The sequence below is a fragment of the Lipophrys pholis genome (assembly GCF_963383615.2).
Source record: "Lipophrys pholis genome assembly, chromosome: 13".
Taxonomy (NCBI): Eukaryota; Metazoa; Chordata; class Actinopteri; order Blenniiformes; family Blenniidae; genus Lipophrys; species Lipophrys pholis.
In genome coordinates, this window is record NC_137632.1 from 26575113 (window position 1) to 26859426 (window position 284314).

General features: G+C 44.7%; 17 protein-coding genes across 33 annotated transcripts; 10 read left to right on the forward strand and 7 right to left on the reverse strand.

The window, feature by feature from the left end:
- Positions 1-57803: 57803 nt before the first annotated feature.
- lypd6 (LY6/PLAUR domain containing 6) lies at positions 57804-73626 on the forward strand. 2 transcript variants are annotated; one of them, XM_080477875.1, is made up of 5 exons: positions 57804-58081; positions 69291-69441; positions 70548-70646; positions 71575-71705; positions 71850-73626. In XM_080477875.1, the coding sequence occupies exons 2-5, from the start codon at positions 69324-69326 to the stop codon at positions 72033-72035; spliced, it is 534 nt and encodes a 177-aa protein (XP_080334001.1). In that variant the 5' UTR covers positions 57804-58081; positions 69291-69323; the 3' UTR covers positions 72036-73626. The 2 variants fall into 2 exon arrangements, with proteins under 2 accessions (XP_080334001.1, XP_080334002.1); XM_080477876.1 differs by having other exon boundaries at positions 69295-69441.
- A 1152-nt stretch (positions 73627-74778) lies between these two features.
- Positions 74779-78977, reverse strand: mmadhcb (metabolism of cobalamin associated Db). Its single transcript, XM_080477877.1, has 8 exons — positions 78757-78977; positions 77872-77921; positions 77154-77307; positions 76816-77033; positions 76252-76354; positions 76036-76166; positions 75463-75549; positions 74779-75115 (listed from the first exon to the last, which is right to left on the reverse strand). Exons 2-8 carry the CDS (start codon positions 77878-77880, stop codon positions 74921-74923), a joined length of 897 nt encoding a protein of 298 aa, XP_080334003.1. The 5' UTR covers positions 77881-77921; positions 78757-78977; the 3' UTR covers positions 74779-74920.
- A 3817-nt stretch (positions 78978-82794) lies between these two features.
- Positions 82795-91922, forward strand: LOC308118460 (rho-related GTP-binding protein RhoE-like). Its single transcript, XM_080477881.1, has 5 exons — positions 82795-83280; positions 83730-83817; positions 88177-88286; positions 88419-88544; positions 90820-91922. Exons 1-5 carry the CDS (start codon positions 82819-82821, stop codon positions 91048-91050), a joined length of 1017 nt encoding a protein of 338 aa, XP_080334007.1. The 5' UTR covers positions 82795-82818; the 3' UTR covers positions 91051-91922.
- An 87-nt stretch (positions 91923-92009) lies between these two features.
- Positions 92010-98166, reverse strand: nmi (N-myc (and STAT) interactor). The gene is made up of 10 exons (XM_080477880.1): positions 97515-98166; positions 97413-97451; positions 97257-97322; positions 96699-96857; positions 96511-96627; positions 95910-96075; positions 94714-94820; positions 94280-94466; positions 94050-94153; positions 92010-93929 (listed from the first exon to the last, which is right to left on the reverse strand). The coding sequence occupies exons 2-10, from the start codon at positions 97446-97448 to the stop codon at positions 93711-93713; spliced, it is 1161 nt and encodes a 386-aa protein (XP_080334006.1). The 5' UTR covers positions 97449-97451; positions 97515-98166; the 3' UTR covers positions 92010-93710.
- On the forward strand, positions 98156-106360 carry ubxn4 (UBX domain protein 4). 2 transcript variants are annotated; one of them, XM_080477878.1, is made up of 13 exons: positions 98156-98348; positions 100001-100103; positions 100460-100488; positions 101385-101503; positions 101795-101924; positions 102010-102118; positions 102400-102454; positions 103051-103215; positions 103297-103424; positions 103504-103606; positions 103826-103957; positions 104076-104290; positions 104530-106360. In XM_080477878.1, the coding sequence occupies exons 1-13, from the start codon at positions 98267-98269 to the stop codon at positions 104666-104668; spliced, it is 1509 nt and encodes a 502-aa protein (XP_080334004.1). In that variant the 5' UTR covers positions 98156-98266; the 3' UTR covers positions 104669-106360. The 2 variants fall into 2 exon arrangements, with proteins under 2 accessions (XP_080334004.1, XP_080334005.1); XM_080477879.1 differs by having other exon boundaries at positions 98167-98348; positions 103051-103190; positions 103381-103424.
- LOC308118461 (transmembrane protein 50B) lies at positions 105915-111430 on the reverse strand. Of its 7 annotated transcripts, XM_080477884.1 has the most exons (9): positions 111288-111412; positions 111005-111054; positions 110193-110375; positions 109807-109919; positions 109049-109116; positions 108791-108883; positions 108581-108638; positions 108394-108450; positions 106632-107597 (listed from the first exon to the last, which is right to left on the reverse strand). In XM_080477884.1, exons 3-9 carry the CDS (start codon positions 110289-110291, stop codon positions 107552-107554), a joined length of 534 nt encoding a protein of 177 aa, XP_080334010.1. In that variant the 5' UTR covers positions 110292-110375; positions 111005-111054; positions 111288-111412; the 3' UTR covers positions 106632-107551. The 7 variants fall into 7 exon arrangements, with proteins under 7 accessions (XP_080334011.1, XP_080334012.1, XP_080334014.1 ...); XM_080477888.1 differs by lacking the exon at positions 108394-108450 and having other exon boundaries at positions 106616-107597; positions 111335-111412; XM_080477887.1 differs by lacking the exon at positions 108394-108450 and having other exon boundaries at positions 106616-107597.
- An 8478-nt stretch (positions 111431-119908) lies between these two features.
- Positions 119909-128619, reverse strand: rrp1 (ribosomal RNA processing 1). 2 transcript variants are annotated; one of them, XM_080478524.1, is made up of 16 exons: positions 128398-128619; positions 128004-128086; positions 127407-127464; positions 127242-127327; positions 126234-126295; positions 126026-126155; positions 125658-125722; positions 125162-125343; positions 124749-124852; positions 123886-123983; positions 123770-123789; positions 123541-123684; positions 121871-122862; positions 121735-121785; positions 120754-120820; positions 119909-120249 (listed from the first exon to the last, which is right to left on the reverse strand). In XM_080478524.1, exons 1-16 carry the CDS (start codon positions 128522-128524, stop codon positions 120044-120046), a joined length of 2475 nt encoding a protein of 824 aa, XP_080334650.1. In that variant the 5' UTR covers positions 128525-128619; the 3' UTR covers positions 119909-120043. The 2 variants fall into 2 exon arrangements, with proteins under 2 accessions (XP_080334650.1, XP_080334649.1); XM_080478523.1 differs by having other exon boundaries at positions 121588-121785.
- A 1185-nt stretch (positions 128620-129804) lies between these two features.
- Positions 129805-145117, forward strand: slc37a1 (solute carrier family 37 member 1). 2 transcript variants are annotated; one of them, XM_080477810.1, is made up of 20 exons: positions 129805-130053; positions 132616-132821; positions 134160-134241; positions 134434-134530; positions 134623-134701; positions 134793-134928; positions 136188-136264; positions 137151-137317; positions 137552-137601; positions 139292-139366; positions 140532-140654; positions 140774-140864; positions 141164-141226; positions 141309-141394; positions 142171-142219; positions 142368-142441; positions 142567-142645; positions 142849-142946; positions 143239-143303; positions 144335-145117. In XM_080477810.1, exons 2-20 carry the CDS (start codon positions 132766-132768, stop codon positions 144339-144341), a joined length of 1554 nt encoding a protein of 517 aa, XP_080333936.1. In that variant the 5' UTR covers positions 129805-130053; positions 132616-132765; the 3' UTR covers positions 144342-145117. The 2 variants fall into 2 exon arrangements, with proteins under 2 accessions (XP_080333936.1, XP_080333935.1); XM_080477809.1 differs by having other exon boundaries at positions 144215-144371.
- Positions 145118-148666: 3549 nt separating this feature from the next.
- Positions 148667-173630, forward strand: pde9aa (phosphodiesterase 9aa). 2 transcript variants are annotated; one of them, XM_080477966.1, is made up of 19 exons: positions 148667-149025; positions 156235-156305; positions 156528-156605; positions 159840-159883; positions 160925-160979; positions 164291-164361; positions 167395-167479; positions 168245-168305; positions 168844-168918; positions 169359-169445; positions 169537-169641; positions 170430-170512; positions 170774-170930; positions 171466-171579; positions 171760-171864; positions 171948-172076; positions 172744-172839; positions 173013-173078; positions 173234-173630. In XM_080477966.1, the coding sequence occupies exons 1-18, from the start codon at positions 148963-148965 to the stop codon at positions 173061-173063; spliced, it is 1530 nt and encodes a 509-aa protein (XP_080334092.1). In that variant the 5' UTR covers positions 148667-148962; the 3' UTR covers positions 173064-173078; positions 173234-173630. The 2 variants fall into 2 exon arrangements, with proteins under 2 accessions (XP_080334092.1, XP_080334093.1); XM_080477967.1 differs by lacking the exons at positions 148667-149025; positions 156235-156305; positions 156528-156605; positions 159840-159883 and adding an exon at positions 160647-160762.
- A 1020-nt stretch (positions 173631-174650) lies between these two features.
- Positions 174651-181527, reverse strand: wdr4 (WD repeat domain 4). Of its 2 annotated transcripts, none has more exons than XM_080478383.1 (11): positions 181051-181527; positions 178810-178878; positions 178570-178716; positions 178340-178496; positions 178087-178199; positions 177925-177985; positions 177306-177392; positions 177035-177099; positions 175855-176041; positions 175539-175608; positions 174651-175465 (listed from the first exon to the last, which is right to left on the reverse strand). In XM_080478383.1, exons 1-11 carry the CDS (start codon positions 181131-181133, stop codon positions 175281-175283), a joined length of 1224 nt encoding a protein of 407 aa, XP_080334509.1. In that variant the 5' UTR covers positions 181134-181527; the 3' UTR covers positions 174651-175280. The 2 variants fall into 2 exon arrangements, with proteins under 2 accessions (XP_080334509.1, XP_080334510.1); XM_080478384.1 differs by having other exon boundaries at positions 175215-175465; positions 179775-181158.
- A 303-nt stretch (positions 181528-181830) lies between these two features.
- LOC308119032 (uncharacterized protein) lies at positions 181831-191365 on the forward strand. Its single transcript, XM_080478827.1, has 7 exons — positions 181831-182117; positions 182366-182421; positions 183310-183412; positions 187773-188762; positions 189869-189932; positions 190895-191019; positions 191098-191365. The coding sequence occupies exons 2-7, from the start codon at positions 182377-182379 to the stop codon at positions 191127-191129; spliced, it is 1359 nt and encodes a 452-aa protein (XP_080334953.1). The 5' UTR covers positions 181831-182117; positions 182366-182376; the 3' UTR covers positions 191130-191365.
- A 2125-nt stretch (positions 191366-193490) lies between these two features.
- ndufv3 (NADH:ubiquinone oxidoreductase subunit V3) lies at positions 193491-201731 on the forward strand. 2 transcript variants are annotated; one of them, XM_080478306.1, is made up of 4 exons: positions 193491-193573; positions 194268-194379; positions 197756-199063; positions 201454-201731. In XM_080478306.1, exons 1-4 carry the CDS (start codon positions 193529-193531, stop codon positions 201621-201623), a joined length of 1635 nt encoding a protein of 544 aa, XP_080334432.1. In that variant the 5' UTR covers positions 193491-193528; the 3' UTR covers positions 201624-201731. The 2 variants fall into 2 exon arrangements, with proteins under 2 accessions (XP_080334432.1, XP_080334431.1); XM_080478305.1 differs by having other exon boundaries at positions 193493-193573; positions 197753-199063.
- A 1247-nt stretch (positions 201732-202978) lies between these two features.
- Positions 202979-215067, forward strand: pknox1.1 (pbx/knotted 1 homeobox 1.1; the record flags this gene model as incomplete). Of its 4 annotated transcripts, XR_013935908.1 has the most annotated exons (12): positions 202987-203053; positions 204413-204525; positions 206016-206146; positions 206881-207052; positions 208528-208728; positions 208807-208957; positions 209318-209415; positions 210800-210928; positions 211008-211084; positions 211551-211708; positions 211995-212232; positions 214791-215067. XR_013935908.1 is itself a non-coding variant. In XM_080478594.1 (11 exons), the coding sequence occupies 10 exons, from the start codon at positions 204475-204477 to the stop codon at positions 212174-212176; spliced, it is 1350 nt and encodes a 449-aa protein (XP_080334720.1). In that variant the 3' UTR covers positions 212177-213692. The 4 variants fall into 4 exon arrangements, 3 of the variants coding, with proteins under 3 accessions (XP_080334720.1, XP_080334718.1, XP_080334719.1); XM_080478594.1 differs by lacking the exon at positions 214791-215067 and having other exon boundaries at positions 202979-203053; positions 211995-213692; XM_080478593.1 differs by lacking the exon at positions 214791-215067 and having other exon boundaries at positions 202990-203053; positions 208807-208924; positions 211995-213692.
- tmprss3a (transmembrane serine protease 3a) lies at positions 214121-229319 on the reverse strand (the record flags this gene model as incomplete). Its single annotated transcript, XM_080478232.1, has 15 exons — positions 214121-214174; positions 214306-214593; positions 216066-216218; positions 216364-216506; positions 219011-219106; positions 221128-221297; positions 221393-221558; positions 222590-222636; positions 223704-223823; positions 224474-224597; positions 224675-224791; positions 225381-225491; positions 227484-227718; positions 229188-229216; positions 229295-229319. The coding sequence occupies 15 exons, from the start codon at positions 229317-229319 to the stop codon at positions 214121-214123; spliced, it is 1878 nt and encodes a 625-aa protein (XP_080334358.1).
- A 5619-nt stretch (positions 229320-234938) lies between these two features.
- On the reverse strand, positions 234939-247456 carry ccdc93 (CCC complex scaffolding subunit CCDC93). The gene is made up of 23 exons (XM_080478591.1): positions 247346-247456; positions 245767-245880; positions 245567-245661; positions 245088-245199; positions 244226-244324; positions 243686-243742; positions 243500-243600; positions 242652-242688; positions 242127-242225; positions 241816-241866; positions 241406-241492; positions 240356-240472; positions 239878-239940; positions 239615-239688; positions 238190-238271; positions 237852-237926; positions 237665-237736; positions 236975-237083; positions 236800-236882; positions 236474-236511; positions 236306-236390; positions 236059-236172; positions 234939-235176 (listed from the first exon to the last, which is right to left on the reverse strand). Exons 1-23 carry the CDS (start codon positions 247430-247432, stop codon positions 235120-235122), a joined length of 1908 nt encoding a protein of 635 aa, XP_080334717.1. The 5' UTR covers positions 247433-247456; the 3' UTR covers positions 234939-235119.
- Positions 247457-248675: 1219 nt separating this feature from the next.
- LOC308118902 (U3 small nucleolar RNA-associated protein 14 homolog A) lies at positions 248676-252078 on the forward strand. Its single transcript, XM_080478590.1, has one exon. The coding sequence runs from the start codon at positions 248790-248792 to the stop codon at positions 251280-251282; it is 2493 nt and encodes an 830-aa protein (XP_080334716.1). The 5' UTR covers positions 248676-248789; the 3' UTR covers positions 251283-252078.
- An 8660-nt stretch (positions 252079-260738) lies between these two features.
- insig2 (insulin induced gene 2) lies at positions 260739-268320 on the forward strand. Its single transcript, XM_080478597.1, has 7 exons — positions 260739-260909; positions 262701-262920; positions 263571-263743; positions 264549-264673; positions 265676-265842; positions 266416-266515; positions 267371-268320. The coding sequence occupies exons 2-7, from the start codon at positions 262799-262801 to the stop codon at positions 267410-267412; spliced, it is 729 nt and encodes a 242-aa protein (XP_080334723.1). The 5' UTR covers positions 260739-260909; positions 262701-262798; the 3' UTR covers positions 267413-268320.
- Positions 268321-284314: the final 15994 nt, after the last annotated feature.

Sequence of the window (284314 nt, forward strand, 5' to 3'; positions counted from 1 at the left end):
TCACCTGGTGTGCTCTCCAGGCCTGACAGGGACAGCTGGGTCATACTGCGCACACACACACACACACACACACACACACACACACACACACACACACACACACACACACACACACACACACACACACACACACACACACACAGGTTTTAGGCTTAAGAAGAGCAGGAATGTAACTCAGCACAGATCTGAAGCTGATTTTGTTAATCTGTTTTTTTCGACCATTTTAGTTCAAGTGTCCAGGTCTGAGTAATACTCACTAATGAACTTTTTAACCAGACTTTTCACGTGTACTTGTAGGTAATTCAAGTAATTCATAGAGAGAAAACAACCAAATGAGAAGTGTTTTACAGTTTGTCTCTGACATTTCTCGCCTTCCCACGTGAACGAGGATCTTTATTGAGATGTTTCCGTCTACTGCTGTTCTGAAACAAACATCCAGCAGATTGTTCTTGCATAAATAAAACTTAAATAAGAGAGATTGGGTCTGTTTTGTTTTTTGTTTATTCCTTCAATTTGAGGGAGAACAGCTTGTCAGGAAATAAACTTTAAACCCTCCAGAGTTTTATTAACATGTAACCAGATAGAAATGTGGATTCTCAACAACAGAAACTCCACTTTTCAAAAGAAAACTTTGAGTTTTAAACTCTGAAACACGACGTCAGGAGTGTTAAATACAATAATAAGTAATCGGTGGTAATGAATTTATTTTATTTTTTTCATGTGAGCAAAGGACCGCTATGCTATCGCCACGATAGCGACATTATTGACAGTTCCTGCAGCTAATCAACACACAACATCCGTACCAGTCAAAATTTAACAAGAACTCCTGTGAGAGAAATATATGGCGTGAAAAAGAGTCAGAAGGAGCTCTATATTTCATTTGTTTTTTTCCTTAATACATTTTCTTAATTGATTTAAAGACAATTTAAAGAGCACTGGATACGTGAGAATACCAGGGGAAGACTCCCTTAATGCAGCTTTGGTCAATATTTTCTTTTTCAGTCCCATAATGCTCACAACACACAGGGGAGTGAACGTGACCCACGTAGGCTGGTCAGAGGAACACACACGCATGCACGTGCACACACACACACACACACACACACACACACACACACACACACACACACACACACACACACACACACACACACACACACACACACACACACACACACACACACACTCTGCACTTGGACTCTAATTTGCTCTTAATTCAGTTCTGGCCTAGGGAGGCTTTAACTCAATTACACTCTTACCCCCATCCCCCTGACACACACCCACCCACACACACACACACACACACACACACACACACACACACACACACACACACACACTAATTGAGCTCTTCCTCCTCCACATACTTGTACCACATCAATCAGTTTGAAGTAGATTGTGGAATTTCTTTTTTTTTTTTTTTGAGGGAGAACAATTCAATTTGTCCTCACACCGTCTGAAGTGGGACTTCAGTAACTGGGAGGAAAAAATCCTTTCTGCTGTGGTTTAACATTAATCAAAGTGTAATTTTAATTTTCTGAATATGATAATTAAAAAAACTAAATAAGCAGGTTGATGGATCAGTTCAGATCGAGGCCGTTAAACGTTGGCGAAAGACAGAAATTCAACAACAAAGAAAAAGACTTGTCTGGTTACAGATTAGGGATTTTTGAGGGTTTCTTCCACTCTGGCATTCAGACGGACCCTGCAGCAGTGTTTCTCTCAGGTCTTGCTCAGAGCAATCTGTCATTGTGAGCGACCGACGGTTCAGTGGAGAAGTGATGAGAGTTTTATGTTCTGATGGAGAGCAGCCGTCAGTATAACCTGACGTAGGATGGACCTGCTGAAAATGCTGAGATGCTCAAGTGTTTAAGGATGAACGGCCAGGCTGTGAATAAAACTTCCTCTTATATAGCTCGTAATTACTGCGTGAGGATTCTACTCCCTGGTTATTGGTCTGCTCTTGCTGCTTCAGGTGGTTTTCTCCTGATCCACACCAATGGTGCATTAGTGTAGCTCGCCCCTCTCTCACCATGCAGTGTGTATTGCGTGCAGTTAACTGTAAGTGTTCATGCTCAGGCTGTGGCAACATTCATTCAGTTCACGTGATTTTGATGCCTTGTCGGGCTTGAAGCCTGAACCCCCATTAACAACGTCATTTAGAAGCTCAGAGCTGATTGGCTGGCGCTGATGTCGGCACTGCTTCACAGAACCGGAGGAGTCGTCATGAATACCAGCTTGTTAGCAGCTAAAGCGAACAATCAGTTAAGAATCTAAATTAATTAGGTCGATTATTTACGACTACGAGTTTGAAACTCCTACTTTAGCTGAAAAAATAACTAGTGGTTACACTTTCTAAAAATCGCTCTAATTTAAAGTTTGACCTTGTTCAATTCCTATTAATGCCTTTTTTCCTTTTTTAATCTAATTTTTTATTAATCGGCTATCTCCAAGGCTCAACATTTTTACTGGATAAGCACCTATATGGTTGTTATAATGTTGTGGCTAAAAGGTGGCGCACTCACTTTACATTGGAATTCAGTGACGTCACTATACCTGCAACAAAATCTTACGCCACCAAGTATTTACATCTAGAAATGCCACTCTGTACCGTCACTGGATAATCACTCATTACCTTCATCGCTACATCTCGTAGCCTGAGCAGGTCCGACGATGGGTGATGTAAAAGTTGCCCTGAGCCTGGCACATCAAACGACGATGATTGGTTTAATTTTAATGTCACTGACTCATATTGTTAATTGTTATTAATCAGTGAAACTGCTATTAAACCCGCCTCCAGTCGGTCTAAACAGCAGGGGGCCTTTCTCCAGCGCCCCCTGCTGTTTAGACCAACTGGAGAAAAATCTGCTCTTTATTGTAGATTATCCATAGAAAATGAAGCACGTAACATTCGTTAGTTTATTGCCATAAACATATTAAACATTATCACAGTGCCCTAGCGCCCCCTATTGGCCAGCCGCCATCACTCGTACTTTTTCTCAGTGTTTCTAAAGCACGCAGTGACTGATGGTATCTTTTCCTCTGGCGCTCCTCCAGATCACTGGCTGAGTCGGTGGGTAGAATCTGGCCTGTGGCTCCTCCTCCATGAGGTCTGTGAACTTCATGGAAACACTGACTCTTCCTCCTTCAAATTCACGTCTGAAACATTTTATTTCTAAATAGTAGCAGTCCGGAGCGAAAGCAGCAGACTAATCTAAGCTTTGATAGCCGTGAGCACAGAGTCGCTCTGCGTTTAGCATCTGTTTACCATTAACCCTCTTCGGTTGTTTCCACTGATTTCATTTTATAACTTTTTTTTTTTTTTTAAATGCATAAATTTCGTACAAGGAGACACAAACAAATAATGTCTGGACCACATGGCCTTAAAGCCTCACCTGGTCTTCAATCTAGACACTTATGTGGGAGCAGTTGAAAAGCTCCCTGATTCTGACCCCCGGGTCTGGTCTGGTCTGATCTGGTCTGGTCTGGTCTGGTCTGGCCTGGTCTGGTCTGGCCTGGCCTGGTTGGACCTCACACAGCTGAGCAGGCCTCCTGGATAAGATCAGACATCAGTGCCAGCCTGTGGCCGGGCGACATGTGGATCTGTTTGCTGTTGTGGTTCAGATATAAAGAGACACTTGGTTCTATCATGGTCCGATCGCTGCCTGTTATCAGGGTGACGTCAGTTCAAGCTGCCCTAAGACTGTTTCAGAAGATATTAAAAGATTAAGGGACCGATAGCAGGTCTTAATCACTGGCAAACAGTTCAGATGTGTTTATGTATTTTGTAATCACACAGTCCCAAAGGACTACCCATGAACCTACTGAATCAATGAATAATACATGAAGGAAGTCAAATAGGAGCCATACAGCCGATGTAGGACAGAAGCAGTTCATGATGTTGATCCCAGGGAAACGATGTCAAACTATGTACTTATAATAAGAAACCATTTCTGTTGGATAAACGTCCATCGAGAAAGAGCCACGAAAAGAAAAGAAACAAAAAAATGTTTAAATCACAAACTGGGCCACCTTTCTAAATCTAGGATAATATATCTATAGTCTCATTTAATAGTCCAAGACATGATCCAGTGATATTGATCTTTCAGCTCTTGCTCTCCCTTTCATTTTCACATATTTTCTAATCAAGTATATACATTTCTGAACGATAAGCAGAAGCAAACAGATAAACAAACAAACAGATACAAAAACAAACAAACAAAACAAAAAAAGCTGTGAATTTCGCTCATTTATTTATAAGAATATACTGTAAGCACGATTGGTAATCCTTTAGAGTCAATATTTTATAGAAGGGAAATTAAAGAAATCTGGTCTCTGTGGATTAATACATACAACAAACTTTTGCCAACATCTCTGACATTTCTCTGATTGCATCTTAATAGAGAATGTCAATCTTTCCACGGTATATATGTCATGTATAGTTTTTCACCAGTCCTCTAATGTTGAAGCTTCCAATTGTAACCACTTCTTTGTCAAGGCTGTCTTCCCTCTCACAAGTAATATTCTCAATAAATATTTGTCTGCTGCAGGTTGAGTATGTCGTACTATAGCTCCCATGATAGAGATTTAATGTATAGAGAGAGTTTTATCCAGAGTCCTGTGTTCTAAACATGTTGACACGCGGCGTCATGGAGGAGTTATGAGTGTTTCTAACATTAGAACAACATTCTCTGCAGTTATAAATATAATAATGTGGTAAAGAGTAAACACACTTTCTGCTGCTACAGGAAGTCTCTCCCGGGCTGCTGGTTGTCATCGTGGAGGATTTTTGTTTGTAATGAAACATGGAGCTGATGTTTGTGTTGTGTAGTTTCCGGCTCGCTCCCCGGGAGCCGCAGAGGATTCACCCTCTAAATCAAGCACTTATTTATTTATCTACCTGTACTCTGCGTGATTTGCTCCAAGGCCTCGGCTAACATGCTTTAGCAGCAGCGCTAAGGAAGACGGATGGGAGTAATTAGCATTACCTGGAGCGCTGCCACGGTCGCCACGGTTACCAACAAATGACTCCTGCCAAGGGCGGACGTGACCGGCGACCGGCTATCTCCCACTTCCTCGTTTCTCCGTGTTGATGAAGCTAGTTGAACTTTTGTCCGTGTACAGCTGTTCTCTCCCTGCGAGGACTTTACCTGATGTTAACCTTCCTTTATTACATCTTGTGACTGTTTTTGGCTCAAAAACTGATTTTGGACTGTTTGCACTTTGTTTTACGTCCTTGTTTATCCTCATCCAGAATGTTTCTGTGATGTTTTGATAGCATTCATGTTCTGGGCCGCTCGGCGGAGCAGTGGTTAGCACTCTCTTCTCACAGCAAGAAGGTCATGGGTTCAATACCAGTCGGGCCTCTCGTTTTTGTTGGTCCAGACAACCTTGTACAGGAATAAGTGATATAGAAAATGGATGGATGTTGAGTTCTGAACTCTGCTAAAACTGGATTAGAAAAAATCCTAAAATAAAGAGAACTAAAACTACAGTCAAACCATAACTTAGGGTGCCTGGATATGCTGTAGATTTCCATTAATAGACCAGTGTACCCACCATTAAGTACCAGCTGAGCGAATGCTCATGCTAATGCTCAGAGGGGGCCATCCTTCATGCTGCTGTCAGGAGGACTGGGTTGTCAGGATGTTGATGAGGGTCCTTCCTGTGTCACACCAGCCAGTAAAGCTTACAGACTGTGACGTCTGCTGTTATGGGAAGTTCATCAAATTTGGCACGACAGTTAAATTCGACTGAACAAAGTCACTCTCCGCTGACGACCCGTACGACGTACATCAGTATGCAACAATAACAACGTAATCCCGGACGTCAAACATCTTCAGTGCCTTGAGACAAGCAATGAAGAAAATCAAAAAGGTTTGTCATGAAAGTGGAGGAAAGATGAAGTTTTACCTTCACGAGAGTCTACAAACTGTCTCAGTGTTTCGTCACATCATCTTCTGCTGCATTTCTACTGGTAGTTACCCGCAGCGGCTTTCAATCAGGTTCACCTGCACTCACTCGTATGTCTTGGAAACCACGTGTCTTCTTATCCAAGCTCATAGCACAGACTGTGGTCACATGACAGGAGGACATTCAGGACCCCCTTCCCATGGTGAGTCTGGAGATTCTGAGCGTTCAAAGATATCTCCACAATCAGCTGCATTTTATATCAGACACTGTGCAGAGCTGCGTTAAGACAACAGCCACATGTTGCTAATGCTCATGGCCACTCGGAGAACAAGGCAGTCGTGTTAGGATGAAATGGTGTTCTGGTCATACGGCCGCTAATGTTTGCTCATGTGGATTTGTTGTGTTTCTCTCAGTAAAAAGTACCTTGAAATGACTGTGTTGTATTTGGTGCTATAGAAATAAAGTTGACTTGAATTGACTGTAGTCAGGTACTGTTTGGATCCGGACTCCTCCACACCCCCCCCCTGCTGGTGTTTGGACTGTCACGTCTGGCTGTGGTCAGGAACTGTTTGTTTTGGGTCTTTTCTTCTGGATCTTGAGATCTTGAGAAGTGCACGTCAGGAGCAGGAAGCAGCGGCCTCGATAGGTTCATTTGATTTCAGATATATAAAAACTCTGCGTCTGCCGCTAACCGACACTCTCTGTTGGCTGTGGAAGGTTGGAAGGTAATTGCAGTCTTTGTTGACATTACTGGATTCGACGTACGGGACGGCCAGGATGGAGGTTACAGGGTGGTGAGGAGGGAGTGAAGATGTGGGGAGGAGGAGGCCTGATTTCACCTCCTGGCCTGGAAGACGGGTTGCAGCAGCGTTCAAGAGGTGACACAGCGACCATCTGATTACCAGGATGTGAAAGTGGGGGTGGCCCAGACAGGCCGAGCATCCAAAGTCGTGGCATGTGCTGCATGGCGAGCCAGCGGGGTGTCGGGAGCGAAGCTGCCAGGAGGGGCCCACCTCACGGCCTCACGGCCAGAAACCACGGCTTGGCTCAGCAGGGCGGCCCTTCTCAGAAACGCAGGATCGCAGTTACATCTCGCAGTGCTCGGGCAATGGGAGATGAGCGAGATCCAGGAACCCCAAATCGTTTCCTTACTCCCATTAAAACCTTCAAATTAGATTAAAGGAAAGAAAGAAAAAGAGAGGAGGGGGAAAAACGGTGATCAGAGCTCCGGCGTTTTCTTGATTCGGGGCAGAAAATCCTATTTCATGGTGGTGTGGAATTCCTTCCCAAAAAACTTTTTATCAGCCCCCTCATCTGACTGGCTGAGGGTTTCTTTTTTTCTTCTCCTTTTTGATCTATCGCTCTGTCTTTCCTGCTCTCTCTCTCTCTCCCCAAGCAAAGAGCTTAGAGCACAGAACAGAAGACAATGCTTGAGTCCCAGGCATTTGTTTTTGATTTACAGTCACTGAAGGCTTGCCATCGTGTCACGGCAGGTTGATTGTATTACTGCGAGATACAGAGTAATTGGTGAGATTAAAACCTCCCTCCGCTCTTATTTGATAGTCTTGCAGAGACCGAGGAATGTCCATTAGCCCCCCGAATGTTGATTAGAGAGACAAATGTGACGTTCAGATAGCTGACGACAGGCGAAGTGGATTTTTCTGTGGTTCTAAGTGTTCCACGATGTCATGAAGCGCTCATTAAAGAAAACACAAAAAAGCAAAACAAAAAGCGCAGATTTGACTCGGATGACATGATTATAACGTCATGTGGAGCCGTCAGACTCCTGGAAGAGCATCAGAGGACGGACGGTCATGCCTGTAAGACTGGGGGGAAGTAACGGTTTTGTTTGATGTACAGTCGATCTGACGAGGGGAGAATGTGGCTGCAGTTGGAAAACTTGTGCTGAAGATGATGTGAATGTCAGAAATTCCTGGTTGTCAGCGCGTCCGGACCAACTCTTCACACACACACACTTTCTGATGAGGTGAAATCCATCACTTAAAAAGCTCTCGGCTACACCTGCCAGGAAACACTTTCTTCACACCATAGAAGAAGTACGGATACACTTTGATCTGAAGCGCCGTTCTATGGATTTAATCCATGTCCATGCATCCAACGACACCTGCAGCAGTAATCTGAAGAAAAACTGCGTGATTAGATGGAAGAGGAGCAGGGTAGGAGGTGGTTGGGGTGGATGGATGGCTCACACAAAACATTTATCTCCAACATTTACGTCTGGAGAGGATGTAAAAATCAACATGTGACCCTTCACTGCACAAGTGAGCACACTTGGTAACAAGCATTTCTTCCAACATAACTGTTAAAAATTATCTAAATTGTGCTAAACGTTGAGATATGTGCTGCTTTCGTCAGATTCTGAGAATTTAAGAGAATTCTGACAATGTGCTTTATATGCTTTTCTCTTCTCAAACTGCCACAGATTCTGGAGTCAGTCAGAGCGTCTGACGGGTGCGTTCAACATTACAAGGTGGTAACTGATCATAAACACTGTAAATCTAATGCACGTGGTCGTACCTCGGTTTATATTACATCCAGTGCTAATTTAAAAAAAATTATTAAAGCCATAAATGACATCTGTGAGGTTTTTTCAGTTTTTGTGTCAAAATGTAAAAAAAAAAAAAAAAAAAGATAAATTCTTGATTTTTTTAGAATCATAAAATCCTCCAAAATAATGTAATAATTGCTCAGTAAAAGGCTAATTTAAAATGAGAGCTGTAAAACTTTTCAGGGACTTTTCAGAACACACTCAGGGACAAGTTTTTGCACAAAGCACAATTTATTGGAGAGAAAGTGAAATGTTTTCTTTGGGAAACAGGCCTAGGACTCTGGCCTCTTCCAGTCTTTGTTCAGATCAAACTGTATCTTCTGCCACCCAGTTAACTCAAACACTACCTTCTGAGAAAGTGGCAAAGCTTTTCAGTTTGTACCTCCACCAAAGTCCCTCGGCCTGAAAGGGGAATTTAACCGTGTGTATTTTCACACCGATGTTTGATACTTTATTGTATGAATGGGGTGTTGCACAAACTGAGTTATTTATTTGAGGTAGCAGCATTCGCTTAATCAAGCTTTAAAATAAGAAGCAGTTTTCTGAGTCGTACCATTCTCCAGGTACTCTGTCTTGTTTTTCCACAGTCAGAAAATTGAGTTTGGGATGAATTGATGGCCCCACATTGCCTGTAGGTGTGAATGTGTGTGTCTCCCGGGGTTACTGGGATTGTTTCCAGCAGCCAACAAGCCGAAGCTGGATGCAGCAGCACAGAATGGCTGGATGGGCAGTGATTCAGTGATTAACAGTGATTAGCTCCATCTGGTGAGTCCATCGGCTCCAGAAACACGGTGGTGCAAGAGGAGAGCAGGAGTCATCCAGATACATACATACATACTCACTGTGAAGAGAATCTACTTCAGTTCCTTCAGAGAAAAACAAATGTTTGACTTTCTGTGATCTCTTCTTTTTGATCATGACACAAAGACTATAGATCAGCGACTATTCTATTACTCAGCTCTGCACAATGACAAAATGAAATGTGAAACCAAGCAGAAGGTGGAGGAAGAGAAACTGTGAGACGATCGAGTGCAACAGAGGATTTAGAAACAATAGCAACACGTACAACAGGCCAGTCTGACGATGTCTAATCATATAGTTCATAAATAAAAGTGTTGGAGAGCCACCTGAGGAAATGTCTTTACCAGCTGCTTCTTAACAGACTGTCTCTCTCCCAGGCTTGTTTCAGGTTTTAAAAAGTGTGTTGCTCCAAGCAGCCAATCAGGAATCAAACCCTATATAGTGTCATTCGAGGTTTAGCCAATCCCAATCAAGGTAGGCCCTCCCTTTGACTCCTCCCACAATTAGGCAGCTCTGTTCTGGCACATGGCACCTCGAGAGGAAGTACTTCTTCCTCTTCACAAGATGGGCATGTGTGGGCGGAGCCAGTCCAGCTCACACAGACACAGCAGATTCTGAATGCAGCTCATGCAGTCGGTCTTCTTCAGGTATAGATCCTGCCTCCATCTGTTGTTACGAGTAACAGGATACATTGAGTGAAATAGCATCGTGTATGAAGATGATTCCGATGATCGTGTCGCTGTGAATGGAATGTGAAAGCTGCAGACACGTACGTGAGGGTTCGATGTGTGGTGGTCGGCTGACTCTTATCAGGAGTACAAAGAAGGATGGAGACAGATATTGTCTGGAGCAGTCTCTTCCTGATTACATCCGCTCATCATTGATCACGCGTCTCTACTGACCAATGAACATTCAGAAAGGTTTTATCTGAGGTGAACATATCTGAAAAATTCAGCTTGTTTAAGATGTTCGTCTGTAATAGAAATAAATCAGAACACAAATATGTAAATACTTGTAGAAATGTTGTAAATGGATTTTAACACCTTATTGAAAATTCATAAAGGAAGACACAGTGTTCACATGAACGTCATGAAGGTCATCCAAACACAACCGTAACTGCAGAGAGTGGACCTGTTCTAATCAGAGAATCTACACAAACTTTAATAAAACCAGAAGCATCTTCACGCCGTCGTCCTCCATCACCCTCTGCATGTCCTGGGACTGCTGCACGACCTCTGACCCTGACTTTGAAGGTTCATGTCAGCCAGTAATCCTCTCAGGCTCAATCTGAGCTCCTGCTCTCATGCCTGGTCATGCACACAAACACTAGCCAAGTGACACTGATGCCAATATTCAGCACACACACACACACACACACACACACACACACACACACACACACACACACACACACACGCACACACACACACACACACACACACACGCTTGTGCAGCTATTGTTGTGGTTCCTCCCTCAGAAAACATTGTTTCCTGAAGTTAACCTTCACGACTCTCCATCATTCATTCAGTCTCCACCTGATCAATCCGTCTTTGCACGCAGTTTTTTGGACCAACCAAAATTCACCACCTACGCTGGTGATAAATCGATTTATTTCAATATTTAATTCAAGGTGTCACCATCACTTTTTTCTTTTTTTTTCTTTTACAAAAGCCAACATTAGCAGAGCTCTGTTGACAACATGCTGTATGTCTTCATGTAACAGTAAAAATACGTCGTTTTTGTCTGGTTAAAGCCCACCCGCCTGAGACACAGAGGACAAGCTGAAGATTGTCTTCTGACCCGGGGAGTGTGTTTCCTCCCGCCACACTCAGACAGGCCAGTCAATGAGAAAAGATTCCGCCTGTCACTCGTGTCCTTGTTTTAATGTGTTGAAGAGAAAACTACAACTTCCACCCAAATACAAAAAGAAAAAAAGAAACGTTTGAAATTAGGTGTATGAGGAAGAGATGAAAAAGACGAAAGTGGAGCAGGACGTGAAGAGGAACATGTCTGACAGACATAGTTTCACCAGAGCTGAATGCTTCAGGCTCAAAATACAAAATGCATTGTTCAAACATAGAAAACAAACACTCCTCAATCAAGCTTTGTGTGCACGTCTGTGATGTTAGTTCACCTCACATCATGGCCAATCGGCGCCACATCGCGCCCAGAAAGTGACTGCTCGCCTCTTCCTGATCATATTTTGAACCAAGAGAAAGTTTCTCTGATGTTGCAGTTTTACAAAAAAAATATTAAAAAGAAGCACCACAAGTGTAATCGCTCTATTTAATCCCATATTTGATACTGGCGGGCTTCGTGGTAAAGAGTTTGTCACAAACAACGAACGTCACAGTGCAAAGCATTATGGGATCGATGCACTGAAATGAACCAGGTCACGTCTTGGTGCAAATAAACCGGCACAACATTCCCATAACCTCAGTCCGTGTTCATGTAAACGGGACAGTGTGATCTTAGAAAAAGGAAAGAATTTGATCAGAAAGACAAACAAAGTGACCGTATAAATGCAGATATTGATATTGTGAGGAAGATGGAAGAGCCTGGAAACGCTCTGGAGAACATCTGGAGCTTCTTACATCATCATTCAGCATGATGGCTTCTTTAGTGGGTCAGTGATGGTCTCCGGCAGGGAATTCCTGAAACCTCTCCACCAACCTCTTCACTGACTGCGATTGGTTCTGGGGATGAATCGCTCCGGTGCTTCCTGGCGCTCGCGCAGCCAGATCATGGAGGGAATCCACACTGTTCTCCTCCGCGACATTATTGTTTTGGTTCTTTTGGCAACTTCAGGCTTCACCTCAGGCTGTCCAGGAGCTCCCAAAATATCTCATGACACTTGAATCCAGGTCATCTAAAACGAGCTTAGGCGAGAAAGTGAAGTGATTTTCACATTAAGACCCAAACTCTGCTCTCCAGGAAGAGGGGTGGTGGACCGGCTGCACGGCAGCTCGAATACACATTGAGCTGATGGATGTTTCTCCTCAGCTCGCACCTTCACACCAACACCGGTGCTTCAGACAAAGAGCAGACTCAGTGGAATCTGACTGCCACGGGACGAATACACTGTAGAAAAACAGTAAAGCACTCAAAATGATATCGTTAATGTGATTATCTCAGTTTTGAGTGAATTACTGACGAAGGTTTCAAATGTTTTACGTCTCAACTTATATGATTTATAGACAAAAACGAAGCTAATAGAGAATTAGTTTTAGCCATGAGTCTTAACCATCACCATGATTCATGCTGCAATCTTCCCATTTCAGTCCTCAATGCAGCAAATCCACCTCAATGTAACATGTGAGTACACACGCCCTGTCCACTCATTAATATGCAGCAGAACTCTTCCGAGTGTTTTCTGTTTCAACACATAATCACTTGTTTTGATTTGACAGTAAGTACACAGTTCAAACACACAGTTGGAACTTTACGAGTGAAGGAATGCAATATTAGATCATATAAAAAATAATGTCGTACTGTATAACTGGAAATAATGAAAAGACCACAGCGATCAACAAAAAAAAAAAAGAAAAGAAAGAAAACCTGAAAATTCGGAATTTCTTAATTTTGTCAATAAGAAAGGACATCCTCTCGTTCGTTTCTTTCTTTCTTACTTTCTTTCTTTCTGAAAGATGGCAGTAGTACAACTTCATGGATGCCAAGTGCCGTTGAACCAAAGTGAAGAAGAAGAGGAAAGGGAAATAATCATCAGGGACGAAAAAACTGCTGATAAGAGAGATAGAGAGGGAAACAGTCATCAGGGATGACGAGAGCGGTGGGAAACAATGTCGATAGAACCAGCAGATGTCGGTAATGCAACTTTATGGATGCAAACTTTTGTTAAACTCAAAAGAAGAAGAAAAAGAAGAAGAAGAAGACACACAGCATGCAAAGATGGAGACATCAACAAACCCGACATCTGGCCTTATTAAACCAAGTAGCATCAGCAGCTTCTACGGTTCGATCTGGAGCATGCAGTCCGCCATTGTTGTTAAGTGACGTCACGGAGAGAGTCGCGGGGCTATCGGGTCCAGAGGTGGAGCGATGACATCATCGTTTTTTCGGCGTTTTTTCTCCTCTCTGGAACCCGTTTTAAAAGAAATAATTTTCAGGCTCCTAAGACGCTGCGCCGTTGGGACGATGGGACAAAAACAATGCAGTTACATGATGATCATCCTCTGCTGGATGGATCCTTCCCTCCTCCAGAGCCCCGCCCTGAGCTGAGTGAAGAGGCCTGGCAGACGCCAGATGGCTGCGTGTTGTCCTGTCTAGCGCCAGAAGAGGGTCGTTCGGGGACACTCCGTGAACCCTCCCTTGGGGGTGTAAATCTATAATGGTCAATTAGTGCAAGTGTTGAATGAAGTTTGGTTAATGAGGAGCTGTGAAAGCTGATGGCTCCGCTGCCCCTCGACTCTGAGATCTGCATTAAATTCCTGGCTGCCGCTCCTCTGCATCCATTTAGGCTCAGCTTCAGATCATGAATTAGTTCCTCGCCGGGCCATTATCAGGCTGCCGGTCACAGTTATTGATACGCTCCGATGTAGCAATGAAGGATCGCTTGTGTGCATGTTGTTGCATTAGTTGGAGGGATTAACATTTGCAGCTGAGATTCAACCTTCAGCAATAGATAATGGCGTCTTGTCAATGGGCCTTATAGTATTCCGCCGTGTGGCACATCAGCAGCCTGCCGAGGGTTGACTAAAACACTGAACATCCAGTTTCCTGTACAAATACAACTGTTAATCTACAGTCGGTGTCGTTGGGGATTCTGGAACTGTGCGTATGTTGCTTTAATTCAGCTCAGGCTAAAGAAGCTGCAAAGACAAGCGACTGCACCAGAAACTCCCTGACATTTAATCTGTTATTTTACTCAGTTCGAGCCTCTGGAGGAGTTTCTGTCTCTGAAAGAGAGCGTCGGGATAGTCTGGTGACTTGGTTCAATCCCTCAAAACTTTTTCCACCTTCCTTTGGTGTGAACCCGCTGCGACAGGGTCATGAAGTGACAACAGCTGCTTGTTGTGACGTTAATAAAGTGCAATGACATCGAGTCATTGGTGCTGTCAGAAACGGGACTGATCAAACCTTTTTCCTCCTGAGGATCAGTTCACATCTGGACTCTGGCGGCTGTAAAGGTTGTTGCTTATTGACCTTTAGTTTGAAATTCTTTATTACTTGTTTTAATGTATTTCTTTCATTTCTTTGTAAAGCTTCTCTGTATGGCTTTAATTTTTTTTATTTCTTTGTAGAGCACTGTGAATTACCCTGTGTTTGAATGGTGCTCTATGAATAACTTTGCCTGGCCTTGCCTTGCCTTGTAGTCTGGTTCTGTTCTCACTCTCAAACAGCTGGATTAAGTTGAATAACCATAATTGCCGCAACTTTTTTTTCACACGCTTTGAACCCTTAAACAATGACTAATTCATGGATTGTTAGGGGTTAACAAGCTTCATGCCGCCAATACATTTTCCCTCGTCACATCAGACCAACGAAATTGCCGAACACGTCACAGTAAACCAATGGAACTGTTTTCACTGGCCCAGTTGAATTACCGGTTACTGGTTTTGTGCTTCATGCGCACACCATCATCACGGAAAACACACAAAGAAATGCATCTGACGCAGCGTTTAAGTTAAAGGCAATTGAGCGGGCTGCCGAACAAAGAAATAGAGCTGCTGCTGGTAAGACTGGCATGAATGAAACGATGGGGAGAAATTTTAAAAGTCAAAAAAAAAAAAATCATATGACATCTTTCAGTGTAAATGTCCCATGACCTGGGTGATGCGTTCAGGTGCATCACGTAACTCTGACCTGCTGCGCTCCGTGGCTGACCAGTCGTCCTCCTCAGAATCACAATCAGCAAATAACCGATAAAATACTTTATCAACAGAGATAAAACCCTGCGTTTGTGTATTTTTTGCTGTAATTCCCTTGCCTTCTCTCTCTCTCTCTCTCTCTCTCTCTCTCTCTCTCTCTCTCTCTCTCTCTCTCTCTCTCTCTCTCTCTCTCTCTCTCTCCCCCTCTCTCTTTCCATTTCCCCACTGCATCAAGTCATGTATAAAACTACTATTTTTCTTTCAAAAAATAAAAAATTGCAATTCTGCAGTGAACTTGTGTTTGTCCTTTACGTCAATAAAACCCCCGATGAGCACCTCCCGGAAAAAACAAGAAAACTTTATTTAACTCATTACTCTCATGTTGTGTCGTATCTCTTCAGTAACCAACCAGGTTGTAACAGCATCAAAAAAAAAAAAAAATGAACATGAATTACCCTGATTTCTGTTCCCGTCTTCATCTGTATGGACATTATTGTCTCCTCTGTTCACGTCTTCATTAGTCTCCCATTAGCTTTCGCTGTCTCTTCTTCTCCCTCCTCCTTCCTCTCTATCATTCCTCCATTTGTTCTGTGTGCTTTCTTCTTCTCTCTTCTCTCTTCGCTCAGCTCCAGCTGTTTAGTGTATTTATAAAGGCTTTCACAAAGCCGTGCTGCTTTCTTCTTGAGGGTTCGGAGGTCAGCTGCTGCTGCTGCTGGAGTGTGGAGAAGCTCGTTCTGATCCTGACTGGGCGCGATGGGACTCTTGAACTCATGGTCAGTGAGATAAGAGCCTTTTGGGATTGTGTTTCTGCTCTCAGCCATCTGACACCTGAGTGTTTGTGTTTGTGGGACATTTAAAGCTTCCTGAACACCTGGACCAGAAACTCACCGAGTGGAATAGTGGTCACATCGTTGTCTGGAGTTGGACGATGATGGGTCCAATTTTTACATTTTGGACGGAGTCCGTTTCCATGGAATCGGCAGAAACACTGAAAACAGTGTAGTTAGCATGTTGGGCGACTAGTGTGAGCTGTTGTTTGTTTTTGTGATGAAACGACACACACATGCAGCAGAAAACAATATCCTACTAACAAGCTTTTTTTTTTTCATTTGCTAAAACACAATTTTGTAAACTAGGCTGGTTTCTTCAAAAATACTTAACACACAATTCACAAAACCACAAAAAAATACCTCATATATCCTGCAAAATCAAGCACTGCAACCAAAACTACAAATAGCATTATCAAAACCAAATGGCGCACACTTAATTCAGATCACCAGATTTTTGTCTAAAAAACCTGTCGTGTCATTTTGAAACATAAAACTTTATGTTCAGTGCATTTAATAAGTATGTGAAAAATGTGTGTAAAGCAGAAAATGTGTTTTAGAGTTTTAACTCTTGAGAAGAGGTTTTGCTCTCTGTGTGTCAGTGTAGATAATTGTGCTGTGCATCTCATCTTGATAAATCCACCAAGAACATTTCACCGCTGATAAGCTGTTAAGAACAGAGATATTCTGGATCAGGAATGTTCTTTAACACAGTGAACCACAATGTTTCGTCAGAACTGAATCGTGAGCTCTGGTCACTTCCTGGTTCCTCAAACATGTGAACAGAAGGCGACGTGTCTAAATATGGTGTTAATGTGATTTAATGAGTCGTTGTGCAGGATTTCCCCTGTGCTTCAGATTAACACACCGTAACCTACTGCCTCGTCAGGGATTCGTCATTAAAACCCCACAAAGCCCTTTTGAAGCGCTCGCTCATCGCAGACTGCCCTGTTGTATGAGTTCAATCAGTCCGGCTAAGTTCTGCACTTTACTTATGCATTTTGCCGTGAGGATATTGTATTGAGAGCTTCTTCTTCCTATTGGGCAAGAATACAGCTCATGTTTAATGTCTAAAAATCCTATTTATTTTGAGTTGATTATACATAGCCAGAGGCCAAAGCTAGAGAACTAGATGGACAGCATGTTGTGATATTCTTATTTGGTGTATTAATACAAATGCAATGAGCTCAAGAAGCTCCTACATTGGAGTTGTATTATCAGAAAGAAAACACAAACCTCTGGTTTAGCTTGTAGATGGAATGCTGGAGCCAGGGTTCCGGTCGGTGAGGTGAAGGTCCAGTCAGTGAAACCAAAGTTCTTCCTGGGAACAGATGAAAGCATTTTAACAGAATATGAAGTATTTTTCACCAGTAAACACGACCGTAAAACACACTGACGTGTTTGACAAACTGCTGTGTGTGTGTGTGTGTGTGTGTGTGTGTGTGTGTGTGTGTGTGTGTGTGTGTGTGTGTGTGTGTGTGTGTGTGTGTGTGTGTGTGTGTGTGTGTGTGTGTGTGTGTGTGTGTGTGTGCAAACACACATGTGCGACCTGCAGCTGGTGGAAAGTTCGCAGCTTTCAAAGGGTCAGACGACATTAGCTCCAACACTCAGTGCACATGTTTGTATGCACAAGAGAAGTGGTGTATACTCTGGACGCGCCGCTCTGTGTTGTATTGTATTTGTGAGAAATGAGGTCAGATTGAAGCTCAAGTTTCCGTTCATCCATCATTGATACGCACAAGGAGGCCAACCCTGCAGCTCTGCACCACACTCACGTTCTACACTTGTAGAAATGAAAGAAGCCTGATGGACTTTTAGCACACAGACTATCCATATTGATTAGAAGGATTTAGTTTTTGGTGACGGTGCAGATGAAGTGAAACAACGTACGACAGAGCATGAAGAAAATCTTTTCTTTGTTTTTTTTACTCAACCCTTCGTCAGACTTTGGCGTCCTGTAACCTCATATCTAACAAGAATTCATCGACTTGGTGGTTTGATATTGACATTATTATATCTTCAGAAAAACTCCACTACTTGTGCATGTGATATTACGCAGATGAAACTTCCCATTATGTACATTTACAATCAATAATGTTAGAGTTAGGAAGAAATTAATCCATAACATTTTACACAGATTCAGTTTTTAGACATGTCATTACAAATGTGTGAATTTTGGTAACTTTTCATCAAATACTAATTCTATATAACTTAGTTCGTTGGATTGTTGTCCACTAATAGTGAAGTAACCAAAGTAAAATAAGTAAAATGTATTTATATAGCCCCTTTTACAGATAACAATCACAAGGTGCTTTACAACAATAAAAGCAGAGAGATAAGGTCAGTAAAAATACAGAGAAGCAAAAAACATAAATACATACATATACAAAAAAACAATAAGTAAAATTGTTGCACGGTCAACCACCCTCATGGCCCAACATGCTTCTCAATGAGTGGCATACAATCGTGAGGGGCAAGTATAGGGACCTCTGTTTTGCTCGTATTTGACTGACGGCAGCTTTCAGACATCATAAATTTAAATTTCCTGGAAAAATCTTTTAAAATCGATAGTTTGCTGCTTTCTTGAGGTTTACATGAGTAATATAATTGAATGTCATCAGCATACAGTTGATAAGAAACCCCACTGAAACGCCTAATCATCATCATCTGACCCAGAGGCAACAAATCCAGTGAAAACAGCACTGGGCCCAGGACAGAACCCTGTGGTACCCCACAAGACAAAGAGGGACTGTAGAGGTGAGAGAGGCTAGTTCCACTCTCCGGATGACGTGTTGTTACAACAGTAATCCTGCTGTGGATGGAATCCGGATACACGCAGACCAGACTACATGTGGACTGGTGCATGAAGGAATGAGGGACTCGATGGAAGCTGCTCACTCTGGAAGGTCCGCTGGACTCTGAACAACTCTGTCGGCCATTCAGTCATTTCTTTATGGTTTTGATATATCGGCTGTTGGACATTTTGCTGCCGCAGCAGTTCATGTTTTCAAATGATGGATCTTCGCACTTTGAGTTTCTGAGCTCAGCTGCTTTTAATTCAAGTGTCAAAAAAAGCTATAATGGCGATCAGTTCCTCAACAAAGAACGTGGAGCAGCCATTGTGGAATCACAGAAATTAAAACAGCCTTGATGAATGAAGTCTGTCAGTCGTGATAAACATCTCGTTCCCGTCTGGTGTCAAGACGAAGATGAAGATGAAGGGTGCCTTCTTCTCGATGTCCTGCTTTGAATGCTTCACACCAAACTTCACTTACACTGCAGAACAGGTTTTCTCTCTGAGAATGTCTTGGTAACCTTCAGCTTTCTTTATCCCTTTGATTCTTTCAATGCCTCCAGGCAGCAACGCAGCCCTATAGCATGATGATACTTCCACTGTTTCTGATCTATGGGGAAAACAACACATTTTTATGTCCTTTGCTTGTCTCTATCTTGTCGTCGTAATCGTGGAGTCAAGTTATGACAAAGCGAGGAGGCCCGATTCTGGCCTTTATTGCAGTCAGAGGAAACGTATACACCATAAGAGGAAAATCAGCAATCATCGGTCAGACACGTACATGACGTATTTTAGGAGAATAAGCACATATCATTGAATATGAGACATATATAAAAAGATTCCATCACAAACTCCTGCTGTGTCTATGAAGAAACCATGTCCATCCAAAGTCTGCAGATGGACATCTGCGTCCTCCCGGGAGGCGAGCCTGCAGGGGTTAATGCTCCACTGACACTGCTGATGCTCTGATAGCCACCCACAACCTCCACTGACCTTCCAGAGGGAAGAAAGCCTGTTGCCATTAGCTCCCATAGATTTTTATTGATCCTCCATTGATGGTTATCGGCCCTTGTTCTGCGCCGGCGGAGCTGGAGCCGAAGCCCTCGGTCTCGGGCCTCCAGGTGGAAGTGTTTGGTGAAACACTAGACTAAGTCGGACAGGGTCCAGAATCAAAGCAGAGATTAGACGTGGCGCGGTGGAGCTGAATCCGAGCATTGCTAGAAGGGGGGGGTGCTGACCTCGGAGAAACAGAATATGATCCTGAGATGGTGTGATAGCGGAGCGTTGAACCCCGAGGAGGAGGAAGACGAGGAGGAGGAGGAGGTAAAGTGGTCCCTCAGGCGACCAAACAAGGGATCTGATAAGAGTTTTGTTAAAAAGCAGACTGACATGCCGGACATGGTGTCAGACGTAACCTTGGTGTCAGTCACGGTGTTTACTGATTCTCTGTCCACGCCAAACAAAATGATCTATTCTCTCCCCGTCGTTCTTAGAATGTTTTCCATCCACACGGGAAACATCTGCGACGCCATGAACACAACTCAAAACCAAGTAGTACATATGCCAGGCCTATAGGTGGCGGTATGACGCCGCAGCAGAAATACACCAAATATGGAGAAGAAGACTTGCAAAAACTGAGAAATCAACAAATCCGACATCCGACTTTATTAAACGAATTAGTATCAGTCGCTTCTGCAGCTCGATCTGCAGCAGGTCGTCGGCCATTGTTGTTGTTAAGTGACATCACGGAGTGGGGCGATGACTTCATCGTTTTCAGTAAATGTGCATCTTGTCCGTCCACACATTACAGCCGAAGTGTCATTTTCAAATTTCTCCTCTCTGGTACCTAAAAAGTGGCGCCATGTGGAAAAACAATGTGGTTACATGAAGCGGCGTTGTCGTGTGGACAGGACCTCGGTGCTCCTTTTCTACTGTCACTCAATCAGAAAAGACGCTGTGAAAACATCAGTGACCGTTTACTTCCACCACGTGTTACTCCTTTCATCAGAAGTGTGCTACGTAAATCACTGAATCGTCAAGACCTACATCTTAGTGAAGACTTGAAAATAGAAAGAATGACCTTAAAATCGCGTAACACTGAAGTTTCCCAACACAATGTGCTCGTCACGTCAGTTTGAATGAAAAGTTTCCAGGTCGCAGTGACTCTGGCTGTTCTGACGGTTTCTCATCTGGAGGTACAGTCACACAGGAAATATCTGATTACCTATCAAGTTTGGACAAAAAGCTCATGACAGACAAATAGAGCAGCAAGAATCTGTCCTCTTTACCTGGCCACACTGATCTGAAGGTTATCTTCACATCCCTTCTGGAAAATGTTATTATTTCTGTGATTTCCTCCCAGTTCATCACTGACTGCCTGTTTCTTCAGATGTTCAACATCCACATCACTTTAAGACCAGAATGACTCACTGATGTCATTTATCAGATTGATTTATCTTTGAATTGGACACACATTTTTTCATCAGGAACTTGAGGAAATGAGTCTTTGTTCCAGCGGGGACACAAAACGTCACTGACACCACAGTATCTTCTGGTTTTACAGTAAATCTGATCCTTCAAAAAAAGTCTTTTTGTCCTGCAACATTATGAAAAGTGATGAAACTCACCAAACTAAAGACTGTCGAGACAGACGGTGTCTGATCTCTTTAATTCAAGAGCACAAAAGAAGATATTGTATCGAGAGCGGGTTGATCATTGGGAATTGATTTAGAAATTAAGATTCAGGTTCAAATGTAATCAGTTCATAAATTGATGATTGTTTGTGATAAAATTGTCACATTTCTAATAAATAAATAACAATAATAGTAGGAGTCACTTTATTGTTAGCTGGTGGCTACATATTAGTACATATTAGCTTTAGCTGGTGGCTACGTGTTAGCATTAGCTGGTGGCTATGTTGGAGTGTTCACGTCAGAGTGATCAAGTGAAGCACAATTAAATGACTTAGTTTATTTTAACATATTTCTTATTCTGTAATAACAAATAGAAAAATGAATGTGTTAAGATCCAGCCCTGGTGTTGATCTGCTGGTGTGTGTGAAGGTTAAATGAATATTCCACACAGCATCCTTCAAGAGACGTTGAAAATCATTTGAAATGTGTGAAAATGAGATAAGAAATATTAATAATGTTCTTCTTTTCAGTTTCAGGATTGAGTCTGAGATTGAGCGGTGCTGAAGCCTGACAGACTCTCTCCATTCACTTTCACTGCTCGTCTGCAGACTCAGTTCTCCTCCTGTCAGGGGAAAAGACATTTTCTGCTGCAGCTGCAGAAACTCCACCAGCCAACACAAAAAAAAAACAAAAAAAAAAAAAACACCACCGCACAAAATATCCATTCAAGTTTTTGGTCCCAATTTTAGAGATCCGATCCCTGAAAGGCAAACTCATATTATATGCAAACACACTGTGAGCAAACATGAATCTAAGAACGAACAGTGATGAGCTGCAGCTGCAACATTTCACTTTATTCAGTTCACAAAAAACAGATTCCAATCATGTTACTGTAACTTCTGATACATTAAATATCAGCCACAGTCATTAATTAACATTCATCTGACCTCTACAATAGACACAGGCGAGTTGGAAATTTAAAAGTGTATAAAAAAAAAATAAAAAAAAGAGTGTGAAGTTGATATTGAACACACTTGAGTTTACTGGGTTTGTGACTGTGAACGTTGCAATTGAGATTTTTTTTCACACCATATCATCTATGTATCTAATGTCTTTTATCGATTTCCACGTCATTGACGTGTGACTGACGTGACGGACCTGCGCCGGAGGAAGCGGCACCACCAAAATGTTCAAATCTGTGCTTTTTTTTTTCTCAATCTCCTTCTTTCCCTCATCATTTTGTTTTGTTGTTCTCGGCTCCAATTGAACAAGCACTTAAAAATGGATCTACACGCACCGACCAGTGTTGCCAGATTGGACGGATCTAACCCAACTGGGGAGCTAAATCCTCTTAATTTTGAATTTTATTTATTTGGTGCAGTTTGTGTTCTTTATTACACATAATTGTTTTATGGTTTTAAGATGATTTCTGCTGGTTTGTATTGAGGTGGGTGGGGTTGGGCTGGAGACAGTGAGTCAGATCTGGCAACCCTGGCGCCGACCGGCATATCGTCCATGTTTACATCGTATAACGTTCATTTCCATTTTCAATAACAGGAACTATGATTTTTATTTAAATACCTGTGCTTCAAAGTTTATTGCTCATTGTGAAAATGAGTGAGGTCGAATTAATTGACGATTACAATAGATTTTCTTTTCTCGCTGTAATTCGTCAACTTCCAAGTGTTTATTTATTTTTATTAACCTGCTTTTCATTATGCAGGTTGATGAAGATAAAGCCGGTTTAAAAAGACCATGTGAGAAATCTGTTGTTTAGAATCCCCCTTTGAGACGTCGGCTCGGTTTCCCGGGAGCGTTTGTTTCAAGCCAGAACGCCGCGTGGCACTTTGCCCGCCGCTCCTACAGAAAGCACATCAGCCAACGCAAACACAAACTGTCAAACACTCGGAACATGAAAAATGAAATGGCTGTTGGAAAGGAGAAAGTAAATATTTGACCCGTGGAAGAAAGAAGCAACATGAAAAGGCCTGCGGCGCGTTTCAAGCTGCAGCTTTTCTCTTCCGCCTCACTTCTTCTCTCTGGTTTGTTCCGTGACAGAGGAGGAAAGCATAAAGTTTGTGTTCTGCCGTTCCGTCACCTTTGTGCACACTGGGATATTAAGCCAGCTGGATTTGCACCTTTCCCTCCGTGCATGACACAAAGAGTGTGAACTAATCATTGGTGTATTGAGGGACGGTGTCATTGATCTGCAGCCTGTTTACTGAGGAGTAAACACTCGTGTTTACATACTGACAGACCTGGAACCGGCTCTTTATCTGAAGCATCACAGTCCTGCAGCTTTCAGGAGGTTTCCTGTTCTCTAAGTCCTTCATTACAATCAGCGATGTTGATCAGGGACATGGAGCAACATGGAGAAAAATAGAGAACCATGGAGGACCATAGAGAACCATGGAGAAACATAGGGGACCATGGAGAACTGTGGAGGACCATAGAGAACCATGGAAAAACATAGGAGACCATAGAGAACCATAGGGGACCATGGAGAACCGTGGAGGACCATAGGGGACCATGGAGAATCGTGGAGGACCATAGAGAACCATAGAGGACCATTGAGGACCATGGAGAACCATGGAGGAACATAGAGAACCATAGAGGACCATGGAGGACCATAGAGAACTATAGAGAACCATAGAGGACCAGGCTCTCTGGTTTGAAGGGGTCCGATTACCGACATAATAGCTCTCTGAAGCAGCTGACTCAGCAAACTGTCCCCACGACTGCAAACCTTTGATTTGGACTGTTGGTGCGAAACTGAAACGCTTTAGAGGCTCAGGTGAGAATCCTGCTGATGTGAACCTCGATGTCAGGTCGTTGTCAGATGTCCAACAACACTGTGTTTATCATCAAAGTGTAGTTTCCCAAATCGCCTTGGTCCCGATTTTCATCCAGTCTTAAAGTCCCTCTAGTGAGTTCTACGGAGAACAGGCTGTGTCGGTGTCTGTCCACGCCGACTCCAGGCCCGTCGCAGGGATGAGAAGACAAAGCTTTCCTTTACAATGCGCTTAAGTTTAGGATGGATTTATCGCTATATGACTCGCATAAACACTGTTGTTCAACCAGTTTGAACCAGATTCTGACCCAGAAGAGGCTCCTGAAGATGGAAAGTTAAAAATTCAGTGTGTCTGAATTTGGTCTCTATGTGTTGTCATAGTTACTATCAAATAGCTAATGCTAGCTCCTGCTAACTGTTAGGGTTTTTCATATTATACTGAATTTATTCGGTATATCAGTACTCTTTGTATGTTTTTATCTATCTGTTGGACAGTCAAAGTGAGTATCCACTGCTAGAGGGAGTGGCTATTTCTCCACATGATGTCATGAAGGGAAAATCTCTGATTGGCCTGTTTGAGCACGCGTTCACTAAGAAGTGGAGCAAGTGAGGGAGATGAGAGACTTTCTTCACTTCTGGGGCCTCATACACAGGAATTTGGAGACACATATTACTGTTGGAAAAAGATGTAGAATGTTCATTTTGCATAATATGGGACCTTTAAAATCTGTGGTGTGTTCAAGGACCGCCAAAGTGATATGTAAATGTTTACCTGAACAGCTTTAAAAGCTTTTCTGATAGTGACAACGGGCAAAAAAATAAAAAAAGGAATGAACCCATCAAACAGTTTAAAATCCTCCAGTCTGCAGCCTTAAAACCCCTGAAGATGTTTTAAAGCTACAGTTTTAGTATATGTGAAGAATCAGTGTCCACGACTTTAACTGGAGTGAATCCAGTTTTCTCACAACACAGGAGCCGAAGTTCCTCTGGTGAGACACCAAACACCATAAAGAGGTTTATGAAACCCTCACGTCTCCTACGAGACTCTTCCTGCTTTCTATTTCCCAACATCCATCCTTCTCTTTCTTCTTTTCCACTTTTCAAGCACAGAACCAGGCTGGCACGGGAAGAGACGGGAAGGGAAAGGTATCGGATGGTGGAACATAAGAGCAGAGAACTCCCCGCCGTCCCCCTGCAGTTCTCTCGGCGGAGAGGTGGAGGTGATGGAAGCGGGGCAGGGTGGAGGGGGGAAAGAAAGCAAGAAAAGAAAGAAAAACAGTATTGATTGACACTTGGGGAGTTAATCCCCTGGAAATGTCTGTGAAAGAGGGAGAGGAGCCTCACAAGAAAGCGGTGATCAGTGACAGGGAAGAGGCGGAGACGGAGCAGCGAGGGCGGAGGACAGGCCAGTTCCTTTAGAAGGACAGCTGTTGTGTTGGAGACGGGGGTGGGGGGGGTGTAGCTCACACTGGGAGGATTAACTGAATATATTTCACTCTGACGATGGGTGTCACTGAGAGATTACAAAGATTGGGTAAATGGGCAAGAGTTAAAGAAAGTTCATGATGAGAGTGTTCGGATTATCTCGGACTCTTCGGAAGAAATGCCCTCTTTGCTATTTGGCCTCTTAAAGCGCCGCCGGTTGTTCGGTACTGCGTGTTTGAATTGAGTTGGTGTTTCGAGGAGTTAAAAGATTTATTTTCAACTTCACAGAAGTGTTTAAGCAAATGACAAAGTAGAAACTGGAACTTTTATGGTCTCTGCTTTCACAGTCCCACCTCCTAACAACAGGAAGAGTTTTTCCTTTCCACCATCTCCTATGGAATAGAATAGAATATAATAGAATAGAATAGAATAGAATAGAATAGAATAGAATAGAAATACTCTATTAAATCCTGTAAAAGCTCCACACAGAAAAAAACACAGAATAAATAGAATAGAAGTGAAAACATGTATCTGACAGAATAAAGTTAAATAAGTATCATTACACATTAACATATACGGGGCTGAGCAGTGACTGTCATAAGTATAGACGCTGTTTACAGGGAGGAGTGATCGAGTCTTATTGCCACAGGAATGATCTGCAGTGTTTTTCTCTGTTTGTGCCTTAAAATGTTATATTTGGGGCTGTAGAAGTAACGTTGAATTGAACCGGGTTGTTTTTGCTGTGAGGTGATGGAGCTCCACTCAGCGTCTGCCTGCACACCAGCTCCTGATCGGCCCACCAGTATTTTCACTTCCAGCAACTTCCACTCTCGTCCTCGTCCAGTATAGCCTATATATCACACATAATGGGACTGATCTCTCACATCATCCACTGGACCCGGTCCTCCCCCACTTTGTCTCCGCCGTGGAGAAAGGTGACGATGCTGGAGGCATGGAAGCAGGGATTAGAGAAAGGAAATACTATCGATAGACACCCGGGGAGCAAATATAACAGATAAATCCTCACAGTTTCCACAGCGAGAGCAGCTACAGCCTGAAAGTGAGACGGAGGAGAGGCGGAGGAACCCGCGGTAAAAGAGGAAAACAGATCGTGATGAAGGATTTGAGAGTGGGAGGTAATTCCTTCCACTTCTCCGTGCTCTGGAAACACTCCACAGAGGCTTCACTTTCACAAAGTCGCAGCAAGATGTATGGTCGGCATCGGTGAAAGACACACGAGTTAATATTTAATGACGCGCCTCGGCAGTGAGTCTGCATTCACTCCGTTCAGGTGCTCGCCACAGGTTTTCATCTCGGGCTCACAGAGGAGGAAGGATTCCCAGAGATACATGTCAGCACATTAAGGGCCTGATTTACTGAGATGAACCACGCTAAGCTGCACATCCACAGATCACATTCGCATGTGTTGTGAGAATAACACCAGGAGTGACGTCAGGCTCTAACGGGAAAACTCCCACAAGCAGGAAAACGTGATCCAGCAGAGGTGACATGGAGAAACTTATCAAACATATCAGAGCTTTAGATTTAATTGATTAAGTCATTTTTTTAGTCTCGATGAGACGAACATTTGAGGTTTTGGTTTGATCTCCGGACAACATTCCTACGGGCCATGGTCGCCCTTTTATTGATTCTAGGTGGCGCTAGAGAGACATTTTGGCACTCTGGGGGGAAATTTTTCACATTTTCTTAAATTTTTCACCAGTCTTGATGAGTGCCAAATTTGGTGAGCTTTTGAGCACGTTTGGGGGGTCAGATTTGGGCTCAATGTAAGTATAAGAAACTCCGATTATTCTTTTGCATTAAAAGCAGATACAATAACAAACTGCCATGTTGTTTGTTGTACGTTGAACCTTCAACCGAACTTCATTTTCAAGCCACAATGAAGTTACATATTGATTGACAGAAATGTGGAAAACAGTCCAAACTAAATAATAAAGAATTTATAACATGTACTTTTCTCTATTAAAAAAGTTTGATCTCCGCGACTGTTTCCATAGTGTTTGTGGAGCTGACAGCTCAGGCCAGATGTTATTATCGGAACCACAAGCAGGAACCAGCTGAAGGACTTCACGTTTATTTTGCATTTTATAAGGAACTAGAGAGTCCATGATTATTGCAGCATTAACAAGAGCATTAACTTTAAACTCAGCTGGAGGACCTCAGCTCAGATACACTGTCTTCCACTCCCGAGGTTGGTGGCTGGATCCCCCATCTCCACTTGTCTACTCATCGAAGTGTCTTTGGACGACTTACTGAAGCCCAGGTTGTGTTTTCACTCTGCAGAACTTAAAGAAATATTGAATATATGTGAGGTTTTTGTGTATGTGTGGATTAGCTCCAGTGACCCTTTGGATAGATGGATGGATGGACGGATGGATGGATGGAGGGATGGATGGATGGATGGATGGATGGATGGATGGATGTCTCGGTTCGTCATGCAATAAACACCATGAAAGTATTTCCTGGTCTGAGAATCAAACTTCTGTTCTGAGCTCCTCCTCGATAATCACTTCTCCCTTTGGACTCGTTCTAATAGTTAAATCTTCTGTAAAGTTTGCCTGCATCATCCTGTTTTTTCCTCGGTCAAATACTATAATAACACACACAGAGACACTCTCGGAGTGTCGCCCCCTGCAGGGTCTCTAAACACCTAGTCAAGTGTCTCCTGCTAAGCTGCAGGTCGATGTTAAGGCAACATACGCCATTAATGATGCCACACTGGGCCCTGTGGAGGGAGGTGGGGTGGAATGGGGGAGGCCTGGTGGGGTTGGACTTCAGTTTATAGCTCCCACGCAGAAGGCCTTTATGGCTCAGGCTGCCTTAATGAGGTGCAGGGAGTTAATATTTTAACACTTGCGGCCATTGTTAAGCCATATGTCTGTCTGCGTCACCTTCTCCTGCAAAATGGAAGGACAGAAGAAGAGAGGAGGTGAAGAACAGCAACACACTGTTAGAAAATTTTAAATAAAATAATTGTTAAGACTGGAAACTTTTCATCATGTGACGCCTGTAACAAACAACCAAAGACTGTAAAGGTTCCTTTCATCACAACTTCATTCAACAGGTCTGCGAGTGTAAAATGAGCTATGAAATAAAGAATCAGTTCAAGAATAACCAGCAGATTTAACCATCTGTGATGAAATGTCTTATCTGAACACTGAGGCAGTGTGGAGAAAGGAAACGATGGCTGAGTTTCATTTTATTCTTTCAGTTCTGTGTTGAACCAGACACAATGGTGGAGTGGAAACACTTTTTTTTAAAAATAACCACTGACAGCGAACGCAGTTCATCACTGCGGTTCAACATGGAGACAAAGGACAGAGACCGAGAAGCTTTAAAACATTTAACAATGTTTAACAGCATGTCAAAAACATATATAAATACAGGTATATATATATATATATATCACTGTAAAAAGGTAAAGTCAAACAACTCCAAGAAAAATGGACTAAATGGGAAGATAGATAGATAGATAGATAGATAGATAGATAGATAGATAGATAGATAGATAGATAGATAGATAGATAGATAGATAGATAGATAGATAGATAGATAGATAGATAGATAGATAGATAGATAGATAGATAGATAGATAGATAGATAGATAGATAAATAGATAGATAGATACTGCAAAAGACACAATAGTGGACATTATAGGATCTGCAGTATATACACTACAGGATTAATATAGATTATTTGATTAATATACATTATAGGATCATATAACATTATAGGATTATTTATTATACATTATGGGATTAGTATAGATTATAAGACCTGCTGAAGTCCTGTAAGAGTCGTGGTCACACTAAACCAGGTGACCATAATTCATGATTTCATTTCATCTCTATTTAACCTAAACAAATTAAAAAAACAAGTTCCAATAATGTATGTCTGAATAAAGATTATTTGATTTGTTTTAATCTAGATATTTCCTCAAACCCCCCCACCCCAACACACACACACACACACACACACACACACACACACACACACACACACACACACACACTAAAGACTCTGTAGGGAGGAGAGGAGATGAGAAGAAAAGAGGAGGGACGCCCCTCCTACATCTGGAAACCCTGTGAGGGGAAAACTCACCCATCTGTGGCCAAACAGCTGGGGGCCAGCCAGACTGCACCCCCGTCAGTGTGTAGGGGGGGTCAGTGGTGTGGAACGCCGGGTGTCACAAAGTGTCTTCACGGCTCGGAGCGAGCCGCCGCAGGATGTTCGGAGCGGACAATTAACCTGTTGGACAAGCCGGCCCCGTGGCTGTGCTCAGCGAGGAGCGCTGTGACAGGTCCCACCAAGCCCCCCGAATCCGCCATGTTTTCATTTCCCCGCTGCGTCTGTCAGACAGCACCCCTCGCTGCACCGCAGGTATGTAGGGGTGGGTGGGGGGGGGGGGGGGGGTGCAGAACAGCTCACTGGCACCAGGATGAAGCTGGAACTGTGACACTCTCTCTTGACAACAAACCGTTCAGGGTCCGACTGGCCGGAGTCCGTCCATACACTCCTCCAGTCATCATCGCAGCAGGATAAGATTGACTTTATACACACTGCCAACCCCGAACAGCAGGTGTACAGACACAATACGACGCTCCTCCAATCTGTGAACTTAGACTGGTATAGTCGTCATGAACGTAATCCATCCAGAGCTTTTACTCTTTTACATTGTTCTGGGAGTGATTTGTGAGACAGGAATGTTTAGAGTGTATAAAACTGTGAGACAGCTAAAGAGAGCTCAATGTCCAACGCCCGAAAATAAATCAGCTCCATCGGTTGGTCCAAATGATTCTTTACAACATCTGCAGGTTCTGATACAAAACTCCTCAATCGACCATCTGCATTATGCTAATGAGGTGAAATGTATTAAAAATGTTCCGTTTACAGAGCTGATTCCCGTCATGAAGGCCGGATGACTTCATTTCTACCTGATTGTGGACACACACACTTTTTCCACCAGTTGCTTCTGGAATCACAGTTGAAACCTTCGTGCAGAAGATGAAAACGTTTGTTTTTGCGCAGAATCAGCTGAGGTACTCAAACGTTGACTGATCTCACAGAGTCACGACTGTTTCCAAATCATCTCGGAGTCGTTTTACATCCGCTGGCATTCACAAGCCTTTCTGTAGGAAACAAACCTCCACCACAAAGACAAGAGCAGACACTCCGTCATGGCATCTGTTCTTGGGTGTGGTATAGTCAGCATGGCTGCAGGTCATCAGAATACAAGACGCAATGATGGTACAGAGCATTACCCTTTGTTTTGTATGGAGTTGTTATGTATTCCCTGACGGGAATGTCAGATCATTACACACACACACACACACACACACTCTCATCAATATATTAAATATAAAATCAATAAATCACAGGTCAACTCCACAGTCCAGTGAGATCTCCGGCGCCCCCTATAGCAGGCCGGCTCCCCGTGAGCAACCTGTGTTCGAGCCGTGACTCGTCTCAGATTTTACCTCTGTAATATTCTTTGTAATCACACACAGTAAACACATCATACCTTTCCAACACGATAACTTATCTTTTCCTTCATCTTACGTTTGATTTGTTGCCTTCATAGTGTGGGCTGGAAGTCCTCCAGGTGACTTTGGCAATGTGTTCACACCGAGCATGGCATGAATTCTTACCTCCTTTTCACCCGTCTCCATCCTTCTGGATCAGGCTGAAATGTCAACATGATGCGAGAAGTCATCACTCTGTTCTCCTCTCCGACTGTCAGCCCTTAAACACAAGCAATCTACACCTATTCTGCGTGGCTCCATTCACGGCCGAGGCTCTTTGTCCTCACTTGTCATAACATTTCTCCGGGCCGACCGAGGCGACGGGCGGCTTGGGTTTCCCTCTGCAGAACAGCTTTAGGAGCGCTTCTCCTCAGGTGTGTGTGTGTGTGTGTGTGTGTGTGTGTGTGTGTGTGTGTGTGTGTGTGTGTGTGTGTGTGTGTGTGTGTGTGTGTGTGTGTGTGTTCTTTCTGTCTCGGCTTCAAACGCAGACGACTTCACCTCCGGCAGGTTTTTCACTTCTGACACTTTTGATGCCCTTGAAGTCTCTGGAATAAATGTGTTTTGGACAGCCGAGAGAGAGAGAGAGAGAGAGTGTGTGTGTGTGTGTGTGTGTGTGTGTGTGTGTGTGTGTGTGTGTGTGTGTGTGTGTGTGTGTGTGTGTGTGTGTGTGTGTGTGTGTGTGTGTGTGTGTGTGTGTGTGTGTGTGTGTGTGTGTGTGTTGGGGGGGGTTCCACTTGTGACTGAAACTTGATCTGTTCAACAGACTTTTTGTGACCCTTTAACACATTTTGCAGGTGGAAAACACACACACAAACACACACACACACACACACACACACACAGACACACACACACACACAAGACCCAGGCATGAATGCACCACACAGATGCATAGAAACCCACACATTCATAAACATTCGTAAATTTGCACGCATAGATCCTCTGTCTCTCTTTTTGACACACACACAGACACACACACACACACACACACACACACACACACACACACACACACACACACTGCTGTATAGCAGGAAAGGCCTGCTAAGTGTTCCCAGGGGAAACAGCAGCACAGCCTTTCAATGGTCATTGTTATGAGGCTGTTTTTCTTGAAGTGATCCTCTCTCGCTCTCTCTCTCTCTTGCTTTCTCTCTCTCTCTCTCTCTCTCTCTCTCTCTCTCTCTCTCTCTCTCTCTCTCTCTCTCTCTCTCTCTCTCTCTCTCCGGATGGCTCATGCAGGTGATTAATGCGCGGCGGCGACCGTTAGCGCTTTGCTAATCAGCCCAAAAGCACTTTGCTTAAGTGAGGAAAATGGTCCAAATGGTGTTGCGCTGTAAAAAGCCCGGTGTTTTTGTGTGAGGTCAGGGACTTTTCCCTCAAAGCTGCTGCGGCGGCAGCCAGCGTGGACGTAGACCGCTCTGTCCGTCCGAGAGTTTGTTCTGGAGGTCTGAACAGACAGAAAACTTCAGTATCTGCTGTATCTATAGAGCCTAAATCATTCTCCTCATGCTGATTGCTTTCATAAACCAAATAATGAGCAATACTGTTTGGCTCTTTTGACAGATGGTTTACCCCCCCCAAAAAAAATGCAGTTTTATGTCAGAGTGAAACCAAACCCAACCAAAGGAACACTGACTGGTTCCTCTACAGTCCTGGCTCCATTACACCCAGAAAATAAACTTATAGCAAGGCAGCTGCGTTAGAAGTGATTAAGAAGTAGAATTTGGTCCAAAGGAACGTGAACATCTGATGGAAATGTCCCGGAACTCAGTTAACGCCATCATGAAGGAATGTACGGGCTCAAACAGGCCATTCTCTGAGCTGAGTCGATTGACGACACGATTCAGTTATAAGATCGTAGAAATGGAGGCAGACCGTCTCTCACAGTTTCACGTTGAAAATACTTGCTAGATTCTAATGCTGAGGACGTCATCAGAGGTCAACGGCCACCACTGAGAACTAATTTGGGTTCAGTTTCCTCGACACACAGAAAGGGTGAGATGGGAAAGCAAAACCACCAATCAGGGAGCTGGAAAACCACCTGTTACACCTCCACCCGAGCTTTAAGGCTCGGGCCGCCCAGTCGGGCTGAACGGCTCCAGACTTTTAGTTTACCTGAAGCGATCAGTCTTTCAGTGTTTTTCCCTTCATCTGCATTCTTTTCTCATGCGCGCTGCTGTAGGTTTACACTGCTGGGAAGCATTATTCAATACTCTATGACTCTCTTCTCTCTTCCTCTGTGTCCTGTCGTCTTTGCTGTGTCTGTCTTGTAGAAGGATCTTTGACTGTGGACCTGCTCAGAACTACAGGATATTAAAAGTGATACTTTTGTTTTTGTCTTATATTAAGTACATTTGAAGATATTCAATTCCAAGAGTAATTCAAACTTAGAGCAGCATCGTTCTGACATAATTTAATGCAGGATTAGTGTGAACTGAGATAAATGGAGTCGTGAGTGAACGCAGGACTTCACTGAGCAGTAAAGACTGACGGTGAAAACACACTGAAGTGGAAGGGCCATTTAGTTTGAGGCTTTTGTTCAGTTTGTGAACAACATGTGAAACTGAATCCCTCACACACACACACACACACACACACACACACACACACACACACACACACACACACACACACACACACACACACACACACACAGGCCTAATGAGAGTGTTTCTCAGCCTGCGCTGGCTGGATTAGCACTCACAGGAGCAGAATGGATCTGATTGAGGCAGGAAACCACCAGAGGGGTGAAAGAGGAGCCCACGGAGGGAAGGCCTGGGGTAAATAGTGCTGACCCACAGGAGGTCCCCTTCCTTTCAACAGCTCTCTCCATGGGAATCCTCTCCCAGCCATTCACAGCCCCCCCCCCCACACACAACCCCACACTCCAGGCTTCACCTTAACGCACCACTATCTCTCGCCTCTTTTGGGATTCAAATGATATCTCATTAGTTCTTATTGGATTGCAACTTTCACCGGATGCAAACTGTTTCACCTCGGCTTGTTTCAACCGATCGAAAAAATAAAGGACCTCTTTCTGCACTCCTCCCCTCATCAACCATCTCGCCTAATTTCCGTTTCTCCTTTTTCGCACATTTATTCTCTCTTTCTTTCCATCTTTCCCTCCCTCATTGTCCCTCATATCCGCTCAGTGTATCTCCACAGACTGAAAATGCTCCATCACACAATGACTGTTCGTGACTACGATCAACGTTTCAGTATAGAGTACGTTAGAATTAACCAAAACATGCCATGTATTGTCTGTACATTCACCATTCAGAATGATAACATTCATTTTCAGTATTCAGCCTAAAGGTATCGCTCAGAATCACTTTCACAATGTGTTCTGTCCAGTTCGCTAGTGAAGCTAATAACTATGGCAGAGATTTAAGGTAGTTAGACTAGAGGAGGCATCAAAATACCAACATTCTCTCCAAATATTTAAAGTTATATCACTCAAACCATAATAAATAAGTGTATTAATTCAGGGCTGCACAGTGAGAAAAGCCTTACAACTGGCGACAGCGATACAGACGTATATTTCAAGTGTTTTGACTTCTCTCTGGTCAAGAGCAGACTGAAGAAACACCAACGAATTCTACAGACAATATGAAAAGCTTTAATTATCGTAATAGATTCGTGCTTGCAAACAGTGTGTTGGTAAGTGAAAATAAAAGGAAATCAAATGGCAATAAAGATATAACTTCTAGATAATCTGCACCATTTATTCAAGAAAGAAGGTGATTGATTGAATATTTCATCACGTCCAGTTGACACCACCGTACCTGACACAATGAATATCGCCTCGTTCTGACACAGGAACCAGGTGAAAGTTTGCATTCTGTTTGCCTTGATACTAAATGACAGAAACCACAGACCGTATCCACAGAAAGATAAAGATGAAAAATCACAAAGTGCCGTACATAAAATGGGAGCAAGAAAAACAAAACATAAGAATTTCATAAAATACATAGTAAAAGTAGGAAATTTTTTGAATAATTTAATTTAAATTCATGTCCTTAAATGCTTTTTAAAAGAGTCCCGTGGAGTCGAGGGTAGGATTCCATTCACTGTGAAAATGTTAAACTTCTCAAAGTGAGGAGCTCTGCTCTGGTTAAACGTGAGAAAACCAGTCCATGAACCAGCGTCTTGAGCACCTTTTTCAGATTCTATTGCAAAAAAATAACATGAGATTCAGTGTGATTCCTGCTAGAAGTTTGGGAGGTTTTATTAAGTACCAAAGTATTACAGTGTATTTTGTAACTTTCTCTTCAGTCAGCCTTTCACTGCGCACGTGACCATTTTGTTATAGAAGCCTGTTTTACATGCTGGCCTGGGACAATGCTACATGCTAAATGCTAACCTCCACAGTAGTGCAGTGGCAATGCTACATGCTACATGCTAACCTCCAGAGTCCTGCAGGGAGCAAAGTGCCTCCAGCTTCAGCAGACTTTAAAACCTGTTGTTGAAGGTTGGATGAGCGGGTTCAGATGGATCTGGATACACACTGAATATTTCAGGGACAATGATTAAAACATTTGATTAAACCTTAATGAGCATTTTTCTTTTAAAAACTATTCAGATTAAAATGTGTGGTCAGTCACCATAGAAAGGAGTTTGCATCGTCCCAACAAGCTCCATTGTGACAGTGGTCTCTCTCTCTCTCTCTCTCTCTCTCTCTCTCTCTCTCTGCAGGGTGTCTGTAGGCTTTAACACATGGATTAACCCTTTATTTCCCTCTTTCCTCCGGGGGCTGATCCCGGGCTCTGCTTTGTTTGTGTTTTTGGATGACATGAGATCATCTGGGATCAACACTGTGTGCGCCGCCTCTGCCTCCCCTTGTTAAACCCATTTGTACTTTCCTTTCTCTTTTTCTGCCTTTCACCTCCTGCGTCCTCGCCACCTTTTTTCCATGGAAAGCGGCCGGTGCATTCCCAACGCCGCAGTGCACTTCAACAAACACACACACACACACACACACACACACAAATCTGGGGATTGCCTCTGCTGCCTCGACGATTCACTGGGCCAACGTCGTTATGGCTCTTGTTTCAGAGGAGGTTTCACCCAGCGGGGATAAAACTATGAAAAGACTCTACAAAGTGCTCCTGGAGTTAGGGTCATGTGGCAGGACTTATAAAAGGTTTGGTACGATCGAAATCTCCCGAGTTCTGAGAAATTCGGAAAGCTCAAGAGAAATCCATCAGGATTTAAGTTAAATTTCTGCAGGATTTCACTGGAGCGCCTCAAGAAGCAGGAGGGGAGTCACAGTCCTATATATCGTTTCTATTGATGGCAGATTTCAGGTTTTACTCTCTTCAGAGTGCTCCCCAGAGAAAGAAAATAAAAGTGAAGGAAATAATGCAGAACTTCAGTTGTCTTCTCGGTTGGACGATGATCAGAAACACGTCAACATGTGTTCAGTCCAGTGACGTTCGTCACACACTGCATATGTTCCCCTGACGTTAGACATTCAAGGAACTTCTTAGTAGTGGTGTGCAATACGTAGATCGACCAGTAGGTATGAGAAATGGGAAAAAGAAATGTGACAGGTGATCGACGTCCAGTCTGAGCTCTGTCCTCCTTCATTTAAAGGGGTCATATCATCCAGCTTTTCAACACTTTCACATGGATCTCATTGGGCCAAAAATGTTGTATCCAAAGTTTATTGCTCCACATTCAGCTTTTCCTTGATTTTCCTCCATTTGAATATTGGATCATAGGAGCTGCATTCAGAATCTGCTGTGTCTGTGTGAGCTGGACTGTCTCCGCCCACACATGCCCATCTTGGGAAGAGGAGGAAGTTCTTCCTCTGGTGGTGCCATGTGCCAGAGCAGAGCTGCCTAATTGTGGGAGGAGTCAAAGGGAGGGCCTACCTTGATTGGGATTGGCTAAACCCCTGATGACACTATATTGGGTTTGATTTCTGGTTGGCTGTTTGGAGCAACACACTTTTTAAACACTGAAACAAGCCAGGGAGAGAGAGGACAGACTGTCTTCACTTCTGGGGCGTCAGTCCAGGTATGGGGACGATTAGTACTGTTGGAAAACCTTTAGGAAGCACATTTTGCATAATATGACCACATTAAAGTTGATCAATGGATAGCTGGAGTATGTGACGTCACTCCAGTGTTTCAGATCTACTGGTTTCCATAGTAACTGATGACCTTCCCACAGCAGACTGTTAAAAAGCATTCTGTTTGTTTGAGTGAATGAGAGAGGAGCGACACACTTCAAATAAGTCAATAGGTAAATAATGGCGGATTTCATGTGTGTGTGTGTGTGTGTGTGTGTGTGTGTGTGTGTGTGTGTGTGTGTGTGTGTGTGTGTGTGTGTGTGTGTGTGTGTGTGTGTGTGTGTGTGTGTGTGTGTGTGTGTGTGTGTGTGTGTGTGTGTGTGTGTGTGTGTCCGGAGCCCTTTTGTCCCTCAGCTGATCCCACACTGATAATGTCTGACGGGACAGGAAGCCACACAATGCCAGGCAGACCCTGAGGAAAACACACACACACACACACACACACACACACAAGCTGCGGCTTGGTTTTTCCCAGGCCTCGTGGAGCCAGCCATGGTTTCCTATCTATCTATCTATCTATCTATTACAGATGGTATTTATGAGTATATTCTAATATATGAGACGCTTCTGAATATAGTTCACATGACCAACCAAACCAGTGAGGAGCTGATGACATGTAATCCAGATAATACAGTTCGTTCTTGTGATCTATAGGCTGAAACGTGTTCAGACTGATTAGAATATCTTTGCCACCAATCACAGGCAGACCGTGGTGAAACCTGGAGTTGGTCCATTGTGATCTCCCCTCGTCCTCCTCCAGCTCTGGCTGCTCTTCCTCCCCTGATCCCGATTTGTTCTTCTCCATGTTATGTCTGTTCCATTTCCTCCATTAAACACTTTCTCCATATCGCTGAGCCTTGCATCCATGTGGCATTGCCTGACACTTCAGAGGTGGCCTGCTACTGCTCCTCATCCTCATCCTCATCCTCATCCTCATCCTCATCCTCATCCTCATCCTCATCCTCATCCTCATCCTCATCCTCATCCTCATCCTCATCCTCATCCTCATCCTCATCCTCATCGACAACTGAAAACAAATAAATAATCTTAATAATGTGACCGTGAGTGGCACCGGCTGCTGGTGAGGAAGTTCTGCTCCCAAACCAACAGTCTGTTTCAGTGCCAAAAGCTCTTTTCATTTCCAAACTCGCTGCAGCGCCGCTCGTTATGCCGCTCCGGGCGCCACACCCTCGATTGTAAGAGACGTTCGTGTTCGGTGATAAAGTCACAAAGAGCTCCTCGGTGTGAGCGGCTTTCTGTGGACAAACGTGTGTGTGTGTGTGTGTGTTTTAAAGATAAGATGGAAATTCAATGGAGGAAAAAAAAAAAATCAGTTTAATTAAATATTTGACTGAGAATAATAAAGATAATGATAATAATAATAATGGAGCGGTGGAGCGGTGCGGATGAGAGCGGTGGGAGAGAGGGACAGACGTCAGTCTCACACTCGGAGGGTTTGATAGTGAAAGTAAACAAATAATATAAATGCAATCCACAAACATCAAGCTGTTAAACAAACCAGCCTCGCACAGTGTTGGTTTTTTTTTTTTATCCTTTCTTATGTTCATGAACTAAAAAGCTGAATTATTTTATCTTCCATTTCAGTCTATATAAACAGGATGCAACCAAATAACAAATATCTAAATAAACAAGTATATAGTTTCATGATTTTTTTTTTTTTTTTTTTTACCAGCTGCACAACGTTACCACACCCAGCAACAGTGGCAGAAATCTTTGAGGTAGCAAACCAGGTTTTCTTACAGATTAGAAACCACCATCAGCAACATTTTGCACCAGTTTAGGACAGAACCATTACTTTGGGTAAATAAATAAAACGTCAGAGCAGATGTCTGCAAAACAAAACAATCATTTTAGGAATCTAAGAAATTAATGATGTTCTCCTCCCTCCTCCAATCACCATGATCAGCATTCACTGATGCAACACACACACACACACACACACACACACACACACACACACACACACACACCACGTCCGGTATATTTGTGCTGTTGTTACAGTCTTATCAGGCAGGCATGGGGCCGGCTGAGCGACTCTCTCAGGACCTCAGCTGAACCCCTGAACCTGGGGGCTGTTGTCACGACCTCTGACCTCGCATACACACACACCTAGACACACAGACAGATAAGCTGCTCGCACACTCTTCCAGTTCATTGCCGTTTGCTCAGTCAACACTGTCACACTTTCATCCGAAACACACACACACACACACACACACACACTCACACACACACACACACACACACACACACACACACACACACACACACACACACACACACACACACACACACACACACACACAACACTGAGTTGTAAGAAGAAAGTCTATTGTGTGGGGGGTGGACCTGTCAGTTTAAGGTGTGTGTGCGTGCGTGGTTGTTCTGTTTAATCTGTCCCTGAAGGGGAAAGGGGGTGGTGGACCCATGAAATGTTTTATATTCAATGGCAGAACAAATACACACACACGCACACACACACACACACGCACACACACAATCTTGTGCAGTGACAGAATGAGGCAGAGGAGGGAGCCTGTTCACGAGGGCCGGTGTCCTGCAGGTTTTAGCTCCTCCCAGCTTCAGCACACTTCAATCCGATGATGATGTCATCGTCAAGCTTGTAAGCCTTCCTCACGACTAGATATTTTCCACCTTTTTATTTCTGCATCTAATTCTTCTGATTCGTGCGTTTAGCATCATTTGTCTACTACCCAGAATGCATTGCGCTCTACATCACGTCCTCTCCTCCCGCCCGCTAGAAAGCTCGTTAGAAAACTTAGCATTTCAAGGGCACCGGAGGTCGCTTGTTAGATCCGGTTCAGAGTTCGTGGGACATTTCACATCCACCAAATGGAACTCTGGTCCGGAATGGGAACACGCCCCCAAGATATTTCTGTTCTTGCAATCGTTTTCAAAAACTCTTGTTTGTGAACAGCGGCGATCATCTCCCATGTTTTTTAATCAGATTCAGATTCGTGGTGTCAATGTGTGATGACTTTCTCCAACGACTCGTCCAGCGAGAGCTCCAGCGCCAGCAGATGGTTCCTTCGTTCCTCCAGTTTGCATGTGATGGAGTTACTGTATCCTTGGTTGGTGTGTCTGTCCAAGTCTGCCATTCAGCAGGATCTGAGTTCATCAGGTTCAGAGCCTCTTATCTTTTTGTTACATAAAGTGTTTCCTGCTCTCTCCCTCACCGACGTTCCTCTGCCAGAGCGGAGTTCCCACCGTTCAAGGTGAAATCCTCCCAAAGATGAAACTGAGAGATTTCATCACACCATTGCATAGCTCTCATCATCTCACCTCTCACTGAAGGATCTCACCACTTCTCCACCTCTAAATAAGAAAATCAGGTGTCATGTCAGCCTTTCTTCCCTGACAGCAGCCTGCACATGCTTCAGGTGGAAGCCTGAGCTCTGAAACCAAACTGATCCAAGCACTTCTCGGCTTCATCTGGCGCGTCGACAGACACCAGGGAAGTTTTCCGTCTGTGATCAAACGGCTGCCGGGAAAGACGCGTGTTGTCAGTACTGGAAGGTTGGAGAAACGTCTGGGTGAGGAGGAGGAGGATGGAGGAACATGGAGGAAGGTAGAGAAGTGGAGCACAGAGCAGAGGAACCGCAGATCTGTCTGTCCAGCGGTCTATATAACCCCTCTGTAGCGCCTCATTAAAGCTTTTATAGATCACTGTTATATCACTCATGGAGGTGAAAACTGTGACTCTTGAATGAGGGAAAGTTTTCTCCACTAGAATACACACACAACTGCAACAAGCCACTGAACTACAGACGGTCATGTGGAGAGCATTAAACAGCTAAAAGAACTAATAAGAGTAAAACTGCTGCAACTGTTCAAACGCCTGAAATGAATAAATGGATCAAACTTCAAATATGTGTAACGGCTAAAACAGCTAAAAATCTGTCCGTTTCAGAATCATATCACTTTTCTTTTGTCAGTATTATGGATGCATTATGTCTGATATCATATCAGGAATTTGTGGGTATTGGATTGATATTGTATTGTACCATACATCAGTATTGTGTCTGTACTGTGTTGGTGTAATATTATCATTTCGGTATCGTATCGGTACTGTTTTGGTATTGTGTCTGTATCATATAGATATGTTATGTGTATTACGTCCTGATTGTATTTGTATCATTACTTTGTGGTACTGCGATCATGTCGGGATTATATCAGTGACAGATTGGTATCGGAACAGTGTCATGCAGGTGTGCTGTTGGCGACACTCGCTGTGTTTTCAGATCAGAAAGTGGATCAGTGGCATCACGCGTTCCTTGTCCTCACCGCAGATGGAGTTCAGGTTGATTTTTGAATGAGCGGCCGCCTCTCGCCAGCCACACATAAAGTTCAACCTGGGAGGCTGGTAACAATTTCCCCGGCTGCCGGAGGCCTGTGAACTCCCTACCGGCGGCTCCCACTGGCCCGTCTCATATTGTGAGAAAAACTTTTCGGGTGTTTAGCTTTGAGGGGGAGTGAAGGAAAACAGCGCAGTTTCTCACCCAGCTGCTCAACGCTGGAGGCCGGGCTGATAAGAGGAGAGCTGCGCTCCCCACCGTCTGGGAAGCAGCGTGTGTGCGTGGGTGGGTGAGGCACTCATTATGAAAAAGTTGTGTTGCTCTAATTTGTTGGAAGGTCTTTATCTGAGCAAGTAAAATCTCGCCAGAGAGGATCGACAGTACCTCAAGGTAAGCGTGTGTGTGTGTGTGTGTGTGTGTGTGTGTGTGTGTGTGTGTGTGTGTGTGTGTGTGTGTGTGTGTGTGTGTGTGTGTGCCCGTCCTGCCTGAGAAGCAGGCTGTTATCAGTGCCCTCCACCACATGTACATGCAGAGTGTGTGTTTGTGTTGGTCGCAGGAATGTTAATGCACACTGCGCAGTCATCAGCCCAGAAAGCAGAACAATGGGAAATGGATGGAGTGGAGGGAGGGAGGAGGTGGGAGGTCAGATTAATGATACTCCACGGTGCCCAGTGGATACGTGGAGCCCGTTTGACTGATATGCTCAGAGACGTTTCGGTCCCACGGAGCCTTTTGTAACGTGAGTTTTGGCTCCACTCGTTGAAAATCCCAAGAAACAGAATGACATTGTCTTAGGACTTCTGGTCCAAACGTCTTCCAGGACTTTTGTTCAGGTTCAGTCGACCTGATTCAGTTTCCTTTCAGACCAAAAATCCTTTTGATGGGGTTGAGTGAGCGAGCAGTGCTAAAGGCTAACTTCATTCGTAATGCTAATTCTCTCTCTGGCGCTGGTGAAATGAAACTGGGCAACGTAAATACAAACAATAACAATAGTCCTGAGATTGGGCCCGAGTTCTCAATAAAAGACATACTTAAAAAAAATAAAAGTAGTCTCTCCAACAAGGCTTAAAACTGGTCCCCATCTTCTTCCAAACACGTGAGTCTTCAGCTGTAGTTGTGCTGTCAACTGTTCCATTGAGTATACCTGTCTGATTTTGTGTATCTATTGAGAGACTGTCGGTAAGTTCAGGTTACAACCAATAAGTTATCATTTTTCTTGCAGCCATTAGAAGGAGATGCAGCAGAAAACTTCTGATCGTGGGACAGATCATACGGAAAATATGTCCAGTAAAAACGTTAAAGGGTCCCGGGAAAGGTTCACAACAATGGGGCCTGGGCTCTTTCTCTAATAACAAACAGAAAGGATTTGATTTAAGTTGTGGAGGGGGGGGCTGCTGGCTGAGGACCATTCAAGATCACCAAAGGTGTGATGACAGTAAACTCTGAAGTGCTGCTCTCCTCTTTGTCCTTCAGCCTGCAGGGTGACACTCTGGGTTTTTGTTGGACGCAGAGACACGGACACACTTTGAGGAGAGAAACTCCACCTGACCTCTGACCTCCCTCCAATGTCCAGCTCCTCGAAGAAAGGACAACGTGTCATAAAGAGTGAAAAACGCCTCCCTCCTCTCGCCACCGGAGGAGTAGCCTGAAGACAACAAAGCTCAGGAATGTGTCCTCCTCAATCCCAGCTCCGGTCTGAGGAATGAAGAGGAGGAGGAGGAGGAGGAGGAGGAGGAGGAGGAGGAAGAGGACTTGGTTCATTTCAGCCTCATGCGTCGCGTCGCTAATTGACGGAATGAGAGGAATGAGACGACGGAGTCTTGGTGGCTTTCTGACAGTCTCTCTCAGTCTGCCGAAACACGGCGTATCTGCATTCTTCAGACGTAACGAAGAAGATCTGTGGGAGGATCGTTGAGAGGAATGTCAACAAATCACGAGAGACCTCACCCTGTCGAATACGTCTGATATTCTAAGAGAGAACTCTGGTTCACCCAGACACCCCGAGACTTGACGCTGATTAGATTTGGGCTCAAGAACATTTTGGTCTGGAAACAAATACACAGAAATCCAAACCTATGAGCTGAGATTGGTTCTAAATAGCTAAAGAGTCAGAACCGGAGAACGTCCGCTTCCTGTTCTGCACAATGCAAATCGGTGGACGACCTCCAAGGCCACCCCAAAGAAGAAAGTATGTCCCAACACATTAAGCTGTCAGTGTTCTCACGTTAATCTGATTTAGTCTGGATTCTAAAGAACAGATCAGATTCCTGGAAAAAAGATTCCCGAGGAGAAAAAACTCTTAAAAACTAGATTTAAAGGTTCTTTTAGAATAAGAGACGGTGACCACTTTTTCTTCAGTGATCCAGAGGGACGGTGATAGAGGGGCGGTGATAGAGGGGCGGTGGTGGAGCCATCCTTTTTATAGTCATCTTCATTCCTGAGTCAGGACTCTGTGTGAAATGTGTGTGTGTGTGTGTGTGTGTGTGTGTGTGTGTGTGTGTGTGTGTGTGTGTGTGTGTGTGTGTGTGTGTGTGTGTGTGTGTGTGTGTGTGTGTGTGTGTGTGTGTGTGTGTGTGTGTGTGCGTGTGCGTGTGCGTGTGTGTGTGTGTGTGTGTGGTGTGAACGAGTGTGTCCTGCGCTCCTTCAGAGAAGTCTGCAGACTCACTGAATAAATATTTGCGGTGATCGATGATCTCCTCACAAAGCTGTCGCTGATGTTCCTCCTGCCAACGCGGCTCATTGTCTCACACTTTCTTTCATGTTGGATGATTAATCAGAGCAAACAGATGATTTCATTCACAACCTTTTTGTCAGTGTTGAGAGTGAAGATGAACTCCAACCACAAGTTTTCTTCCTCTGTGAAGAGCAGAGCAGCAGGTTTCCGGAAGAGTCCTCGTCCACATGGAGCTCCAAAACCACAACACACACACACCCACACACTCACACACACACCCACACACTCACAACGACGTCATTACAGTAAACGTGTGTTTTAGCACTTGTCCTGCCAAAGACCCAGGAAGTAGTAAACACCAGACATTGTGAAGTGTGAGTCGGTTTTCAGAAAGATTTATGAGTTTGACCACTTTCCTCCAAATAAAGTTCATCAAACTAAGTTCAAACTTTAAAATGAAGACGAGACAGACTTAGAGTTTACTTAAACAAAATTTTAAATTGAAGAACTGCCATTACGAAGCCTTTTCCACTAACGCGCTGCAGCTGGTTTAGTCTTTTTAACTGTTTTAGCTCTTGTAGCCGTTTCAGTTGTATTTATCTGTTTCATACTTTTTAACAGTTTTGATTGTTTTCATCTCTCCCAGCAGATTTATTTTAGAAGTTTAAACTATTTCATTGTTTATATATAGTTATATTTAAGTATATATATATATATTAACTTTATATAAATATATATATTAAATGTAAAAAGGTGCAGCACAACACAAAGAGGCTGAACTACCTGCTCCGACCCCACAACCTCCAGCCTTGACCTGCCAGAGCCCCTCTGGTACCTCCCCCAACCCCTCTGGGACTGTATTTTTTGTTCTTTGTTTCAAAGGAATCCTGAAGGAAATTTATCAAATTTACATTTAATTTACTTTATGTATATAAGTATGCAATAGAATCAAACGTGATGTCCCGTTGTATCTAGACAGTGTTATTCACCCAAAACTAGAATTATGAGTTCTGTTGTGAAAGCATGGTGGTGGCAGCATCAGGCTGTAGGGATGCTGTTCGACAGCAGGTCTGTAGCTTTAAGGATGTTCGGGTTAACACGTAAAGTTGGTAGATAATCTTTTTACTAGACTGTGTGACTGTGGTCAGTGGCCGGCTTCAAACAAAAGAAACACTTCTGTTCCCACGTGTTGCAGCGCGTTTCCCACTTGTCTGTTTCCTCTTCCTTCCCTGCAGGGTTCAGGTGGGAATGGAGCCTCTGGCGACTCCCAGCTCCTCCATGACGGGAACAGACCTTCTCAGGGTCTCCTGCGGCGTGAGCAGCAGCCTCTCGTAAACAGGACGAAGAGGCTGAGAGAGGAGGAAGAGGAGTCTTCACATCGTGTTGCATTCACTGACCTGCAGGAACGCGGCGTCTGCACTCAATATGAACAAAAAGAAAACGGTCCTGTTTCCTGCTGTGATTTCCAGAGGAGCACTCTTCACTGAGCAATTCGACATCCAGATATAGAGCATCTTCCTCCATGAGCACCCAGATTATAGTGCATCTTCCTCCACTAACATCCAGATTATAGAGCACCTTCCTTTTCTAACATCCAGATTATAGAGCATCTTCCTCCACGAGCATCCAGATTATAGAGCACCTTCCACCACCAACATCCAGATTATAGAGCATCTTCCTTTTCTAACATCCAGATTATAGAGCATCATCCTTTTCTAACATCCAGATTATAGAGCATCATCCTTTTCTAACGTCGCGATTATAGAGCATCTTCCTTTTCTAACATCCAGATTATAGAGTATCTTCCTCCACGAGCATCCAGGTTATAGAGCATCATCCTTTTCTAACACCCAGATTATAGAGCATCATCCTTTTCTAACGTCAAGATTATAGAGCATCTTCCTCCACGAGCATCCAGATTATAGCGCATCTTCCTTTTCTAACGTCCAGATTATAGAGCATCATCCTTTTCTAACATCCAGATTATAGAGCATCTTCCTCCACGAGCATCCAGGTTATAGAGCATCTTCCTTTTCTAACATCCAGATTATAGAGCATCATCCTTTTCTAACGTCAAGATTATAGAGCATCTTCCTTTTCTAAAATCCAGATTATAGAGCATCTTCCTCCACGAGCATCCAGATTATAGAGCATCTTCCTCCCACTATAACTTGATGAGTCAGTTAGTTATCAGATTGATCCACAGTGTTGACAGCTCAGCTAATTCAGAGGAACGCTTGGGTATTTATTTTTTTTAATCACGTTTTTCAAGTAACAAATAAATTTCAGTTTTATTTGCAGTGACTTGACGTGAAAACGACACTCCCACCGAGTGTGAGCGCGTTTCAACCCCGTTGCCCCAGAGAGTGTTGATGTGTAGGAGCAGTTCACCTTGCGGGCATGTTTTGAATTTGGGCTTCCTGCCAGAAAGGGTTAAAGTCCACGAGCATGAGCTGCAATTCAGTGAGAGAAAGTTTGTGGCCCTGAAGGCAGACCGGTCCTGTGCTCCAGGTTCCAGTGGGCTCGGTGCGGTGAAGCCACGCCGGACGTCGCCTGCGGCAGATTGCTGCCATGCGTGTTTGGCTGTAGCTGTAAACGTGTGTAAATCTTCCCCAGTAAAAACACACACACACTTTGGGACGTCCCGCTCCGTCCATCGAACACACCACTGCCCACTCCGGGACCCCCGAAGAGGCTGGCGGCTCTGTTTGTCCAGCATAAAGAAGCAGTGTTTTCTTTCTCTTTCGGGCTTTGTTAGGCTGGGGGCAGAGTTCATACGCTGAAGAAAAGCAGGGTCAGCTGCATCGATTTGGCCTTGTGACACCACACGGAGTGGAGGGGGGGGGGGGGGTTGTCCAAGGAGGAGACGGGAGGTCTGGATCACAGCAGGATGACCTCTTAGTCAGTGCGGCAGCTTTTTGCTGTAGGACAGAGGAGTTGATTTGGGGGGGGGGGGGGGGGGGGGCTCAGCTTACCCACGTTCTTACCCAGCAGCTAACCAAGATTTCTATTTCTATTTCTGTTTCTATTCAGCCACTCAACATCTCAGACTCTTCATACTTTGGCTCCCGATCCTCCGCTGCCCTGTGATGGATTCCATCAGGGCGGATTTAAGTCCTTTTTAATCATTAAAGGGTTAAAAATTAAAAAAGGATCTGTGTTTTACCTACACTTTTCAACTATATTGTGTGTGTGTGTGTGTGTGTGTGTGTGTGTGTGTGTGTGTGTGTGTGTGTGTGTGTGTGTGTGTGTGTGTGTGTGTGTGTGTGTGTGTGTGTGTGTTGACTTTATTTGCATGTTGTGTGAGTGTTGTTGAACACACAGCTCGCCACACTTTGATGTACAACACATGTGTTATGCATTTAATCTGACGAAGCATCTGTGTGTGTGTGTGTGTGTGTGTGTGTGTGTGTGTGTGTGTGTGTGTGTGTGTGTGTGTGTGTGTGTGTGTGTGTGTGTGTGTGTGATTGGGGGGGGGGGGGGGGGGGGGCGTAGTGTGTGACCCTGCTGGCAGTGTGAAACACAACTTGACAGGACAACTGGGGGAGTATATTAGAACTAAATCCTGTGTGTGTGTGTGTGTGTGTGTGTGTGTGTGTGTGTGTGTGTGTGTGTGTGTGTGTGTGTGTGTGTGTGTGTGTGTGTGTGTGTGTGTGTGGCCTTCATAGGAACTTCAGGTGGGACCTAGAAGGCCAGAGCTCCCAGCAGCAGGTGAGCACTGCCCCCTGGTGGTCCCTGGCAGACAGACCAATAAAATAAATTTTATTCAAGGTAAAGAGAAGAAATAAGTCACATCTCGTGAAATTTCTCTAAGCTGAAGAATTAGGATTTCTAATTCTGTATTTTCAAGAATGTGTCATTGTGATATGTGAGCTCTCTACAAACCACAAATATCTCTCCTCATCTACCACATTTAATTTAACGTTCATTTTAAGTCAATTTCCTCTATATAACTCATTTTAATAACAATTTTAATGCTAACAATAAGTTATTATTACAGTCATTGCATCAGTTTCATAAGGACAACACGTTCAGTTAAAGTGTTCGTGGCTGTGTGATAATGAAACAATGGTGAGTTTCACATGGTGTGTTCCTCCATCCATCACCTTCTACACCACTTAATCCCACTTCAAGAGGCAGGAAGCTGGAAACAAGGCCAGCTGATAGTGAGCGAAGGCCAGGTACACCTCTGACAGGTCAGCCGTCCATCACAGCACACACACACACACACACACACACACACACACACACACACACACACACACACACACACACACACACACACACACACACACACACACACACACACACACACACACACACTCACACACTGTGGGAGGAGCCGAGGAGAGCGCATGTAGATGGACGGACGGACGGACGGACGGCTGGATCTAATGCACATCCAAGATCCCTCCAGTCCTTCATAGAAAGTAATCAGATTACATTTGTGTGGCTGTAGAGACGAACCCTGTTTTCCCGGGCGGCTCTGCTCTCACTCTGTAATGACCTGTTATAAAACCCACTCCTCGGTTTCCTGGCATCGTGTGTCAAGTCTCTGCTGACACTTCATGTCCAAACGGCAGACACGAGACCCGTTTCATTCCACAATACCTTCTCGCCTCTTCCACTGTCAACACTGTGTCACACTATCAGACGGTGTTGGATGCCCCCGAAGGGTTAAAGCACAACATGAGCCTCTATGTTTCATGGTGTCACTGCACAGGGTCTTTTGTCCTGTTTGAACGGGAGGTTCACGACGGCAGACTCTGGTCTTCATCCACACGGTAGGACAGGTGAATAGAACAATGAAGGGAACCTGAAGACAGAACCAGCTGGGAAGCACCTCCGGCACCTCTCTCGGTCTGGATTCACAGTTTATTCCAGGTGTTTTATGAAAGGAGCCTGGAGTTACTGTGCTCCTGTGGAGGCTCCTCTTGCTAAAGCCAAACAGATCGACGCTCCGGTACGACTCAGCGGTTTGTAGGAACAAGTCACCCCAAGGTTGAATCCAAACATTTCCTCACGTTCAATTTTAGTTCTATTGAGTGTCGGTCCTCCAGCAGTCTAAACCTCCAGCAGTTAAACTAGAAAAGGGTCCAGGGTGTCCTGAATCAGCTCTCACTGTAAGACTTATTAAATAAGGTTAGTCCAACTTTAAAAGTAGCGTCTGTCAGCCTCCTTCACCGTGTGACGGTGTAAATGAGACGTTTTGAATGAATGCGTCTCAGAGTTGGAAGCATGGATTGTTTCTACAGTTTTTGACTGGAATTTGCACCCCTGGATGTCGTATAGTGCTTTTCTTTTTCAGACTGAGATTTATTCATTGTAGTCTTCCAACAGGTCTGATCACTTCCTCAACTGACGCGTCCGACTCCATCAGGTCACATTTCGTCTTGTGTTGGAGGGCTCAGAGCTCCATCCGGGGAGCACACTGTGAACACACGAACCTGGGAAACCAGCAGATCCTTCTCATGTAAACAGGATTTAATACCTAGAAAACCCTCATGTGACTCTTTCTGATGCAGCATGATGGGACTCATGTGGAAAAAAAAATGTTTTATAAAGTATATTTTGGTCTATCTCTGGAGCTGCATGGTGAGGAACAGGCGAGCTTTGTTTGGTGCGGCGGTGCGCTGGGGGCCGGCCCCGGCTCGGTTTGTGGACCAACATGCTCATTGTTCCTTGTGATCAAAGCAGACTGGGGCCCGGGCCACGTCAGTCCCACGGATTATCACACCTGTGGTTCAGGGATTAATCCCTGTGGAGACATGGGAACCGGGGACAACGGGGCTCTAAAGGGCCACAGTAGCAAGAGGAGGGGGGGGGGGTCCTGAGAGAGTGCATCCTGGGACTTTAACCGCATGAGTCCAGGAGGTGTGGGCCAACATGCTGCTGAAGATCATTTTCACTGCAGGTCGAGGATGGCTACTACTGAAGTGGATTTAAAGCTCTACAGAGCAGGGATGGTCTCTGCCGGTCCATCTTGATCACTAATATGTAGACTGATGTTGAGAAATATGTAGAATAAAGCGAACACCGCTGTCTAATCAGATAGGGACTAATCTATGGCTCAATAATGTACAGACTGATACTGAATATATAGACTAATATATACATTATTGTGAATGATTCCCCAGGGGAGAAACATGCGTCCACTGATCGGAACCCTTGGATCACATCCGAATGAAATGGTGAAGATGAAGTCCTGACGATGTGTGAGCTGCAGGTCCACTCTTGTAGCAGCAGGTGGCAGCATTGTACCACGTGGCTGAAGGAGATCAGACTCTTTTTGCACAAACACTGACAATGTCTTTTCTCTTTCTGCAAATCTGCCAATATTCAGACACAGTTCGGGACTTTACAGGATATCCTGCGGTTCACCGATGTTCCCCACAACTGAGGTTCTCAACCGTGAGGTTCTCAATCTTGAGGTTCGATGCTTGGCCACGTTTTTTATTCATAGGAATCGAATTTTAAAATCAATCCCCAACTTTCGATTTTAACAATTTCAAATTGTATTGCAACCCATTAAAAATGATAAAAGCTAATAAACCACAGGTATTATACACATTTGTTTTTTAAACATTCCAAACTAATTAGTCCTTTTTGTACATAAAAGCACAATTTTGACATAAATGTAGTTATTCAGTTCATTTATTGTATCTTTTGTTTTGTTTATTAAATCACTTAAATTGATTATTGAAATTTATGCGTTTGTTGATCGTCACAGAACTTTTTTTCTACTTTGTTTCTGTTTTTAGAATGTAAATGGAAAGAATTTGCTGATGATTATATTATACTTTTTGTTGACTGAGTTAAATTTGAGAGCATGCGCCATGTTTGTTCTTTTCAACTTCACAAAAGTATATTGAAGGGAAATTAAAACAAAACATTTCCCTGCGTGTCTCACCTGTCACTGGTGTCTGCTGCTTTCAGAGGGCGATGGAAAATAAAAGTACTGCTGATAAAAAAATAAAACACCACCTAATAAAAAGCAATTCCATGAAATTTTGGGTTAAAAACACAGCAACTTGAAAAGGCAATATATAATTGTAATACAGTTATTCCTCCATAAGAGGGAGCCACAGTACCAAGAAAGATTCCTTCATCTCCAGTTCATTTATCATCCGTGTGTGTGTGTGTGTGTGTGTGTGTGTGTGTGTGTGTGTGTGTGTGTGTGTGTGTGTGTGTGTGTGTGTGTGTGTGTGTGTGTGTGCGTGTGCGGGTGTGTGTGTGTGTGTGTGTGTGTGTGTGTGTGTGTGTGTGTGTGTGTGTGTGTGTGTGTGTGTGTGTGTGTGTGTGTGTGTGTGTGTGGAGGGTAAAGGTCATCCAGACTGAGATTTGAGACTTCAGATCTTCTGAGCTGGATTATAATCCAGGCCGTCTGGAGCAGCAGTTTTCTTTAACCGTGGATTACTGATTACTTCAAGCGTTTAGATTTACTCAATCAGCCTGTCAATTATGTTTTAATGACTTTTAATCAAAGACATTCACACTCGGAACTCTTGGTGCATTTGCATCGTGACTATGAGCTGACTTAGTGGTTCAGCCATCAACGTGCTGAAGGTTTGGTCATTTTCACTGAATCTCACTAAATATCCTGTAAACACAACACACACACACACACTTACTGAGCTTCACTGCCACAAGTTATCTCCCTTCAGTTCATGGAAGAATCATCATCAACCCCTCTGACCCTCTCGGACCCCTTGGGCACTTTGGACTCCTTGGATCCTTTGGACCCCTCGGAACTCTTGGACATTTCAGACCCCACAGACCTGATGGAGCCCCTTGGACACTTTGGACTCCTTGGGACCCTGTTTCACTTCGGACAGCTCGGCTAGTTTGGACCAATCAGGACCCTTCAGAACCAAGTAATACGATTGCTTAGTTACTTTACTGATTGCTTATATTTAAAGGTAGCTAAGTTTGATTACAAGTAAGTTTTATTATGACGCTCAAGACACAATGGTCCCTCTGGGCGCCCCCATGTGGTCGTCTGACCGCAAACAGGAGCTCAGATTGCCGCCTGCATGGCCTCCGCTCCAGATCAAACACCAACATGCCGGCTTCAAAGCGAGCTGGGCCAATCGCGGACGAGTCTGAGCTCCGTGAAGAACAGCCGGTCCGTCTGCGTCTGCATGTGACTGAAAACAACTGCACACAGCCGGGATTAACATTCCTGTCCAAGGTCACGGCGTCATTCACACAGCAACATGAAAGCTACACGGTCATGTGGCGCGGTGTGGAGCTCCTTCCAGCGCTGCGGCGATCCGATCATCTCTGGCCTGCCGCTGCCCTGACTAGTAGAAACAACGGGTAAGATTCTGCGTCGGGTGCAGGCAGTGGGAGCGAGGGGGGAAGGTGGAGCGAGGAGGAAGTTCCCGAGGCCGACTGAGCAAACAGTGATAAGAGTTAAAACGCCGATATTCAGCAGCCATTGTCTCAGAACGACTAATCGAACGACTTAAATATCACAACGAAATCATCTGGAGAGTTTCAGTACACAAACAGGAAGAGGAACGTCTTCGCTCCATCAAACACAAAGTTTACAAAAGGTGGAGAAGGTCTGCATGTGGAGGTGAGGAGGGAAGTGTTTCTGGTTTTCCAACTCAATCTGCATGTTCTCATTTGTGTCTTTTTTTTAAGCACCAGATGTCTTTCCTGACCAAACCAAAGCATCATAAGCTCATTTCCTGAACTCGACTCCATTACAGGCCGAACAACGTGGACCTGGGAAGTTTTGCACATCCACAGATCCTCAAGTCTTCATGTTTGCTTCTGAACATTGTAGAAGCGTGGCTGTGTGCCTGGACGGATGGATCGGTGAGTCCGTCCACGTGAAAGAGCCTCTGTGTGAATTCAGTCCTTCTAAGTGCTCCCATTGTCTCCTGTGATTGAAAGCTCGGCCCTGATAAAGCTCAGAGGAGCCGATATCCTCCAGGCAGCCTCTCCAGACAGAGATACACCACCAAGATAATAACCACCTGCTTCATCACACACACTCACAACTACATCCTCACAATCTGCCAGCAGAGTCACCCAGCGGCGTCGCTTTTTAACATGAAATCCTTCCAGAATACCAAACCTGGTCGAGACGAACTCCAAACTGAACCGTTCAGTCGAATCGTCCACCGAGAACGACTCGTTTATTCAACAATAACGGAACATGTAAAATCCCACCGACACAGAGGAAGACGGCTCAAGGATCCAGGATGTGGGTTAAAGTCAGATTGCCTCTGAAAGCCGACTAAGACCATCGTAATAGAAGTTTATTGGCGGAACTCTCCGACTTTTCGGAAACCGAACTACAGATAAATCCTAAAGAACTAAAACTAAAACTAAAGTAGAGTTTTTCCTTCAGTTTAGACAGACGTGTGCTTTCAACGCCAACAATGCTGGTTTACCTGGAAGATCGATATACGGAGAGCGAATATTGAAGTTAACATGAAAGTACTAAACTGCTAATACGACTCTAACAATAGTTTAAAGACCCCGAAGCAGCTAAAGAAAGTAAAGCCGCTTTAGAAAAGTTAGGAACAGCTAAGAACACTTCACACAGCAAATACAAAACAAACTACACACTACTGTAAATGAAAGCTTGGATTTGTTAGTTATGAAATGTGCCGTTTATGGCGCTTGATGTGAAAGACAATTTTTGTTGTTGTTGTCGATCAGTGCGTTTACATAAGTTGCCATTGGAAACGACTGTAGAGCTGCGTTCTATCATTCTACACCTCCATTCCTCCTGATGTTGAAATATTTGATTCAGACACGTCCAGAAAATAAAGTGAAAGGAGCAGAAATTCACAATGTAATGCTGAAATGTTGAAAAATAAAACCCAAGCTCATTCATTTGTGGTAAAGAGGGGAGACGCGATTCGAACCTGCTGAGAATTGATCCTCTGACAAAGACGAGCTTTACGTGTCTGTGATTCACAGGGTTTAGGTAGAAAGCACTAACATCTAATGTGGTCTGCATCATTTCATCTCAAAGCGTCTGTAACAGAAAATATGACGGGGATGGAGGTGACATTGGTGAAAAAATATAAAACGAGGGAATGAGATAATAAGTAGTAGAACTACTTATTATCTCAGATTAAATTCTCATTCAAAAAATACACAAAAAAACACCAATGATGGTCACACATTCTCTGAGAACTTGGCGAGATGGAAATGTGAAACTGAGGTGTAAAAAGAAAAAAATTCATATTCCCTTGCATTATTAACTTGAGGGAACGAGTTTTTATCTCGTTCCCCAAAATTGTTATTTCTTTCTCTATGTCCACTACAAAAAAGGTTTAAAAAAAAACAAAAAAACAATAGGGTCCATCTGGGCTCAGTCCCTAATAATAATAAAAAAAGAAGAAAGGTAAATAACAGCTAAAAAGAATCTCAGTTGAAACTTGATGAACGGAACATCTGCAGGCTGCAGTTTGGCTATATATAGTAAAACTATATAAAGTTTAAAAACTGTGCTGTTTTTACATCTTGTGACTCCAAATATCTTTTTGGGAGTAAAACCTTTTACACCTCTGAAGAGAATCAACAGTTTTATTTCTGAACAGATAAAACATTTTTAGAAAAAAAGCAGAATTCCTTCCCACTGGTGGTGAATAACTATTGAAGTTATACGGTGGTTTGTCTAAAGACACTGCTGAGGTTACCTGCCCCTCGCACATGATTTGCCCCCCCTGCCCCCCCCCCCCCCCAGAGGACAGGAGCTCTCCGTCTTATCTGTGAGCTGGGGCTTTTATCTCCGGGCCCACCGGTCGTCATTAGCTGCCACCCGATCCCCCCGCTAATGCACGTGTAATTACGGGAGATGGCAGCCTGTAGATCTTAACTTCAAGTGGAATCCAGTCATGCCTGAAATCTGCGGATTGATCCACTGATTTGTCTGGGAGAGAATCCTGGGACACTTATTACGCTCCGGCAGACACAGCGAGCTCACTTTTTTTACTCCCGTAGGTGGACGATCAGTGTGGGACAGTCGGTCACTAAAGGGAGGAAAGTAATCAGAAACGCCAGGAGACGAGACGAGACGAGACGAGACGAGACGAGATGGGACGAGATGGGACGAGACTGGACGGAACGGGACGGAACGGGACAGAACGGGACGAGACAGGATGAAGCGGGACGAGACAGGATGAAGCGGGACGAGCCTGAAGTCAGTCTGACTGAAGTCACAGAGACAGAAATGTAATCAGAAACATTAAGACACGAGACGGGACAGGACGAGATGAGACGGCACAAGACTAGACAAGACAAGATAAAAAAAGACAAGATGGGACAAGATGGGGTGGGACTAGAGGGGATGAGACAAGATGAGACGGGATGGGACAAGACGAGACAAAACGGGATGAGACGGGTCGGGACGAGATAGGATGAGACAAGATGAGATGGGATGGGACAGGATGAGATGGGGCAGGACGGGACGGGATGAGACGGGACGGGACGGGGCTGGACGAGGCAAGATGAAACAGAGGGGGACGGGACGGGACGGGACGAGATGAGATGAGCCTGAAGTCAGTCTACCTGGGACAAGTCACAGAGGCAGAAATGTAATCGGAAACATAAGGACACGAGACGGAACAGGACAAGACGAGATGAGCCAAGATGAGATGAGACAGGACGGATGGGACTAGACGGGACGAGACGGGAAGAGACTAGAAGCGGAGGTGCACAGGCTGAACTGAGACAATGAGGTGTGGGATGTGAAGAATTCAGCTGATGGAGAGAGCACCAATCACTGGAAAGAGTTTCTCAGCAGTCCTCTGGACTCTTCCGAAACAGAGGACGTTTTTGGATCATCATGTCCACTGACAATTTAAAGTAAAAAAAAAAACATTGCTTTATAGTGTTTTCTCTCTTTTACAGATATTTTTTTAGTTTTAGTTCATACAGTCTTCCATTCCAGAAACTTTGAACTTATGTTAGTACCATTCTACATATGGTACTAGACTACTACGACTAGACACCACAAAAACACTCAAAAGGGTTAAAGACTGTTAAAAAGGTAAAAAATGTTTGATTGAGCAAAAAATCAAAAGCGGTGAAGAAGGTTGATACATCCAAAATGCTGAAAATGACTAAAACAAATATAAGCAGTAATCAAATATCTTAACAACAGTTCTTCATTTTCAGAATATATTAAAACTAGATGAGAGTTGTGACCAGCAGAGGTAAAACTGTGGAGCGAGGCTCCTCTGGGGGGCGCCAGAGAGCTTCAGGTGTGTCGAAGCACAACAGAGTCAGTCAACTTTTCTCAAATCAAAAACCTTTTCAATGAGACAAACAAACCATTAATAGCAAATATAGAACAAATCAGGATTATATATTTAACTAATGTCACAGGTTTAAATGGCCTGAAACACATTTTACAAAATTACCACAAAAAAAAAATATTTCTAATATAATTTTTGGTAAATTTGAAAAAAGCAAATACTTTGAAATATCACCTGGAAAAAGTTGTGCTTTCGGAGCTTTTAGAAAAGAAATCATGGAAATCCTTTTAAAGGTCATAAACATGAAGTAAATTAAGAAAATCCGAGTTCATGTGACTAAAGCAAGTCAATATTTGAGTTGGTCTCCTCATCACCACCGATTATCTTCATCTTACTGATGTCAAATACTTCAAACTTCCATCTTGTCTTCGAAGAGTAATGAAAATCTGTATCCGAGTACAGTGACTGCTCACACTGGAATAAATCATGAGTGAAATGTTTTAAATCCTTCAGGAAACATTTTCAGTTTCCTGCAGAAAAGATCAAGCTTCAAAACGACATTCTCAGACAAATATCAAGGAAATGTGAAAATGTTTTGTGAATTTATGCCGACATGAAGCAGAATTTGTTTCTATTCTATTTTATGGTTTTATGTGTCATTGAATTAGAAGGTACGAACATCGTAATAAAAAAAATAATTCAGAGAAATACAGTGTCCGTGATTTGTTGGTTCCTCTCATAATAATAATAATAATAAGAAGAAGAAGATTAGAACATTCTATAACAATCACAGAATCTAGAACTATCAGACATTATACAACACTCACAAGTAGGCCTCCTTCGTATTATTGATATTACTGTTGTTGTTGATATTATTTTATTATTTCATTATTAACATTACCATTATTGTTTTATTTCATTTGCATGGGTAAAATGTTCAAAATAAAGAGACATACCATAACACATTTTAAAACTCTCACAATGTCCAGACACATTCTCAAACCTTTGACAGATTCTGCAGATCAGACACATTCTAGAACATATTTTACAGCTCGGATAAACTCAAGAACCCTGACTAATTCAGTCTCACTAATTCAGTTAAGTCAATTAACTCTAGAAACTTCAGATATTCTAGAATCTGATAAGTTCTTGACCCTTTGACAGATTCCAACCAGGACCTCAGAGTTTCTAGAACTTTCAGTAACTTGCAGCTTCTCTCTGTTCTGTCAGAACTCTACAGAATGTTTTACTCTCGTCTTTACCTGGACGTGTTCGATCCGGATGAACGTGACCCTCCTCCGGGGTCTCGATCACCGACTCCCCCGGGCGGAGCAAGCCGCCGCCCACCCCGGCCCCTCCCGGCCAATGAGAGGCGGCCTGTGCGGGGAGCGGAGCCGCTCTGGATGCTCCGTGTCCCGGCCGTCAGCGCAGTCTGCCGCCCTAAGACCGACACAACGCGGCTTGTCCGAGCGTGACCGACCCGACCCGACCCGAGCCGACCCGAGCCGAGCGACCGGCCAATGGGACCGCGGTGAGCTCCGAGGCGGGGGACGCAGCGGGAGGAGCGCTGCCGGGCCGGGGGAGATTTCTTCAGCCTGCCGGGGAGCCTGAAACACTCTGACAGCCGGAACCTCCCTTCAAAGTAAGTGATTTGATGCGGGGCCGCGGCCGCAGGGCCCGGGCAGGGAGCCGCTCCGAGGCGGGGGTGTCTCCGGGGCCGGCGGCCGGGGGCCGGGGGCAAGGAGTCGTTCCTGGTCCGGGGCCCGCTCCGGGGCCGTCGGTGTGATCCAGACTAGTCTGACCCAGTTTGACCTTATGCTCTAAAACCTGGCCCTCATCTTTTAAATCACTGATTCCTTAATTTTGTAATCATTGATTTTTGTTTTTCCAATGAGGAGCCCAACCAGACAAAGGGACCTGAGAAGAATTAGAATAACTCACCAACATGATTACTATTATTTTTAACTAAACCATCACCTTGGTCATGTAGATCTGGTCTGGGTTCATTTGCATCCGTTCTGGATTCATTCGGATCTGGTCTGGGTTTATGTGGATCATCTGGGTTCAGGACCTCAGGTACCAAGTCCTTCAGGATTCTGGGATCTTGATGTCCACTGCTGGACCTGAGGAGCAGGTGGAACCAAGAACCTTATCCGTCCATCCGTCCATCCATCCATCCATCCGTCCATCCATCCATCCATCCATCCATCCGTCCATCCGTCCATCCAGAGATCTTTCTGTTGATGGGTTCTATCAGAATAAAGATGAGGGTCTCCCCATGTCATGGAGGCTTTGTTCCTCACGCTCAGTGCTTCTGCGGGGTTCAGTCGTGGAGGTTTGTTTTTCTGCCTGGTTTCACGTACCGTTGGATAAAACAAGACGTTTCGGACAAGGTCGAGCTAAAAGGTTTAATTTGCTCTCTTCGGGGAGAATGAATGCGATTATGTTAACAAGATCTGCAGCCATTCATCAACAGTGTTCTGCGGGTGGACTCATCGTTTTAGCTCTTTTGTTCCTTAAAGCTGAAATCTTCTGATTCCGCCGTCATAAATAGGACCGTTTTTCCCTTCTTTTCCTCTCCTGTGATTACAAAGTGAATATTTGGGGGTGGTAGGCTGTGGTGGGGGAAAAAGAACAAGGGTGGTTTCATCTGAGACGTTTTAAAGCCCAAACAAACTCATAAATTCTCCCATTATCACTAACAAACATGAACCGATCCTGAAAATTATAACTGGCTGCATTTCTAAAGCTTGGGGGGGGGGGGGGGGGGGGGGGGTTAATACAAATATGTGTCATTTAAATGGTTTTGCTGCACGCGGTTATTTAGATTGAGACTTTTGAGGGAAGCAGATTTTCACAAAAACGGGAAGTGTGTGTGTGTGTGTGTGTGTGTGTCTAAATCTGCAGTGTTTTCATTGGAGCGTCTCGCTCGCTCTTTTCCTACCCCTCTGTCCGCTCTCTTTCTTCCTCCCTCTTCTCTCTCTCTCTCTCTCTCCCTGGTTCAGCAGAACATTCATTCCGATGTAAAAAGTCCGATCCAGCCGATTGAACTGTTCACCTGCCATGTGATCTGAGGCCCACGGTGGCGTCGCTTCACATTTAGACTCATTCTTAAGATTAAACGGCTAAAAAGAAGAGATGGATTCTTGTCTCAGACACAATATACCCTTGAGCCAGGCACAAGGTTTGTGTTCGTTCACAGTAATATCTTCAACACGAACATTTCCGCTCCTCGATTGTCCAAACTGAGACAGACGAAAGGTCACTTTAACTCTTTGAATGATCTTTCAGGCTTCTGTTCAAAAGTGATGCAGCCGAAATAAAAAATAAAAGAAAAATCATTATTTTGTCGTCGGGAGTGTGTCGTCGTGCTCGGTGCTGGATTTCAGTTTCCAGCCTGTGAAAGGGTGAGTGGCGTCGCAGAGGTTTGACTTTTACATGATTTTTATTGAGTGTCTTTGGAAGGCTTCGCTGTTATCTTCAAGGTTCTTGATTCCGCGTGTTGACGTTTCTCTCGGAGACGCAGGGATTTCATGGGAAACAGGGTTTTCAACCACTGAACTAACTCTGCAGGAGATTCACCACTTTCAGGATTCAAAGCTGTTTTCCATCCTGAAACCTGAAATATGTTAAATAATAAAAAAAAAAAAAAACTAAAGTCATAAACCGTTTGGACGAAGGCCTTTCATCGTCCTTCACAGTCTGTCTTCAGTTAAAATGACCCGACTGCTTCTTTTCTCATCACATTGTCAGCACTCCAGCAGTTGTTGTGAACTCCGGCCCTCACAAGACATTTAGCCGCACAATAGATGATGATGACGATTGTGTGCGTTACTTCTGAACCCTCTGCCTGGTTTGAAGGCTTTAATGTGCTGTGAAGTGCGTCTGCTGGCTGGCTGCTGCTCATTGTCACAGGATGTGTCGGCCATTGTGTGTCCCTTCAATCAGCATCACAATGGCTGCTGGAAATTAGTGCACACTATGAGGGAGGATCTGAGCAGAGCGGGTGTTGCTTCTGCAGCATCTCTGCTGCGGCTGGATGCAGCTGGTTCAAGTACAACTTGTTTCCTAGAGCTTGTTTCCTACTGCTTGTTTCGTACTGCTTGTTTCCTGCAGCTTGTTTCCTACAGCTTGTTTCCTACAGCTTGTTTCCTACAGCTTGTTTCCTACAACTTGTTTCCTACAGCTTGTTTCCTACAGCTTGTTTCCTACAACTTGTTTCCTACAGCTTGTTTCCTACAACTTGTTTCCTACAGCTTGTTTCCTACAGCTTGTTTCCTACAGCTTGTTTCCTACTACTTGTTTCCTACAGCTTGTTTCCTACTACTTGTTTCCTACAGCTTGTTTCCTACTACTTGTTTCCTACTGCTTCTTTCTTACAGCTTGTTTCCTACTACTTGTTTTCTACTGCTTGTTTCCTACAGCTTGTTTCCTACAGCTTGTTTCCTATAGCTTGTTTCCTACTGCTTGTTTCCTACTACTTGTTTCTTACAGCTTGTTTCCTACTCCTTGTTTCCTTCAGCTTGTTTCCTACTGCTTGTTTCCTTCAGCTTGTTTTCCTACAGCTTGTTTCTTACAGCTTGTTTCTTACAGCTTGTTTTCTACTGCTTGTTTCCTACTGCTTGTTTCCTACAGCTTGTTTCCTACAGCTTGTTTCCTAGAGCTTGTTTCCTACTGCTGGTTTCCTACTGCTGGTTTCCTAGAGCTTGTTTCCTACAGCTTGTTTCCTACTGCTTGTTTCCTACAGCTTGTTTCCTACAGCTTGTTTTCTACTGCTTGTTTCCTACTGCTTGTTTCCTACTGCTGGTTTCCTACAGCTTGTTTCCTACTGCTTGTTTCCAACTACTTGTTTCCCACAGCTTGTTTCCTACTGCTTGTTTCCTACAGCTTGTTTCCTACTGCTGGTTTCCTACTGCTGGTTTCCCAGAGCTTGTTTCCTACAGCTTGTTTCCTACTGCTTGTTTCCTACAGCTTTTTTCCTACAGCTTGTTTCCTACTGCTTGTTTCCTACAGCTTGTTTCCTACAGCTTTTTTCCTACAGCTTGTTTCCTACTGCTTGTTTCCTACAGCTTGTTTCCTACTGCTGGTTTCCTACTGCTGGTTTCCTAGAGCTTGTTTCCTACAGCTTGTTTCCTACTGCTTGTTTCCTACTGTTTGTTTCCTACAGCTTTTTTCCTACAGCTTGTTTCCAACTACTTGTTTCCAACTACTTGTTTCCCACAGCTTGTTTCCAACTGCTTGTTTCCTACTGCTTGTTTCCTACTGCTTGTTTCTTACAGCTTGTTTCCTACTGCTTGTTTCCTACTGCTTGTTTATTACAGCTTGTTTCCTACAGCTTGTTTCATACAGCTTGTTTCCTACTACTTGTTTCCTACAGCTTGTTTCCTACTGCTTGTTTCCTACAGCTTGTTTCCTACAGCTTGTTTCCTACAGCTTGTTTCCTACAGCACTCACAGTCATCAAAGCTTTTAAAAGGACACGGAGCTGAGAAGGGAATGGAAAAGGCTTCAGGCCAAGATGGAAGAATGCAGACTTCTACTTTCAGCCGGTTACAACATCAAACCAGGAAGGACTACATGGGCCAAGGCCAAAGAGGACAGACCTTGGAAAGAGGTGCTCCAGGAGCTGTTCCAGTCCTTCTGGGATCCTGGTCCAAGGACAGATGAGCTGTTTGGTACCAAATCAAGTCCAGAAAGAAACGTCCAGCATGCCTATTGTAAAATCATCAAGCTGTGGTTGCTGCTTCGCCGCCACTGGTACTGGACATAATGAACTAATCAAAGGTGTTGCGAAATCTGAGGATCATCAAGACTTCTTAAGGAGACGTCTTGAACACTAAAGTGGATTTAAGACGAAGCTGTTGGGTCTTAGAGGAGAAAAATTTGTTATAGCTCTGATGTCAGAGGGCTGAAATCTGTCACTGCATTAAGAACTTGAGCGTGGACACGCCTTGGGAGGACTGTATGAAACTAGCAGGAGCGAAGTGCCCGAAGCTTCTGGAAATGGTGGAGGCGGTGCTTCTCTAGGTAACGCTGATACATCTTGTTTTTCTGCCATCCCTGTGGATGTTAGTTCCACCTCCCTAAGCGCTGGTGTGTAAAGTAGACCCTGATAGTGTCTTTGTGGAGAACACTGAATTGGGCCACACGGTGGATTACGGAACACAACAACCAGTTTGAGGTGTGTATTTGGAATAAAAATCCCCAGATCTCAATCCAGTCCGCCTCATAAATTGTAAGAACTGCTAACATCTTGATGGCCACGCATGAAGGGCTCAAGGAGGAACCACACAGTATTATTCAGATGGTCATAATGTTAAGGCTGGTTGTACTGAGCCAAACATCGTTCTGCCACATTTACCTTACCATACTATCCTGCCCACATCCAGTATCTTAGAATAAAGTCATGCAGGTCTACGTGCCCGGAATCACATATTGTTGTTGTTTTGGACAGATTCTGTGTTTTACTCGGCTTCAGTCTGTTTTTATTGCCCCCCCCGTGGTATTACCTCCTGTTCGTTTGAAAGTGTGTGTGTGTGTGTGTGTGTGTGTGTGTGTGTGTGTGTGTGTGTGTGTGTGTGTGTGTGTGTGTGTGTGTGTGTGTGTGTGTGTGTGTGTGTGTGTGTGTGTGTGTGTGTGTGTGTGTGTGTGTGTGTGTGTGTGTGTGTGATTGCATTAGTGTAGCTGTGATGGATAAGGGCTGTGTGAAGCCGGGTCGTGCTGGGTGATGGATGACGTCTGGAACTGCCAGAGCGACAGGGGTGAAAAATGGGACGTGGCCTGTGAAGGCAACTCCGTTCACCCTCATTAGTCGAGACACTTTCCATTAAGGGGGCGGATGATGGGGGGGGGGGGGGGGGGCACATCTGTGAGCTTGGGCTGGTGGATGGGGGTCCTCTCAGCTGTGTGATGAAATGGTGAAGAAAAGCATGCAGGTTCCAGATCACTCTTCTGCTAGAGGAGGCAGTGCGGGGGGGGGGGGGCACTAACTGGACTGAATAAAACAATTACATTAAACCTGCCTAGTAGTGTGTCAGCCCCCTTTGTACTCCCAAGTACGCAATTTCTGCCGCTGTTGTAACCTTGTAAACTCTCTGTGAGACCCCAGCTGGTACAAATAATCCATGTGTTTGTGTTGGAGAGAGCTTCTGCTGCATGAAACCCAGGAAGGAAAGAGGATTTCTCCCGTATATAGCATCAGAAAAAAGGAAAACCAGTGCCGGGTGTTGATATGACCAGTGCTGCCTCAGTTACTTTGAAAAAGTACTTAAATAATGTTAATATCTCTGCAGTTGTGTTCTTATTGCAATGTTAAGGTTTAATGATGATGTTTGTTGGTTTCCGACTCTTTTGTGTCACCTGAACGCACCGTTAGAGCAAGTTGGCCTGTGATTGGCTGAGAGCGGAGAAGGGGGGGAATGAGGGAGCGGCCTGGTTCTGTTCAGTAATAAAGCAGCTTTACAGACAAGAAACTCCTCTTTCTTTCCAAACATCCTAGATGCTGCACTAGTAACGCACAGTGACTCAGATAAGTAACTTTAATCTGATTACAGGTGGTTTTCAGGCATTTTTTTTTGTTTTGATTTTAGTTCTTCTGCCAGGTGTGAAATGATGAATTTGAGATATTACACTCAGATTTTCCTCTTTTGTCTCTTCCTCCATCACTACGCTCCCTAAAATCGCTCCACACACTGTGTGACCTCACACACACACACATACATCTACTAAGTGGGCGGGACTTTAGTGCAAGACTCTGTGTGATTGGTCCAGTATGTTGACGCGTAGCGTTCTTCATCACAGTTCAGTCAGGGGTTTGTCATTTGTATATTGTGCATAATGATTTGAAGAATGACATACAGCAGCATATTAACTGTGCATGCGTCTTGATCTGTGCGTGTAAAAACATTTGTGTGAGCATATGTAGATATACGTGCCAACACAGAGTTGTTTCAGCACTTTTGTATGTGTTCTGGAATTTTCTGAGTGTGCTCTTACTCAGATAACATCATCGTCCTTATTGATGGCCAATCGTAAAGTAATCCCTGTGTGATTGAACAGCAGGGGTTATTCTTCACAGTCTTCACTATTTTATTCTTACATAGTCTCTTATTGTGTCATCTGTTGCTTTCACAGTGATAATATTAGACAAACACTTGTTCCCTTTTTTGTGTTCAGATGCTTAGACTGCTTGTGTAATTATTAGAAACAACCCTACTATAAAGCCAGTGATCACAGATTAAAGCTATATACACTCTGGTAAGGCCTCTTCTTATCCAGTGTATTTCAAATGGCTGATTTGTTATACAAATGAGTGTCATCTACTTCCTGGACTGATGTCCACGCCCCAACAGGCCCAAGCTGGTATGACTGGTGACAGAAGGGCCGCTGTGGCTCACTGGGCGGGTGGTCTTAATGCAATGGCTGATCAGCAAATAGGTCTCGGGTCGGGGTTGAGTGAGCCCAGTGGGAGGTGGAGATGTTTCCCACTGCGTTTTATCTAAGGGTTAAATATAAACCATACTGACGCCCCATGCTTCTCATGCAGGCTGCTTCCTCATGTCCACCTTCTGCTTCCGTCCTCTGGGATTAAATGCTTCATTTACACAATCTGTTGATCCGTCCAGTGACACTCTCAATATATCGGCCATTTCTTTTTACTGCCAGTTGTTTCTACAAGCTTTTCTTGCCGTTAAGTCTTTATTACGTCTGCTGGGTTGGGAGAATTCTGTCTCACACAGAGTTCTATGTGGAATGTCGGACTTCCTCAGTAACGCTGATGTATGTATCTCGAAATAAAAGAAACCGTTGTTTTTGTTTTTTTGGGAGTAAAGGGATGAATTGGTAGTTAGAAATTTCCTGAACTTACTTCATATCCAGCTTTACGTGTCAGTTGTCATAGATTTTACGCTTTAGTTTTGTACAAGAGCTTATTTGTCACTTCATTACAAAAAAAAAAGATGAATTGGAGGTTTTGTGATCAATCACATTTTTAAAGTATCCTATTATTAAATACATGTTTTAAAAACTGATTTTAGTAGATGAATTACCAAATCGGCATATTTTACACATTTCTTTTTTTTTCTTCATGTGAACAATTGTCTGTAGTTTCATGATAAAATTAGGAATAATGTTAACTACCTCAGCTACACGTTTAGCGATAGCCAGTGGCTACATGTTTAGCATTAGCTGGTGGATACATGTTTAGCATTAGCCGGTGGCTACATGTTTAGCGATAGCCAGTGGCTACATGTTTAGCATTAGCTGGTGGATACATGTTTAGCGATAGCCAGTGGCTACATGTTTAGCATTAGCTGGTGGATACATGTTTAGCATTAGCTGGTGGCTACATGTTTAGCATTTTGTGATATAAAGACTTGAATTTCTTGGTGATGTATTAATTCTTTGTTAATATTTTGCACACAGCCGTGCTTATATCAAGTTTTTGAACTTTAACGGTCCCCTTTTTCATTCTCGCATCTGTTAGCTGCTAATGTTAGCTTAGCTTCTGTCCTACAGTTTTGTTTTATAGTTTATTTTTATTTCGTTCATTGACCAACAAAACAACTCAATACAACAACAAAACAAAAGTTTCCCAGTTATGAATGAAAGGGAGCAGAAGAAAGATGTAATCTGCCCTTTTGTAACAAACAATTAATTTACAAGGATAAAAACATACAACAAACAGACACGCTTATTAGCAGCAGCTGTTTATGATCACGTCTCAGTCAGCTTGGCCCTTTCAATAAATTAACCTACGTTCTGATTCTGTTATTAAAGATCCTGTGACGTTAGAGGCTTGGAGAGGCTCAGATAATGACTCTCTAATAAATCTGAAAACAGTTTCTGTTAACAGTTAAGGACTATCTAGGTTCAATAATTTGAAATAAATCAAAAAAATATTTTGTCAAACTGGAATAGATTGAAAATGAAACCTCTACATTTATTCATTAAATAATGAATAAACTGCTGTAGACAGACACTGGTCAGTGTGTGGAGTATGTTTCCTCGGGGTAGATTAGATTTGTAGAGAACATTAGCATTAGATAAGCCAGTGTAGCATCCTCCTGGTTGTGAGGTGCCGTGTTGGGACACCTGTTGCGGTGAAACCGGACCTCTGTCCAGTTCAATGAGACGTCTGTGTGTTTCTGCTCTCATGGCCTGTACGCAGTCCCGTCTCAGCTGATGCTCCTCTTCTTACTGACAGTCCGACTTCACAGGATAACATGCTGCTTTTTGTGGCTGTTTCACCTTGATTATAAGACCGAGGCCCAGTTTACACGATGTTTTCAAGTGAAAACGCAAAACTTTAATGCATAACACAACTTTTTAAAGCAGGTTCCCAAGGTCTAACTTTTCTTCTTTTTTCGGGGGGGGGGACTTTTTTCCCAAAGAAACTTAAACAAAACAAGGAACAGTGTATAATGTATTCAAAAAAATAAATAAATAAAATGGCAAAATAAAGATTGGGATGCGGTCTCAAAATGAATCACAAGTCTGTGACTAGAATGTTGACTAGAAATGCTGCCACTGCACATCTGGAGCACATCCACAGCTCCATGTTGAGCAGTTTTCTAAGTGGGAGAAGTCAGTAGCTGAAACGCATCACACTGACACTCATGATGAACCGATGAATTCCTCACCGGCTCATAGAAGCTGCTGTGTTTGTGTGGCTCGGCCGGGATAAGAAACTGGATGCGGCCGGTGCACTGCGGAGAACGCCAGTGCTTTGTGCGCAGGGTCAAAAAGGTGGCGCGTTACGAGGAGCTGCCTTTGGATTTCTGACTGTTTCCGTGACATCACCTTCCGCCACATCCGGATTTCAGCATCAACTTTCCGGACTCTCGAGGAGCAGAAGACGCCTGAAGAGATGTATATGATGAAGGTTAACTGCGGGTCAGAGGTTTCCCCCACATGGCTCACAGCTCGCTGTCGGGCTGCCATGAAATATCCCCTGACCATGGAGCTGCAGGTCCTGCACCTCTACCTGCTCCAGGTTATCAGAGCACAGATGTTTATTGCCATTTGCACTAGTCTGAGTCTGTAAGTGCATTACTTGGAATCAGCTTTCCAACAACGGCGTCAAAGTACTTACAAAGCACCCAGAGGGCATGCCACGTACTGTACAATGTACAACACGGAGGTAACAAGTCTAAAAATATCTATAAATCACTCTAACTGAGGTATTGTTTAACTTTTAATAATTTCAAAGTTAAATTTGTTAATAGTCGCATGATCAGAAACAATATGACAAAAAAGTCCGGTCAGCTCCTCATCAGAACACTTCTGATGCGCTTCAAGCTGCCTCAGTCGCAAGATTCCTCTTTGGCTTCATGCAGTGTGTTTTTCTAATCCGAATGTGACGGAGGCAGCATGAGAGATGAGTGTTGTTGTCCACGTCAGTGTACGTGGGAGTGTATTTGCTCAGAGAGGGGTTCGGCGTGTCAGGCCTGCTCTTTAGGAGCTGCTCATTGAGCTGACGGATTGGGAACGAGGGCGTCCACATTTCAATGCATCTGGCTGTGCCTGTTAAAAAGTGCACAAAGGACCAGAGTCAAGTGCATGTGACAAATGTCCGAGCGGCTCCATTAGTTCAGTGTGTGTCAGAGCGAGGACAAGCTGTGCCGTGTATCCATCCGCCTGTTGAATGAGCCCCAGTGGGTCCAGCGAGGCCGGGCTCGCTCTACCTGCCTGCGGCGTGATGGATGGAACCGGCCTCAATCTGCCTGGAGCCGTCATCCTTCAGTTCCCCTGGGGAAAAACAAAGCTGGAGCCTCCTCCGACCATGGGAAGGCCTTCATCCTTTGACTAATCTTCAGATAATCATTTCAGCAAGTGGCGCACATTGAGCGGGAGCATCGCTTCGCACTGGCTGACGTCAGTTTCAGACTCGGGGAGGATAAAGCAGAACTGTGTGGTTTACAGTTCACGTGAGAAGAAGCAGACTTCAAAATGTGACTTGATTTGCATCCATGGCAGAGGATTTCTGGACTATTAGTCTTTTTTTTCTTTTTTTTAAGTTGGCTGGCTGATCGTGTGACTTTTATTAAAAAGTGGCTTGTATATTAAAATATATGGTAAATACCATCTGTGACCACTAGATGTCACAGTGTGATGACAGGAAGCTGCTACAGAACCAGAAAAACCTCCACTACTACTGATTTAACTGAAAGAGTAAGAAAAAGGTCAAAAAGAAAAAATGTCCACAGCCAGAATTTAAAGTAAAAAGAGAAACCAGAAAGAGTTCATAGTGAGAAACTCGCGAGGGAGAAAATCAACTGTTACCATGATGGAGAAAGCAAAGACTAACCCTAACCCAACTAAGTACTGAACAACATGTGGAGCTCCTCAAGGCTGGGCCCACTTCTGTTTCACGTCTCTCACTGGCTCAGATTTTAGATAACTACAAAATGTGCTATCATCACTATGCAGATGACACACAGGTTTACGTCACTATCTCAGCAGGATACTACGAGCACATAGTATTGATGTGGAACCATTTTCTTCAGCTCAACAAAGATAAGCTAAACTATTAGATTTTCACATTCACTATGGATGTTTGTTTACAGTTTCCACATGAAAACCAGGTGTAAGCAGATCTTAGAAGTTCTATGTAACAGTCACCGAGTTCTTCACACACACTTTGAAACACACACGCAGCATGTATACTTTGCATGCTGAACCTGAGATAACAATTCATTTGCGATGCGTTGAGCACCCTGATGGGAACCATGTGTGTTTGAGTAAATTACACGTTTTGTTGCTCCACGGAAAACTTCACAGTAACATTGTGCTGAGTTGTTTATCTCAGACATGAGATGATTCCACCTCTAACCTGGGTGTTTTTTGTGTCAGACAGCTGCATGTGTGGAGTGTTGCTCTCCAGTGATGGAGCCCTGGCCCGCTGTGGCCTGGGTCCTGCTGCTGACCGCTATCCTGGACCTGCTGAGGGCCGCGCACTGCAGAGACTTCTCTGAACAGGACATCGTGTTCCTCCACCCGTCCAGTAAGTGCTCCCATCACACCGGACTGATCACATGACAGCAGCTCATGAGAAGAACCTTCTATATCATGTCTTTAACTAATCTTAAAGGAGTCACATTATAGAGCTTTTCACCCCTTGCACATGGGTCTCGTTGGTCTAAAAACGTTGTATTCAAAGTTTATTGCCCCAAATCCAGCTTTTCCTTGATTTTCCTCTATTTGAATATTGGATTATAGACATTAGTGTGCGGTGGTGTGTCAGTCAGGGCCAGTAGTAACAAAATACACCCCCACCACCACCAAAAAAAGTATTGTTGCCTATGCCAATACAGCCAATGCAACAGCCGCACATTATGTCCTACAGTAAAAACACAATCCGAATCCAATGTAAGGCCACTGTTATGCATCAGGACTTTATCAATACCAACATGACAGCTGATCAACAAGCACAACACATCAAGACACCACTGTGCAGCACGGCCATCAGACCATTTTCCAGTGTTTCCCACAGGTTTGGGGGGGGGGGGGGAATAGCGTCTGACGAGGGGTTAAGACCGCGAGTCTCGCGCGCTACTGTCATGCATGTGCGCTCGTCTGTCTGTGTGAATGACAGTAACGGAGAAAGAGGCGATGCAGTTACTGCTGTGATGCGTTTAGAGGACGTAGGAGATTTGAGCTCCACAAAATATAACCATTCGTTGTCTGGATAAAGTTGCATGCTGAACAAGTAGCCTAATTGGTTCCAGACACAGATTTCAGAATCACTTTTTTAATTATATAAAAAAAAAAGAAAAATCATTTTTGACAGTGCTAGTGGGATTATTTTCAGCCACATATAAATCAAACTGTGAGGCCATGTATTCGCATACCCGGGTTTTTCAGTAAGTCTACGTGTTTACTTCTGTCAGGTTCTGCAGACATTGTTGAACCGATACTGAATGTTGAGGAAAACACCACAGTGTGAGCAGCTTGTACCTTTCTCAGCGAAAGAGAAGAAAGCGATCGGGTTTTTGAGGTTTCCCCAACTTTTCAAATAAAAATAGAAAACAAGCTTTCCACTGACTCCAACACGCCGTCGAGGTTCTGATCTTGGCAGCTGTACGTGATTTGTTGGTGTTGTTTCGACAGCCACTCCGTTTCCTGGTGGGTTCAAGTGTTTCACCTGTGAAGACGCTCCAGACAACTTCCAGTGTAACCGCTGGGCGCCGGACGTGTACTGCCCTCGAGGTCAGGTTTCCCACCCCGGATTCCTTTAACCTGATCATGACTGTTCCTGACTGATTCTGTCACACTAACCAGTAGGGGTGCAGCGGTCCAGGTAGTCCACAGTCCGGCGTGAACCTCGGTTTTTGGGCTTCAGTTTTGGGATGGGTTTTGTGCGTAAATAATTGTTTCATTGACGTGGCACTATAGATCTGTTGAAAAGCGTTCTCGATAGACAATTATTTTTCCACTGGCGTTTCCTTCTCGAGTCCTCCGACGTATCGCAAAACTTCTAAACTCCACTTCTAAACATCTAAACTAGCCAAAAAACCAAGTGGAACCAAAACAAGGACAGGTTCAGCAACGACACAGCTTATTTCTCACCTCAAACATTTTCAGAAATACTTTCCACTGAACTGTTAGTTAGTAAATAAAAGAGAAAGTTTGTGGCCGAGCCGCCATGTTGGTTTGGTCTGAACTGCCCGGAGCACCTCATGGCCCCCGAGTGACACGCGACACGTGATGGCAATCGTTACAGCTCCAGTTGTGGGTGGGGCCACGACAGTGATTGGGCGTTAAGTGTCAGAGAGGACACACACACACACACACACACACACACACACACACACACACACACACACACACAGTGGGTGTAAAGCATCAATGCAAAATTACTGGGTAACTTCAAAACCGAAAAACCTCCATCCATCAGGGCGAATTGAACCGTGCAGGGCGAACTGAACAATTCAGTATTGTACCGAGAACCGTTGCATCCCTACTAATCAGCCCGTCAGACATTGTTTTGTTTGGGTTTAATGAATGCTCATTTATTCACCCTCTTTCCCAGTCTTCACTCCTGTCCGGTCCAGGTTTCGTCTGTTTTTGGCCTCTGAGGTCAGTGGTCATAATGTTCTGGCTGACAGCTGTGGCTACGTGTGTTGTGGTGTTTCAGAAGCGAGATACTGCTACACGCGCCACGTGATGGACGTGGACGGAGACAGTGTGTCCGTGACGAAACGCTGTGCGGCACTGGAGGACTGTCTGTCGTCTGGATGCTCCGAGACGCAACACGAGGGACAGCAGGTGAGGCAGCGCCAACGGACACCCGGTTACTGCGGTAGAGCCTTCTCTCCAGTAGAAAATTTAATCGAACCTATTCAGTTTGGTTCTGAATCACTCTTTAGGAGACTTCGGATTCTCAGATTTAGTTGTGTGTTTTGTGTGTAGGTCTTCCTCCAGATGTGCTCCACCTGCTGTGAGGGGAACATCTGTAACTTGTCGGTTCCCTGGAATCAAACGGACGCCGTCTTCACGGCCACGTCGTCTCTCAGCAGCATGGCAGCTCTTCCACGGAGCGGCATGCTGACGGCTACGCTCGCCGCCGCTTCGCTCGTCGTCCTCAGAGGAGTGTGAGGACCACTGGGGGACCACCCGGGGGCCCACCGGGGACCATCAGGTCCTTCGGTTCAGGACCATCATTTTGCTCTGTGTTCAGTCACCATAATCCAGGAACATCTAGAATATCGTCAACAAGTTGATTCATTTCTGTAATTCCATTCCAGGAGTCAAACTCTCATAATACTTTACAGAATGTTGTGGAAAAGTTTAAAATGATGCTCTGTAAAGGTTTCCTGAGCTTTAAAATGCTCCGTTTGGTTTCATTCTCGTTCGGTCTGGTTCAGTTTGGTTCGGTCTAGTCCTTTCTGGTGTGGTCTGGTTTCCTCTGGTTCTTTCTGGTTTGGTCTAGTTCTTTCTGGTGTGGTCTGGTTTCCTCTGGTTCTTTCTGGTTTGGTCTGGTTCAGTTTGATTCAATCTGGTTCTTTCTGGTTTGGTCTGGTTCAGTTTGATTCAATCTGGTTCTTTCTGGTTTGGTCTGGTTCAGTTTGATTCAATCTGGTTCTTTCTGGTTTGGTCTGGTTCAGTTTGATTCAATCTGGTTCTTTCTGGTTCAGTCTGGTTCAGTTTGGTTTGGTCTGATTTTTTCTGGTTCAGTCTGGTTAAGTCCAGTTCTTTCTAGTTCGGTCTGAGTCAGTTTGGTTCATTCTGGTGTGGATTTGGTTCGGTCTGGTTCGGTCTGGTTCAGTAGTCAGAATGTTAATGAAGACTAACGGTTGTCCAGAAGATGATTGTTGAATCTCTGACGGACACAAACTGCACCTGAACAGGAGGGATGGGTCTGAACTGGACTTGGACCCAATGACACAACGCTTCAAGTGAAAATGCATCATTTATGTGTTTCTGCTTGAGAAAAGTTTCACGTTTCCTGCACCAAAGTTTTGAAAACGATGTCCCGACACGGGAATGGCAGAAATGCTGACAACGACGTAGTTAGCTTGTTGGGCCACTAGTGGGTGCCGTTTGTTTTTGTAATGAAACCACACACGTGCATGCAGAGAACAATGTGCTTTTTTAAATTCTTATTGTCCATCTACTGAGCATGTGCAGAACTATTAGTTACTACGGCAGTTTTTTGTCTTCTCAGCAGGTTTAACTGAACGTTTTATTGAAACAAGCAGAACTCATGTTTCAGTTCTCATTAAAAAAAAATGGATGAGACTGTCTAATTAATCACGATGAGCTTCACTCTGAATGGATTTACTGAAATAAACCAGATTATTGTTGATATTGTTGTTTTGCATGTTATTAATCTAACGTCTTTATACATCTACTGTTGATTCATGATTGAGTCAGTAACCGAGTGCATGTTCAGAGTATTTATTTTTCTATTGGAGTCCAGTGACCGTGTGAGTTTTAGCTTGTAGATTATCAGGATTAACCTTCGTTCCACTCGACGTTCTAAAAGCAGCTGTCTGGCTCATTCCTAATTTATTTACAGTGAATATTTGAAGGACTGAAAAGTGTTTTTATGTAATTTGAGGTTTCGACTTTTCTACGCAAACTCAGTTTCCTGTTACATTTTTTATGTGTTTTTTTTCTTTTTTTGTTTTATCAACATTAAAGAAAATCTTTGCTTTTAAAACAGTGAATAAAAATGTAATCCATGTTCTTGTGTTGATGGGTTCTTAACAGGATGTCCTCACAGGAGACGCCAGATTGAGGCAAAAATAACGTTTCGGAATGGAAACAGCCTTCGTGATCCCTTAGAGAAATTCTTCCTCCTCCTCTTCCTCCTCAGACTTCAGTGTTCTCAGGATTCCTCTCAAGTATAATTTCTAATCCCTCTCCTGGTGGGGGGGTCGGATTAGCCCCCTCCCTTGTTCAGGACCTGTCACGGTGTCCACTGAACCCTGCTCTGCTCTCTGAACCTTCATGTGGTCGTCCCACGTGTTCTCTCACACACTGAGCTCCATGTAGTCCACCTGAGTATAATACACTCTTCATCTCCGCACAGACACACTCTAATCTGGACCGGGGGGATTGTGAGGTGGGCACCCTGGAGGAGGTCTTTGTTCTCTGCATAGCGGTGGATCCTGTGTGCTGACTTTAATTACAACACACACACACACACACACAGCAGAGGAACCTGACACTGTGTTACAATTAAGCCGTTGCAGCTGGAGAATTGGACGGAGGTGAATGTAGGGGTGGACGTGGAAGCGGCCCCTGTTACCCCGGTGGAATGTCAGGGTGGTGGCGGTAGGAGGGATTATCGGGGGTCAGAGGCTCAGGCCAGGTGAGATTACATGGACCTCTGCTGTGAGTGAGGAACAAATGTTTTCTAACAAAGTCCACATTATAAAATATCTTCACAAAACACATAGAAAAGTTTACATTTTAAAAAGGTCATATTATGCAGCTCTTCAGCACTTTCACATGGTCTCATTGGTCCAAAAACTAAGTTTATTGCCCCAAATCCAGCTTCTCCTTGATTTTCCTCCATTAGAATATTGGATCATAGGAGCTACATTCAGAATCTGCTGTGTCTGTGTGAGCTGGACTGGCTCCGCCCACACATGCCCATCTTGGGGCATGTGCCAGAGCAGAGCTGCCTAATTGTGGGAGGAGTCAAAGGGAGGGCCTACCTTGTTTGGGATTGGCTAAATCCCCAATGACGCTATATAGGGTTTGATTTCTGATTGGCTGGTTGGTTGTTTGACATCCAGTTAAACAGGTCCTGATCACTCAGGCTTCTCACTCACTGCGGTTTACCCGATTCTAATCTGAACCATGAAATTAAACCCAGAAGTCGGTGTGATGTGTTTACTCCCGAGCGTCGCCTTTATTAACGGGCTCAACGTCAGAGGGAATCCAGAGTCTTAAAAACGTCTGAGTCCCTGCGCCACAGTGTCCAAGACGTCACATTTGAGCCGAGGAGAAGCTTCCGGGGTGTCGACTGTTCAGCTGCCCTGCAGCCGCTTCATGATCTGAGTGTTGGGGGGGGCGTTGGTGAAGATGGACCCCACGAAGACGTGCGTCCCCCACAGGGAGTGTCGAATTACCCTGCAGCAGCCCAGGTCCTCGATCTGGAAGCCCAGCTGGCGATACCGGTCGTCCGTCTCAAACAGCGTGTTGTTGGTGTACGAGCCGAAGAACTGTGGGATTAGATTTGTTTTGTTTTTAAGATGAATGTTCAACTTGCTAAGATTCTGTTGAAAAGATATTTGCACCACTTTGCATTAAAACAGAGTGAATCCGGTGATAACGGTGTGAGATCAGACTGAGTGGCCAACAGCTCAGACGTTCTGATCCAGACTGAGACCTTCTGTGGAGCTGCTGCACCTTTCTCCTCCGTCACTCTGCCGACGCTAACGGATTTCGCCTGCTTGCTTTGCGAGTTTGTGAGGTCCCTTCCTGCTAACAGTCGTCGGGATTGTTTTCTCCAGACCTGCGCACGGTGGGATGTCGGTGTTGTGAGTTATGAGTGATGCTGCAGTCTCACCGCCAGGCCTGATGACGGGTCGATGAAGTCGGCCCAGAAGCCTTCTCTCTGCAGAGCCGAGCAGATCTCTGTGGCTCCCTCAATGAACTGGAGCACAGAAACGAGAGCCGGAGCGGGACTGTCACGTTAACCGACACAACGTGGACATGAAGAAAACATCAGAGACGAAGACTTTAAATACAGACGACACGAGGAGCTGATTTAGGATTAAATCCACCAGCAGGGGGCAGCAGCACAACATCGAGCTTCACAATCAGCTTGTAAAATCACTTCAACCAAAATATGTTGGACTTCAGAGTGTTTCTTACTTTGTTTTTAAGAATTTTAACTTTTTCCAATATTTTTTCTGAGGAATATTTGTTACCAGGAGGTTAATTTAATTCAATATGTCCAACATGTTACAAAGTGAAGCTTCAATCAGGTCAAGAGATCCATACAAAACAAGTCATATAGAAACTGTAGTTATGTTATTTATTTTTGATGGATGGATTTAGCATTAACAGCTCAACCTCCGTCTGAACATCCATCAGTGATGGATCAGCAGTGAACAGTGGATCGATGTGTGCCGCTCACCTTGTGCAGCATGTTCTCTCTCTCCTGCTCCACCTCGCTGCTCCAGCCCGTCATGTCGCTGGAGGTCTTCTGGGTCACTGTGACCACCATCATGCTGGAGGGCGGAGCTTCTGGAAACATGGCCTGGAAGTCTGCTGGGACACACACGTGATGGAGCTGAACATACACACATCCTGTGATGGAGTCATGATGGAGTAAGAACTCAGGGATCCGGACCTTTCTTCAGCAGCTCGGGACACAACTGGACGGCACATTCCACGCTGGAGCTGTCAGCCAGCGTCAAGTTGGTTTGCTCTGAGGAGGCAGCTTCGTCTTTACCCTAAGATAGAGAAAGCAAGCAGCACCTCATACCACGTAATACCACCTGCCACCACTAGATGTCACTACATGACAACAGGAAAACCTTCTTTAGTCGCTATTTGACTGACACTGTCTCCAGTAGACAAATCTACAGACATCTACTGCACAAGGATGATCAGGTTCCTGGGACACATTAAGAATTTTACAGAATGTCACTGCATGTGTTAAATGAAAAAAAAAAAAGAAAAAACACAAATGACTTAATTTTTTTATTCTGTTGTCTGTTAATCTGAAGAATTCATCGTCACCGACCAGTGAGCTCTGACTGCAGAGCGGCATCAGAATGTGAAGAAAACCCAACCTGATGGATTTAAGTCATCCGTCTGTCTGGGTTGGACCATGACGCTCGTTTTGACTTTACATTTGACCTGTTCGGATCTCTCTGCCGACTCTCCGAGTTCTGATCCTCTTAACACTGACCGTGACCTCTCCCAGGAACTGGGCCAGGATGAACTGGTGCCGGTCGCTGCTGGACGGAGCCGACAGAAGGTCCGGGACCGGACCGGGTGTCCGGCTCTTCTTCTGCTGGCCCAGGCCCTCCAGGTGGCTGTGGAAACCCACGTGCCCCGGGAGCTGGAAGCGCTGGTCCTGGGGCCCGAACGGCCCCATGTTGTCATCGGGCCACACCGTGCGCAGCCCTGAACAGAACACACTGAGAATTAGTTCACTGCTGGACCGGTTGTAGGAGGAACTGAAGAACTGAAGCTCTTCTCTTCCTGCATTCTCTGAGGAGTGTGTGAGGGGTCAGCAGGCCGTACCCAGGTCCGGGTGAGTGACGGACACGTAGGCCTCATCAGAACCCGACGACCCGGTAGCGGAGAAGGTTCTGGAGCCGGCGGACCCGGTCACACGGTGCACCAACACATGCAGTCCTGGGAGGTATGTGACCAGCCGGGTCCTGCTGCACAGCACCTGCACACACACACACACACACACACTCTGTCAATAAATCTGACCATCCTCACACAGAAATACTTTATACATCAATAGTTTGGGTATGAAAAGGTCAGAGGTCACGGCTACAGAAATGAAAGGAAAAGAGGAACTAAAGTGAAACAGCTGCCAGGTGAATAAATAATCAATCAAACTGAGAATAGAAAACACAAAAACTTTATCTTACTGTGTTCGTCTTACAACATCCACATAACATTCCTAGTTGGGATCTGGGTTTTAGATTATTTAAAGTTGTTCCAAGACAGATTATTGCATCAGTAACTTAACATGATCTGCGTTGAGTCATCCTGAGTTTCCCTGAACGCTCCGATGAGCTGGTCCCTCTAAATGTTGTGGGGCAGCATGTTTCCTCGGCTAAAGGAGGTTCTAAAGGAAGCATTGAGCCTCCTTTCCTTTGCTTATTGGGAATTCCAACGTTCCTTATCATGGCCGACAAACAAACACTTCCGGAGGTTAAGAAAATGTGGATAGGAAAGGAGATAGGAGGGATTATTAGGACGCAGACCAGGACTCTGTACTCACACTTGTCATGGTGTCGTGCCTTGGAGTCCTCACAGTGTCCAGGGGGGTCTCTGCAGGAGGACACCACAGGACAGTTACAACACTTTCACAAAAGCGATCACACATGACAACAGACTGTCCAACTCATGAGGAGAACCAGGACTTCAGGAGGACAGAAGGTGGAGGACAGTGGAAGGGGTTAACACCTGGCTTCCAGTTGTCTGTTTTTGACGGACATCAGCACAAATTGGGTCAGTTTAGCTTTAGGACATGATGAGACAGATTCAAATGGAGGCCGGAGGCTCAAGGACAGAACCTTCTAATGCAGAGATGTCCAACTCCGGTCCTCCAAGGCCGCTGTCCTTCATGTTTTCTGACGTCTCCCTGCTCCAGCACGCCTGAGTCCAATGACGACGTCATCATCAAGCTTGTGAAAAAAAATCCTCATAAAAGAGCCTCTCATTGCAATCAGGGGTGCTGCAACTGGGAGACATCTAAACCACGCAGGACCGAGTTTGAAGACGTTCTAAACGCAATGAAGGACAAGCTCTTCTGAACATTTAATGTTGAGTCTAAATTATGTCGTCACGTCGTTATATACTGTTTATTGTTTCTGCGAGTGACTGAAGCTGAGGGACAGACAACAGAGTAAAGGAGGACCGAGAGCAGGAGGAAGTTAGTTTGAAGTCCTGGGGTTCGAAGAAAAGGGACGAGCAGACAACCCAGGTCAGTCTGAAGACAGGTCAGGTCCACCTGGACAGGTGAGAGGTCCATCACAGGACACACACGGAGATGGACAGACGTAAACAGACAGACATGGACATACAGCGAGAGAGATAGACAAACACAGAAAAAGGACACACACAGACACGCACTCGCAGTATTTTCCATGTATCACAAACTCACCTCACGTCCCTCTGTTGTCACTGCGTCAGGTAACGTCCTCCTGTCCAGCCGTCTCTCGCTCTGTGTGTCTGTCCTGCTCTCCGGAGGGTTTAATATTGTCCTAAATATAATAAAATTTAACCAAGACAACAGAACTTGACCCAAGAATTATCCAAACATTAACTTTTATCGATCACCTTGGAGGCGCGCATGCGCCGTGGGACCGGAAGTTTTTTTTAGATACACGAGCCGAGTGCAGACAGTGCCTCCTGCTGGAGAGGAGGGGCAGCACATCACCACGTCAAACTTCATTTCATCACATCAAAACGTCACATCGCTTAAACTGTCACTTATATAATTTTCGTTTTACACGAAATGTCACAACTATAGAGTCTGCCACACTCTGCCATTCCTTTATTTGTTATTTTTGTTTGTTATTTCTTCATCTCTGCCATTTTACTGTCATAATCTTTGTTGTAAACTTTGTTGCTGCTGTTGCAGTTTGGATTTGTCAGTTGGAATGACTGATTTGTTTATGTTTGTACACCACAGACTTTAAATAGAGTTTATTTTAAAATCATCATATCCCAAACAAATACCACCCTTAAACAAAACACTGTACACCTGAAATTTGTATAATTTATCAAATGTATTTCCAAAACCTCCAGTGAGCAATCTTCATGGGACATTCTTGCAAATAATCCATGATAGGTCTAATCCCTTGTCAGAAGCCTAAAAAACATGTATAGCTTTACAGATTTAAAGATACCAAACCTTATGAAGAGATATTTTTTTCCTACTAAAACTATATGTGTTTCAAAATCATTAAAGAAGAGCTGCTGACACTTTATGATATTGAACATTTCCAACAATTTAAGCATTACAGCAGTTTGAGCAATTTCTCAATGATATTTTGTTGTTTGTGACTTTTAAATATAAGTCCCGTTTGTCACATAAAAGGAATAGAAGTTAAAAGCAGAATTAAAACTGATGAAAATATTTACTGACACATTGACGATTGTGGTACTCAATAGTATGAAGCTTTACTGATATCCAGTGAGGATTGTACAAACCCAGAGACTTTCTAAAGCTAGAAATGGTGAAATATGTGTGATTATGGTCAATATTACAGGCTACCTTTCAACAGGTTTCATCACGTGTATGTTTCACACAGTATTCAAATATCTTAGATAATTGTGTGTACTGTGGTATTTCACTGGATCCCCATGTAAAAAAAATTTTTTTAACATATAGTTTATTCATTTTAAGAACAAAATGAAACATGAAATGAACAAACCGCAGCTGATTTTCTCGGATTTATACATAAGACTTTTCTCCCCTTTGTTCCCCCTCCCCTTTCTGTTTTTCATTTACAAACTGTATTTTCCTCTGGGGAAACTTTAAGCAGCTTGTTGAATCTATAAAACCATAAATTGAGGCAGTACTGGAGGTAAATGAGGGTCTAAAGTCCTGTGACTGAGGTGTGAACGTCACATAGACATGACACACAATGTTGTGTTATTGCCAAAACCGAAGCGTCTGTGTACATTGAGTCTGATTCAGACGATCACGAACCAGGTAACAAGCCCTTCTATCCTCATTATGACTGAAACATCAGTGGAGAGCATCTTGTATTGTCATAGACGGAGAGGAGGAAACCTCAAGACCTTCTGCCTCGACGGTAATCTCCTCAACCTTTCTTCTTGGGCGGCTCCCAGATTGTCCCAGAGACAGGTGGAAGATTCCCACTTCTTCATCGACGCGTCTGTGTCTCCACCGTGAGAACGCCGCTGTCTGCTGTCAAAATAAAGATTAAAGAGACGCCTTGTGAGCGTCACACAGACCACGGTTACTTTATCTCTGGTACATGATATCCACAGTCTGGGTTTACTGTGGAAACAACGAGGAGAGAAGATCTCTGCATGCATTGATCGCTCTATAGCTGTAGTTTGAGTCCGTATCAAGCAAACAACACGTGTTTCTTCCTCAGAAGAAACGTCATCCATTTAAACTTTGGCTCATTTCCAATGAGACAGCCATCTCGGAGGACGTCCTCCTCCTCACTCAGGTGGATCGTTGCTTGTTTTGAGGAGCAGATAACAGACGCTACCTCCTCACTTTGTGCTTCTTCTCACTCAGTCTTCCTCTTCCTTTCCTTCCACTTCAACACGGAACAAAGTGAGTGAAATGAAGAATAAAAGTGCAAGGGGGGAAGAAAGGTCAACAGTTAGAAATATAAAGTATTATCTCTGTCGTATCTCTGTTCACTCTCCTCAGTTTATATCTCACGAACAAATGAATATTTCTTTCAGTCAGTATCAGAGTTTAGTTTATCTCCGAATGAGTTTCTGGGACATTTACCGAGTCGCGACTCTGTAAACTACGGTTTCTCCTGAGCCGAGTATCTTCTAATCAGAGATGTTGGACTGTAATTAGGAACATCAGAGGCGTTTATCTCGAGCATGTGGGCATACGGAGAGAATAACCGGGGTCCCCGGACCCTCCCCCAGCTCACAGCTCACCATCTGGTTACAGTTTGAGCTGAGTTGTGTTTGGCCATGATTTCAACCCACAATGACAACAGGGGAACCACAGAGGCCGAAGCAGTGGAACGCCACACCCAGAGAGAGAGAGAGAGAGAGAGAGGGAGAGAGAGAGAGAGAGAGAGAGAGAGGACTCGCACCTACAGCGTGCCGAAGCACAGCCATGTAGAGCAGCAGCAGGACCGCCGTGGACCCTGCGGGGCCGGGACGTGTCCTCCGGGACTGACCCACATTCCCTGCTCCTTTTAGAGGCTCTGGACTCCATTAGGCTGATGTTCTTCAAGTCAGTCAGCTGATACTAACTGCTAAATGGCACATGATGCTAACATAACCGGGGGGGGGGGGTCTCACTAACCATCGCAGAGTGTGTGAGGCCTCCAGGCAGCCATCGCTGCTCTTTCTCAGCACGATAAAAGCAAAGCATCCTCTTTGCAGTATAAAGATCCTCTCACAAGAGATCAGCTGCAGGACAGTCTGTCACTAACAGTTAGTCACAGTTTGGAAACCACTGCTGAAATGTGACCGGGCTGTGGTCGACTATTCGAACTATCCACCAGTACCTGAGAATTCAGCTTCCACTTGATTCAAACTGACAGAACTGCTCCTTTTTTTCTCTTTTTCGAACAGTTATTTTACAATGTTGAGGGCAAATTCATCCAGTCATTGTTTGCAGGTTACCACACAACATATAAGGGGATACAGACCATTGAAGGCTGCAGGAGGGTGGGCAGTTTAATTCTTCATGTATCATCGTCACATAGCTTGAAATTACATATTGGAGGGACAATGTTTGTTTTTCAAAGCACCAAGGTGGTCCAAAATCACCCGTTTTCCCTCCACTGATTTCCCCTCGGTGGACAAAAGCACCAAAACATCAACATGGTTGATGGTTCTGAACTGAGTCACTGCCGACTGTGTGTGAGGAGAAACATGGAGCCGCACAACCAAAATATAAACCTGCAAAAACTACCCAACATATCCCTCTTATCATCCATATGATTTCATAAACTCTCCAGCAGTATGTAGTGATTAAAAATGTTAATAATGCAGACAAGAAGACCTCCATCTTTACCCTAAACCATGTTTGGTTTCTACAGTTTGGAGGCTTTGAATCATTTCTGAATCCTTCTGTTACTGATTTATTTTTTTACACTGTTCAGTGATTTAAATTGGTTTTCTCTGTGCTTCATTAAGTCAACTTTATTTGTTTAGCACGTTCAAGAACAACAAAGGTCGACCAAAGTGTTTTACAGTTTAAATATAAAAAACAAGACATAATCTGAGGAAATATACAGAGTAAGATAAACGGTAAAGACACTTGAAGATCTTTACAAACTGTAGTTTGATGATAAAGACCAAAACACTTGAATGTTGCCTCAAAACATCCACGTGCTTTTCTTTTTAGACTCTCCATAAAACACTTTCTGTTAATTACACGTAACGTTTAAGAGCCTTAATCCTTCAAATTGTGATTTTTATTTTTTTTTATTTTTGTTCTTGTTTAAGAGCCCCTCCCCAGGATGGAGGGCTTTTAGGAGGAATGCCCTCCCATGCTCAGATTCCTGGAGGTTGGGGTTTTTATTCCCTGGAGACAGTTCAGCCAGGAATTCCTGGATTTTCCAGCAGCACCGCCCTCCCGTGCCGGAGTGAGAGGAGCGGGTTCAGTGTGAGTCTGAGCCGGAGGAGAGTCCTTCACAGCGGACAAGGCACCGTCAGCACCGCCTGGAAGAACCTGGAAGAGCCTGGATCTTCTTCTCCCGTCCTCCGTCCTCCACAGCGGGACAAGCCACCCTCAGCACCCCGCTGCGCCGCCTCTCCTCTGCCCCGGGAAGCGCCTGGAAGCTCCGGGAAGAGCCTGGATCTTCCTCCCCCCGTCCTCCTGCAGACACCCCGGCTGATCCTCATGGGTTCCGAGGTGAAGTGTAAGATCGTGGTGGTGGGGGACAGCCAGTGTGGGAAGACCGCGCTGCTCAGCGTCTTCGCCAAGGACAGTTTCCCCGAGGTAAAGCGTCTCTGGCCGGGGGGAGGGAGCGAGCAGCGCCGCTGTTCCAGGATCTCACCTGCTCTGTCCTGTCTTGACTGTACTGTCCTAACTGTCCTGTCCTGACTGTCCTGTCTTGTCCTAATTGTCCTGTTCTGATTGTTCTGACTGTCCTGTCTTGTCCTAATTGTCCTGTTCTGATTGTTCTGACTCTTCTGACTGTCCCGCCTTGTCCTAACTGTCTTGTCCTGACTGTCCTGTCTGTCCTAACTGTCCTGTTGTGTCTGTCCTGTCATGACTGTCTTGTCCTGTCCTGTCCCAACGTTCCTGTCCTGTCCTGTCTGCCCTGACTTTACATGACCTGTCCCGTCCTGTCTGTCCTGTCTTTACTGACCATCCTCTCTCATCCTGTCCCATCCCATCCTGACCGTCCTGTCCCAATCCTGACTGTCCTGTCTTGTCCCCTGCAGTGCTACGTGCCCACCGTGTTTGAGAACTACACGGCCAGCTTCGATTTGGACATCCAGCGGGTGGAGCTTCGGCTGTGGGACACCTCAGGTGAGGACAGACACTATAGGTGAGGACAGAAAGGCTCAGGGGAAGTCAGAATTTTGGAGACAGTCCAGGACATCTGAAGTTCCCCTGCAGTTCACCTGTCCATCACCAGCACTCTGAACTATCTCCTCAAATCTGCTCATCACATAAAGTCAAAATCCCACATCAAAGTCAGAACTTTAATCCCAGAATTCAGAGAAAGAAAGTCTTTGTACCTTTAAATGGCCCTGAAACCCTAATCCAAGGGTTCTGAAGGTTCTGTAGATTATTTCATGTTTTCACAGCTGTTGGTTGGTTAACAGGATAACTCAGGGACATGTGGATGGGTTTAGATTTTTTTTATTTATTTTTCTTTAAAGGCAGATGACAGGACAGAGACGAATGGATTAAATTTCCAGCCAGATCTGGATCATATTAGAGACTATGAGCTCTCCGGGCGCCTTCTGGTTCAAATCTTTGTTGGTGAATCCTTTAAAAATCCGGAGAAAACGTGAATGTGACATTTACACTCGATAAGAGTTGATCACACGTCACCAATATCACGGTTTCCAGATTTGATGCACGGCTCAGAACTGTTGGCCAATAAAAACCTGAGTTTAGATCTGACTGAATATAGAAATTCCGAATGAGACGTCCTGACGTCGATATCAAGAACTGATGACTCGTCATTGTCAGTGTTCATTATTGAGTAAGTAACGAGGGAATGAACGACTCCGATCTGCTGCCAGATAAAGTGAAGGTTTTAATCCCTCATCTTCTGGGAGAGGTTTTCCCACTCGGACCGTGTTCAGGTGTGTTTTCCCACTTCCTGGTGGGACTTTCCCACTCCCACTCACCAACTTGCCACAAGGTGTGTTTTATTTATTACTGACGGCGGAGTCGGAGCCAAACACTCCTGTGATGGAAATAAGTGAATGTATTATGACAACACGTGAGCCCCACAACTAAAGTGTTCCTATAAAGCTCCTGTGATCCCATAAATGCAACAAGGAAAAAGAAAAAAGACCCGCTGCGCATTAATCTCAGTGTTTAAGTTGTTTTTGTCTTGAGTTTTACAGTTTTGCTGCTTTATTTGAACGGTGAAGTGACGGGTGGGGGGGGGGGGGGGTCAGTGGTGCACATTCTGGCCTGCAGAAAAAAAAAACTGTTGATGCGTTCATCCATGCTCACCCCACCCTGCATTTTTGAAGGTGAACGTGGTCAGACCCCCCTGCAGCTCCAGCGTCCCCCCCCCCCAGTACAAAATCCACCTCTGCTTGTAAAGCTGTGACTTGGGGCAAATCGTCCCCCTCTTGCCCCCCTGAAGCTGCTGGTGAGAGCATGAGGACCGTGGATGTCTCTCCGCGGGGTGCAGCAGAAAGACGTCTTATCTCAGCTCCTTTCTTTACCCACTGGGTGGGGGTGGGGGTGTTAGGGTGGGTGGCTGGGTGGGCTGACTGTTGTGAAACAGGGTGTAAGCTGTAATTCCTGCAATACTCGCAAGTTCCCCAGAAAGTCTGTGATGCCGTCTGTCTGGAATGTAGGCCGGGCGCTGGATAGAAACCAGAGTCAGATTTCACTGCAGCCAACATATGAAATTCTTCCACACGCACACACACACACACACACACACACACACACACACACACACACACACACTGGGATGAAGAATAGCTCTGGAGTCACGTGCTGGACTCCTCCGACAGGCAGAGCTTCAGCCAGGCGACACCTTGGGAATTACCCCGACCTGCTGTGGACCGAACGCTGCGGCGGGGTTTTCAGCAGACCACTAATGCTCGTTGGTAGTACACGTCTGTGACGTCCACACCTTCCGAACACGGCCCATCGTTTTTTTCATGGAGTCCCACCATGTTTCCACATGAAGTCCGAAGGACTCGCGGAAAAGCAGAATAGAGCCAGGGGGAGGCCGACGACGCTTCGCTAAGCTCGGACGCTTGAATGCCGCTGCGTTGTGAACATGCACAGTATACGACGAGGGAGCGCAGAGGTCAAGTTCCACAGAGAAGATGGAGACAGGAAGTGCAGCAACACCTTCTATCCCCCGGACCAGGGAGTGTCCAGACCCGGTCCTGGAGGGTCTCCTGCTTGTTTTAGATCTCTCCCAGGCGTAACTTGGGCTTTTCGTTTGTCGATTGCTGAAGCAGTAATCGATCAACGTCTAAAATAGGAAGGACGGAGACCTTCAGACTGGTCTTTGGGACTTGAGTGACGAATAATGTCTTCTTCCTGTTTGATCATGTTAGGTTTTTTTTTCCTTCTTCTGTTCTTTTTCATACTTTTTCTATACATCTTTTAGATATTCCATCTCTGTGATCCCTAAACTAGATGAGATTTTTTATTATTTTTTTTATTAATCTGTGCTCTTCAGATTTAAAAACCCGACTGTAATTATCCTGAGGCTAAAATCTACATTCCTCTCAGGACTGTTGTGACCTAAAAGAAAACAATGGGAACAAAGAAAGTCGAAGCTGTCGAGGAACATAAAGGGAAAATATGTCTTCTCTCGGTTTCTTTTCTTTTTTTTTTTCTTTTTGAATTCAGCATTTCTGTTCCTCATTTCTCTCCGTCAAGCATTCTTGTGGAAAAACCCTTCATCCCGCAGCTCCTCGAGACCCCGCCTGTGAAAACAAGAGCTGCCGCTCCGTTTAACGGCAGAAACGTGCCAGATGGGAGAAGATTTCATCACGGCTTACATGGAGCCCAAACTGGGTCTGTTGGTGGAAAAATGTGGAAGGAACCGTGGGCCCTTGGGGAACTGGGGACTGGGCGGGGGTCTCGAGGTGGAGGGGCTTGGGAGCCTTTGGGAGGTTCGGGGGCCTTGGAGGCCCTCGTGGGGTTAGGGAAGCCTTTGGGGTCTGGGGTAGGGCCTGCAGGAGGCCCACCAGGAGTCTGGGTAGGGCCCTGGCATTTCTTTGGAGGCCGTTGGGGGTCTGGGAGGGACCCTTAGGTGTCAAGGGTCCCTGGGTTGGGGGAGGGGCGTCGGGGTCTGCAGGGTCGTGCGTCTCCTTAATCAGTGTTTGGGTGAATTAGATTGGTTTGTGTGGACGTCTCAGGGCCGCTCCTCCTCCTCCGAGGAGCATCTGGATCTCATCAGGGCTCCAAACATCTTGAAGAGGCAGTGAAGTCGCTCTGAGAGGCGACGGATCAGGTTTACAGAGAAAGTTTTGAAGACTGCCTGCTTACTCTTTGGGTGCTTGATGAAAAGTTCACAGTCGCTGAATGAAAGACTCTGAGAAGTCTCCGAGCGCGTCTCACTGCAGCTGTTGACGTATTTGTGTAAGCAAAGATTACTTCTGTGTTCTTGTTTAAGCCGTGCGTAAAGATGAAGTCTTTTGAAATCAGCCACAAGGAAAATAAACTTTTTTTTTTTTCTTTCTTCTTCTTCTTCTTCTTCTTCGTCACATGTTGACTTGTGATTAAAACGTGGACAAGAAAAAGTATTCCAAGATCCTCTGGAACTCGTTAGTCTCCTGCATTAATGGGTGAAAGATGTGATCAGATCTACATCTGCGTCGCAGGTCAACGCGGAGAGCTGAACGTAAAACCATATACTTAAAACACGCAAAGGGCTGCTTGAATAACTCCTCTTCTCTGTGAAGTTTGAAAAGCTCTGTGGAGGTTCAGGAAGCTATCTCAGAGGCAGCCTCAAAGCATGATGCTCCCTCCACCATACCTGTATATTCCAGTGGTTTGGATCAAAAGCTGGTTTTCGGTGGTGGTGTGTCTGTACTGAAATGTAGGTTATGTGTGTTAATTTAGTATTGAATTTTGTGTTTATAGGACTAATATCTCTCACTGGATTATTATAGTGTTACCCTTCGCTGAAAATAAGACGACTTTATACAATAAAGTACAATAATAATGGATTTAAACTGGTCGATGGTGACCAGTGAGTCTCCGTCCAGGGTGTCGTCATCTCCTCCTGCTCTTCACAGGGGCTTCCTGATGTCCCAACCTCTATTTCTAGTTATTTACCAATGTTTCTTTCATTCAATGACCCTCATCCAGCTCTCTCACTGTCAGTTGCTCAGTGAACATTGCAATCAAACCCGCTGACTGTTACTAGATATCTGCCCTCTTTCTCTACAATAAATGTCTCTTTGTTGTCATGTGAAATCCAAGTCCTACAGCCAGGAGGACATATTCACACTACCGTAATGAGTAAATGGATTTCACTCATATAGCAAATATAGAATATAGGCCAATGAAGTTCTGGTGTAACACGTTCAACAGAAAACACAACAAAAAAACAGGAATATGATCTCGGTCATCCTCACTGATGGACGGTGAGGTTTGTGGATGATTCATTCTCCAACAATATTGTTAAGAAAACTAACAAACTTTGCCATCTTTCCATTGAAGGGTCTCCGTACTACGACAACGTGCGGCCTCTGTCTTACCCTGACGCTGATGCCGTCCTCATTTGCTTTGACATCAGCAGACCAGAGACATTGGACAGCGTCCTTAAGAAGGTGAGAGTGTGAAAGAAGCTCTTTGCTAAAGTAATTTTAGTGTCAGCTCTAGATGAAATCCATTTCAGAAAAGCCGATCTTGACGTTTTTAATAAGTTCCATTCCTTCCCTCTGCTCGCTCCTTCTGTGCAGTGGAGAGCCGAGGTGGAGGAGTTCTGTCCCAAGACCAAGATGCTGCTGGTCGGATGTAAATTAGACCTTCGAACAGACCTCTTCACCAGGTCTCACACCAGACAGACTCCGGTATCATATGACCAGGTAGGTGTTGGGATCTCACCAGTACAAACAGCTTTAGTCTCCATGTGAAGACCTGGCGGCTGATGGCTTCTGAAACCTTTCCAAATGCTTTCAGTTGGGTTTAGGTCACAAGCATCGCTCTCTCTTTGGCTCTGAGCTGCTGGATGTGATCTTGACTTGACTTTTTGAATCTCGTTAACATATTCTCCTCAATAATATTGTTTCTGTTACCAGCAAAGCAGCCCCACAGCATGATGATACCTCTGCCATGTTTTACAGTAGGTGGGCTGGAGCTTTTCCTTCTGGGCTTTATTTGGTGGCCTTTAAACAAATTGATGTGCTGCATCTCCAAAGAGTTTTATTTTGGATTGAGGAATCTTAAGAACATAAAGTTCTTTACTTCAGGCTGAGATACTTCAGTGGCCCATCGCCCACACTAAAGCCCGCCCGGAGCCCAGGCACCTGTCTGATGAGATCAGCCCTCACTCCCAATCTCTGCCACCAAGCCCATAAACCCAGCCTAAACCAGACAAAACAAGCCCAAACCTGGTCTAAACTACAGAAAACCAGACAACCCAGTCTAAACTACTGAAAACCAAACCAAACAACGTCTCAACTACAGAAAAACAGACAAAACTACAGAAACCCAGACCAAACCTGGTCTAAACTACAGAAAACTAGATTAAAGCCAGTTTTCAGAAACTATAGAAAACTGGACTAAACCCAGTCTAAACTACATAAAACTGGACTAAACCCAGTCTAAACTACAGAAAACCACTGCCTCGTTTGAATTGTAGACAAACGGACTGTTCAAACTTATGTTTTGAAGTTTAGACTGGTTTTTTTCCTTTATTGACTGCTTAGACTCTTTATAGGCTGTTTACACTGGTGTTTGAAGTTTAAGCTGGTTTCTTTATGTTTGAACTGGTTTTCTTCAGGGCTGGACTCATTTTAGACAGTTCAGGACCGTCTTTAGACTGTTTGTTCAGGTTTTGACTGTTCAGACTGTCTTTAGTTGACTGGTGTTTTGATATAAAGACTGTTTTTGAGGTTTAGACGGTCTGTAGACTGTCTTTTTATGTTTAGACCGGTTCTCTTGAGGTTTCCACAGTTCAGACTGTCTTTAGTCGACTGGTGTTGATCTTGATGTGTGGATGTGTAGTTTCTTTTTGTTTCGACTGGTTTTCTATAGTTTGAATTGGATTTGACACACTTCTCTCATTGAGTCTGTTCTTGGTTCGCATCCATTAAGCACCAGCCTGTTAACCTAGTTGAGAACAAACGTTTCAGACAGATATTTCAGGATCTCTCCTGGTTTTTATTTTATCTTCGGAGTTTCCATCTCTTGCAGCTCTCTGCCCACACTCGGTGCCGTGGTGTGTGAGGGGGTGAGTTCTTCCCTCTGATCTCTCTGTGGAGAGCGTTAACAAGCGGTGGAATCGTGAATACCGCTGAGACTGTGGCAGGATTACTGTAAACTCTCTACATAAGGTGCAGTCAGGAGTGCAGGATGCCGTTTGCCTGCAAGAATGTAGAAGAAATGGACCCGCAGAAGAATGTGAGAAATGTGCCCTGAGAGGAACGGCGGAAAGTTGTTCATGGACGATCTGCAGCTGCTGGAAAAATGTGGTTCAGCTTATTGACTACAAAGAATGTGACTGAGGGCGTCAGATTTTTCCTCATTTTGTGAGATGAATGCAGATCAGATCACTTTTTATGAGATGTTAAAGGGGTTATATTATACAGCTTTTCAACACTTTCACTTGGTCTCGTTGGTCCAAAAACGTTTTATTCAAAGTTTATTGCTCCACATTCAGCTTTTCCTTGATTTTCCCCCCTTTGAATATTGGATCATAGGAGCTGCATTCAGAATCTGCTGTGTCTGTGTGAGCTGGACTGGCTCCGCCCACACATGCCCATCTTAGGAAGAGGAGGAAATAGTTCCTCTCGTGGTGCCATGTGCCAGAGCAGAGCTGCCTAATTGTAGGAGGAGTCAAAGGGAAGGACTACCTTGATTGGGATTGGCTAAACCCCCGATGACACTATATAGTGTTGGATTTCTGATTGGCTGGTTGGAACAACACACTTTTAAGTGTGAGATGACAGATTTTCTTCATTTCTGGGGCGTCATTCCAGGAATGGAGACGATTATCACTTTTGGAAAACCATTAGAAAGTGAATTTTGCACAATATTAGCCCTTTCAAGGATTCAGACTTTCTCTTTGTAAATGTTCCGTGTGAACTGGTTCAGTGCGACCGTCTGCTAATGCTTAGAGGTTTTCTTCTGTCCTCTCAGGGTTTCAACACAGCCAGGCACCTGTGCGCCCCCTACCTGGAGTGTTCGTCCCTGCAGTCCGAGAACAGCATCAGAGACATTTTCCACATGGCCACGCTGGCCTGCGTGAACAAGAGCGGCAAACACTCCAAGAGGAGGAAGTCCCGAGCCAAGAGGATGTCTCACAGCGGGGGGGACGTGTCCGCCGTGTGCTTCCAGCAGACCAAGACCAAGAGTTGCCCCATCATGTAGGCTGCTGGGAAAGCAGCTGCTCAGGGCCGGGCGACGTCTGGAAGCGAAGCAGACCAGACTTCAGACACTAAGACTTAAAAAAATAAATGTCCTGGGATATTCTGGAGGACGTCCCATACGGACAAACAGGAGGCTTAATCTAAGAGCCTGATCTGTTCCATCCACCACAGACTGCAGAGAGGTGGACACAGTCAGGTTACAAATCATTTCAAAACCTTTCACAGACTCAAATATTTACGAACAACGGTGTTTCAAAAAAAGTTTGGACGCCTCATCAAACTTCATCCCGAAGATGCAGACGATCCCTTGTGTGCTTGACTTGCTCTGTATTGTTTCTGCATTAGTGACATTATCCTTTAATTCTGCATTTACTTGTCGCAATTGTGAAAAATTATTATATTCCCTCTTTTCATTCAGCCTCTTTCCAAGCAAATATGAAGACCCTGTCCCCTGCTGGAGGCTCCAGTCAGAGACATTTCTCTTTACACCTCGCTAGTATTTATTCACATCCCATAATAGTTTTCTGGTTTTCCTGCTTGTTTCAACTCTTTAAGACGCGTTCCTGTTTTTTTAATCCAACGTGTTAATATGTGTAAGTTTTACTCGTATCTTTTCAAAGTGCAGAACGGCTTTTCTTTCCTATAAACGATGTTATTTTAAACGTTTGACGGAACCTTTTGAATGTTTGGACGTCAACGTGTGAAGCAAAGCGTGTGCCGAGTGTTTTATTTTTTTTCAACCCATTATTGAATCAGTGTATGTATTCTAAGTTATCCAGTTGGTTGAACACTGAGAGCTTGTTTGAAGATCACAGTAAGTCCTCATGAAGAAGGTTTTACAATGTTACACAATAAATAGATGGATTTCACTTGAAAAACGTTTTTTTTTTTTCTGCTGTCATGCCTCCAATCAGAAGATCTGTGATTTATAATCTTGAACAGTGGATCAAAGCCAGATGTGAAACGAGTGGGCTGAGCACTTATTTTACATGTTTAATCCCAGCTCATCAGCGGACCTCTCACTCGCCTTTACAATCTGTTTTTATTGATCTTTCACACTATATAGAACTGCAGTGAGTGTATAAACCAGTTTACTCTCCGATTGTGATTAGAAAGTCTTCAAATATCACAGTTGATCAATATCAGGACAATATTTCCTCCAAAGAATGAGAATTTGTGGAGCGATACCAAATGATGACTACAAACATTTCGTAATGGATGAATTTTTTTTGAAATGATGGAGATTAACAGACTTTTTTCCATGTTAAAATTGCAGGTCACACAACGATAGATATTTTGAAGATACTGAAACCCGGCTGGTGCGGGATCCAAGATGGCGGCGTTACGGGCGCCAGTGTGAGTGAGAGGATGGTCATTGGAGTGGAAACAGAAATACAAACAGAATTACACAGTTTGAGGCAGAAACGAGAGTAAAGACTCAATAAGAGTGAGTTTTAGTCATGCAGTGACTAGTGACGGTCCACCGCACCGCGTCTCCACTCCAACATGCAGTGACGTCGGTGATACACGGAATAAAGATGATGACTAGAGGTCCAACTCATACAGACATTCCAGGAAGTAAAAGAAGATGAATACATTGAGATCATTCTGTGCTTTCTGAACTTCAAGTTACATTTTTTAAAGCGGTCATATTATGTAAAATTCACTTCCTACAGGTTCTCTAGCGGGACTAATCGTCCCCATACCTGGAATGACGCCTCAGAAGTGAAAAAAGTCTGTCCTCTCTCTCCCTGGCTTGTTTAAATTTTTCAAAAAGTGTGTTGCTCCAACCAGCCAATCAGAAATCAAACCCTATATAGTGTCATCGGGGGTTTAGCCAATCCCAGTCAAGGTAAGCCCTCCCTTTGACTCCTCCCACAATTAGGCAGCTCTGCTCTGGCACATGGCACCGCGAGAGGACGTACTTCCTCCTCTTCCCAAGATGGGCATGTGTGGGCGAAGCCAGTCCAGCTCACACAGACACAGCAGATTCTGAATGCAGCTCCTATGATCCAATATTCAAATGGAGCAAAATCAAAGAAAAGCTTGATTTGGGGCAATAAACTTTGAATATAATGCTTTTGGACCAACGAGACCAAGTGAAAGTGTTGAAAAGCTGTAGAATATAACCCCTTTAACATCTCATGTAGACTGATGCTTTTCATATACGCAAGGGAAACACACCACTGCTTTATCCAGGTTCTGTTATTGAAGCCTATAATACAGTGATGAAGAAAACAGACACCCTCTGAAATTCCCCTGATTATAGAGCCCCTGTTTACGCGGTGTCGACGGTGTCGGGGAGCACACATCAGAGCTGATCTGGAATCAAACTCTTCATATCACCGTGTGGTTTATTACTGATACTCACAATGCATTAAACTTCATGTTCCACCGACAGCAGCAGAAACGTGGTTCAGATTTTCAATAAGAACTTTGATCTACCACACGTTGAGTCTCTAGGACACAAACAAGCGAGAAAAAACATCACAAGATGTTTTTCCTTTCCTGTTTGAGCAGTTAAACGGAGTTAAACAGCATCACTGGCAGTCAAACAATCACACCTACAGTTTCACCAGCAGATTATCCTTTTTTTCTTTTGGTTGTTAATTTGGCAAATTTAGACCAAGAATCTGTGAATAACTGAAGCGGCGTCAGACTTTAAAGCCTGGCGCCGGTCTGGCCGGAGTCCTCGGAGAAGAAAGCCTGCAGAGCTTTCCCACAGGAGATGTACTTGATGGTCTCGATCTCGCCGCCTCTGTTGCTGGGCTTCTGGAAGTAGATCTCCAGGTGGTCCTGCACGTCCTCCTCGTCCACCATGTCCGGCACGTCCTGGATGTTATCCAGGAGGACGGTTCTCTTGGCCGAGCCACAGAAGGTCTGGAACGAGAGGGACGACACCAAACCGGCTGGCTCAGAAGTAGAACTGGTATAAGAAGCATTCATGTTCTTGTGCGACGCCGTGCTGTCAGGCCGGGATCTTACAGAAAATCTTAGTACCTGAAATCTGCGCAGCTTGTAGCTGAACTCGGGTCCGACCTGCACGCTGACTTCAGGATCCAAATCCACCTGGTACTTCCCTCCCAGGACCAGGCTCTCAGTAACTACACACACACACACACACACACACACACACACACACACACACACACACACACACACACACACACTGATTTAAACCACTCAGGCCGCCGAGCGAGCGTGTGTGAGAGTGTGCAGCTGCGCCGTACCTCCCGGGTGGAGGAACACGATGCGTCCAGTGCCGGTGTTCTTGTCGTACTCCACGCTCTCCACCTCGGCTCCTCCCCGGCTGGGCTTGGAGAAGCTGATCTGCAGACGGTCCTTCACTCTCTCCTCATCCATGGACGGAGGCACGTTGGAGACCTTCAGTGCCTTCCTGGACACGTCGAGGTGCACCTACAGCGAAAAAGGACTTCGACTTCAATAGAATTGCTGACGGTGCTTTACATTGTTAGTCCCACTCAAATCTCCACACCAGAGGAGGCAGCTGCCACGACAGGAGCGTCCATCCACTGCCACGCAGAAGTAGCTGGTCAAACTTCTTCCTACGTCCTCACCTACATGTCCCTGGTCTTCAGGTTTGATTTGACTGAAGAGCCTGGATGGTCTGATCTAGAGGAGGAGGTGGAGTAGTGAAACCCACCTCGAACTTGACCACAGGGTCCATGGTGATTCGGACCGGCGTCACTTCCAGGGTGCTGTTCTCGTAGGTCATGGAGCACTTGGCAAGCTTCAGCACCTGAGAGGCCACTGGAGCAGAGGGGCTGGGTTAGAGATGACTGGAGCAGGAGCAGGAGGAGGAGGAGGAGGAGGAGCAGGAGCAGGAAGCAGAGCAGGAAGCACAAGGAGGAGCAAGAAGCTCAAGGACGAGCAGAAGGAGGAGGAAGAAGAAGCATGAGGAGGAGTAGAAGGAGGAGGAAGCGGAGCAGGTGCAGGGGGAGTCAGTGGAAGAAATTCAAAGAGGGGCAGGAGGAGGAGGAGCAAGACGCTCAAGGAGGAGCAGCAAGAGAAGGAAGAGGCAGGAGGAGAAGCAGGAGCAGGAGCTCCCTCTGCTGGAGGAACAGCAGAACTGGAGGCCGTGGCCTCAGCGATCACATGAGACTGATCTCTGGGAAGCAGGTGAAGATGATCTGAGGCTTTCATAGGACAAGTCAGCATCTTCGCCAGCATCAGGTCTCCAAACTACGACCCACAGGCCAACTGTGACACAATCTTCATTCTCACTTTCAATTTCACCCTCATACATCTTGTAAAATACATGTCGTCTTCGCACCATAAAGCCTTTACAATTAATCAGTTCATTTAGGATTAATGTGACCATGTGATGCATCAGTTTATGTTTTCTTCCAAACTTACGACTAACCTGAAGAGAAGACTCAATAACGGAACAGATTGTATTTCTTATAACATCACACTTAGCAAGTGCACCTCAGTGATATTAAATGTACATTTTTAGAAATAGCGCAATGTATTGCAGGAGAATACATGTTTTCATAAGAAATAGAGAAATATATGCCATTTCTCCAGAGGTATGTTTGTATAACTGTCATGTAATGTCGTATTTTCTTCCTGACTATAAGGTCATGAAGGATAGAAAACAAGACTTCGGGGTTAAAGTGTTCAACAGGCACATATTTACTGAGAGCCGCGTGAACATGAACAAGCTACAATTCAGTTCTGAGGTGAGGCTGTGGAGATTCACACTACGGCTGCAAAATAAAAACTTTGCCACACATCTCCACGAAGCAGGAGATGATCCACAAACTCAGTCGAGAATCGTGTGTGTGTGTGTGTGTGTGTGTGTGTGTGTGTGTGATGACAGTTTGGAGAGCAGCCCACCTTTTTCCTCCTCGAAGGTGATGAGCGCCTGCCCCCCCCTCAGAGGGATGGCCACTTTCTGGCTGATGGTGAAAACTCCTGCCGTGACCTGATCGCTGACCTCCGACCCCTCGCCGCGGTGCGGCTTCACGAAGTTCACGTCTGTGTCCGGGATCTGGGAGCAGATCTGCGCGGGGGGGGGGGTTATTGCCAGAGACATTTTTTTTTAAAGCTTGTCCAAAACGGAGGATTAATCCATGTCACTCCAAGTTTCTGAATCGTTTCATCAGACTTTAAGAGATGATCTTTTGCTGTATTTCCATTATTTCCATTATGATTTCATTGCAAAGCTCCGTAAATTCTGTTTGTGTAACTGTTGATTTAATTCAGTTGATTCTGCTCATATTGAGATTAAACTTTACAGGAGAAATACTCTTTCTCCGGGGTTTTTCTTTTTAGTGGACAGAGCCTCGGGAGGCGCAAAATAACCAAAATTATTTATTTATACGTAGCAAGCAGCTCCAATCCCAAAGTAATGGAGTAACAGTTTACTCCAAATGAAAGTAAAAAAAAAAAAGTTGCTGTTGAACTGTTCTCACAGGGTTTTTTTTTTCATGCCAACCTTGAATTTCTGCTTCAGTGTGCTGGACCGGACTCTCCGGGCCTCCAGCTCGTCCTGAAGCTTCTTCAGCCGAGCCAACAGCGCCTGCCTGCGCTTGTCCAGCAGCTGGACTTCGTCCTGTGAGGAGCAGAGGTCAAACACTTAGAGAAGAGGCCCTGCGGCGGGTTCAGAGGTGACAGTACTCGTACCTTCATTTCATTCATGCCGCAACTTAAATCCTTCTGACGTTGCTGCTGCTGTGTCAAACAGGCCGTCATCTCCTCCTGCATCTTCTTCTTCTCCTCGTCCACTTGCAGTTTCTCCAGGAGGAGCCTGGCCTTCACATCATCAGCTTTCTCCACCTTACTCTGAAGGACAAACACAACGAGTCGTGGCAGACGTGGGCCCCTCTACTTGAACCTGAGAGTTACCTGGAGGTCACGGCTGGATGGTGATAATAAAGTACTGTCTACTTCTACTTCTTTCTACATCCACTCTGATACAAAACGCAGTGAAATACCGTCACTTGTGGAAATGAAAACAGGTGAAAACCTGCTAAAATGCTCCATCAACATGACTGTCACATCAGTATGTCAGCTGATATTCACTATGTCTATACATGTTTTATTAAAGCTCGTCCAAAACTGATGATTATAGACATATAGAAGTCTATGGGCCCTGGACCTACAGACAAGCCCTGTACCTATAGGCAGACTCTGTACTTGTACACAGACCCTGTACCTGTGTCCAGGTGTACAGACTCCTACCTTCCAGGCCTCCAGCTCTGTCTTTGCGTCTATGAGCTGAGTGGCCGTGTCCCGGAGTTCTCCCACCTGACAACAGAGACAATGTTTACCAACAGCCGAACACAAATCAGTCCTCAAATAGAAACTGATGAAACAGTGTGATCAACAAAGCCTCGCCTGGTCAGAAGGCTGCTCGATCTCCATATCCTCCATAACCTGGCAAACAAAACAGAACTTAGTTAAAAAGTTACAAACAAAAGTTTCACTGTTGTTTCTCACCAGTTTGGTGTGAAGTCAGCGTGAGGATTGAAACCGGCTCGATGGAAGCAGACGAAAAAGTTTTTTTACTGCGAACTGAACAGACAGCAAACTAAAAGTGAAAGTTAAAGAGAGCGCAGTCATCATGGGGCAGTCTGAGGAGAGTCGGTCCTTTCAGCTCGGTTCACTGAGTCGATTTTTATAGCTCGATTTAGTAAAAAGAGTCAATTCTTTCAGACATTTCAGATCATTTAGATTACTCTGAAATTGTAAATGAAGATAGCTTTGTTTTATTTCCAGATTCCTACAAAATCTTTGGAGCATCAGTTCACCATAATCAATAAAGAAAAGTGTCTTTGCTAATCATTTTTTCCTCAAAAATCAGAACAGCAGTAATGACATCTGTCTGGATGTATAACAATAACACGCTCCAGAGCTTTTTTCTTTTTTTTTTTTAGAATGTCACAACTTCTGACATATGATATTAAAATGTGTGCTGTAAAACATTATTTTATTTGAACATTATTTTTTCAAAGAAAGAAAGAAAGTGTTGCCCGCAGCCATGTGTGCGAATATTAAAAACTGCGAAATTATGGCTAATTAAAGATGCATATTGAAAGTGCGCATTGACGGCCGCCGACGCACCTGCACGCGCTCGGTGCGCACTGACGCTGTACGTGCAGCCGGAAGCGGAAGTCGCCGGGCTGACGAGTGTAGCTTAGCTGCTCCTGAGCGTCACTCATCGGGCAGAGACAGAAAAACTCCCCGCAGACATGCTCTGGTTCGAGGGCTCCATCCCTGACGCCATCAGCTTGGCCAAGCAGCGGACCTCCGTCTTCGTCGTGGTCATTACAGGTAGCGTAACGTGTGAAGGGGAGCTAACAGGCTAACTGCTAGCCTTATACGTTAGCACAGCCATCTGTCAGTAATAATATCAGACGTCAGACACATTCTGAGGGGAATAAACCGTGTAAAGGGACGACATAGATCGTCAGTAAGACTGTATGTCAGTGTAAACAACCAGGAGCTCTGGACTCTTCATGTCAGACCCGAGCAGATTAACTGAAGGCAGCTGCACGGTCCAAATCCATGTCTGTTACATCAGTGAGCGTTACATCTCTGAGATGACAACACATGAGAACACCTCAACACCCATGACAACGCATGAGAACAGACATGACAACACCTGGGGGACAATAGAATGAGTCTGGATAAACATACCCAGGATATCTCTCTGTTACCTAGGTTAACTTAACCTGAATATGCACGATCCTGATGAGCGTTAACACGAATCATGTTAACGGCTCAGTAATTTAACCCAGAGTTTTCCCTTCAGGACCCGGTCCACATGAAAGGGGACGTGGAGCGGGTTTGCAGCGTCTGACCAATCACACACAGAGAGAAGCGGCAGCTTACTTTACTATAGAGGAGCAGTTATTCTCTGGAAATATGAAGAATTAAAACACATCCACCGGGCCTAAAGCGACACCGGTGCCGCAGCCAAAACCAGAAAATACGCTACTTCTTATTGCTTGACTTTGTGAGATTATATATTAATTCATAAGACAATATAAGAAGAAAAATCACACCGTTTTAATCCCCTTGGGGAAATTTTATGACCGAGTTGACCCGAGGGTCTTGCTCAGGGACCCCCGGTTCATGTTTTTTGGAGGAACCAGAGTACCCCGAGGAAACCCACTCACACACAGGGAGAACATGCGAACTCCACACAAAAAGGCCTCGGCCTGTATTTGGAACCCACGATGTTCTCGCTGTGAGGGAAGATCGCGAACCACTGTGCCACCGTGTGGACATGCACGGCACTGTGGTCACTTAGCTTTACTTTATAACAGCAGAAACATTTCAGGCAGAACTTTCTCACTGCTCTCCTTAGTTTATATTTTCCATCGAGTGGTTTTGAGGCTGAGTTTCCTCCGCGTGAGTGTGTTTTGTGTTGGAATATTATTTTCTCACCGTGACGGCAGGAGTAGTTATGCGCTCCATAAATTCATGTTTCTGCAGTTCTGTCAGGCATGACCGTCACTATTAACCTCGTGGAGCCAAACACACCTGGAGCAATTTAAGAATACCTCTTGAAGGCTTCAATCCATTATGTCAAAAAGATTGCTCTAAAAACATTCCCCTCTCTGCTCAGCTCTAAAACTATGTTGTTTTTAGTGCTATAAAAATAAAGTTTGATTGAATTGAAACGGTTGACCAATCAGGATCATCTAAGAACGGATGGTTCATTTTCCAAGAGATCAGATTGGTCAGGAGGCGGAGCTTTGACCTCTTATCCAGAATGCAACTTTTCTCCGGAGCAGGTTAAACATTCAGAGTAAGGCACCAGAGTGATTTATGCGTATCGATGGGATTTCTGCTGAAAACGGACACTTACATGGATTATTTTGATGTCTTTGTGCTTCCAGAGCACAACCTGCTCTCTTGGTCAGAATTTTAATTTGTGAGATATGTGTGTGAGTGTGTCCCTGTCTCCGTCCCCTCAGGAGAAGACGAGCAGTCGTCTCAGCTCATGTCCAGTTGGGAGGATGCCCAAGTGTCCGAGGCGGCTGAGAACTGCTGCGTGGCCATCAGAGTGGATGCTAAGAGGTACACGTGTTCCAACTAGAGCCGTGGTGCCAGGGACTGAGGAGTAGCCCGGCAGAGGGTTTACTCCGGGTCACAGTGTGAACGGCTGTTTCTGGTTTGTTCGTAAACAAAGACGAAGGAATGAAAAGCAATACAAGAGGAAAGAGCGGGGAGTGGAAGCTGTGTTGGAATGTCTTCAAGAGTCTGTGTGTCTTATTTATTCAGGTTATAGTGTTCAGGTGTGGTGGATATCAGAGCACCAGAGAGGTTTGAGTGTTATTGTAATGATTTAACCTGCGTCACAGTGAGGATCTCTGCTACTACACTCTGAAACACTGTGAACTGATCATGTAATGTTCTCTTATTGTCCTTCACAGTGACACATGTGTGCAGTTCTCTCAGATCTGTATCCTTTTGAAGGTGTGTGTCTGTGTGTCTGTGTGTCTGTTATAGTTGCAGTTTAACAACCTCTGTGGACACAGTGTTGGTAAATATCTGCTGGTCTATTTCCTCCTCTTGATTTTTCGATTTTAACATTTTAACAGCCAGCTCAGATGAATGGCAACAGTTCAAAGTCAGCGTGTGTCTTTACTGCACCATAATTTTGGGACTATAAGCCGCAATTTTTTTCACACGCCTTGAACCCTGCAGCTTAAACAATGACGCGGCTAATTTATGGTTGTTTTTTTTTTACGGCTCAACGAGCTTCATGCCGCCAGATTCTACGTCCGCCTGTATCTGCACTCTTTTCAGCCCTAAAATGTCCCTAAAAGTGATATTTCTGTCGTCCTGACCTCGTCTCACTATTGTAGCCATCATGTGCCGCTTTAGCAAATAACCAATGAAATACTTTTATCTACAGAGATAAAAATCCTCCGTGTGGGTGTATTTCTGCTGTAATTCACTTACACTCTCCGTCACTCGCTCTGACTTTTCTGCAGTAGGCCCTCCTATGTGAGTGCTCTGAAAGACAGATTTGCAGCAATTGATGAAAATATGCCGAATCTCACAGTAAAATTCTTGCCGCGTTACAACATGGACACCTGCAGCTTATAGTCAAGTGCAGCCTATATGCACAAGGTTGTTTTTTTTTGTTTTTTTTTAGTGGGTGCGGCTTATTTTCAGGTGTGCTCAATAGTCTGGAAATTTCAGTAATCGCAGATAAAACTCCAGCGGGACTAGAGTTTTGTTCTTTAGGATTTTATCTCATGAATGACACAAAACATTCTCCCGTGCAGTGGACGTGGTAACGTGCACTGGTCGCACTCCGTGCAGTTTGCTCCTTGACGCGTTCCCTCTCAGATCCAGTGGTGTGCATACCGTCCAGTTTCTTCATCGGAGACAACGGGATTCCCCTGGAGGTCATCGCCGGAAGTGTCTCGGCTGAGGAACTGACCAAGAGAATCCACAGAGTCAACCAGGTACACACACGTTCCTGTCAGGTCTTCTCCAACACCACGGACCTGATCCCAGCTCACACTATCAGATCTGAACACCTGAGCTCCTTCATGCAGGTAGAGCAGGCAGCCTCATCTAGAGATCAGCATGAACATCTTCTAAAACGCACTACCCGGTCCTGATGAGAGGTCTTCTACCTTGATCAATGAGAACAACTATAGATGCAACATGAGGGGCCCGTCCAGATGAAGAGGCTTTATGTGCGTGAGGTTCTTCTAACATCTGAACCATCTGAACTTTCAATCTGACCACAGATGCACCATCAGGAGTTGAGCAGTGGGAGCCAGGTACCTGTGGAGAGCAGTCCACCTGTGGAGAGCAGTCCACCTGTCAGCTCTGCCTCAGAGTCGGCTTCAGCCTCAGCAGCTCCACAAACATCCAAAGGTTGGAGCACACCTGGATCTCCCAGACACACGGACACAGGCCGGTCCACTCGGTGTTTGATTCTCTGTCTCTCTGTTCTTCACAGCATCTCTTTCCAATTCCTTGAGTCCGAGCTGTTCCTCCGGTTCTCCTGCAGAGGAGGACTCGTCTTCACTTCAGAGCTGTGACGAGAACCTGGATGCTAAAGTGGAGAGGTACGAGTACACTCTGGCTTCCTACTTGATTCCTGCTCACTTGCTGCTTCCTGCTCAGAACTTTGAGGTGTTTGAAGAAGCTCTGGCTCAGTTTCCGTCTTTCAGAACCGACTTGTCTTGGTGCTTCAGCTGCTCATTGTGTTTTAATGACGTCAAAGTTTTATCCTCCAATTATTTGTTTGATTCTCGTGAGAAATGGAGGAAAAATGCCGCCTCTGCTGTTCCACATGGAACTCTGTGATAAGCGAGTGTGACTCTGCTTTCTATTGTTCTGCTGTCAGATTGACGAAGAGACTGGAAGAGAGGCGAGAACAACGCAAGAAAGGAGAGGAAGAGGTGAGCGACCACACAGATGTACGACCGGCTGTGGATCTCAGACACTTGGGCCTCGTTTACACGACAACGAATAAGAGTGTATCCGCAAAAGTTTCTTGACTTTTAGGGGGTCCCTTCACACAGCACCGGTGTGTGGATCCACTGTATCTGTGATGTATTTATACCGGCTCCCACGGTGGAATGATTCTTTCACGGTTACGATTCCCTCCTGCAGAGACTGCTAGAACGCTGTTACTGTTACATGGAGAACCCATAGTGGTTTGACCCGCGGACCGTAGTTTAATAGTTGAGACTCTCCCCTGATGGCATCCAATTCGTTATCAGTCCATACGAATGTCGGGTTCTCTCCATTTTGATCATGTTTATAGTGTATTATTCTCTGCACACGTCTGTGTGATGTTATTACAAAAACAAACAGCGCCCTCTCGTGGCCCGGCTTACTAACTACATTGTTGTCCGCTACTGCAGAACAAACGTAACGCTGTTTTTTTTTTTTTTGTTTGTTGTTGTTTTTTTACGGCCAAGTTGTCGTGTAAACGGGAACAGGATAAAACTGGATAAACATGGACTCACTGCAGCGTGTGTTTGTGATTTAGCATGAGATCAAAAAGGAGATGGATCGGAGGAAGGTAGGGAGGGACATGCAGGACTTCAAGAAGAAGCAGGAAGAGGATAAGACCAAGCGCCTCATGGAGGAGAGGAACCGAGAGAAGGCCGAGGAGAAGGCAGCCAGAGAGCGGGTCAAACAGCAGATCGCCATGGTAACCACCTCCCAACCGAGTCCCACAACGTTCCTCACACTTGTCTTATGGTCGTGCCCCATGTCTGCATTCTGTCCGCAGGACCGAGCCGACAGAGCCGCTCGATACTCCAAAAACCAGGAGGAGGAGAAGGCTGCGAAGCAGGCGCTGCTGCAGGCCCGCCAGGCGGAGCAGGAGGCCCGGAAGGAGGCCACGGTCCGAGAGAGGAGGTGAGTCTATGGCTCCTCATAACCGCTAACAGCCGGCGCTAACAGCCTAACTGTCCTGTGTGTTTCTCTGGCTGATCAGCACCGTGGCCAGGATCCAGTTCCGCCTGCCGGACGGCTCGTCCTTCACCAATCAGTTCCCCTCACAGAGCAGACTGCAGGAGGCTCAGCAGTTCGCCGCTCAGGTGAGGCGTTACATGAAGACATGACTCCAGGAGACTCTAAAAACAGCAGTTTTAACTCAGTAGAAATCAGAAGCAGAAAAATCCCAGCCATGATGAGTCGAGCTATAGTAAAGATCATTTTTGAAATACTGTTGGACAGTAAGCTACCTTCACATTGGTTCTCATTTGAAATCAACAAGTGTGAACATGTCAGTGACGGTTTGTTCCTGGACCTGTCAGGAGGTGGGCAACCGCTACGGGAAATTCTCCCTGGCGACCATGTTCCCCCGGCGGGAGTTCACCAGTGAAGACCTGGACAAGACCCTGCTGGAGCTGGAGCTGGTCCCCAGCGCCTCCATCGTACTGCTGCCTGTGAGTACCGCCATCTTCACCTCCTTCATCGTCTTCATGTCCTCTGAAGCTGATCAAATACAGCCCCCCCCCCCGTCTCTCTCTAAAAGTTTCCGCTGTGTTTTTCTCCCTATTGCAGCAGTCCAGCCGACCCGCCAACTCGGTGGTCCAGTCCGGCGGCGGGGGGATCTGGGCGGTCCTGGGCACCATCCTCTACCCTCTGCTGGCCGTGTGGAGATTCCTCAGCTCCGTCCTGTTTGCAGCTCCGCCCACTCCCAGGCCGCCGGCAGCCAGAGGCCCCGCCCCCCAGCAGCCCACCTCTCACACTAACGCAGGCCCCAGCAATGCAAAGAGGTGAGGAAACCTGCATAGAACCTGGAGTCACCATGTTCACGATGAACAAACCCTTCGCCCTCAGGCGTCACTCTAACTTACCGTTTCCCCCCAAAATAAGAAAAACCGTAAAGTACCATTCACTCATTTAACCCTTTCAGAGCCAGGTCCATTCCTTCATGTCACTCATGTTATTTTCCCACAGATGCTTGATATTTGAAGTTCCTGATGATCCATGATCTTTTTGTCTGTGCCCTCAGAGAATCCCTCACCAAGCACAGTTTGGAGAACAGACCCAAGGACTTCAAGAAAGACGGTAAAATCTGCCGCCTCAGGACTCAGGAGGACAGCGAGGACGATAACAACACCTGGAACGGAAACTCCACTCAGCAGATGTAGTGCGGCCCCGCCCCGCCCTTCCCCGCTCCTCGGCCCCACCCTGCTTGCATGGGTAGATCCATAATCGCCACCAGAATTCCTCCTGCAGCTTCAGCTCAGCGTCTTTGTGTTGATTCTAACATGAAGCAGGTTCAGACTGCAGCCACTGTGACATCCTGAAAACGGCCCTGCCAACAGCGCTGCGGTCTGATCCCGGCTTCGTCTGCTTCTGGACTCACTGCAGCTTTGAAACGTGAAACGGGAGGAAGGAAATTAATGTGGAATGAAGATGATTTTTATTTCCTGTTAGATGTAAAAAGTATATGCAGCCGCTGGCAGAGGAGGACACACACACACACACTCATCTACTGTAACCAACCTACTGTGTGTGTATGTGTGTAAACTGCAGACCACTGCTGTAGTTGTTTGTTGAATTATAAAAAGTTAAACGGCGTGGTTTTTTTTTTTTTCCCCAGAGATCTTTAGACTGTGTGCTGATTTCTTTTCCTTTCATTAATTTTTCTGTGAATTCTGTAAAAACATGAGGCCTGAGGGGTGAACGCAGTCCAGCCTGGTTGAGGAGGCGGAGCCTGCAAACTGTTTATTTGTTAATTAGAAGGTCAGGCGTGAACGACACGACGTCATGGGAAAACTATTGAGTTTATTTCACAAACTAGTGAACACTCGGAGGTAAACCGCTCGGTTTTTCACCCTTCACTCTGCAGTGAAGGGAGTTGGAGCGCCCTCTGGTGGATACGTTAACACAAGGACGTTGGAAAAACTCCCATGTATTACCCGCATTTTGTTATTGAAAAATAAGTGTGAACATCCGCGTCAATCAGCCCAACTTTTGGCCAACTACTGATTATTCTGAAAAAATACCCACACAAGCAGTCACTGGTTGGTCCACTCAAAATAAGTGCAAAGGAAAAACTTCAAACTTTTATATACATCAACTACAACACATCTCTTGCAAAGGTGTGTAAAACTTAAATTTTTAGTTTTTTATTTGTACCCTTCTTTCAGTTAAGTGTTGCAATGAGATATTTCAAGCTGTCAAATTAGTTCCTTTCAAGACGCCGTTAAAAAAAATGAGAACGTTTCTTCATGTGATGTTAAAGTCGTGACGGGTCGGTGCTACAGATTCTCTCTAAACGGACCTCTGCAGTTGTTTGCATTAGTGTTTTTCCTGAAAGTCTGACAAACCTCATTACAAATACAAACAATTTCAGTTTTATCTCAAAGAAAAACATTCAAATTCACACCTGCAGTTTATTTTTTATTAAGATTCGGGATCGTTTCGGGTCAAAAGAAGCACATTTCTGGAAACGTTATCACCCAAACCATCAATATATGAACTGGACCCTTCTACATTTTAAACTGTTGCCTGTGCAGCAAACAGCCTGCAGATGTTTCCACCAGAAGAAGGAAAAATAACCAGGATGTGAAAAAAGAAGTGACATTTGTGATTGTTTTTCATTTCCATCCATCCGTCCACTTTATCCTGTTCGGGATCAGGAGACGTCGGAGAAAAGACTAAATAAACCCAACACACATTTCCGATAATATGCACAAGGCTTAACAGTGACTTAAAAGCACAGAAAGGATTACATTAACCAAATTACTTCAATTGCTATTTATTCTGTGCTTTTTTTTGTGTGTGTATAACTTCCATCTGAGATTAATAAAGTATTTCTATTCTATCAAATATTCTACCTCAGAGTACCTTATCATTTTGTCTCTTCAGAATTTTTCTCCGGTAAATATCAACTGCTGAACCGACGCTATCTGGCAGAGGCCAGTAGGATTTCTGACTCTTCGTCACTGAAGAGGAGGGAGGATCTAGGAAGAAGTGTGACGTCTCCATGGTTTGGTTGTTTATGGTAACTAATTCCCGAGCGGCTGGTTTCAGTGCTGCATCGTTTACAGGAGGGATGTGAAGCGTGTCGACGCACAGAAACAACCAGGCGGGGAGAATCAATCTGAATTCTTTTTAATTGTGGGCTTTAGAAGAGCTTGTCAAGAAGTCGATGGAACAAATGAGTCACAGAAAGCCTTTGACAGGTGGAAAAACATTTAAAAACCAGATTAAAAAAAAAAAAAAAAAAACACACTAGGAAAGAGACATTTTCTGATTTACCTTCCTTTAGATTAAAACTTTGGGTTACAGATTGATTTGATCAAATTGGGGGTAAAAAGTGAAAAATATTTTAAAACTTTACAACTTGTAAGGCTTACTTCTGTTCTTACTGGCATTAGTTAGAGGAAACATCCACAACTTCTCCTGATGTCTTTCTTTTGAAGTCCAAATACAAGAAAAAACTGTTTGTCACACACACACACACGTAATCCTGAAACAAGCATCTCATCAACCTGCAACTATAAATACATGATTAGGTACCCGGTAGAAACTCTGCCTTCACTAAAGAAATCTTTTATTTGGACTGAGAGTGGTTTTTTTTTCATGGTGTTGGTCTGCGGTAGTTGAGCTGAGCTACAATAATACTTTAAATGACATTTGTGGAAACTGTGAATAATCCAGTGTCACTCAACAACCTCAGAAATCAACGTCGTGTCGAAGACGCGTCTGCAGCAGTGGATTCTACACGCGTCTCAACACACCGGACACTCGTCACTTCAGCGGAGGCAGAGTACAGTTCACCAGCTGCGCCTGATGAATCGACACCGTGTATAAATAAAAAATATTCCCTCAGTTAAAACGACCCCGGAGCAGCTTGAGCACAAACGACGGGAGAAAGAGGAACACAAAGCAAATGAGCACAAGTTTTTACATCAAGTAGAACATCTTTAGAACGAGCAGTAATATCTACACCGTGTGTGTGCGTGTGTGTGTGTGTGTGTGTGTGTGTGTGTGTGTGTGTGTGTGTGTGTGTGTGTGACCATTTAACCCCATAAATCTTCAGTTCGGCCAAACTTGTAGATCAGAGTGCTGCGGAGGGAAAGAGAGGAAAACGTCACCATAAACGTCACATCATGGAAACGTCACATCACGTACATTAAAGGACTTATATCATCCAGCTGTTCTCCTCCTCCTCCTGGTCTGGTCGGTACAGAAACTTTGTATTCTAAGTTTCTAGCTTCTCCTTGATTTTCCTCCATTTGAATATTGGATCATAGGAGCTGCATTCAGAATCTGCTGTGTCTGTGTGAGCTGGACTGGCTCCGCCCACACATGCCCATCTTGGGAAGAGGAGGAAGTACTTCCTCTCGTGGTGCCATGTGCCGGAGCAGAGCTGTCTAATTGTAGGAGGAGTCAAAGGGAGGGCCTACCTTGATTGTGATTGGCTAAACCCCCGATGACACTATATAGGGTTTGATTTCTGATTGGCTGGTCGGAGCAACACACTTTTTAAACACTGAAACAAGCCAGGGAGAGAGAGGACAGACTGTCTTCACTTCTGGGGCGTCAGTCCAGGTATGGAGACGATTATTACTGTTGGAAAACCTTTAGGAAGTGAATTTTGCTAAATATTATTTTAAATTTAGAGTCAAACGCGCAAAATCCACATAAAATACAAGTACATTTGTGTTTGTAATGTGACAACACGTACACAACTCTTCCTCATATACTGTGAAACTACTACTAACCCTAAACATGTGACCTGAGCAGAGAAAAAGTTCACTGAAAGGTGTCTTGAAATTTGAATAAATGTAAAGTCTGTCTCCTTTGTGTGGATAAATAATTCAGTTATATATATATATATATATATAGAGAATTTATTTACATGATGAAAGACAATATTTCAGCCAGTCTTCTCAGAGGTCGCTCAACATGATTCATCCTGTGGAAGACAATCCCTCCCCTGAACAATAGCACACGGCTTCTTGTGCCGGTTATTCACATTTAAGTGACATTTCAAGACGAGTCCAAAAAAAGAATGGAAACATTGAAAAAGGAAACTTTCTACTCACCTAAAAAAGATGAAAGCATTTTGAAAGAAGACCGCCAGGCCGGGACCAACCTCTTTTCCTAACAGGAACAACAAGGAGTATAAATACACTATTCAACAGGATCCTCTGGAGCACAGAGGCTCTGCTTTGTCATTTACCAGTCAGACTAACGTCAATGAATGAATGAACGAATGAACGAATGAACGAACGAATGAATGAACGAGTACCCACTTGGTGCCACGTATCCTCCGAACAGGATCCAGATGGAGGCGATGAGTGAACCGAACATCATCATGAAGCCAATGAACAGCCAGAGACGGGCTCCTGCAATCACAGACACGGGCCGGTCAGTTCCAGTCTCACTGGTTCGATTAAAGCCGGCGTTTATAGAAAAATCTCTTGTAATCATTATCACACCCAGAGTTTTAGGATAAGGAGACACAATCAAACGTCTTTAGTAATCTGCGTGAAGAATGGAGGAACACACACCCGTCCTGCCGAGGCAGCCCTCTCCGTACGTGTCTCCTCTCACTTGGCCATTGGAAACGGCATTAATCCTGTCAGATAGAACATAGTGATAATCTGAGTGAGAGCACACTGAAGCCCCGGGTATTGCTCCAACAACCATATCAGTACTCAATAATGAACATCACACCTCATCAGGATTATTTCAGTGTTTCCCTTCCAACACACATTTCAACTGAAAATATCCTAAATTCTTCTAATGTCATTTCCACTTCATGGCAGAAAATATCCATATCAAATGATTGTATTGATTAGAATTAAAGACATACAATAATACTTTTAATTAAATCTTCTCCTATGATTCTCAAATTGTTCTTGAGGTGGATGTGCTTCATCCCATTGTGACGGTGAGGAAGTCGTGTTCAACCATCACAGTTCCTCCTCCATGATGCTTGATCAAAAACAGGCAATGTGGAATTTATGAAGCAGATAATTGCATTATTACTACTGATATTTGATATAATTTTTGTCCCCCATTGAAAAAGAATGGTTTGCCAAGTCGTTAATAGTTATAATCAAATTAAAAAAACATTCCAAATCTCGTGAATAAAATTTAGTCTCAAACAAACAATGAAGGTTTGAATTGATGTCGGATAAAGACACAATAATCAGTGAGAGGAGAGGAGAGGAGAGGAAACGCTGGCAGCTTTGTCCTCTGGTGGTTTCCCCTCTCCCCCACGTGAACCGATTCCCTGCGGACGCCGACAGATCGCCGCACTCACATGAAGAACGCTATAGTGGAGAAGACGCCGCATGTGTGGAAGGCGTGGTTCATCTGCTCCTGGGACGGATACGTCACTGCAGCGTCGATCATGATCCACCAACCGGTGAAGAACTGCAGAGACACGACAGCCGCACGGTGTGATTACACTGAAAACATGCCACAGGGGCAGAATCAAACATAAAGGGCAGATCAAAATATCAGGCACGACTCCTCCCTGAACACACACAGCATGTCTAATCTCTCCTGTCTGTCCGAACAGCGGATCACAGCTTCATCTCCAATCATCCCATGCACCTTTAAAAAATATCACGCGTTATTAGAAAATCGTGTCTTTGACCCACTGAGCAATTGGAGACACGGGTCGTGAGATGCGGCGCAACTCACCAGACAACCAGCCACGACGGAAGCCACTGAATTCCTCCTCTCGCCCCAGTCGATGCATTCACACTCTGGCCAGTGGAAGTTGTCCAGGAAACCTGCCATTCCTCTTCTCTTGCTGCGACTCTAGTCTTCAGAGGTGAAGCTCGATCTGCTGCTCGACTTCCAGCCGTTCTGCACCCCCGCTGTCTGGAGGAGAAAAACATTACTTATTTATGAGTGACAGTTATCTTCTTTCTGTGCCTACATCTCCAAAGACATCTCCTTTTGCCCTGTGTACAATGCCGAAATTTTATATTTTGATTAAATATGTTTTCATTGTTTTTCCCCGTGACTATTAAACACCTGTTTAAATTCTCTGGTACTTTGCACCGGCGCTCTTCCACATTTATCATCTGTATCATTATACTTCTATAATTTCCATTGCAGATGTTTTTAATATATAACAGACTATATAGACTATTATAGACCCAAACATTTTTAAGTTATCTTTGTATCACCGATGGCGGGAGATTGTTTAAGTGGGGCCATGTGCAATTTGCTTTAGAAATCTAGATAAGTTCCCCATGTATAGTGCAAATCATGTGATTTATTTCACAATACAGTGAAGTTTTCCCTTCAAATGCATCAAACAGCTCAATGATCAATAATCTATCTTACTGCTATGGTGTAAATAAGCGTGCAAGACTCGGGCCAGCTTCAATAACCTTCAGCACCAGCCTCACAACACTACTTTAAACCTTCATTTCAACCACGTCATCACTGTTAAAGGTTCTTTGTTTATAAGTATTGGTGGTTAAGGTCGAAGATTACTCAACTATATCTTCTGTTTGACAGACTCCTCTCTCCACATCACATTTCTCCATACCTGGAAGATAAATGAGGAACTATTTATTCAGTGTGTCTGTTTCTTTGTGCGAGCTGCGAGTTAATTTAGAGGTATGTGTAAGAGTTAGTATGTAAATAAAGAGAACGTGTCCCTGAACAGGAGGTCACATTACACACCAACCAACCATCGCGTCCGCATTAGCTAACATAAACGCTACAGATGGAGCCGAAGCTGCAGTTCTCCGGCTTACAAGCGGTAATAAAAGTAGTCACCTAATACGTCTCTGGCCGTATTGCTGTTTATGAGAGTAGATTCCCACCTTTAAAAGAATCCGTGACTGAGATTTCCACAGACATAATAAATAAGCTGCTTTCACTTTCACCCTCACTTCCAGTACAACTTCCGGTGAAATTTCTGGCGGGGCAGCGCCGCCTGCTGAACGGGAGGAGTCATAACATGCGCTAGAATCTGAACAGAAACACACTTTTTGTCTAGATTATCAACACTTTTCTTGAGGGACCCACATTTTTCCCATTGTACTTAGGTGACACACACTGTACACTATCGCACACAAACTACAGTACCTCACACACACAGTAATAACTCACACACACGGCACTACCTCACACACACACACACACACACACACACACACACACACACACACACACACACACACACACTGCATTCCTACGTCACACAATACGCCTTCCTCCCACATTGTACTTGATCTCAGAATCGGTGCCTTTTCTTGTAACTTTCAATGTGTCTTTCAATGTGTTTCCCATTTTCTATATTATAAATTATTCACCCTTCATAATATATACTATTATATGAAATCAATTATCATTTTGATTTCTTCTTTGTTCGTTCGTTTTGTTTGGTTTTTTTTTCATCTGAATTTAAACAAAGAGGAAGTAAATTTAACGCGACACAGTGAAGTTCGTCTATTGTCCAGCAGGTGGCAGTGGAACACATCCGTTCACGTCCGGTGCCGGCAGAAGAAAACAAGCGGCCTGCTGATTGGCTGCTGTTGGACTATAAAAACAAAATGGCGGTTTCTAGCTTTCCTTTCACGCGCTTAAACCGAGACGGAGAAAAGAAAAACACGTTTCTAGTTTAACGTCTTCAGGCAAAGTTAGTCCATCCAGCGGGGTGTCTTCAGTCTGCAGCAGGACACTCATGGAGCGGCGGACAGGACGACAGGTCTGAAACTAAAGTTTTTATTTTGACCTGAACATACTGGATTTGATTACGCTTATAAATATATATATATATATATATATATATATATAAAAAGTTTAAAACTGATCGTACAACGAAAACGTCACTGTTCCCTCCACGATGTCTGCGGTGGAGGTGAGATTCCATCTGTGCGCGTGCACACTTGTAGCAACTCCTGTTTCACGCCGCGTGGTCGTTTAAATTTAATGACTTTATTTCACAACTACAATATATAATAGTTAACGTCACCGAGATTCAGATGCATTGAAAGTATCACTCTTTAGTAATTATTTATCAAGATTAAATAAAAATCCTCACGTTTTCTCCTGTTGCTGATGGAGCTGCAGATTGACCCTCGTGATCAGACTGATCACTTCATCAATAGTGCTGTAAAAATAATCTGCGTTGAAACTCCAATTGGATTATACATTCTAGACTCTGGTTGGCCTCTTTAAAATGCAAAATGGCTTCAACAGCCGTTTTTCATAGTTTGCAGGATTTCTCTTACTGAGCTGAAATTAGTTCTGTTAATTCAATACAAATTTGTGTTTTTGCACTAAATGCAACACATTTCAGGGCTTTTACAATGAAACTACAACATGAGCAAGCAGAGGAGTCGATGGAGGAAAAAAAATACCCATTTTAACAGGAAGAAACCTGCAGAACCAGTCAGGAGACTTTCTATTGTTTGTTTGGGTTTGGACATTAAATGAGGACAGGCAGGCAGAAATGAAGAGTAAATAATCTGTCGTCAACACAACGAATACAAAACTCATCCCCCCCCCCCCCTTCAGTTTCTGCTCTCATTTCCATTAACGTTTTGTTAAATGTACATTAACATCGGTCCCAATCGCGTCACTTAATACATGCAAAGATTGTTACAGACGGTGAACTTGTTTTCATTCCTTCGGGTTTTTCAGGCTCTTTTATCTTGTGCTGACTCAGTTTACACGTCCAGAAATCAAATGACCAAATCAATGGGGGAGAGCGAGAACAAGCACGCAATAAGACATTTAAAGTAACATGAAGACCGTTTCAACACGTGTTTAAATGACCCTTAAGTTCTTTCTTCGAGTCGAGACGTTTTTAAACCGGCTGCAGGAGGTCCTGGTTTCATAAGAGGCTCCTGCAGAGCTGCTCTGTTACTAAATGCTGAATTGAGTCGTGTTGCTGCCGGATCTGGAGAAAGGTGGACAGCTCAGTCCTCCGGAGTTCTAATCAGCAGGAGGTCGATAAACATCAACGTAACAGGTTGTGGTTTGTTTAACACACAGAATGCGAAGCGACGGGACCGGGATCCAGCTGATCCTCCATCAGGGGGGCCGCCGGTTGGACCTGAGGAGCGGCGTGACTGTACACAACCAGGTGACTAGACGCTCCGTGCGCCCGCCTGTTTGCTCAGCTGGACGTGATGTAATAAAAGGCCGGCTGAAGCCCCCGCGCACAGCAGTCTGTTCACCGTGAGGGTCCGTGATTAAAGTGGTCCGAAGCGCTTTCTGATCCAGGGTCGGGTGTGACGCCTGTCCAGTCCGGAGTGGAGCTGATCGGTAACTCTGCTCTCATTGGCTCCCCACAGGTCCTCCCCGAGCTTCCAGGAAGTCGACGACGGTGCGTCCGACCGGCGCGTCGTAACGGTGCGTCATACTGGAGCAGACGTCCGCTGGCGTTACCGCGGCGGGCCGGCCGGTGCTTTGGCGGCTCTCGCAGGGAGATGATGTAAACAAAAGGCCGAATTGAAGCGCCGCGCTCTGGCAGTGTGTTCTCTTTGCGCGGCGCCATGACAAAGACTAGCTGGAGCGTTTGTCTGATCCCTGCGACGAGCTGACGCCAGCTCACTGGAGCGTTCCCTGAACGCAGCGTTTTACAGCATGTCTCATGTCTCATACTGCCCCCTGCTGTTTGGGGGGTGCTCCTGCGTCGCTAAACCTGCTCCTCGACTTTTTCAGGGTCGTCGTCGTCGTGCGCGGCGGGAGCCACCTGCAGCGGCCTGCAGCATCCAGCACAGACGTACCGCAGGAAACACAGGTAGGCGCTGCCGGACATGACGACTGTGATGATGATGATGATGGTGGCGCCAAACGCCGGGGAGACGGAGTCTTCCAGGATGGACCTGAGCCCGCCCGAGCCCGGGATCAGCAGGCTCTCCTCGGGCCTGCTGGTGGCTTCACCTGGATCCACAGAGGAAAGGTCAGAGGTCAGTGAGAAGGGAATTAAAGCTCACCTGAAGAGGCGTTTACGTTTCACCTTATTAACATGATGTTGATTTTCTGCTTGTCGTGCAGGAGAAACTAAAGATTCACTCAAAGTTCTACGTCGCAAAAAGTCTGTTTGGGAAAAAAATGGAAAGAACGTGAAGAGTAAGAAGTCGTCTGATTGCTGTTGAGATACGAAGACGCCAAAATCTCAAGAGCCTGAAATGTTTCTCATCCAAAAGCGCCGGCTTCCAGGGCGTCCGAACAGAACAGAAGATTACCAGAATAAATCCTCATTCATTGATGAACCATTTGTGGCGCTTTGGAGAAATAAATATATATTTTTTTTATAACTTCTCATTTGTTTTTTATCATTTCAATGAGAAATTATGTAAAGTTTCTTCCTGTGGAGGGTAAAAGAGTTACACATTTAAATATGACACTAAGAACAGCGACGTACAGTTGGAGTATTTGGTCGCTATGGGGGGCAATTCGTTGACGTGGGGGTTATTTTAACCCTTTACCTTCTGGTGGTTTTGGCTAGTTTACCCTCTTTTGAAATCCATTGATTCAAAACACAAACTTTTATTTTAGCAGTTTCAGATCTTTTTAACTTTCCAGTAGTTTTTAGTGACGCAGCAGTGAAAGTACATGAATATCTGCTCTTGGGCCAGAGTTTGTCACGTTGCTAAAGCCTCGTGATCTGCAGCCCCTCGGCGTGTCGTCTGGAGGAGCAGTTATTTCAACCAGCCAATAGGAGACGATGCCAAACCGTGGAACCATTGCAGTGAATTTAGAATATATCAATATTTAATGGCTGACGCCAATTACTGCCTGCTGTTCAGATGCAGGAGCCTGTTGATGTGAGACCTTCTGTTTCACGCTGTTCATTTATGCTTCATGAATATTTAAAGTGTGGTGTGGAGTTTGGAGCGTGGTGGTGTTCGTGTATGAAAGTTTCCTATTTTTATTTCAGCCCAGTGACGTTTGGAAGTATTGAATCAACCGGAACGATGTTCTGTCAAAATACAATATTCAGAATGTTTCCACTTGGTTTCATTCAGATTTAGATGTTCATTTCATGAAAGTTATTCAGTATGGGTAAGTGTGTTTTATTCTTATCTGGTTTAATCTCAAATACAGAAAACAGACAGATTATTCTTAAAAACTCCTGAGATCTCCTCCAACTCCAAACTGTCCACACGATATATAAAGCAGAGGTGCCAAAAGGGTTTCACAAAAGATTGTTGGAGACAAAAGAATAAAATCTAAGAGGAAATCTGCAATATGCTAAAAAAAATAAATTGAAAAAGAGTAAAACTATAGAGGAGGTTGAAATATGGAACTGCGTAAAACAAAGCACCAACATGAACCAGTTAAAAAAGCTTTTTAAATCATATCATTTGTATAAGAGAGCAATTCCACTGAGGACAGCAATGGTACAAAATAAATACTTAAAACATAATAGGATTATTTTGTGATAGAGAATATTAATTTAACTATTGCCACACTATTTTGTATTTAAAATGTAATTGATTACATTTAAAGTGTATTAATATGTACATTCATGAGTACATATGTATAAGTGTTTGATGTGCATGTATAAACTATATAGAAAACTTGTGTTGTAAAAATAGTAATATTAGTTACAAAAAACAAACATTGTGAGACATTTTCTCGAGCATGTTTTGTTTTATGTGACGGGGAAAGTGTGAAGAAGCTTTTACTTTGACACCGTTTCAGCTGATTAGTTGGACAATTCAGTGTTTGTTTGTTCTGTTTTGTTTTCTGAAGACTACCAAAATAAAATTCAAACCGCCCCCGACTGCCCTTCTTATTAATATAATCAACAATCTCCCTTTGACTCCAGAAAGAGAAGAGGAATAAATGCTGGGGGAAATGGAATTGTTATAACCACAATAATGTTCACGGTATTTTGTGAAACTTTATCTTTAAAAAAACAAAGGTCCTGTACCTGAAGCCTCATGATTTGGATTACTGTAGTTTAATTTTAATCCAGACCAACTGGTTTTCTGTTTTATTTAATTTTCATATTTTTTGTGTTTTCTTTGTGTTTCTCTTGTCCCATTATGTTGTTTATTAGAAAATGAAATATGATGAAATAGATAATGAAAACAAAAAAGAAGCTGGAAAAGATGCTGAAGAGCACAAGGCAGTCTATTGGGACATGGACAGTTTTTGTTGTGGTCTACCCTCCACTGCTGTTGGCTTTTGTTTCAATTAATAGTTTAAACTCAGGAAATGTCATCTGTTTGTTTTTTAGTTTTTTTAATAAACAAACACATTTAAACTATATATATATATATATATATACATATACACACACATATATATATATACACAGACACATATATATATACACACAGACACATATATATACATATACATGTATATATATATATGTATATACATATGTATATGCATGAATATATATATATACATATATATACATGTGTATATATACATGTATATATACACACACATATACCGTATATACATGTATATATATACACACATATATACGTATATACATATATATATATATATATACATATATATATATAGAAACCACATGAGGGTATTAAAGTGGGTGAACGGCAGTGGCAGAAACCACATTAACAATGAGTACTTCAATCACAATCACGTCCTTTCAGTAAGGACACGGTCTCGGCGACGGTGGCATTCGACTGAAAAGCCGGGACTCTTATGAGTAATATTGTGAGCGGGCAAAATAATTTGTACTCGATGAAGACGACGTAATTACACACTGCTCAGTCAGAAGCCATCTTTCCAGCAGCCTCGGTGTAATTACACTCTGCAGGAAGGGGCCTGCTGCTTTCAATCCATTCGGCTGCTGGTGAACGAGGAACAAGTGGTAATTGAGGGTTGAAGGAAAGTGCATCCAGCTGTGAGAGTGAAGAACTGCTTCTCTATATACCAGAAAACACAGACAGCACCATGAATGACCTGGAGACAATAGTGATTGATTTGATGTCGGTTAACTGTGAAGGCGACGACAAGATCACGCTTCACTGCAGTCTGTTGAAGGTGGAACACATATAGTATATATATATATATAGAGTATACAGAGTATACATAATAACGGACTAAACTCTGTATGTGACGCCGGCACTGGCCTGTCAATGTGTAAAGAAGGTGACAGAGAACCCACACAGACAAGGAGAAACATCTAAATAGTCGGGCTGCGTTATTGTGTTATTACATTAAAATTAGTTAAAGGTGGATTTTTGTTTAAAAAAAATGACTTTCATCATTGGGTATTATTTTGTTATATAAGTTAATCCTCGATCCGTCCAGGGCGAGGCATGCCGGGAATATATATCTCAAGTAAACTTGCATGTGGAAATCGAACCGTGGTCCCACCGGGTTGAGATCCGAGGCAGCGGCGACAGAAACACAGCAGAGCTTGATGGCAGTACTTACAGTGCACAGCCGGCAGCGGCAGGTGGAGGAGGAGGAAGAGGAGGAGGAGGAGGAGGGTCAACGTGGGGTAGAGGAGTGGCGGCAGCACGGTGCGCCGGTCTTCAGAAGACAACATCCTGATCCTCCAGGCAAATATGAAGGCGTCACAGTACAGGAACATTCCTAGAGCCAGTTCATTGACGTGAATCAGACCAAGTCCCCCCCCCTCGCTCTCTCTCTCTCTCTCTTTATCTCTCTCTCTCTCTCTCTCTCTCTCATATCCTGTTTTTCACGTGTACTTTTTGAACGACTCCGCTCTGAACCAACACTTGAACTTTATATATGAATTGGTATTTATTTTTTATTTTTTTCTCAATTGCTATACATTTATATAATCCAATGTCGTGTTTACTTTAGTAGAATTTAATTAAAGCAGGAAATCCCAAAGATTCACTGGGGAGCCAAAGGAGCCGAGTCTTTTCAATGATCCGAGTGAAAAGGACCGACTCTGCTGAAGAGACCGAACCTCCCTCACTAATGGAAAACAGCACCCTCAACCTCACTCTCACCTGCACAAAGAGGCATGTTTATTTTTAACAGTCTGAATGAAGACGTGAGCGGGCTGCGGGGGTGACGACTGCACAGACACACAAAGACAAGGTGAAGCTGTCGAAGCAGAAAAAAAAAAAAAAAAAAAAAGCCTATTTCATAGAGAATATCAGAGAGCTCCAGTCTGAAAGGAAAAGGATGAAATGATGGAATTTATTTAACACAGATTTTATCCTCAGTTTTCCTCTCGTGACGTGGGACAGGGACAATGATGGAAAAAATGAATGAGAGCTCAGAATCTCCACGGTCAGCGTGTTTACAAGCTGTTCAATCCACTTGGTTGTATCCGCCAAACAGCAGGAGCAGAGCAAAGGTGTCGGGGCTCTCCATAGAATACTGGCACCTGTTACACTGCTCCAACCTGCTCCACCCAACTCCAACTGGCTGTAACCTGTTCCAACCTGCTCCACCCAACTCCAACCTGTTCCAACCTGCTCCAACTGGCTGCAACCTGTTCCAACCTGCTCCACCCAACTCCAACCTGTTCCAACCTGCTCCAACTGGCTGCAACCTGTTCCAACCTGCTCCACCCAACTCCAACCGGCTGCAATCTGTTCCAACTGGCTGCAACCTGTTTCAACCTGCTCCAACTTCCTGCAACCTGTTCCAACCTGCTCCACCCAACTCCAACTGGCTGCAACCTGTTTCAACCTGCTCCAACTGGCTGTAACCTGTTCCAACCTGCTCCACCCAACTCCAACCTGTTCCAACCTGCTCCAACTGGCTGCAACCTGTTCCAACCTGCTCCACCCAACTCCAACCGGCTGCAATCTGTTCCAACTGGCTGCAACCTGTTTCAACCAGCTCCAACTGGCTGCAACCTGTTCCAACCTGCTCCAACTGGCTGCAACCTGTTCCAACCTGCTCCACCCAACTCCAACTGGCTGCAACCTGTTTCAATCAGCTCCAACTGGCTGCAACCTGTTTCAATCAGCTCCAACTGGCTGCAACCTGTTTCAACCAGCTCCAACTGGCTGCAACCTGTTTCAACCAGCTCCAACTGGCTGCAACCTGTTTCAATCAGCTCCAACTGGCTCCAACCTGCTCCAAGATTAAAATACTCAATCTGCTGAAGTTAGACACATTTTCACCTGTTCTTGTGTGATTAACAGCTATCCATGGTCCAACAATCTAATTTTTAAAATCTTTAATGTTCTATAGACAAATTAACAATCTCTACTTAATTCAGCAGAAAAACGTGGACGCAACAAAAAACCAAAACGGTGATATATTTTTTTAGTAAATGCTCTGAGAACATTTACAAATATAACTGTATAATCTGTCTGCAGTGTGAACAGGCATTCATTAAGTGGTGTATTATTTAATCTCTAAATTTCACTAACTATCCCGTCCTCACTAGTGGATACAAATCCAAATCATACGTCACGAACCCGAGTTTGACCAAGAACACTTCGTACACAACTGAGCGTTTGATAGAAATGGAACGAGCAACTTTATTAAAACACCGAGTCACTCAACAGTCAGATAAACATAAAAAATACTCCAGATGTGTGTAATACAGCAGAAGACGTGTATCTACATGGCAGCAGAGCAGCTGCTCAGAAGAAGTCCGCTGCCGCCGGTCTTCTTTGGGGTTTGGGTGTGCTGTTGGGCGTACCGAGGCCGCCCCGCTTGCTCTTGGCGGCGGCGAGCCGCGTGACGGGAGACTTCAACACGCCACACTTGGGTTTCTGTGTCGGGTCGAACGGCACTCGAGACGACCCGTCTGGACTCAGCAGGAGGCTGCGATCCGTCTTCTTAAACTCTGCAACGACACACATGAACAGCCAGGTCAAGACGCGACCAGGGAGCCGGGATCACACAGTTCACTGCCTATACAATGGCTTAAAAAAACAAAAAAGAAAGGTGAAATGATTTCTACAGCATGATTCTATGCTGCATGAAAATAAATAAATAAGCGGAAAGCGTGAACCCGCTAAAACCAGGTACAAAAACAAGTCAAATGTAATGAATTAATCCTGAATCGTTTATAAAACTTCATAAATGCAACATAAGATACGAGTATCAACAATATACATTTAACCTTAGAGGCTGTTCTGCCCCCATTTTAAAGGTTAAACGTGTTTTGTGGCTCCAGTTAAACTTGATTTAGTGAGAAAAACGTCCTGAAGGTTGCAGAACTCCGGTCTGGACTTTACTGGAGCCGAGGAAGAGAATCAGATCCTCCAACCCAGCAACACCTGGACACTGCGTAGAATCTGTTTTTAAAACGTTTCCTGATCACGTGACAGACGAGGCGGCTTCTTACCGGCCGTCTTGTTGTTCTTCAGACCGAAGGTCACCTTCTTAGACCCTGAATCAGGAGGTTGACTCTTCTGTGGAATGAAACACAATAAAGTCACACACGGCGATACTGAACGTTTTCACAGCAACATTTCTGATTCTTAAGGCTTTGAAAAGTAGATTTTATTCATATGGAGCTTTTTTTGGGACTCTTTTGGACTCTGCTTGTCCAGGAGTTCTTCCACAGGAATATTTTCTATTTAATATTTACTCATGCAGCTTCACATGCAACGTGAAAATGAGTTCAGTTTAAACTTGGACAGTAGTTGCTGTCTGTCGAGCGACCAAGGTTGAGCACACGTTTTCACACTTTGAAGCTCCTTTACTCACAGCCGTGTAAAAAAGCGGCACAAATAAATGGAATTTTACTGTGACGGAGCAAAGTGTCATTATAACATCTTACAGAAACTCATCATTTAGATTTGAAAACACTGAGGCGAAGCAGCAACACACAGACGGCTCTCATTATCAGGAATCCAACGTTTATCTGGAGCCAGAAAGACGCCAGAGCAGCTTAATCGTTCTGCCCACAGTGGCCAGCAGGGGGAAGCAGCGAGTTCTTCTCTCTTTATACAGAAACTGTTTATCATGTTGAGTTTTTGCTGCTCTGACATCAGACCCAATAGGTTTGTAATACAATCGGCAATATGCCAATTTAATAAAACAACATTCTGCCAATTACTTTATAAGTTAATACATGATTGGCAGGTTTCTACATCACTGAAGTATCAAAGAAGCTCCAGGGGATAAAATCCTTGTTTGCTGATGAATCTGAGTCAGTGGTTTGTGTTCTACACACCCCAGTTCTAACCAGCTTTACGCTCTGTCCCGACTTCTTCCTCCCCCTCAGGCTCTGGGGGTTTCCCCTCGTCCTGCAGAACAGCGGCGTTGGGACGGCGGCTCTGCCCTGAAAGGAGACGAAGTCGGGCTTCGACGCCCCACTAACCTTTTTCTTCTTCTTCAGGATGGTCGGGGGCGTCTGCTGCTCAGCAGGATCCTGAGAGAACAAACCAGTGTGAGAGCAGCTGTGGGTTTTTGTGTATTATTATTATTAATATTCTGAGACCACAGTGGAGACTCACTTCGCTCTGTGATGTTTTCTCCAGCTCGTCCGCCTCAAACTCAAACACCACGGGGATCTTCCTCTTCTTCCTCTTGGCGGCTTTTCCCAAGTTCTTGACCTCCTGAGGTTCCTGACCTGCATCCTGCAGAGCGGTCGTCACGGCGACCTGCTTCTTCTTCTGCGGCGGTCCACTGCTCTCCACCTCGGTGGGAGTCTCCTCCGGCGCCGCCGTGTGCTGGTCGGCGGCGCCGCTTGTCTGGGAGAGTTTGAGGCTCCTCCTCTTGCTCTTCTTCTTGGCTGTGATGTGTTGCGGCGTGGAGCGTTTCTCTGAGCTCACGCCGTTAACCTGAACGTCACCCTGCAGCTGGAGCTCCGCCCTCAGACCCTCCTCTTCCTCCTTCTTCAGCGCCGGTGTGGCGCCACTGGTCTGAAGCGGCACTGCTTTTTGTCCGGAGGCCTCAGAGTCGGTCTGCTTTGTTTCCGCCTCCTTCAGATTCTTCTTCTTCTTCTTCTTGGCAGGAGTTTTGACGTGCGTCTCCGGCGATGCCAGAATAGTTCCTGCAGCCTGGCTGCCGAGCGCCGAGGCCTCCGCGTCCGTCTTTTCACCATCATTACCAGTTTCCGCCTGCGGAGCCGCTGCAGTTTCACAAGCAGACTCTTCTTTACCCGTCAAGGCGGATGCTGCTGCCTTCTTCTTCTTCTTCTTCCTCCTTTTCTTTGCGGCTGGACTACCTTTGTCAGAGGACACCGCCGCGTCGTCCACCCCCTCCTCCTGCGATTGGTCGGTTGGCTCAGCGGGGAGCGTCTCCTCCGGGACAGACGTCCCCACAGCTTCTGGTGTCTCTTTCACCAAACACTCCAAACCTCCACAACCGTTTTCCATCTCATTATTGTTCACCTCTGCTTTCTTTTTCTTCTTCTTCTTTTTATTTTTCTTCTTTCCACGACCGACTTCTACGTCTGCCGGCCCACCGTCCTCGTTTGGCTTGTCCACGGTCTTTTTCTTCTTCACTGAAATAACAAGAGGCACAAATAAAGTAATGACTCGGATACTGAATCAGAAAACTGAAATACGACAATGTGGATCACGGAATAAGTTCCGTCTTTGACCACTGGGTGTCACTGTGATGCGATCAGGCAGGTCGCAGAAGGTTTTCTGGAGCTCGTCTCACGCTATTTTTTCAAGACAATTAACATGACTTGAATGCAAAGGAAATAATTTAGCAGCAACACAGCAGAGAGTGAATTAAAATTATTTTTAAAAATGGGTTAAAATCGAAGACTTTGTGGCTGTCAAAGCTGGACTGGAGGATCTAGAAACGCTGGTCTCAAACAGAAGATCTTTTACCGATAAGACTCAGAAAAAGTAAAAAGTTTTTGTTTCACTTTCAAAATAATTAAAAAAAGAAATCATCTTCGATGCTTAATAGTAAAGGAGTAGAATGGAGAATCCCTTCATCCCATCTGTCTTTTTCTCTTCTTCTCTCCTCTAAAACCAACTGGAAGAACAGAAAGTCTTCACCTCTGACTCTGCAGGTTTCCTCCTATTAAAGGGAGTTTTACTTTTACTTTTTCTCGCTCGTGTGGATTTGTTGGGTTTTCTGTGTAAAAAAAAAAAAAAAAAAAGAGCCTTGAACTGACGGCGCTGTATCGTGCGCTCTAGAACTAAAGCTGAACGTGGGTTTTTACTTTTCTTGGCTGCAGGCGAGTCGTCCAGGTCCGCGTCTATGAGGCCTCGTCTCTTCATCTTCTTCAGCTTCTTCCGGGTGGCAAACATGTCGTCGTCCTCGTCGGTGGAGACTTCCTCCGGATACTCCTCCTGGGGGAAGATACCTGTGGGGGGGGGGGGGGGGGGCGGCCGACAGCGTGAGTGTTGGGTCAGGAGCGCCGCTCACAGCTCACACAGACAGAGGCTTACCTTCACTGAGGTCCCGGAGGCTGAAGGGTTCGGCAGCAGGAGGACGAGGAGGAGAGAGGAAGAGTGAGCTTTTGTTGTCGCAGAGCTCAAAAGACTCGGGATGAAGAGCAACTCACACTTTGATGATTCTGTAGAGTCTCTGTCGGTTGGGGCCCGGCGTGCTGCTCCGACTGGACAACTCCAACAGCTTGTCTGCGACAGCCGAGTAATCGAACTACCAAACACAGACGGCGGAAAATCACAGGATTTTATAACTTCCAAACTGTGACCATCACTTTAAATGTACAGAGACTCAAACTGAATTCAGTTTAAACAAAAATATATAAAGAGCCGATTGTGGCGAGGAGCGGGGTTCCACCATCAGAGCAAGAGGTTGTGGGCGACGGTGTTACACTGTCAACTGGTGGAGGGGAAACGATCTCTAGAAACCACCAGTTTTTGTTATTTGGGTGGAGGATAGAACAAGATTGATGCAAATTAAGAAAAAATAAATAAAAAAATCTAAGAAATCGTTTGTGATTTGCAACGATAAAGATGTGAAGAGGTCAGATTGAAGAAGTTGTATTTCTTCCTACCCCCTTTGTCAAACATGTCACACACATATTCTAAAATTGGAATGTGTGGGATCTCTGGATTACTTTTTTTTTTAAATGTATTCAGTTTGTTCCACTTTTTGTACATGTTCACAAAAAAAAAATTACATTCAATTAATTAAATTGAAATTAAATTAAACGTGGGAGGTTGAACTGAGGGGCCAAACAGTAACATAAATAAATAAATACAGATTACTTCAAGAATGTTCTCCTATATATATATATATATACATATTAAATAAAAAGGTTTTCTCAGCCCAAGTATTTAAGTCTGTTCTGGTTTAAATCCTAAACTTTCTGACAGTTCATGATGGAGTCTGTCATCATAACTTATTTCCTGAAACTTTGATAATCTCAGTTGAGCTGAAGAAAGGGGAGGATTTTACCTGTAACACAGGTCCAATGTCGTCCTGCATCTCACTGTCTGGGTCCTCCAGGTCCAGTATCTCATCCTCATCTTCATCCTCGTCTTCCTCCTTTGATTTGCTGACTGCAAACAAAAAGGCAGAGAAAACCAAAACTAAGTAAACATGACGAAACAGGCTGTAACGTCCACCTTGAAGAAATGAACAACGAAAACAGTCTCTGCATTATGTATCTGTGCGAACGGCTTGTTTTAGTGTTTTCTGCTGGTAAATCAAAGACTGGGGATTCAGACCTGCAGGAAACTCGTTTCTTTAGTGACGATGTTCATTAGAAACAATGAGCCTGAAAGAACGGGGAGGATTTAAATCTGAACTGAGCTGCAGACCAACGGGATCGTTCAACCAGAGACACGCGTCATAATAATCTCAGGTACCTTTGAGCTTCTTGTTTTTCCCGGCCAGTTTTTCCTCCTCCTCCTCTTCCTCCTCCTCCGACGCCTGCCCGGAGTCCGAGTCCACCGCCTCCAGCTCCTTCATCAGATCCTGGATGGCGAACGGAGCCTGGTCGATGATGACACCGAAGACGCCGCTGCAGATGGCGCTGAACAGAGTCCGGCTGGCGACACAGAGAGGCGGAGCTGAAAACACTGAACTCACAGCCGCCGAGGGAAAAACAGCCGGTGCAGCTCGAAATATGATCAAGTGGGAGCTCCTTCCTGTTGCCTGCATCGAGTTTTATTTTGAAAACCCTAAACTCAAGATGAAACTGGACCGTATGTAGATAAAGATTTTATTCCTCACGGCTCCACTCGAGTACAAGTTACTTCAGCCGGAGTGTTTCTCTGGTATGTGCATTAAACAGACGGAGCAGGGAATCGAACCACTGACCCCCTGACCGAGTCGCTGTATCGAACCCTGACGGGGACTCACTCTTTGGTCTTGGCTGCCGTTTTGCAGAACGGCTCGATGAAAGTCAGATTCTGATCGGCAGTGAGCTGAAACACAGAGAAGGCCTTCACGTCACACACACACACACTGAAACAAGTGGCAAAGAAACCGGATTAACATTACAATTAAAGTGTCTTTTATTAAAACCGCCACTCAGCTCATGAGGCAGCGAGAACAGGGAATCGGCAGAGCGCATACCTTCGCCAACGCCACATTCGTCACCATGGAAACCGATGGATTACAAGGTTATTTGATGCGCCACGCCGCTGCTGCCATCATGTGACTTGCTTCAGATTACCACCGTTTGACACAGATTTACACATTTTTACACTTTCCGCGTGCTGCCGTACCTCCGCCGACCCCGCCGCTGCCAGCTCCGTCATGTACAGGTCCAGGACGTGGAGCTGCAGGCCGCTGGGCGCTCCGCTGCCGCCCTGCAGGAGCTCCGCCTTCAGCACCTCCGCAAACCTGCCGATCTCCCTGAGAGCAACGGGAAGACGCGTCACACCGACCAGTCTCTCCTCCGGTCCGAGCATATGACGAAGAGCCGAGACTCACCCGCCGTCCCAGCCGTTCCTCTTCAGCATCTCAAAGGTTTGTCTGAACATGAAGCGAACCAGCTGTGAACAACGATCAATCACACGTGATCAGTACTCAGATTACCACGTCGACGAAGCCAACTGGGAACAAAGTTTTCTCATTTTCAAAAAGGTTCTGATCCGAAAGTACTTCTGGATCAAACTGTTGCTCCGAGTCGACATTTAAAAAGGGACGTTCAGCGATTTTTACGGGTCAACATGTTTATTGCGGCAGGTTACATGGGTGATGCGTTCAGGTGCATCACGTAACTCAGAGCTCCCCCCCCACCGTTTTAAATTTGGTGCACCTTACATCGAGGTGCGCTCGATAATCCGGTAATGACGGCGCACAAAAACAAGATGTTTCATCACAGATAATCTGTCGATTACATGCAAACATTTGAAGTGATGTTAAATAATAATTAATAATTAAATAATGATGCACTGAGTGCATAATATTTAATATTTATCTTTTTCTATTTTATTATATTGTATTTTTATCTGTTTTTTTAGTTTCTGCTATGCGTGTTTCTTTTCTTTTTTACTATATCCTGTCCGTTGTACCACTGCAAATTTCTCCACATGCGAGTTAAATAAAGGATATCTTATCTTATCTTAAATAACCAAGTCGACAGTTTAATCTGAAGGTTGTTTCCTGTCGGAGAATCGCACAAACGCGTGTGCTGAATAAAACCGGATGTAAAAATAATAATCTAATCCCATTAAAACTGAAACTTTCTCCATCTAAATTCACTTTGCTAGAAGTTTGATAAAAATCTATCCGGGTTGTTTTTGTAGGACGAAAAGTCAGAGAGCAGCAGTTAGTCCAGCTCCGGTTTCTTTTCCTGGAAAATCCAACATCAGGAAAGCTGAAACTCCGTGAAACAACTGCAGCGATAAGGCGGTTCTATTGACCAGGACAAGATGAACACAAACTCGCGACCCGTCGATGGGCGAAGCTCTGCCCAACGTGACGGAGGAGACTCACCTGGAAGAACTTGTCCATCCGCAGCCGGTCGATGCCGGTCCACTCTCTCTTCACGGTCTGGAGGAAGCTCACAAAGTACAGCAACTCTGCGGGGAGACGGAAACGTTTAGGCCCGATGGTTCCGACGGCAGAGAGACGGACTGAAATCTCACGGGAGCAACTCACTGGTGTCGAACTGGTGGAAGCTGTGGATCAGTGTGGAGATGTTACGGGACAACTCCTCCTGAGGAACGACGACATCGTCACATTACCGACGAGCCAAAAGGAGGCAGCTTTCATTTGTATGGTGGTTTTCCACCACGTCAGCTCTTTACATTGTTAATCAACATTCATAAACCGATGGAGGCGCCCGCCATGCAGGGGGGGGGCTCAGTCCAACATGTGGCCGGGGGGAGATGGGGAATCGAACCTGCAACCTTGCGACTCTCAGACAACGCGCATACGTACGTACAGTAGCAGCATTCGCTGGACGTCACTCAGTGCTGTTTCAGGATTTCAAAATAACATTGTGTGTTTGGTTTTCACGCAGTTCAGTGTTGATTTCAACAGTAAAAGCGTCTCCACTGTACACACGTTTAAATCAAAACCATTAACAGTTGAAACTGTGTCATTAGACTAGTTCTTTTACTCCTGGTACTTCTCACGAGGATCCAGGCTTAAACACTTTACACAACGCTGTTGTCTGTGTGTCTCCTTCACTTTCTCTGAGCTGTGATCTGTCTATATGGGACAAAAAAACAAAACAGTGTGAAGACAATGTACCTGCATCAGTGGTTTGTCCTGCATCCATAGACAGTAGAAGAGGCCCTTCCACAGTTTGAGCAGTTCAACATCTGTGAAACCTCCTGCAGAGAGAGATTACAGGATTATACGTGAGCGCAGAATAACCCAACATCACAATCTCTACTTCTCTTCTTACGTTTCCACCCTGGGATTTGTTTTTCTTTGCATTTAAAATGAGGTTTAGCTGTAATACACACTGGGATCAGACGTGGTGAAATACAATCCCCCCCCCCCCCCTCCCATCCCCACGTGTCACCGGGCTCCTGTCAGAGAACACGTGCAGGCTGGTGCGTGTGGATTTCAGACACAAAGCACTGATCGTTCACGTGTTCATCTCGTGTCTCCTGCTGCTGTGTGTTAGCCGCGTGCTCACCCGCGGGACTGTGGGAGCGGACGCTGATGTATTTCCTCAGCTTCTTCAAAGCTTTGGTCCTGATGGACTTCTCGTTGCAGGCCAGCCTCTGGGCGAACTGCACCTCCGGCTCTTCGATCGCCGCCATGCCGACACAGTTTGACCTGGAGAGCCTCTTGGAAATCGTCCCTCTCTTCCCAGGCGCGTTTCCCCTCAGAGAACCCACGTTTGTCCGTGCTGCTGTGCGGCGCGGGCTGATGACACGACAAGCGTTCAGCTTCCAGATGTACACGGCTGACCCAGAGTTGTTTACTGCCCCCTGGTGTAAAGGAGTGTGTACTGCCTTCGAATCATGATTATAATGGGGAGGTATTTCTTAATAACTCTAATGCCTTATCAGTGAATCCCAATTAAATCCCATTTTTGCCTGAAGTCAGTGAGACACATTTTAGAATTTGCCCTAAAATACATTGAAAGCTCAAAATTTCAGCATTCAATATTCAAATTTGATAAGGCAGGCTGTACTTGCCCTGAAAAATCCATCTTTTCTTTTGCTTTTTAACCTGTCCTGTGATTCGTAAGTTTCGGAGCAACATCAGTGAGTGGCTGTCTCTAAAAGTCTCAAACCTCCCTGTTTTTGAACTAAGTCATATTTTAAACCTTGTTGATAATCTAAGTACTACAATTTCTGATGCAGTCAATACTGTGTTCCTACTGGCCAAGTACTACATCCACTGCTGTAATACACTGGCTCTGACTTGTTTAAATTATCATTATTTATACATCCACCCCCATATTCTGTACATGTCTACACTTGTAGGCACCGTGTGCATATTTTTCTATTATATTGTATTTTTATCTGCTTTATTTTTAGTTCCTGCTATGTGTGCTTCTTTCTCTGTACTATCCTGTTGTACCACTGCAAATTTCTCCACATGCAAGATAAATAAAGGGATATCTTATCTTATCTTCTCAGCTCCTTCTTATGCTCCAGCCTTACATGCTTTTAGTCTCCATGTTATGTTATTATCCCTTCATGATTGTATGTGCCTAGGAGATTGTTTATTTGATTGTTTATTATTTATAGAAAATAAAAAATGGAGTGTATATAGCCACATAGTGTATAAGGAGTGTAACACACACACACACACACACACACACACACACACACACACACACACACACACACACACACACACACACACACACACACACACACACACACACACAGAGAGAGAGAGAGAGAGTCTTTGAAACAGTCTGTTGAGGATTCATTTCTTTCAATAAAATCCCTATAAAGTGTTTTGCATTAAGTTGCATGTTGTAAGGTTTGTGAATTGACCGTCCTGTAAACACTGGGCTAGTGATGAAGTAGTTTCGAGTCGCCTCCCACTGATGGTTCACTTGAGAGAACCGAGTCAGAGCGTCGGTTCACCCGTGACTCGCACAGCAGCGTGTCTCTCTCACTCACAGGAAGTGACCGTACGTGGATCAGCAGGCAGGCAGCCGCTCCTCCGGACCAGGGGGTCTTCTCGATATCAGAAGGGGTTCCTGCTCGTCCCGTGGGGGACTGTGGGAGGTTTGTAATCCGGATCCAGCCCCGGAAAGGTCCGGATATCTGGAAACACGGAGGAAGCTCGGCTCGGAGCTCAGATCCGGAAAACAGCGTCAAAACAGGTCAGACCACAGCATCCTGAAATAATCATCATTCAGCCAGAAGAAGAGATAAACATCATCATCAGCAGATCTAAATATCATCAGCTCCACCTATAAACATGTATTTATCACAGATTCATGTCTGTAAGTCTGTTTCTATAGGTCTGTTTCTATCAGTCTGTTTCTATCAGTCTGTTTCTATTTGTCTGTTTCTATCTGTTTCTATTTGTCTGTTTCTATCAGTCTGTTTCTGCCAGTCTGTTTCTATCAGTCAGTTTCTATCAGTCTGTTTCTATTTGTCTGTTTCTATCTGTTTCTATTTGTCTGTTTCTATCAGTCTGTTTCTGTCAGTCTGTTTCTATCAGTCTGTTTCTATCAGTCTGTTTCTGTCTGTTTCTATCAGTCTGTTTCTATTTGTCTGTTTCTATCAGTCTGTTTCTGTCAGTCTGTTTCTATCAGTCTGTTTCTATCAGTCTGTTTCTGTCTGTTTCTATCAGTCTGTTTCTATTTGTCTGTTTCTATTTGTCTGTTTCTATCAGTCTGTTTCTATCAGTCTGTTTCTGTCTGTTTCTATCAGTCTGTTTCTATTTGTCTGTTTCTATCAGTCTGTTTCTATCAGTCTGTTTCTGTCAGTCTGTTTCTATCAGTCTGTTTCTATCAGTCTGTTTCTGTCAGTCTGTTTCTATCAGTCTGTTTCTATCTGTTTCTATTTGTCTGTTTCTATCAGTCTGTTTCTGTCAGTCTGTTTCTATCAGTCTGTTTCTATCTGTTTCTATTTGTCTGTTTCTATCAGTCTGTTTCTATCAGTCTGTTTCTATCTGTTTCTATTTGTCTGTTTCTATCAGTCTGTTTCTGTCAGTCTGTTTCTATCAGTCTGTTTCTATCAGTCTGTTTCTGTCTGTTTCTATCAGTCTGTTTCTGTCTGTTTCTATCAGCCTGTTTCTATCAGTCTGTTTCTGTCAGTCTGTTTCTATCAGTCTGTTTCTATCAGTCTGTTTCTATCAGTCTGTTTCTATCAGTCTCTTTCTGTCTGTTTTTATTTGTCTGTTTCTATCAGTCTGTTTCTGTCTGTTTCTATCAGTCTGTTTCTATCAGTCTGTTTCTGTCTGTTTCTATCAGTCTGTTTCTGTCAGTCTGTTTCTGTCAGTCTGTTTCTGTCTGTTTCTATCACTCTGTTTCTGTCAGTCTGTTTCTGTCTGTTTCTATCAGTCTGTTTCTGTCAGTCTGTTTCTGTCTGTTTCTGTCTGTTTCTGTCTGTTTCTGTCAGTCTGTCTGGCTCGTTTCAGGCAGACTGTACAGCACAGCCATGCTGTCAAAACTGTGGGACTTATGGAGCTACCACACACACACACACACACACACACACACACACACACACACACACACACACACACACACACACACACACACACACACACACACACACACACACACACACACACACACACACACAGGGTTGATTTAAACCTGCCAGTGATTCAGCTGCTGGAATCCGGATTGTTCTTGTGTTTTTATTGAGACGTTTGATTGGTTCCACACCATGACGATCGGGTCTCAGTAAGGAGCACCGGATCAACAGGAACTGGACAAACACAAACAATCTCAGCTTACAGCAGGCTGCTTTTTGTCATGTTGTAAAGATGCCGGCTCCTTTTCTCCGTCCTGCTTCATGGTCCAGGTCCACTTCTTATGATCTCCATGAAGAAAAGTTCTCCACGTATGCAGATGATGGCGTATTAATTAGTAGGGAACGTTCACCGTGTTGGAGAAGAGCTGGTGAATTCTAACCAACACCATGAACCCTCCATGGTTACAGTTGATATACTGACTGGAGGAAGACATGTTTTCCTTTTTTTAAATTAAACTTGTGTTTAATGCCGAGGAAGAGGCGAGGGAATGAAAACATCCATCTGATGTGTGACAATTCAGGTTTTACAGTCCAGTCGGACAACTTTATTCAACCCACAAGAGGCATTTTGTCAGTATTCTGAGTCAATAATGGAATCATTAATCTGTGAAGGAAACGATAAAGCATCAGCACGAAGGGAAAAAAACATAGGATAAAATCTAAATCAAAAAATGAGGCAGTACTAAAATAATAGGAACGATAATAAAAGAAATATTGTGTTCTAACTAAAGTAATTTAAAAGTCATTATAGAAAGCCATTTAAAATGGGTGTGGCCTGTATTTAGCAGCTTGATGCCGAGATAATAAAGGACTTTGGGAACCTGTCGGATCACCATCTGGTTGGCTGACGGTTCCTTTTTGCTTTTCCTGCCGCTGGTTCCTCCCAGATTGTCGCTTTAACGACGCAGTTTAATGAGTTTTTCTATTATACCAGCAGGTTAAATAGGCTTTCAATAAAAGACTGGTCAAAATCTAGTGTTTACTAGTGAACACGCTCTGCATCCGTCTGTGTTCACGATAAGGAACGTTCCACTAGATACACCAGAACATTACAGCTGCTATAAATGAGGGCCAAGAGAAAGGGCACTGTTACGGAGAACATGAGGTGGCGTTTGAGCTCAGCGTCACTCTTTGCACTTTCCCGCGTGACCGCCGCTCTCGCCCCGTCCCTCCAGGCGTCTCATGGAGCCGAGGCGCTCCCTCGACCTTCTGGCGCCTGCCAAGGCGGAGACGAGCCGAGCCGCGGCGACCTCCTCAGCGTGAGCTCGCCTGGAACTGGAACGCCGGCGTCCCTCCCGGGGCCCGGTCCCGCACGCCACGTCCACATGGCCCCCGTCCCTCCCGGCGTCCGCCTGCTGGCCTCCTTCAACAGGGAACAATGGTACGTGTGTCCAGATACATCATCACCATCATCATCATCATCATCATCAACCGTCGGTTTGTCTCCATCCATCCAGGTCATGAGGGAGCTTCTAGAACCTTCAGCAGGCTGTCATGAGGATTTAAAAAAACATGTTTCAGCTTTAAAAGAAACTTCACTCCGCTCGTCACGTTAGAGACGTGTTGTTTAGATGATAAGAAAAACAAACAACTTAAGTTTTCACTGGTTTTATTACAGTTTTAGTTTCTTTTAGCTGTTTTACATGTTTTCGGTGTTTTTCTTTTTTCTTTTATTTTCTACTGGTTTAAGAATTTTGGGGGGATTTTAGCCATTTTAGCTACACACACACACACACACACACACACACACCTATGTGTGTGTCTGTGTCTGTTACTGTGTTCCTGAGTTCAGATCTGTGGAACATTCCGGAAGTTCAAGTTTGTAGAAAGGTTTCTAGCTGAACCGCCGAGCTCAGCATATTTCACAAGCATCATAAAAGTTTTAGTGGTGCAGTAACACTGCGGCGTCCGTTGTTGGCACAGGGTGTAAAGCTGAGTTTAAACACACAAAGCCGACAGATTAAATCTCATCCAGTTCCGACGATGACCCGTCTTCTTCCAGTTTACAGGTGTGATGTGGAGAAACGCCCGTCGTCAGGCCCTCGGTCTCTGCCTGTCAATATATACAGTCTTTATAGGAACAATGGCTTCCATGGCTTGATATTTAGTGAGCTGATATCGAACCTGTGTGTGTGTGTGTGTGTGTGTGTGTGTGTGTGTGTGTGTGTGTGTGTGTGTGTGTGTGTGTGTGTGTGTGTGTGTGTGTGTGTGTGTGTGTGTGTGTGTGTGTGTGTGTGTGTGTGTGTGTGTGTGTGTGTGTGTGTGTGTGTGTGTGTGTGTGTATAAAGTGCCACTGCACCACTCCCAGTGTGACACGTGTCGTAATCCAGTGGTGAGACATGTGGGAGGTGGAGATTCCAGCAAGTCATTAACCTGCAGTCCTGTATTTACTTATTATGTAAGAGGAGTTTGTTCATCCTGGTGTGTGTGTGTGTGTGTGTGTGTGTGTGTGTGTGTGTGTGTGTGTGTGTGTGTGTGTGTGTGTGTGTGTGTGTGTGTGTGTGTGTGTGTGTGTGTGTGTGTGTGTGTGTGTGTGTGTGTGTGTGTGTGCGTGCGTGCGTGCGTGCGTGCGTGTCACACTGCTTCATATTCAATATAAATATCCAGTAACGTACGATATTTCAGTATTTCTTCCATCAGTAGATGCGATTGTGTTTTTGTTTTTTGTGTCTCTGGTTGTGAAGACGACGCCTCTGCTCTCTGCTTTGTGTCCGTGCAGGTACAGAGGCCTCACCTTCATCCTCACCTTCCTCCTCTACACCAGCTTCCACCTGTCCAGGAAGCCCATCAGCATTGTCAAGGTAACAGACACACACACACACACACACACACACACACACACACACACACACACACACACACACACACACACACACTCCGCACCTATCAGCCACTGCAGTGGGTGTTTTCCTGTGTGAACTCAAGAGGGGGTTTGTCTCCATGTGAAAAAACAAAAACAACAACATGGTTTCCTGGTTTGTTTCCCCCGACAGAGCGAGCTCCACAAGAACTGCTCGGCGCTCGGCGAGCTGTCCAGCCTGCAGCCCTCGCTGCTCGCCCTGCACTCGGACTGCAGCTGGAAGCCTTTCGGTTCGTAACGCCTTCACACCGACTCAGACCAGTTCCGGTTCTTCTTGGCGCTCATGCGGGAAAACAATTTTTTTTTTCCTCCACTTCGTTAGATAAGAACAACTACAAGCAGCTGCTGGGAGCCATGGATTACTCCTTCCTGTGTGCGTACGCAGTGGGGATGTATCTGAGGTGAGACTGGAGGGTAGTTTAAAGTGTTGGAGGGGTGGAGGACTGACGGAGAGTGAGCTCTGATATTGTTTCACCGCTGTGGCTTGTGCAGCGGGATCATCGGGGAGCGTCTTCCCATCCGGCTGTACCTGACGGTGGGGATGCTGAGCAGCGGCCTCTTCACCTGCCTGTTCGGTCTGGGCTACGTCTACAACATCCACAGCCTGAGCTTCTACGTCCTCGTCCAGGTCCGTGATGAAGACTGGGGGAGGGAAAAGAGCTGAGGGGTTTAGTGTCGGTCAACGTCGCTGTCGCTCCCGAGGTGGTGGAATTAATCTAACCAGGCAGCGTGTGTGAGGTATCATCATAAAATGATTCTGACCAAGTCAGTAATATGTGAGTATGAGGCCCCAGAAGTGAAGAAAGTTGCTTCACTTTTTAGTGAACGTGTGCCCATACAGGCAGATCAGAGCTTTTCCCTTCATGATGTCATTCAGGGAAATAACCACCGACTCTGGGAGTGGACACTTACTTTGACCGTCTCACAGGTATATATAAAAAAACAAACAAATATCACTGATATACTGAATAAATTCAGTATTCTATGAAAAACCGTAGCAGTTAGCAGGCGCTAGCGTTAGCTACTTGGTAGCAACTGTAACATACTCGAGTATAACGGTGAGAATAAGTAACATCGTTCAGACAGACAATATTTTAAAGTCACCATCTTCAGGAGCTTCTCTTTCTGGCTCAGATTCGACTTCAAACAGGTTGACAAGCAGCGTTTGTACGAGTCAGCAATAAATCCGCCGTAAGCATTAGCTCATTGTACCGGAAAGCCGCATCTGCTCCAAGGTTGCCAGATCTGACTCACTGTTTTCAGCACAACCACAACGTAAAACCTGCCCACCTCAAAAAACACCAGAACAAAACTCAATCTCTGTTGAAACTCTTGTTAAAACCATAAAACGTAAGTATACAACTGTACTAAAAAACCCGGAAAAAAACCCCAGGCTCCCCAAGTGGCCCAGTAATGTGGAGTCGACGTGGACAGACACAGATACAGCCTGTTCTCAGTAGAACTCACGAGAGGGACTTTTAGACTGGATGAAATTCAGGACCAAGGCGATTTATGGAAATACATTTTGAATACAATGTTGGACCTCTGACACCGATGTGGCATCATTAAAAAACAAAACAGTATAATATGGGACCTTTAAATGTCACGTGAATCATGTCATTGAACCCATAACTGATGTGCAAAACATTCAGCTGCTCCAGAGATTCTAAACCTTCAACCACATGAAATGAATATGTCTCAGACTAGTTTCAGTATCTCCACAGTCTTTACTTTCTGGGCGTATTTGATTGTGGGCAGGACGGACTGGACACCTGCGCTGAACACTTTGATGTCGTGTCTCAGGAACCGAAGCAGAAAAGACGGAATCAGGAGAATTGACCAGGGTCTTCTGTGAGTTTCTAGTTTTGAGTTTCCGTCTTGTTTCAGGTGGCCAACGGTTTGGTGCAGACGACCGGCTGGCCCAGTGTGGTGACTTGCATCGGAAACTGGTTTGGAAAAGGAAGGTGAGGTCACCGGGGGGTGGGGTAGGTTGGGGGATCGGGGGGGTGGGTTGGGGGATTTGGGAGGGGGGTGCTGATACTGAGTTTTACTATTTCTCTTTACATTATCTCCTCTTGTCATCTGCACACAAATGTCTGCTTTCTTCACCTCGTACCCTTTTAACTGCCTCCTTCTTATTGATTCTAACCCTCTCAGAGGGAAAACTGGGAGACGCAGAAAGAAACCAGCAGCCTGGAATCAACTTATAAAAAGTATTAGTAAAAAGTACAGAAAAAACCCCCACAGTAAACTAATAGTGTGATAGTACAATAGTGTGACGATCAACATGTTATCATTTTGTGTTTTCTTTTTTTTTCCATTTGTCTTTTTTATTATCTTACTTTATTGACCTCGTTGCATTTGATCAACTCACTTTCCAATCAATATGTTTCATTAATAATAAATGAACAATAAATTATACAAGCGTTCATAGCGACGTCGCTTTCTGGTCATCCAGACTCTTCCTGTCATTGTCCTGCTTAAAACCTCCTTTGGTCATATGTGATAATCTAGTTTTCTGAGACGCTGAATTTTAGGTTTTCATTACCTGTAAGCCATATTAATCAAACGTAAAAGTATTAAATGCTTGAAATATTTCAATCACTGTGTAAAGAATGTATATAAAATAACAGTTTGACCTTTACATCCTTGTTTTTGACGGCACAGCTCTGAGTGAGGCTCCAGTTTGTTTGAGAGCACGATTCTTAAATCTGTTTCACCATCTGGACTCTGCCATGGAAGAGTTAACTCCTACCTGGATTAGTCTTGTATTTCATATTTTGTGAAGACGTGCGGTCACATTAGAAATCCCATTAAAGGATTGAGGAGAATGTCGACGTGTGTGTTCAGGCGCGGACTCATCATGGGACTGTGGAACTCGCACACCTCTGTGGGCAACATCCTGGGCTCCCTGATCGCAGGATACTGGGTTTCCTCCAACTGGGGCATGTCCTTCATCGTCCCCGGACTCATCATCGCGGCTATGGGCCTGGTCTGCTTCTTCTTTCTTATTGAGCGTGAGTGCCACCTCCTGGTTGGTCCCAGGATGAATTAGTGCTCAGGCAGTGAAAACTATCTCGCGTGCACAGCCGGAGGGTGTTTGCTGAGCCGCCACCACACAGTATTTGGCGTTACAACAGTATTTTAGTCCATTTCCATTGTTTTTGTGTCGGCTTGCTCTTTTGCAAGTTTTAAATGTTGTTCAAATTGATCCCACGTGAACATTCTTCCATATTTTATCTCCTTTTTAGATCCCAACGACCTTAAAAGCATCTATGCTCAAAGTGCATCTCAAACCTCTGTGAGTACTCTGAACCTCTCCCCACTGAGCAGCGGTGGTCCAAAACACGTCCTCAGGGAAGCCAGAATTAATTAATTCTTTTTTTTTTTTGTCGGTCTTTCCTGGACAATGCACGGACGTCTTGTCTGGACGTCATATGAACGTCCAGACAAGACGTCTGGATGACGTGATGCAATGGAGAAAAAAAATACAATTGACACCTGTGATCTAGTGGGTAGGAGTGTTGACGAGGCTCAGGTTCGATATGCAGTGGAGTCACAATTTAATTTAATTTTTTTTCATTGCATTGATGTTAATATGAAATCCAGACAAGACGTCCATGAAATGTCCAGGAAAGACGTACCAACAACTTTCATTCTGGCCTCTTCTGTCTTCTGGAGGTACAGAGATTACATCATGAAGACGTGTTTTTTCTCCACTCTTTGCTCAGTGTCTGTCGTCGCTAAATGAAAATACTTTTATTCTCTCCGTCAGCTCAGATATTTCTGACTCTTCAGTTCTCTAACCTGCGTCCGCCCTCTGGTGACGGGAACACTGGACTTTAACAGGCTGGACAGAAAATTGAAGTGTTTTACATCTTATTCTTTCCTCCTGCTTTTCATCCTCTCAGTCAAAAGGTTGATGGAGACATCAGCTCGACAATTCATTGCATTTTCTGATGTTTGACTTGTGAGTCAGCAGTGGACGAGTGAGTCAACAGTTGTACGATGACAACAAGGAGAAGACTTGAAGTCAAACCAAAACAAGGCTACCACAGGTCTCCAGTTCAACCAGTCGGCTGCAGAATGTTTCACCATTATCATTCAGCATTATTTGCAGTGGCAGACGCAGTGAAAACAGACTGGGCCAGCAGGGAAACTGTTTCCTATGAGCAGTGGTGAGAGCTGTCAATCATTCATGTTTATCAGAAATATGGCTGAGAATAACAAAAACCCAAGCATTTCCCTGAGGGGGATATTCTGCTGCTCTCTATCACTCTACAAGCTCGCAAACTGCAGGAGAAAGCAGAATAAGGCTGTAACTCCACGACAGGAAGCCTTTTTACCTTCAAATGGGTCAAATTGAATCCAACTGACGTTTCCGTGATCAGAAGTGTTGCTCTGGAGGCTCCGAGCCGTTTCCTCATCCCGTCCTGACGCGTGGCATCACCCTCCTGTCAGCCCTGTGCAGGGAGGGTGGAGCGTTTCCTCCCGAGCCGCTGCAGGTCAGATGGCGTTCGTGCGTCAGTGTGACTTGATTCGACAACAGGGTGTGAAACCAGCTGAGAACAGTAACAACTACATTCTATCGGCTGGAGCCGAGAGCCAAAAGAAACACCTTCACCTCAGGGAATTCAATCTGGAGCCACAAGACGTACCTATCCTTTACCAGTGGAGATAACACAGCTTGTGTCATCTGCACTGCAGCCTTTTTAAACTGTAGGGTACACCATATTGCTAAAAGTATTTGCTCAGCTCTCCAAATCTTTGAATTCAGGTGTTCCGATCACTGCTTCATAAAATGAAAGTAGCCAAGTATTTCCACTTTCTGCTGTGTCTTTACACCGGACATGAGCTTGTATGTGTTCAGTCATGTCGGTTCCATACCTGATACCTGCACGAAATCTGCTGCTGTTTGTCATTTCAACCTGTTTCCATTCACATTGTGCTTTATAATTCTTGGTCATGTGATGAAGTGTTTCTTCACTCAGCTGGCAGCTCAGAGGTGGAACGGACTGAATGGAAACACAGAGGTTTATGTGCAGTACAAAGACAACAGGAAGCAGGTCTGTGTCTCTTGTCTCTTTCATGTCTCGTCATCTTGCTTGTCTTTAGCTTTTCTGTTCACTTCTGTCTGATAGACCGTGACAAAACTACTCATAAGCCTATATGATAATTTGATTACATTCCTGTCTGAGCATTTCTAACCAGTTCAGTGTTTCCTTCTTCGAACCACACAACAACAACAACAACAACAACAACAACAGCAAAAACTTGAAGTGAAGGTGTGAAATCACTGCATGTCTGTTGCTGTGTATAGAAAGAACATCTTCAATGTTGCAGAATTATCTAAAATAAAGAATCGGAATCATTTTATTTCAAATTGTATTTGGAAGTTCCAGCTTTTTTTAAAAAAAGAAAAAGGCATAAAACAGACTTAAGAGAACACGTGAAGACAGTAAACTCAGATATTCAGGCTTTTTCCTATGCTGCCTCAAAGGCTGTGCAATGCCCTCCCTGACCACCAGGGGCCCCCACAGGCTACTGATGTTTTTAAACAAAACGTAAAACGTAACCTAAAAAAAAAAAGGCATTTTTTGAAACGTCTCTGATAGTGCCCATCGCTCCTACCATGCATAGTTAAAGTTAACCGTCAAAGTAATTTCCCCAAGCGATCAGTAAAGTCTGATTTCTTTGTTTTCTAACTGTTGAGATATGACATGCTGCTTTACAGCACATACACAGACTGAGAGTGGGAAAAACTGCCTGCATGGGATGATAATGTTTTACTTCCCATCATGCATTTCATATGAGGATGCTAATTTAGTGTGCTTCAGCGCCCCCTGCAGGATTGTACACCACCTGCATATCAATGTGTGACCACCACTGCAAACAATGACTCACAAAAAGTGTAATCCGATTACTGATATTAATGTCAGTGATGTGTAAATGTGTGTTTCTAGTGCTCTACTGATGGCGGATGCTGTGTGGTTCTAGATCCTACATCTACATGTTGACGTGTCACAGAGTTTTATTGTTTTATTATCACATTATAACTGTGATTCTCTCTGTCTTTTACTGTTTGTGTTGCTGAGCTCCTTTGTCCGTTTCTCACACTATTGTTGTCTTCTTTGGCAAACATTTCTCGATATTTCATGGCCGTTGACTTGTCTGTCGTTGAGGAGATAGACAAAGTGTGAAAGGACGGTCTGTTCTCTCTGCTCTCCTCAGAGTTACGACACGGAGCTTCTGTTGCCCCAGGACAGTGTGTGCATCCCCCTGCAGCCGGTGGTGGTGGTGAAAAGCAGCGCTGAGCCGTCTCCCATCAGCTTCATGGGAGCTCTACAGATACCTGTGAGTGTTCTCTGTCTGGGTGGTTGTGGATACGCTCTTGTGTTGTGCAGTAGAAATATTCTCGCGGGCCCTTTGGGTACAAACGGTTCTCGTGTTGGTGTGTCCGGGCGTCTCTGCAGGGGGTCATCGAGTTCTCGCTGTGTCTGCTGTTTGCGAAGCTGGTCAGCTACACGTTCCTCTTCTGGCTGCCGCTTTATATCACCAAAGCAGGTGAGGATCCCACGACCCAACACAAACACCATCCTGCTGCTGCCCACCTGGAACACAGGTTTCATTCATCCTCTTGGTGTGTGTGTGTGTGTGTGTGTGTGTGTGTGTGTGTGTGTGTGTGTGTGTGTGTGTGTGTGTGTGTGTGTGTGTGTGTGTGTGTGTGTGTGTGTGTGTGTGTGTGTGTGTGTGTGTGTGTGTGTGTGTGTGTGTGTGTGTGTGTGTGTGTGTGTGTGTGTGTGTGTGTGTGTGTGTGTGTGTGTGTGTGTGTGTGTGTGTGTGTGTGTGTCCGTCCACATCAGCACACCTGGATGCAAAGAAGGCCGGCGATCTCTCCACCCTGTTTGATGTTGGAGGAATCGTGGGTGAGTGCTTCACATCTTTTTAAAATTTTTTCAGTCTTGAGATGGTCAGAGAAACTTCATGTGTGTGTGTGTGTGTGTACAGGTGGGATCCTGGCAGGTGTGATCTCAGATAAATTGGGGAAGAGAGCCTCCACCTGTGCAGTCATGCTGCTGCTGGCTGCTCCCACAGTAAGTCCACAGTCTCCACTTTACAGTTTGTTGTGGAAAACTCATCCTGGGTCCTAAACTACGAACCAGGATCTTCTCTTATCGGGGTAACTTCAGGGATTGACCCTGGGTTTTCCGTACTGCGCCGCTGGCTTGATCTGGAATGATGCAGTTAATAATAATAATGAGCACGCCTGACAGAACAGCACAAACATGGGTTTAGGGAACACACAAGTACTCGTGCCGTCACGGTGATGAAAGAATATTCCAACACAAAACGCACGCACACGGAGGAAACTCAGCCTGAAAACAAAAAGAAGAGCAGTGAGGAAGCTCTGCCCAACATGTTTAGTAAAGTTAAATTGAGTTATTACGGTGCTGTGCCGTCCGTTTATATTGTCAGATGAATTAACATGGTAAAATCTCACACAGTCACGCTTTAAACAAGTCGGGAATTTTCTGGCTTTGGACCCGGTTTTAGCCTGGTGGATGTTATGATTGGCCCTTCAGTCCGTAGACTGCGCTGCTGGGTTTCTCCGCGTTTGCGATTAGTCAGACGCCGCAAACTCCGCCCCTTTCCTGTGCATTGACCCTGAAGGAAAAACTCTGGGTTGAATCACTGAGCTGTTAACCTGCTTCGTGTCGACAGTTATCAGGATCGCGCATGTCTGGGTAAGTTAACCAGGAAACGCAGAGATATCCTGGGTATGTTTATTTCATAGTCAGAGAGGCTTCAGGAGGAGGCTGTGATGTTCTGACTCTTCCTGGGTCGTGACCTGCTGTGTTCTGTCCCGCAGCTCTACGGCTTCTCAATGATCAGTGAGCTGGGTCTGGGACCGACTGTGGGTAAGAGCCACACACATCACGGAAAACCATCCAAATAATATTTGTACGGCTCAAGACGAGCTGGAAGGCTTGAGGAGAAGATGCACGTGTGTTACACGTTTTCATTTATGTCACGTGGATAATTCGACAGTGTGTGGTTGTTTCAGAGCGATGCTGCTCCTGTCTGGAGCGCTGGTGAACAGACCGTACGCCCTCATCACCACCGCCGTGTCGGCTGATCTGGTGAGCATGTGCCAGCCTGCATTCACACCCACTGTTTCCACACTCTGTGTTCAGTCTAGTAAAGTTCTGATCTGTGTGTGTGTGTGTGTGTGTGTGCGTGCGTGTGTGTGCCTGTGTGTGTTCAGGGGACCCACAAGAGTCTGAAAGGAAATGCCAGAGCGTTGTCCACCGTCACAGCCATCATCGATGGAACAGGATCTGTTGGTCAGTCTCGCTTAATTTATCTCCAATGAGAAGCACACAGTGTGTCGCACACAGTCACTCAGTGTGTGTGTGTGTGTGTGTGTATGTGTGTGTGTGTGTGTGTGTGTGTGTGTGTGTGTGTGTGTGTGTGTGTGTGTGTGTGTGTGTGTGTGTGTGTGTGTGTGTGTGTGTGTGTGTGTGTGTGTGTGTGTGTGTGTTCTCAGGAGCAGCCCTGGGCCCCCTGTTGGCCGGCGTCTTATCGGCGGGCGGCTGGGATCAGGTCTTCTACATGCTGATGGCGTCTGACTTCATCGCTCTGTTGGTGAGCAGCCGGTGTCCAAATCAAATGTGCCAAAGAACAACGAATAACATGAAGCTGAATGGAGGCTTTTTTTTTTTAAAACAGTGCTGCCAGTAATATTTGGTGTGTGTGTGTGTGTGTGTGTGTGTGTGTGTGTGTGTGTGTGTGTGTGTGTGTGTGTGTGTGTGTGTGTGTGTGTGTGTGTGTGTGTGTGTGTGTGTGTGTGTGTGTGTGTGTGTGTGTGTGTGTGTGTGTGTGTGTGTGTGTGTGTGTGTGTGTGTGTGTGTGTGTGTGTGTGTGTGTGTGTGTGCAGCTTTTACTGCGGCTTGTCACCAAGGAGCTGACCTCATCCAACTCCCATCCCGTCTTCACTGTGGAGTAAGTCCTTGTTTTACTTCACAGTTGTGTGTGTGTGTGTGTGTGTGTGTGTGTGTGTGTGCGTGCGTGCGCGTGTGTGTGTTACATAAACACACACACATGACACATGACTCTGTTTGTATCCATACACTAGTGGTGGGACTTTACCATGTCAGTTTGAATTGATGAATTACTGACAAAATGACAAAAAGAATAGTGATGCACGATGATGTCGGCACATCGGTGGTATCTGTCGATAAACACGAAACAAATTAAACAGCGGCATGAAGCGCAGCCAGCGGGGGCACGCCATGAGCACGCCAGGCCTTTCTCTCTTATTACTGAAACAGTTCAGCGAAAAGTATTTCTGAAAACATTTTGAGGTGAGAATGGATCTGTGGCAAACCGAGGACAGGTTCAGCAATCTCTTCTCTCTTTGAGTCCGACTCCGAGGCATCGGACTTCCGCTCCCCCGCTCCTCATTTGCGTGAAGACGCGTGGATTAAACTTTATGCAAATTAGCTGAGGTCCAATGAGTAACAGTGTAGAACGAAAACGTGGGTCCCTGTGCATGACCTTTGACCCCCACTGCTGCTTTAAACAGGACGGGGAAATGTGGAAAAGAAGAGATTAGTTGAGTTGATTTCATGCTACAAATATCAAATACATGTTGGTTAAAGTCAGAGACATTACATGAGTCTCTGTAATTCCCATAATTCCTTGCGGTATATGTGCTTGGTCATAGTTTGGCCCTCAGTGGTGAGGATATGTTAATTTGCTGGTCTGCAGCTTCATTTTCACAACTGATGGCAGGATTAGTCGCCTCATAAAACCACTAAATGATTTTATAATAATAAGAAATTATCATCATGTCATTTTCTACCATATTTCACACAGCTCACTACTGACGGTGTTAATGTTTGTCTCTACAGGTTGAAGGAACAATGAAAACACACACACACACATGCACACACACACACACACACACACACACACACGCACACACACGCACACAGAATATTGAAACCACTTGTGTCGGACATGAAATCTAGATGGTGAAGCACCTGCAGCAGGTGAAGCAGTGGACTGTGGAGGTTCGAGTTGTGGAGGTGTGAGGTGTCGGAGCAGCCACAGCTTCAGCGGGAGATTCAATCAACACGTCCCGAACCTGCGCATGTCCCGACCGTCTTTGTCTTCTGTCCAGTCGTCACTCCCGGTCCGCGCAGTGACCGGCTGGGATACGAGAGGAGCCTTGCTCTCAACGTCTTCATTGGGATTTTAGCTGAAATGAATGAACATTTCTCACCGTAGCAGCTATTGAAGCGGCAGCTTCCAGGGCTAATGATGATCCCCTCTACAAACAATAACTATGTGAAGTATAGTTTATTTGTTTTGGAGTGTGTTTATATGTGGTCTTTATTCAAGTCTCTTTACCTCTTGAGATTATAAGAATCTGCAAACCAACACAGTTTAATTGGACTCTTCAGACTATTTTATGGCTTTAAAAGCTTTTATATCATCTGGTTTATGAGCTCCCTCTAAAGTCACACAGGAGCAAAAACAATTGAAACGGTGGCCAATTTTGTTCTGTGTCCTGCAGGTCCCAGGAGGTCTGCTCAGGGCTCTTTGAACGTGTTTGTAGCCTGTACTGCCCCCTTGTGTCTGAGCAGCTGTATTTCACGGGATGAACCTGCAGTGAGGGTGATACTTCCAACACTTCAGTGTTGTGTTGTGAAGTTTCACGTCTCTTCTCTGCGGGCGTTTCTCTCACCTGGAAGCTGCTGCTTCTATCACTTTGCCTTACTGAACCAAAGAGATTATCACATCACAGTGCCAGTTAAATTATTTCCACTTTATTTCTATATCGTTTCAGTTCTGTGGAGGTTTTTTTTTTTTTTTTTTTTTTTTATATATTTTGTTGTGAAATGAAGGCACCAAAGCTGTATTTTTATATCTATATCTATATATATATATATATATAGAGAGAGAGAGAGAGATTTTTTTCCTGAGTGGTAGGGTGACCTGACATGTGATGAATGTAAAATTCTGTCATGGTTCTAATTTCCGGTGCAATGTGGACAAGTCGGCTTCTGTCCGAGAAGCTGCTCATCGAGTGATTCAAGAAGAATATTTAGATATCGAACATTTCCGATGATTAAAAAAAAATTTAAGTGTGATTTGTTTTCTATTTATCGCTATAAATCTGTTAATTTATTACGTGGTGGTGTGTTTCTACGTCTCTGGGATCATTCCTTGGTGGTAGCATTGAGAATCCTTCTGGCCTTCCCCCACAACACCACATGTTGTGTGTATTTATTCTGTCATTGGTAGGACCGCGACTTGAAACATGATGTGCCTGTTTTGTCTTTCTGTGGGTCGGTTGAAATTTGGGTTGGAGCTGATTACTCCTAAAAAGCATTGTGGGTGAAAAATAAAGGTGTTGTTTTCTGCAGCCTGTGTGTTGGATGGGTCTCTCTTTTTTTTTTTTTTTTCTAATTCTAAATCTGTCTGGGTGCTGGCGTGAAGAGGCCTCGACTCCCAGCTGAAAGTGGCAGGTGTCACCCCAACAGGTACGCTGCTGACAGGCACAAACCCACTCAGTGACATTGGCAGATCACACGAGACGCGTGCAACAAAGATTAGGCAGCTTTACCAGAGAGGATCTGGTATATAGGCCTCGTGGGTTCAGGCTGAAACCGAACAGAAAAGAGGAGTAGAATCACAGGAGGATGACCCATAAAATCAGGTTAAAGCTCAACTAGCGCTCGTCTCAGTAAAATGTTAATTATTACAGCCATGCTTTGGACTTTCAGAAATATTAACATTCATCCTTTGTAGGGTGACACATTTACCAGCCCACAGTGAGGATACCAACACATGAATGAAGCTGAGAGGAGCAGAAATGTGCCTTGTTGTATCTTCAGCCTACACGTATTTTAAGAGTTCGTCTCTTGGTTAGTCCAGAACAGATTCACTTGGATCGCGTGGCCGAGTCGTCAACGCTGCCGTTGTCTGGTTGTCCCTGATGGTGAAGCTCCATTCATCCATGAGTTGGAAGACTAAGATCACGAGCTGTAGAGTAAAATTAATGAATTACATGAGCATGAAACAAAAACGTGATTTAACGACCTTTTCCATCATAGAGTCTTCAGGAAGAAAACACATTTCGTCCGGCCCAGGACACCACAAACAATTATGTTCAGAGCTGATAGTGAAATAAAGAAATAAATGTGCCAAATAGAAACTTAACACAACTTCCTGTATTGGCAGTAACATAAGCACAACACAAGCAAAACACTATAATGATGATAATAATAATAATAGTAGTAATAATGGAACTTAAGCAGTGCGTTGTGTTACGGTGCTCTAGTGTCGGCTGTTTTGTAATAATCTGGTCTTTTCCCGCTTTTCTTACTGAACTGGTCACATGGGAGCTGGTCTTGGACCAGTTTTTTTCGGGGGCCGCTGTTTGAATGGACCTGCTCTATTATAACCTCCCCCCCATTTCATCTACCCAACAGTGAGACACCGCTCTCCTGCCCAGCAAAGGCTCTGATAGAGAGACAGCTCTGACCATCCCTCGGCCTCCTGGTTCTGCTCTTTACAAAGACAAGCCTGTGCCAGCCGGTAATGATGGTCGGTTATTCTTAGACCGTCATCAAAACCGTTTATTACCATCTGCAACTGACCAAGAGCCGACAAGCATCAGAGGAACCAGAGCTTTAGGGGAATAATTGGGCGAAAGACTCTGACATCTTGATAAGACTGGACGTTTCTTTGTCCCACAAGAACAATCCTGGTGTGGGCAGGCCTGCCTGTGTGGTCCGGAAAACCAGGTTTTAATCGATCCTCTCTAAGGGTACTATTTAAATTCATACAACTTTCTGTAGGAGCTTGTGACTTGAGAACATTTCTGTTGACGTCAGCGTCTTTAAGGCCATCAGGAATCAAAGACGGTTTTGGTCTTTGATATCAGATTGGTGGTTTGTTCCTTGCGGCTGCCTCCATTGGGGTGTGAGAATGTGTCTGAATTAATACATGCGATCAGCTCAATGGGTGTAGCGAGCCAAATAATTCTGCCATGTTTAAAAAAATCCCTAAATGATCAGCTTGTCGAGGAGTTACAAAGCACTGTGATTGCTTGAGGTTTATTAACTGTGGCATCCATCACACAGAAACTGTGCTCCTTACTCTGACTTACACTGAGCCCTACACAGGGCCGACCTGTGTGGAGGAGGGATCATCTGAATAAAGACACTTGTCACTCATACAATCAGCTGTTGTGTGATAGAGTAATCCAATCAACCCGTTAAATGATGTATGTATCGCCACCTTTGGTAATCTGTCAATCCACCCATGTTCATTCCCCTCTAAGCCCAGACATCTCTGTACCCCTGACTTCCTCCAGCCATCCAGGTTGGACTGCAGGTTGCTCCCAGAATAAATCAGAGATCTAGTCCGTCCGACAAGTCCTGGATTGACCTCTGGGCCTCCTCCCAGTCGGACGTGCCTGGTAAACATCGACTGGGAGGAAACCGGGTTTAAATCTGTGGTCGATCTCAGTTCCAGTGAATGCCAGAGGCCCCGATGCAGTGATGCCAGGATTATTATATAATCCCCCAAAAAGAGATGCCAGCCTCTGAAACAAGACAATGACTGGGCTGGATCACAGAAAGCACCACCCTGGTTCTGGAACAGCAGAAAACCACTCATGTGTCTCGTTGGTGGAGATGTTACAGCCAATTTGACAAATTCTTTATTGCAGGCTCTGAAAACCACATCCCTGGGGCCTAACATGGCTCTACAGCCCCTCTGTATCGGCATTATGACGTTTTCACAGATCAACACGCAAACATTTATGATTTTATTTTGTTGCACAGCAACATTTCTTTAAAGAGGCTCTCATCTCGCACCTTGAGTTGGAAAATTTGACACTAAAATTACGACAATCAATAGCTTGGTAGATAAATTCTGCTTCACGTGCACGCCGCCTTTATCTGATGAACATTGAGTTTTAAATCACCTCCAAAAGAAAAGCCTGAACAGATCCAAAAAAAAGACAAATAGTTTCAGTCAACATGGAAAGAATCTTCTGGTTTACGTGTTTGATATGTGGATAGAAACTGATGAATAAGAAGTTGTAATGGATGAGCTCTGTGACTAAAATGGATTAAAATTAAATAGGCTTAAACAGTTTAGTTTACTTAAACAGTTAAATTTGTTGTTAAAAAGGTTATAGACGTTGTTTAACATGTTAACAGTTTTTAATCATTGCACCTAAATGCGATAAATGCATCAGTTCTGTAAAATCCACACAAAAACTAGTGACTTGTCATTTCCCGTGTGCGCGTCGGGCACGACGGGAGCGCGCCTGTCAGCGGGGAGCGCGCGCGGGCTGAGGAAGTGTGCGGGGGCGCGTGCGGACGGAGGCTTTAAGAGATGCGGGGACAGAGTGCGGGACACAGCCGCAGGACGCCGGACCCGTCCGCACCTGTCCGCCCCAGTGAGCTTCACGAACTGGCCTGACGGGATGCCGGCGGACCACTGACTCCCCGGGTCAGGGAGCAGGAGTTTGAACGGAGCGGAGGACCGGAGCCCCGGAGGACCGGAGCCCCGGGGGACCGGAGTCCTCGGACCCGCTCAGCGACGCACTGAGGTCGGGCACACAGCGGGGGGGAGGATGGGCTCCGCTTCGTCCTCCTACCGGGTCATTTACCTGGACGTGGACGGTAGAATTCAGAAGGTGACACACACACACACACACACACACACACACACACACACACACACACACACACACACACACACACACACACACACACACACACACACACACGAAGGAAATATCTATCTAATGAATATTTAATTACCATTTTAAAGTTGTTTTAATGAATACTGATATGGACAAGTGTGTGTGTGTGTGTGTGTGTGTGTGTGTGTGTGTGTGTGTGTGTGTGTGTGTGTGTGTGTGTGTGTGTGTGTGTGTGTGTGTGTGTGTGTGTGTGTGTGTGTGTGTGTGTGTGTGTGTAATGACTAAGTACATGGTAAAGCATCATCATCATCATCACCAGGTGTTTCAGTGGATCATCATCTTCCTCAGTGTTTAGCTGTGAATCAGACTGGAGGATCTGCTTCACAATAGAGAAGTTTAGATTCTTTAGGTTCTTTCAGCGACTGATGCTTCAGTGTTTATATGTGGAACGGATCGGATGAGTGTGAGTGGTGTGTGTTTTCACCTCTTCATACACCGAGTGTTTAAACAGCGACGGTGTGGACACAGAGCAGTATTTCACAGCTGAGTGTGGATGGGTCTGAAGGCTGCAGGTTAAAGAGTAACCCGAGTTCTCCACTCTAGTGTACACACACACACACACACACACACACACACACACACACACACACACACACACACACACACACACACACACACACACACACACACACACACACACACACACACACACACACACACAATATTCAACACATTTTGATTGTCATTCGCACAAAAAATCCCCATCCACAGCTTATCGTCATAACAATCCTGACAATTAAAAACACACCCGTTTGAATCGAAGGTTTCTTTTACCCTGAAATTCAGCTTAACAAACCAACATGTGAACATTTGCATGTACTATGTCTTTAAATCTATATTACACAGTGTAGTTCTTAACTAATGGGAATAAAATCAAGTTTACTGGTTCTGTTGAACTGGTCAGATTAAATCAATTTCATAAACATTCTCTAAACCATGAAAGCTGTCAGGCACAGAAACTTTCATATGGCAGGTGAGCCCTGGGGGAGAACATGGAGACCCCCCCCCCCCCCCCCCCCCCCACCCACCAGCCAGACATATTTACATCTGCAAAAACTACATGTTCTGATAACTAATAATAATAATCATAATTATTTAAGCAGTATGGTGCAGTCCTGATGTCAAGGCCGATCTGTGCCTGTAATATTTACAGCCAGTTCGTCTGTAGGATGAATCCTCCGCTGCTGAAGGACTTTCATCCATTTCCTCAGTTTATTGAGTTCAGGGTCACAGAATTGTTGAGCTTGAAAAACATCCACCATGAGGACTAAAATCCTCTGCAGCAGCAGCAGCAGCAGTCGGATTCCTGTGAAACTCAGTGTGAAAGAAGTGGTCTGACACTTTTCACAGCTGCACAGTAAAAAGGTGCATATTAAATGTTTTAGCTCTTTTACCGTTTAAAGCCCGTTTCAATCATTTTGCAGTTTTTCTATTCAGCAGCGTTTGTGATTTTAGCTCCATGACCTTGTTTAGCAATTTTTAAAAATCGGTTTTGGGTTTCCATCATCACTTTCCAGTAGTTTCTGTGCGCGCCTCAAAGCTCCGGGTAAAGCAGCAGGATCTAAATCAAAGTAAATCAATTAAAATGAAGATTTTCCTCAGGGATTTGTCTTCATTTGGATTTAATCCCGCTCATCTCACACAGAGGAGACTTTAGAAGCTCAACATTTGCTGAAGTTAAAGGCAGTGTTGCAGGAGACACATTTTACTGGATGAACTGGGCAAAAAATCATTTCAATCAATTTATCGAAATTGCAGCTAAAAAATATTTGTATTTTGCAAATTACCCCCACACACAGTTTTTTGGCATTGTTCGCATTCCCTTCTACCATTCCTTGTGGGTTTCCGTTGTTTGCTTAAACCTCGTTAAGGCTTGAATTTGTTGAATGACGGAGCCTGATTTACTTTTAATTTTGGGATTGTTTATTTGCATTTTAACTCCGAGGACAATCACAGCAATAAAGTTGCAGTTTTGACTATATATCTGATGTCTGCAGTCATTTTTAAGTCCATTGAGAAAAAAAATTGAATTGAAAGCCAGCTCTTTAAACTCTTTTATACATTTGTATTATTATTTTATTTACAATTATGAGTTTCCAGAGGGGAATTGTTTTTACTGAAGTGACCCGTTGGTAGCAGCCACACATTGCAGCGCTCGGGGGGGAGCTGGTGTTGCTCCAGGTTCTTGGTCAGGGACCCACAAGTGCACGTTTTTAGGACTGAAGAACAACCCACACACACACACACACACACACACACACAAACTCCACACAGAACGACCCGGCTGGTACTTGAACCTGGGGCCTTCTTGTTGTGAGGCAAGAGCGTGAACCACTGCACCACCATTTGTCTCCCTCAAATTAAAGCTGTAGTGACACTGCAGAGGAGCGAGAGAGAGAGAGAGGGAGAGAGAGAGAGAGAGAGAGAGCGAGCACTACATTGTGCACCAGGAGGCAGTGTTTAAAATGCTAATTGGATTCTAACAATGTGTTCAAATTTGTACTTATTTTCTAGTAAATTGAAGCTTCCGCTCCTCTTGTCGAAGGAATAAATGTCCACAGTCTATTTGTTCTTTGCAGTAGAACAAAGGATCTGATGCTTGTGTGGCCCAGGGTGTCATGATCGGGTCAGATGTTGTGTGCGTGATGTGGGTGCTGCACATAAGGGCAGCAAACTAATAATAGTAAAGGAGGGTTTGTTATTCAAATCACTCCGGACCTCTCTGAGAACCCTGGAGTGTTTTTAAATGCAGGATGAGGTAGGCCGTGTCGCTGGTTTCACATCACATAAGGCACTTCACTGCTTCGCATTTCCATTCACCCGACGTGTCATTTCCATCTGTCGATCCCATTTGAGGCCGGTTGCTCCAGCTGTTGATGTGGAAACCAGTGCGGCGCTCACTGGTCTCACGTTCGTGTCAGGGCGAAGTGGACGGGGCTGGACTCATCCCGCTTGGCAATATCTGAGTCAAGCGTCACGCTCAGGGAGCGGACCCCGGGACGGCCACAGTGGACCGTTGGGTGTGTTTTAATGGACGCAGCAAAAGTGTGGCAGTGTGAACATACGAATATGAATAAATAGTTGCGTGTCTGTTCGTGAAGCTGTCCTCCATCTGTCTGTCTCCTTCACCTGTGACAGGCTGACACACACACACACACACACACACACACACACACACACACACACACACACACACAAAACTTTATTTAGGAGGCATAATATCTGTGTATCTTTGAAAATGCTCTTTTACAATGTCAACTTGCTCAGGTTTAAAGAAAACAAGTGTGTTTATGCTTCTTTGCATCAATTAATCATCAGCTTGGTTTGATTCATTGGACCTTTTCTGGCCCCTGAAATGAGTTTAACACAGTTCGACTCCACATTGTTGGTATTTGCTGCAAATAGCCGCCATGTTGGATCTTGTATGAGGCCTCTCTTCTCCTCCGGTACATCCACTTCAATTAAATGGAATTAACCAGAAGTCACTGAATATAAAAAGGCTTCTTCAGAGGACATGTAGTTATGACCCAGGAGGCTTTTTGTTGTTAGTGTTGCCTTTTAAACCTCTTCATGCAGATTGTTTTTGGACGGGTTGGACCTGCAGATTTGCTGCCGAGTCTCTGGAAATGGTTCATGTTAGTGTGCAACCTGCTGGATCCTCACCGAGACGAAGAATCAGTTTCTGCTCTTACTTTCTGACTGGTGGCATCCCGTCAACAAGGGCAATACGTCAAATTAAAAAAGCTGTTGCGTCGTAATAAACCGTGCTTTGCTCACGACTGTGTGTTATTGAGCTGTGTGTGAAGTGTGTGGACTGAAAAGAGGACGAACAGAAGCGTGAATCGTGTGCAGCAGCTGTGTGGATGCAGACTGAAAGTTGACCTGTGGTGCGGGAAGTCAGAATCCTGGTCGCTCCTCGTTCTGCTGCAGTGAGTCTGGAGCAGAGAGCAGAACTGTGCCATGTGGACAAGATGTCCGGAAGATGTAAAGAAATGAGTTTTACCGAGTGTACCGACAGGTTAAATAGTGTGTTGTGTGGTTTTGTGTTGTGCGGTGGAGGGTCGGCGGCCTGCGGCACCATCTGCTCAGAGAAAGCCGTTGAGAATTGGGATTGCTCCGATTGATAAGTGGGGCCATAAATGCAGGGTATACCTCAGCCAGGTGCAAAAGTTCTGTTTTCTCGAAACGATCCCCTTAAAGGACGCGTATGGCCCCGCCTAGTGGCTGTTGGGGGGGATTAAAGGCCATTTGAGCGATGCAGGAAATGTACTTTTACAACTTCTGATATGCTGCAGTAACAATCGTGGTGCAGGAACTCAAGCGGGAACTTGTCAGAACAGTAGGGGCATCCATACATTTATTACTTCCAGAGTGGATTATTGTAACTCCCTATTTTCAGGGTGTCCGAATAGCAAAAATATTATAATAATAGAATTAAAAATCTTTCTTTTAACCTATGAAACTCTTAACAACCAGGCTCCATAGTATCTTAAAGAGCTGTTAGTCCCAAATCTACCCAGAAGAACACTTGGTTCTCAGAGTGCTGGCTTACTGGAGGTTCCTAGGTTTTTCTAAAAGTAGGATGAAGAGACGGAGCTTTCAGCCATCAGGCTCCTCATGTGGAACCAGTTTCAGTTAAGGATGCTGACACAGTCTCTATTGTGAAGGTTAAGCTGAAGACTTTTCTATTTCATAGAGCTTACAGTTAGAACTGGTTCAAGCCCTCCTGGACCATTTTCTAGTTTAGCTGCTGTAGGTTAAAGGAGACATATCATGCTTTTAAATCCTTCCTTTTTACATATAAATCATACAGTTGTGGTCTATACAACGCGGAACTGCAATGCTTGGGTCTGAATTCCTCATTATTATAGCTCCACAGGCCCCTTTTCAACCCCTTTTCTGATGTGCTTCTGAGAGCAACTCGTTTTGGGGCGGTCTCTTCAAATGCAAATGAGACACTTCATACCCCGCCTCCTCTCCAGGTTGCAGAGGTGATACTCGGTTCAACGCCACCCTGTTCGGCCATCTTTGTAGTTTGATAGAACAGATACAATTATCTAGCGGCGCAGAAACTTTATATTCACACATTATTTACAAAATGTCAACAAGGGAAGATTTGTCCATCCAGCCATACATGTTGGAGCCAGAGTCGGACCCGGCGGAGCGAGATGAAAATGACCATGATGCACCTACAGAACAACGTCTTCATATGGATGTAACGCAATGGTGTGTTACTATATTTACACTAACTTCTCCATCCATGCCCACTACTACAATACTGCCTGTATTACAACGACTATTTAACACAGAAGTTACATTATAATCTAAAACGAGCACACAGCGCTAACATATGAAGACGGTGCAACTGATAATGCTAACAAAACAATGACAGGGACGTCTTATCATCACACTTTTTAGCGTTATATACAGCTTACCGAAGTGCTCTGTTCGTCGTCTCCATAGATAGAAGGAACTGACCGCTCAATCAGACCAAGTCTTTCGGCAAATCCTTCTTTATACTGGCGGAGGTTGCTGAAGCAGTCGTCCTTAAAGTGCTTCGCGCACACAAAAATGACCTTACCCACAGATGTGGGTACATTTCTGTGAAAAATAAAACTCAACCAGGCACTTCGAAAAGGTTCTGATGCTGGGAGACGGTGTAACGAAGCTTGTGGGTTACTACATCCAACAACCAAACATTTCGACTTGTCCTCTCGTAACTTCGGTTGGACTACAAAATCGCAGCGAGAAACAAAAATGGCGGATTGCTCGAAATGTCGATGTCCTAATTTGGCAGTTCCGCCGGGAATACTGTGACGTAATAGTTCAAAAAACGTAATAGAGAATAGAAAAATCGAAACGGATCGCAAAATATGACCAAAACAGAATATAAAGATATCAACGGAGCACCTGAAGAGACTACTTTGAACTTTTCTGTACTTCTAAACACTCTAAATATACAACAAAATGTATTTAAGGGCTAAAAAAGTGGATTTAGCATGATATGTCCCCTTTAAGACTCCTGGAGGAACGACACTGAGCTGCTTTCCTTTCTCACTCTCGCATGTTTCACTACAGGTTACTAACATTCGGTGTTTCTTGTAGTCTGTTCTTTCTGTTTCTGAATTCCAAAGGTACAGACATTTCACTGTAATCAGCTTTGAGTTGACTGCTGGGTGTAGTTATCAGCCTGATGTACTGGAACTTCAGTGACCCACCGTGGTTATTCTGCAATTGAGGCTCCACCCACACAAAAGATGTGATGGTCTGATGTCTGTGCAGATGTCGTCTGCGCGTGGCTGCAGACCTGGTAACTGGTAACTGGTAACTGGTAACAGGTACCCAGTACCTGTAGCCTAATCCTGCGCCTGTACCAGGATTAGCTTTCGCCCGACCTTCCTGTGAGACTTGGTGAAGCTACGCAGCAGGTGGGACGTTGGACGTCTCTGGCTCGCCGTCAGTGTCGTGTTGCCTTGCATTAGGGGGCGGGGCTAAGATGCAGTCCAGGATCCTCTGTGTTTGGGCCCATTGACCAGTCAGGTGTCAGTCCACCTTCCAGTGTTGGATTGTGAGACGTGCTAAATGATGTTCTTCCTCTCAGTGGGTTAGTTCCTGTCTTAACGCAGCATTAGACCCCCAGCATGAGGCCACCCTGCTTTCTCAGTTCTAACAACGTGGTTATTCGCACATGATGTTGTGTACAACATAATTAGAAAGCAGGAGGTATTTAGTATGTGACACATTCACTGACACATAATGTTTTTTTTTTTTTTATTATTATTGTGAGGCGCTAAAAGGAGTCCTCAGTAGGGAAGTGAAGCCGCTTCGTCAGCAGAATGGACAAAAACACATAGAATAAATGTCTTTGGAGAAACAGAGCAGCTATCTCTTATGTGATCAGCAGTAAAAACACACACACACCACACACCACACACACACACACACCACACACCACACACACTGAGACTCACCTTAAGCAGGAGGTTTTTGTTGATTGCAGTCATTGCGGTCAATGGCTTATCGACACACATATTCATTGAGAAAATATGCAGAGGACTCACTCTTATAGTGGATCAACGATTTGATCACAAGAGGAGGTTTCATGGCGCCGCCTCAGTGACGTGTGTCGTTCTCTCTCAGGTGGTCTTCAGTAGATTCTGCAGCCCCTGTGACATTAAGGAGCTATTCTGCACAGCTCTGGGTGTACCAAGGTATGCACACACGCACACACATCAAAACACAATTATTGGACCGGAGTTTGACGCTCCTGCTCTATATTTTTAATCTTTACTGCAGATTTAAAAGGAACAGCTTTAATTTGCCACACATTGAAAAGCGATGGCATTGCGACAAGTTAATAGTGTTTTTGTTTTATATTGTTTTCTCGCATGATCGACTCTGTTGGACGGTAACGGCCCTCTTGTTGTTCACAGGAACACCAATCTGTCCCTGCTGGATTCCTCTGGAGCCATGGTGTCCATCGACCCCACCATGCCGCACAACACGGAGAGGTAGGGCGCCTCCTCCGATTCACTCAACTCTAACATCTTCCACATCTGTTCATCTGTGATTTAGCTGATTTTAATGCAGCTTGTGTTTTACCTGAGGAAGGATGTGTTCGTTAGCTTCACCAACAAAAGTCGCGGGAAGGTTATGTTTTCGACTGCGTGTAAATATTTATTTATTTATTGGTTTGCATGTATATTTTTCACCAAGTTATCTCAAAAAATATTCACTCGAATCGCATGGAATCTTCAGGGATGATTTGTCACCATCCAAGGAACAATCAAGCAGATTTTGGGACATTCACGGCTAACCGTTCCCGAATAAATCCCAAAAGACTGCAAAAAACATTTCCCATACAAAGCGGATGAGAGAGGCACCTCGTGGAGGAAATCAAAGGAGATCAGCGTCTGTTGGCACGGAGACGCTCCCTGATCAGTGTTTCACACAGATGTTGCTACCTGACAGGCTAGTTAGCATCGATATGAGCTAACGGCTATCATGCTAGCCATGCTAACTCGGTTCCTTAAACAAATGTGGCGTTGGTGAATCTATGCGGTCTACCGAGTGTAGCTCTACTTTCCTCTTTGTTTCCTCAATTATTCCTCCTCATAGATTCAAATGCGGCACAATCTCCTCTGAAACACGTCAAACCTTCCCCGTGTCCGCTCTTCTTGTCCGGGGTTGGATTTCGATGTAACGGCCTCACAGCAGAGGTTTAGACCAACACTGGGAGGCTGCTGCACGACAGTAAAACACAACTAACAATACAGTCTTTGTGTTGTCAGGAGTACGTGGCAACCAAGAAGTCCTCATTCACTCAGGACTCGGGGTGTTGCGATGCAGAAAGACTAAACTGACCTCAGAGCAGCTTCTTTCTTTCTCTTCTGACGTTAAAGTCTGTAATTTTGTTTTCATTCAAAGCATGTTCAGAAATATTTCACCTTCAATACCGAGTCGAACTCAACATCTTTATTCATGAGAACATTGATTGTGTCACAATTTAATGGAATCTGTCTCTTCTTTGAGCTGCAGCGCTTCTTTTCCGTCATTTAGAGTGAATGCACAACTCACTCAGTCACACACACATTCACTTGGTCACACACACATTCACTCAGTCACACTCACTCGGTCACACACACTCGGTCACACACACATTCACTCAGTCACACACACTCGGTCACACACACATTCACTCAGTCACACACACTCGGTCACACACACATTCACTCAGTCACACACACTCGGTCACACACACTCGGTCACACACACTCGGTCACACACACACTCACTCAGTCACACTCACTTGGTCACACACACTCGGTCACACACACATTCACTCAGTCACACACACTCGGTCACACACACTCGGTCACACACACATTCACTCAGTCTCACACACACTCGGTCACACACACACTCAGTCACACTCACTCGGTCACACGCACTCGGTCACACACACTCGGTCACACACACATTCACTCAGTCACACACACTCGGTCACACACACATTCACTCAGTCACACACACTCGGTCACACACACATTCACTCAGTCTCACACACACTCGGTCACACACACACTCAGTCACACTCACTCGGTCACACGCACTCGGTCACACACACTCGGTCACACACACATTCACTCAGTCACATTCACTCAGTCACACACACTCGGTCACACACACATTCACTCAGTCACACACACTCGGTCACACACACACTCACTCAGTCACACACACTCGGTCACACACACACACACACACACACACACACACACACACACACACACACACACACACACACACACACACACACACACACACACACACACACACAGTTTTTAGACTATAGAAAAATATTAGGTCCATCCAGAAAATAACCCAACTTGATGTCTTTCTTTGTTTCTTCTGACTTCATTCACAGGATTGTAACTTCAATCTGAATCTAAAAAACATAAAGGACTTTAATTGAGTCCTGTACAGCAGCTAAAGCATAAGAATTCCCAGGCCCACTTAAAAATACTCATATCGTCTCATTTATTCCAGAGACGCAATCATTTGACATCAACATGGGATAATGTTAATAAAGTGAGCATTAATTGTTCTCCCTGGTTAGAAAACTCTTCTCGTTGTCTGTAATTTCCCTGTAAGAAAAAGCTCCAGTGACAAACCACGTGTGTCTTTACACAGACTCACAGCCTCTGAGACAAAGACTGAGGTTCTGGATTAATTTCCTTTATAAAACTAAATCCTGCCTGTATGTGACATGGTTTATCATCGGACTGCTTCTCTAACAGAGCTCAGAACAACACAGGACGTCCAGAGTTCGCCCCAGTCCAGGTCGAACTGTTCAGACCAGAGCATAGATCTGTCAGTGATTCATGTCCTGGACTTAGTTTACTCTCATAAGTAAACTTATGCTGAAATCTTGACGTCCTCGTGGTGAATTGTGAATCGTCCTCCCTCTGCATGTTGTGATGTGGTGAAAAGCCTCTTCGTGCTCCTTTGTCTTTGACCGCGTCTTAGAGCCTCTTGCAGCTGCGACTCTGGCCAAGCATGTCGAGCTGTTTTATCCTCTGACTCAAACACGCCGGTTTCCATGGAGACGGAGATGCTTTCCTCCATCAGTACAGCCACTGGAGGAGGAGGACGTGGCTCGCAGCTGCTCATTAGCAGTGAGAGAGAGGAGCTAATGAGGGTCTGTCATGTCAGGGTGGAAATGATGCCGATAACGTTCATCCTTTCAGTTGTGGACCGAAGTCACTTAACATTTCATCGGGACTGCTGGAAATATCTTGTCAGCTCTAAATCCACAGCAGCACAGTCCTGCGGCATGGGTGGCCTGCCGCTGTGCACACAAAGCAGTGGGAATGTCACTTTAGTGTGCGTTCACGTGTGTGCTATTTGTGTGTGCGCGCTTGTTTATCTTATCTCCGGGTAAAATCTGAACCTTCATTTGACAAACATCACCTGACCGTTCTCTTCCTTGTGAACATGATGTGTGTCCGTCTCCCTGCTCCAGTTAATAAATACCAGGATGAGTTTATTGTACTTTAAAAACACAGATAAATACCTTCACAACATTTATTTCTGTCTCTTCTATCTCTGTCCCTAACATAAGCTGTGTGTGCGTGTGTGCGTGTGTGTGTGTGTGTGCGTGTGCGTGTGCGTGTGCGTGTGCGTGTGCGCGTGTGTGCGGGTGTGTGTGTGTGTGTCTTCTCTTTATATTGTCTCTTTATAAGGACGCCGTATCGAGTAGTGCCACTGACTGGTGGGCAACTTGCTGGTGAGTTCCTGAGACCACATCAGACCTACACTGTGACCGACACTCAGATATACAATCACATACACTCAGATACGTATACACTCACATATACAGTCAGATATACAGTCAGATGTACCCTCAGATGAGGCTGGTGATCATGGTGGGGGATGAGCAGTGAGCTGCAGCCACTCATCACTTTAAAATGCGCCACAGAGGATCTCATAGGCTGAGACACTCTACGTCTCTCCTTCTGTGTGCCGCCACAGTTTGCTTGTGTGTATTGAAGTGATAGAAAACACTTGAATTCCTGGATGATGTGCAAACGCTTTGTTCGTGTTTTACACACTGCCGTGCTCATTCCCACGCTTGCATCCCACGGTCTTCAAACTTCAAACTTCCCTCTGTTTTCGTCCTCACGTCCGTCAGCTGCTCATGTTTGAGCCTCATTGCACCGATGCTCTGCAGCTGCTGTGTGATCCAGAGGAACAGGAGTTTGTGTTGGGAGTGTTAAAAAAAAAAAAGCTTCATTACATATATACAGATACCATTTCTAAAGTGTTATATTTCCTTAAAATTAGTAATTGCGCAATAAAGTTTGTCCGTGCGCGCGTGTGTGTGTGTGTGTGTGTATAGAACTCTGTGCACTGATTGGTCGATGCGCTCATGTAGAATGATATCACACTGTCTTCTCTTGGTTTTATAGTTTCTCAGAGCTCAGAGTTTATTGTCTTGTGGCTTTGAACTTCGCTCTGGACATTATTTACGTGTGCAGCTGGTTCCCTGTCAGCGAACGAGGACAAGCTGCTTGACACTGTTTCGGCCCCTCTGATGGTGGGAGTCGAGGAAAAGACGGCTTATTTTCCTCTTCTCACTTTTCCGCCTCTGTCACCTACTGCTTTGGTGATTTGCTTATGTAACCTCTGTTTGTAGCCACATCCGTGTGTGTGTGTGTGTGTGTGTGTGTGTGTGTGTGTGTGTGTGTGTGTGTGTGTGTGTGTGTGTGTGTGTGTGTGTGTGTGTGTTTGTGTGTGTGTAACAGCCCCATGCTTGTTCCCTCCTCAGATAAAGAGGAACTCTTTCAGAATGTACTGACACAAGTTGCAGAGCAGTTTTCAAGGTAAGTGGACGGCTGAACCTCTTCACATTCTCACTGTTAATCTGTTTATCCATGCTTTTTGTATCCTCGTTATTAAAACAAGCTGCCTTGCTGGGTGAAATGTTGAAAATAGTTTAGTGCTTTGAAAGAAAAAACAATCAACACGTCAGGAGAGAAATCTCTGCAGCCACAAGTTGGCTCCACGAAGCTTTCGCTGAACTATATGGGAATGAACATTGTATTCGTTTTTTATCATTTATTATACAAAGAATATATATTTATATTTGTATAATACTTTATTATTAACAATACATTAATATGTTGATATTATTTCCTCCGAAAAGACTTTGATCTTCCAGTTGAAGGTCTGAATGTTCCATTTTAAATGAAGGGTTGAATAGATAGAGACTCCTGCTGCGTCTCGCTTCAGCCGGGAAATGTTGAGTTTACAAAGTCTCCGAGTGGTAAGGTGACCTCGATCACATCCAGATGAAGGGATAAAGTCTCGCAGGATAATAGAGTTTCACTCATTGAGTTTACGTGACAACTTGCTGCTTTCAAAAAAAATTAAAAATGACTGAGGAAAAAAGTAAAACTGCCATGAAATGGTGAAAATAGCTCAAAACTTATATACATTGTTTTTTAAAACAACTAAAAGAATCAACGTGGCTGAAAAGAGTAAACTAAATCCATCTTCTAAATTGTAGTTGTGAAACGTCATAAATGAACCCGAAGATACTGTGTTTGTATTTATAGCAATAGCTGAACTTTATGAGCTGTGATCTCATCTTGTTGAATGTTAAACATGTTTAAAAGCGCTTAAGAACTTTTGGTCCTAAAATCTGCAGACCTGTTTTTCTATTGTTGTTCTTTTTGTTCTTTTATTTCTTCGGTCAGTGGTCAACAAAATAAAATAAGCAAGAGCAGTTCTTCATCCTTAGGTTGACAGTTTTACCGACCAAAAGGGTTCAGACTGAAGTTAAACACTTATTTCACCTCACCTTGTTGACAAATCAAAAACAAGATGTAGGAAGACCGCCAGACGTCAGACTCTAAACTCGAGCTTCATAGATAAAGAGAAAACATAATAATTCATTTCATTCACACAAGTATACACAACATATTACAAATACTCTTAAATACTTGTAGATTAAACATTTGCACATTTATATGTTTGTACCAATAATGTAATATATGCTATATTTAGTTTTTGTTATTATTACTATCATTGATCATATTATTAAAATTCCTGGTGTTTATTCTAAAGCAATATATTTTTCTATGACATTGGTCTTAAAGGTTTTGTTTTTTAATAGTCACACATTACGGAGCGAGCTCTCGCTCTAGAGTGTTAAACTGAGTTTATTTCAGCCTGTTTGATCTAAATCTGGGCAGTGAAATGAAAACGTCATAGCAGTGGAATATGGTTCTTTTTTTTTTATTTGTTTTTTAGTACAAAATGCTGCAGTCATACAACAAAAGTCTGGATTGTATTAAATATCCATATACAGTTTTAGTGGCTGATCTCGGGCTTCAGGCTCATTTCACACTCCACAGTCATTCGGTTTGTTTGTTGTTTGTTTTTAGTGTTGATATAAAGAGGCACATTGCATTTGTTTATTCTTCTTTCTGCTCCTCTTCATTCAGACGTTTTCTATTATATTGATTTGAATTGTTTAGATTTTTTTTCTTTTGTCAATAAAAAAAACTAAACTAAATTTGGGAATGTATGTGGAGGACAGGAGTCTGCAGATGCATTAAAAAGCACAAAAACAACACTTGATTATGTTTTGCAAAAGTGTCCTCCGAGTCATTTTATAGGTTTTTTTCTTCATTTTATTACTTTTTCATTGCACCGCGTGTCAGATTACACACCTTTGTTTTGTCCTTGTAAGACTTCCAGATTCACTTTAATTGATTCCAAGGAATTCTGTCTAACAAGAGCCGAGTCATCAGAATCACCAGAGGAACATCTACCAAAACTGAACTGTCCACAGAATAACACAGCTCTGACATCAGTGTATGTTATTCACCAACATCCCTCATTGTTATGGAGCTGATTCAATAGAAACTGTTCAGACACACATTCACACTTTGGATGTGAGGGACGGGGGTGTTCAGGGGAGTCAAGGGAGTAAATACCACAGATAAAACACAGGAAGCCGTTAATGGATCAACACATTTTGATGTAACTGGGCTACGGGGGACTATTGCTTTCTTTAAACATTCATTTTTCCTTAAATTTTTTTATTTTTTAAAGATAGAATACAGAGCATGGAGGAGTTCCGGGAGGTGTTCAGGTTTCATGCGCTGGTATCGGGCCGTGTGGCAGCACAACTGTTGAAGGTTTAAACAAAAGAGTCTCTCGCCTGTTTGTTTACGTCCTTGAAGCGTCGAGGATCTTTCACTCCCGTTCATACATGTTCTGATCCTCACGTCTGCTGGCTGCTCCTGCATGTGATTCCCTACAGTAACTCCTTGATTTATCTTTAGATAGATGTAGGGCCATTATCTTTGGGGGGTCGCTTTGTCTGAAACACCTTTCTTGTTAGTTTGTTGAGCTTCTGGAGATTTGAAAGGTAGATTGAGCAGAAATCCGGTTTGGCTTTAGAGTCGGCGGCGCTGGATTTTTCTCCCGTAGATCCCGACTTTATCGTGATTGTTGTTTTAAATGGCGGATAAAACTTTGCAGTTATGAGAGTGGATTAACCAGGCAGTACTGGAAGTGACATTTCATCTTGATGAAAGGCCGAAAAGTACAAATTATCCTCTGCAGCTATCCTCCTTGATTCGATGTGCTTTCTGAGGTCTGCTGGTGAAGGAGGTGCAATCACTAAGAATGCAGGAGTCCTTCTGCCACCCTCTCCTGTACTGAGAAACATGCGGGTACAGCAGACAGCATGTGTGTGTGTGTGTGAGAGCATCGTCTCATCTCATGGAAAAAAAACAACCTCAGTTGGTTGGATTAACGGTCTGTTCGGAGGTGTTTGGAGTTATTTTAACATTATGTAGAAGAAGAACACAATTTTCCATCTGGGCTGCAAATTTCTCATCTCTGTGATGTCAACATGCGCGATGCACAGATTGAAAAAGACCGACTGAACTGTAGATAAATGAGTCCTGCTGCACTAGACAGATCATTATTTACGACATAACGTCAATCCTGGAGACGGAAGGACAGAAATCCGCAAAAATGACTGAAAACAACAAAGTCGCAGCCGGTTAGTTAGTTGTATCCGATTACCATTGGACCCAAGAAGCGTCAGCGTCGCGTATCGATGAGCTGCTCGTTTGTTGCGGCGCAGCGCTGATCTCTCCTCCTCTGTCTGCAGAGCTTTCAAGATCAATGAGCTGAAGACTGAGGTCACCAACCGTCTCGCCATGTTGGAGAAGAGAGTGGAGCGTAAGTCCGTCCTCGTCACTGCACGGACCAGTACACTCTCACAACAACCATGACTTCCAGCTCCCGAAGGGGAAGAACTCAATATGTGGTGGTGGCGTGCATGTGTTCACTCTTCCACATGGTGTGAATGGATGAATGTGGACTGACTGCATGCCTTCAGTGCATGTTTGGTGAACCTGTGTCCCTCCACGCTTTACGAGAGCCTGATTAGATAAGTGGGAGTCTGCACACCTGGAGGCTGCTCACCTCGGGTCCATGTAATATTCTGTTATTTTTTCACACTTACATCACCGCTGTCCTTTGCTTCTCCTCTAGTCTTTATCAGTGTACCGACGTGGACTTGCATTAATTGCCATGCTGAGCTGCTGCAGGCCAAGCCGGCGCTCGCTGCAGATGTGCCATTTTGTTTTCAGATAAAAAGCTATAAAAGTCTATCAGATGTGTTGTGATAATAGACTCTGCGCTGCCTTCCTTATTCCATTTACAATGCACACCGTACTGTTTTTGTCTTTTAATAACCACAGGAACATTTAATCAGTGATTGTTTAGCAATCATTACATCCTTTCCGAGCACGGCTCCACTGAAAGAGAAAGTTCAGTCTCGGTGTGTGGACTGTGAGTCCATCAGTGGTCAAATAAATCTATTAGTATTATCGTTCACGCCTGCCTCGTAAAATATTCATCCAGTAAAACAGCGAAGGAATGGAGGAATGTTTCCTGAGATGGAGGAGAGTTCTCTTTCCTCCTCCTGACATAAACTCATGTTACTATGGAAACTGACAGAAGCGCTGCCCATGTCGGGTCTTTTGTTAAAACTCGTCTCGCTCCATTTCTGCATTATTATTTATTACCTTATTTGCAACCATGTCACCGAATGTCAACATAACCACATGTATTTATCGTGGTCAGAAGGTCAGAAGCAGGGTTTCTTAAAAAAGTAATCTCAGAATAAAAAAAAACTAATCTGACTGTTAATCCACTGGAGCCAAACGGTTACAGTTAAACAGGATAAAACTCTTTTTATTTATTCCCATCATACACCTCAGAGCCCGGTCAAGTCCTTTATTTGTCAATTATACACGGCCTAATGTGCCATAAAAATGTTTTTCGCACTTGTTCTGCACCGAAACAACATTTTTGATAATAGATTAGAACAATAGAAATTTAAAGCATGCAATAATGTTAATAATATTTCAAATTAAAGCACACAAGAGATAAATTCACAGCTCACAGCTCCGCCTGTGTTGATAGCTGATCGCTGTGGTGGCTGGACAGAGTCCCGTGGAGGTTGTGGTGAGGTGGCACAGGTTTTAGTCCCCACTGTATAACTCCCTGTGGAAGGTCACTCATTTAGATATTTAGTTCACACATTATAAAGTCATTGTTTTGCCAGCGGATTGTGAGATGAAGTTTTCATTGATTTCATGATAGTTAATGTGTTGTGATAGTTGCCTCAAGCTGTTCTCTCAACCAGAGTTTCCCGTCAGGTGTCAAACTCTCTTAGCATCCAGGAACACACTCCTATTGAGTAAATAAGAAATGGATTTGACCTAAAAAGCGCTTTTGAAATGCTTGTGCAGTCCCCAAATCGCTTTTCATTGGTAATCAGATCGACCCATTCGCACCCGAATGAAGGAAGCTGCCATGAGAGGTGCTTAGTCCATCCACTGGGAGTGATTTGGGGTTCAAGGACACGGGGACAGGTGGAAATGGGGATTAGAATCTGCAACCTTCCGACTGGGAAGGTTGCAGGTTTGATTCCGACCGTGCCACAGCGGCCCCCGGTACGTTGTATTGTCTCGTCCCAGTGGCCTTTCTCTGCATCGGAGTTATAGCTCAACATGTGATGCTCAGTGACTTCACACAAGCATTGAAAGTGCTTGGATACCTGGTTGCTATAGCGACAGCGTGGCGCCCACACAGACCTCCATCCTCTCATCACTTTGGTCACCATGGTCACCTTTTCTGATGGAAACTGGAGAGCTGTTCTGTTTGACGAGGCAGAGGTGGATTTATAAAGGCACACACACACACACACACACACACACACACACACACACACACACACACACACACACACACACACACACACACACACACACACACACACACACACACACACACACACACGGAAGCGGATCTATAATACTAGAGTCTTTCTGTTTTTAACCAGTTTTAAATGAAGGGCTGAGACATGCTGATGTTAAGCATTTTTCTCATCTGGGTCCCCATGAATTTTATAATGGATTTTATGCTGAGATAAAGTCTAAAAAGATTTTGTTTTCCACAGGTTTGACTTTGTGACAGATCCTCTCTTATGTTGTGATCTCTTTTTTTTTTCCTTTCTTTGTCCAGATTTGTTTTGTTGTAACGCTGATATATTTGATAACTTCCTACATGAATCCGACTCCATGGTGTCACATTTTCATTCGTGCTTGTGGATGTGCAGAGCTCCATCCAGTCACTGCGTGGAGAACACAAGAAATAATACAACAATCCCTCATTCAAATGCTCCTATTGATCTGTGACGTCTTTGAGTTAGAAGCATGCAGCTGTGTTTTATCTGTAAAACGCTAATTATGACATTTTAATCTCTACACACTTTATATTTTCAAATCTATATATATATATATAACTACGGAGAAAACAAATCCAACATTCTCCATCAACAATCCTCAATGCAGTTTCTGTGGGATTGTGACTGGTCACTGTTGTTGTACGGTAAACTCTATTGCTTTAAAATCTACAAATTATCACTGTAAAATCAGAAGCGTGGAGTCATGCTCCTGTCTTTTGTTTGTGTTTATGATCTGATGAGCTGAAATATGATTAAAGGTGTCGTTAACTTTATCTATAACATGCAAACAGTCAACTGATTTCACCATCTACCTATGAATGTGGCTCAGGCACCAAAAAGTGAAGAAACGTCGGCGTCCTTCTGCACCAATCCATAACTTGTTCTTTTTACTGTCTGATTGGCCGTGTTGTTATTCCATTTTATTATTAAAAACACACGGTCCTGTGTGTTCACAGTGGAGGGCATGAAGGTGGTGGAGATTGAGAAATGTCGCAACGACATCAAGAAGCTTCGCGAGGAAATGGTATCCAGGAACAACAGGTGACAGGTCACAGACACAAGTAATCTTTTTCCTCGGTGGCTCCTGAACTGTCTCATAAACACCACAGATTCAGCAGATAATGCAGAATAACACAGTGGAGAAGCACCGAGGAACGGCTGGGCATTATTAGGACTTTTTGTCGAGAGCTGCTTCTGGTTTACCGAATGTTAATAGACGTTATGTTTCAACGCTCAATTAATGGAACTGATCAGACTGAATTCAGGTACTTTCTTTCTTCTGAACTCAATACAGAAGAGACAATGTGCAATAAATGCAGAATGTCAGTGGGACATAAACCTCATTATCTGACCTTTGATAAGCCTCTCTCGCTCTCTCTCTCTCTCTCTCTCTCTCTCTCTCTCTCTCTCTCTCTCTCTCTCTATGTATAAACAGTGCTGTATCCTATTATTTATTTCACAATGCAGGCGCACGGTGAAAACGTTTGGAATTATGAATCATGAGACAAACTAACTGACGTCTCTTTTCCCTTCACACTCTTGAGTTAACGTGTGTTTGGGCTTTATTGTGTGTCAACAGAAGTAACCTGCACTTTGTAGCCACATGTGGCTCTGCAGCTCCTCTAGTGGCTCTACGCCAGCTCCTCTCAAAATGATTGATCATCTCCTCAATATTTCATGTATCTACAAATGCTGAAAGAGGAAAAGAACAATAGCAACAAATAACAAAATGCTGCTTAGGTGTGAGTAACAGAAATGTTTTTCATTTTTGAAACTTAAAGTGTTTTTTTTTTTCTTTCTTTTCAGCAATTTCCTGGAGGACAATAAGAAGCTGACTCCTTATAGAGACGTTCCTTCCTATCCTAAGGTAAGACCTTCTCATCTGCACAAGACGCATGCTGCCTTGTGCAGTCGCCCGGTTCAGAACTCAGCGATGCTGCAGTGGCATGAAGACCATGTCCACACTGTCCCCTGTCTCCATCCAGGGGGACAGTGTGGACATTGTGGTGGACGATAAGAACCTGGGGGTTCAAAATGACAATAAATTGGACCAAGTGATTATCAAGAAGGTCAAATGTCTCTCACTCCCTCCATGATGTCCTGGTCAGCAGCAGGAGAACCTTCAGTGACAGACTCGTACCACCACGGTGCTCTACAGAGTCCCAGGAGATCCTAACGTCCTGTGGACATCAGACTGTATAACTCTTCCTTTAGAATATTGTTTTGGTTGTGTTTTATTCTCCTATGCTTATTTTAGTCACCGTTAAGCCATGTACGTATTAATATTTACTTACACTGTAACACAATTTCCTTCAAGGATTAATAGTATTTTCTGTTCTATTCTATTCTATTCTATTCTATTCTATTCTATTCTATCCTATCCCCCTCTCTCTGCTGGGTGACAGTACCACCTGTCTAAGGAGACCGTAGAAGCTCTCAGACTGCCGGGATTCGACGCCTGGCAGTGGGAACCCAATGAGGTGAGACTCATTAACTCATTTTGTGTGTCAGTAACATGTATTGAGCTCCAGCACCAAACCAACCACGCTGGTTCAGCTCATACTCATTCAGCTATGGTTGTGGGGGTTGGTTGGATTTAGTGATTCAATCCCAATGTTTTGACTAAAAGAGAATTTCTTTCAATTTACAAGCATTTTATATAAAACACTGCAGATGATTGAGCTTTTACTCTCATTTCTTCAATAGAAACGTTACAACAAACACAATAATTCAAATACATCATTAGGATTTGTTGTTGGATATTTCAGACTTCCAATGGTTCTTTATTGATGTGTTGTTTAAAGTACATCTATACTGTTCAAGTTACGTGTTCCACCAAATTCAAACCAAGGAGTTAAATCCGGTTAAAAGAAAGAAAAGTGACTTCCTATTGAATGTCGAGACTGGTCTGTTCCTCCAGATGCTGACCTGTCTGGAACACATGTACCATGACCTGCGGCTGGTCAAAGACTTCAACATCAACCCGATCACACTCAAGAGATGGCTGGTGAGTCCGGGGCAGAATCTAAGGAACCACCTAACTGTGCTGGTTCTACTTCCGGAACCACATGTGATCTTCTCTCTCCCTCTTTTTCTAGCTGAGCATTCATGACAACTACAGGAACAATCCCTTCCATAACTTCCGCCACTGTTTCTGTGTCACCCAGATGATGTACAGCATGATCTGCCTCTGCAGCCTCCAGGTAATCAGTCCTTCACATCCTCACCAGCTTCCGTTTCCCCGGCGAAACACCAACGAGGCAGAAACTGCATCTAGGACTCTCACTGGATGGAGTGAATGATTGAATGAGTGTCTTTATCTTATTCTTATTCCATCTGCAGCTCCTCAGGTCAACTTTATCCTGTGTTTCTAATTAAAACCGTGGAAGCCTGTTTGATAGAGTCAGTCTTCAGGGAGCCTCTAATTTCTCAGTGCTGACATTCAGCATCCACCATGCCGCCATCTTCCACTCGTTTCCCCTCAGAAACAGTGAGACGGAGCGCCACGATCGCAGTCCAGAGGCGTCACTTAACCCCCGAGGAAACCTCCTCGTGCAAACACAAAGTCAAGTCAATACAGCATCCAGTGTTTGCAATTTGTTATCAGGCTTACCATGAGGCAGCTTCACTCTCATCAGTACACACACATGACTTTATACACTCATCATCATCATCATCATCGGGGTTGTTTCCTCCAGATTGAAGTGCTGTTGCACTGAAAGCGGTGAGAGCTCCTGGGAGTCAGCGTGGTCGATGAAGAGGAGCGGGGAGTGTCTGTCTTCGCTCTGTTGTCAGGGACGACGATTCACCAGAGATTCAATTATCACAGGCCTGATGGCTCATTATGAAACATCTGGAGAAACAGTTTACTAACAACCTGTCACACACACACACACACACACACACACACACACACACACACACACACACACACACACACACACACACACACACACACACTTTACTGATGCAGTTGTTATTGTGTCTGTAGGAGAAGTTTACCCAGGTGGACATCCTGATCCTCATGACTGCTGCCGTGTGTCACGACCTCGATCACCCTGGATACAATAACACGTAAGACAGTCGGCTTGTCTTCTTTTTGTCCGTGAACATCCTCTGCTCCTTCACTGCACGTGTGCTTCGTTTCCATCCGTTTGTTTATCCAGCAAACGTTTACGTCCTCCGATCTCGTGTCACTACATTTGTCCTCGTGGATATCTGTTTATATCTGTCCTGATCTTCATTCCAACCGTCTCCTCATATTGTGCTGGCTGCTGCATCATTCATGTCTCTCTCTCTCTCTCTCTCTCTCTCTCTCTCTCTCTCTCCCTCCAGGTATCAGGTGAATGCCAGGACCGAGCTGGCTGTTCGCTACAACGACATCTCCCCTCTGGAGAACCATCACTGTGCTGTGGCCTTCCAGATCTTCTCCCAGCCCGACTGCAACATCTTCTCCAACTTCGATCCCGAGGCCTTCAAACAGATCAGACAGGTGGGTGGTGGGTCCTACCCGAGGGTTTCTCGTCTGACCTCAGCGTTGTGGATCAGGTGTACGGAGGATCGTGCGTCAGCCTGCAGGCCACCTCGTAATTATAGTTATTATATGACCCTCTGTGTTTATCGCCGCCGCATGAAGAACAGACGTGTTGGGGAAGAGAGAGGCTGGCTTATGACAGGAGACCTGACATGAAGCACAGGAGACACAAAGCTGGCAAAAAATATTCTTCAAAATCTTCATGGGCAGAGTTGTTATGACTGTGGGGGAAACGGGCGATCTGACGAGCACTGGAGGCAGCGCAGGAGGAACAGCAGAGGGGGAGTGGACAGCCACGCCCAACAGTAAGGGACAAACAAACACAGACAGGAGACACCAGGGACAGAGGAAAGAAACCAGAGCACCGTGGCTCCAGCCACCTCCAGTCCAAAGAGACCCAGAGCAGAGGAACACACACTCAGATAGAGGAGGAACAAACTCAGACCTCCTCAGCCTGACAAATCCTCGTCCATCTGTTGTGTCGGTGTCACAGGGAACCATCACACTGATCCTGGCCACAGACATGGCGCGACACGGCGAGATCCTCGACTCCTTCAAGCAGAAAGTGGACAGCTTCGACTACTCGGACGAAGAGCACGTCACCTGTGTGAGCACACCTCACCGAATACACACTTCATGGCGGAGTGAAGATGTTTTCTCAAACTGTCCTGCACACACCTTCCAGCTAACACACACACACACACACACACACACGGTTGTGTGACTTCACATCAGAACTAGTCAGCTCATGCTGATCTGACCTGTGTGCCGCTGTGCTGACTTCCAGCTGAAGATGGTGCTCATCAAGTGCTGCGACATCTCCAACGAGGTGCGTCCCATGGAGGTGGCCGAGCCCTGGGTGGACTGTCTGCTGGAGGAGTACTTCATGCAGGTGGGCGTCACGCCCGGCCTTAATATTCAAGTACAGGCAGGGAACTGTTTTTAATGAAATGTGTGTGTGCGTGTGTGTGTCAGAGTGACAGAGAAAAGACTGAGGGTCTTCCAGTGGCTCCGTTCATGGACAGAGAAAAGGTCACTAAGCCCACCGCCCAGATTGGCTTCATCAAGTTCGTCCTCATCCCCATGTTTGAAACTGTGATGAAGGTAAGGAGACGGCACACCTGCAAAGTGGGAGGAGCTTCATCACCTCATGTGCTACAGTTTCCTGTGTGAAAACCAAGCTGTGTGTGAGTCAGTGGACCGATTCCGTCCAAATCAAAGGGCGTAAGCTTGTCTGTGTCTCTTTGACCCAGGTCTCTGGTTTGTCCTCATTTCCATCAGTCCTGAACTCTGGAAATCAAACCTTAGAAACACACAACAAAGTCAAGTGAACAAACTGGAACTCTGTTGGAGGAAACTCCAGACACGCACATGATCAAACAGAGAAAGTTGTTCAAATCATAAAGCTTTTCAACCATTTGACACGGATGTCCTTGGTCCAAAAACGTTGTATTTAAGGTTTATTGCCTCAAATGCAGCTTTTTAAAGCAAAACAACGTTACCTACTTAATTGTTTTTTTCAATGCCAGTCATGCTGTGATTTCAATAGTTTACATGCTGAACAAAATCTGCATCACTTGTATTTGGCTTCTGTCGGTCCGTCGGCAGATGCAGGAGCTTTGACTCAACACCTCTTTAAGCACAGTGGAGGCATTAGCTTCCTGCTCACTGTTAATGTTAACTTCACACTGTGTGTGTGTGTGTGTGTGTGTGTGTGTGTGTGTGTGTGTGTGTGTGTGTGTGTGTGTGTGTGTGTGTGTGTGCGCACCAGCTGTTCCCTCAGATCGAGGAAGCGATGGTGCAGCCGCTCCGAGAGTCAAGAGACCGATATGAAGAGCTGAAGCAGATCGACGACGCCATGAATGAGGTTGGACTGTGTGTGTGTGTGTGTGTGTGTGTGTGTGTGTGTGTGTGTGTGTGTGTGTGTGTGTGTGTGTGTGTGTGTGTGTGTGTGTGTGTGTGTGTGTGTGTGTGTGTGTGTGTGTGTGTGTGTGTGTGTGTGTGCACCCAGAGGTCATTAACATGCTGTGCTCCTCTCAGGTGCAGAAGAAGAAAAGTGAAAACTTGACCATGGGAGGCAAGAAGAAGTAAAACGGTTTGGAAAAGGTGGGAATGAAACAGAAGCAGGCAGCAGCATTCATAAAACAGAATCGGCAGCGTTCCTCATGAGTCGCGTGTATTAATGTGTGTGTGTGTGTGTGTGTGTGTGTATGTGTGTGTGTGTGTGTGTGTGTGTGTATGTGTGTGTGTGTGTGTTTCAGTGGAAGTAGAGAATCAGAGTGAAGCACTGTGACCACAGAGGAAGCTGGAGTGACGTCCGACCCTCACCTCAGCCGGATGAAGCTGCACAGTGTGTCGTGTAGATTTCCAGGGCGTCAAAGGACCAGGATGTGTGTTTGAGGCGGCGGCGCTGCAGACCACCGAGGGCCTCCGTGACCACGCAGACAATCCAGTCTTTATCAGGGAGTTCAGCATTTCTACCGCACAGTCCACAACACTTGGATTTGTACCTTGAAACTGTATTTTTTTATTTGTAGTGTGTGAGTTGGTTTTTTTTTTTTTTTTTTTACATATTGTACAGATTTTTAGTCACGTTTGTTCTTTCCTACAAAAAACTTAAAATTAAAGAGATTACTTTAATTACCAAGTCTCGGACTGAACTCTTCCTTGCTTGTTTTTTTTGTTTCAACTTTTGTGTTCTTTATTACAAGTAATTGTTCCATTATGTTAAAATGCTTGCATCATTGCATTTATAATTCTGTGGCAGCCTATTTTTTATTTATTTTTTTCACAACTGTGACATGATTGGACATAAAAAGCCAATTCCTTTAATTTCCAAGACGTAATCGGGTTTAATGAGAAACATACGTATTGAAAACCTGAAACTTTCTGCACAACCAGGCTCAGGCATGCAGAACCAGAGACGGTTCCATTATATTAACTACTATATTCTGTGTTTATTGAATAACTGATCAACATCTTTATCCTTGATGCTCAAGACGTTTTTTTTTCACTGAAAAACTGCTCACAGGAAGCAGTGATCAATATTACAACTGCTCCTGTTCAATCTGCAGAGTTAAAAACACTTGGCTCAGTAAACTGAGGGGTCTTTGCCGCTGACGTCCCAAGTTAACGCCTCAGTGGCAAAAAAGTGAAAACTGGATTATTTACTGATGAACCAGATCTGGAAATCACTACTCCTATTGTCTCCAGCCAAGACGTTCTGACCTCCTCGTCCCCACGTCACCGTCTGCCGCTGGAGAACAGGTGAATGAACCGAACACTTTTACATGTGTATTAGTTGTATTATATGGTCCTCAAAGCACTTTAAAAAAATTGGTAAATAAATTTAAACAATCAGTTCTCATATAAAACTTGGGTTCAATGAGTCTGACAAATGTTTGTAAAATTTCATTTTTTTTAAATGACTGAACTCAACGGGACAGTAAGAATTTGTGATAGTTAAACGTGCAGCAGGGTTAAATATTTGTTCAATATTCCGTTGACAGAAAACACAAGAAAGTGATTGACAGACAAGGATGAACGAGAGCTGCGACACTTTTGTAATGGAGGATATAGCGGCACCTTAACCTATTTAAGGTGCTGCTCTGGTGGGGACGGGCAAACTGTTTCGAACGCGTTCAGAGGCAACAATGATCAGGTCCAATGCGTAGATTTCCTTGGGATATTTCAATCCATTTATTTAACTGAGGGTTTCCACGGTCCAAAAGTTGATGCCTGTCATCAATCACTCAGCCCAATACTGAGTTCCTATGGTCCACATTTAATCGTTCCTACCTACTGCCACTCTCCCTGACACGTCTCCCTGGAACGGTTCAAAACTGTGTCTGCTCCCCTGTCCTGCACACCTGGCATTGATTAGGTGGAGGATTTATAACCTCCACCTTGCCCTAGCGCCACCTAGTGGGCGAATACAAAATCAAAACAAATGGCCAGTCAGCAGGAGGACACGTACAAACAGAAATAAACAATAAACCCATAAAATGGCTCCTACAGAGGAAGTGACATCAGCAAGAAGACGTGAGCAAGAAAAGCTTCCAAGTTTGCTGGAAACCTCGTAGTGAATACCGTTCTGCAATTTGTTCAGATTTAAACTAACTCCTATTGAGGATGTTATCCTCTGAAGCTGCTCAAACGTTCACCTGTGATCTCGTGATATTTGTACCGAGAGTTGAACACAGAAATGTCTCCCTTTCACGGCAGCAGTGAAGGAAACGGAAGGCTGATCTTTGCAAAGTTTTAATGTGAAAAATGAAACAGGAATTGGAAACGAACACAGGCGATGGTTCATGGCGACAGCTGAGCTGCCGGCGTCTCCTTCTTGGCCTTCTTGTTGCCGTTTGGCCTTTGAGCCTTGGTCCTCTTCAGCTGCTGCTCCTCCAGCCTCTGCTTCTTCTTCTGCAGGTACGTAGACACGTTGTCGTAGCTCGACTTGTGCAGCTGATCGAAGCGGTTGCGATTCCTCGCAGAGGCTGCGTGACAGAGCGGAGTGTTTCAGCGGCCATGCTGGACCTTCTCCTCCATATGGAGAGTGTGTTGACTCACCGTCGAGCGTCTGCCAGTGCGGCCGGAAGGCCTCAGTCACTCTGCTCAGGTCAGGATCCTCAGCCGCACACTAGAGGGAGCCACAGAGCACATGTGAGCCGTCCATCATGGCGGAGATGGAATGTTGTGAGATCTGACCCTCGGGAAGGGAGAGGAGGCCTGAGCCACTGCACATTTAGCTTTTTTTTCTTTGATGAAAACAATCAGGGGTTCAAGCTGGTTTAGTCTGATTCTGTGAAAGAGTGTAGATATGTGTGTGAAGGTGTGGGCGGAGATGTGTGAAGGTGTGTGTGTGTGTGTCAGGGTCACGGTGTACCTCCCAGGAGCTCTGTGTGTTCGTGTAAAGTCGAAGCGGCACCTCGCTGGAATCCATCAGCACCCAGAGCCTGCCCTCGGGGTCAAAGGTCATGTCCAGAGGGCAGTGGGGCAGGAGGAGGCTGCTGTGGGGAACCAGCTTCTCCTCACCCTCTGGCTCCAGAGAGAAGAGCTCCAGCGTGGACACTCTATACACACACACACACACACACACACACACACACACAGACCTCGTTACCTCTGACCTACTTTCAGTGTCACTCCACCAGCAGGTTAACTGCCCCTCTGGTAACCCAAAAATACCCCCAGCTATGTGGAACAAACATGGCCGACAGTCACTGCCAAGTGAAGGTGAAACGGCTGGAGATCATGTTCTCAGTGCAACACACACACACACACACACACACACACACACACACACACACACACACACACACACACACACACACACACACACACACACACACACACACACACACACACACACACACACACACACACACACACACACACACACACACACACACACACACACACACACACACACACACACACACACACACACACACACACACACACACACACACACACACACACACACACAGAGGATGAATGGGTCGGGGGGGGGGGGGGGGGCATGCAGCCCACTAGAAGGCTCATTGTGGCCTGCAGGACTTATCAGACTCAGTTTACTGAGGTTAAAACCTTGTCTACGATGAGAAGTACACAGTTTCTAGAATCAAACAAGGATTTGCTTAACAAATGTAGAATAAATACGTTATTATTTTTCCTTGGAGAATAAATCTATTCCCAACGTCACACAATAAGATGTTTATTTAGAGCTCACAGATCAAGCTGGTGTCCAGTCCAGGTACTGGTCCTTAAAACATTCCACTGCACATCACGCTATGTATAATTGTTGTGTGTGACGTTCATTCAAATTGCAGCCACAGTGTTGTTCATCTTTGGATATTTCAATTCTTCAGGTCAGTGTTTGTGCCATTTAACCATGATCCTGCTTCAGACTCATGAAAACGAGAATTAATACGACTCCATTTAAGCACATTGTGTTTCATCTATAACCTTGATTTACATGTGTAATGCTTGTATAAAGAACTCTATCAAACCCTGTATAAATATGACTGACCGTGTTGGTTTAAAGGGAACGGGAGCACACACACCTCTCGCACTGCACAGCGACGTGACGACCATCGGGGGAGCTGATGATGCTGGACACGGCCGGACTCTGGGAAAGAAAAGGAAAACCGCTGGAGGACATCAACACGTCACGTTTATAGGGCAGCACTAATGGGGAGGAATACACTCAGAATTTAGGCAACAAAACGTGTGGATTCATAAGGACGCTGGACGCCGTCAGAGGGAGTACAATAATCCCAACAGCCTGAAAGCTGAAGAGTGGGGGATGAGCAGTCGGGCCCTGGAGATGCTCACCTCAGAGCCTCCCGTCTCCTCCGTCCCGAGGCCTCGGCTCTGCAGCCTGCGGCCCGACTCCAGCTCCCACAGCTTCACCGTCCCATCCTGACAAGAGGACGACACTTCAGAACGACTGAGGATCTATCTGCCAGAGAGTCTGAGGATTCGCCCCCGGCGCCAGACCGCCACTCGGTCAGCGTCTGTCTGGTCCACGTCAGTAAACATGAGCCATCGAGTTCGAAAAGTGGACGTACGGTTCTGGACGTCCGGAGACAGTCTCACGCTGGACTTCTTCGTAAAAAGAAGCTTTAGAGAACAGGGCGCATTTAATAAAACAGTAAATTAAAAGTACTTCTGCTCTTGTCTACACTGGAAAAATGTTCTCCAGCCCCTCAGTAGCGTCACACTCAGGCTTTTATTTAATATACACACCAAACTACATGATTTTAGGAAGTTTTGAAAGAACAAAAAAAAAAGATAAAAAGAATAAAAGTGTTTATTTACATGTAAAGAGATATAGAGTCACTACGGAGGAGCTGTAGAGCCACATGTGGCTGCTGAGCTGCAGGCGACAAACATAGTTCATCATGATTTGAAGATTTATGTAATGAAAGTTGACAAAGTGCAGAGGACCTACCCCCGATCCTGAGAGCAGCCAGAGGGGGTGAAGTGAGGAGACGTGGAGAGCACTGACAAACCTGAGAGAGCGAGAGAGAGAAGTCAGGAAACACACACATTCTCTCACACACACACACACACACACACACACACACACACACACTCCCAAAGACACACTCACTGCTGGTGACCCAGGCAGAAGGACTGGATGTTGTGTGGAGACCCGAGCCGGCTCACTCTGATCTTCTCGTCGCGGTCGGCTGTCACGATGTACCTGTTGTCTGGCGACACCGTCTGAAACGCAGCAGATGTCAAGAGTCATCAATCAGCAGACTCCCTCCGGATTCAAGGCAGAAGCAGACGGCACTGTGGTAAACTCGGCGTCTGCTCTGATCTCAGTACGAGTGTGTGAGGCTGGACGTGGCGTTTCTCACCACAGCGAGCAGCATGGACAGGTGGCCCATCTTCAGCTCGCCCTCCGCATGCGGCTCCGCCACCGAGAAGGAGTACACGTCTCCCGACTTGTCCGCCACCAGCAGCTCCTGCTCGGACCAGCTGAACACCAGCGCCGTGCACTTCCTCGCCACCCACCTGGAAACACACACACCCGTCACTTTCAAACCTGTGCGGTCACAGAGTCGCTGTGCAGCGCTGCAGATGATACCTGGTGCTGACGCAGTGCCATGACGGCTCGCTGCCGAACAAGACCAGCCTCTTGGAGTCATCCGTCAGTGCCAGCAGCTTTCCGGAGCGCGACGCAGCCACGGCGAGGATCCTGTCGCTTCCCGGGTCCTCGGGCGTGCTGCCAGCGCTGCCAACAGAGCAGAGACCGCTCATCTTCTGCTGATCAGCGATCGTTACCGTGCGAATGCGTAAACATTTTCCTCCGCGAGGTCTGCTTTACCTGAGCGTCTCATCCTGTGTTTTCTTTGGCCTCTTCTCAGCGGCGCTGCAGTCAAACACAAACACTTCTCTGCAACGACAAGCACAACAGTCAACCTTCAAAACCAATAAGGAAATGCACTTCAAGTCCGGCTAGTGTAGATTTTAATTATTCCCCATCGCGTAGTGTTGGAATATTAGAATATATATATATATATATATATATATATATATATATATATATATATATATATAGAATATTGTGGATTATTTTAATTTTCATCAACTGTGTGTTGCTGTGTTATAGTATTAAAGGAGACATATCATGCTTTTAAATCCTTCCTTTTTACATATAAATCATACAGTTGTGGTCTATACAACGCGAAACTGCAATGCTTGGGTCTGAATTCCTCATTATTAGAGCTCCACAGGCCCCTTTTCAACCCCTTTTCTGATGCGCTTCTGAGAGCAACTCGTTTTGGGGCGGTCTCTTCAAATGCAAATGAGACACTTCATACCCCGCCTCCTCTCCAGGTTGCAGAGGTCACACTCGGTTCAACGTCACCCTGTTCGGCCATCTTTGTAGTTTGATAGAACAGATACAATTATCTAGCGGCGCAGAAACTTTATATTCACACATTATTTACAAAATGTCAACAACGGAAGATTTGTCCATCCAGCCATACATGTTGGAGCCAGAGTCGGACCCGGCGGAGCGAGATGAAAATGACGATGATGCACCTGAAGAACAACGTCTTCATATGGATGTAACGCAATGGTGTGTTACTATATTTACACTAACTTCTCCATCCATGCCCACTACTACAATACTGCCTGTATTACAACGACTATTTAACACAGAAGTTACATTATAATCTAAAACGAGCACACAGCGCTAACATATGAAGACGGTGCAACTGCTAATGCTAACAAAACAATGACAGGGACGTCTTATCATCACACTTTTTAGCGTTATATACAGCTTACCGAAGTGCTCTGTTCGTCGTCTCCATAGATAGAAGGAACTGACCGCTCAATCAGACCAAGTCTTTCGGCAAATCCTTCTTTATACTGGCGGAGGTTGCTGAAGCAGTCGTCCTTAAAGTGATTCGCGCACACAAAAATGACCTTACCCACAGATGTGGGTACATTTCTGTGAAAAATAAAACTCAACCAGGCACTTGGAAAAGGTTCTGATGCTGGGAGACGGTGTAACGAAGCTTGTGGGTTACTACATCCAACAACCGAACATTTCCACTTATCCTCTCGTAACTTCGGTTGGACTACAAAATCGCAGCGAGAAACAAAAATGGCGGATTGCTCGAAACGTTGATGTCCTAATTTGGCAGTTCCGCTGAGAATACTGTGACGTCATTGTTCAAAAAACGTAATAGAGAATAGAAAAATCGAAACCGATCGCAAAATATGACCAAAACAGAATATAAAGATATCAACGGAGCACCTGAAGAGACTACTTTGAACTTTTCTGTACTTCTAAACACTCTAAATATACACCAAAATGCATTTAAGGGCTAAAAAAGTGGATTTAGCATGATATGTCCCCTTTAAGATTGAGGGGAAAAAAATTCCAACACATTACTATAATGTAATCCACGGAGTACACCAGCAGTTCATAAATGTAATCAGTTGCAATGACACTTTGACGTTTTCAAACTAAAGTTAAATTGTTGTATTGCTTCTCTCAGTTTTATGGCCTGGTGAATGAGGAGTGTGATCTGACTGATGACAGCTCTAATCACTGATCTGACTCTTCACAGCTCTATTCACTGATCTGACTCTTCACAGCTCTATTCACTGATCTGACTGATCACAGCTCTATTCACTGATCTGACTGATCACAGCTCTATTCACTGATCTGACTGATCACAGCTCTAATCACTGATCTGACTGGTCACAGCTCTATTCACTGATCTGACTAGTCACAGCTCTATTCACTGATCTGATCACAGCTCTATTCACTGATCTGACTGATCACAGCTCTAATCACTGATCTGACTGGTCACAGCTCTATTCACTGATCAGACTGATCACAGCTCTATTCACTGATCTGACTGATCACAGCTCTATTCACTGATCTGACTAGTCACAGCTCTATTCACTGATCTGATCACAGCTCTAATCACTGATCTGACTGATCACATGTCCTCAGTATGGAGCTCAGCTGTTTCCACCACAACAGGTCTTTGGGCGGCAGCAGCCAGCAGGAGGAGACGAAGAGGAGATGAAGAGGAGAAATGCAGACCCTTTCTCTCTTCTGTGAACTGCTACGAGCTTCTGGTCGCAGCTGAACACCATCCACTGTCCACACGATTCCACCGCCACCATGTTTCATACAAACGATCCATGGACTGGCCACACGATCGCATAGACGTATATAAACAGAACTGTCGACTTTAGAAATAGACGCCGTGAACCTGGCTGCGTTGATTTATGTTGGCGGACATTTTGGAAGAGGACACACGCTTTCGTCTCGGGAGGAGTTCGTAACGAAATTCTAATGATGTGAACTCACTGAATTTGCAACCAAAATTTTTACGTGGCTTTGGTTGTCACAAACTAAGGATTTACTGAGACTTCATTCATTTAAATGTGTAAGAACTTTCTTCCTCAATGCAAGTACATGTCCTCACCCAATATGGCGGCCGGGCTCAAAGATTCCTTATAGAACTATATATTTGATTCTATATATGAAGTTCTACGATTCTACGGAATGGCGTCTATGGTGTGCGACGGGAATGTACGTAAGCGCACTTTTGCGGTCGCGGATAAACTACGTCATCACGCAGCAACACAAACACGCGTGCCACGCAGGCCGCGCCCCCAACACGCAGCGACATAAACACACAGGCCAAGCCCCCCTGTGGGAAAGTACAGAATGTACAGATGCTGTGTGTGTTAACGTGAACTAAGAATGAAGCTCGGTGACTTTAGAAATAAACTTCAGCTCACAAAATGACCGCGCGAGGAGATAGAAGCTGCTTTTCGCCATGAAAACACATGTTACAGCTTCTCTCCGACAGTCACTCAATCACTGAATGAATGAATGAATGAGTCCAGAGTAAGAAGTAAAGCTCCCATTCAGAAAATAAAATAACGCACGTAACTCGGAATACACCGAATAACGCACACAGAGCTCGTGGCGGGGTATATAGTGAGAGAGAAGCGGGTAAGACGTGAGAGAGGAGGAAGGGGGCGTTTACGGTCCGTGTTACATAAAAGCTGGGACAGTAGGTCGTGAGCCATGCTGCTGCTGCTGCTGCTGGAGTCCTGAACGGAACCGACACACCGACCTCTCTCCTTCCACCACCGGTAAACACACACACACACACACACACATATATATACCTCTTATATTATTGATATTATAATTCGTTCACACGCTTCACACGGACTGTGATTTGTTTTTAATTTCCGCTTCCATCGCGTGTGAACGATCCCTGCAATTCCTCGTCTGCCTTTAGATAATATGTCTAAGTTCCTCCTCCTCTTCTTCTTTTTGTTGTTGTTGTTGTTCTAATAGCTGCATGCGTTATTGTTGTTGTTGTTGTTGAACACAGTACACAGAAAGATGGCGGCGGCCCTGCTGAGGATAGGACGGCTGAACTGCATGAAGGTAACAACATGTCCACTCATAAATAACATGCATGTTCACGTCAGATCCTGGATCCTCGCTGCACGAGCAGCTGCTCTTACAGGCTGACAGTGGAGATCCGTGCAGACTTGTTGCACGAGGACAAAGAGAGAAGTGGTGGAGAGAGGAGAGAGAGAGAGAGAGAGAGAGAGCTAGAGAGAGAGAGGCCTGTCAGCTGGACTGATCCTGAATGTGACTTTCCTGCCTGCATGCTGGAGGTGGCCTCTTTCTCCAACATTATCCTCTTTTAAGTATCTGTGTCCAGCACTCAGAGACCATCCAGCCTAAAGTATCTCCTAAAACTACTTAATGTGGCTTTTCAGAGAGGAAAACTGCAGAAATCTCAAAGCAAAGTCATAAATCTGAGAAAACTCGATTCAGAAAAAGGGTCTTAAAAAAATTAAAGTCAGACTCTGAATATGTCGTCTCTTTCCGGTCACAGTTAAGACGGGGATGAGACGAGGTGGCCTAAAACCTTTCTGATCCCGCTGGCGGAGCTTTGTGTCTGTTATTAAACTGCACTACATCTCTTCCGGTGCCGGACAGAAACACTGCTTGTGAGGATTAACAAAAGACTTTAAAATAGGTTGACAATGTGAAAAAAACACACAACTAATGAGGAAATTGCTGAACCTGCTCATCAGTTTGATTCAGTCTTCATGTAAACAGGACAATCTGATCTCCATTCAGATTGAATGGTTTCTGATGGACAAAGCAGCCACGTAAACACACACACTCTTTATTATTTCGCTCCTTTTTTATAACAATTTTGGACTATTTAATTGACCTAAATACTGTCGGCATCTCAATAGCCTTAACATAAACTCCTCCAGCGATTTGAACTTGACAAATGTGTCGGTGTGTCTGTAGAGTCTGCAGGCTGAGAGCTGGCTCACGCTGAGCAGGACGCCCGCAGCAGTAGCTTTCAGCTCCAAGTCCGGAGGTTCCAAGAAGCCGTCCAAAAAGAATTCAGGTAGGCGCCGTCCCATCGCCGGGCCGAGCTTCCCCCCCCCCCCCCCCCCCCCCCCCCCCTCTCACACAAGGTTTGAACTGTGGTTCAAGCGTCGCTGAGGAGACGTGTCGGACACGCGCCGTGACTTCTTCAATAAAACATGTTATTGTTCACGCAGACAATCTATTAAAAATAAACAAAACCTGTTTCCTGGATTGAAATCCACCACCTGCTGTTTATAAATCACACAAAACGGAATCAAATTGCTTCTTACTTCCTTTCATGATTTACCTAGAACAAGGGATTTATAGATATTTGCCCAATTGCCTCAACAAACTATTACTTTTGATCCTCACTTTAGTTTCTTTCAAGTTGGGACACCATTGAAAATAATGAATCCAATTAAGGGCTTTGTAGTATTTAATACAAGAAAATATTTTTAATTTCAAACAGATTTTCCCAGAATCACAATTAGAATTGTTCATTTTGTTTTTCTACTTTTAATTAGAATAATTGTGTGTAGTTCAAATCTTAACGGTACCAATAATCATCATTATGTGAACTGGTGGCTACATGTTCAGAGTTGGCGCTAATCCCGTCGTCAACTTTTACTATCGTGAAGAGTTAATCCTGTTGTGAACTTATAGGAGAGGCTGCAGTGAAGAAGGTAGCACAGGTTCTTCTTTCAGTTTCCACCGTAACTAGATAAATTTGTGGACGTTAAGACACAGTTACGTACGGAGTAGAACTGGACATCAAGAAGACCAACTGCACGATATGAAATATACATTATATGTGTCATGATTAAATTATACATGATGCACGTTTTTATGTGCGTGACCTGACGTGGTGCAAATCAGTTTGGTGACCAGACCCTCGACCAAATGAATGGAAACGTTCAACATTTCATTTCACTTAATAACAGGATAGAAGTCTGAAAGCATTATAGTCTCAACAGGAGAGTCGTATGAACTGAAAGGAAGTTGATCAGGTCCTCTAAGAAACCTTCTTTGTTAGTCAGTCAAGACGCAATTACATATGTGGGTTTAAAAAAAAAAAAAAAAAATTTTTTTTGGACTCTAGTTATTTTGTGTGAACAGGCTGAAGTCACAGGTCTTATTGGTCCAGTGGTGAATGTGTTTGGACTTAATGAAGACGAACACAGTCGAAGAATTCAATTGATTTGCTGTTCAGAACACAGTTCACCTCTTCAATTTGTGTAAATGCTTTATTTGTGTACACTACCAGTCAAAAGTTTTAGAACACCTCAAATTTTCCAGTTTTTTATTGCAATTCAAGTCCAATGATTACCTCGAAATGGTACAAAGTTAGTGGTGGGGGGGGAAATTGATGTTTTATGATTTTACTAAAAGGCCTTTTTTCAGGGAAGAAGAACAGGTTAAATCTATTCTGCAGCAATGGAGTTGATCAGGACTTGAAAGTTGTTGCAACTTTTCTGGATGAATTACAACCCCCTCTGTCTGAGTAAAGGCCTATTGGAGCAGACTGTGGTACCATACCTCCGTATTGTGTTGCTCTGACAATGGAGAGGAAAAGGCAATGGACAATGGGACAGAGTCAGGCCATCATAACACTTCAGAATGTCGGTCTTTCCAACAGAGAGGCTGTCGGTGAGTTCTGATTCCTTCACCATCAAAGAACATGCAGACACTGAAACTCTGAAAGGAAGAGTTCTGGCAGACCCGAAGCCCCAAACACTGACATTGGACTACAGAAGACTGGAAGAAGGTTTTATGTACTGATGAATCAAACGTTTGAAATCTTGGGTTCATCACACAGAATCTCTGTATGTCGTTGAGAAGGTGAAAGGATGGTTCTACAGTGTGTGTGAGACATCAACTGTCCAACATGGAGGACCAAGTGTGATGCTCTGGGGCCGTCTTTCTGGATCCAGGGTCGGTCACCAGTACAGAGGGGGAGGCAAAATGGCTACTAGAGCATTCTGCAGCACCATGCAATACCCTCTGGTTTGAGCCCAGTTGGTCAGTGGTTCATTTTGCAGCAAGATTTTGACCCAAAACATACCAGAACTACATTATGGAAAAAAGATGGGAATGTAGAACGAGATTCTTGTATGGTACGTCCTCCGAGGTTAGAGATGGCTTACGGTTGACCATTCATTTATTTGGTCATCAATTCTGTGTTGCCATTTAATGCCATTCTTTTTTTGCTCTCCTTGTTGAGTGTCTTGTTTATGTACACCAACACGCTACTGTGAAAGAGGACAGAGAGGTCCTTGGACATCAGAAGTACAGACAAACACTGCTTGCAACAGACATGCCTTTTTTAAATTACTGGACAGCCTCACCTCACAGCTGAACACCGCACAAACTCCACCAGTCCGTGATGAGCACACCGCGGCACGCTGTCCTACCAGGAAATCAAACCGTGACCAATCAATACCGAATATTAGGGGTGCGCCTTCTGGGAGTTAACTGCAGCTCTCGCTCAATGCTTTTTTCCATTAAACTTAATTTCCTCAGGTGCCAGACGGTAGCACTGAATATCCCCGGGGAAGGTGTCGGAAGGCTACTGACCCAGGTCACTTGTCCAACTTCCATCACGGTGCAGTCAGACTGCAGATGCCTATGCTGTCTGCACCCCCAACACTGCTGCCCTGAAGTTCAAGGGTCCGCCGATGTCCTTGGAGTTGCTCTTGATGTGGCTGGGATCTGCGGAGGAGTCCTCCTGGGTGGAGCCAGGACAGGCCACCCAGAGCTCAGAGCTTGGTTTCCCCCCCCTCCTCTCAGGGACTGACTGCCAGGTGGTTCTCGGCCGGGGATATGGCGGCTTCCAGATCGGCCAGGCGGCGGCAGCGAGCCCATTCCACCATCCCTGTCAGCAGCCCCTCCATAGACTTCTTGTGAACCATCATCTCGAGGAGGTTGTCCACCCAGGTGTTCTCCTAGACGTCCATCAGCTGGAGGTTGTAGGTTTAATCTGTGACGACCTCCATAGACCAAGCAGCGATGGTCTTCACTGACTCCGTAAGGCGCTTCTCTGATGGGAGGGGAAGCAGCCTCATCGCCCACTCCCAACGCCGGCCACCCACACGCTGTTGCCTCAAACATTTTAGCATCTGGGGCTCGTCTGACATGTTCGTCTTGTGGACCAAGAGACCGGCAAGTGAAGGGGTGGACTGATGTCCCAGCACATCCCTTGACCGGGACAGTAGGCCATCTACTACCTGGGTCTGCCTCTCCGTTTGCAGCAGGAGGGACTCCAGATATTGCTGGTTTACTGCGGCCTGCTCTTGTTGCGTCTGTGTGTAGATGTAGTGTAGAATGAGACTTGTATGGTAAGTCCTCCAAGATGGAGACAGCTCAATGTCGACCATTCATATATTTATACGTCAATTCTGTGATGCCTTTTAAGGCCGTTCTTGTTTGTTCTCCATATATACCCCGGCATGTAACTGTAAGTTACTGTGTACTCCTTAGCGCCTCCCTTGAGCTGCCTCCTCAATCTCTCCCCCTGCAGTCCGATCAACCACACCCCTGCTACCATAGGTAACTTGACAAGATGGTGTCCAGGACATTCTCCAGAGAGCAAAAAAAGCCCAGACTTGTCTGTCATCCACAACTTCCTCCAGTTCTTCTGAGATGACCCCAAGTCATTCCCAGCCCAGAGATGTAGTCTCTCCAGTGAGTCCTGGGCCGAATTCCATGTTTTCTGAACTTGGCCAAAAGGGAAGGAGTGCATTGCACTCGCAGTGTGAGAGAATGGAAATCCACGTGGCGTCATGGGACCCTGCAACCGAATCTAGGTCTTTTTGTTTTGTCTTTTTAACTTAAATTATTTGTTCTATGCCTTCATTTTAGAGTACACTGAGAAATTAAACTGAATAACTGTCAATAAGAAACTGGATAAATTGGGGCGTTCTAAAACTTTTGACTGGTAGTGCAGATATATTTTTCTTTAGACCCATTATACCTGTTTCTTTTCCCCCAAACAGGGACTTGTGCAGGTCTTCAACCTCTTTCAAACCTGCCTGAAAGTCAAAGTATTTTCCTAAATACTTGCACCACAGTTCATCCTTTCACTCCTGGTTTCACCCCCACCTGTTGATGACAGACCATAATTGTACCGCATTTAAGTTAAAGTTGTTCTTACCTGCTAAAAGTTAACAAAGCTTTCATTTAATGCAATTGCAGTGTTCATTAGGTTAACTCATAATATGCCTTTGTTAATAATCTTTTTGACTTTCTATTGAAGCCGAACATGTAGCAGATGCCACCTTCAGTACATCGTCTTGTGTCTGATGTTTTGTTAATGTGGGATTTTGGGATAATGTGTCATTCAGTCATGTACACATGTAAAACAATAATGCATTCTGTCTGCTTGCACTCCTTCATCCTAGACAAAAATGACGGTAAAACATACTTCGATATACAGAAACTTGTTCAGCACAAAACGTATGAGTTTCCCAAGAAAGAAGCATCTTCAGCAGCAGCAGCTGCTGCAGAGGCTGCAGTCCAGGCTGCCTCACCTCCCCCTGCAGTAGAGCCCGCTGTGGCCAACGTTGTCGTAGAAGCTTCCCCTGTTGTTGAAGCTGCTGCAGCTGCACCAGTGGTGGAGGCCGTTTCAGAAGCCATTGCAGAAGCTGCACCAGTGGTGGAGGCTGTTTCAGAAGCCATTGCAGAAGCTGCACCAGTGGTGGAGGCCGTTTCCGAAGCTGCGCCAGTGGTGGAGGCTGTTTCAGAAGCCATTGCAGAAGCTGCACCAGTGGTGGAGGCCGTTGCAGAAGCTGCACCAGTGGTGGAGGCTGTTTCAGAAGCCATTGCAGAAGCTGCACCCGTGGTGGAGGCCGTTGCAGAAGCTGCACCAGTGGTGGAGGCCGTTGCAGAAGCTGCACCAGTGGTGGAGGCCATTGCAGAAGCTGCACCAGTGGTGGAGGCAGTTTCAGAAGCCGTTGCAGAAGCTGCACCAGTGGTGGAGGCCGTTGCAGAAGCTGTAGCAGAAGCCGTTCCAGTGGTTGAAGCTGTTGCAGAAGCTGTTGCAGAAGCAGTTCCAATAGTAGAAGTAATTGCAGAAGCCATTCCAGTGGTTGAAGCTGTTGCAGAAGCCATTCCATTGGTTGAAGCTGTTGCAGAAGCCATTCCAGTGGTTGAAGCTGTTGCAGAAGCCATTCCAGTGGTTGAAGCTGTTGCAGAAGCCGTTCCAGTGGTTGAAGACATGACTGCTGAAGTTCCTGTAGAAGCTCCTCCTGCTGCTGAAGCAGCCCCTGTTGAGGCGGCGCCGGAGCCCGTTGTTGAAGCTGCTGCCGTGGAAGCAGCCCCGGAGCCGGTGGTTGAGGCAGCCCCGGAGCCGGTGGCAGAAGCCGAAGGAGCAGCAGTTGAACCGTCTGAGGGTACACACCACAGCTTTACTCTCCCCTTCAATCCTCACCTCTCCCTCTGTGGATGGTTCCGTCCTCCAGTTCTTTCTCAGCACTAGTCCTACAGCCTGACAGTAGTCTGTGATAAGAGTATGGATAAAATGGAAAGATCTCCCATTCCTAACAGCCCCTGTGTTCTCCGTGTGTGTGCGTGCGATGGATTTCTTCACGATCACTGCATTGCTGCGTCTTGCACTAACACCCATGTCCTCGGTGTGTGTGTGTGTGTGTGTGTGTGTTCACTTCACTGCATTACTATATCTTGTACTAACACCCACCTTGTGTGTGTTTCTATGCACTTTGTTCTCAGGAGTTCACTTTGTGTGTCACACTTCACTCATTCGTTTGTTTCTGTTCCTTCCTTCATCCTTTTGGATTCCTTTGGTTCTGAGATTCACACTCACACTCCCACCTTCCTTTCTAATAAAAAAAACAGGACAGAAATGCTCGAGCACTCTTCGTTTGCAGTGTTTTTGTTTTCTGGAACGGTGACTTTGTAGTGGTTGTTGTTTAAAGTTAAAAGGTAATTTCAAATGTGTGTTTTTTCCCTTCTGTTGTAGGAGAATATAAGAGTTTCAAGCATCACCTGTCATCTTCCCTGTTTTTGTTTTGTTTTAACCTCAGACTCTCCTGCCCTTCCTTCTTCAAACTTCTCACACTTTTTGGGAGCCGCATGAGGAGCATTATGTTTGACCGGTGTGATAATGAATGAAGTGTAAATGCAAACTTTCCTCCCCTGTTTCTCTGCTGATGAAAGCACTCTGTGAGGTGAGGTTGCCCTCCAGTTGCTGTGTGTGGAGTAATAACGAACGATTTGGCAGTTGGACTTGACCTAATCGCAGCAATCTTTAACCTGTGAACTAGCCTGACCTTCCCTACATTTCTCCCTACATGACCTCTCTGGCTGGGTGCTGCCTGCCACCCTAAGGGGCATTTATTTATTTTTTTGCATGAAGGTTACAATTACAAGTGGTGTTCTCTATTTTGACCAAAAGGACAAACAATATCCACACGCATGAAGTGTGTGTGGATTTTTCTTTTATGAAAGAAATGAACTCTTCTCTTCCTGTGACCCTCAGCTCAATTGGACCCCATTCAGAAGCTCTTCCTGGACTCCATACGCCAGTACTCGTCGAAGAGCACGTGAGTGGCCCTCTGTCTGCACATTTATTTATATATATATATATATATATGTCTGTGAGAAGCTTCATGGTCCCGAGTGTCTCTTGTGTTGGAGACTCCAGACTCACAGCCACACCTGAATATTCCTGACATTCAACCGAAGCTAAAGTCAACCAGCATGTCCACTCAATTGTCATGGCTGCACAAGTTCATGAGCAACATGTAATTTTGACCTCTTGAATCAGATGTCCAAATTGTTTCATTAACTGTGTTCAACTTTCAGTTAATTTGCGTTGCATATAAAGATGGTTCATCACTGCCACAACACACTGCAACTCTTCTTAATTCTAGAGCTATGCAAGTGTATTCGCTGTGTTAATTGACCGTACTAAAACCTCCTCTGTAGTTCTTGTAGTGCCTTCTTTGTGGTCTGAGTGGCCATTTATACATATAGAGTGAGAATAGAAGAGTAGAAAATACTATATTATTCCCAGAGGGAAATTCTTTACAGTTTTGCTGCACACTGAATTGAATTTTAATAAAATGGAATATTAAAATATCAAATGAGTCAAATGTCAATATACAAGACTTAACTGTGGAAAACATCATCCAGTAAATATATACTATTCTGTCCTTGGTCTCCTCATTTATACAAACAAGGACACAAAGAAAGGTCAGATAACCAGATTTGAACACAAAATCAAGTAATTCTTTTTTTTAAACTGAATGTATTTTAGGGTGATGGTTTCCAAATACATGCATGGTGATTTGATTTGGTTAATTTAGAGTAATTCTGGTAAATATTACTCAAATTAGTTGCGCCAACATTGTTCAGTCGTTTTGTCCTCTGGTGTACGTGGGAATGTGTGTGGCCGAAGGCCAAATTCTTGCAGGACTGTGTGACTGAAGCGGGGCCTCTCTCTCTCTCTCTCTCCTCTCTCCCCCCAATCTGTCCGGCCCCCCTCCCCCCTCCTACTGGACAGGGTCAGCGGCGGCCCGGTGGATGCGGGCACAGAGTACGAGAAGGCTCTGGCCGAGGAGGTGGCGAAGCTGCAGAGGCTCTACGGCGGAGGCGACATGACGTCGTTCCCAGAGTTCAAGTTCACAGGTCAGTCGGGGAAACCGGTGGGCTCCGGTGAGGATGTTGGTGACTGACGGAGAACGTGACGGTTCTTCTGTGTTTCAGAGCCAACGCTGGACGAAGCCGCCCAGAAGTAAACGCCAGCACCTCCAGCTCCTCTTTTCTACTTTTTCATGTCCGTCTGCTCCTGGGTGGATAGTTAGTGGTCTGCATGGTGTTAGAGCTCCCCTTTTTGCCTCCAGCTTTGCCTCTGAAGAGTGAAGGTATGGATTAGATGGGAAGTCAAGCTAAAGCTTTGGATGTACTGTGAGAATCTTAGAGCTGTAAATTCAGCCGTAGAGTGAAGAAAATAATAAAGTCCAGGTCACACGTGTTCGTTCATTGTTTGACTTTTTATTGGATCACCATTGAGGACACCGGAACTGAATGGAGTTCAAATAAACTCAAAACAAGTGAATAAATTAATCTATTCTTCTCCTGATGGATGATGCTCTTTCTCTTTTTTCTCCACTAAGAAATAGCTTGATGACATGTAGATATTAAAAAACTTTGACTGGTATTTATTTTTTTCAGATGTGAAGAAACTGATGTACCTATATACTTCATATACACTCAAACATTTCCATATCCATACATAAACCCCTTGATGATAATATAATGAATTAAATTTGTATTTTATGAAAATCTACTTGGATAAGATAATCTATATTTGAGTATACCCACACATTTATATACATTATATTTCTGATTAACATGCCTGCAAAGGGGTAGGAAACTTATCTAATCCTCCTCTAATATTCAATGGTCACATAATTATCCTTCTTCCCGAGTCGTATGTATGCAACATGTCTAGTTTTATATGTGTAAATATATACACTAAGAATGTCATCTAATATAGAAGATGTGTATATGTCGTCCAGTTCAGGGTTGCTGGGTCTCAGGTAACTATGGCAGAAGCAGAAAATGACTCGTGTGCAAGTTGCAACACAGAAGATGAAATATTTTACATGGAGACATCTGGACCTGCACTGATCTTCTAATTTGAATCCTCAGTTTTTATGTGCGAGATATTCTAGTAAAGTGGCCTCAGAACCCAGTCCTGGAGGTCTCTTACATGGCTCATTTGAAGTATCTGTCCCCAAGCCTCTCTACCACATCTGTGGATTCACCACTGATAGTTCTCAATTTTTAAATCCTACAGTGGAGAAATTTTGTCACTTTCCAGAATTCTGTGACAGACAAGAGGGCGAAATAGCATGAAGATGCTTTAAACCAGCTCAGAAACATTCCTCAAACACACGAGGAGCCATTTAAAACCCGTGTAACATGACTCTCCTGCAGCTGAACACTGGAGGAACTATAGATGTGAGACAGTATTCTAGTATTCAATATTATTCACTATAAATTACATTCTTATATGATATAAACATGATTTGAATACGTTTTTATCTGTCTAGAATAAAACTCAAGAGGGAAAGATGACAGTTTATGACTTGTTTTTTGACAATTCGTGTAAATTTAACGAGCGTTTCGCAGGTAACTGGAGCAGCAGGGGGCGCTAATGTTGGATGCACTGCAAAGGAATACTTGGTTAAAGAGCATATCTGCACAAAGACTGACATCAGTCCATCTTTTCATTCACAGTCTGTTAACTCACTACTGTGCAGATGTTGATACAAGCAGTAATCACAGAATCTTCACAATAAATATCAGTTCTTTATCACTTTATCCAGTTCAGGGTTGTGAGATGCCAATACAAGTCAATACAAGCTACAGGTCAAATATGCTTTTAGTCTGTGTGAGGAAAAGGAGCCAGAGGTAACCCACATATGCACAGGGAGATCCTGTAAATTCTACATAGTTCAAGTATTAATATATGTATGTCTTATTTTATCTTATTATACTGTCTTATATTTACTAAAGTTCCAGACATTGTTGGAGTTTAAATGCATGTTTTGGTCTCAATAGGTGAGAATTTTAGAGGTGCAGGTCTGACATTTATTTTTACTCTCCAGCATCCAAAGATGTCCTTCATAACCATCAAACCATATAATCTGTATTTTGTGTGGAAGGTTCATAATTCATTTCTAAGGAAATATTACCACCGTTTCCTCGTGTGAAATGAGCAGGGAAGGAGATGGATGGAGACAAACATCAAAATATTGTATTGAATCATCTTACAACCGAAACACATTCATTTACATGATTTGACCTTTTAATTGTCATATCTTCATGTAAAACAAACATTTTTTGAGACTTGAAAATTTGTTGTTAATAAATTCATGGTTTAGGTATTGTAGTTTCAAATGTTTAATACACCTTTGTACCCTTTGTGTGCATAAACTGTACGAATATAGAACAATTTGAGACGTATATGTGTGTAACACACACGACAGTGAGTTTATTAAGTCAGCTAAGTACAGTCTATCTTAGTTCTAAATAAATTCCACCAACAGTTGTTCTGGAGTCTGGAAGCGGAACTGAAGATTCCTCGCAGCTCGGTTTTCAGACCGGAACATAATACCGGGAACACGCAATGGCGGCCTCCGTGCTTCGGTTAGGGCGACTGACTCCTCTCAAGGTAAAACCTGTACTGGACTGTTTAAAGTTTATTTTGATCTGTGTTTATTACCTGTGAGACTTTTGGACAGAATGAAACAGTTACTCTGAGGCAGCGGGAGGTGGAGCGGCGGAGCAGCTCTCTGCTGACCCCGGAAGAGGCCTCCTCCAGCGGGGACACCACCTCCACACTGAGCCCTCTATCACAACACTGCATTTAAAACTATAAACAGCTCACCTCAACACACATAAATACTACAAATTCATTCTACGTTGTCTCCTAAATATAAAATGTGTCCACAGTATGTCTCCTCTAGTCTGTACAGAAAGAAAGTTTCAGTGAGATGATGAAGTCATAAATCTTTCTTCTCGTCATACTTTAGTGGCCCTAAAACATTTTATCTTCAACAAACAATGGTACCAAAGGAAGTATTAGATAAAACTATACCTCTTCTGTAGAGAAAATCAAAATATCTAACCTCATTTCCAGTTTTACTGGACCAATTAATAGTTAAAATAAAAATCAAATAATGATCTGAACGTTGTACATACAGTATATCTCACAGTTATTTTTCAATATAAATGATAAAATAGCCTTGCAAAGATAAAAATAGTAACAGATAAAGCGGTCTACAATCCTTAGTGCTACGGTTTTGTGTTTTGTACAGTCCCTAGCTGAAGTCGTCTGTCCTCCTACATTCTGTCCTCCTCCACAGTGTCTCCGTCTGGACCGTCTGGGGGTCCTGAGGAGCCGACCAGCTGCTCTGTTCTGCTCTGAGCCTGGAGAACCAGTGAACGCAGCCAAGAAGACGAAGGCTGCAGCCACGAGTAAGGCCGTCGCACCACGTTCATGTGCTTCGCCGTTTCACTAGTTTCATCACTTCTTTCTGTGTGTGTCCATACCAGAGGTCTGCAACCTTTACTAGTAAAACAGCCTGTTTACCCACTTTCCCACCAGAACAATGCACCATGTCCATCCATCCTTCCCAGGAGGTTTGCTTAGCTCTCTCTTTGAGTCATTTGTGTCGCCTCAAAGTGTGAAAGAAGAGCTAAGAGCAGCATTAAAAGCAGATCAAAATGTGTATTTGTTCATCAGTTGAGTGTAAGTTACAGGAAGTCCTCTTGTCTGTGGAATATATGACAGTTTTCAACCTAAAGTAATAGTTTGTGTAGAGAATGTGCCATAACTACTCACCTTTTTCTCTTCCAGTGCTTCTTTTCATCCAGTGTGTGGATGAAGCTGCTTTTTATGTGTGAATGTCAGAAATATAACAGAGTGAGGATGAATCAGTTCTGAAGGCCTTTGGTTTCTTGTGTTGTATTCCATGACTTCTTTGTTAATCTGCTCTAAGACACATCATTCTCAGGTTTCTCTACATACTTCCAGTCTCTCTCGGCCTATTTTAATCTGATCCAACCACACCTTCATCTTGTATTGGCGTGTTGGAATGTAAGTGTTTAATCGACTTGGGGAGCAGAGACTTTACCTTCCAGGGTGGATCGTGAGTTGGGCTCGGACCTGCAGAATGGGGTGTCAAACATGTGGCTCAGAGCCCAAAGCTGGCCTGCAAGAGGGTTCAACATGGCCCACACAAGTTTAACCAAGTTTAAAAAACTACCAAGGAAGACGTTAAATGAAACTGTGGTTCCTCATATGTCCCCTGGGGGGCAGCACTGAGAATACAGGTCCAAACACAACACTGAGAACCTGAATTGACCAGCAGATGACGGTAGAGATCAATTCCCAGAAATACAAGTCAGTAAGCCAGTTACTAATAAAATGATTTCATGTTTCCAGAAGGTTTTGACTTCGTCAGCCTGAAGAGAAACATGAGCAGACAGATTATAAATTACACAGTTGTTGTTTTTCTTTTTAGTTCTTTATGATTTATAAAGGGAAACTGCTTTAAAGTGCATTTTCCAAAAGTATCTGTAGTTTATTTGCACTCACATCTAGAAGATACTTTGGACTTGATTGTATTATCATGTTTTTAAACTCATATGTCAGTTTACAGGTCCGGCCACTGTGTCGGCCCCCCAAACTAAAATGACATTCCTGGCTCCACATATCAGTTTCACAATGAATATCACCTCTAAAGATAGGGCCTGTGGGCCAAAACCAACCCGCCAAAGGATCCATTTCGGCTGCAGGATGACATTACAAAGTGTGAAGACAACAAAGTAAATGTGGACCCTTAATTTTCTTTTGAAGTTGCTGCTGTTTTTATTTTCTCTCCACCGTGAGAGATGGAAAAACAACACAGAGGTCCAATTTGGACACTGACACAAGTTTTGATTATTAATTTTTTTTACCGGTTTGCTGAAACATATTCATATAATGGACGTAAAGTGCAGACTCTCAGCTTTCATTTGAGGAGATCCACATTCATATTGGATGAAGGGTTTGGGAGTTTCAGTTCCTTAAAATGCGCCACCCTCTCTTTAAAGGGACCAGAAGTTACTGGACAGTTGACTCAAAGTCTATTTCATGGGCAGGTGTGAGCAAGACCTTTGTTGTATAATTATCAACGAAGCACATAAGAGGCCTGCTGTTGATTTGAGGCGTGATATTTGCATTTGGAAGATTTTGCTGTGAAGACAACATGTGGTCTGTGCAGGTGGAGTAAGGCTCTGAAAGCAGGAACAAAGAAACATTCGGAGAAAGTGCTAGATTATTAGGAGTGGCAGAAAATACAGTTTGGTAGATTCTGAGAAAGAAAGAAGAAAATAGTGTTGGATGATCGCAGAATCATTTCCCTGGTGAAGTGAAACCCCTTCACAACAGCCAACCAAGTGAAGAACACTCCCAAGAGGTGAAGTCTAACATATAGAGAAGACGGCATGAAGGTGAATACAGGAAGGTTCACTGCAGGTACCAGACACTCAAAAGCCCCAAGAATAGAAAGGCCACATTGGATCTTGTGAAAGGAAAACAAAAACATCTGAAGAACGTTCTGCGATCGACCTCCACCACAATGATGGCAAGAAAAAAAGTAAGGAGAAGACGTGGAACAGTTCATGATGCAAAGCATACCACATCATGTGTAAAACCTGGCGGCGGCAGTGTGACGGCTGTCACTAGTGTTTATCGATGGTGTAACAGGACGGAAGCAGCACAATGAATTCCAAATTGTTCTGAGATCGAGTCAAGTGGCAAATGATTTATGATACAGATGGTCCATGACCCAAAATATACAGACAAAGCAAACCAGCAGTTGAATAAAGCAAAGAAGTGGAATATTCTTGAATGGCCACGTCACCTGATCTCAACCCAAGTCAACATTTCACTTGTTAAAGACTAAACCTCGGTGAGAAAGGCCCTCAAACAAAATCCGCTGCAGTGAAGGGATGGCAGAGCATTAAGGAGGAAACCCAGCAGGCGCCTGCTGATGTCAATCGGTTCAAGTCTTCAGAAAGTCACTGCCTGGAGTATTACAAGTATTACAAATGAACATTTTAATTACAGTAATTTGTCCAATTACTTCTGAGCCCGAGCCCCGGCTCGCACAGTTGGTAGAGCATGAGACTCATATTCTCAAGGTAGAGGGTTCATGTCCCACGCCGGGTGCCACCTTCCCGTGGGCTCCCCACCTGCAGGAAAGGTTTTTAATCGGTGCAATGTGATCTGGGTGACGGTGCTCAGACTGACACCCCCGTGACCCGGAAACGGATAAGCGGGAGAAAATTGATGGATGGAATTCTGAGCCCCTGAAACAAGGGATTGTGCTTTAGTCCCTCACATTTAGTATAGTTCAATTAAATTAGTATAGTTCAACCCACTGAATTAAAGCTGAAAGTCTGAACTTCAACTGCGTCTGAATTGTCTGATGTAAAATGTATTGTGTTAATGTACAGAGCCAAAATTTGAAAAAACTGTCTCTGTCCAAATATTCCTGGCCTTAACGTCACCAAACTTAACTTCATCAAAGCCATTTTGTTTTTGGTTGATTCCATTTTCAAAAATTAAATAATTTTAAAATTTCCTGTTTTATTGGTTGTGTAAAAAAAAAAAAAAGTTGAAGTGTGGAACATTGTTTCTGTCCTACTGGTACATCTTTGCTTTAAGACGAACTCAAACCCTTGAAGTTGCCAGATGTCTGAGATCATTCCACTGGTCGAAGTCGACTGCACATCAGAAGGCTTTGCTGAAATGACTTGTCTTTGTTTAACAGCTCTTGTTCCATTTACCATTTCCCCCCAGCAGCAGAGGCTCCAGACGAGAGAGCTGCCCTGCTCGCCTACAAGACCACTGTGTCCTTCCCTCCTAGACTTACAGAGTGGGCTCCCCCTGCAGCCGAGCCTGACGGCGTGCCGCCTGCAGCCGTCTCGTCTGATCCTCCTCCTGCAGTGGAAGCAGCTCCTCCAGCTGCTGAACCCCTGGTAGCAGCAGAGCCTGAAGCAGCTCCTCCAGCTGCTGAACCCCTGGTAGCAGCAGAGCCTGAAGCAGCTCCTCCAGCTCCTGAACCTCTGGTAGCAGCAGAGCCTGAAGCAGCTCCTCCAGCTGCTGAACCCCTGGTAGCAGCAGGCAGCGACGACGTGGCAGCAGAAGATGCTCCAGCAGCCACAGGTGAAGCTCTTCCCCCGGCTGCAGCCTCCACTCAGCCTGCTGACGCTGCAGGGGATGATTCCTCCTCCTCGTCTTCGTCCTCCAGCAATTCAGATTCGGACTCTGACTCCGACTCCGATGATGAGAAGTCGGAGGTGAAGACAGAAGCCGGGACCTCCTCGCCAGAGGCAGCAGAGTCCACTCCAGACGCCGCGGCTGCAGAAGTACCAGGAAAGGAAGCCGAGGCTGTTCACCAGGCAGCAGCACCGTCGGAGCCGCCCGTCGTTGGCTCTGAGGAGTTGGTGGACTCGGCCCCGGAGGTCTGTGCTGCTGCTGCTGAGGAAGTTCTGGATGTGACCAGCCCGGAACCTTCAGTTCAAGTAGTTCAGGAAGGTGAAGCACAGTGTTCAGAAGGTTTGGAGGCTGAAGCTGTCGCTCCAGAAGAAGACCCGACGACCTCTACCCAAGAAACGCCTTCAGAAGCCCCCGCTCAAGCTGCTGCAGAAACTGTTGCTGCCCCTGTAGAACCCTCAGAAGCTCCTGCTGTTGAAGCTGAGGCTGTCCTTGCTGAAGCTTCAGTTACTGCAGACTGTGCTGAGGAGCTGGTGGATTCTGCTCCTGTCATAGCTGAAGCTGCTGAAGCCCCCGCCGAAGCTGCTCAAGCTTCTGAAGTTCCTGCTGAAGCCCCCGCAGAAGCTGCTGCTGCCACTGCAGAACCCTCTCAAGCTGCTGCCGCTGAAGCCGAAGCTGCCCCTGCTGAAGCTATTGAGGCTCTTGCTGCTGAAGCCCCTGCTGCTGAGGCTTCTGCAGCTCCTCCTGCTGCCGAAGCTCTTGCTGCTGAAGCTCCTGCTGTCCTCGGCGAAGCTTCAGTCCCTGCAGACGGTGCTGAGGAGCTGGTGGACTCTGCTCCCGTCGTAGCTGAAGCTCCAGGAGAGGAGCTGCAGGCTGCAGCTGAACAGCCTGAGGGTACACACCACACCACCCTTCCCCCACACCTGTCTCTCTCCACTCCCTGTCCTCTCGGTGGATTTCTGAAGCCCCTCAGACAGTTTGTCTTTGTGCTCAGTCGTCTTACAAACTGTTCCACTCACACATTTTGACGTATGGCTGCATGCTTTTAAACAGCTCCCTGTCTCCATCACCGCTACCTCTCCCATCCCATTGCGAGGCTTGGCACTTTGTCCTGCATGAGCTGGAGGTTTGGACTCATCAGCTGCTTTCCAAAGCTTGAGATTCAGCCTGGAACACACCATATATTAAATATGTTAATGCTCATATTCTAGAACTCTCCTTTAACTTGGTGCCAGTACAAAAACGATCCGTTGTAATGAAAATCTTTAAAGGACTTTAAATTCATTATGATTTACCATCACATGACTATTATACAATTATCCTTCAACGCAGCAGGAACATTTTTCTGGAAAAGCTTTCACTCTGCCGAGCGCTGCTGCCCTAGCTTAATAACATTAAATGTGATGAACTGCATTTGACAAGAATTTTCTGTGCACAGTTCATGTTTTCACATATAGCAGCAATGACAGTAATCTTACTCTCTTCCACACGAGCATCAGTCGACGGTGAAAAGAAAAACTCCTTTTAAAGAGGAAGAAACCTGCAGAACTCCACTTTCTGGAGGAAAACACTGACGTTTATGCAAAGTAATACCACAAGAATAATCCTCATCTTGGTCATTTTAACACATCTACTTTACCTACGATGACCTTCACCACTGCGCCACAAATAAAAACAAAACACTTCTAATCTGTATTTAATGTAAATGTTGACAACAGAAACAAAGATGTTTTCATGAGTAAATCTAAAGCTGGAATCAAACTATTTATTAGCTGCAGTTGTAATTTAGCGTGTGGATCATTGAATCAAATCACATAGCGTGCGGTTGCTGTGAAGCTCGGCGCTGCTTGTTGGTGTTTCCCAGGCCTGTCCTCGTCTCCCCGGGCACTACATGTTTCTGCTTCTCCCCTCAAATCGGCCTCCCTTTTCACTTTTTTCATCCATCTTGCTTCGCCGCTGCTTGCAGACCACTTCACTCCCAGAATGCTTCACTCCGGAGGTCCTGATGTCTCGCGCTCGGCGGCTCGTGTGTCTCCTCATATTTAGTTATCGAGGGCTGCACGGCGATGGGGTGAACGTAACGTTGAATTCTGCGATAACCATCTGATTTGCACTTGAGTCGACGACGTCTTTGTGTTTTGGGATCCGTTCTTTAAAACTCTTGTTCCTAAGTTACACCTGTGACGGTCACATTGTTTTTCACTTTGCCCTTATGAATAAATGATTAGTTTATGCTTAATCTTTTTTGTGATAATTTTCCTTTTGGACATGGAAACATCATTTGTTGCAGTTCATTTTCCTGCTTCATGTATATCCATGTTGCATATAATGATTAATTTGTGACGTATATTGTGCAGCCCTACATATAATGTCTGTGTGTGTGTGTGTTTCTGTGTTTAAAACCATGGGTGTGTTGCAATAATGTTAAAGTTCCAGGTAATGGTGCCTCTGTTGGGTTTGACTGTGCCAGGTACCGTTACTGCTAATGTTAGAGAGTGCACAGGTTTGAATCCCTGACGGCGGCTGGACGAGCAGGAGCTGGGAGTGGGAGAGGAAGCAGGATTACAGATGTTTTCAGAGATCCTCCTCCAGCTACAGCGGTGTAGTCCTTCTTCCTGGAGCCATTACTATTACATCACTAAAACTACCACGTGTTTGTTTCTCTCTCTTCCTTTTTAACTCTCGCTCTTTCCCTGGAGGCCTGCTAATGACGAGTGCAGATGTGTTTCTGTGTGGAACGACATGTTTTCTGACACTGATTTGTTTTTAGAGCCTCGCCGCATGCTGAGGGGTTTTCCATGTGGACTTGGATGCATTTGGTTTAATCAGAAAGCCTGTTTTTCGACACACTACCATCTCCCTCTCCACCGGGTTGCTCTGTTTAAAGTCTGTTTACGTTGACCCCGCGGCGCGTTAACGCTGCCGATGTTGGCCGTCTTACTGCCTGCAGGCCTGTTCCTCACATGCTTTCATGATCCCTGAGGCTTTTCACACCAGTGTGTCTCCACACTGAGCTGGAGGGAAACCAAGCCCGCCGGTAGGAAACACACCGCCATAAACTGGCCGTGGCAGCTCGTGCTAATACGTTAATGTCCTGTCCACTCCACTATCTTCACACACACTTGGAAAGCTAGCCGTAATTCTGTGCTCGTGTTCAAAGTCCTTCAGTGGGTCGTAACAAGAAGCTGATTTACATTTTTTTTTTTTTTATTTTTTTTATTTTTAAATCCACCATCACCTCTGTTTCTAACAGGCCTCTCTTGTTTCTGCCTCCCCCTGTACAGAGGCTGCGGCTGCGGCGCCTCCAGAGCCCGAGGAGCCCTTTGACAACAGCACTTACCAAAACAAGCAGCATCACACCTACAACCCCTACACATTCGCAGACCTGGACCTGGAGATGGCGAAGTTCCGTCTCCCGCAGCCGTCCTCCGGGAGACCCTCGCCCAGACACTAGAGGAGCTCGCCTCGTCCGGGCATCGCGGCCATGTCGATCGTTTTCCACGTCTCTTAAAATTCTGTTATTACAGTGCTCTAATAAAGAATGAAGTCTGTGTGTACTGCTGCCTGTTTGTCTTGTCTGTAAGTTCAGGTGACTGGACGTCCTCTTCTCGCATGGCGGTTTGTATTCATAGAAAAAACGAGTTCCATTGCTCTTCAAGAGGCTTTTAAATCAGATAGCTGGTGTTTTGCATAGAATGCCACAGTACAGATCAGTGAGCAGTTAAACCACAGCATCTGCACACGAGAGGATGCTTTAACTCTGATGTGCAAACTGAGGCTATCTTGTGCTTTTTACAGAATAGTATGACTCATAATTTTATAAATATATCTGTGAGGACTGGAGAAAAGAGGATAAATTGTGATCTAAGGCAATTTAATTATAATTGCCTTACTGTTGGTTAAATTTCTAAAATAAGTGTGTGTAACAACTCTACTATAAAATAAGGTCAGAATAGATCCAAAAAGAATGGTTCAGTTGTGTCCACAAATATATAAGTTAGATCCTCTTGTGTGCTGAAGCTGAAGGCAGGTTCACCTGGACAGGTGGGCAGTCCATCTATCACAGGCCAAACTCAATGATCTGTGGACTGGAGATAAAACCCTGCACTAGGAAGAGCACGCAAATTCTGCCACAATATTTTAGATGTGAGTGTCCAACACAAATTACTAATATAGTTAGTAAAACGTTATATTTTGAAGCTTGAACATGTTCTGCAGCTCCAGTAAAATTGTATTTGTTTGCTATTTGTACACAGAGGTAAAAGAAAAATCAACATACAACACAACTGTTGAAAAGTAGAATTTAATGAAAAGGACTCTATAAGAGTGATAAACCAAATAAATGCAAAAAAAAAAACAACAACTGGATGCTGCAGCTGAGGTAGCCATTAAATGGTAATAAGGAGAGACAACAAACTGCTGGTACGGTACACTGGGAGATCAAACACGTCCTTTATGCAGTCTTTGTGCCCGTGGCGGTGATTTGAACAGAGCTGAGTGTGCGCATGCTTCATCCGGGTTTCTATTTTAATGCTTTCAGTTCGGAGCTGCACACAAACGAAGCCTTAATTATCTAAAGCGGCGCTCGTTATTTTAGGAATAAATGTTTGGCATACTCCAGCGATTGTATTTGTGCGTTAGCGTTGGGTGGGAGAGGTAAAAATAGAGCCGCGCGCAGCGAGAGGAGAAGCGTCTGTCCCGCAGAAACACGCAGCGGGGCGCACGCACGCAAACTCCCACACTGCAGGACGTCATGACTCCGCCCACCTCATGAATATTAATGAGCTCAGCGCCCCTGCGTGCCCCTGCGCGATGACGCAACACGACAACTGCGGGTCCCGATTGCTGCAGCCGCTTGTCAGTGTGACGAAGATTGGCACTCAGGTAAGCTGTCACTCAAAATCCCTCTTTTTCCGTTCCCTATCAATCAAACAATCTGGGCCGCACGCTAAAATGCCCCGGGGCGAGCGGCGCGGACCGAGCCCGGCCAGCGGCGGGTGTTTACAGGAGGGGAAGTAAAAGCGGCGGAGCTCCGGGAGGAATTTAAAAAAAACAAAAAAAAAAACCCTCTATGGCAGGGAGGGGGTGTAAAAAAATATGTCGGCGTTTTGGGGGCAGAGGAGGATTGTGGAAAAGCAAAGGGCGAGAGCTCGGAGCAGGCCCGACAGCTGGAGCGGAGCGGAGGGGAGGGAGCGGGCAGCTGTCCCCGCATGATTGATTGACTGATGGGGAGAAGGATCTGAGGATCTGCCGGGGCCGGCGCAGCCGGAGCTTCTCCATCGGCACACACGGTGGACACGAAGCCGCGGCGTTTTTAGGATTCAACCGAAAAACACGACGCGTCCGAATCGGCGTCATGAGCCGAGTCCGCGGCGGCTCGCGCTCCGCTTCTCTCCCCCCCCCCCCAATCCTGCTAGCTCCACTAGCTCGACGAGCGGCACTGATTTGTGTCTAAACATGGCGCTTTGGAAACGAGGCCGCTCACACCGATGCAGAGAGCATTAAAAAAAAAAAAAAAATATACAGTTTTAACTGCAGTTAGCTTCCCGCTGTTTAGCTCCCGCTAGCCACGAGCTAAAAGCGGCTCGTCCAACGGAACCAGCTCGTTAGCTCGGGCTAAAGCTAACTGCGGCTACATGCTGCTCACCGGACAAACAAAGATACAAACACACGCATACATACTGCTAGTTTAATAAAGTCCAGGACACCCAGCTCACTTCACCTCACACACACTCTCTCTCTCTCACACACACACACGCACTCGTGGATTTAAATGTTGAAACCATGAGGGCTGCAGCTAGCTCATGCTAAAGGCTAAGTCGTGGTGGGTGTGTGGAGAGGAGTAGTAAAGTAACGCTGGGATACTCCTGAGACTTCTTGAAACATTGCACCTTGGAGGATTGATATGAGTCACTTCTTGGTAATCAGAACTGGCCTGGAGGCACTACATGGAGCTGAATTAAAAATAAAGTTGCTGTAACAGGACTCCCACTTTCCCTGGTTCCGCTTCATCAGCACTCAACATTGTGAACCCACATTTAGAAATGATAGTTTTGTTTATACATCTCAAATAAAATGCTGTGAATCTGGAGCATGAAAACAAAACCACTCGAAAAGTATCAATCCCAATACTTCCATCCCCTGTAACAGTACCAACCATTCATTCACTCTTTATTTCTTTTTTTGTTAAATCTTGTTTCCTCTGCTTAAAGCAGTCTAACTGAAGTTATGTCTACTGTGTAGGTTGGCCACCTGCCACTGCTTTCTATAATGCCCCAGTGTGTGCAGCATCTGCAGTGATCGTGATGGCAGCCCAGTCGCTTTCCATAGACAAGTACCCCAAGGGAGAGCAGCAGGTGGGTGGCAGGGGCAAACTGCAGGCCTGCACTGTGGGGCCGAGCCAGATCACTTAAACATGTCTTCCATCACATGCAATAAAGAAACGCTTTAACATGCCATGTTGTTGTGTTTTGGGATTTGTACTTTCAAATAACAGCGCCCTTTCTCTTTCTGGACCCAGTTTGACTGTTTTCCTTTTTTACTTTGATCACATGTGAGGCTGCATTGACAATATTTTCACTCTTTTTTTTTTTTTTTTTTTTTCTTTCCACTTCTGACTTCTCTGTTGTCAACACAGTCTCGAGCAGCAGGATGAGTATCGATTGGTTGTTATGTTGACATGCAGAGAATGAATGGAAACAACGCAGCCCGAGTACACCGCAGTTTAACACCACAGAGTGAACGATACCTCGGCTGTAAACTTAAGTGTTCTGCACTCGTTTCCATCGGTTCTCCACTTATTTTCTAAAGAGAGATTCAGTGCATGTAACAGGACTGTAGAAATAAACACAAGAAGCTTGTGTTCTATGGAATGAGCTACACCAATGTAACTACAGACGAATGAGTGGTGAATGCTAAGTGGGCCATGAGGTGGAACCCATTCCTGTCATCTCTGTACTGTCTAGTTATTCCCACCACACCTCTAGATATTGATAAAGCGGATGCTAATATGCCTATCACATGGAAGTCTAGCGTCGCATACTCGGAGAGTGAACCCACCCTCCTCTTTACCTTGTTAATTCAGCCTGAACTAAACAAAGCTCTGCAGTTGTACTTGTGCAGGAGCATGGTCACCTTCAAAGAAGCTGCGATAACTTTCCAGACTACCCCATTTAACGATCCTTCTGTTCCTACATCAGTTTGAGTTTGTTTTTGGATGAGTTTCTCTTTCTGTAGCAAGCCACCACGGGAAGAAAAGTCTTTTGTAGAAGCATTGTAAAGGCCCGTTTCTTCCTCGTATTTTTGTCTGCGCTTATGTAAATTGCTTACAAAACATCTTTATTCGAGTGCCAGATTTTTGGGGGTGTCGAGAGATGAAGATGGTCTATGACTAATGAGACATTTTCCGCCCCAAGCAAACAATTATTTTTAGCCCGTTTGTGCTCAATCTAAGTCATTGTTGGGGCCCAGTCACATGGGTGAGGATGGGATTTGTGCTCCTGAAAGCGGCGGCGCTGCTGCTGGTAGGCAGACGTGGTGTGAAGAGGAGAGACTTGGCCCTCGATCAGTGAAGGGAGCTTCACTGAGACCACAGTCACATGTTCTACCAGCTTTCTAAGCATCAGATGATGCAGTTCTAAATACCTCTGTTCACTGGCGATTCTTCTACAGTTCAGATTTACTTGTGCAGCCACACACATAAAAGCCCTTCCTGAGAAACCAGGAATTGTCCCTGTCCCTTAGCGTTTCAGGCTAACTGAAGTGTCTCATGAGTTCTTTAGGTGTTTTTCTTATCATGTCTTTGCACGTTGTCTTATTGAGCTGCCTGCCCTCTCGTTCTCTGCAGATGCAAGGTGTGTTGAAGGCAGACACTAACCCGGAGCAGAAGTTTATCGAGGCCACGTTGGCAGAGGTTCCCAGTCCGTCCCCCACAGAGCCGCAGACCCCCATGGACGCAGACAAAGCCTCCATATATCGGTACGCAGCATTCACACCACGGCCCTCCTCACTCCAAACTCACTTCTGTTTTACTGAATCAACTCTATCGTCCTCACATAGCTTCGACTTCCTGCTGCTGTGTGTGAACATTTATTTTTAACAACATTTATTTCACAGTTTGAGCTGCTTCGTAGATGAAATATTTTAATGGTTTTATTAAAATTTCTCACATTCCACTTTGTCGTATGACTGCTGCCTTTCACTGTAGCCATGTTCGGTTTCCAAACTTAAAAATCATAAATAAAAGTGTCATGATTTGAGAGTAGAATGACAGCCACTAATGATGCTGGTGAGAAACTACCAACATTCAGGTTTGATTCCCAACAGCGGACAGGTCACCACTGTGTCCCTGTGCATGGCCCTTGACCCCCACCAGCTCCCCGGAGCACCTTCATGTGGCTGCAATAGAGATTCTAGAAATAGGATGGAGTTATGTGTTAAAAAAAGAATGAATAAAGTCTTGAGTAGTTTAGTTTAACTGTGCTAAAAGAGCTTTAAAAAAAGTAAAACAAAAGGTCTTTATCTTTAAGTGTCCAGGTTGTTGAAACGTAAAGAAATATTCAGGTGTTAGTCGAAGTCTTAAAACACAGAGCGGAGTTTTAGTGAACGTAGGGTAGAACATGTAGAGCTCCACATGAACGTTGTATTAAAAAAATGTTTTGCTGTATTTTCCCCGAGTCGTGCAGTAAGACGTGGTGTTGCACCTCCCGCAGGCATCCTCTCTTCCCTCTGTTGGCCCTGCTGTTCGAGAAGTGCGAGCAGTCCACGCTCAGCTCCGACTGCATCACCTCTGCCAGTTTTGATGTGGACATTGAGAACTTTGTGCGTTGTCAGGAAAAGGAAGGGAAGCCGTTCTTCAGCGAGGACCCCGAACTCGACAACCTGGTGAGACATGGCGTCACTCAGGGTCTCTGCTACTAAACAGGTCCCACAGCAGGACAGGGCCACTCAGTACGGGTGAAGTTACGGTACTTCCTCACTTTGGTCACCAGTGCAGATCTTCTTTCTCAGTGAGAGAGACGGTTGTCGGGACGGTGTTAGAACCGTCAAGTCCAGCGTACGCGTCCTCTATAGGTAAGACTTTAGATTTTGATTCAGGCTGTAGTTTGGACACCTCTGAATTGGAGTAACCTTCATCTGCACAAGGAGAAAATGCAAACTCAAACACAAAACATTCTGGAACTAAATGATTTTCTTGTCGTTTGGTGGTTTATTTATTTTTAAATGCATCTAAAATGCCTCAACACATCTTCACTGGTCCCGTTTGTCAAATCCCTCGACCTGTCACAGTAGACTCAAACCAGAAGAAAGAAAGTCGGATATTACTGATCCAGCGTTACAACACAATGACTGGAAACATTCCTGTCAGTTGAGCGTCAAGGAGCTGCAGCTTCTGGATCAAGTTCATCTGAGGATGGTCCTTTGAGAAGAAACGTATGCAATTTTAATACTGAGCCAAGCCTACTGCTAATGATAGAAACATTTTTACTACAGATAAGCAGAGTGGATATTGTGCACATTGGAAATAAATAATTGTGCGATAAATATTACGGTTTCAGGGCAACAAAAATTTATTTTAAATCAGCAAAGTGATGGAAGTTCTCTGGTCAGTTATGAAGCACTTTGGCAAAAATTTCCCCAGATTAGAAATGAATGGCTGATTTATAGTTTTTGGTGGCCAAACATCATTTGGCAACAGTCATGTCATCATTATTTTAGGTTACATCATGTTTTCACTCACAGTATTGAGCACATCCAGTTCTCCAAGGATACTGTGTTCTGTATAGTCTGAAACTGACAGCAGGTACCAGCAGAAAAAACCCATAATCTCAACAGTGAAGCGCGGTGGTGAAAGCGTCATGGTTTGGGGCCGCTTTGCTGCCTCAAGGTCTGGACAGTTTAAAATGAATTCCCAGCTCTTATTAGAACACTGTGGGATAATGTCAGTCTCACACAACCGTCTCTTTACACATGAAAAATAAATTCAGCAAGACTGGAACAGGTTTTATGGGTAATTATTGCAGGAAACTTCAGCAAGGCTGCATACACAATACATAAGACCGAACCGTGATAAATCATGTTTCCAGCCGCTGTACAGTCATGCTCTGCATTAGTCTAATCGGATGAGGTCAACTGCACAGATCAGATTTCACTTCAAAGACATAACATAGACTCCAGTGTTTGTCACAAGTCATGCCGTGGTCGTTTCCCTCACATCTCATGTTATCTGGTACAGTTTATTTAATAAGGTTGAATACTGATCAATAACATGTAGAAACTGATGGCTAGACTCAGGAGTGCATGTGAAGGAGAAACATGGAAACAGGCTGCTTCACAGAGAGTTTGTCTTCCATGTGCAGATGGTGAAAGCCATCCAGGTGCTGCGGATCCACCTGCTGGAGCTGGAGAAGGTCAGTGACTTGTGTAAGGACTTCTGCAGCCGCTACATCGCCTGCCTCAAGACCAAGATGAACAGTGAGACGCTGCTGAGTGGAGACCCAGGAAGTCCTTATTCCCCAGTGCAGGGCCCGGCCCCGAGCTTCTCCCCCGCCAAGTCTCAGGTACGCCTCTAGACGATCGGCAGGCTTCAGCACCAAACGCATTCGGGTGGCGATGCGTCACGATGCCTCTCTCCACAGACGCCAAGCTCCATCTCTGGGACCATCAGTCCCCAGGGCCAGATCGTGGTGCCGGCTTCAGCTCTGCAGCAGGGCAACGTCACCGTGACCACTGTCAACCCCACCCAGGTGGTTGCAGGTATGTCACCATGGCATACATCCCCCTCCTCAGGTACTGTATTGAACGCTTAGACTGTGATGCAGCAGTCCGCTTCCGTGGGTTTCGTTTGAGCCCAGGAGGTTTCATTACTGTGTGTGTGTGTGTGTGTGTGTGTGTGTGTGTGTGTGTGTGTGTGTGTGTGTGTGTGTGTGTGTGTGTGTGTGTGTGTGTGTGTGTGTGTGTGTGTGTGTGTGTGTGTGTGTGTGTGTGTGTGTGTGTGTGTGTGTGTGTGTGTGTGTGTGTGTGTGTGTGTGTGTGTGTGTGTGTGTGTGTGTGTGTGTGTGTGTGTGTGTGTGTGTGTGTGTGTGTGTGTGTGTGTGTGTGTGTGTGTGTGTGTGTGTGTGTGTGTGTGTGTGTGTGTGTGTTTCTCAGGTGCCACAGTGTACCAGCCAGTCACAGTAGTCACTCCTCAGGGCCAGGTGGTCACACAGGCTCTGTCTCCAGGGACGATACGTGTCCAGAACAATCAGGTACAACCACCCACCGTCAATCTGCACTGTTATTCATGATTAGAGAAATGTTCTGTCTTTTTCCTGTTAAACACCGTCTCCTCAGGCATCTAAAAATAACCCCATTAAGATGATATAATAGTCTGTCCAACAAACATGGAGATATCAGCAATGTTCAGACAGAGCAAACTGCTGTGATGTGTGAAGTCTACTATGAGGGTCACAGCAGGTCTGTAGGACCTAAACACAAATGTCTGATATACTGAATAAATTTAATTTAATATGACAAACCGTAACAGTAACAAGAGAGCAAAGCGTTTAACATGTTGGCAGTGCCGCTTCCTCCGGTTCTTATTCACGACGTCAGTCACACGTTGATAACGAGGCAGTCGCATATTTTACGTTGAAAGACATCAGATACATTTCTCATTTGATCCCTCATCTGACGGAGGCCTGGGTCTGCTGTGAAAACGTCACAATGACAATGTTCGCATGGTCACAAAACAGGTTGGATGTGAGTCACTTGTGAGCAGCAAATACAAATTGGGTCGCGTTTGTCTGCATTGTGAACGAGCCCTTTGTGTTAAGGCACGGCTCATTAGCTCATAAGCCTGTTCTCTGTAGATCTCCCCAGAGGGACTTTTATACTCGATTAAATTCAGGACCAAGGCTGAATTGGGGAAGTACTCTTTGAATACAATGTTGTTGGACAAATAACACAGATGTGACATTGTTGAAAAACTATTTAATATGGGACCTTTCAGAACGGTTGACACCCTTGTCCACTTTTAGCTCTTCATCTGATTCAGAGGTTTTCAATAGCTTGAGTTTCTTTACACAATGTGTCCACAATGAATGAAACAGTTTTTTCATAGATCTGTTCTTTCTGACAGATGCAGCGGCAAAGTCCACATTTCCAGCTTTAGCTTGAATACAAGTATCATTTCCTGGCTGTTGGTTACTTGTGTTGTACTTTTACACCTTGCTGCAGCCAATCCAAGTAAACATCAGCCCACAGTCGGCCCACAGGCTGGAGTTTGTTTGAGAGAATCGTGTCTTGAGGACAGGATGTTCTAGTCCCTGTGTGGACATTGATGATTGTAACAGAAACGCACTCCGGGAGTCCCACTTGTCTGCTGACTCGGCAACAAGGAGAGAGTTCAGAGACTGCTGTGTTTGTCTGTCATGCAGTGTGATCAGAGCAGGAAATCGTTAGGTCTACAGATACTGTGTCAGTGTTCAGTTTTCGACTCCACTGGAAGTGTTTGATTCCGACCGAATCACGTCTCCAACAGGAACACAGAGTCTGTCCATCACTGTTTAGTATGATGATGATACGCTCCTTCATCATTAGCTGACTTTAGGAGTTCTGTTGAAAAACGTTCAACCTTCCTTCTGCTCTCAGCTCCAGCTGCAGTTCCACCAGGACCTCAACCTCTTCAACCACGACGACAACTCCACCAAGAACAAACGGGGCGTGCTCCCCAAACACGCCACCAACGTAATGCGCTCCTGGCTCTTCCAGCACATCGGGGTGAGTGTGTGTGAGTGTGAGAGTGAGAGTGAGCGAGTAAAGACCGAGGAGCTCTGATGCCTTTCCTTCTGTCCTGCAGCATCCCTACCCCACAGAAGATGAGAAGAAACAGATCGCTACTCAGACAAACCTGACGCTTCTCCAGGTCAACAACTGGTCAGTGTCACACACACCAACATCAAAGTGAAGGTTGTGGGAGATTTTCCTCCGAGGATCAAGATAGAAATCCTGATCTATCAGACATGTGGGATGGTGTGAAGACATCGAGGGTTTTCTCCATTGGATGTGGATTTTTTTTTTTGTTTGGTCTCAGAGTTTCAGTGAGAGAAACGGACACACGGCAGACCTGAATGAGAGGTCTACCAGGAGAGATCGTCGTGGATTTCATCTTGTTTAATTTTTTTAAACAGAATTTATCCTGGTGTACTCATACCTTTGCGGTGCTGTATTTGGAGGTGGTTAATCTGTCAGGTCACACTGGGATGCATGTGGATAAAATAAGAGATTAACACTCTTCGAAAGACTCATGGGACCTGGTTCATTTTGCGATGTACTGAGAGAAGTTCTCCCACATTCACTCTTTGAGCAGTCGGAGAAACCTGAGTGTGCGTCCTGTCAACAGGTTTATCAATGCACGGAGACGGATCCTGCAGCCCATGTTGGACGCCAGCTCCTCCGAGACGCCCAAAACTAAGAAGAAGACGCCTCAGAACCGACCTCTGCAGCGTTTCTGGCCTGACTCCATCGCAGGAGGCAACCAGCAAGTCACCATGCCAGACGGTAGGCTGCCAGAGCCCCTTTATCCACGAAGCTTTCACCTACTTCTTCCTGGACGACTCCAAGAAAAGTAGAACATTTAATTCAGCATGGACTGCTGGTTTGTTTGATATGTGGAGAAAAGTTCCATTTTAACTCATCTTAAGTTAGAAAACCACTGAAACTAAAAATTTAAGGACGTTAAACAGCTGTGAAGGAGTCTTCATGCTTCCACAGGTTCTGTGTTCTGTATTTTTTAAGTTGTGGCATTGTGGATGTACCAGGGTGGTAACGCGGCCTCTGCCTTCAGGTACCATGGTGACGATGAACATGGAGGGTCTGCAGAGCCTGACGTCGGATGGAGCCACGCTGGCGGTGCAGCAGGTGATGCTGGGAGGCCACAGTGAGGACGAGTCGGGGGACAGCGGGGACGAAGACGATGACACAGACATGGCCGGGCTGGGCCTGGACAACAGCGACTCGTTGCAGTAGAGGACACAGTGTCGCACACACTGACACACACACACACACACACATACACCCAGGACGTAGGAAGTCCACTGCAGGGGTGTTAAACTTTTCAGATCAGGGGTCACGTGCAGCCCAGCTTGACCTCAGCAGTAAAACAATAACATGTGAATTCCACATGTGTTTCTTACTTTGTTTGTGTTGCATTTAATTCAAAGCCATTAATAAAAAATCGTTCCATCCATCCATCTTAACCGTTTAATTCATGGTGGGCGGTCCAGAGAGCGAAGCAGTTGGACATCTCTGTCCCCTGCAACTTCTCCCAGACCAAGCCATAGATGTAAGGCGTGTTCACATTCCCTTGTTTGGCCCGGACCAGAGTCTCTTCAGAGAAAAACCGTTTCGTTTGGCCGACGTGAAATCTCCCACCAACTCTGAACCCCTTGAAATGCGAGGTCTCGTTTGGCTTGCAAACGATCTTTCTAGCGGGCGGAGTGAGAGGATACTAACTAGCCTAGTCACCACGGGCTAAAGCGGTGGGACTTCCCATGTGGTCCGAACCAATCACTTCTTCTTTACTTCCTCTCTGGCCACAGCGCCCCCAAATGAGCAGCTGTTGTAATTGTGTGACATTTTCCAGGCGGTTTGATCTGATCTCTAAAGTGAATGTGAACGCCACCCGAACCAGACGAAGGGGTGAGAATTCTCGACTCGCCTCCCTCCACAAGTGAACCGAGTCCCGGACTATCAAAATGTGAAAGGCCCCTTTGTCTCTCCCAGCGAGTCCTCGACAAAAAAACCTCAACATTTTTAAGAAAACTAAGGTTCATTTCAATATGATGCCTCCTTTAAACATGGCGAAACGTCCGAATTCAAAATCCGTTGATAACGTGACGGTGTGATTTGATCACTGATGACTCGGCTCAGATTTCGCCGCCATGTCTGATAGAATCACTGCGATCCACATTATTATTGACAAACAGAAGCTACTTTTATGAAAACTCCCATCTGGTGGGCTGCTTTTGGCCCCTGGGCCATACGTTTGACACCCCTGCTCCCCAGCATACACACAGGTTTACACAGAGCACAAAGAAGCAGAGGACAGGGGCGTCCTCCACTCTTCCACCGCCCCCTGCTGACGGGCAGTTCGTGCTGCGTGTGTGTACATCAGGAGTTTCATTTCAGAAGCTCTTTTAATTATTTAGTCGATGTAGGCGAGTGCACTTTTTGTATATTTAAGCTAAAAAGATGAAATCAAACAAGAAGAAGAAGAAAGAAAAAAAAAAAAGTGTTAAAAACACGTGAAGCAAGATTTGTATGCTCCGTTATTAAATGTGGACTGATTTTTGTAATATCTCCCCTTCCTTTTCCCGTCCACTCTTTTCATTCTCGTTTTGGATGCCAACACTTTGAAGTTGTATCTGTAAGGGTTTGTCTTCACTTTTTTGCATGCTTGTGTTTTGAGTAGATGTGTGCACTCTTATGACGGACTCCACGGCTCTCGCCGAGGCTCCGCAGGCCGAGCAGAGCACAAGTTCAGAAGAAAAGAAAAGAAAAAAAAACAAAAAAGAAAGAGGAGAGATGCTTATTTTTATATACAAACTATGAAATGAGTGTTTTTCTTTCAGTTTGTGTTCTCCTGTTTTTGTAAGGGATATTTATGTACAGATTCATAATTGAAGCTGGACGCCCTGTTTTCCAGGGTTCTTTGAAGTTTTCTACAAAAGTTGAAAAAAAATAACTAGTCATTGAATGGTGATGAAATTAGCTGTTTAAATTGGTTTTAAACTTCCGATACTAAAAAGGCCTTATGTGTGTGAATTGTTGCCAAGAAGCACAAAAAGAAAGTGTGACCTTTGGTCAAATTGCTCCAAAAGACACTAAAGTGCAGAAGCTGTCGTCTGTACTGATGCGAGCTCCAAACATGGTGACGTCGCGTGCCACAGGTCTCCTGGTCGGCGACGTCGATTACTGCGGGTCCCCGAGTTGCGTCGTCGTGTAACCGCAGGTCTCCCGGTCGACCTCGTGCACCAGAGGTTTTCTGGTACACGTCGCATACCACGAGTCTCCTGGTCAGCGACGCCGCGTACCGCTGGTCTTTCGCTTGCTGTCGTCATGTAACTGTGGGTCTCCTGATCGAATTTGGCGTGTACCTCAGGTCTCCTGGTCGGCAGCGTATCACGTTTCTCCTGATTGGCGTCGTTAAACCGCGAGTCTCCTGGTCGTCGACATCGTGTACCGCAGGTCTCCTGCGTATCGCAGGTCTGCTGGTCGGCGTTGTCGTGTAACAGCAGGTCTACTGGCCAACCTCGCTTACCACAGGTTCCCTGGTCCTCGTCTCGTACCGCAAGGCTTGAGGTCGGCGCACTGCAGGTCTCCTCGTTGGCGACGTCGCGTATCACTGGTCTGCTAGCTGGCGTCGGCGTATAACCGCAGGTCTCCTGGTCGGCGGACAGCAGGAAGCACAATCCAAACACTATGCTAACCTTACAATCAGTCTCAACTGGGAGCGGACAGGACATCACCTCCAACTTTTATTTATGTACACGGACATGCTGCTGTGCTCCGAACAGCACAGCTGGACTTGTTAAAGACCCCCCCCCCCCCCCCACACACACACACACACACACACACACAGTCACACTACAGACACATGTAGTGGCAGATTTATCGATCTCTTGAGATTACTGCCTGTTGTTTGAAGAACTGTAGTATTCATGTGTTGTCCGTCTCTACTTGCAGTGATGTATCCCTCTTGTAAAGCAGAGTCTCGGGGGGGCGACTCCGGGGGCGCCCTGCCTCAGCTCTCGGTTCTTGACTTGCGCCTGTTTGCTTTTTACGAAGCGTTGTTCACTTTTCTCTCATCTGTTTTGCCTTAGAGCTTTCTATTTTGGAATAAATGATGCCTAACTCTGCTGCCCCGTGTGAGTCTCTGTGTGTGTGTGTGGTGGGGGGGGGGGGTTAAGTCCCGGTGGGATCGTCCACTTAGAGTCCAGTCAGTCTTGTATCAGCAGCAGAAGAATGAGCTTCTTCTCTCTGAAACAAAAACACACACGGAACTCCTTTGTAAGTCTGACAGTGTTTTAGGTTTTTACTTTGAGTGACGGAGGACTTCCCCGTCAGTTGGTTGAATCTTTCTTTAAATTGACGGACTATATATTCGTCTAAACCTTTTCAGTTCATCGTTCTCCTGCAATCATGTGATGTCAAGAAAGATTAAAGACCCCAGAAGAAACAACACGAGCCCATGACATGACGTGACAGCCACTGTGTTTCACAGAGGAGCTCGTGTGTTTTAGATGAGCAGACCCTTTCTTTCTCCATACCATGGTTCTGAACTCTCTGACTGTTCCAATACTTTTGAAAGGGTGTGTGTGTGTTCAGTAGAAACCTTAATTTGAAGCCCGTTGCTGTAATGTAATGAGCAACACAATTAGTGAGATTTAAAAAAAGAAAAAAAAGGGTGTTTGGGCCTTATTCTATTTTCTGCTCCGCTTTTATCGTTTCCTCTCAGATGAAAAGCGGCTCGCTAAGCTAAACAAACGCCGACTCGTCAAAAATGTTCCAGATGACGAGTGCTGCAGTCCAGAGGTCTGCAGCTTAACAGCCGCTCTGTCGAGGCTCAAAACACTCCCTCTGTAGTGATTCCATCAAGTTTTTACTGAATAATATGAAAATACATTTCCTTTCTACCTTATCTTCAAACAGTTTAAATTCACAAATGTTCAGTTTGAAGTAAAAGTTTGAATAGTTGATCTGTCTCACTTCAGCTGTTGAGTTTTAAAAGATTAGAAATTCAAACGACTTCATCTGTCCTCCAGGGGGGGCCATTAAAAAAACAGGAATGAATCCACTTAAAGAAAAAGTAACTCTTAAAACAAACAAACACACACACACACACAGATGTACAGACCTCCATCTGTAGGTGGATCCAGCTGAGCGACTGTGTGATGCGAGTGTAAACTCCAGGGTTGTTCCTCAGAGCGCAGCCGTTTCCCCAGCTGGTCGCCCCCACCAGCTTCCACACCGAGCCGTCCTGCAGGGCCAGAGGACCCCCGCTGTCCCCCTGAAACACACACACACACACATGGAAATTGACTAATTTAAAATCACTTTGTATTCTGAGGGGATCCTCTTTGATTCGGTCGTTCCAGTGACGTCTGTGTCGTAAAGCCAGTCGCTGGTTTCATTCTTCATCACGGCGGCTGTACCTGACAGGAGTCCACTCCTCCCTCCAGGTATCCGGCGCAGATCATCCAGGGGGAGACGAGGCCTCGGTAAACCTCGGGCCGGTTGCAGGTCTTGGTGGAGATCAGTGGGACTCTGGCGGAGCGCAGAGAAACACTGCTCTCTCCTGGAATATGAGCCAAAGACCTTGTGAGGGGAACGGTAATGACTGTTTTTCTAGATTCCTCTGAGAACCTCCAGAGAGTTCTACGAAGAGTTGTAATTATCCATCAACATGTCTCGTTAGTAAATGATGATGTAACGTAAAAGCTGTGCCCCGTGTGAGGGTTGAACTCACGACCTTCAGATTATGAGACTGACGCACTGCCTACTGCGCCAACGAGGCTTCAAAAGCTTCTCATTGTGAGGTCGTTCACTCTCTACATTTGTAGCTCTGTACAAGAAGATAACAAAACAACCAGTGTGCACAATTCAGAGTATGTGAACAACAACAAAGGATTCATACGGCCGATGAGATATTTAAATATTGCGGGCTTGTCGAGAGTGACGATAGTCACTACCAACCAGCAGAGGGCTGAGTTGTTGCTCCTCCTAATGGGGCCCGTTCTGCAGTGCTGGGTACCCCAACGGAAGGGTGACAAAAAAATCGTAACCCTTGGGTACCATTCTTTCGGTACCATTCACAACTTTTGCAAGAAAAACCGTCTCATCCCGTGGGACCAGGTCACATGTGTACGACGTGGCTCTTTGTAGTTCCACAGTCATTTTTGTGGCTTTTGGTCTCTGACTGGTTGGACGACCCCTGATCAAGATTGTTGGATGAAGAGTTGTAATTATCCATCAACATGTCTCGTTAGTAAATGATGATGTAACGTAAAAGCTGTGCCCCGTGTGAGGGTTGAACTCACGACCTTCAGATTATGAGACTGACGCGCTGCCTACTGCGCCAACGAGGCTTCAAAAGCTTCTCATTGTGAGGTCGTTCACTCTCTACAATTGTAGCTCTGCACAGGAACAACAATAAGCCACTCTAATTGTTTACATGACTAGTTTGAATGAATGACACTGACTGAGCATCAGTAGTTTAGTAGCAACTAGTGCAGAATAACTTGAATCGTTTTGAGTGGGGGTGTAATGGTATTTGTATTCGTCCCATACCGTCACAGTTCTGTGCAGAGCCATACGATGAATGTTTGACATATGATTTAAAATAAATAAATAGTCCTCCCTCTAGTCCAGACGGGGATAATGAGCCTGACAGCTGCCATCAACCGTGATTACAGAAGAAGAAGTATCACTGGCATGAAGAAAATAAACTGTATGTAAGAACTTCTCCTCGCTGCTTATAAGCAGCCACTTGACATGAACACAGACCAAAAAACGTCACAGACCGGATCGACAGATTTACATCCTCTACAACAAATCACTGACTTGTTCCCTCCTCATGAGCATTATTCTGACAAAAGGGTGGGTGAAGTGAGGTTTGAACTCAGAACCTTCAGGTTGAAAGATCTACATCAAGCCTTGAGTGTTTTGGGCCTCCCTATTGTTTCATCTGTAATGAATTTAATTGTTCAGACTTGATTCAAAAGTACACTGTATGAATATTTGCATATCTAGCACAGATTTTTCACAATGAATCAGGTGAACTTGTTGACATTTTCCATGGTGGTTAAAGCTATGTACCAAAGAGCCACTGCGTTACCAAAGAGCTTGTGAGGGGAACGGTAATGACTGCCTTTCTAGATTCCTTTGAGAACCTCCAGAGAGTTCCAATTATCCATCAACATGTCTCGTTAGTAAATGACGATGTAACGTAAAAGCTGTGCCCCGTGTGAGGGTTGAACTCACGACCTTCAGATTATGAGACTGACGCGCTGCCTACTGCGCCAACGAGGCTTCAAAAGATTTGCATTGTGAGGTCGTTCACTCTCTACATTTGTAGCTCTGCACAAGACGATGACAAAACAACCAGTGTGCACAATGCAGAGTATGTGAACAACAACAAAGGATTCATACTGCCGATGAGATATTTAAATACTGCGGGCTTGTTGAGAGTGACGATAGTCACTACCAACCAGCAGAGGGCTGCGTTGTTGCTCCTCCTAATGGGGCCCGTTCTGCAGTGCTGGGTACCCCAACGGAAGGGTGACAAAAGAATCGTAAGCCTTGGGTACCATTCTTTCGGTACCATTCACAACTTTTGCAAGAAAAAACGTCTCATCCCGTGGGATCGAGTTCTCATCGTGGTTCTTTGTAGTTCCACAGTCATTTTTGTGGCTTTTGGTCTCTGACTGGTTAGACGACCCCTGATCAAGATGGTTGGATGAAGAGTTGTAATTATCCATCAACATGTCTCGTTAGTAAATGATGATGTAACGTAAAGGCTGTGCCCCGTGCGAGGGTTGAACTCACGACCTTCAGATTATGAGACTGATGCGCTGCCTACTGCGCCAACAAGGCTTCAAAAGCTTCTCATTGTGAGGTCGTTCACCCTCTACAATTGTAGCTCTGCACAGGAACAACAATAAGCCACTCTGATTGTTTACATGACTAGTTTGAATGAATGACACTGACTGAGCAGTAACGGTTCTGAATATTGCCAAGAGCTGACGTTGACGTTACTAAAACGCGAGCCTGCTTCTTGAGACGGTGAAGCTCCAGACTCACCTTCATCCTCGGTTGCTCCCCAGCCGGAGATCCAGCACATGGTGCCTTCTTTAAACTCCTCTCCAGAGTTGGGCAGGCAGATGGGCTCCACGAAGCCTGCAGAGCAACCAGCTGTGTGAGTCTTCGACAAAGAGTGTTTCGCAGAAAGCCACACAAACTGAGGAGAAGGTGAAGATTTCAGATCAGTAAACCTGATGCACAGTTCAGTCAAAGCAACCGGCTCAGCGATCACTGCAATATAAAAGAATAACATAAAATCTAGTTTATGTCAAACTACATCCTAAAATCTCCAGGCTAAAAACAGCGAAATAAGGTAAAACAGCTGAATCAGCATTAGCTTTGAGTTCGGAAGAGTTTTAGGGCCACTGAAGAAAAATAAAATTCGGAGGCTAAAAAAAAAAACAAAAAAAACTTTAATGGCCCCAGAAAAAGTCGAAAATCAAAGTCGAGATTTTAAATTTTTCACGGAGAGACGTCTATCCATCCCTCATCATTTGCCCGTAGATGTCAATTCACATTAAATCACTTAATTCTGACTATATCGGGTTGCTTACTGCTTATGGACACGTGATTTTACACAGGATTTCCTTGATTAATAAGAACACATTTAAATAAGCAGCCCGGGATCCGTGCCTTTGTCCTTCGTACTCGACGAACTTCCGCGACGGAACAACTCAGCAGGCTGCTCCGTCTCTTCTAGTCCTGATACTGATGATAACTGCACCGTGTTTATGAGCGAGATTCTGTCTGAAGAGTCTTTTCATCACTTCATTAAACCGCCTGATATGCATTTTGAGGAAGCAGTCACACGCGCTGGCATGTGGATGGATGGACTTTTTTTTCCACCTTGAAAAAAAAAAAATCGCGAATTTGATTTTCGACTTTTTCTGGGGCCACGAAGATTTTTTTTATTTTTTTTAGCCTCCGAAAAAAAAATCTCGAATTTGATTTTCGACTTTTTTTGAGGCCACGAAGGTTTGTTTTTTTTTAGCCTCCGAATTTTTTTTTTCTTCAGTGGCCCTAAAACTCTTCTGTACTTTGAGGAAAAGATCAAAAGAAGGAAAAAAAAAAAGGAAAAATAGAAAAAAATCTGGGAAAAAAAGAAAAAATGGAAAAAGATTGAAAAAAAAGATTGAAAATTAAGAAAAATATAAAAAATTTGAAAAAAGAAAAAGGAAAACAATGGGATAACTGGGAAGAGAGAAAACAAGAAGAAAAAGGAAACATTGAGAAAATTAGGAAAAAGGAGGAAAACAGATTGGAAGTAAAAGGGAAAATAGAGAAAAAGCTGGAAAAAAGGGAAGAAAGGGAAGAAAAATAAACATAAAAAACAAAAAAGGAGAAAATAGCTAAAACTACTCTAACGACTGGGAATCGTACAGCGACTGTAAACAACTACAAAACTAGAGAGGCTGAAATAGCATTTACAGTTACATTAAATTGTGTGAAAAACTGCAATATAATTAAAGTTCAACGAATCAAAGCTAGAAGCAGTGCTGCCCCCTGCTGGTCACTCCTCTCTCTGCTGTGCTTTAGCTATTCTTAACAAAACAGTGAGAGAACAGGAACATAACATTCTTTGAAAAATGACAATCCCACTATTGTGCCATATGTTTGGTACAATTAAGTAAAGGTAGACGCAGGTAGAGCAAAAATATGAAAAAAAGAATCCGTGAGAATTAACAAAAACATCTCCTGTGTGAATAGTGAACAGTTCAGTAAGATCCTCTGTACAGTCTGGGTGCCTTCTCAGTTTGTAAAATGAATTAATTCACTTTAATATTTGCAAATGAGAACAAAGAACACCAGTGTGAAGTGTGTAAACCTCGGACAGCTTTCCACACGATGAAGCAACGATAAAGTTTTTATACTGCACATTTCAATAAAGGCAGTGATAGTTCGATATATTACAGACATGCTGCTCTGCCTCACTGACTGTTTCCTTTACTGGGACGCCGTGTGAAATAGAAAACAAATAGAGCTAGAGAAGAGAAAGGTGAACCAACAGGAGAGGACTTCCACCATAAAGCGTGTGGTGTGATAATGAGGTGAGGAGGTTCTCAGACCCAGTCAGGAGGCAGAAGCTGAATCCAGCGGGACAATGAAAAGGTTGATACCGTTAAACACCAGCGGCCGGACCAGTTTGATCAGCGCGATGTCGTAGTCCAGGGCGGTGTCCCTGTATCGGGCGTGGTGCACGATGCTCTGCACAGCCAGGGACTGGGCGCCGTGGAGGGGCTGCTCCGTCAGCCCCACGTGCACCGTCCACAGGGAGGTGTTGTTGAAGCTGAGCACAAAGAGTCAGGGTGAGGAACCTCAGCCACAGAACCCCCCCCCCCCCCCCCCCCCCCCCCCGCCGCCCCCTTCACGGCTGGGACTCACCCAAACACGCAGTGCGCCGCCGTGAGGATCCAGCGGGACGTGATGATGGAGCCTCCACACAGGTGCTCGCTCCTGAAGTGGAGGCTGACCTGCCAGGGGAACTGACCCGGTTTGGAGCTGTTTCCTCCGACGATGCGAGTGTTGTACTGCGGCCTGGAGCCGCACTCTGCAGGCAAGGAAGCACACAGTAGTACGCTCGACATTCCACACAGAGAGCTGCTGCACAGACCACTGCACGCTGTGGAGACATGCAGGACGAGGCCAGGCGTTTTTTTAATCTGTCGACATCCTGGCCCCCACCCTATACCTCTCTGGGCTGATTCACCCCCACTCACTCGCTCAGGTCAGCTGATCAGCTGCTCTGAAGGGACCTTTCACATTCAGATAGTCCAGGACTCGGTTTACTTGGGAGGGAGGGGAGCCGAGAGTTTTCACCCCTTCATTTGGTTCGGGTGGCGTTCACATTCACTTTGGACCAAACCGCCTGGAAAACGTCACACAATTACAGCAGCTGCTGGTTTGGGGGCGCTGTGGCCCGAAACAAACACTGAGCAGAGAGGAAGTGAAGAAGAGACACGGCTCATTGATTGGTCCAGGCTGAAAGCGGAAGTCCCGCCGCTTTAGCAAATCTGTCTTAATGCTGAGGGTTACACAGCTTCTCACACCAGAGGTACAAAGACCGGACTGACCGCAGCAGCGGTTCCACTACTACATACATCAAAATAGTATTCAAAGTACTGTACATGTTATTGTTGTTGGGTTTTTTGTCATCTAGATTGCGCCAACAAATAATTAAACAATTAAAAAATATATATATTTCAGTGTTTTACTCCTCAGTTACTTGTTGGGAGGGGAATTATGGTTAATAGTGTAGAAACACACACACACACACACACACACACACACACACACACACACACACACACACACACACACACACACACACACACACACACACACACACACACACACACACACACACACACACACACACACACAGGACTTGAAAGACTTGATTACTTTCAAGTGTTTCATGCACACTTTGTTGTTGGACTGACTGTGTGCTTGTACTGTGAACTTTATGGAAAAAGGACATGCAGGAGGATATGCACGCACGCACACACACACACACACACACACGTTCCTCCGCGTGGTTCAAGCATTAAGAACGAGGGAGGGCGAGGTGTGTTTCCTCACCCAGACATTTGAGAGTGGTCACCATCCCTGAGCTGCACTGAGTTTTACTGTCTCACAGGAGAGAGGAGCAGCACAGGGACACACGTCAAGTCCAGAGCGCAACAAACAATCAGAACAAGTCGTCAACACTGGCTGAAGGCAGTCGGCTCTGAGTGCTGTTAAGATTAAAAACTTTTAAGACTTTTTGGGACGTTGTTCCTCTCTAATAAAGCCGGATTGTTTCCAGAGTCTCTGATTGGGCAGGATCAGCTAATACGTGTGGCTCAGAGGCCAAAACTGGACGGTCCAGATCAGCCCAATGAGCTTTGAAAGTATATTTGAATTTTGAATTTTATTTTGGCAGTCTTCAGAAAACAAACAAACAGAACACTCAATTGTAAAACTAATCAGTCGAAAGCGTGTCGAAGGCTTATTCACATCAACCCCATCACAAAAAACAAAAGGAGGCTCTTTAGATAATGTCACACAATTTTTAAAAAAAACTATTTTTACAATACACATTCAATATATACTTTACACAAGTTTTACATATACAGTTTATACATACGTACACATGGATGTACATAACATGTACATAACATTAATAATAATATTAATAATATAGTATTTAAATTTCATCAATTACATTTTAAATACAAAATATAGTGTGGCAATATTTAAATTAATAATATTCTCTATCACAATATATAGCTTTTATTATGTATATCAAATATTAATATATTTTATACCATTTATATATGTTATATATTACTGTTGTCCTTGGTAAAATTGTTGCTCTTCTTTCTTATACTTACTAATGATATATGATTTAAAAAGCTTTTTAAACTGGTTCCTGTTGGTGCTTTGTTTAATTTCATCCTTTAGGCAGTTCCATAGTTTAACCCCTAACATAATATTACAATTTCCTCTGTAAAACTGCTTTGAAATGACTGCCATACAAATAAAAATGAATTGAATCCTACATTCTATTATTGGTTTAATCATCTCACATTGAGTGGAGGATCAAGCAGTGCCTGAGGTAGATTCCTTTGCCATTGAGTGTGTCGGGAGTTCAGCACATTTCAGTTTATTTGTGTTTGTTTCAGTGTGACTGACCACTTCTGTGAACATGTACCTGTATGTTTGTGCACTTTGCAGCTTGACGGTTTGAGACTGGCTGAAGTTGAAGGACACGAGGCTGCCCCGCAGGTCTTCCTCGATGGAGGTCAAAGCGACGAAGAGGGAACTCTGGAACCTGAAGACAGCGCGAGGAGAACCGTCAATGTCTGGCTGTGAAAGTGCGAACATCCAATACACTCCAATCTGAGTCAAAACTACAGACACAGTTAATGACTGAGCGGTAAACCGGAGAGAGGAGTCAGTTTGAAAGAGTCTGTTAAGAGGCAGGCGCTATCAGGAACCTGGGAAAATTAAAGACTTGAAAAATAAATCTGACGAAAATATCAAAACCCCTAGAGCTACACTCGGTAGACCTTCACCAACGCTACTTTTGTTTACGGAACCGAGCGAGCATCGCTAGCATGATAGCCGTTAGCTCATATCGATGCTAACTAGCTAGGTCAGATAGCAACATCAGAGTGTGAAACACTGAGCAGGGAGCGTCTCCATGGCAACAGACGCTGATCTCCTATGATCTCCGCCATGAGGTGCCTCTCTCATCCACTTTCTATGGAAACATTTTTTTTTTGACGTTTTGGGGGATTTATTCGGAAAGTAATAATAATAATAACAACAACTATCATTATTGTTATTTTAATTATTATTATTATTATTATTATTATTATTATTATTATTATTATTATTTTAGGTTTTCTTTTTAAAGAGCCTGCAAGCCAAGCAAGAATAAAGAGAAAAACACTGATCAGGAAGGAACAAGAGCAGAACCTGGAATAACCGAGCTGCTTGCAGGCAGAGAGACTCAGAATCTTATTCCAGTCCTCTGAACAGACGGTGCTCCACTGTCCTCTCCTCTGGACCTGCAGAACGGAACGCTTCCCACTGAGACGCACTGACAGACGGACACACAGGGAGGCTTTATGAGTGTCTTTCTTGCATAGAAACGTGGTTCCGTGTTGAGCGTCTCACCACAGCCCAGCTCGTCCTCCTCGTTGTCACAGTGCGTCACTCCGTCACACTGAGCCGAGAAGCTGAAACACTGAGAGGAGGAGCCACAGCGGAACCGGCCCACACAGCTCAGGCCCACTGGACACACACACACACACACACACACACACACACACACACACACACACACACACACACACACACACACACACACACACACACACACACACACACACACACACACACACACACACACACACACACACACAATTCTCAGCTGAAACTCTCTTATAAGGTGACCATGTTTTATTTCAGCTTCCTCTGGTATTTTAAAAACAAACACTCCTTCCTCATGTACTTAAAGCTGTTTACACTGAATTAAAGGGAAACATGTCTGTATTTAAAGGCTGTTCATCTTTTTCACCTGTCTGGCCCACCTGGACCACCGCTGGGCTCCACATGACCTTCATCCTTCTTCATCAGGCCCACATTAAAGAAATGGTGTGACAGCTCTGCTGATAATCGTGCATGACTGTGTGTGTTTGTAGTAGAAATGAGAGAAGTGAAGTGGTGATTGTTTTTGGGCTGGTAAGGACAGGTGTAACTCCTGTATGGACACATGAGACCCCGTTCCACCTGACTCAGGTCTATTAGCTCCAGTTGTATAACACGTAAGGACTGCATCAAATATTGAAAGAACAAACATGGCCATGCCACAGCGGCTCACCTCCGAGGCCGATGCAGATGATCAGAGTGATCAGCGCGGCCAGGCAGAGCACCATCAGCTCCACGCGATGGGCCAGCAGACGAGTCCTCCAGCTCTTCTCCATGTCCTCCTCTATGAACGAGACGCAGCACAGCTCTCATACTGGACCGTGTGTGTGTGTTTATATGCATGTGTGTGTGTTTGTTTGTGTTGGGATGAATGAAGGTCTGTGACTTGAGAAACAAATACAATATTTGTTGCCGCAACGTCTTGAATTTTTCCCTCTCTGACGTTATTAAAGCGATTTCTGATGTGATCTGATGTGATCTGATGTGATCTGATGTGATGTGATCTGATCTCGTCTTGTCTCATCTCATGTCATGTCATCTCATCTGCCCAGAGATCTGTAACCTTCACACCCAGGGTGTCAAACATGCGACAAGAGGGCTAAAACTGTCATGCTCCATGATTTTTCAAATTGGAGAAAAGAAAAAAAAATCTACTTCTGTTTTAATGTGTCCACTGGTTTCAGGATGCCAGTTCTGCTCCCCACTCCTCAGCCACGGCCGCTCCAGTGCTCCAGTTTGGGCTTTACCTCATGCTCCCATCACCACAGAGGAATCCATGCAGCTGCTATGCTCCTCTGCCACCTGAGGAGAGGGAGTGTCGAAGGCCCCAGGGGCTCTGCCGGTATTGTGGCCAACGTGTTCACTGCCTGGCCGCTTGCCCAGTGAGAGGCGAACAGAGACAGATGCTTGTCAGTCCCGACACCTGTTATTTCTACTTTGGTCAACCTGTAATTCCAGTGACAGTTTATGTTTCCTCTTGTGGTCTCAGCAGGTGATGTTGGTAGACTCAGGGGAAGATCCTAATCTTTTGGACAACTGGCTGGCTGAGAGGCTCCATCTGGAAACCACTCCTCTTCCTAGAGCAATTATCACATGGGCTATGGACGGACGTCTACTTTCCCAGCTCACTCGTCTCTCTCAGGCAGTCCAGGTGAGTTTCACTGACCACCACCATTCAGATTCACTTTTTGTGAGTCTATCTAGCACCCTGGAGCGCAGGTGAGGTCCTGAGCTGAGGCCCCTGCTGTGTTTTCCTGGAGTCCCATACATCAAGGGCTGCCCCCCTCATTGTGACTGTTGACTGGCCCTCACTACTCGGATCTCTCCAATGTTCTGGACTATTACATGGACCCTGGCAATGTCCCTTCTACCGCACTGTCCCTGTGACTGGGCCATTGACCTCCTGCCAGGTACTATTCTACCTCTCGGGGCCTTCCGGCAAGCTGAGTCCTTGGTTCATCAGCCCTTTACCACTAAAACTATCATTCCACTCTCAGTCTCACTCCCTGCTGTTTCTGGCCGTTGAATTCAGTGACAATATCAGTCATCACTCATCTGGACCACAAAGAGACCGACTCTAAAATCCTGTGCAATGATGTTAGTTCACCGTTCAACCACTTCAGTCTTCAAAGATTAATAGAGAAACTCCTCCAGATTGCCCTGGACAAGGTTGTGTCCCCAGCTTGTTGCTATTCACACTGATGACACATTACCATGTAAGTTTTTTTCAGAAAATACCACAGTACTGGATCTCATCCAAAGAAATGAAGAACCAATGTACAGGGGAGAAGTTAAAGACCTCGAGGGCGAGTGACAACAGAACAACCTGAAGCTCCTCATGAAAAAAGAGAAATTGCTCAGAGTGCAGCTCTCGCCGGATCTGACCTGGAACAAGAACATCTCAGCAAGAACAAGACAGACAAAGACTGCACTTCCTGAAACAAGTGTCTCTCCCCACCAAAATGATTAGGGCTTTCTAAAGAGGTATTATTGAAAAGATACCACATTGTAATGAAGTTTACAATGTGGTATTCCAGCTGCAGCACTTCAGGCAAGAAAGCCTTGCAGTGGGTAGTCAGAGGAGCTGAAAGGATCATCTGAGTTTCCCTGGTGCCTTTTCAAGAACCCTTCCACTGCAGGAACAGGACACTGGCCATTGCCAGAGATTCCATGGGAAAATGTTGTTTCATTTTGCTTGCATTTCAGTTTTATAAACAGCTGGATTGCAATGAAGTGAGAATTGATTTGGAAAAAAGACCTGAAGACCGAGACTCACCGTGGATGAATGGTTGCACCTTGGTGATCGGCATGCCGGGACTGGGTGGGGTCTGAGGGGGAAGCTCAGTGGGTTTGTGGGAATCTTTCTCTGGTTCCTCGAGTGCACCAAGGCTGCCCAGGGGGCTGACATTAAGAGTGTTGGGGGTCTCGACTCTGGGCAGGTCCTCCTCTGTCACTGAGACCACATCTATCTGGGAAGGGTCTGGCTGTTCATGGTCCTCAGTCCTTAGTTCCTGAACAGGAGGGAGGAAATGATGCAGCAGTTATTATTCTCTGATCTAATGAGGCATATACCTGACATCTGAAGAAACTTAAGCACCAGGAACAACTAGACACACCGTTGTTAGCTTTATGCTTCTGCTGCAGCATGAATATAACCATAATTTAATCCATGCATTTCTTACTTCTAACCAAATAGACTAAACTATTGTAATTCCTTACTTTAAGAGTGTCCTAATAACTGCTTGAAGATCTCCTATTATAGAGTTTTTCAACACTTTCACTTCGTCTCGTTGGTCCAAAATCGTTGTATTCAAAGTTTTTTGCCCAAAATCCAACTTTTCTTTGATTTTCCTCCATTTGAATATTGGATTATAGGAGCTACATTCAGAATCTGCTGTGTCTGTGTGAGCTGGACTGACTCCGCCCACACATGCCCATCTTGGGAAGAGGAGGACGTACTTCCTCTGGTGGTGCCATGTGCCAGAGCAGAGCTGCCTAATTGTGGGAGGAGTCAAAGGGAGGGACTACCTTGATTGGGATTGGCTAAACCCCTGATGACACTATATAGGGTTTGATTTCTGATTGGCTGGTTGGAGCAACACACTTTTTAAACACTGAATCAAGCCAGGGAGAGAGAGGACAGACTGTCTTCACTCCTGGGGCGTCAGTCCAGGTATGGGGACAATTGTTACTGTTGGAAAACTATTAGAAATTAAATTTTGCATAATATGACTCCTTTAAGAAGTCTTCAGTTTATTCTAAATGAGGCAGCGAGAGTATTGACAAAAACTACTAGGAGACATCACATAACTCCCTGGAATTAATATTGCAATATCAACTTCTCTTCATTGGGTTCCTGTCAAATCTAGAATATAATTTAGAGTCCTTTGTTACTGTTAGGCAGGTTATCACCACCACAGGGACACAAAAGTCTGTACACAGAAATAAATAATGTAAGAATGAAAATTAATATGTAAATAATGTGTTGAAATTTGGATGACCATCGGCAATTTGAATTCAAGTATTAAAGTCGTAAAATGGATTGTAAAATGAGCAGTCAGGCAGTGGAGTGAGGCTAAAACTGGTGAGATGTGCTCAGGTTTAGCTTTACAAGTTAGAAGACATGCAGCAGCATGTTGGTCCAGCTGAAGATGAAACCACTGAGGTCCCACTGAACCCCAACATTACTTTACAACTTTCACCAAGTACCGGTAACAAATGATGGTTCTGAAATAGTTTGTGAGTGAACCACTCAGGCGTTAGTATGAAAGAAAAAAGTTTTTCATGTGACAAAAAGGTGGAATTCTACTTCCTGTCTCATCCAGCTGGTTCACTGAGAGAAAGCTGTCAGTAAATATTTGCAGGGTGACGATGTATTTCTTATAATGAAATAGATAGTACATTTCTAAATCAATATATATAAACAAGTTTTTTGGTGTCAGTGTGCTCAGGAGCTGAACACAGTGTGAGTGTGACTTACTGTGGGAGGAGGTGCTGAGTCAGCAGGATCTGAAACAAAGGAAAGCAAGCGAGTGAGAGGAGACACCGACACAACGGACGGACGAGTCTTCTTCAAATCCAACATACTTGTGTCCGCAAAGCTTTCGGTCATTGTTCCATTTTCCTCACACAGCTTCGTCGTCGATCACCATCTCTCCTCCAACGCGGCCTGAACGCTCCCCGAGCCACAGACACCTGAGCAGGTGAGTCAGCCACACACTGAGGCTCAGGTGACACCACGGCCCCCGCCGAGGGTACCATTACACACTCATGTGTCCCAGGAGGGGGGAGGGGATATAGGAGGAGGAGGAAGTGGAAGAAGAAGGGCGGGGGGCTGTCCAGCTCACCTTCACCTGGAAAACAGACGATTCTACAAACTTCCACATCATTCATCTCTAACTTCACTAAGGATGAAAACATTGTTTTTGCGTTTACTGAAAATACACTGGGAGGGAGGGGGAGACTCAGGTCCAACCAGGCCTCATAATGACAAATCAGACAACCGGACAAGTCACGCATGACTCAGACAAGACAGGGGAAACCAGAATAAATCAGCAAAGGACAACACAGGTTAACATTACACGGAAACAGAAGAGAACCTGACGTCACCGAATACAACTCAGAGATAAACCCAACAACTCCAAATCGAAATCATCCATCCATCCATGTTCTCGCCTCACAGTGAGAAGTTCATGGGTTCAAACACCGTACGGGTCTTTCTATGTAGAGACGGCATGTTCTACCCGTGTGTGTGTGTCTGTTTCTTGTATCATCATTATTTCTGAAATACCAGGGTTTTCTCTGCCATCAAAAGTGACTGGCTTATCTCAGGTGAAACATATAAGTGGCAGTAGACTGTGGATTAATTTATGGGTCTCAGAAACAAACACACAGAGATGCTTGGCAATCAGTCGAACAGAATAGAAAATACTTTATTACTCTCAGAGGAAAATACTTTTACGGTGTTGCTCCACACAGAATACAATACATTAAATAGAATAAAGTGCTAAAATTTGAAATAATAGAGAATACAAATTTAAGCGTGGAACAATGGATTGACAGTACAAACACAACATTCATGAGACATTCAGTCCGTTCAGGATGGACCTCAAGGACATCATAGGGTTGTGAGAAATATTGTTCAAGATCCTCCTGTCTGAGTCCACCTGTACAAAGCCCGTCTCCACCTCCACCACGTCACCAGCCTTTCTAATTCAGTTTGTTGACCCTGTTGGCGTCGGCCACCCGAATGTCCCAGCATGCAACAGCATGGAGGACAGAGCTTGTCACCACAGACTCATGGAAAATCTTCAGCATAGTGCGGCAGATGTTGGACCTCAGCCGCCGAAAAAATAGAGATGACTTTGTCCCTTCTTGTAAAGGGCCTCGGTGTTCCTGACTCAGTCCAACTTATTGTCCCTGTACACCCCATATCCACACTGTCCCTCTGGATGGAGATGGGGGGACACAGGCACCCGGTTCCTCCTCAGATCCACCACCTGCTCCTTGGTCTTTGTCACATTGAACTGCAGATAGTTCTGCTCACACCAAGTGACAAAGTTGTCCAGACTGTACTCGGTCTCATTGTCCTCGCTGATACATCCAACCACTGCAGAGTCACCAGAGAACTTCTGGAGAAGGTCAGGTAGTCAACAATCCAGCACTTGACGGGGGGCAAACATCTAAGTGGACGTCAGCTTCTCAAACATCAGAGCCGGCCTGATGGTGTTGAAGGCACTGGAGAAGTCAGGACGAGTCTCTCCAGTGTCTTCATGATGCGGGACGCCAGCGCCTCCAGGCTGTCGTCGTTAGATCCACAAGTGACTGCAGCGTTCCTTCTATTTCACCCTATTTACATCTCGAACACACAATAAATTAAATGTGCGGCTCTCCGGCTGCTGAATCAGCTACCTGTTAGCTGCTAGCTTTTAGCTGCTACCTGTTAGCTGCTACCTGTTAGCTGCGTGCAGTGGACGGTGCAGCATCTCAGAAACAGAGGTAGATGGGAGCAGTGAAGTCCATGTGACCGCCACCTCGGTCCTCTGAAGACGTCCTGTTTGTCCTGGGTTGTCCTCCTGATATTTTGTCCATTCCTCCACGGTTTGGCACCCGATCAGAGGGTCCTCCGGGGCAGGAAGTGAGTGCAGGGATGGTGGTGGCTCACACCTTTGCCCCTCTTGAGCTTCCCCCTGTGAGAGAGCGCCAGGTAGACGTGCGGGTGGGACGCAGAGGAGTAGGTGTTGTAGTGGTTCTCCTCCAGGGTCTCCTTCAGCATGCAGTCCTCAGAGAACTTCTCCTGCAGACAGACAGAGAATGAGCTGAGGTCCAGTGTGGGAGGCCTGTGGAGTAATGGCCGCCGAGCGGGCTACATACCGCTCCATACGCCCGTCCTTCTGCACTCATGCACAGGTACAAGTGGCTCTTCACCCCCTGGACGGCCACCACGCCGCGCTTCACTGCACACACTTTGAGCCAGCCTTGGAGGGAACACACTCTCATTACAAACTGTTTCACTTCAAAGTTAATACACTCACATCGCGGGTCTTATGCAATTCAGACTCTTCTAACAGTCTCATTGTCCAACTCTGTGCTGCTGGATAAATTCTCAAAACTGTTCAAACCACGGCAGCACACCTGAGAATACTGAGACTCTGTCTGAATCATGGCGTGCAGCCGGAGGACCGGACTCACAGTATTCGGTGGGCTGGTGGACGCCTCCCACCGAGCCACCGGGCAGGATCTGGAGATGGTAGCCAATCCCGACCCGGCAGTAGAGCAGCTGCTGTTTGGACCTCGCTGCGGCTGGAGGAGCATCTAAGTGAGGAACCAAACAGCCACAGTGAGCCAAAGAGTCATAGACATTTTCCCCGCAGTGCAACTTTCACGACAATACCCAGAAGATGAGTGATGGTTGGTTTATTTCAGTGAATGTAAATGATGAAGTCTGAAGATACAGAGAATTAATAAGAACTGTAATACAGATAATATAACACCACATCTTCTGTACCACTTTATCTTGTTTAGGGTCGTGGGGTGCTGGAAGTGAACCCAACGAACTCTGGGTGAGGGCAGAGGACACCTGGACAGGTCTCCAGCTTTTTTCCTTTTGTTGTTATTATTCCAACATTCTGTGTACCAAACAATATTTACTCGCTTGCTTCAAATGTGCTGACAAGTTTTTCAGTTTCAGAAAAGTTCCTTTTTATTGTCCCCTTTGATATCATGGTGAAAGGTGAGGAAATGATATCGATAAAGGAGCGCGTTGTTGCCATATTTGGTTAATTGGAGGCGTTTCTGAAGGCAAACGATCCTGAAAGTACACGAGCATGGCGACGAGGAACAACTGGGACTTATCAACATTGATGACGTACTGATGTATGTACGACACATGGATGCATGTTTGATGGATACAGATATATTTTGTAATAGATATATTTTCTAAATTCTATTCATAAGACAGAATTTAGGACCTTTTCTACACACAGTTGATGAATGAGTCCCCGGGACTTTACCGAATTCTGACACGTGACCCACACCTTGTGTGGAAAAAGAGCTCAGATGTCACGCTTGTAGCCAGTTTTCATTTAACAGTCCAACTAGTGACACGCGAATTAACTCTAAGCCTCACTGTCAGTCATTTTACATCATATATCAATACTGTGAGATGAAATTATTTAAGGTCAAGAGTTCATGATCTGTCGGTAAACACTCACCTTTTCCTTTCATGTGCAGCCTCCACAGGGCCCGGAAGCGAGCGCCCTGCTCGTCCTCCTGCTTCTCTGCCCCCACGGAACCATCAAACCCAGTCAGAACCAGCAGCAGCAGCACGCCAGGCAGCCGCCAGCACACACTCATACTGACCCACCTCCGACTGCTGCCAGCACCACACACACACACACACACAAACACGTCATGTCCTGGTTTCGACTGACTGACGGGATGAGCTACTCCACTGCACGTGGTCACTATGGGCGAAGCTGCCGCGGCTCTGGAGTCCCCGTCAGGAAGCCGAGGAGGATTCCGATGTGTGTGTGTGAGTGCGGTTCATGGGGAATATTGCCCGGCGTGTTTTTATGTCACCCAATCAGAGCTGTGACGGCTGAAACATGCAAACTGTCTGTTCAGTATCACAATCAGTGCGATAGAGCGAGAGGGGGGATGATAGTGAGGCCGAAGCCGGAGCAAAACAACAGATTCAGAACAGGAGTTCAGGACTGGCGGCAGCTGAACCGGAGAATCGGGAAAACTGCAGCTGCGCAGCCACAAATGGCTCTACAGCCCTTCTGTAGTGTTTCCCTGAAGATCTCAAGAAATAATATGGAAATAAATGCACTGGTCTGATTTATACACCACTATTCATCAAAATGACTTTTACCTCCGGGATGAAAATGGCTTATAAATGTTAAACAGCTGAAAATGTTTTCAAAAGTCTAAAACATAAAATTGCTGAAAAACATAAATGAGCTAAAACTACTCAAAAAACGAAAATAAAAGAACTAAACCCTTTTGAGACAATTCAAATCTTTAAGAATCAATGCTTCAGAAGAAACTGCTGACTGATCTTTTTCATTTCTATTTAGATGAATGATTAGGAACACATTTAAAGCCCCTTTTATTTAAAACCAGCAATGGAACTGTAACCTGTACATTGTTGTGTAAATTAACATTCCTTATACAGAATGCTGAGCGTAACAGTGACAAGAAATGCTGTAAAATGTGATTTTCCATTTCGGGAATGAAAAGATCATGTGAAGCTGACCTACATCCTTCTGAAAGGAGGAGATTGCAGAGAGTTTCTGTTGTGATGTGTTGTGGTGGCCTGAGGGAGGCAGTGTGAGGACAGTATTTTAGCAGTGTGGTAGACCAACACCATGACTGCAGCTCTGCAGGTGAAGAGGAACCTGAAAATGAAGATGAGATGCTCTTTAGAGCGGTCGGGGGTCAGAGTTCCTCGGCAGTGAAAGTCTTCTGATGGTGAGCCGTGGTCAGTGGCTCCATCTGAGGCGAGTTCTGGCAGAATCAACCTGATTGAAACAATTCTCTGAATACTACAAGATCACTGGAAGAGAAAGTAGGATGGTACCTGATTCCTACTTAGTAATGTAGTCTCTTGACATGGGGAGTTTGTCACTTTATATGGAGAGACAGTCACTTTTTGTAGGGGCTGAGTGGTTAGTGTGTCTGACTGGAGACCCATAGGCCATGTGTTCAATCCCTGGCCTTTTCCACTAACCTTTTGTCTTTGAGCAAGGCATTTTGCTCCAGTCGACTCAGCTGTATAAATGAGTACCAGCATGTGCTGGGGACTAACCTGCGATGGACCAGTGTCCCACCAAGGGGGAGTTATAAACTCTCCACCACCACGGAAACTACAGATAAAACCTCCTGGCTTGGAATGGTGAGTTAGTCATTTTAAGGGTGAGTTCGTAATTTTAAGGGTGAGTTAGTCACTTTACAAGGGTGGTACTTGTGCATACAGGTCCACAATACATTTGAAAAGCACTTTTCATTTAGAGATACCAGGTTAGGTGGGACAGTTCCTCTCTCGACTGTCCACACGTCGAAATGTCCTTGAGCAAGACACTGAACTTAAGACTGCCCCCAGTGGGCAGCGACGTCCATTGGTGTAAAAGAGTTTCCCTCTGGGATTAATAAAGTATTTTTCTTTTCTAACTAGTAATGGTATTTTTTTAATGAGAACAATGAAAGCACTTTTCTTTTTTTTTTTTTTCATTTATTATAGTTTGGCACATGTGAACAGGAAATCCTGGAAACGCCGTTACAACCAGGTTCAAAGTATTCCGTACAAACTGGATTATCGACACGACGGTGGGGAATGAGTTTCTGATCAGTTTGGCTGGTACGTGTTAAACATTTATCTACAAAATTCAGGACAACAGTGACGTGAAGAACTAAGAGGCTCCTTTTGCTCTCAGCTTGGAAAGCAGCATTTCATTCTTCCGACATTCCTGCGGGATAAAGAAAAAAAACAATAACTTATCATCACTGCGACACTGTAACGTCATACACTAATTAGAATAACTGAGGAGATTCTTCAGCGGAACATAATTTTAACGGTATCTGCTAAGTGACATGTTGCTTTTCTCTGCAAGTAAAATAACTAAAACCCCTTAAATGTATACAGCAAAATAAATAAAACCAGTAAAAACAAGTTAAAAAATGAAAACAACTAAAGCAGCTAGAATCTTTGTGCATGAGGGTGAATCATCACTCTTTCACTTTAATAAAGTTGCCGGCCTGCATGCAGTTCTTATCCTCACCATTGAAGTGTGGGGGCGCTAGTCTTAAACGTCACTTTAAATCATACAGACGCTCAATTTCAAAGGTAAACCTCGCAAGATTTTGGATTTCCTAATAAAAATGATGTTGTGGACTCTGAGGAGCAGCAACAGAAGCTGATCCAGGTCTGTGGAGGTTTCTGTCTAAAGGTAATATCTATAAACTGTATTATTAATATTCAGCACTGTGTTGTATATGATGGTACTGAGGACCAGGTACTGAGGGATCTCTGTAGTCTGGACCATTTGTTTTTTAATTCTGATGTTCATACGTGTTTGGTGACAGTCATTGGTTTGTTTATGTGTATTAAAGTATTGCAGATGTTATTTTGTGCGTTAATGTTGATTTGATTCCCTGTGGAGTCACACTTTTTACATGTAGGCTTTTGTAGGACATCCTAGTCTTTTCACGTGCACATGGATTTTAAACACACACACACACACACACACACACACACACACACACACACACACACACACACACACACACACACACACACACACACACACACACACACACACACACACACACACACACACACACACACACACCTCCTTGAAGTCCTTGACGGTTTTGAAGTAGAGCCTCTGCTTGTCGAGCAGTTCAAGGTACTCGTCGTTCAGCTGGTCTCTCCTCATCTTGTTCTCCTGCTTCTTCTTCTCCATCTGAAACACACACAGGACCGGACGTGGAGCTGCAGCCTTCTCCGGAAGGGATGAAGTGGTGAGGCGCTTCATTCATTCATTCATTCATTCACGCCGCAGGTGCTTCGTGTCGGCGCGTGTGAGTGTGAAGGACCTTGATGCGACTGTGTTTGATTCCCTCCACGATCTGCTCCATCTGCCGGAGGAACTGCTCCTTGGCAGCTGAGGACGACATGGCTCTGCAGGAGGACACACACACACACACTGAGCGTCTGCAGCAGACAGCAAACATCACTGCAGCACACGGAGCCGGCATACGTACTGTTGGAAGTTATCGTGGATGGAGTTCAGGAGGTTCACCTGCAGGAAACACACACACACACACACACACACACACACACACACACACACACACACACACACACACACACACACACACACACACACACACACACACACACACACACACACACACACACACACACACACACACACACACACACACACACACACACACACACAGTTAGAGAAGCTCGTATGACACTGAGCAGCAGCAGCAGCAGCAGCAGCAGCAGCAGCAGCAGCAGCAGCAGCAGCAGCAGCAGCAGCAGCAGCAGCAGCAGCAGCAGCAGCAGCAGCGACACCTGCCTCTTTCTCCAGATAAACCTTCTTGTCGTCCAGCGTGTTGTAGAGGGTGAAGAACTGCTTGGTCTCTTTGTGTGTGGCCGACACTGAGACAGAGGAGGAGCAAACGGTGACTGAGTGTCAGACGGTTTGGTCACTGGGCTCATGGCCGACGCTGTGTACACAATGACCAACACACCGTGGCTGTACAGCTCGATGAACCTCTTCTGGTACTGGGTCAGCTCGGCCCGGCTCGGCACCTCGTCGATCTTCCTCTGCATGATGGCGATCTCGCGGTTCCTCCGAGCCTGAGCACAGGAACCGACAGCTGACGGTGTCACCATCACATCGAGATTAATACATCTGTGTCAGATCTAGATTATTTATTGCATTAGGCTGTGACCTGAGTTCTCCCTGACAGACCGTCATTCATAACATGTTCTGTTGAAATCGATCAGAAACCATGTTTTAGAAACGTAACAGCTCCAATTCCTGGTTTATTCACTGAAGGATTGAAGCAGGAGGTCCAGCCCATAGATGCTGTCCTTCTTTAGTGGATCTACAGTCTCTTATTTACTGCTGGAGGTGAAACATTCCCATGTAAATGTTTGTTACAAACAAAACTTTGTCCAAAGCTTCATTTTAAAGTTTAAATATGTTTAAATAAGTGTTGAGAGGAGCAGTTTGGAGCTGTGATCCAGACCTTAATCACAAAGCTGTGAGTGGGATTCAAACAATGACTCCCTCAGCACGTCAGGCTCTGAGTTCCGGACGACTCTCACTGCGTTTTTCCTTCTTATCAGTGCCGAGATATCAGCAGCGTTGACCTGATTACCCACAGTCCTCTGCTTCCATCTAATCGCGCCGCTGTGAGGAATGATGAGGTTACCATGAGCAGGCGGATCTTCTGCAGCTTCTCTCTGTCCGTGCTGTACTGTTTGTCTATCAGCTGGTTCCTCTCCTGAAACACACAACGTGAGGGAGCCGTCAGCGGGGAACACGCTGAAGGTAGAACCACTTCAATTAAACCTCTTTCATATGGCGCCAAACGCAACACAGTCATTCCGTCAGGTCACCTTCTCCTCATCGGTGTCCGGTCCTGACGAAGACTTCAACTCCTCAATGTTGTGCTGCAGCCGGGACATCTCTTCCTGCAGATCACACACACACACACACACACACACACACACACACACACACACACACACACACACACACACACACACACACACACACACACACACACACACACACACACACACACACACACACACACACACACACACACACACACACACACACACACACACAGAAACACACACACACACACACACACACACAGAAACACACACACTGAAGAAGCTGACTGCACCAGCACACAAACACAGTGAGGAGTGTATGATGATGTACTCACTCTGCAGTGAGCACGAAACTCCTGCTCCTGCTGCTTCAGGTTCTCATTCATGGTCACCAGAGCTTTAAGCTTCTCCAGCACACTGTGGACCCCCACCCCCACCCCCACCACACAAACACACAGACACAGACACAGACACACACACACACACACACACACACAGCTCCATCAGGACGAGTGACTTCTTGAGGAATCACTGTTTATAGAGATAAAGCAGCAGAGATACAGGACGTACGGGAACATCCCTCTGCATTCAACACGCTCTTCATCAAACACTCAGTTTGTGAGGGACGGACAGCAACACGACGACACAAAGCACTGATGAGATGAGGAGGACGTAAAAACAAACCCAATAAAAAACAAAACAAAGAATAACGTGGCAGCGTTTTAAACTGTTCTGACGCATCTGAACTCAGTTTCAGGCCTTTCCAGAGGCCAGTTTTCAGTTGGTGACGAGTATTTTAATAAGATTAATGCCACTTTGGAAAAAATTCAAACTCTGAAATAAATTTTTTTCACATATATCAGAAACTAGACAATAATAATAATAATCTCAGTCTCTCCGGAGCAGCGGACTGTCGCCTTAGTGTTTTTCTTCTTAATCCCTATAGTATGTGTTTATATCAATCTGTGCCTCCACCTATTGTTACTACTCTCAATATTCTGAAAGTTTTTATATCATTATTTCTGTGGGTATATGTGTAAATGTTAAAGTGTGTGTATAAATCTTTACACCTATTCAGCTGCACTGAAATGCCTGAAGGAATCAAGAAAACAAAAGATGCAAATAAACACTGCGAGCATCCAGTGGATCAGAAACCTGGAAGGTGTTAGTGCTACAAACTGGACTCACTGAGGGTACAGGGTACAGAGTACAGGGTACAGGGTACAGGGTACGGAGTACAGAGTACAGAGTACCGGGTACAGGGTACAGGGTACGGAGTACAGAGTACAGAGTACAGAGTACCGGGAACAGGGTACAGAGTACAGGGTACAGGGTACGGAGTACAGAGTACAGAGTACCGGGTACAGGGTACAGGGTACAGAGTACAGGGTACAGGGTACAGGGTACAGGGTACGGGGTACGGGGTACGGGGTACGGGGTACGGGGTACGGGGTACGGGGTACGGGGTACGGGGTACGGGGTACGGGGTGTGTGATTTCAGAGCGGCTGGTCTTCTTGAGGGACCAACATTTTTACCATTGTAACCCTCAGCAACCCCGCATACAATACACGTAACAAAAAAAAGCAGAAGGAACTTCATAACACGCAACATGTGAAAATCTTTGTTATATCCTGACTTCCTTTGTGTGGCGGAGTGGTACATAAATGTTCCAGTTATTTGTTTGATCACCGAAGTATTGTTCTTTGTCAAACGTTCACACGCCGACATTTTGGTGGAACAGATACAGAATGAACGTCACCTGCTGTCAGCCTGCTCCTCCACCACCTCCAGACAATTCTGCTCCTTCTCCAGTTTTTGGGACTGCTCTGTGGCCTGGAGAGGGAGGGAGGGAGGGGGAGAGAGAGAGAGAGAGAGAGAGAGAGAGAGAGAGAGAGAGAGAGAGAGAGAGAGAGAGAGAGAGAGAGAGAGAGAGAGAGAGAGAGAGAGAGAGATGAACTGATGTGAAAATAGAGGTGAAGAAATGCTGGAGACCCGTGTGTGGTGCTGTGTGCAGTTCTCTACCTCCGTCAGCTGTCGTTTGGCCTCGTCGCAGCTCGCCTTCACTTCTGTGTGCTTCACCTGCAGCTGTTCCACACACACACACACACACACACACACACACACACACACACACACACACACACACACACACACACACACACACACACACACACACACACACACACACACACACACACACACACACACACACACACACACACACACACACACACACACACACACACACACACACACACACACACACACACCAGAGTTTTCTTCTGTTCCGCTTAAATACCGAGGAGCGACGGTTCATTGTAGAGGAAGAATTCATCAAGTCTAACAACAATCAGTGCTGTTATCAGAAGCTTCAGCCACGTTCTGTGTGTGTGTGTGTGTGTGTGTGTGTGTGTGTGTGTGTGTGTGTGTGTGTGTGTGTGTGTGTGTGTGTGTGTGTGTGTGTGTGTGTGTGTGTGTGTGTGTGTGTGTGTGTGCTCACCTCCTGCAGCTCTTTTGTTTTCTGCTGGATGTGTTTGTTGAGCGAGGCCACGGCTCTGCGGTGCTGCTGCAGCGGGCCGTAGCGCTCCGAACGCTCCTCCGAGGAACGCTCCGACTGCTGCGGGGACACGTGGAGGTCAAAGGTCATCAGGCCAGAGCTCCATTCAGAAAACACAGTGATTTAACGAGTCTCTGTGTCGTTGGTCAGTCCATTAATGTGACGGTAGAAGAATGAGTGAGGGGACGTTCCGACATGCACAGGAAGAAGGTGACATAAAGGGTTAATGTGGAAGTCTCATCAAACTGATGTAACAGCCACATGTTTGCGCTCTCCAAACATCTAATAAAGGGTAAAGTTAGACATAATTTCCACCAGGGGGCGCTACTTCTCATAACTGAGCCTGTGTGTGATCTTTTGCAAGCTTTTTTTTTTTTTTTTTTACATCTGGGGTGCATCCTAATAGTCCCTCCCTTCTCCTTTCCTATCCACTTTACCTTAACCCCGTGATGTCATCCATGTTGGAGTAAGGAAGCTTCCTAAAGGAGTCAGGGAAAGGTGATCGGTGTTGTGACTGTGGGACCGCATTTCCACTAGGTGACGTAATAATAATACGACAGTGGCGAAGGTTCGTGATGTCTGGCGTGGTGAAAAAACTACAAATTTCCAAAAATGAACTACTGAAAGCGCATGTCAATCATGGCCGCCACTTAAACACTTCCGGGGTTCAGGAGAAGTGGATAGGAAAGGAGATAGGAGGGACTATTAGGATGCACCCCCAGCCTGTTGCCACCAAGTATGAAGTGAAGTTGAATTTGTTAAGTTAAACACAACCAAGTGTCGGCATTGAAAGTTTAATTTCTAAATGCCTCACTTGTAGCAACCGCCATTAAACCTCCATTAAAAACATTGTTCGTTCCCTCAGTCGCAGTTCTAAATGATCGAAAGTCCAAACCTACATTTCATTGTTATTCTGAACTGGGTTTAAAGTGACTAACTGTGGATTGACGTAGCTGCTGGTTTTGTTCTGTCTGCTGCGTCAGCGTGTCTCACCTTCTCAGCGTACTCCGAGGCGATCTGCTTGATCTCCGCCGACTGCAGCCCCACGATCTGACCCACGGCGCTCGCCGTCAGCCTCCCCTGCACAAACAAAAGTCCACGACATGCTGACGGTCTTGATCACGACAGTGTACGCACGCCAGTAAAGTCACTCCACAGGACCGTTTTCTAGTGGAGCTGCTGTAGGTTTACACTGCTGGAGGTCCGACGCTGAGCTGCTTTCCTTTCTCACTCTGAATGATTCACTGTCACTAACATTCTCCCCTTTTCTCCCTCTCTCTCCGTCTAGAACATTCTGCAGAGGCTTTCGCACGGCTCATCTTGGTTTTTCTCCGTCATGAGAAGGCTGCGTTGTCATTGGTGCTACATAAATAAAACAGAATGTTAAAAACGCCACTGCGTACCTCCTCATTCTCCATGGCTGCCATGTTGGTCATCAGGGTTTTGATTCGCATCTGAACAGATCAAAACAGAGGAATGTTGTTAGATTTCTCAAACACCAGCCTTCGTCGGTACAATCCGCTCACACGGTTCCACAGAATACATCAGACCAGTCAGGTCCAGCCGTCTTCCTCCATCACTGCTCTTCATTTATCTGATTTAGTCAACATTTTGGATTCGTCAGGAGTTTGTTCCAGGGACTCAGCAGAAATGACTTAATCCCCACTGTCTTCAACTCTTACATGTCTTCAATCATTTCAAGGAGTTTTCTGACCTCCTCTGCAGCCTGCAGCTGGTCGTCTTCGGAGCCGTCGGAGCCTCCAGGCGGCGCGGGGTGAGATCCAGCAGGAACGGAGGCTCTTCCTTTATCCACCTGCAGGAGCAAAGACGAGGTCAAGACAGCAGTGAGGACGTCCAAGCAGCCACACGACACACAACTCGTTCAGGACAATCAACTGATAACTGACTCGGCGTTGAAGGGCTGGAGGTTTAATTCCCCGTCTCTTTGTGCTGAATGAAGAGACGCACTGAGTAAGGAGAGGACTGTAATAGAGGTGTGTTAGGCTCAATGAAATCTTTTCAAAGATGTCACCTACCTGTGAGACATCTGAAAAGGCAGAGTTTGTGAGTCACTTTGTTAAAAGATCTGGTTGACTTAAATAGATGAATTAAACAACAAATCACTTTGAGTGCTGTTAGAGAACTTCGGTGGTGTTATTTCTGTGCAGTGAATGAAGCCACTAAAGACTCACTGTGTGAAGTTGTTGTTGAGTATCCGTGTGTTGATTTCAGGACCTACCTTGTCTTGTTTGGACTGCTTGTTGAATCCATATCGCCTGGAGAAAACAAACAAAGGAAACTGAATGGTATGAAACAAACCAACGTTTGAATACCATCATGCCAGGACAAAAGGTGAACAGAGGCGAGTCTCCATCAGCAGGACACACAGTGGCCCTCAGCAGTGCAGGAAACAATCAGTGGGTGCATGGAGGCAGCGGCACGGCTCACATTCATCATGCCTACATCCAGCCTGTGTCAGCCGTCTTCACAACATGTCCAACCATCACACGGTGACACACAAGAGCTCCACTCAGTACTTACAGCAGAAAGTCTGACATTCTAGTGGTGGAGATGGATGATGGGAGATGAGGAAACAGGAGGAGAAACAGAGGAGAAGCTACAGCAGCACGACTGCATATGGAACATCAACAACGTTCAACTAAACACTGACAACAAGTATTTACTTTTCACAAAACCATCGTGAATGGAGCTGCTTTCAGCTCTCTTAAGTACCGTTTTTCTGGACAAAGTTTGCATATTCTACCTGTTCATGAGTGGGTCTTTCAGGAATCTAAACTATAACACATGTTTTGAGCTATTTCACACTGTTTTTGTTTCCTACATAATTCCATGTTTGTCCATTCATAGTGTTGTCTTCAGTGAGAAGACACAATGTAAAATAGTCATAAAAATATAGAATAAAAAGACGTTGCATGAGAAGGTGTGTCCAAACTTTTGACTGTATGCAGGTTGGTGTGTTTTCCTCAGGAGATCCACATGTGACGGAGCTCGTCCTGTGATGTGGACTCACAACTGTGCAGCTCCATCAGTCAGGTCACAGTCGACACACGCGATGTGATGCCTCACCTTCCGTATTCCAGCAGGGTGGAGTGAACCCGAGACTCCTCATCCATCAGCACCTCCGCCTCCCTCTGCCTCCTGTACTTCCTCTGTGGCTTGTACACCTCCTGAGAACACACCAGTATCCGCTCAGAGAGCCGCCGCTCAGAGAGCCGCCGAACAGCGTGCGCTGGTAGAGCTGCAGTAACTCACCATCACATCCAGAACTGCCCTCACTGCGCCGTCTCTCCTCTGCTGGAAATCTTCATCCTGCTCACAGAACGACTCAATCAGTTCAGTCTTCAGTGTGTTCACCGACAAAATAAGAGGGAATCATTCTCTGCTGCATTCAGATGTATTTATAGCCGATTAAAATCTGCTCTCTAGTGGCTCCATGAGGCTGTCACTGAATTACACAGAAATAAAAAATAAATTTTCTTATTTGCACACCAGGTATTTTTCTATTTCTCTCCTGAAAGACTAATAAATGTTACAGTAAAACTGCTGAAGCAATAAACTGTCTACAAATGAAAAATTTTAAATATGAAACTTCATAAATACAGCATCAGATTCTGTTTTTGTATAGAAATCAAAACTATATCTAACTAACAAACCTCGGGTTTGGCGGTCCCGACCTGTTGGCTTCATACTTCCAGATATAAGATTACTTACAGAGCAGATAATAATCCGACCATCCTCAGATGTGCTGGGAGTAGTAAAAATAAAAAGACCAGCGCGGTGCTGCGGACTCACCTCTGGCAGGACGTGGCTCTTCTGGAACTGAGAGACGGAGTAGGCTCGGACATAATCTCCCATCTCCTCCCTTGTCTCAATGGCTCGTTTCACCAGCCACTGTCAGGAAGGAACCACACACACCGTCAGGGAACAATACACACCGTCAGGGAACAATACACTCTGTCAGAGAAGAAAAAACCCCACACAGGAGTACAGGAGGGGGGACAGGTAATGGCAGGTGTCACACCTGGTCTGACATGACCCATCTTCTTTAAAGGAGTCATATTATTCAGCTTTTCAACACTTTCCCTTGGTCTTGTCGGTCCAAAAACCTTGTATTCAAAGTTTATTGCCCCAAATCAAAATTATCCTTGATTTTTCATCATATTGAATCATAGGAGCTACATTCAGAATCTGCTGTGTCTGGTGAGCTGGACTGGCTCCGCCCACACATGCCCATCTTGGGAAGAGGAGGAAGTATTTCCTCTCGTGGTGCCATGCGCCAGAGCAGAGCTACCTAATTGTGGGAGGAGTCAAAGGGAGGGCCTACCATGATTGGGATTGGCTAAACCCCTGATGACACTATATAGAGTTTGATTCCTGATTGGCTGGTTGGAGCAACAGACTTTTTAAAACCTGAAACAAGCCAGGGAGAGAGAGGACAGACTTTCTTCACTTCTGGGGCGTCAGCCCAGGTATGGAGACGATTATTACTGTTGGAAAACCTTTAGGAAGTAAATTTTACATAATATGAGCCCTTTAAGAAAGAACTGAATATATCATGACTGGGATGATCTTCACTCACACAGGAGGGAAAGCGACCAGCCACCTTGAACAAACTGCTCGCACTTCTGATCGCTGCTCAGAGATAAACCTTCACCTGTATCACCGGAAAGATGTGGATGAAGTCCAGGCCTTGGATCTGATGCGGCTCCAGACGATGAGGACACTTCATCTTCGGTAGAACGGAGACGATCTTCTCCGTCAGGGCTCTGCAGGGAAACACGAGCCACTCAGCGCTGCTCTTTACAAACACAATATTCCCTCACTTGGAATCACTGCTGTCCTTTTCACATCAGAGGCCACACACACTCACACACCCACACACACACACACACCTGTTAAGACCTCCACTGGACCAGATCAGTCCAAATAAAGCAGAAGCACTTCAGAATAATTTAACGTTACCTTTTAATTTCACTTTTCACGCTGAAAAACTGAAATCAGGACATTCTAGAGACACTTCTGTTTTTGAAAAATCTCTTCAACGTGTTTTCACCCTCAGAGTGGATTCAATGATTTCATTTGTAATCCAGTGAAAAACCTGTTGCTCACTCTGTAGAAAACGGTTTGACTTACATCTTCTGACCAATGGTGGCGTTTTCTTGGAAAAGAAGATCCACATCGATGTCAAAGTTACATGTAGTGATGCACCACGTCATCCCGCCGACCACCTGTGGAGGAGACAGGTGGGATCAGGGGGGAGGGGGGGGGGGGGGTTCAGGTTTACCCTGCAAGAACCAGGAGGAAGCAGCCCAGAGGGGCTTCCAGAAGCTTACCTTATCAAAGGGGGACAACCCTTTAATTCTGGCTCTGAAGTATCCAGCAGCCAGCAGCAGCTCCAGGATCTCCACCAGCTTAACGCTCTGCTCCTCATCCTCGCGGGTTTCCACCTGCAAATACACACTTCATGACTGACTGATGGTGAGAGCCTCAGTGGACACCCTGATGTGTCCCGCCCGAGTCTCCCGCAAGCTGCCTTTCACTTCAGCTGAGTTTTCAAAGTTGTAAAATAGCAAACATTAAATCAACATAAAGAAAAGACTCAGAGGAAAATGGAAAGCTTTCAGCGGCGCTTTGAGGTGTGCACTGAAACTACTGAAGAGTTATGATTAAGATCTAACACAATGAATATGTATAACAACTATAAAATCACTCAAAACAGGTAGATAAAGGTTAATCAAAGACCTGAACTGCTATAAACAGCCTAAAATGGAGTGAACCAGCATGAAAATTCTCAGAAAAACAAAAACTGTTAAATCAGATAAAATTGCCCAAACTACTGTGTAGCAGGCCTCCGCTTTTCCCCGGACCAGTCCACACCTCATGTCATGTCAAGAGGAGATTTATAAATTCATGAAATGTGTAGATTTCTCTGAAGTACACACACACACACACACACACACACACACACACACACACACACACACACACACACACACACACACACACACACACACACACACCATCTGAGCAGCTTCTACAAAAGAGGAATTCAAGAAAAACCTCAATATTTACTGAGTAAAAATTATACTTCTTTTTTTTTTATTAGTTGAACTAATTTATTTTGTAGTTTATTTGTGCAGTCAGACTTGTAAAGTCATCTATTATTGTATTTTGAAGTTCCACCCAGAAGAGGCATTACTGCTGTCATGATATTGTTCGAGAGGCTTTTAAAGTTATTTTTAAACCACTGACTGCGGAGAAAAGATTATTAAAATGATATGCAGTTTATTCGCCCCCAATGGGAGAAATTCGTCTTGGTTTAATGACAATACAAAGAGTACATACACATGTCACAAAAAAAAAAAAAAAAACCCCAAAGTGGAACAGTACAAGTATTGTAGTAAAAGCAAAAACTATAAACCTATAAGTATAAGAATGAATATGTAAGGACATAAATGCAAAGCCATTATACCATACAGACAGCATATAAGTGTATAATAAAGACAAATTGATTAACCTCCGTTTGTCTTTTGTTGCACAGATCTTTTTGATTGCATGAATGCATAGTAGATCTATACAGAGGAGATCCAGTGTTAGAAATCACAACAGTACATTTAGTAAACCTCCATATATTATTAGGTATCTGGACCATTTGTCGTCTGTTTGACAATCAAAATATGTTGTGAGGAGCCCCTACTTTGTGTCTATTTCCCCTCAGTGACTTGTATGTTTGATGAAAAGTGTATTTGAAATGTGACTGTTTTCTTCCTTTAAAGCTGCAGACTCGTCACAACTCAGCGAGCTGTTAGCACAGGCGCTAACTAGCCGAGTAGCTTCACCCGCAGCTCCTGGTTTTATCTTGATAATAAAAACACATTTATGTCAAGTGGCGACATGTTTAGGAGTCTCTACCTGGATGAGATTGCCCTCCTGGTCGTACTGAGCTCCTAACTTGGAGCCAGCTCTGACTCTGTGGAAGACAGACGAAGCCGCCGCCATGTTGGACTGACTGTGGACGACCGGTCACATGACCACGTCACATGGTCACGTGGCTTATTCCGGTTTGTGTTCGTTCATTGAGGACAACAGCCGAGACATTAGTCCTGCACTTTTAGCGTCTGCTTGTGTTTTCTAAATTCATACTTAATGTTTTTTTTTTTTAATGACGATCTGTAATATTCTCACTCACTAAAATGATGCTTCAGTTTAAGAGAAATTACACTTTGAAACTGTTAGGAATTAATTCAATCAGAGCTCACTTCCCTGACAATCGTTTCAAAAGTAAAATTCTTCTACGGTAAATAAACTTAAGATTTAAAATGGAAACAGATTCATTTTAAGATGTTAAACAGAACAGATTTGTCCACTTTAGTTTAATTCAGTTCAGACTTTATTTATCCCACAAGGGCAATTTCATTTGGCGCTTCCCAGCGTACATTTACAGTCATGCATGCATTTAGTAAATGAATAGATTACTAGTCAACTCAAGTCAAGTCAAGCCAGCTTTATTTATATAGCACTTTAAAGCAGCTACAGCTGAAGCCAAAGTGCTTTACATAATAAAATAGTAATAATTTCCATAAAAGAGTAAGCAATAAAACAGTAAAATACAGTAAAACAAGCAATAAACATGGCAACTAAAAAATAGGCGCAGAGTCTCAAACATGGTTAAAAGCCAGGGAATAAAAATGGGTCTTAAAATTGTTGACAGTGAAGGACAGTAAATGTTAGTCAATAAAAACTAAAACATTAAAATGTGTATGATTCGCCTTAAAAAAAGACTATTTCACCTTTAAAAAATATCTCTGTTTATCATCTTAACATGAAAAAGCCGTCTTTTGTGAATATTAATGTGTATCTAGAAAAAAAACATCAACAAACTAAAATGTCAAATCCCAGACGATTTTAAATGTTTCTTTTTCTTTTCTGCTTTCAAATGTTTTATTGGTAAATAAAAACATTGATTCACAAATATTTAAAAAAAAAGAAAATAAAGAATTTAACAATAAAATATAAATAGATAAAATTAAGCTGTTTATGTGTCATTATTCATACTTAGTATTCATTATAGCAATTAAAAATAAACAAGAAACAAACAAACAAAGAAAGAAAAAGAACGAAAAAAGAAATAAAAGAAAATAGAAAACAGATCTGTTTTGCGACAGTTTCTCGGGTTTACGTTAACCGCAGTTTTACGGCAGCGGCTCGGTTGACGGCACACGTGTGCAGTGAGTCCGGTGAGAGAGAAGTTTCTGACAGATTCAGAGCGAACCAGAGGTTCGGTTCCAGGCGTGAAGCCCTGGTTCGGATCCAGATTCGGTTCGGAGTGAAGCTCCGGTGGATTTTTTTCCTCGTCATGGCCAAAGCTGCCAGCGAAAAACGCTCCGGGAGGAGGAGAAAGAAGCGCACCGCGGCGCAGAAGCAAACGCAGAAGCACAAGCAGAAGCTGAAGTTGTCCGAGGAGGAGCTGCACGGAGCGGATGAAGATGTTCCCAGTGATGTGGAGGAGGAGGAGGAGGAAGGCCAGGATGAACGCAAACACCAGAAGCTGCTGGAGGCCATCAGCGCCCTCGGAGGGAGGAGGAAGAAAGCCCTGGGAGAGAGGTCCGAGGCGGCCACGCTGATGTCCGAGTTCACCGTCAACTCCAAGGGAGAAGGCGACAAGATCAACCTGTCCGAGCTGATCGACACCGCGGAGAAGACCCCCGCTGTCTCCGCCAAGACCCGGAAGCAGCTGATGAGCCTGAAGAACCAGAAGAAGACCATCGAGAGTCCACTCAGCAAGCAGGAGAGCGAGAGGATCCATAGGGACCTGGCCTTCCAGAAGGCCTCCTCAGAGGTGAGCCGCTGGAGCAGCATCATCACCCAGAACCAGAGGGCCGAGCAGCTGCACTTCCCTCTCCACCGGGAACCCTCCGGACCCAAGCCTCTGGAGCGGGTGGTCACCGGCTGGAAGGCACAGACCCCCCTGGAGAAGGAGGTCTTCGCCCTGCTGATGGCCAACAAGCAGCCCATCAACGACCCCGTCCTGACCCCCCAGGAGGAGACCTCCCTGAAGGCCATGAGCCTGGAGGAGGCCAAGAACCGCCGCGCCGAGCTGCAGAAGGTCCGGGCCCTGCAGTCCTACTATGAGGCCAAGGCCCGCAGGGAGAGGAAGATCAAGAGCAAGAAGTACCACCGTGTGCAGAACAAGGCCAAGCGCAAAGACTTTGTGAAGCGGTTCGACGACATGGTGAAGGTGGACCCGGCCGCCGCGCTGGAGGAGCTGAACAAGATGGAGCTGGTCCGCATGCAGGAGCGCATGTCGCTGAAGCACCAGAACAGCGGCAAGTGGGCCAAGTCCAAGGCCATCATGGCCAAGTACGACGAGGGGGCCCGCAAAGCCATGCAGCAGCAGCTGGAGGTGAACAAAGACCTGACCCAGAAACTGGTGACCTCGCTGAACCAGGAGGAGGAAGAGGAGGAGGAGGAGGAAGAAGAAGCAGCACTGCTGCCAGAGTGTGTGAACGACGCAGAGCAAGGAGGGGATCCATCAAATCCATGGATGCGAGGGAAGCTGTCTGAAGACCCTGCAGAGACGCAAGCAGCAGAGGAGGAGGAGGAGGAGGTCAGAGGTCAGACGGTGCAGGAGGAGGAGGAGGAAGAAGAGGAGGAAGAGCAGGGCGAAGAGGAAACTCTACTGAGAGAGTTTGACAGGAGGAGAAAACAGCGTCAGTCTGAAGAAGCCGACGCCCCAGCGGTCATTTCTTTGGTTGTTGATGATGATGATGATGATGATGATGATGATGATAAGCAGGGTGAAGAGCAGGGCGAAGGAAAACAGCCTCAGACTCAAGAAGATGACACCCCTGTGGTCATTTCTTTGCTTGATGATGATGATGATGATAATGATGATGACGACAAAGATGAAGATGTTCCTGACAGAGAGGAAGAGGCGCCGTCGGAGCAGGCCGTTGCTCCGGCAGACGGCTCGGCTCAGTTAGAAGGAAGCCTTCAGAGGATCAGGACTCTGCAGGACATGGAGCTTCTCGCCGAGGCCTTCGCTGCTGCCGAGCCCGATCCGGCGCCCGCCGAGCCTCAGCAGCCCCCCGAGGACCCCCCCGCCGCCGCCGCGGCGCCGGCTCGAGGCAAGAGCAGGAAGAGAAAGGCGGGCATCGAGCTGAAGCAAGTCCTCACCAAAGAGACCAAACTGATCAGTGTGCCGCTGGCGCCCACCGTGGCCGACTCCGACGAGCCCGAGGCGAAGCTGGACCAGCGGAGGCTCATCAAGGAGGCGTTCGCCGGCGACGACGTGGTGTCGGACTTCCTGAAGGACAAGAGGAGGCAGGTGGACGCGGGCAAGGCCAAGGACGTGGACCTGACGCTGCCCGGCTGGGGGGAGTGGGGCGGCACGGGCATCAAGCCCTCGCGCGGAAAACGCAGGAGGTTCCAGTTCAGGGCGGCGCCGCCGCCGCCCAGGAAGGACCAGGGCCTGCCCGGCGTCATCATCTCGGAGAAGAGGAGCGGCTCGCTCGGCCTCCACCAGGTCAACTCGCTGCCCTTCCCCTTCCAGACGAGCGCGCAGTTCGAGAGCACGCTGCGCTCGCCGCTGGGACGCACCTGGAACACGGAGCACGCCGTCAAGACCCTCAACAAGCCCAGGCTGGTGACGCACCTGGGCGCCATCATCGAGCCCATGGACGAGGAGCAGCTGGTGAAGGAGCAGAAGGTGGAGGCGACGGAGGCGAAGGGGAAGAAGCAGGAGGCGAAGGGGAGGAAGCAGGGCGGTGCAGGGACTGATGGAGGAGACTCCAGGAGAGGAAAAGGAAAAGCTGGAGGCCGCAGGTCTAAACGTAAGACAAAGGTTTAGACGTGCCGTGTTCAGGACTCGAGTTCTTCCTCATCGAGGTTCAGACGCGTGTTTCTCAGAGTTCTGGAATAAAAGTCACGAGTGCAGCTCAGTGATCTTCTTAAAGACTTGATGTGTCAGATGGTGGAGATCAAACTGCTGATAACACCGTGTTCAACAGGAAATACCTTTTTGTTTGTTTGTTTTAAAGTTTACTCTATTTTACTTTCAGCAACTTCAGGGACAAGCTTTTTAATTTTTAGTTTTTTTTCCTGTTTTGTTTAAACCCTCAATAGCGCTCCTATAAAAACATCATTACACTGTTAAATTTAAAATGTAAAGATGAGAGCTGCTGCTTGTTTCCGGAAATTGAAAATATGGTAAACTGTGAAAGGTGTGCAAACAAACTTTTTGACACAACAACAGATTCTTAATGTTCATTAAGTCATATTTTGTGTACTTTTGTGGAAAGAATACAATATATAATTGGACAGTTATGTCAAGAAAATTATTTTCAAGCTAAAAATGGTGAAATATATTTGTGGTTATTATTATGCTTTTTTCCAATATTTTCTCACATGTAAATACTGCAGTAGGATGTTTTTACACTGACTCTGTGTATTGAAATGTCTTGCATTATTTCAATTGATGCCCTTTAAATGGTAAAGAGAAGAAGAAGAATGAGTGCATTTCTCCTGTAAAGCCCAGTGTTCAGCTCTGGAACACTGCTGCCATCTACAGGAGGTTGGTGGAACTGTTATACCTCTGAGAAAGGTGCAAAGAAAAGTATTTTTTTGTAGAGTAAAATTGATATTTCAACCTCTTTGTAGATTTCTTCTATTACCAGAGAGGTTATGGTGGCGTTTGGGTCTATTTTCCTTCTATAAACACACAACTGATGTTTCAATTCGTAAGAAAAGGTCATGGATTATCTGTAACATCATCAATAATTCAGAATCAATACAGCAGAGGTCAGCACCCATTAGGACCTAAAGAGCCATTTGTACCAAGGCTTCCTCTAAATACATTTAAAACATGTTTAACATTTAATATAAGGATTCAATGAGTTTTATTATCATACAATTACACATTTATTCATGTCCTGGTACGCAATTCTGCTCCTGAGGCAAGAAACATGAAACCATAAAGAATAAAAAAAGTTATATATACTTATATATATATATTTACATAAGATAGGCAAACAAAAACAATATAGAGTGTTTACATTATAAATAGATGGCAAAAAGGATAATACTGCTTATAAACTCGAGCTTATAGTATAAAGTTTTGTTATATTCAGCCAAACTACAGTTCATGTGGCATTTACACATTTTAAAAACAATAACTTCTTACTATAAGAGTTTTAGCAGTTTAGACCACATATTGTTTGCTGACATGTCAGTCTGTGACACATAATTAAATTTAAGGTAAGTTTATTCGTAGAGTACCATTCATACACGAGGCAATTCACAGTGCTTCACAAAGGCAAAGGAATACATAAAACTGCATTAAAATCATCAAAATAAAACAAGATATTAAGAAAATAGATGCAATTAAAACAGGAGAATAAATACTACGGGGTCTGGGTCCTGTTTCGAAAACATTTATCCCAACTCTGTTTCTAGGCAGATTTCGCAGTCGCATTTAAGTCGCTGTTAGAATTCAGGTCTGAGTCAATAATCGCACCAAGACCTCTGGAATGATCTTTAATCTTTCAGTGAGCGCTGACCTTTGACCTTTCACTCTGGATTGAACTGGACAACGTTCTGTCATGTCCGCTCAGTGACAGGAAGGGACTGCATTGTGACGCGTGTGATCTGAAAAGTGTGAGAGCAGAGTTAAGAGCTACGTTGAGAAGAAGATGAACCTGTTGGTTTTTTTTTTAACGTTTTTGATGAAACCTCATACGGAGCCCCTCTCAGAGGCGGCATGCGCTCCGCTCAGAGCCGAAGTTTGTGGCAGAGCAGCTGCCCTCGCCTCCCCTCCTCGTGCTCAATACATTTGTACGAGCATGCAGCGGTGTCTAAGAGAAAAGCCATTACAGTTGGGTTAAACCTTCACACATGGGTGAGAGTGCATGCTTTGGCACCTGACGTCTCTGTACTTCACATGATAGACACTCTATTAAAGAGGGGGATGCTGTAATGGACTATGCATCAGTTCAGGTAATGGCTGTCAGCTCCGGTGCCCGAGAGAATTCCATTAGAAACCTTATAGGTAGTTACTAAATCACTCATTCTTCACCTTTCTCTCTATTGAACCAGCTCTTTGGGGCAATTACTACAGCTTCATACAGCTGTGAGCCATGAAGAGAGAGAGAGAGCCAGTCCTTGGACTCACTCCTGGCTGCTGGACTGAGACCAGACAGTGATTTCCTCTCAGATATATGGAGGCTGCCGTGGCTGTAAATCACAGCGACTCTGCCGCTCCCTGATGGAACATGCTTCTCTCCTTACTGCCCATTTGTGGGATCTGCTTAAATATTTGCTCTAGGATGAAGAAGCATTATGCTTCCAGCAGTGATCAGCTGCAACGCAAGAAAACTAGAGTGGTGGCATCTTCACTTCGTGATGATTCCAGCAACATTTATTCTCCTTTTGCTTCTTCTTTGTTTGCTTATTGTTGTTGTTGTTATTGTTGTTTTTTGTTTTAGCATGTCTGTTAATGATTCAAGGTTTCACTACTCAAATTATTGTTCTCCATTGATGGATGGATGGATGGATGGATGGATGGATGGATGGATGGATGGATGGATGTATAGATGATAGATGATAGATGATAGATGATAGATGATAGATGATAGATGGATGGATGGATGGATGATGGATTGATGGGTGGATGGATGGATGGATGGATGGATAGATGGATGGATGGATAGATGGATAGATGGATAGATGGATGGATGGATGGATGGATGGATGATGGATTGATGGGTGGATGGATGGATGGATGGATAGATGGATAATGGATGGATAAATGATAGATGATAGATGGATAGATAGATGGATGGATTGATGGATAGATGACTCGATGGATAGATGGATGGATGGATGGTGGATGGATGGATGGATGGATGGAGTGACATGATACGCAGCTGTTGCTGTTTCTGGAATCTGCTTTGATTTGATTAAATGAAAACCAACAATGAGCTGCTGTTAACTGGAACCCGGCGGCATAATGTCGAACCGTCCGCCTCTAAGAAGTTACATAACCAGGTCAACAACAGGAGAGTTAAAGCTCCAGTCTTCATTTGAAGCAGAGTTAAAGCTCCAGTCTTCATTTGAAGGAGAGTTAAAGCTCCAGTCTTCATTTGAAGCAGAGTTAAAGCTCCAGTCTTCATTTGAAGCAGAGTTAAAGCTCCGGTCTTTCCGCCGTGCTCTTCAGCCGACGTTCAGAGCTTCAGTTTCGTGCGGCAGCCCTCTTGGAAGTGTGTGCGTGAAACAGCCTGATAAAGCACTCTTTCCCATTTCCTCCTGTAAGCTGAGGCCCAACTCCATTCCCACCCTGACAGGTGTAAGATTAACTTAGTTAGGTGCAGGGCTGCTCATGCGCACCAAATTAAATTAATGGAACAAATTTCCCTCCTAATTAAGATGAAAATACGTGTCAGTTGTAACCTTGCTGAGCACTAATTATGTACAAATGATTTATCATCTGTTTCGTCCTGAATAGCAATGGGCTCACCTCTCTGATAGCCCCTGCTGGCTGTTAAGAGATGGCCCCTGATTAACAGTGACAGGTTGTGCTGCGGAGAAGCTGCACGTCCTGGGCCAGCCAATCAGAGGCGCCCTGGGCTCAGACTCTCCTCCCTTCCATTAACCTACATCCAGTGTGCAGCTGAGCATCACCCTGCTGCAGCGCCTTCTTGTTTCTCTCCTCAGAATGAAAATAAAGCACGTCCAGTGTGTGTGTGTGTGTGTGTGTGTGTGTGTGTGTGTGTGTGTGTGTGTGTGTGTGTGTGTGTGTGTGTTTGTGTGTGTATCCAGTTTTTTTTTTTTCAACAAGAGATCATATTTGGTGACTTCTATATTTCTTCTGTTTTTTTATTCAAATTAATAATAATAAATGCACGACAAATCGGGGAAACCATGATGGATTCGTTCTGATGAACGTGGAGACGGTTGCTGCTGGCCCGTTCGGTGAAGCATGGCGTCTTCTCAGAACGAGGCGCTTTACCCGAAAATATGAAGGAAAAGTCAAAAATGTGCCAGTCATCTTTAGGGTACATTTTCTACAAATAACCAAGTGGTGAGAAGTGACAGGTAACCTGTCTTTACAGAGACGAAGTCAGAAATGTTAAATTTACAGGTTCCATGAAGGAGAAAAATGTGTGATTTTGATCCACATATGAGTAGTTTTAGTTGAAATTTGTTGTGTTTCTCTCTGTTCGAAGCACCTAGAAATGACTGTGCTGTATGTGGCGCGAGATAAATAAAGTTAAATCAAATTGAATTATAAAGCTCCTTCTTCATGTGTAAATGGCGAAAGCTGCTCCACAGTGACTTTAAAGTACTTAAATATCATTAGATGTGATATTTCAACGAAGGCACCGTAATCTATCTTACGGTAAATTATTGTTTGTTTTTAAATGTCGGCGACTATACATCTTCTATTACTGTCCATCACAGGTCAAACACAGAGAGACAGCCAGACATGGCCGGGGTCAGGGACCTGACACCCACCGATGGCTGTCCCTGATTCTACCGGAGGTGGCCACCGTCGCTCGGGCCAGTGGGACAGTGTCGGGCCCTGCTGCAGGGAGAAGGAGGGTCACGGTGGAGAAACCCCAAGAAGGTCACTTCAGACTGGATCAGCCACCTCAGACACAGACCAGACATCTCACACAGACAATACATTCCTTTAAAAAAAAAAAAAAAAAAAAAAAAAAAAAAAAAACACAGATTGAATTAGGCAGAGTACAATCAAGCTCATACATCAACATTTTCTGCTCGGCAGCAGATAATTGCCTCAAAGTGCCCTTCAACAGAAGCAAGCCGACGTCGCCCAGCAGGTGGTGCTGGAGGTTAGGAGTGCCCGAAGCCACTGTGCAAATTCCTGTGGGCTGAAGTATCAACAATAAACAGGGTTTCATCGTACAATTAGAGCCTAACTGGGATATTCCATCTTATTTCCTCCTGCCTTGCAGCTATAGATATATTTCAAAGGGGGAGCAGCTGTGATTAGCATTAGAATTGAAGTCCCTTGTGATGCTAAGGACACACTGGCCAATCTGTAATCATTGTTCCGCAGGCTTGCTCACAGGGGATGTAGCTCGCTTTGTCATTATCATTCAATATGCCACACACACGCTGCCACGGCTCCTGTGGTGCTGCCAGCAACAGGCCATCTGCATCCCTGCACCACAAACAGGCCCGTGTGTGTGTGTGTGTGTGTGTGTGTGTGTGTGTGTCTTTGTTGTGGTACCTGTGTTCTCCTCTGTTTGAAACCTTTCTGTTCTCCCTGCTGCTGCAGAGCATCTCTCCTCCGCCTCCTCCTCCTCCTCCTCCTCCTCCTCCTCCTCCTCCTCCTCTTCCTCCTCCTCCTTATTCTGCAGGCTCATGTAACTAACACTAATAAAATATCTGCCGTTGTGTGTTTTATCCATTCGCCTCAACAACAAATCAGATGGAAACGCGCGTCTGTTTGCATTTAAAACGGTCCTAAATCAGATCTTCCTCACACGTTTATGGACGTTCACCTGAGAACATTTTGATTTCTGCAGCACAAAACTGTGGCACAAGCGAGCAGCAGCAGCAGCAGCAGCAGCAGCAGCAGCAGCAGCAGCAGCAGCAGCAGCAGCAGCAGCAGCAGCAGCAGCAGCAGCAGCAGCAGCAGCAGCAGCAGCAGCCATTTTCTTTTGTGCTCCACACCCTCTCCCGCCCTCAGCCGAGGCATCTCCACAATCATCTCCGGCTCTCCCGGATCTGGGATGTGAGGCAGAGGGAGGGGTTAGAGGTTAATTATAGACAAGAGAGAGGTCGCAAGGCCTATTATTTTTGAGCTGGGACCCGCAACGCTCCAATGGGGCTGACATTTACGGCGAGGGCCCAGCCCCACCCCTCCATCACCATCCACACCCTCTGCCCACCTTGTGCACACCATCACTCACATTTATACCGAGGCAGCCGACAGGCTCTGATAATGAAAAGGCCTGTAGTGCTTGGCACAGGCAGGATGATGAATTGTATCCCTGGCTGTTGTCCGGCTGTGTCGGGGGGCCTACAAGTAGCCCTTGACAACTAATTGAAAGCCCCTCCATGTCCTCCCCTCACCCAGCAGACTTCCTTTATCACTCTAATTATTGGGGTTAAGTGAGAGTCCCACGGGGCTCACACACACACACACACACACACACACACACACACACACACACACACACACACACACACACACACACACACACACACACACACACACACACACACACACACACACACACACACACACACACACACACATACACACACACACACACACACACACACACAAGGAAATTGACTCAGCATCTTTTAATTGAACTTTTATTTCTCTGATCCTGAACATGTCACCAGGAGCCAGTTTGCTTCATAATGCCTCAGAGCTCTGCACCCTGCAGCTGTGGCCACATGTGACTCTACGGCTCCTCTGCAGTGACTCTACAGCTCCTCTAGTGACTCTACGGCTCCTCTAGAGACTCTGTAGTAACTCTACAGCTCCTCTAGAGACTATGTAGTGACTCTACAGCTCCTCTAGTGACCCTGTAGTAACTCTACAGCTCCTCTAGAGACCCTGTAGTAACTCTACAGCTCCTCTAGAGACCCTGTAGTAACTCTACAGCTCCTCTAGTGACTCTACAGCTCCTCTAGAGACCCTGTAGTAACTCTACAGCTCCTCTAGAGACCATGTAGTAACTCTACAGCTCCTTTAGAAACCCTGTAGTAACTCTATAGCTCCTCTAGAGACTATGTAGTGACTCTTCAGCTGCTCTGCAACTCTTCTGGTAAAAATGTGTCAAACAAGGTAGACAACCAAAACAGATCAAACAACAAAAATTGCTATAAGAAGTCACATCACTGTCGATATAGTATCTAAATCGCTTAAAAAATAGTTAAAGAATATAAAAGTACAAAAAAAAGAAAAGAAACAACTAAAACAACAACAACAAAAAACTCCTACAAGTTTAAAACAGCTAAAAAACGTAATAGTGTGTAATTGTAGTCATGACATTTCAGGAAAGCAAACCAATACAAAGTTATGGTTATTTTATTACAACAAAACTGTACTAAAGACATTGCCATCATTGTTATCCTCATTGTTAAAGATGGAACTTATTTGGTGTAAATACACAAAAACATTCTAAATGCAGCAGAGCTCTGAACTAACTTGACGGCTGACACAAGAAACATAAAAATTAATGCCAGTTATTCAATTGTTCCCATTTTCCACGTTAAAATGTCCCATTTATACAGATTTCTTTTTGTTGCAACAAAGATTTATCAACAATCACAACATAAAATTCACAGAAAATAAAATTATATGGGTAAAACTGTATTTCTTTTAAAAATAGGTTAAATTGCAAACCTGCAAACTGAAAGAAATCATGACGCTGCAGTGTGCCTGTACTGTTGTACAGTTTGTTTCCCACACGTCAGCCCAGCAACAATGTAGTATTTAACCATTTTGAATATGAATTTGTTAAATTGCAGATTTGAGGTGGTATTAATGGTTTTGTTGTAGCAACACATCCTTACAGGTAATAATGCATAAATGATTTTTTTTTTTTATAATGCAGAAAAACAAACTGGTGGGATAAATAGATTTTGCATGACAGTACAAAAAATGGTGTTTGGTAATAGCAAAGCATTCTATTCTATTCTAAAATATAGACAATCAACAGTCTGCAGCTCTTGGTAACTATCTGTAATGTTTTGCAGACTATCTGTTACAACTGAAGAAGAAAAGTAAAGTGAAATGCTGAAACTCCTAAAACGGCCCCAAAAAAAGCTAAAACATGGTTTGGATCTCAACTGAATTTGTCAAACTTCCTAAATGCCACTTAAGCTACAGATTTGGGAAATACAGTGAGTGTGTTTGCAGGCGCTGTGTTATCTTTCGTTTCAATGTTAAAGATGAGTTATAGCCAGTAGAATGAGGTGAAAACAGCTCTTTTGGTCATGAAGCTGCAGACCTTTGTCTCAGCTTTTTGAATAATTGTGACTTATCTCATTTCAGACAGAGAAAGAGACGCGTCAGTGTTCTTTATTAGCATTTGAAAGTTTAAACAGTTGTGCTCTTTGTGTTGTATTCGAATGTAGGAGTCAGAGAGGCCTGATGCTGTACAGTTTTTATCTGATTCGAACGAGGATTTAAAGTAGGTCAGCTTTGTTTCATTCTGTACTAAGTCACCTTTCTCTGTCTGTCGCTCATCGTTGGCAGTATCTCAGGCAGCAGCTTGCACTAAGCTCTCTGTGAGGAATTTTAAAAATGTTGTGATCAAGTTAACAATGATAAAGTTAAGTTTGACTGTGGAATGACAGAGCGTGGATAGTCTGCTCATGTTCACACCATCGAGAAGCCACATATAATCCCTGACACTCCATCACCTGCAAGAGGCCTCAATATGCGGAATACAAAACAGAGTGTAAATGGGTTTGAGGATTACGAGTGATTCGCTGTGAATTTTGTTACGTTTCTGTAAGCTTATTAAACCACAAGAGCAAATCAAACACGATGTGTGAGGAGTGTTTACCTGCGTGTCTCAGGCTGATTCCCACTGCTGCAAAGAGCCTGCAGGTGTTAGAGGAGTTTATTCAAGCCTTTCTGTCGGAGTCTGCATGTTCTGCCACAGTGGAAAAACGTGTGTGTGTGAGGTTAGTGTGTGTGTGTGGGGGGGGGGGGACGACGACGACTGTCTGCCTCTCAGTGTGCGTCCTGTGATTGACTGCTCTCATATCCAGGTGAACCTGACTCCTGACTTCCTACTCTGGGTATTTCATATTTCATTTCATGTAAAAATAAACAAGGGGTTGAGGATTAAGGGAACATATCTCTGGAACACATATTGAACAGCTCTCCACATTCTGATTACATTTGATGACAGAAACGCAAACAGAGTCATTTGAACACTTTAATGGACCTCTTTAGTTATTCTGGCCAAACATAATCTTCTCCCGGGAGACTTTAATATCCTATCTAGGGTATATATGTATTTATGTATGTATGTATGTATTTATTATTATTATTATTATTATTATTATTATTATTATTATTATTATTATTATTATTATTATTATTATTATTATTATTATTATTATTATTATTATTTAGGTAAAAACTAACGACAATGTGTGCATGTATTCAAATAGTCATTCTTTTTTTTTTGTATTATAAAAAGTCCGTCCTCAAATTTCAGGTCACGTGTTCACATTTTGCGCAGCTGATGTCCACGCCCTGTGCCGTAACCCCCCGACTTACGTATACGCGATGACGTCGTTCTTTGTGTAACGTGGTGACGTCACCGACCGGACGGGACGTGCAGCCGGAAGTATTCTGAGCAAGCGAGAAGGCTAATTTAAGTTTTCCTGGGGGAAACAGTGAAGTATTACTCGGATGGTGTGTGCGGGTGGAGGCAGACATGTAGAGGCGGTGGACGGACTCTGTCAGCGGCAGGTGAGAGCTTCGCTTTGACTCCGCTCGTCGACGGAGGGACGTTAAATGAGCAGCTAGCTGTGGAGCTCTGCCACATAATCACTGGAGTCAAAGTAACTCTGGAGACTGGATCCACCTCCATCACCGCTTCTCTACATTCACTGCTTCACTGGGCGAGATTGTTGGTTTGTAATTCATTCGTCAGCCAGTTGAGATTCTGAGGCGAATGTCATTGCTGGTTAATTAGCCGAGAGGCTCCATGAGCTGCTGTTAACCAACAAATAGCTGCAGACTGACTCATGATGAGACTTTATACTCTTTGTAATGTAAACTCATGTCAGATGGCGCTGAAAGGAGTCATGTTGTTGTTGTTGTTGTTGTTGTTGGTCCAAAAACGTTGTATTCAAAGTTTTATTGCCCCAAATCCAGCATCTCTTTGATTTTCCTCCATTTGAATATTGGATCATAGGAGCTGCATTCAGAATCTGCTGTGTCTGTGTGAGCTGGACTGGCTCCGCCCACACATGCCCATCTTGGGAAGAGGAGGAAGCACTTCCTCTAGTGGTGCCAGAGCAGAGCTGCCTAATTAAGGGAGGGCCTACCTTGATTGGGATTGGCTAAACCCCCGATGACACTGTATAGGGTTTGATTCCTGATTTGCTTTTAAATATTGAAACAAGCTTCGGCGAGAGATGACAGATTTTCTTCACCTCTGGGGTGTCATTCCCAGGTATGGGACATATATCACTGTTGGAAAACTTTTAGAAAGTGAATTATTTTTTACAATATGATCCCTTTAAGCTGAAAAATAACCAAACATTGACCATAAGTTCTGATAAAATTCTGAAGTTGATGCAGATTTGAAACTTGAAGGTTATTGGAGGGTATTTATCTGAAATTATTACTAAACTGAGCCCCATGGCTCTGACCTTGACTTGCTTTTTGTTCTGTTTTAAATTTTTCTTTTTTCTGAAGACGTCGTAGAACCAAGGCCACGTGTGGACAAAAGCTTGATAGGAATGGCAAAGAAGACAAAACTGCTCCATTTGGAGGACCAAGCTGCTCTCTAGATGTATTGCACCTCCTAATGTTGCGTTATGGAATAAATGTGCATTATGTAACAATGACAACATTGAAAAGCTGAGTGACATTTAATTCTAGTCCAAATGAATCTTAATTTTTTTCTCATTATTAAACATAGAACCATGTTTTAAATTATGAAATTATTACCCTTTCTTAAGACAAAGTGGAAACCCCACATTTTGTAATAACTTGCAATATATAACAAGTTATCACAAAATGCGTCAGATTATTACAACATGCGGCGTTATTCCACAATGAGGTTAACAGTTGTGCACAAAATGTCGCTGAATAAACCGCCGATGTGGCAAAAAACTCTGAGGATGTTTGGTTGAAGGAGCTCTTGGTTATGAATGGCGCCGTACTGTGATCATGACGCGTGTGAGCGGCCTGTGAACAACCTGATGTATCACAACAACTCTCCTCCTCACAGTCCAGCCGTTTTCAGTCCGCACTCATTGTTTATGGGGATTCGCATGGAGGAATTATTTTTGGGCTGAATCTCACTTAATGAATGAACATTTTCTCAACCGTTAATGCTGAAGTAAAAAAAAAGAAGTTACTTGTGAACTGGTCGTCGTTGTGGGAGAGGTGCCTCCTCGTTCAGTCTTATATGTTCACGTGAGTCTGGGACCTCTTGTGTTTCCACACACGGTGTATTTGAAGAGCTTTTGGTGTTTGTGGTGGATTAGTGGGACGCGCCTTGCCTCTAACTGAGCCGTTGTTCCGCAGGTCTGGGATGTCAGGCGGAACACACTGAACTGCCAGCCGGATAAGGACGTCGTCACCACCCCCCCGTTTCCTGTTGTTTTAGCGAGTTCTTCCCTCTCATGTCCTTAACACTGACGGCCATGAGCGACAGCGCGGTGACCAGCGGCCAGCAGCAGTGGTCGGGGTCCAGGGAGGCCCGGGGTCACTCTCAGGGGCCCTACGTCTCCTCCATCACCAACAGGTCAGAACAAACCACCGCCTTTGTGACTGAACCAGGCCTTCGAGCCACTTTCTCTCTCCTGGAGCCGCAAAACTCATTTAACCATCAAACATGAAGAGATTTGTTATGTTTACTAAAAGCTGCAGCTTGTGATGAATTACTGAAAGTTAAAAAATGTTGACTATTGTTTTTTTTTTGTGTGTTTTGGTTACGGTTTTTTCCGTTTTCCTTAAAAAGTATTTTAGCCATTGAGACGGTTTTTAGTTTTTCCATGTTGAGTACAATGATTGATTTGGATTATTTTCCTGACATTCATGTGGAAACTCGACTTTCTCAGTTTCTCACTTAAAGTTGTCTCCTGGAATTACCGTAATTTCTGTACTATGGGTTGCTACTTATTTCACACACTTTGAAACAACGACGCGGCTGATTTACGGATTTTTACGGCTTCATGCCGTCGATACATGGGTGATGCCGACATTTCTTTTAAAATTTGGTGGGTGCGACTTATATTCAGGTGTGCTCAGTCTGTAAATAAAATCGTCTGTATTATTTTCTGTCCATCTTGTTAATCGTCAGGGAGCGTGTATCGAGGGCCTGAAGAGCCACTTGTTGTTCCAGGCTGCAAATCTCTGATCTTTAAAGCTCCCGGTCTGATCTTTGCGCCGTAGGACCACCAACCTGTTGATCCGGGGGGCCATGCTGTTCTCCGTGGGGGTCTTCCTGGCCCTGGTGCTCAACTTACTGCAGGTGCAGAGGAACGTCACCCTGTTCCCCCCCGACGTGCTGAGCAGTATCTTCTCCTCGGCCTGGTGGGTGCCGCCCTGCTGCGGCACAGCCTCAGGTGTGTAACAACTCGTAGGGGTCGGTGTGGTTTCTGAGGGGATCTGCGGGATTCAACGATGTAATCCAACCGGGGTTTTGAAACGCGGCCTTGTGAATAAGCACATGACCTCCTCCTGCTCAGGAGTACAATCTGATGCAAACTGTAGACATGTAATGTTAACGTTGTTATTCGTCAGCCACAGTAAACAACGGATGTCACGAGAGATGAATGACGTTTATTCATTTTGATACTGAAGCAGATCAAGATCCAGTGTTGAACTTATGCACAGAAAAGAAAAAGTCACAGATTAATCCAAGCAAAGTGGAATCGGATTATTTCATGACAGTTTTTGTTACTCCTCCTCAGACGTGGAGCGTCTTCACATGCGCCTGTATTTGTAGTTCATCTGTCTGAACCACTGTACTCCATCGATACTGCTCCATGTCTGGAGTTTGGCTTCAGTCTACTATTTTCTTTTAGAAGAGCTATCTTCAGATCTTCTTCTGCTCTTCATTCCTGAACTTATCAGTCGCTTGAAATCTACATTAGTTGCATATTGGAAGTAATCATTAATGGAAAGAAGCTTTAAGACACAGAAGCAACATTAGGAGTGGAGGTTCTTTTTATATGAGGTGTTACAGCATGTAATCCTTTCTACTTCACCTTTGACCCCTGAACACTTCCCCTCACTGTGATTCCCTCTCCCGTATCTCTCTGGAAGAGCCGTGCACACTCCCGCCTCCACGCTGAGCAACTGTGACTTCATGTTGAATATTCTGTCCCGTTGTTTAACACGGCGCTCCGTCCTGTGTTCCTCCTGCAGCCATGATCGGCCTGCTGTACCCGTGCGTCGACAGCCGGCTGGGGGAGCCGCACAAGTTCAAGCGGGAGTGGTCCAGCGTGATGCGCTGCGTGGCCGTGTTCGTGGGCATCAACCATGCCAGTGCTGTATCCTTTGTCTTGGTTTACTCCATTTTCATCACGTGTGTTGACTAGAACGGGCACCCGGTGGAGCGCAGACCTTCGCCAACGCCACGTTTGTTTGCGGAACCGAGTTAGCATCGCTAGCACCATAGCCGTTAGCTCATATCGACGTTAACTCGGCAGGTCAGGTAGCGACGTCACTGTGTGAAACATGGCTTGTCGCTATGGAAACGGCGAGGCTGCAAGGCTTTCTGGGAGACGTATTAGTGCTGGTATTACTGGAACATTTCAAAGGAAATGCAGTGTGACGAGATAAATTTGACATTTTATTGCCGTTTTTGGGGATTTATTCAGAAACGCTTAGCCGTTAACGTCTCAAAATCTAATCGATTGATTCTTGGATGATGACAAATCAACCCTGAAAATTTCAAGCAATTCTGGCGAGTAGTTTTTGCAAAAAGTTGGAAAAATACATGCATACAAACCACTAGATAAATACACGCAGAAGAAAACATGCCCTTCTCAGCCAACTCTGTTGGCGAAGGTAATGAAAAGCAAATGATTTGACTTCATCCTCCAAGGGATGTTTTATTTTATTGAATGAAAAACCAGCAGTTTTTAGACTTTACATGTGTGAAAAGGAGTAGAAGAAGCATAACCTGCGTTATGTTCAGAATATTCAAAGTTTTTAGATTTCAAATCATTGTCAACCTGCACAACAATCAATTCACCCGAACATATTCAAACTATTATATTAATAACCACTCATCATCTGTCCTTTGATATTGAACAAATCAATTACAAATGATATGAAAACTGTGTAATACAGGAAGTGTAAGATCTGCAACAGACATTGAATAAATGAGCCGTTCAGTCCGCAGAAGTAAGTGTGTGGCTGCAGCCTGAGGCCGTGTTACGGAACGCTGCTGCTCCAGTATGAAGGTCAAAGGTACAGCAGCAGTATGGCGGTACAGTCTGGGCCCGTAACCTGCTGCCTGCCCGGTCCTTGACTCGACTCTCTGTCAGAAAGTGGACTTTGCCAACAACATCCAGCTGTCTCTGACTCTGGCGGCGCTCTCCATCGGCCTGTGGTGGACCTTCGATCGCTCCCGCAACGGCTTCGCTCTGGGCGTGAGCATCGCCCTGCTGGCCACCCTGGCCACGCAGCTGCTGGTCTATAATGGAGTCTTTCAGTAAGTGACTCAGAAGAGTTAAACATGATGAGTCAAAGATGGATGTTTTACCACGAGTGACACTGAAAGCTTCGTGTGGTCATCGTTTCCTTTATAAACTCTTGTACAGGATCCAAACTGTGTATTCTTTGTTTCATGTTATCTCGAAATTACAGCTGGAGTTCCACTTCTTTTCAAAAATTACTCGCATGTTACACAAGCCTCGCTTCCAAAAATGTGTGAAATGTACAGATTGAACTGATTTCATACATAATGCGACATTAACAGAGCATCGGGGTTTTAAAAGTAACACGTCACGTCTGATAGACTGATGAGGTGAAGGACTAAAGACAGAGGAGCTCCACTCGTTAATCAGCAGACTCTTCTCAGGTCACGGGGACACCTTCAAGACAGTGTGAAGGGCAAAACGGGTCCAACACCGAGGCCTGAAGAACCATCAGAAACCATCAGTGACATGTTTTCCCTCGATATAGTTTCTCTTTCCGTTTTACACATCGTCCCGACCTTTTTGGGTGATTGTTGATGTTTCCATGACTGGAGGTCAAATGCGGTTTGTGCTTCTCCTCCGCTCAGGTACACGTCTCCTGATTTCCTCTACATTCGCTCCTGGCTGCCCTGCATCTTCTTCGCTGGCGTTATAACGATGGGAAACATCGGACGGCAGCTCGCCTTGGTGAGGAAACTGTACACACTTTCTACGTTGTGGCCCGAAGCGCTGTACATTCAGATTGTCAGGGGGTTAATCTGGAGGTTTAATGTCCAAATCATAAGATTATACCGTGATACAGGCCTGGGATGGTTTTATTACGGCGTCGGAGTGAAATAGTACGGTGGCCTGGATGAGCAAAACACCGCGACAAAAGCATGAGAACACTATGAAATCCAGAAAACACTACAGAATCCAGAAAATGCTACAAAATACAGAAAAGAAAACAGAAAATCCATAAAAATGCTCAAAGAAATTCAGGAGGGAAAAAAAAAAAAATTTTGTGGGGGAAATAATCCAGAAAAAAATCAAGGAAAAAAAAGAGGGAAATTTTGACACGATTCCAGAAAAATTCACAGACAAAGGAAAAAGTATTTTACCTGCTGATGACGCGCTCGTCGCTGATTGGACAGAAGCACAGTTCGTCTTGTCATCTTTTTAAAACGCATACTCATTGTAATATTGTGGTTGTTTTGACAGCATCGCCTCATTAATGCGCCACATCAACATAATGACGGATAAACTCAATAGCTGAGTCTTCGTCGGGGCTCATATTTGGAAGTAGTGTTGACTTCCTGTCAAAAAAGCCAGACTGTCCAATCAGCGACGACGACGACAAACTCACGTTTCCTTTGTGAATTTTATAACGTTTTCTGGATTTTGTCGTGTTTCGTGCTGTGCACCTCCGGGCCACCGTAGAAAAGTCACCCTCAGGTTTTAAAACGTCACTCTCCATTATTGGGTCGTGAAATGAAGCGTGGGTGAAGTCTGGGACGCCCGTCCTCCGATTGACAGTTTTCTGTTTGTCGTTTTTATCTCCAGTACGAATACAAATTCCTTCAGGAGAAGAGTCATCAGGACTGAGGCTTGGGGCGGGGGGAGGGGTTTACGAGGCCCTGATGGCCCCCACAGCGGGGCTGCAGACCCCCCCCCCCCCCCACTGAGGACCTGAGGCCCCTGGTGGACACCTGACAGTATTTCAGCCACCTGGTGCAGCCTGAGCTGAAGGAACACTGACAGTGGAGGGGGTCCTTCCTCATCCACCTCCATGTGCCAATCGTCTTCTCCTGACTCTCTCCGGATCAGCACACACACACACACACACACACACACACACACACACACACACACACACACACACACACACACACACACACACACACACACACTTACATTCACTGAGATCATACAGGAGTTTCCGGCCTGTCCTGCACGATCTGTTTGGAAACAGTGGAAAAACATGAAGGGAAAAATCTTCCAGTATAATTTGCTTCCGTTGTAATTTCACACGTCTCGAGGTCCAGAAACGAGCGGCCGATTTAAAAAGCCGCTCGGAGGAACGGAGCCTGAGGATCAACGCGCAAATTTGTAGGGCTTTGTGAACATTTTGAGAATGTACTTGTTCTCCTTCGGACTAAAACAAGGGAACAAAATGAGTTGTTGTCGTTTTCAAAGGTATTATTTTACCCAGTTTGGAGGGTTTTCTTGATGACGGTGGAGTCTGTCTGGATTGTAAGCTGCCCGGGGTTCGTCTTCATCAGCTCTTCCTCACGCACACGGGACAAGCGGCTCGTCGCTCCCGGGACCCGAACATCCGTGCAAAGCTTTTTCACGACAGCAGAGGAAGAGCAGGAACAACGAGGACCTCAGTATTTACACACATTAGGATTAGTACTGAAATACATTTATAAGTCAGAATTTCAGGAGATTAAAAAAAAAAAAAAAAAAGTCTTAATTCTGAGAGAAGTCAGAATTTTAACTTGGGAAATTCTGGGGATTCTTTGAAAAAAATATCATTTTCAAATAAACATTTCTCAGAATTGAGTCTCTGTTGGAGAGAAATGTGTTACTGATGATTATTAGTTGAAGACCGAATGAAGTACTGAGACCGTTTTAAAGATTTCAAGTGTTTAAAAGTCTCAGGAAGACCAAAACGTTCCACCAGCTCCACAGTCCTCTTGCATTTTGAGATTGTAAAGTGTAAAATGTTGAGGACAACGTGAAGGCTGGTTTCTGTATTTCACCTCCTTTGTTTCACAGGCGGATGTGGTGAGAAACCGTGTGGACGCTGAAGTGAGCCAACCCAATGATTTGAGTGTGATTAGTTACAGCGTGAAAGCAAACTTTAGAGTTTATCCTGTAGTTTTAGAGGATGTGGGGGGGGGGGGGGGGGGGACGTTTTTATTGCATTTCGGGAGTGAACCGTTTTATATCAGCTCTGTAGTAACGGATGTTTTTGAAAATCTGACTTAATCTTTTTTTTTTTTTTAATTGTCTGGTGGTTAAAGGAGGATTCAAATAACTGAATGCAGAATGTGTCTTTATTGTTACAGTAAAACATGAAGATAAAAAAAACTGCTGAGGCACGAATACAAAATCTGAATAATGTTGGACGGTGGAACTGAGAGGGTCTTTCAAAATAAAACCTCTATTTGGTTTCAAGTTTAAACTCACACTATGAGGCCTCAGAAGTGAAGAAAGTGTCATCTTCCTCGCTTGCTTGTTTTTAGTGACGGCGTTCTCATACAGACCAATCAGAGATTTTCCCTTTATGACATCATGTGGGGAAATAACCACTCCCTCTGGTAGTGGATACTCACGTTGACCTTCACACAGGGAGATAGAAACTTACAAATATTACTGATATACTGAATACATTCAATTTAATTTGAAAAACCTAAAGAGCAGGAGTTAGCATTAGCTACCTGCTAGTACCTGTAACAACACATAGCGACTAAACTGAGTAACATATTCAGACACAATATTTTTAACTCCGCATCTTCACGAGCTTCTCCTTCTGAGTCTGTTTCTGCTTCAAACTGAGTGAATAACTGCGTTTATAAGAGCCATAGCAATAAACGACCACCCTGAACATTGGCGCATTGTATCGGTGTTTCGGACAACCTGGTTTCCCCGTTAAATTGTGACCAACTTCCTTTAGCGTCCATTATTGCTGCTAGTAACAGCATATCATAGAATAAGACTCAAAATATAATGGCATTCGTCAGGGCAGCTACAGATTTATGTCAGGTTTTTAAAGCCTGTTATTAGCAGCAACGAGGGACGCTAAAGCGTCACCAGTTAACGGGGAAACCACTTATTCTTAAACACCGGAAAGCTCTTCTCCAGAGACTGGCCTGGAGTCACAGAAACAGCCTGTTCTCCGTAGAGCTCACTAGAGGAACTTTTAGACTGGACGGAATTCAGGACCAAGGTTATTTAAGGAAATACAATGTTGTTGAACAAATCATTTTTTTTGTAAACCTCTCCTTTATTTTTTGTTAGGCACTAAGTTCTTTGCATAAAGTCTGCACCAGACTGATTTTCAAAGCATGTTGTCAATAAAATCTACTTTATTATTATTAACTATTTCAATGATAGTGAATAAAGAATGACCTGCTGACAAGACAAACTAGAATTAAAGTTTTAACAAGAGCTGGAAGCCCTGCTGTAGCAGAATGGACTGATTTTTTTTACTTTTGAAGAAATTGTTAGTGTTAAATTAAACACACTAAAAATATATAATTAAAAAAAGATTGCTTTAGTGCAAAACCGGTGTGATATGAGAAGAGCTCAGTAGATCTCAAGTTATTAACTATGATCTTTTAATGTTTAAAAAATAATAATAAAATCTGAGAATATAATAGAATTAGGATTTCATCAATTCTAACTCAATCTGAGCAGCTGTGTATTTTTATTTAAATGGAAGCAAACTCACCACAGTGTGTGTTTAAATATCAGTTTGTACCTGAAAGGGTTAACGACTAAACTGGAAACAGATTCTAATCTGACCTACAACATGCGTGAAGCCAGGTACATGTCTGTCAGGACACACACACACACACACACACACACACACACACACACACACACACACACACACACACACACACACACACACACACACACACACACACACACACACACACACACCGAGGTGATTAAGACGAATAAAGAGGATTTGAAGCACCTTTGTGTGTGGGATAAGGACGACGCTCTCTCTGCGTTACATGAGTGTTTGAGGCAATTTGCCGGGGGAATGTTATTGTTCAAGGCTAACTAGCTAGTGAAACAATAGGCGTGATGTGTCATCGCAGTAAGTGCTGCTCCGAAGAGCTAAACTCCCCGCCGCTAATGAATTCATTAATCTCTCCATTTATTCCTGACAAGCAATTATCTCCTCTCACAGACGGAGGGTCAGGAGGCTCCACGGCTCCACGTATCTGCCGAGGAGGAAGCAGAGCGGTCCCCGCCGGCCCTGCGCACGACGCTTATTTACTTCTGTTTGCAGGAGAAACTGGGTGAAGCCTTGTGAGATATCCTGCAGGACTCAGAGGAGCTGGAGTTTATAACACAGGCACCGTGTTCCGTTCAATCCACACGTGGGGCAAACCGAGAGACTGGACCGGACAGTGACAGGATCAAGGAAGAGGGCGTCGTGATGATATCTGAAATGCATCGGATCCTTCTGATTAAAAGGAACCGTACTAAAGAGTCCCATATTATGCTAAATGGACTTTCTTATGGTTTTCTAACAGTGATATGTTCTCACGTTCGAGGCCCCAGAAGAAAGTCGGTCGTCTCCCTCACTGGTTCCACTTTTTAGTGAACGTGTGCTCATACAGGCCAATCAGAGATTTTCCCTTCATGATGTCATACGGGGAAATAATCACTACCAGAGTGAGTATTCACTACCTTCTGCTTTCTTTCTTTCTTTCTTTCTTTCTTTCTTTCTTTCTTTCTTTCTTTCTTTCTTTCTTTCTTTCTTTCTTCTTAAGAAGAAGAAGAAGAAGTTGCAGATAGCCGCTACAGAGGAGCTGTAGAGATGCTAGAGAGGGGATGCAGAATCACTACAGAGGAGCTGTAGCGGCTCTACAGGGGAGCTGTAGAGCTGCTACTGTGCGGCTGTAAAGTCGCCACAGAGAAGCTGTGGAGTCATCACAGAGGGAATGTAGAGCCATTACAGAGGAGTTGTAGTGCCTCTACAGGTGAGCTGTAGAACTGCTACTGTAAATTCACTACACAGAAGCTGTGGAGTCATCACTGAGGGAATGTAGAGCCGCTACAGAGGAGCTGTAGACTTACTAGAGAGGGACTATAAAACCATTACAGAGGAGCTGTAGAGTCCCTACAGAGGAGATGTAGAATCACTACAGAGTAGCTGTAGTGCCTCTACAAGAGGAGCTATAGAGCCACGACAGGGGAGCTGTAGAGCCACTACAGAGGGGATGTAGAGCCATTTCAGAGAAGCTGTAGAGTCACTACAGAGGGGATGTAGAGCCGCTACAGAGGAGCTGTAGAACCACATGTTGCTGATGTCTGATCAGGATTAAAAGTAAGCAATCTTACTTTTGGAAAGAGGCTAGTTGTGCAGGTGGAAATAAAACAGTGTAATCGGATTACACATATTGAGTTAATTTATGTCCTTTCAAGGTAATTCAAAAATAAAACTGACACTCTGCCTTCATAACGTCTCCCTGTAAAATCTGCCGGGTATGTCAATCCTTCTGGATGCCATGAAGTTTGACCTTGCATTTACTGCTGTGTTTTCACACGCAGCGGGACACAGACCAATAAAAGGCCGGCGGTAATGGCCGAGGACAGGCCCCATGTAATGAAACGGGCCTTAGTGGGGAAGCACGGCTCTCCATCTGCAGCTGCTCTCTGAGGGATGAGAGTCCACACTGGAATAAAACCCTGTTAAACGCTGTCACAACATGAATCACTGCCCCCAGAGACATCCATCACTGCTTAAAAGGTGACCACAAATGATGTGTGAACCACTAGATATTGATTAGTGGTGTGCTGCAGGTGTCAGCTTTAATGTTGCGGCGGCTTGATAGTGTCGCCTCTGACAGCCGCTGCCCTAACTCCGCTCTGATAGATTTTAATGGTGAAATATTGATTTCTCTCTGGCCAAGGTCTGCCAGAGAGGCCCGATCATTTGTTGGGCTAATGCAGGACAGTCTGTGCTCTGGTCCCAATCAGTCATTCTGACAGCGCAGAGGAGAAGCCCAGAACAAATGTGAGCGGCTGAGCCGCACAATCATACGGAGGAGAGTCCGTCTCACAGCTAATATGAATACTAATGATGTGTTTATTGAGTGGGAATGCTCGACAAATCACAGCTGACGGGCTCACAGTCAGCGGTGCCTCGGCAGGGAATGAGGATCTCGGCGAGAGGGTCTATATTTTATTTAAGAGGCTGTGTGCTGAGGCCGTGCACGCAGAAGATCAGGTAATGTGTTGTGTTACAACTCAGTAGTCCCCCCCCCCCCCCCCCCTCCCTCCCTTCGCAAGCCGCAGCGATAACACACTTGCTAATGGGAAGCCATCAATCACAATCAGCCTCCTATTCCACCAGTGTGGAGAGGACCTGCACTCCCAGATAATAACGCATCTTTGTGGCCCAGCAGCAGAGCAGCAGCAGCAGCAGCAGCAGCAGCAGCAGCAGCAGCAGCAGCAGCAGCAGCAGCAGCAGCAGCAGCAGCAGCAGCAGCAGCACACCACAGTCACATTTCCATCCAGAGCAGAGCATGTTTTGCAGTGTCAGCATGTCTTTTGATAAGTGCAGCCGGGAGCGGAGTGGGCCTCAGGCCGCGGGATGGAAGTGGAGCTGGTCTCAGGTGGGACGACGTGCCGGCGCCTCATGCCAGAAGCAGCTAATTGGTTTTTGATTACACTCTGTTCGGTCTATTGTTTCACCCGCCGACAAAGCGTGAATGAACAAGCAGGGGAACAAAACGCAGTGAGCGTGATGGGATGTGTCAGAGGTCTGCAACCTCCGTCACCTGCGCAGACCCCCAGACCGCCTTCAGCCAATAAAACTCACCTGCAGCCACAAAATATGTTGTAGCTGCAAAATTACAACAGAATCGAACCACTGCAGTGCAGGACGCTGCTCCTTTCATTATGGTTTTAGCCGTTTGTTTTTTTTAATGAACCTTTTTTCCGGCCAATTCAAGCCAATTTAGCATGATAGCATTTTATCCACGTCAGCAGTAGTTGTTGTAAATCTTTCTTTAATGTGTGTTTCCTTTATATTTGACATTTGAAATCCATCAATCAATCAAAATATATGCATGCATGTAATACAACAGCCCAATAAAATCGGACAGTAAAATGAGAAAGCAAGGAATTAAAAGAGAAGAAGAGTAAAAAACAAACAAACAAAACCCACAATATCAACAATAAAATCAAACCAAATAAAATATGACACCATATTACTGTACATTAAAAGCCAGTTTGAATAAATACGTTTGAATAAATAGGTTTTGAGCCTGGACTTCCAGTAATGGCTGATCTGTGGACCTTCACACCCTTTCAAGGCTGTCGAGTTAAATCTTAAAAAATCATAAAATCAATCCTAAAAGAAACTGGGATGCGGTGGAGGGAGAAGAGGACTCGGAAGATGTCTGGATGTGTTTGTTAAAAAACGGGCTGAGGCATTTTGCACCGATTGGAGGCGCCTGAGGGCTGACGCTGACATGAAGTGCGTTGCAATAGTTAATTTGTGATAAAAACATGAATTGTCTTGGCGATAGTTGTTTAACCAGGTCAGACATGCAGCCCGAGGCCCAAATGTGTCCCGGACAGTGGTTCAACCCGGCCGGTGTGAAGATACATGCTTCCTCTGCCTCAGTTCGTGGAACGTTACAGCAACATGCCGATGACACACAGCTCTATATATATCAGCGTTAATGAAGGAGAACAGCCTCTTATACCTGCTGGATGGAAACTTTTTACAACTTTTCCCAGAAAACAAAACGATGTCATTGATTTCCAAAGAAGAAAGGTTAAAGGTCAAACTTCATCTAAACTCGATGTCACTCAGGACGTCCAATCAGGTGAGAGATCTGTTTTTTTTTTTTATTGAGGTATTGCTAAGCCCCGCCCCCTTGACTTACTGTTGCTTACTCGGACAGCGCTTAACCACCTAGTTTATTAGATTAACTTAGCGACGTTGATAAGAACAAACAAAGAAGTAAATAAATAAACAGGACTACACAGAAAAAATTCAACATAAATAGTTCAGTAAGAAATTAGAAAAAATGACAGAAGGAAGCATACAGAAAGTAGAGGGGGGAGGAATAATAACGTTGGTATTCTATGAAGGGTTGCCAGGTTTCATTAAATTACAAACAGAACTACAATTTGTGAGTGAAAATCTAATCGTTTCAAGTTTAATATGAGTTATAGAAAGAGGGTGGAGCACGCTACACCCTCTTTTAATATGAGTTATAGAAAGAGGGTGGAGCACGCTACACCTGAGCTTCAGTCTCTGCTCCGACTGTCTGCGTGTCAAAGGATTGACTTCTTATTCTTTTGTTTTAATGTATTTTCTTTTGTTCCTCGTGAAGCTCTGTGAACTGCCTGGTGTCTGAACGCTGCTTTAGAAATAAACTCCTAAAGTACTTGTAAATATCGTTTCACTGCGACTAAATGGGAACATTGGTTGTTATTGTCATTTTACTGGTTTGTGAAGGTCTTCTCCTCGAAGGGTTAAACTGGTCAAAGAAACAAAAATCCAAACATCGCAAAGATTCTCAAACGCTTAACTGTAATTCAATTCAATTCAATTCAATTCAATTCAATTCATCCCGTAGCTGCAATTTAAAAGCACACTTACTATATAACAGAAGTAACTAATGAATACTTAGAACAGAGGTAAATAATGAGTACTTTATAACAGAAGTATCTATTGAGTACTTATAATAGAACTAACTAATGAAAACTTTATAACAGAGTGGCCACACTGCAAGTTTGAGAAGTAGAAATTCAGGGAGAGGATCTGTACAGTTTTATGTTGAGTTGACTGAATGAAAACTAATTTGATAAGTTCTACCTTTGTAGTATTCAGTAATGTAAGCATTCAGCCGTTTCACAAACTATCTTTGTTCCACATTGTAACTGTGGAGGGTATTACTCCTGAAGTAACAGTCCCTGAAGATTTAATTTTTGAAAAACAGAATATAAAAACAAAAGAAGGAATGACTGCACTGTTCCACAGAAGCTGGAGCTCAATAACATTTCTTATCCATGGACTCTTTAACACTATAACTAATCTCGATATCTGTTCACATTAATTGTCTTATTCTGGTTTGGAAGAGAAAAGAAAAACAGAATATTTGTATTCTTTTTCCCCCCATAAAAGTCTGGATTCAGAGATTATGGTGAGAATTTTGACTTTAACCTCCTGAGAAGAAATCTCATAAAGATGTTTAGTTTTTGTCAGGCAGTGTGCCGACCTGCTCAGTGTTGTGGTGTTGCTGACCAGCAGGGGGCGCAACGCATCTCCTCACCGTGAACTGTCAGCATCCTCAACTCACTGAAACACAGTTTATTATCAGAGGTCACACACACACACACACACACACACACACACACACACACACACACACACACACACACACACACACACACACACACACACACACACACACACACACACACACACACACACAGAGTTTCCCAGGAGAGATCAAGTGGAGGTTAAAGTCTTGTAAGCAGACTAATGGCCGACTTCCTCCGCGCTTTGTTCGGTGGTCTTCATGCTGTCTGCTCGGACCATGTGTGTCAATCAAAGGGGAGTATGTGTGAGGCTCCACGTCTCCATGGCAACCCGCTGGCTCCAGACTCAATGTGTGCAGACCTGCACTCCCACGAAACACAAACACCGCCGAAGACCCTCACAAGCTCCCCTGGTGGAGCAGAGATGAGTGCTTTTTTCTTTTTTTTTGTTAAAGGTGGGAATGTGTGTCGTGTGTTTTAAAGGCGTTGTGAGAGCAGACTGGAGCTGGCGCTGGCGCTGCGGCGCACACAGCCACGTTGCTCACATCAAAGTGTGTGAGCGGGACAATGGGCCGGTCACACATGAAGGCTCCCGTTTTCAAGCCCCTCACTCTCCAAAGATGTCCAGCTGGTGGGGAGCCAAGAGGCCGGGGCGCCCTGCGAACGGAGGTCAAGACCAATGTCAACAGTGACTCCCCCCCCCCCCCACAGACAGACACACACACACACACACACACACAGCCTAAAAACACTAACAGTCAACTGAAGATCGTATGATGACATTTGGAAATCCACTTTCTCATCCAAAAGAAAATAACATCAGCCCAGCCAGTCAGCACACACACACACACACACACACACACACACACACACACACACACACACACACACACACACACACACACACACACACACACACACACACACACACACACACACACACACACACACACACACTGAGTCACTTTGTGTCTAATCACACTTGGCGGCGTCATCACACTCTGATTTCCTGCCCTGACACAAACTCTGCAGCCACTTGGTCATGGAGGTCAAACCGAATTTCCTCCGACAGCGTCTGAAGATTCAAAGGCACTGTCACGCTCCCCCCAGTAACCCCCCTCCCCCCACCGGGATACGGACCATCTTCCAAGAGGGAGGACTCCGATTTTCGGGCTAAAAAGAGATTGTAAAAAGCTAAAAGCGTCTAAAAAGCAGAAACTATATAGTTGCTTTAAAGCTTCCATATTATACAGGTTTTCAACAATTTCACATGGATGTCAGAGGTCCAACAACATTGTATTCAAAGTGTATTTCCCCAAATCCAACAGGCCTGAATTTCAGCCGATGTAAAAGTCCCTCCAGTGACTCTACCGAGAACAGGCTGTTTCTGTGTCTGGTCTGTTTACTGGTAGCGTTTGCGAGGAGAAGAAAATGGCGCCTGCTCCTGATTTTAATTGGTATAACTCATCTACTTGAGAGAAGATCAAATAGAGTATCCACTACCAGAGGGAGTGGTTATTTCCCTACATGATGTCACGAAGGGAAACCCTCTGAATCTCCTGTTTGAGCACACATTCATTGCAAAGTGGAGCAAGTGAGGGCGATGGGGACACATAGTTTTAGAAAACTATTAGAAATTCCATTTTGCATAGAATGGGCCTTTTAAAATGACAGGGAGCTAAAACAGCTAAAACCAACAACAACAACAAAAAAATAGACAAATTGTCCAAAAGAGTCAGATAACAGATAAAATACTTATCTGATCACAAATGGCTGAAAGAAAAATATTTTAAAAAGTACTGAATACTTTAAACGACTGGAAATGTTAAAAGAAACAGAGTGAATAAACACATTCTTCTGACTGTAAGAACGTCTCACTCCTGAGTTCCTCCATCAGCGGTTCGTTTTTTCAAACGAAGAGAGAGTGACTCATTTCATGTTTTTCACTCTGGTGGATGAATCAGTGCATCGCTCAGATCCTCACACACACACAGGAAACATCACGTCGGAGGTTTTCAAGAGAGAAAACACACTTTATTTAACCCATGCTGGTCATGCTGGGCTGCCACACTGATGCTCGGGTCAAAGGTCACGCTCAGGAAGCTTCGGTGGTGACCCATTCCCGAAGCACCGCTGTTTGTCCCCATGATAGGACACAAAGACACTTCGATCTCTTGTCATCACATATATAGTTTAGATATACTTTTCGCAGATTTATGGCGCACATCTTGTCCTACAGCACGTACACAAGCACATACACATTGATCACATCACAATGTGTGGAAAGTTCCACAGTCGTGTGCTCAGACTTTTTTTTTTTTTAACGATTCGGCAAAACGTTTCGGAAGAAAAATTGCATAAAACTGCAATAAAATAAAAAAAATTCCCTTTACAAAGCGGATGAGATTTGGATGACGATACTTTTGAACTTTTACTGGTACTTCACTGTCGGCGGGAACACACACAGTTTCACCTCAAATGTTCTGGTTTTAGATTTATTGTTTGAAAACTTTCGAATGAAACACAACTGAAGTGATTTGAATAGTGATGACCTGGGGTCTGTCCTGTTAGCCTGTACACACACACACACACACACACACACACACACACACACACACACACACACACTGACACTGACATTAGACATGCTCGCTGACCAAATGGATGACATGCTCGGCTCCTAATCCATGCTTTGAATTGCCTTGTGCTCCGTGACTAAATGCTTTTGGTCAAACACAAATCATCAGTGTGTAATCCACTTAGCCGTATGTGTGTGTGTGTGTAAGAGTGTGTGTGTGTGTGTGTGTGTGTGTGTGTGTGGTCTGAAATAGCACAGCAAACTGTTACATAGCAGCCCGTTAATCTGGACATGATCTGCAGGACCTGAAGGCGCGAGCAGCTGTGGAGGCCGGAGGAGCTGGACTCTGCAACGTCCTCGGATTTAAACAACACCCCGCTTGTGTATTTTTGACACGTTGAAATCTGGGCTGGGATTCTTCAAACATTCAGAGCTTAGCGGGACAAAGTCCTGCTCGTCAGCGTGGGCCTCCGTACTGTCTGCCGGTTTATCACAGAGCTCTGCAGCCACATGTGTGGCTCTATAGCCCCTATGGAAATAAACTTTCCCCTTTCAGGTTCATGCTTTTGCATTTCACTTTATTTATTTATTTATTTTTTTTTGCAAACGACTCTTATAAAAGGAAAAGTTAGTAGTTGTTATTTTTTTCAGTTTGACCTATTTCTAGTGTTTAAGATGTTTGACTTTTTTTTTTTTTTATTTTGCACCTTATAATCTTATATTCTTTTCAAAATACATTTCTAAAGCTGTAAAATTTAATAAAGCTTCAGTACGGTGGAGCTGCGGAGCTGCAGGCTGGAGACGGAGGAAACTGTTGCACCGGACAACTTACCCCTATCGTTAATCTGTTTTGATCACAAGTGATGATTTATATCAAAATACTATTATATTTGGGAAGCAATCTATAAATGATTTCAATTCTGCGCTCGGAGGAAGGAGTTTAATTGAACATTTTCCACAAAGTGGCTTGATTCAGCCGTTGCCTGACAGCGGCGTCCTGCGTTGACGCCCAGAGTGTGCAGCCCCGTTGTGAGGCTGGTCTGCAGCCTGAGCGCTCGTTGTGAATGTCGAGATATCCGGGGGCCTCTTTTAGGCTGGGGCACAGTGCTTTAATCCCTTTCCTTGAAATAAAAAAAAAAAAAAAAAAACAATTTACGTGGAATAAAAGGACAGCTTCTTCTTCCCCTCGCTCCACCTCACCCTCTGGGCTGCTCTTCTTTTCTAATGATAAAGATTAGGCTTATTAAGAGGACTTATTGTCTGCGGTGTCATGGAGACCCAGTGATTACACACTCAGTGGCTGCTCCTCCTCCGCTCGCCTCAAACCTCACAGGGATTCACTTCCTCCAAAGTCAAATCAATTATTCCCCCCCTCTTCCATGCCCCCCCCCCCCCCCCCCCCCCCCCCCCCCCCCACCTCACGCTCACCTCTGATATTCTGCCAGACAGGCGGCGCATTTCATTGTCAACAAGCCGGGATGGGAGAAGCAGAGAGAATGTGAGGAAGGGCTGCGGTGGTGCAGCGTGAGGGTTCACTTATCGACTGTTCTCCACCGAAACACAAAGACCAACACAGGAACGAACAACAACAAATAGAACACCAGCATATATAAACGCACGTGAACTTGAACACACTTCAGCACCATTCTAATCTATAATCCCATCAAACCGTGTCTGTACTGAAAGGGATTCAATACGAGTGCAAGAAAAAAGATATATATATATATTAAAGCCATCAACGTATGATGCCGGATGTAAAATCCTTTAAGGAAGTTTTTTAATTTCCTTCAGATCTGTGTCACCTGCCAGAGATCCAGAAAGCTCTGAGATCTTTATCGCTGTCGTCTCAGCCCTCATCCCAATGGGAAGGTTTGTAGAGATGCTGAGGAGTTCTCAAGATCACACTTATACACTTATAAAGTGAATTAAAAGGTCACTTGATGTAATACAGTGTTTTTTTTTCCTTTTGCAGGTACTGTTTCAAAATGGACCAGATGGAAATTTCTTCACACAAACGTTTTGTTGGGGGAATTCTGTGGAGTTTATTAAAATAATTTCTCTGCATTTAATCTAAAACCATCTCTGGGAGTTGTGGGGAGCTGCCCGGGGTCAGGGGTCATGCTCAGGGATCAAAGATGGAGACCGGTCCCCTGGGGGAATTGATCCTACAACGTTCTAATCTGATCCACATCTCTAACCTTAAGGCCACCGCCGCCTCTGAAATCCACATTAATGTATAAAATACATCTTATTGCATTTCTACAGAGTAGGAGCGTTAAACATGGGGCCCTTCGGCCAAACTAACTTGCAAAAGAATTTCAATGTTAAAAAAAATTGTTCTAAAAATAAGAAACAAACGTGCAATTTATAATTTTTTTTGTTTTAATAAAACTAACTGCTGTTCCCGATTTGTCCACAAGGAGTCCCATTGTGTTAGTAACATTAGAAGACGTGATCCAGAACGGAGCAACATTGACAACAAGGTTTAAGAAATATTAACACATGCAGATTCTGAGTTAATTAAACTTGTCCTGACAAGCAAAAAACTAAAATAAAAATAAAAAAAATGGAAGAAAAAGTTGACTGAAAACATTTTTTAAATACCAAATATATCTGTAGTACCCGCTAAAATGCCATTTTCTCAAATCCCACCCCTTCATGACCAAATCAAATCTCAAATAGAACAAAATACATTTACAATTTCTTTTCTTTTGTATTATTTTGCTCATAAAAATCTCTTGCATTTGTGTTTTAAACAACACAATATTTCATATATTAATTATTATGCACGCAACCCTGTCACCTGAACATTTTTAGCAGTGTAGAAGAAGAAAACACTGCGTCACATGACACAATGGAAATGACATCATCAAACAGTTCCCCAACAGCATGGGACGAGCAAAGGTATGTCATCTCTTCAGTTTTAATACTGTCAGCCTGAAATGTCTCACTCAATAATGTGATTTAAATTATTAGGAAAAAAAACAAAAAGAAAACTTTAATTTGATTTATTTTTTATTTTACTTAAGTCAGTTTGTCTTAAATCCTTGTTACTGTGATTGCACTAGAAAATAACAAATAAAATATGGAATAAATAATTAAGCCTCTGACGCCTGAGCTGAGCCGGTCAAGCTTTTTATTTCCTATTATTGATGAAGATATAAGAGAAAACTGAGCAAGAAAATGTGTATTTTTTGGGGTAATGCCAGCTTGTGTTACTGGTTCTGTTTGAGCTGGAACTGTTGCAGATGTTCACATGAACAGAACCTCCAGGAGTCACTGGATTGTTTTATTGAAGAATCACCACACTGCTGCTGCTGCGTAGACCTACTCAACATGTAGACCCCTGCACCCTGAGGGGGGGCGACCACGTTAACTGCCCCTCCACTGTCCTGATACTTGACCCTGAGGACAGAACAACCTCCGTTCCATATTAAAACAGACCCACGTTAAGAAAGCTGAGCCGGGAGGGACTCAGAAAACAAGGAACACAGACAGTGAACATTTGAAACCAATATAGAAGAAACATCAGGGCTTTTTGGAGTTACAGTATGGTGAAACATATGTTCTGGATACATGGAACCCACAGAGCAACAAGAAGGTTCCTCACAGATCAACAAGAAGGTTCTCCATAGGGCAGCAGGAAGGTTCTTCACAGAGAAACAACAAGGTTCCGCGAAGATCAACAAGAAGGTTCCTCAGAGAGCAACAGGAAGGTTCCTCACAGTGTAACAGAAAGGTTCTTCTCAAAGCAACAAGAAAGTTCCTTACAAATCAACAAGAAGGTTCCTCACAGATCAACAAGAAGGTTCCTCAGAACAACAAGAAGGTTCCTCAGAGCAACAAGAAAGTTCCTCAGAGCAACAGAAAGGTGCCTCATAGAGCAACAAGAAGGTTCGTCACAGATCAACAAGAAGGTTCCTCAGAACAACAAGACGGTTCCTCACAAATCAACAAGAAGCTCCCTCACAGATCAACAAGAAGGTTCCTCAGAGCAACAAGAAAGTTCCTCACAGAGCAAGAAGGTTCCTCACAGATCAACAAGAAGGTTCCTCACAGAGCAGCAGGAGTGCTGAAAAGTCTCCCGAGAGCTCGCCGACCTTGAACTATGAACTGTGGGACCTTGAACGACCTCCACACGGTGCAGAACCACAGAGAGGAACAATCAGGTCAAACAGCAGGAAGCAGAGGAGGAGGACCAGGATGTCGAATTCAGCTTGTGCTTGACGGGTTATCGCTCATCTGGAGAGCTACAACACAAAGGTTCAGCTGTGTGTGTGTGTGTGTGTGTGTGTGTGTGTGTGTGTGTGTGTGTGTGTGTGTGTGTGTGTGTGTGTGTGTGTGTGTGTGTGTGTGTGTGTGTGTGTGTGTGTGTGTGTGACCAGAGAGCAGAAAGGTCTGGAACACAGGAGACCCTAACCACTGATAGCACTCGCGGAGCCTCTTCAGCAGGTTAGCGGGGACATAATTAAAAAGATAAACCTTATGAGCAGGGCACAGAGATAAGGGTGTAATGAGAGCGAGCAGGGAGATCGTCCAATGAGAGCAGAGCCGGGGTGTTAGGAGGCGGTCCCAGGGGAAATAAACCCCGACCTGTCAATCATGACACAGAGATATGGAGCCCGGAGCAGATCTGGGCGAGCATGATCTGTAGCCTAATGTAGTCAGGCTCTTCTCCAATTAGCTGCTTTCTTTCTTCTTCTTTTTTTTTCTCCCTCACAATAGAGTTGGATCAAACTACCAGGATGACTACTTCCAAAGCCAAATCTGATCACACCATACCTGAATACTAATCCCAGCACCGCTTCTCTTTTTGTGTGGATATGGTTTGGTACAATCTGCCTGGCAGCCAGACGTTGTTCATCCTTCTATTGTAAAACCACAGGAGGATAGCAGGGACTGGAAGCACCTTGGTGATCTGTGGTGAGAGTTACACACACACACACACACACACACACACACACACACACACACACACACACACACACACACAAAAACAAAAACAAACTGTGGAAGGAAAGCAGTTTTTTTTCCTTCTTTTCACATCTAGTAGATAAGCAGATAAAAATGTAATCCAGACCCTCATTTTATCTTAATTTCCAAACTCTGGTGACTCCCGAGCTGCAAATGCATCTCTATGCTGCTTCACTAGGCTGGAAAATGTAAACCAGCCACTGAGAGATCAGTGTGTGCCGGAGCGCCCCCTTCCACATTGACTCTTCCTCCATTCCACACAAAACACAACCTTCAGTCTCGTATAGGACCGTCCTCATAATACTCCCACTCAGGACCATCTGCTCATCACCTCATTGCTCCTATAACTGGAGCACGTTTATGTTCTATAGAGCGTCCTGCTGGTCTCCACTGCTGGACAGATTCACACCAAACATCTGGCCGACACCTGAACATCTGACCAACATCTGACCAACGTCTGACCAACGTCTGACCGACATCTGAACATCTAACCAACGTCTGACCAACATCTGATCAACATCTGAACATCTGACCGTCTGACCATCTGACCAACATCTGACCGACATCTGATCAACATCTGAACGTCTGACCGTCTGACCAACATCTGATCAACATCTGACCGACATCTGAACATCTGACCAACGTCTGACCAACGTCTGACCAACATCTGAACATCTGACCGTCTGACCATCTGACCAACATCTGATCAACATCTGAACGTCTGACCGTCTGACCAACATCTGACCAACATCTGAACAACATCTGACCAACATCTGAACATCTGACCAACGTCTGACCAACGTCTGAACGTCTGACCGTCTGACCATCTGACCAACATCTGACCAACATCTGACCAACATCTGAACAACATCTGACCAACATCTGAACATCTGACCAACGTCTGACCAAGTCTGAACGTCTGA

Excerpts from the sequence above, each read along its gene's own strand:
- lypd6 (XM_080477875.1), top strand. The coding sequence starts at position 69,324 with ATGGAGCCCTGGCCCGCTGTGGCCTGGGTCCTGCTGCTGACCGCTATC. Across the intron at positions 69,442-70,547 it reads CGTGTTCCTCCACCCGTCCA|CCACTCCGTTTCCTGGTGGG; the intron begins GTAAGTGCTCCC and ends TTGTTTCGACAG. Across the intron at positions 70,647-71,574 it reads GGACGTGTACTGCCCTCGAG|AAGCGAGATACTGCTACACG; the intron begins GTCAGGTTTCCC and ends GTGGTGTTTCAG.
- mmadhcb (XM_080477877.1), bottom strand. Across the intron at positions 77,034-77,153 it reads CGTCACTCACCCGGACCTGG|GGCTGCGCACGGTGTGGCCC; the intron begins GTACGGCCTGCT and ends TGTTCTGTTCAG. Across the intron at positions 75,550-76,035 it reads GAGAGAACATGCTGCACAAG|TTCATTGAGGGAGCCACAGA; the intron begins GTGAGCGGCACA and ends TCTGTGCTCCAG.
- LOC308118460 (XM_080477881.1), top strand. The coding sequence starts at position 82,819 with ATGCCCTCCCATGCTCAGATTCCTGGAGGTTGGGGTTTTTATTCCCTG. Across the intron at positions 83,281-83,729 it reads CCAAGGACAGTTTCCCCGAG|TGCTACGTGCCCACCGTGTT; the intron begins GTAAAGCGTCTC and ends TGTCCCCTGCAG. Across the intron at positions 88,287-88,418 it reads TGGACAGCGTCCTTAAGAAG|TGGAGAGCCGAGGTGGAGGA; the intron begins GTGAGAGTGTGA and ends CCTTCTGTGCAG.
- nmi (XM_080477880.1), bottom strand. The coding sequence starts at position 97,448 with ATGGAGGATATGGAGATCGAGCAGCCTTCTGACCAG. Across the intron at positions 96,628-96,698 it reads GCGGCATGAATGAAATGAAG|GACGAAGTCCAGCTGCTGGA; the intron begins GTACGAGTACTG and ends TGCTCCTCACAG. Across the intron at positions 94,821-95,909 it reads CACCTTCGAGGAGGAAAAAG|TGGCCTCTCAGGTGCTGAAG; the intron begins GTGGGCTGCTCT and ends CCTCTGCTCCAG.
- ubxn4 (XM_080477878.1), top strand. The coding sequence starts at position 98,267 with ATGCTCTGGTTCGAGGGCTCCATCCCTGACGCCATCAGCTTGGCCAAG. Across the intron at positions 98,349-100,000 it reads CTTCGTCGTGGTCATTACAG|GAGAAGACGAGCAGTCGTCT; the intron begins GTAGCGTAACGT and ends CCGTCCCCTCAG. Across the intron at positions 103,607-103,825 it reads CTCAGCAGTTCGCCGCTCAG|GAGGTGGGCAACCGCTACGG; the intron begins GTGAGGCGTTAC and ends TGGACCTGTCAG.
- LOC308118461 (XM_080477882.1), bottom strand. The coding sequence starts at position 110,291 with ATGGCAGGTTTCCTGGACAACTTCCACTGGCCAGAGTGTGAATGCATC. Across the intron at positions 108,451-108,580 it reads AATGCTTTCATCTTTTTTAG|GATGAATCATGTTGAGCGAC; the intron begins GTGAGTAGAAAG and ends TGTCTTCCACAG. Across the intron at positions 107,598-108,393 it reads GAAATATTGTCTTTCATCAT|CACTCTGATCTACAAGTTTG; the intron begins GTAAATAAATTC and ends TTCCCTCCGCAG.
- rrp1 (XM_080478523.1), bottom strand. The coding sequence starts at position 128,524 with ATGGCGGCGATCGAAGAGCCGGAGGTGCAGTTCGCCCAGAGGCTGGCC. Across the intron at positions 124,853-125,161 it reads GAAAAACAAGAAGCTCAAAG|TCAGCAAATCAAAGGAGGAA; the intron begins GTACCTGAGATT and ends TTTTGTTTGCAG. Across the intron at positions 120,821-121,587 it reads TAAAGCTGGTTAGAACTGGG|AAGAGTCAACCTCCTGATTC; the intron begins GTGTGTAGAACA and ends TTCATTCCACAG.
- slc37a1 (XM_080477809.1), top strand. The coding sequence starts at position 132,766 with ATGGCCCCCGTCCCTCCCGGCGTCCGCCTGCTGGCCTCCTTCAACAGG. Across the intron at positions 134,531-134,622 it reads CTGCAGCTGGAAGCCTTTCG|ATAAGAACAACTACAAGCAG; the intron begins GTTCGTAACGCC and ends CCACTTCGTTAG. Across the intron at positions 140,655-140,773 it reads TGGGAGCTCTACAGATACCT|GGGGTCATCGAGTTCTCGCT; the intron begins GTGAGTGTTCTC and ends GCGTCTCTGCAG.
- pde9aa (XM_080477966.1), top strand. The coding sequence starts at position 148,963 with ATGGGCTCCGCTTCGTCCTCCTACCGGGTCATTTACCTGGACGTGGAC. Across the intron at positions 156,606-159,839 it reads ATGCCGCACAACACGGAGAG|GACGCCGTATCGAGTAGTGC; the intron begins GTAGGGCGCCTC and ends TCTCTTTATAAG. Across the intron at positions 172,840-173,012 it reads TCGACGACGCCATGAATGAG|GTGCAGAAGAAGAAAAGTGA; the intron begins GTTGGACTGTGT and ends TGCTCCTCTCAG.
- wdr4 (XM_080478383.1), bottom strand. The coding sequence starts at position 181,133 with ATGGTGGCGGTGGAATCGTGTGGACAGTGGATGGTGTTCAGCTGCGAC. Across the intron at positions 178,717-178,809 it reads ACACAGGATGAGACGCTCAG|CGCTGGCAGCACGCCCGAGG; the intron begins GTAAAGCAGACC and ends CTCTGTTGGCAG. Across the intron at positions 177,100-177,305 it reads AGGAGACGGGAGGCTCTGAG|AGTCCGGCCGTGTCCAGCAT; the intron begins GTGAGCATCTCC and ends TTTCTTTCCCAG.
- LOC308119032 (XM_080478827.1), top strand. The coding sequence starts at position 182,377 with ATGGCGGCGGCCCTGCTGAGGATAGGACGGCTGAACTGCATGAAG. Across the intron at positions 183,413-187,772 it reads GCCGTCCAAAAAGAATTCAG|ACAAAAATGACGGTAAAACA; the intron begins GTAGGCGCCGTC and ends CCTTCATCCTAG. Across the intron at positions 191,020-191,097 it reads CCCAGAGTTCAAGTTCACAG|AGCCAACGCTGGACGAAGCC; the intron begins GTCAGTCGGGGA and ends TCTGTGTTTCAG.
- ndufv3 (XM_080478305.1), top strand. The coding sequence starts at position 193,529 with ATGGCGGCCTCCGTGCTTCGGTTAGGGCGACTGACTCCTCTCAAG. Across the intron at positions 193,574-194,267 it reads GGCGACTGACTCCTCTCAAG|TGTCTCCGTCTGGACCGTCT; the intron begins GTAAAACCTGTA and ends CCTCCTCCACAG. Across the intron at positions 194,380-197,752 it reads GACGAAGGCTGCAGCCACGA|CAGCAGAGGCTCCAGACGAG; the intron begins GTAAGGCCGTCG and ends ATTTCCCCCCAG.
- ccdc93 (XM_080478591.1), bottom strand. The coding sequence starts at position 247,432 with ATGGCGGCGGCTTCGTCTGTCTTCCACAGAGTCAGAGCTGGCTCCAAG. Across the intron at positions 245,200-245,566 it reads GCCACCATTGGTCAGAAGAT|AGCCCTGACGGAGAAGATCG; the intron begins GTAAGTCAAACC and ends GTTTCCCTGCAG. Across the intron at positions 239,689-239,877 it reads CCAAACGACAGCTGACGGAG|GCCACAGAGCAGTCCCAAAA; the intron begins GTAGAGAACTGC and ends CTCCCTCTCCAG.
- LOC308118902 (XM_080478590.1), top strand. The coding sequence starts at position 248,790 with ATGGCCAAAGCTGCCAGCGAAAAACGCTCCGGGAGGAGGAGAAAGAAG.
- insig2 (XM_080478597.1), top strand. The coding sequence starts at position 262,799 with ATGTCCTTAACACTGACGGCCATGAGCGACAGCGCGGTGACCAGCGGC. Across the intron at positions 264,674-265,675 it reads GCATCAACCATGCCAGTGCT|AAAGTGGACTTTGCCAACAA; the intron begins GTATCCTTTGTC and ends ACTCTCTGTCAG. Across the intron at positions 266,516-267,370 it reads TCGGACGGCAGCTCGCCTTG|TACGAATACAAATTCCTTCA; the intron begins GTGAGGAAACTG and ends TTTTATCTCCAG.